The sequence below is a fragment of the Lingula anatina genome, chromosome 5 (assembly GCF_051362555.1).
Source record: "Lingula anatina isolate TDL-2025a chromosome 5, LinAna3.0, whole genome shotgun sequence".
NCBI classification, from domain to species: Eukaryota; Metazoa; Brachiopoda; class Lingulata; order Lingulida; family Lingulidae; genus Lingula; species Lingula anatina.
In genome coordinates, this window is record NC_141771.1 from 15,051,287 (window position 1) to 15,339,644 (window position 288,358).

Sequence of the window (288,358 nt, forward strand, 5' to 3'; positions counted from 1 at the left end):
TTAATTCTGTTCAAAGTTAGCCGTATTTTTTTTTATTTCTATTAAGAATTTGGATTCCCTAAGCAAGACACTTTATAGGTACTTAAATACAGGCCCGTAGGCCGGGGGTAGGTGGGTAAGTGGTGGTGGGGGGGTTAACTAACATTTTGGCTGTGGGAGGTTTGAATCGATGGAACTTTGATCTAGGTTCAGTGCTATTATAATACCAAAGGTTCAATTTCTCAGAGAAAAAAAGTCTAATTTGAAATAACTGGTTACAGGCCTCAACAATTGATTCCTTCATGAATTCTTTTTTTTTTTTGTGGTTAAACCATGTTTTTTTACTGCTAGAATATTGAATTATCAAGGAAAAACAATACTGTTACATTTCACAGCAAGTAACCAAGACTTGCAGCTTAAACAGAGCAGCAAGTTGAAACAAAGATTCATATGTTACTGTGGCCCCAGTGCTAGCGAGTAACGCTGCAAACGCACCCGCCCGTTCACGTGCGATCGCACATTAGACGGATTGGGAGGTGATGCCTTATGTTTATTTCCCCAATTTACCCGACACTAGTCACGGCTTTCAGTATAAACTGTAGTTCTTTTAGCATGTTTGTGTATAATTTATGTTTTGCGTGCTGATGCTCAAATCTTTGTACATGCCTATTTTAGTTTTCTTTCGATGTGGTTATTTTTCTAATTTTGAGAGAGAGCCGTTGCAAAAAAGTCAGCGAACGCTGTGCTCCGGTTTCACTTTAAAGGATATGACTTACATCTGTAACAGACAAAAGAACGAAAAAATAATCAGAGTGAATTCTTAATAAACGGTGACCATTCAATGCACACAGGTATAGTGATGCCATACATATACATGTATTTTCCTTTCAAATGTATGTAAGTCACTGAGAATATAGATTTGACCCGATATCGTTTTTCACCATTATTATCCTTTGAGTTTATATGCGGTATTTACCTTTAAGGGATTAGTTTATTATTAGTAGCTGTGCAATTGGTGATGTAAAACAAATTATCTATCAGCCCGGTACAAACCAACATAAAAATCCTGCTTATTTATTTATTTATTTATTTATTTTGCCTATATTGTTACACTGGTACATGCACTGATAAATTGGGGACAAGCAGTGAAGATGTTGCTGTCTCTCAGAGTTATTTTTCTCATCTTCACGGAAAAACAACATATTTTACCTGAATGTCATTTTCAACATGTCATTTATTGCACAATTATATGAAATTCAGGAACTAATTTTTACATGCAAATCAACCTTCACATACAAAGCCCCTATTCAGAGATTGTGCTTTTGCTGTCCTTTTAACACAGAGCATTGCGGTTGAATCACTTAGCAATGGCGGCAAGTAATCTCTCTGATCTCAATTCATTGGAGACTTAATGTATGCTAACACACAAATGGGGCCAAAAATGCAATAAAGTTTCAAAAGCGAAAAAATTGACATGATTATGAAAAAAGATAAGAAGAAAAGTGGTAAGTTTATTTTGGTCATGTCTTCCTTGTTGACAGATTTTAGCATCGGCAAAAAGCCACTTGAATTGTTTCAGTTTCAAACACGTACACATATAGTTTTAACACTAATGGTACGCGAATTTTTCAGAGCACAAGGGTAAGGCCTTCAGATGTCTGCACGAATTCTGTCTGTTGACGTTGTGACAAAAAAGGTTGAAGTAATAGATAAAAGGGCTTGTAATAGAGGGTAGTCAAAATGCATGTTTTAAACTTATTCTAGAAAGTATTCAAGTGAGAGAGATGTAGGAGGGAAAGTTGTTGATATTGGACCTCCTCTCTTACATAAATGACTACATAAACTTATAAATGATTATAATATTACCAATAATAATAATAATAATAATAATAATAATAATAATAATAATAATAATGGGTGGATACTGAATAAATCTACTTTTTTCAACAGTTTCTGGGAGCGATGGATTAGGGTCCAGTGCCTTACTCGAATAGTATGAACGTTACATCATTATCATTGCAACAGCGCACAACAACAACAACAACATCACATATTTCAAACAATTGTAGGCCAAGCATCGATGTGTTTATTCCTTGATATTGTTTAACGGCACATTAATTGACTTAAATGTATACTATCCACTTTGCGTTGAAAAAAAGTTCCAAAGTCACATAATCTATAATTTCATACTGCAAAGCTACTCATCTTTCCCAATCCAGACATTATAGGAACGATTAAGGCCCACAGAAGAAAAGTCTGATGTCGGTATTCTTCAGAAATATACAGGAAGATATGGCTGATTCAATGATTATCCAGTTATCCCAAACTTAACCATATAAATGGAACTGGTATTATAGATATACTGACAAAATAATAAAATAAAAGTACAAGTAAAATAAAAGTAAAAATAAAAATCATAGGGACGGGTTAAGCAATGAATTGTGAGTAGGATTTTTCTCCTAGAAGAGTACATTTTGGCAGGAAAGTCTCGGAAAGGATATCTTTAAGTGAGTACATAGGCATTATGTGTCATAGTTGACAAACATAAGGCTTTTGGTATGAAACCTGTGCAAGGACGATACTTCATTGCTTTCCAGTATGAATACGGAATCAGCCGAAAGGTATCGAACACAGTTCAGGCACGAAGTGGATTGTGCTAGTTGAGACAAAGGGATGTGGAGCGATTAGGTCCAGGAGAGCACAGCCAAGAAGAGACGAATACCTTGTTGTTGTAATTTGTATTGCAACAACCTTGCTTATCCAACAGATACACTATTGCTTTCTATGATGTGTGTCCCAGACGTTGCTATGAATCAAAGAAGTAATACCATGTTCCGTTTGTCATCAGCAAAGTATGAAGGCCAGTGTGTTTGAAGCCTATTTAGTTAAAAGTTGAAAAACTCAGGAATCGTTAAAAACAATACAATTATGATTATTATGATAAGAACCGCAAACGAGAAACTAAATAAATGAATCAACTAAATAATTTGTATGAAAAAAATAATACCAATAAACCTCGTTATTTTACATAGTTGGTAATGGAAAGTGTTTACTTCTTTGCCGAACCTAGTCGTGGTAGCTATGAAAAAGAAAAACCTTGTGCAATAGAGGCTGTTTAAGGCAAACCTTTCTGTTTACAGAATCGTCTTAAACGGTGTTATCGTGGCAAAGTAGGCCTATCAGACAGAGGAATGCACAAAGATCGATACAAGTAATTCTGAACCCACCCAAAACAATATTATGAAAATATCTTACAATGGTCCCATTGGGTAGGTAATTTCGTTACCCGTGAAAGTCACTTGTTATTTCCCCGAGACTTGATCGTAAAACGTTCATATTATTTTGCTCGATCGGTGAAGCACCCCATTCTCGTTAATGCGGCTTTTTATTCTTCGCCCTTTGTAAAATGTCATTATACCCGTTGATTTGTGATTTTTTAGTATTTTCGATTTGCATTATCAGTGAGTTATGAATAAAGATTTGTTTACTGGGTACTGTGATTTGTGAATCGATAGTTTTATTTTCGGTGAACTGTGATCACTGCCCCCCCCCCCCCCAAAGGGTACCCTCTATACGTATGCAATGTTACTATGAATAGAAACGGGTCAATATTAAAAACTAGTTATTGTGGAAAGAACCTGTCCACTGTGGGATAAGGGGATTGAAGACGAGGTTAAATGTTATAGTTAACTGCCCTTTTATACTGATGAACGTGGTGAAATTTTAACATTGCCAGACATTTTAATATCAGTTTTGATTTCTTAAAATAATAACGACAAGTTCTTATTTTTGATTAGTGGTGATAATATGATTAATTTAGTAGTCACAACCTGCTGCCGATTTCCAGAATTACGAAAAAAAATATTTATGAATACTGTTTTTATGCATGTTTTTTAAAAGTGATATTCGGTCTCTCATTGTTCTCTCTAGAACTGCCATGTTTCATTGTTCTTTATTTATATTACTTTTTTTGTGGGTGAGAATTAAAGAAAATATCTTGATCTTGAACTTGATTTAATATAATTACCTGTATGTCTAACATCATGAAAAGCCTTACCTGGAATACAGCATGAGTATCGAATGGTGGAATCCGCTTGATTTGTGAGGTGAACAAAAGGTAGAGAGTGAACAGTGTGAATAAAACGACGTCGACGGAAAGTGAGAAATGATGCGACGAAGGACAAGCAGCGATGTGGAACTTAGTTGACAGAGCAGTAGTCAGGGGTCCTATCAAATAAAGGATCACGAAATTAAAAACACCCTGACACATTTTCATTCATTCCTTCATTCATTCGTTCGTTCGTTCGTTCGTTCGTTCGTTCGTTCTTTCATTCATTCGTGCATTCATTCATTCATCACATAAAAAAATCTACCTTATTATTTATAATCACGGAAATATACAGGTGTCACATTAACGCTGTTATGAAAACAAAGTCCAAAACACTGTTGATGACGTTAGTGAAAAAAATGATCAATAGAGAAGGGATTACAAGAGCTTGGGTAAATATACATATCAGCCTTCACTATTGTAAAACCACGCGATCTTGAGAACAAGAACATGACATGGACGTTTCGTTTTTCACAGATTGATTTTTATTCTCGACAATCCGTTAACAAATTTTGTTGCCATTTCTTAAGTAGAACGTATTATATTTCACGAATAACGATTGTATGATTTATTCAGAAGGTCCAGTGAAAGTTCCTGGGAAGCAATCCAACGGGAACACGTGTATCATTTATTTTACATTGTTTGTACGGGTCATTTCTTAAAATAACAAACTCTACACATTGTTGGGGCCAGGGTGAAACCCACTGTACATGTTTGAGGAACATGCTTGTAGCAAAGGGGAATGGCTCGTATTTCGTTCGCATACAGGTTTGTAGAAGCAGAAAAGGAAAAATCCACGATGTACCTCAACCCCCCCTACCCCCCCCCCCCCCACCCCCCCCACCCGTCCACGACCAGTCTGTCATTCCCCGGGAATAGAAATCGAGGTTTGAAAAGTTAATCCTCAAATGAAATGAAATGAATAAATATGTTAGTATAACTTTAACGTACATAGCGATTAGTAACAACAATAAATAAATTCACGTAGGGCTCTTTACACAGCCGTACATGGACCCCCACGAATTATAGACCCACTTGTAGTAATTGTTTGGTAATGCGGTTTATTATATATTTGTGTTGGGCGATCAATGTCTGAAATCAATGCATTTTAGCCCGGGCACTATCAAGTATAGATGGCTTTTTTAATGGATACATAACACCACATAACATCATAACTAAAAGAACATGTAGTGTATTTTTATTAAAAGTCTTAACATTTCTACAGAAGCTGTTGTGGCAGTTGCAAAACTGGTTGGCGTCTTTCAACCGATTTTGTAACGGCTTCAAATGCTTAAGACAGACATTGTATGTTACAGAGTATATTTACAGAGCTGGTCATGCAAAGTGGTTGCTTCTTGTCGTATGCTACCGTGGTAGTGACAATAAAAATAATAAAAAAAAGAAAAAGAAAAAAAAAACGCTTGACGACAATGACCATGTTACAATCAGCACAACACAGTTAAGTGTCCGGCTATGGTCCATATAGCGTAACAATTACGCATCATCAAAAGTAAATCATTGATTATAAAACGTTGCAGGGTTAATTACGTGAAATAGGTCTCGTCCCAGATTACGAGAAAATGGTGCTCATGGCGTGGAGGAGATCTCGACGCTGGCAGGCGAACTCTCGTTTGTCATCGTCTCCGAGGAAGATCCGTCCCCGAGTGCGCTCATAGTGGCTTCTGCCGTGTTTGCAGTAGCTGCCATTGCCACTGCAGATGTTGAAGACGGAGATATGACGACAGTGACTTCTTCGACTTTGAAAAAGAGAAAATAGAAAATCAAACAATCTGTCCTGAGGAGTATCATCATTACCATTATCAATATATAATTTTGACACTTTACTTGTTGGATGATAAGAATATTATGTCTTTTTTTCTTTCGGATACATAAGGAACTCTATATAATATATGAAAACAATTATATTTGAAAGGAGTCAAATAATGTGGATTTTAAAATTTGTTTCCTCACCTCCCTGAATTTCGCACCATCTGCCGGAGAAATTGTTTGGGCATGCGCAGTAGAAGCCTCTAAATCCAGTCGTATTAACGCATGTGCCGTTGTTTTGACAGGTTACCAGTTCACACTACAGGGAAATATATAAAAGATAATTAGAATTGTAACGATTATATTCCTGTTGGCTTGGTATATGTCTGAAAGGCGGATTCGAAATATGTGTATGATTAATAAGTAATTTACATAGCTGAAAAAAGTAATTTTAAATGTACCAGAAAATATTTACACAATACTGCATTAACAGCAATTCCCACCATCTCTCTATATTACTAATTTTAACTTTAGCCAATGTGATCTGATAACTACCTCTGTGGAGCGTTCCTAAAATGTGCAAAGTTGTGTCGCACAAGGCGTTAAACAATAATAAAATCATTAATGCGTTCCCAGCAGTTACGGATAATGAACGATTTCTCTTAGCATAAAAAACTTGAAATATATGAAAATATTATTTTCAGTTTAAAAGTAACTACAGTAATTCAAAATCTATTCTGAAGACTGAAAAAAAAAGAAATGTGTGGATTGTAAAGAAATATGCACAGTTTCTCAGTCGCATCTATGAAAAACTGAAAGACATTCCGCAGTTAACCTTCCTCCATTCACGACTCCGCATTTCTCCGTGCCTTGTTTATTTAAGGTTAGGTTTATCATCCTGATTTCATCATCTGACTAGTGTAAATATTTTTCTTTTCTTTTGTACTTCAGTCTGGATGTGGGTAAAGTTACACTTCAAATTTTGCTTCTAGCCTAAGGCCTCATTCCCACTGATTTATCGGTCTACGTAGATCGATCCAACTCCGCATTCAAATTAGCAGTTTAACACACCTCCTCCTGGTGCTGAGTAAAATGCAGTAACGCTGGTGCTTATACGAATACGTTGGAAATAAAAGGAGGCGTGTTAATCTGATTGCTTTCTGCGAGAGTCCCCGCAAAGTTGGGTAGATTTTCGTATACCGATAGTTTCAATGGGAATGAGAACTAAGATTACTTGTGTTTTGTGCCCGTGTTCTAACATTGCTGTGACATAACCTTAATCTAATCTGCAGGTCGATATACTGATGACTTAAGTAAATGATCGCTAATTACAATGAAATGGATTTTGAACTTTGAATCCTTGGAGAAAACGGTATGAGCGTTGGACATGGGCAATTTAATTCCACTGAAAGGACACTACGGTAAAATTAATGAGGATCATAACCAACAGTCCTGTTGTTAACATCGAACGGTGTCTGGGTACATCAAAACTTCCAACTTGAAGTCAATATCCAAACAATCCCAAAAAACATGGACAAAAGCAAAATGCGATATATCACATACACACACTGGACAATAGAAGTGTCACCCCTACTGAACCAGTACTTTGGGGGAGATAAATGACTGTGGAATGATATGCTCCTGGTATCATTTTTTAACATTAAATTTCACAAACAGACCAACAATATAATTCCATGGTACAGCGGTTTTATACTCATTAGTCACATTATAAGTAGACCAGGCATTATAACTTTGATTACTCTGATTCAGGGGGTGACGCTTCTATTGTCCAGTGTGTGTAAGCATGTAAAGAGCATTTTGGCAATAGCATATAATAATGATTTTTGCAATTCCAGACAGAGAACAAACGCGTATCAAGCTAAATATTTTACAATGAATAAAATGCTTTTCCATTAATGGCATGGCTGTGAATTCTGTGGTGATTCATAATGGTTTAGAGAATGCAACATAACTTATTGTTGATTTTTCAATCTGGAAAATAGTAATTGTTGTCGGCGTGTAAAGTGTGCCGGCGGCAGGCTCAAAATACGGTACGCAACGAAGATTTGATTTCCTTCCAAATTTCTGTCGGTGTGACAGGAAAGGTAGTCCCCCGGGGTCCCATATGATTAGCACAGGTTAGGGTTAGTCAGAGTATTGGGGTTAGTGTATAGGACGAATGTCTCCTGTACAAAGTAATGGGGAACGGACTACGGCTCCTAGCGGACTTCCATTCTTGTTACATCGGGATCCAGGTTTGGGCCCCGTCCAGAATTCTGTCAGGGAAGATTTGATTTTTATCCAAATTTCCGTCACTCACATAAGAGGAATAAAAGAGAGACAAATTGGCATTTTTTTTAAATTCCCGATTGTGTTTCAAGAAACAAAGAACCCCTAGACAACGGTTGATAAAAGAATCACAAAATTATAGTAGTATTATCGATAAAGTTGTACTATAAATAATAAGTAAATAAGAGAATCTATTTATGCCAGGGATAGTTTTGTCTGCAATTTCGGTTGTAGCAGGAACTGCACATTTTGTCCTTGGAATCTTTGGACCGAGGTGATACTGCACCGCCCTTCTTCCGGAAATGGAGATGTAGATTTCATTATAACCTGATAAACATGTATTGTAGCAACTGGTTCATCTTTAACAGCCACAGGTTTCATAAATGTTAGTTTGATCGATTGAAAATAATTTTAAAAAAAGTTATGTTTGTACAGTATTCAAAGGTGTAAAAAAAATACTGTACAAACATTATATTAGAATGGCTTCGCGTATTGATTGGAATACGTGAAAGCTTCTACCGATATTTTTGTGATCTTGTTGGGTGTATTTGATTTCTTAACGGAAAGCGACATTATTCCAAACGATTTCACCATCTTTATCATTTTGTTAAAAAAAAAAAAAAAAAAACAATACGAAGAATAATTAAACAAGCATGAATTCTTAGCCTACTACATTGTGTTTCAAATAGGGAACTTTTTTCGTCTCAGCTCTCTTTCTATATTCCGGTTATCCTGGGAACAATGTTACTTCTTGGGGAATTATCATACGAGGGGCATTTCCCAAAATTGCTTCTGCATACAAAGTCGGCTATCCGAATCTGTGGTATTACCTAGGTACCAAAACACAAGTCCTTTTCATAATCTCCATATTGTTAACATTATTTTGTAAATTTAACACAAATCATTGAAAAAAAGTGCAACCCCTTGAGAAAAAATGGCACACTTTTTTGTTACACGCATAATGAACACGCACACGTGCAACGCACGCACACGCACACACAAAAACACACACGCAAGTACACACATGTACATGCACATAGATAATGAAATAACCAAAAAATATATATAAAAAAAAAGAATAAATGTACACACTTACCATGTTTACTGAGCTGAATCCAGTACCGGAGCAGGCATCGTAGGTGACCAAAGTGCAATCGGAGTCATTCAGCACCATTGCCGCCGGCGTGCTGTACGTCTCCAACACGCTCTTGCTTATGCCGCTGAGAACGCACGTTTTGTTCGAGGCGCAGAAGTAGGAGGAGGCACACAGGGCGTTTTCCACGCACTTCGAGGCGCAGTCGGAGAGTGATCGGGCCCGCTGTTCCTTCAGGGTGTCGCCCTGAATGAAGGAACCCACACTGAGCTCAGCGTAACAGCCGTATGAGGGGAGGTCCGAACCCGCTGTTGATGCATATACTGAGTGAAAAAGAAAAAAAAGTTTAACTTCTTTTATTTATTTATTTATTTATTTATTTATTTATTTATTTCTTTGTTCAATACATACACTGAGTCAAATGGAAAAAGAGACAAATTTTGATTAATTTATTTTATTTATTCATTTATTTATTTATTCAATGTATAGTTCATCATTTATTGTCGTTACGTATTGGTTCTAAACCATTAAACTATTTATCCATTTTTTATCCATTCTTTATATATTTATTTTTACACATATAAACAGCAGAAATAAATGCTGACATTATGAGAGCACGGTCTGTAACATTCACGTTCTGTCCGACTGTATTTCATATTTCGATCCCATTTCCCGAAGATGAATCAGGGATGAGACGCGCTTAACACACGGCCAGATTTGCAGGGGCGCATTGTTGAATCAATTCAGTGGAGAGGGGCATGTCCTCAACATTATTATTGTCATCTTTCATATTATGTTACATATATACTTTTGTTAAAACAACAAAAGTAAACACTTTAAACCTAGCTAGATGGGTTGCGAAAGAGGAGAATGATGCTCTTCAGCCGAAAAAAATCAATCGCGCACTTAGCTGTGTTTTGTACATGAAACCCGTTGTTATAAAATTCATAATGCAGCTTAAAAGTGCAAACCAACACCTCAAGTTGGCAATATGGTTTTTGAGAACCCTCATCAACCTACGGTCCGCATAAGGGAAAAATCATAGAATTGATTTACTGTCATTGCTAATGGATCCTGTTTTGTCCCATTACAAAGAGTTACGGGGCAGCCGAGTGAAGTCCTTGTTTTTAACGCAAACATAGGATCATTTCAAAAATGCTATTCATCAATCATAGGGAATTCTAATATTAGCGGTTGTCTATATACATTTTTTTTTGGTACGTGCTTACGTTTGTTTTATTTGCATGCGAACACGTGCATATGAACATGCGTGTGTCGGCACTAATAGTCATTCAGTGTGTTTACCATTTTCCAAAAAACATACGGTTATGATTGTATATCAGCGTGTTATGTATGTTAGTGCATGTGCGCGTGCACTTGCAAACGTAATATTGAGATAACCGCCTATTTAATGAATTGTGTCAATCATTTAACTGTTCCATCAAAAAAAGTGATTGAAGTCGTGAAAATTATAGGTGCAGATTAGCTGGGTGTAGCTACTACGTCAATTATCACGATATGTAAAAATGGTAATGCAAAACGTTTCGATTCGTAGCCACCAGAGTCATTCATTGCCTTTTCGTTTAAATCCCAAAAACATAATAACTTTGCAATGAAAATGAAAACACAAGAAAAAAAAAAAAAAAAGAAACGAACGCAGATCATTTCCAAATCGTTGTTGAAAATAAGACGCGTTTTGATATACCGGTAAATGCAAAAGGGGTGCTTCACTTACCAGAAGCTAAAAGCAAGAATTTGATGAGATATCCATGCATGGTGCTGGCCTCTTCTTTAAGTAACGCCTGTTACGAGTTACGAGTCTGCTTCAGGGAAGGCTTTCAGTATAAATGCCCAGGGCTTTTTAGGACCACCGCTAATCGAGGTATACTCTGTAAAGTAATTTTACTTTATGCAAGTCACGCAATTTACATATATACTGCACATGTGCATTTGACTGGCAGTGTGGGCGTGGCCCTGTACACATACGACCAATCGTAGTAGGCATTTCTTGGAATTAAAACCACGTGACTGGTCGGGAGGGCATGTCATTGCGCATATATGGTTAATAATGGATATTGATTGCTGGACTATATTTATGGATTGATGACAACGCAAATAACCTTGTGTCTAAGAGCAAATATCCAGGACTTTTCGAGCAAAAATTAATTCATTGACATATCTCGATCTTTAAGGTTGATGTCAATTGGACTCAATTTCGTGAGTATTTCGTTGGATATCACGGTGAGGTGGGGGTGTGGATTTAAGGGAGGACTGCAGGTTGGAGACTTTATGTCAATTAAAAGGTCTTAACTTTTTTTATTCCTGTTGCATTTATTTTAAAATGTATCTTCACGACATCTAATTATGCTTTAAACACAACTCCAAGTTCATCGTGTGACGTAATATTGGGATTTTTGGGGCAAAAACATCATTTTCAGTTTCCTGATTTCCTCAGGCACCCGATCAGCTATAAACATGCTTTTAATGGTTTTATAACAATTGAACAAAGTACTACAAAATGGATTCGGGTTTTTTTCTTTAAAGACTTACTGTTGATTTTATCAAACACAGATTTATGTGATATTTATTTTCAACATTACGGTTTAGTTTTCTTGCAATATGAGAGATATCAGTTTACTTTCTACAGATTCACTACTGGATGACGTTTATATGGAGCTTTATTATATTTTCTCATCTTTTTAGACTGGGTTTGCAGAGCCGTGTTATGATCTGTTAATGGCACCGCCGTGTGTAGTAAGACAATCCTTGAAAAGGACAAGTGTGCCAAGGTGAAAAACATTGCCAAATATTGATCATTGGAATATTGATATGCCAAACTGAGCTTCGAGCGAAACGCATTCTCTTCATCAATGTGTCGATATCTGTGTACTCTTTATTTAAAAAAATTAAGGAAATAAATATTTATGTTGTTGCATCCATGTGCCAGACTGAGCTTCGAGCGAAACGCATTCTTTGTCGATACTTGTGAACTGTTTATTACAAAAATTAAGAAAACAAATATGTATGTTACTGCTTCCATATGTCAGACTGAGCTTCGAGTGAAACACAGTTTTTTCATAAGTGTGTCAATAATATAATATAATATAATTCTAAAGGTACAGGAAACGATTAACAATGCAAATAGTATAATAGTGTGAAATACCAATTTCAGTTCATGTCTCAACTAACACAATGAGAAATCTGTATTGATGCGTAAACTGGCTTAATTCATCTCGTATAAAAAATAAGCATGTTGTCCTAGTTTACTTGTTGGCGGTACATGTACAACTGGTTAATGTGTCTTAATAATATTTTAAGATTTATGTTTATCACTGATATTCACTATTAACATACAGTTAATCCAACAAACTAAATTTTCTAGTCACCAAGTCTTATTTTTCAAAGGTCTGTTATTTGTTTCATTTTGTGTAGACTTCTTGAGAATACGCCAGTGTTGCATTGCACTAAATCTTGGAGTCTGCCGAGGTATCAATTTCTGGACCTGAAATCAAGCCAAACAATTGTTAAGACTTAAATTTAAGGGGAATGAAAAAAAAAGAAACCTGTTCAATAAAAGAAACATAATAATAATAATAATAATAATAATAATAATAATAATAATAATAATACTTTTTTGCTGTGAAAATTACTTATGTGAAAACATCAAGACAGAAAGTGTGTGAATGATTACGAAAACCCCCTTACCAGTAAATACAGTTTGTCATTTCATCGGAGCGTACCAAACAACCCCTCAATCTTTAAACACTATTTAAAAAAAAACTTAACCTAAATACCAGGTATACTTACATAATTCACCCACGCATTCCCTCTTCTCCATTAAATCACCCGGGCAATCAACGCCTCCCAAACATCTACGGGTTCTGTACTGATATCCGGCCCCGCACCTTTCTGAGCAGGATCCCCAGGGTGACCACGTAGTCCATTCTTGATTTTCCAGCTCGCACAGGGTGTTTTTCCTTGAGTAGATAGAACAGGGATATGAGTCGTCGGGATAGCGAGGAGTTTTCCCGTATCGGCTGGGTACCCTGTTGAATAAGGGGCACTCCAGTTTGACGGCGCGGAGGTATGACGTGCCTTGGTACTCGCACTGGTAAAAGACGCAGTGGTTTGTGTCGTCGCGGAGGAACTGGGGTGTGAGGCGTTCCGGGTCACAAGCGCCATCTATTGAAAAAATGCAACATTAAAGTAAAGTCAAGTGAGTGCAACTCACTGTACGTTTTAAGTAATGGTTTGGATCTCAGTTGTGTTATTATCTATAACAACCAAAACTATTTCTATCTATGTATTATATAATTTTTTAGATATTATGTCTAAAGTTTTGCTTTTTGCACACACTCTTTAATATTTTTTCTTAAAATGTCTTTATAATATCTATTTTTTCCAAATATTTCCACTGTAATTTGTATTCACTAAATTAAATGGCGCTTTGATTTTGTAGTTTTACATTTACAGTATCTACTGTACACTTTAACTTGCCGCCAGTAGAAACAACTGAAATACAAAAGCAAACACCCGCATCCCTTAGCAATAAATAAATAAATAAATAAATAAATAAATAAATAAATACATGAATAAATACAAATCAAAGTGCAGAGAGTCATCGTGTGTGAATTAAAGATGAGCAAATCACACTTTTATTTTGTAACAGTTTTATTTGCTGAGATCGATAACTCACCTTGTTTGGCAATGGCAACGCTAACCGCCAACAGCAAGGGTATAAGGACAAACCAGAGTGAAAAACCCATCTTCTTCTTGCGAAAATGTGCCAAAATGAGCTCTAATTCTTCTGCACAGGTGCTTTAAAACGAATACTATTCTTAAGTTTATCTTCGTCTGCAAGTCAGTTCTCTTTTGCCAATGAAGTTTCCAATTCTGATTTAGCAAAGGTTGCTCTCTCGTATTTATACCATTTTGGTATTATTTACGAGGTTTTCCGATTTCCGCCGTGGTTGTAGCATCTTATAAATTGCATTGTCTTTTGACTTTTCCGACATCTGTCAAAATGACCGAGGGAAATATGATTAATGATATAAATTTAAATCGGTCAAGATTAATTAATTGAACAATCTTGGATAATGAGTAATATGTGATATATTACGACATTTCTTGTTAACGGTTGAATTACACCTGTGTATCGACATATGGCAATTGAGGAGCTTTGAGGTGCTCACCCCAAAATCCACCCTTTTCTTTTAGCTTTAAAGCACTTCAACGATGTCCCTGAATGACACGTGTTTAACAGCACACATATATTTTGCCATGATCTTATTTCCTCTATATCCTTGTCAATACAAATGTTTTATAATATCTATTCTGAGGTCGAGACATCTGCACCGCCCACAATACAGGTGTATCTTGACACTTCCTCGTAATATTGAATCATTTTAGGTTATTCATATTTCATACATATTAATAATATTAATAATAGCTGCTAATTTGGTAGCCACATACAGCCAAGGTCCACACATTACAAATGTGTCTGTTACTCGTTAAGTGAACAAAATGTTGGTATTATTAATTCATGTAGGCTGATGATGGGCCGTTCACTTTATTATTATTATTATTATTATTATTATTATTATTATTATTATTATTATTATTATTGATGGTTTTAGACCCATACCATGAATGCTGATCCATTCTGACGATGTTCAAGTAATTTGTGAAATTTGATTTTCTTATAACTATAATCACTGAAAAGCATTTGTGGTAATTGCATCTATAACTCCGCATCGGATATCGGAATCGTCTATCGGCGGATAAATATCACGTTTACGTCAAGATTCCGTGGAAGAAACGAGTAACTTTTTTTCTTGGTAAGGCGTGCCGTGACATTTTCTTCATATAACAGTATCTTTGAGTGTCAATTTGGAGAAACAAATGGTATCCGCCGGGCAGAACAAACACGATAATTCACATACCACGCATTACGTGTTGTAACAGAGGTTACTAATGCATCATTTATTATTGCGTGATTGATAAACCACAAGCCAACGTAAACAGTTGTTTTTGTTTATTATTTTTCTCTGAAATGTTTACCAACAAAATTAGCCTTGCAATATTAGGCAATCGGTCGTCCGTTATTTCCGTTATGGTGGTCAGCATGCCAGGGTTAGTTGGCGGTGCATTTTTTATGTTGTTACCATGACGACAGCCGATCAGAGAGTGCGCATGGGGAAATTGATGAGAGAATTTAAATACTTCTGAAGGAGACCATGTGTTTGACCACAAGCCAACTCGCGGTAGTGAAGATTATTCTATTATTATTCATTATCGGCATGAACACGTGCAAGTTATGTTTACCTTTTACGAAAGCGCGACATCTGCATTATTTTTTAGCCAAACACCAATAAATATGCCAGTGTCGTTTTTTAATGATCACGACTGTATCCAATAAGAAAAGAAATTGAATTAAATTTAAATGGCATTAACACACATTTATTTAAATCAACTCAGGGACATTCTAAATTCCTCAACGGTGCAATAGTGACTTATTGCACGGTTATAAAAGGTTGGATGAAAATGGGCGTAAAAAAAAGAACAACCAAAAAAAAAAAAAATAAATAAATAAATAAAACCCAAGAATTCAAAATGTTTCAAAGCAATAGGGTAACGTTCTCTCCTTGCAGGGGGGCGGGGGGGGGGGGGGGGGGGGAGAGTCGGAAATTGAGCCTCAGAAATTGTGTACGTAAGTTAATGATGTGTCTCTCTAATGGCGCGTTTTGAATTCATTTACCGCTCTCCAAAAACAAAAGTAATAATAATAATAATAATAATAATAATAATAATTATAATAATTGATGAATAAATAAAAGAATAATTATTGAAAGTTACCGTGCTTATTAGTCACAAGTGCTCTAAATCTGAAGCACAAGTTCAAATTAAGTCATCTAATTTTATAGTATGTTACTTCACCGCATTTGTCGACCCCTGGAAACTCTGGACGTATGCAAACTTGCTAATGTGTATTTTATTGTTTAGAGACTGCAGAGGGTGCTGAGTTAGAGTACGCGGTGATTTAGGCAGGAATAGTTTGGCAATAACTCAAATTTAGAAGAATCCAAATGAAGCAAATTGAAGCAATAGCTATTTAAAATTATTATGCCGCTTGAAACGTGCAAACACTGCAGAATATATAGGCATATACTTTTTTGAACATTATTATAATTTTTGTGGCAAATTATCAATTTGCCATAAGGAACTACGCATAAATGCAAATGCAATTTCTCAATGAACAAAAGAATTGTCAATTTTGTCCAGGATTATTTCAGAAGCACTCACTTCGCTTGGATTTGTAACTGAAATTCCCATTACAGCACTGTCAGAATGGCGTGGCTATTTAAGGTGCAGTCCTTGTCGGTCAGTGGCTGAAAACTGTTGATAAGACCACATCCTTTGTCAAGGAAGACCAGAAGCATGCTGAATGAAGAAAAAAGTAAAACCACATTGAAAAGGCGTGCTTTTCTAATAAACAATGCGGTTATTTGACAATGAGCACGATTTGTCTTATCATCATTTCTCCAAATTTAAAGGCATTTTAGCATTTGGTTTCTTCTTTAACAGCTAGGCAGTTGGGCTTCTTAACCAAGGTTAAACTAAAAAAGGGACAGTTTTATCAAAAGTTTGGAGAAGATGCTGTATTTGTCTAGTTTTGCTTTTTTGATTATTTTGCAACTAATAAATACCATCAGAGCCGAGCCGGGTAAGTTTATGTTTAATTTTTTTTCGTAACAATAATATGTTTAACAAAACCTCATCTAAGTCAATGTCTTTCAGTGTTATACAATATTATGTCTAATTAATTTAGTATTTTTATATTCATTCATCTTTCAATTTATCTATTCGATTATTTGTATATATATTCATTGGAAATAGCAACAGCATTGACCGATATTGTTATCAAAGTTGCACTTCAATAACACTCATTCAAATTTAGCCCCTTGTATGCTAAAGACAAACACAGGACTTTTGCACTAATAATAATAATAATAATAATAATAATAATAATAATAATAATAATAAATTATGACATACTATGTTAAACAGTATTATAATTCTAGTGGGCTCATGTGAACCAAATCGTCGAACTCCTCAGTTTCTTCGAGACACCAGCAACCAGTGCGTGTATTACCAATGCATTTACCAGGGCACTCCATTACTTCGTCCGACGAAGTTAACCTGCCCAACTTTCAACAGAGTTCCAACAGGCTACGGCAAAATTCCACGTTACCCAGACAACTCGTTCCCTTGCACGATCTACTCCAGGAAAACTCGTCTCTGTGACGTCGACAACCCCGAGTGGAGCCAGTGGCAGCCGTGGGGGCGCTGTTCCAAGACGTGCGGGAGCGGAGTCCAGTACAGAACTCGCTCGTGTTTAGGAGGGTCCTCCTGTCGCGGCGACCTCTTGGAAAGACGGGACTGCATGATTAAACAATGTAGGTATCTGATTTCAGTATTTACTCGTTTTACGCGAAAATCCAAAATGGGTTTTGGGATATTTATGTGGTAGAAACGTAAAGATTTAAAGTACATTTTAAGGTGGTGTAACAGACCTTCTGGAAGATAAATATGACTTGTTGTTATTCTTAGTTTTCGTCGTAATCATTTAAACAATTGTGTGGTTACATGAATTTGCCTAGTCAGATTATCACATTTAAGGTCTTTACTTCTAGGTTAAACTTTGCATGGATTCCGACAGAATACCAGGGATTCTCAAGTGAGCAAAAGGACACAAAAACAATGTATACTTATATACCTCGTAGGCTTTATTGATAATGTGATGTTTGTAATGATATCATTAAAAAAAAAAAAACTTTTATTAGCTGTATAATAACGTTATGATTCCCATAAACAGAGGCAGAGACAGAGGATCCTTGCATTTCATGTACAGATCGAGAGAGGCGTTTGTTTGAAGATGAATTAAGACCGCGTTCAGAATCAAACATCGTACCAGCTGAACCGATATAACTCTGCGGTGGGTTCTTGGTAAAGTGCATTCAGTATAATCGGCTTAATTGTCTGACACGCCCCCCTGAGTAGCTAGTTAACTAGTTAATTACCCCTCGAGGAGTTGGGTCAGACATTCAAGTCGATTACAGTGATTGCACTTAGGGAGAATCTCCCACAGAGTTGGATCGATCCAGCTAGTGCGATGGGTTTATCCGATTGCTCCCTTATTGATTTTATCATAAATTAGATAAATTGTTTCATGGTACACATGCATGTGCAGCGACAAGGTTTTTATACAAGAGCAGATGCACGCGTTGTCAGTAATATTCTTATTTCTATACGATTCACGAATTTCATCTTATTAACATTTTTGTTCTAGAATATGTATGCTCCACTTTTTTGTAACAATTTTGTAACAATACACAGCTAAAATGATATAATATTTATGGATTTAACTAGAATGAAAATTAAAAAAAAAAATAGCGATAATACATAGCTGTTAACTCGATTGCACATATGTTCTTTGAAATAAATAGAACTTCTTTCTAAGGTGCAAATAAAAATTACCTTTGATCTCTGTAGCGTCTGGTTCAGTCTTGGCAATATATAGAAAATTCCCATCAAAAACTTGCACTGGAGATTATAATTTCATCTTATCCCATCATCATTAAGCTTACCAAACAATAAATTAATGTCCACTTTATGTTCCTGGTCATTGTTTTTACTCTGACCGGCCATTTTAGAGTTTCAAAAGACGACAAAGTTCCCGTGCTTGATGTCAGTCTATACAGGCCGCTCAAACCCCACTCGTGTTAATTTATAACGGCCTACGACCAATGAACAATAAATCAACAACTGCCCAATACCAACTATGAGGACACATTCACTGATATGGCGCCTCGCACGGAGGCGAAACTCTCCTTGAAAAATTACAGTGTTTCAGGCGATTGTCCCATGCGGTTCCTGGTGGGCAATACTTCTTATAGCCGACGCCGTGTGAGCAGTGAATGAAGGCGGAGCAGTCGAGCGGGTCCGAGTGGGGCCCGTCTGCTTTCCCATAGCAGGCGCTTCGCAGTCTGATGAACTTAGAGTCTTCGTTCAACGGATTGACCTCTGTTGAGAAAGAGAGAAATATAATTTTTTAATAAACAAACGAGCACATTTTTGTTGATTTGTACCTACTTTTCAACTACAAATACATAATAATTGTTGAATTACCATGTACCAAGGCGCGGGAACATGTGCATGAAAACTGCAGTTAAGTTGTAGTTTTTAAAACCTATCACTGCTTAAACCAAAACAGAATTCAAACCAAAGCAAAAGAAAGAAGAAATGAGGAAAAACAAATGAGAATAAAATGCAAATATACTGTAAGCTCACTTACCTGTCTTCGTTGGTTTTGCATACATTGGGATGGGGTCAACACCATACAGACGTCTGTTATATGAAGGTTCTATGTTCTTTTGGTGATTTAATTCCCTCGACCCTTCTTGATAAGAGATCCTGTCCTTTCCAATGTATCCATGCCTGTGTTCAGTATTTATGCCTATGTACGTGGGGTTTAAACGTCTTCCTAACTGCTCTATGCTCTGGCCATTACACAAATCAGTCCCGCAGAAACACCACGTGACATCTGTGCTGCGGTATGACTGTTTTTGGCAGCCGATGTAGTCTGAGTGGACCACACTGCCGATCCATCCGTCGAAACACCCTCTGAATATGTCTTGAAACGAAGAGTTTTATTTCTGACTGAATGTGACTAGCCGGTATAAAATGGTGGGACATGTTGTGTATTGAGGTTTTTCAATATATGTTCCAAATAAATAAATAAATAAATAAATAAATAAATAAATAAATAAATAAATGCAGTATACGAATAGATTAATACAACGTAAAACGTCGCCTCAATCGATATTATTTTTAATAAGCTATCAAAAAGAACAATATATTATAGACATACTGATGCAAAGTGCTTACTTCCATTTTCGCTTCTAGTGTAGCACTTGGTCCTGCAGGCTGTCTTGGAGAGGAACCCTCCTTCATACACGCGCTCACCACACGATTGCGAACCACTGGTACATTCGTAACAACTAATACCTGTAAACATAGAGATTTCAACTAAAAGAAATGAATAAAATGGGCCAACTGAATTGATCGATTATCAAAACGTTAGTCGAGGTAAATAAAATGCTATATAATGTTACAGAACCTGTTATAATACGAATTTGGCCCACTCCCACCATACTCCCACACTTTTCACTATTGTGAAAGGGTGCCAATATTCATTCTCGAAGTGGCCTCAATACAGTTGTGACAGAGCCTTTTTAATTACCTTCAGAATATGACACTTCGACGGGCTGAAATGACGGTCGGTTGTTTCTGTCACTGATGTCCACTGAAAAGGGCACACCGTCGTTATACCCCTCCTCTACGAACTCCCCGTCTTCTATTAAATGAGACGCGCTTTCTCGGTCGTTCTTGATCTCGGGGATCGCACGTGGCGTAGCGACGTAACGGCTTAGTTGATCGAAGCTATTCGGGAAGTCCGCTTGCGGTTCATCGTCCGACCTTTCTTCTTCCTCTCCAACGAATTTTTGTATTGTTTTCTCCGGTGCTTGTGCAGCGGATTCGACAGCTTTGGACACCGTGTTGTATTCATTCGTTTTCGAGCCACGTTTTGGCAAACCGTCCCCATCTTGCTCGCGGTCATCAGAGTATTTTCCCTCTCGCTCTTGTGACTTTGAACCGTACTCAATTGTATTCGGCACTTCTGGCTGTGATTTAGTCGTTTCTTGAGTAAAAATGTTAAAAGGTGCTTCCACCTGGCGGAAGATTTTAGCCAAGTCCTCTCGCGTGGCCCCGTTGCAGAGATGCCCCTCGCAGAAGCACCATTCCATAGACCTGCCTTGGAGGAACTGTGTTCTACAGCCGTTATAGCTGCTGTCCACCATCCCGCCTATCCAGCCGTCAAAACAATCCCTGTACACGGCTAAAATGAAATAATATTTATGGATTTAACTAGAATATTAATTAAAAAATAAAAATAATAGCGATAATAAATTTCCAGAACTTTGGACTTGAATAGCCAATAATAATAATAATAATAATAATAATAATAATAATAATAATAATAATAATAATGCAAGATTGACTAAATAGAATGACTGCATTTTATACTTCTTGATGCTACATGCACATATAAGTAGGACCTACAAAACAGCTGCAAAGTTTTTCTTCTTGTGCTGGGCGTTTTGACTTAATGCTTTATGTAGATTATGTGTGGTGAGACAAGAAGGGCATATATGTCGTTTATCACCGTTGCCATAATCTTGTATCTCGCAACAGATGTATTTACATGCAGTTAACACATTGACACATTGCCCATATTTCACGTCTTGCCATGTCTGCACAAACGCAAAGTGGAGACACCATGAGTCTGAAGACAAACAGGGAGTCGCCGTCAAGTAGCGCCCCCAAGTGAGCGTTACTGAAATTCATGGACTCGCATTCATTGATATTCACCATGGTTTTGCTGTTTTATTTTTCTTTCTTTCTTTCTTTCTTTCTTTTTTTCTTTTATTCACTTTCATTTTGTCCCAGTTGAATTTTTTTTATCAATGACAATAATTTTAGATATACGACGACAAAATATTTAACCCCTTTAATAAATATCAAAATTAACATTCAGTCTCAAATTTCTTGGCAAAAAATGAGTAAACAAAAAGGCACAATTCATCAGGTCGATCATGTCGAGAGAAAATATACTGGGTAGAGGCTGAACAGATGCTGCTAGGAGGTTGAGACAGATGAAAGAAAATCTTGTCAACAGCTGGTATTGGGTGTGTAAATTTGAACTTACTGGTACTAACTTAGACGTCTTAAGTTTAAAGCACTTGAATTGGCTCAAGCTGCTGCATTAAATGACATATAAACCTGTGCACCGTATTGATTGGAATAACGTTGTCGAGGGTACTTCTTCAGTAATTGGTGTGCAATTAAAATTAAATGTTGTTAGCTCATAAAAGTACAGCATGGTAGTCACATCCTGCGTGGTAATAAAGACAAAAAAGGCGAATCATTTGTGCTTAAAATTACCGTAGATGGTACAATCCGTTTCGTATACATAATGGTGTTAAGTTTGCTTATTGCTGATGTCACAACCAGATGAAGAAAAAAAATGAATTCATTTAAACGAAGTTTTAAAACTCACTTGGACCATCGATCCTAAGAAAGCATTTACTTCTGCATTTCTGTTTGGAGGCCACAGCCATTGATTCTGCATCCATTCTACTACCACATGCTGAGGACCGACTGTAGCAGGAAAAGCATTCAAATTGAGCAAAACCTGGAATATAAGAAATACAATAAGCAAGCATATTGGTTTAACGATAAATAAATAAATATATAAATAAATAAATAAAAAGACCAGTACTGCTGAATAATTGGGGCTATTCGCAGAGGACCACGTGGGAGATAAGCTTGCCTTTAACATGCTTACCTCTCTTTAAATGAAGTTTGATGTAAATAAATAAATAAATAAATAAATAAAAATGGTATTTTCCGATTGATAACACGTGATAACACTATAGGCAAGAATAATTATGCCATTCTATCAGAACTGTCTACTAGACTTGAGTGGTAAAGATAAAAAACGAAAGACAACTGTCTTCATAACATTTTAATGTTATCATTTTTTATTCACTCTATCTTTCATTGCATACAACCATATGCTAAAACGCCCAAGGAGCAGATTAATAAAAGATCTTTAGGCCAAAAGATGGTTTTAACTTTTAGTATATATTAACAAAACACTAATTCAGTGCATGTTGACACTTACCTAACTGATGTGTTTTAAGCTCTGCCGCTGTAACACAATTGGCAAAGATCACGAGAAAGCAGCACAACACTACTAATGACATGATGGTTTTGCTTCGCATAATTTCCGTTTTTTCGATGATTTCTTCAGTAAATGTTTTACAGAGATAAGTTTTTCACGCTTTCACATCCTAGTCTCGGTGTGTTCATCGCCTGTGTTAAAATGACATGAGGCAAGTCGTACAGTAGCGATGGTATTGGAACATAAGGTTTTGTAACAGCTGGAGGCTTAATCATCCTAGGTGGGAAAAGTTCGGTTTTGTGTAAGATCAAATGAAACAGCGTGTGGTTTTTGAGTACATAAAAGTCAGAAACGCATTTATCAGATGACAAGTATATTCTTCATTAAGGGGCACCTGCTCGACATTTTTTAAACACTTGTCCTCTCCCTTTGTTATTTTTTATTTATTATCTGCCGGAAATCTATCTTTTACTTATTTATAATATACCAAGTTTATGAATATAATTATTTCGGTACTGTGCGGATACTGAGACAAATTTGAAGCAGGTTTTGAACAAACCTTTATTATTATTATTATTATTATTATTATTATTATTATTATTATTATAGTGTTGGGAACGGTTTGCGCCAATGTAAATTTTAATCCAAGCACCTGCTACATCGCCTTTGGCAAATCTTTGCTACACTGTGAGTTGTTTAAACGGTTACCCATAAAATCCGGCGCACCTCCAACAACAAGCTCAGCTGAGACATTGACTTTGTAGATCCCAGGGTTCAGTCAGGTAATGTTGATTGTGCTGACAATTTCGTACAACATGAATAAAAAATAAGACAAATAATCGGATCAGGTTGTTCTTTACCTATAGCTGTATTTAACCCATTAAATCGGGTCATTATAGTAAGTTTGAGAATAATAAGTTACACTATTTTTATTCATAGATGATAACTATTTACATTGTAGCATAAGCTGAAAATATTTACCATACCATTATTTTGCGGCCAACTTAGATGCGGGCCTTCTTCAGACTGACGTGAGTTGTTAGCTTGTGCAATATAATTATCATCTGTGATCAAACTACCAAGCTTATGAACATTTTGCTCACTATTTTTATGGTGTTTACGAAAAAATAGGGAAGTCGACGCGCACAAGTGATGGCTGTTTGTCCTGACAAGCTACAAGTCCATAAAAATGACTGCAACGTGATGGCTGAGCTACCGGTATAAGACCTGAAGGATTCGTAGCTCAGCTGATAGAAACCTTTGGCCCTTTCAGGACTGTAAAGTCACGTTTCGAAAATCTTAGACCCGACGACTGGAGGAGGAGGAGGGGGAGCAGATTTGACTATAATTCGTTAGGTAAGACCAGGGAACATACACTTCAATTTTTTGACAGCTAGCTCGACATATCTTTGGGCTTGAAAAAAAAAGTGCTTCCAGTCCAGTCAAAGCCCTTCCTATCCAGCCCAACCATGTGTTCAGGTTCTCTTAACTGACAGTAAAACTACCAGCAATTCCTTAAACACACAAGCGTTTATCACATTAAGTACAATTTAACCTACCGATTATAAATTGTTACAGTCAAATTAAAAATGATTTCAGTCGTAAACGCAAAATAATGGAGTCCCTCTACTAAAGTTCATACATTCAGCATTAGACCTTTTTTCAGCCTTTTTTTTTAACCCTACCTAGGAATTCAACTTTCAATTAATCTCCAGTTGCAAATTATACACTATCTAGAGCCGTTGAAAATACCACATCTATATTATCCAGTTTCCGAGTCCTTGGATTTTAATTTATGAGTTTCTCCAGTAACGAAGAAAGAAGTCAGGAATTTTATAGTGGCACATTTTGTAATGGTAAAGGCACGTAGTATGTTCTTTAACATATGACTAATCGGAATCGAAGATTGGGATTTATGACAATAAATAAATAAATAAATACATAAATTAATAAATTAATTAATAGACATAAGAACCCCGTATATTCGAGTATATCAGTCTGTAACAAGTGCACCAGTTCTATTAAACACCCTCTCCATTCTAGTTAGAAGTTCGTCCTTATATTTCCACATGTAGGTGTCCTTTTCGACCGGATGCCCCTTAAGATGGCGATTTGACCGCCCTGCATTCCGGTAATGGTGACTCAACCCAAGGTGCTTAGGCACCACATACTCCACCCACGAGGGGAACAACCGGGGCCGATGCACCCTGGTCGCATAGGCCGCCTCCGTGCGAAGTATATACTTAGGTCTGTATACCTCTCCAACGTATTCCGACTTGGTCACCGAGAGGGACTTGGGGTTGAATTTAGCAGCACGAGAGTCATTGAGAGCCGCGTGGTTTTTGGCGATCTCTTGCCGTCCCATCCAGTCCATGCGGAAGAATTTATTCTGGAAGAGATACGCACCGGCGTTTTGTGGGAGGATTTTGATAAGGTCCCTCCAGGAGTTGTTGGCCCTAGGGGTGAGGAATTCGTCCATGTCCACAACGGCCAAGTATTGAAACCTATTCATGTTTCTGTACAAGCAATCTGTCGTAGCTGCGAGTTGGCCACATTCTATAACCCAGTATATGAACGCCGTGTTTCTCTTCGTCAATATGCGCTGCGCGGTCGCCGGAAAATTCCAAGGCACCAATGAAAGAATCCCGTCTTTTTGGTATGCGTCTAAAATGGGCCCTACTGCCGTTTTGTTGGCATTAAAATCATACAGCGTTATATGTTGAGCGCCAAACATTCGGTTTACCTCTATAAATTCAACCAGCCTGCTAGTGCTCTGTTTCGCCCCGTGAAGAGGCTTAACGCACACGCCGAAGCTGTCGTCACTAGGGGGCGGCGAATTCCTCAAGACGCGCGCGTCCCGCACTTTGATGGCGCTGCCGGGTGAATGGCAGGGGTCCTTTACGATGGAAACTGCGTAAGGCGTTGAATTTGAGTTCACTCTGCAATTTAACAATGCCGGTGGGATCCTGAAAGATAAAACTGAATACGTCGAAAATGAACCACGTACTTCTCCCCCCCCTCCCCATTTCTTTCTCTGGACGGTGTGGCAGGAACGGTAATCTACTGGTACTCTCTGACAACAGCTGGGTGCACTTGCAGTCTGTTACAGGAATGTTGGATGCGATTTGTATGGTATTTTCGGGGTCTCGATTTCAAAAGGTGATCTACTGGCACTACGGACCGTATAGCCCGTTGACCATTACATATAATGACCACAGGTGACATTTGCAGCCTCTCTCTCTCTCTCTCTCTCTCTCTCTCTCTCTCTCTCTCTCTCATTCTCTCTCTCTCTCACACACACACCCACACACATGCGGCATAGATTCAAAGAAAAAGAAAAAAGTACGTACGTGCCTACCTAATTCATGCAAGAGCACGCATAAGCAGATCAGTAAATAAAAAAATGCAAACACTCATAAATGCCCACTCATCATCAAACTATACTTCTACCATACTACTACTCTTACTTCTCTCTTTTTCTCATTTCATTCGCCAACTTAATTCAGAAATACAAACAACAACAACAACAACAATAATAATAATAATAATAATAATACATATGATTCTAAAAAACACGAACATTTCACATATCCACCCTATCAACACTTACATGTTATGCGCACAGGCTCTGAATATATAAGCTTTCCCGGCTCGAACTGTCTCTACGTTTTTGCCCATCGTCGTGCTTGAATCCCGCAACCAAATGTGGCAGTACATAAGATTTGTACTTGGCAAAAATGCCACGACTCGAACTATTCTCTCTCCGTTTCTACCATCTAGGTAAGCCGAATAAGCAAAATCTTCGGGGAACTGATCTGACAGCGGCACCCAGCGGGAGTCCGTAAATTTCGTGGGGGATTTTAACCCGCGGCACGCGTTGTTGTTCGTGGACTGGTTTTTGCTTACTTGGTTCGATCCTATTATAATGTTTAATTTTAATCCTGCGGTATCTTCTTGATCCGTTTTCAAGCTCATTCCCGAGTCCGAAAATCTCGAAGCATTCATTTTATTCGTTTTGAAACCTACTTGGCTGTCCGTTTTTGAGTCCATTTTCTTATCCGTTTTAATATCCGTTTTCTTGTCCGTTTGTGAACTTATCCGGTGCTCGGTGACATCCCTAGACTTTGCAGATTTCGTTACGTTTTGTTTAGATTCAAGATCGTTCTTGATCCGCAAAGAAAGTCTTCTCGCATCCATACCATGTCCTGGTGATGCCCTAAATAAATTCAACTTAAAGACCACCTTGTGTTTGAACCAGTAGTTCAGAATGAGCGACATATTAAGAAGCATGGTCACTATCCCAAGCACGAGAAGAATCAACGCTATCTGCCTCGATGGAAGCATATTTGGTAAAATTTCAGGCATATAGATCACAACATATCCCACAGCACACTCGTCGTTTAAATTATTCAAATGGATCATATGGTTTTACATTAATGATTGGAAATGCTGGTATCCCCGTGAAAGACACAAGTGCCATGCCTACTGATAAGGCTGCTGTATACTATATTCTATATTTTGTATATATATATATATATATATATATATATATATATATATATATATATATATATATATATATATATGAGTGATTTAGAGATGCCAATGATATTTTGCATTATTCATGACAGCATAAAATCTCAGCTGTGGTCTGTCAGAAATCTATAGAATATGAATGTTGACGTTGATAAAAGATACCCAGTACTCCTTCCACTCTCTCTCTCTCTCTCTCTCTCTCTCTCTCTCTCTCTCTCTCTGTGTGTGTGTGTGTGTGTGTGTGTGTTTGGGTGTCTTTGCGGGTTATCATTGCTCCTATAAAACCAATATTGAGCAGATTTGGCATAAAAACCTTCCTGGTTAAACAAACATCCTTCCCATACGAAATAAACACGTGTACACACAATGTTCATCCAAAAGACCAGGAAGTTTTATAAATAAACAGCAATGCATGCCAAAATTGTGACAACTCTTGGATACTGGGGAATGCACATGCGTTTTAAAACATAACCTTTCTGTTGAGTTAACACATTATTATTATTATTATTATTATTATTATTAATTTCATCATTCCTAAGAGTAGTTAGTGGTGTAATTTTTATTTTGATAATTCAAAGATCAACCCCATATCTTTATGGGATATACACGCGAGTACGTGTGTGTGTGTGTGTGTGTGTATTTGACATCTAACAATGCGATCATCCGCCACAACGAGACCCCATTACGGAGATTGACACCGTACATTTAAATGCTCAGTAAAATTCCAGAAAACCAACGCACGCCAGCGGAGAGGAAATGAACCCACTATATAACTCTATGAGCAATAAAATTAACGAGTTAATATGAGCACAAGACGACGTTTGAGAGGACTTGCCAATAACTGAATAAAGACACTTTCATCTAAACAGAATCGCGTGTCCAAGAGACATCATTGGTCGCAACATTCCCGCAGACGACCTGTGCTGAGCCTGGGAAAGTGGCACGAACATTAGATGAAACTAATGACCCCAGACTTCAGCGTGAAAGCGTGGGACTGGCGCGTACGCCGAAAACTCCAACGTAGTCTTATCTGTAAGTCACCGTGCTTGTTTGACTTGACGCGAAGCGATAAGAAGGTCGTGATAAGGCTTTCATAGTGAGGGTTGGCACTGGCAGAAATCGAACCTATGATATATAGATAGGCTAAAATCTCGCCAGTGAGATGCTCGGCCCAGATACAAGGACGGTTTCTAATTCGGTTTCGCCCTCGCTGTGACACAGAATGTCAATTACTCAGTTACAGAGGACAGGTAGGCATATTGTTATTAACTTGCTCCGGTATAAACTTGTGAATTGGAAGCGGTTACAGGTGTCTCAGGAAGTTAATGGACAACACCCGTGTTAAGATGTAAAGGGGATTGATCTGAAGCAGTCATAAAATTTTGGAGGCGATCTCGAGATCTATAGTTTTCTAAAGAGCACGGATGCGCAGAAATTCTTAGTGACATTGCTAGATTGACGAGAAGTCATCCAGGTAACAATTTGCAGCGCTTGGTCAACTGTAGTTTTAGAAGCAACTTTTATTTATTTATTTATTTTTGTTTGTTTGTTTGTTTGTTTAAAAACGTGTACACTCAACAACCCTTAACCTGATTCACATTTATTCGCGACTTTCTCTTTCAGACAGCAGTTTATATATTCATCTGCTAAAATTCAAAGAAGAGTTATGGAACTCCGCATCTTCATTTGACTCATTTGGCTGGTAAAGTGAATATTCGCTGACAGCAGTGCGCAAAGTAGAGTGAACTACACACAGAGAGAGATAGAGAGTATATTTTATCACTAGAATTAAGCCCAGAGAAAGAAACCTGAATTTCAATCCAACTATAAAACTGCTGGGGTGAATCAAAACAGTGATTAATTAAACTTTAATGACGCTGCAGCTATCATAGAGTACTACAGGCACTAGCAATACTAGGCCAAATACGATTGAGGTACTTCATGCACCGCACGCACGGAACCGAGGTTTTAAAACAAAGCCATATAAGCCCTAACCCCGATCTTGAACGTCACAACACGACAACCACATAAAAAGGAGTAAAGGCCATACATAAGCGGCCTGTCGTAACCCTTGAGAATATTTGTCTGTCTGTGACTCAGGGCATTTTTCTTACTGTGACTACAGCATAAAATTTCCGGGGTATATAGGCGGTGGAAACAGTCAGTACTATTGTTGAAGACATCCAAAAGAAAGAACACCAGTTCGTTTTTTTCTATAGTATTATACGATACAGTAAAAACGATATATTACTAGAAACGGACGGTGTATTTTTCTCATTCTTTGCTTTGATACACTGGCTGTAGTACAGATTGTCACAGCGAAGTCTAGACTACACAAGCATTGATCTATCTTATAACTTCGAAGACACGGAGGATTCTGTCAAACTTTTTAAACAAGGGCAGGAGAAACACACTGGAATGCGGACGTGCATTGGCAAGCGCCTTATCAAGTCCACTGCTATCACTGAGTTATTTGTATAACAACAAACAACGAGACTGCTTTAAGTCAACAGTGATCTTAAAAAAGCACCCTCTGGTGGCCCGTCAAATCGGAACATAAGGCGAGATATGACACAACGTTTTTCAGGGACTCGGTGTATGTGTAACCGTATATAAACAATAGGCGAACCTGAGACACCAATATATCACAGTTATGGCGGTGCTGAGTGACTAAGTTATGCTCATGGACATAGTAACATTTATTTCCCGTAAGGCATAAAGGAAGGCACGTGAACACGATTGTTTAAGCTGGGATTTAAGGATTCAACAATTCAGCCACTGCGTAACGCTGTGACATAAACGCTATTAATCATCGTGTCTTATATGTTTGTTAACTATATGCTGCGTCTCTCCAAACGCGTCGATGTTTTGAGGACTCAGTAATTCAAGGGACGCCTCACCACTTTAAGTTGTGGTTGACCCAAAGGTATGTTGATAATATGGTTAACATTAAAGTCATCATGGGTTTGTGGCTAGCAATAGCAAATATACTAACGAACGGGGACGGGAAGAGTTTTGCTATAAATTGCTCCCCATTTAATTTCAGTCTTTGTATTTTGTCATTTGAGATAAAACTGTTATTGTCCCCGTCATCCTTTTAAGGTAGTCGGTTTTAATGATATAAACGAACGCTTATGCCAAGGGTCTTATTTACAAACAGTACTGCAAATTGCCAGAAAAAAAAAGAGAAGTTGAGAGGGAAATTCATATGCCTGCCCTTACCCCCCTCTCCTGCCCTCGCGTTTTTTTTTTTTTTTTAATCATATTTTGTGTTATATAAATTCATCAGATGCATCTCGTATAGTGTCAGAATGATCAAATTATTTAAAGCTGTCTTATCTCCGTGTGTGTGTGTGTGTGTGTGTGTGTGTGTGTGTGTGTGTGTATGCCTGCGTGCGTGTGCGCGCGTTTCTGCGTGTGGATAAACGCGCAAGCCTGTACGTGTGCGTGAGCTTGTGCGCAAGTGTTTGAGTGCGCGCTTGTGTTCGTGCGTGGGTGAGCTAAATAAATGGGGACCCGATAAGGAAAACATGGCTGTGCCCCCCCATCTTTGAATAAGATCGTCGCAGTACTAGTTGTGGGGCTTTACCTGTGACACCCAGTTTGTGAACCTAGTGATTACAAGACGACTGGTCTATAATGACACTCAAAGGGTCATACTGTACACATACAACTTAATCTTGAACTTCGTTTATGTGAACCATCACGCGTGCAATTTGTGTCTTACAAACAGATCAGTAAATCGATGGGACAAGTATATTTAGGCCCTGCCACTTATATAATATCCATCAATACTTCTGGTGACGAATGATCAAAAAGAAAGAAAATGTTTTTTAATCAAAATTTAGCATTCTGTGCCTAATATGGTGTTTATCACTTTAAGGTGTCATGTTATAGCATTAACAGTGTGTTCTTTGTGTAAAATGATAAAAAAATTAAACACAAAGAAAAAAAATGACATTCACCGTACTGGCATTTCCTCACATTATTTCAAAGCATTTCATTTACGATACGATAGATACTGAAATATACTGAGGTAAGTTTTACGATGTAAGTACACGCATAACACTGTTTATCAATTGTGGAGAAGAAGGAAGTGCAGCGAGTGCGCTTAGTTCCCCGAACGGACTCTCTTTATCATTTTCCCCTTTTGACTTCTGATACATATTTGTGTTTACTTTTTTTTGGTAATGGCGGGAGCTATATTTGTTAATATTTGTAAATACGTCCGAAGTTTCAGGGAAACATTTTGCAACTGGCAAATTCCAAAGCCATTAAAAATAAACATAATGTCAAAATTCCCAACGAACTTAAGGAGAAACATGTTGAGAACTGAAACGACATGTCATATGGGAAATCCCACATGTTTACCCAAAAATTAAAATAACGTCAAATTAAACTGTAAATGAATACAACAATGTTAGCGGCGGGGATCCAATTAAATTGCAAATGAATACGCTGAATACGGGTATTGGAAGGGATGAAGGGTCGATCTCAAATCCGGGTTTGTAGGGAAGAATGGGGTAATCATCTACTTCCTTGTGCAAAGAGTAGAGCTTTCCACATGTTATTTAGATATCAACACTACTAGAATTATAAATTTACACCAACATGGCAGTAGAATACAATATGATATATTTTGGCATTTTAAAAATATTATACCTTTTCATAATACATGCACACGTGATGTACCCCGATCCCTACATTTGTATTGTGCATAAACACATCTTTAAAAAAAATTCAGGAGTATTTGTGAATTAGTCAAGAGCTTGCAGGCGTTCCGCTTACCAAATGAAATTTTAACCTCTTCACTTTTTAAGAAATACCATTAGCCTATATTATTTATTATACAATTAAAAGCAAAAAAGGAGATAGCCTATACGCAGACAGTGTTATATGTATTAACAGCATGAGTCAGTTGTGAAGTCTGCACTGGGCTATACATTCTGCTAGTCCCCCAAAGCCGATATTGATTTGAAATTTACTTTTTTCATGCACTGCTAAGAAGTCATTGCTTCACCTTGTTATTTGTAAATCCTTTTATGATACACAACAAAGAATAAATGTCTAAGGGTAATAGCTACAAGTATCTTTAGGGAGACCGTCTTGTATCTTTTCATTATTTCATTATTTATCATTTATCCTCCTATTCCTTTAATTAGTTGCCTGTCTGTTTGTTTTCAATACTCAAAATATTTGATTATGTCTATGTCCCAACAAATTCGATAACCCCAGTATATTAATATAACGAGAACATACAGGGATAAGAAACAATACTAAACTTATTACCAAGAGAACTGCACGAGAAGTTGGACATAATGTAGGTATTGCAAATGGTCAGTTCACTCGTGTAGCAGACACTGATGATCGGCTATATACATTGGTATGGGTTAATACACCCTTGTATCGGACACAGCACTGGGTGTCATATAAGTGAGACATTGTTCCACTGTTAACTATAAAACACAGAGAGGTGCGAAACATGCCATTAACATTAAAGTGCAGACAGACCCATTTCGTGCCGTCGCAGGTTAAGCGAAACGCTCCCGTGTCAATGAGTCAAACGTGTAATGGAGACATCTAAATTAGGGGTAAATAAAGGCTGCGCTAAGCTGTCGAGGTATATAGAAATGACCACGCACACGAGGCCGACACCGATTTGCTGGGAAAAAGACGGTTGACAAAGGTGTACATGTAACAATGGAGGATTCGGGGGGAGGGGGGGGGGGGGGTAGTGTGCGACGTGCAACGCCATCCACGCATGCATGCGCACGCACACACAAACGAACAAACACACACAAAGACACACGCAGTGTCACGCACGCTAGCACACACACACACGCACAAACGCGTGCACACACACACAGTGAAACGCACGCACACACGCCTTAGCTACGGAAGTTTTCCTTTCTTCCTCCTCTCTCCTCAAAAAACAGAGACAAAAAGTCAAACCAAACGAAACAAAACCAAGCAAATCCCCATTCCATTCTATCATTGTGCCCTACACATGAGATTGAAATTATCAGTGTCTACTAACTTAAATATGTCGTGGCAACTTTTTTATACTTGCCCCCCTCCAAACAAATCCCTGTACCCGCCAGTTTCTAAGTTGTGGGTTATATTAATATTTCAGTTGTAACTTCCCTTTTAATCGGACCTATGTCAAGTTTAAAAAGAATATATGCATAAGAACCTGGTTTTATTACATCTATGCGCAACACGTACTAGTCGCAGCGAGCATTTCTATTTTAAGATGGGTGAATAAATCTATTAAGTCGCGATATTGAGATTGTGGTTATGAAGAATCACATGCTTCAGCGTACTTTTATTTAGTTCATAAACAGAATACGGCGTGGTTGGGACTCCGTGATATTTATTTAATAGAGAGAACAAAATGACGCGTCGTGCCTTTTGTGGCATTTTTGTTCTTTTCTTGTTCAAATAAATATGACGTGGACTTTATCTTTCCGAAAACAGGGCAGATAAAATTAAATAAAAAGATACTGACCTGGGAATTTGCCAAAGCTTGTCAGTTATCCACAGGCAGATCTAACTCTGAATCAAAACGCTTATGACACTGTACCTCAAATGACAAAACCAAGGATCCAAGCCCCCAATTAAAACGTGTATTTCACCATAGGCTTTTTATGGGGGATATTTTATGTGCCATATTGCGCAATTATTCAGCACAACAGTACCAGTAGAGAAACCTTTTTCAATGATTTTTTTATTTATTATTTTTAGTGAAGTTGTTCATCCCTAGAATGTCCTAGACGGAATAGTAATGTTTATATAACTGCATATATTTCCATAAAAGACAGACAACGCATTCCTCGTAACATTTTTCACTCGAATGATGAGCAATTTCGAACAAATCTCGTTAAACGGGGTTTTTCTTCACCCTCGACTTGGGTCACAGTTTTTAAAGAAATATTCATATAATATGTCTTATTCGTGACAAATCTTTGCTGTAAATCGAGCTAAAAAAGGGACATTATTTATCTGGTAAAGCGTATTTTTCTTTAGCTTTATCTAAAACTGATCCTTCTCCAACTGGAAGCTTAGCGCAACCCACACATATTTTTTGGCCTCTAAGAAGCAGAGCTGTGCATAGTCTAAATTATTCTCGCGTAACTACTTTTAGAGTCAGGTAGCTCTAAAATGTTAAATACTACTGTCTTTGTTGCAATGAAATATATGGGCGTGGTTTGTCATTTCGATAGGGGCGTGGTTTGTCACTTCAGCGTTGGTAACTTGATTCATCGTTCTGTTAACTATGCAACCCGTTGTTTCATATAGCCCCTGCAGTGTACACGAAGCAAGTATGTGGATTGCATAAACGACATGTGTCCTTCATCTCGAAATCTGATATACTGGTTTTCTCACTACGGTGATTACCCTTAAAATTCGAACAAGTTTATTCGTACCCCCTACGCCCCCCCCCCCCGAAAAAAAGATCATAGCAATTTGATTAAAATATTCTGATCCGAATTATATTTGAGCAAATACGTTAATTCGGGAGTAAATACTTACCATAATCTTTAGGATAATTAAATGTTTGGAAAAAAAGAGAAGTGTTTGAAATTATATTTGATTGAATACCGTACACACGACTCCATCTAATATAAGCTTGCGTTTAATGTGCACGTGACATAATGAAAAATTACGGGAATAGAAATGTGATATGCCGTCTATAGCATTCTGAGGTCTTGGTTAAGCTGTTTAAATGGCTAAATAAGCGTTTTTGAAGTATATTTAAACGTATTAGTGAGGTTTAAGTAAAAAAAAAAAAAAAAAAAAAAAAAAAAAAAAAAAAAAAAAACTACGGTATGTAGGTTAACGGTTATTGTGCATTCTTGTCTCTATTAAAGACGGGTTAATGAGTTTATTGGCGAGCTTTGAGACATTCAGTTTCGTTTACAAATTCTTTGCAACATCGTGCACTAAGCAGGGTTAACTTTTGGTATTTGTGGAATCAGTCCATTTAGTTTTTCTGAAATAAATCAATAATGCTGATTGTTTTTTGTGCAATACAAAGAATATACTCTTAGTTGATTTTATTTTATTTCAGATGGCAGAGACAGAAAAAGAAAACGCTGAAGCTCCGTCGCCAGTGCCTGAAGATGGAGACCTAGAGGCAGAGGAAAATACCCAAAAAGGAGACGACGTTCGCGATGATGGAGTGAATGATGATGGAAAGGAGTTCAGTGTACTGAATGAAAGAGATGAATCAAAACCCCAAGAGAAGAGCGAAAATGACAATGTTTTTAACAGTGGGGATGACTCTGATATTCTCAACATCAGTTACAGATCACAACCTCGCGGTTTTTCTACATTCAAACGTCCAAAAACGAACAATCAAGGCAGTAACGGAAATCTTTCTTTTTCTACGACTCCACAAAATAACAACGTGAACGGACTAGCGAATTCGAACAGCAGTATTGGTGGATATAGCAACTCTTCTACCGAAAAACTCAAAAACGGATCTGATCCGGATATATTTGAGCTGCAACCGTTGGATCCGTACAAAATCAGTTTTAAACAACAGGATTATTTCAGAACGGATGCAGACGTGGAGGATGGACGCCAGGACAGGACGGCCTCGGAGACATCCATGGATTTATTCATTCCAATTCCGCTTGGGCCAAGAGAGTCATCAGAGCCAGGTAGAGGATTTTACACACACACACACTCACACACACACACATGGGCGCAAACAGAAAGAGAGAGAGACAGAGAAAGAGACAGAGGTTTGAATGAGAGAGAGAGAGAAAGAGAGAGGGAGAGAGAGAGAGAGAGAGGAAGGCAGAGAGAGACAGAGAGAGAGAGAGAGAGTGTGTTTGTGTGTTTCAGAGAGAAAGAAAGAAAGATGAAAAAGGAAGAGAGAGAGAGGGTGTGTGTGTGTGTGTGTGCGTGTGAGAGAGAGAGAGAGATAGAGAGTGAGTTAATGTTGACATACTGATAGAGAAAAAAACAGATAGGGGCCTATAACAATCAATAATAATGATTATAATAATGAAAATAATAATAAAACGATTGATTTTTATAATATTCGTGATACACCATTGAACCAATCACAAAAGCATTGTTAGAATGAAGAATAATAATAACAATTGTTATACGATGACATTAATTCATAAACGCATAGTATCAAATATTATTATTATTATTATTATTATTATTATTATTCCTCATTTTAGACGGCAGTCGCACGTTGTATACGCGCATGAACACAAATCAAACCGACGCCGAATCTTTGGACGGCAAGCGGCAATGTATGTGCTCCGGGAGAGTAGCTCTTATTATTTTGGGAATTGTCCTCCTTCTGGCAGCTTTGGGCGGAGGAGGGTATGGTATTTATGCAGCAGGTAAGTAAAAAGCTTACTCGAGCTCCAGCACTAATTTTTTTTCGTTATATTTGGGACCCTGTCCATGAATCTTTATGCATAGGTGTATTATCTATCTATTTATTCATCTACCCATCCATCTATCTATCTATCTACCCTTCCGCTTTTATTCGATGCACTGGTTTTTGCTTAAAATTATACTTAAAATATGGAAAATAAAGAAAATCGACATATCTTATTCTTATCCTTGGAGTCCAGCTTTTTACTAGGAAGTGTTAAGCCCGTTTGGTTTTTTACTTGTTCCTTTTTTCCCATTTAAATCAATAATTACCATATCTCTCTTAATTTCAGTGTCTGGCTCTGCACCGGAAACAAGCGCGCTATCAGGAAATTCCACCACCGCATCAGCGGAGGAACTTACCAGCACAATCGACTCGGTCACAACCGTCTCACCTACCGCAACCAGCTCATTCGCCGTGACATCAACGGCGCCTGCTTCTTCGAGAACAGACGCTGAGCAGTCCACATTCCAAACGTCAGCGATGACTGACTCATCTTCGACTTATCCCGGTTCTGTAGCAACTTCATCTCTGCCCTCTGGGTCAACTGTTACGCCCATGATTAACGGTACTATGACAACGGTTTCGCCGTCAACGGTTGCAGAGATTTCATTGACAACGGGGACTTCATTGACAACAGGGACATCAAATATATCATCAACATCACCAGCATTGACCAGCACTTCCACAGCAACAACGACGACAGCGTTTTTAACGCCAACAACTACTGCGACAACTACAACGAATACGACAACAAAGTCAACAACGCCTTCAACTACACCAACAACTACGGCAGAGACGACTGCAATCATAACAAACGCTACAGTGAAATCTTCAACATTGCCAACGACAGTAACACTCAATGTTAACGGAACGACACTAACACCAACGCCTACTTCAACCAACGGCACTCTACCCGTAGACAGTGACCCTGCCAGAAACATACCTTCTAATTCATCAGCTGTCAATGACAGTTCTATTGTTGCTGACGATCCACTACTTTTGACGTCACCACCTTCATCGACTCTGTCGTTGTCTTCCACGTCTGCTTCTTCTCCGTCTACTAATACTACTAATTCTTTACCTTCGACATCCTCTTCCTTTGCATCGCCATCAACAACAACAACAACAACAGCAACATCATCATCATCATCATCAACAGCAACAGCAACATCATCATCATCAACAACAACAGCAACAACAACATCATCATCATTAACAACAACAGTAACAACAACAACATCATCATCAACAACAACAACAGCAATAGCATCAATGCCCACAAGTGTTTCTCAATACAATACATCGCATTCTCCTCCAATGAATTCTTCTTTGCCTTCTAATTCATCTCTATCTAGTTCAAATTCTTCTTCATCCCCGACCATTATTTCTACAATTCCACCAACTAACTCATCTCTCACTAATTCTTCTAATTCGCCGCCTTCTTTCAATCATTCCTCCTCCCCTCTTCCATCTGTAAATGCTTCTTCATCGACAAACCATTCCGCTTCGAATGCATCATTTTCTGACCCAACTCTGTCTCCCACTAATGCAACTTCAATCAGTTCCCCTACAACAGTTGGGACGTCGGTTTCCAGTCAGTCTTCCGCCTTAACTACACTCGAGTCCACAACCACTTTCTCTTCAACAACAACACAACAATACATAACAACAACAACAATAATGACACCACCACCTCCAACAACAATAACAACATCATCGCCGACATCGCCTACTTCATTTACAAACACTACAACGACAACTCCCGTTTCTCTGAACAAAACAGTGTCTCAGGACTAGATACTAAATATGTCTTCAGCATCTTTAACAACACCATCAACACCAGCGTTCTCAGGCTCTGATGCCTAGATCTCAGAACCCACCACTTTGAATACAACGACACTTCTGATAGGTGCGTATTCTAGTCGTTGCGACGTAACAGGGCCGGAATCATTTGACGTCACACCCTGAGTGGTTATATTGATGCCACATTTTCTGTGATAGGCCCATGTTTACGTCGCAAGTTACAGGACAATCGTCACATGCAGCACGTATATACGTAGGCTTAGATGGCGCACATTACAGGGGCATGCTGACGTTATCTATACTTGGTATACTGGGGTAAATTTGATGCCAGAAATAACGTTCACGTAATGTGAGTTTATGGTGTGTTAACGTCACACAGAGCGCACCCCAACCCCGACTTCCTGTCATCATTCACGGAGAAAAATATCATAATTTTTTGTTATGATGTTGAATAGTAATATTATTATTTTTCCAAATAAGAGAAGAGACATTCGATCGTGGCAAAATACAACAGCTGATACTTGCGCTCTTAGAATTTTTTTGAGGATGTGCAATGAGGATGTTACATGGTACAAGGAACAGCGTACCAGGAAGTAAAATCGTTTTTAGCAAATGAACATGACTGCTAGATAAGGGTTGAATGTTTGTTCCTCTGCTTTTCAAGAATGCTTAGATTACACAAGTATATAACAATGAAGACGATATTTTCCTTGTTGCGTAGCTTTGCGCATATGTTTAGTCTATTTGTTACTCGATCTTGAAACCGAATTGAAACTTTCTGCCAGCAGAGTAGAAAATTATTACTGACTATGCAATGCTGGTACTAAAATATAAAAAATACTCAAGTAATGCACGTATATTAAATGGTTTTATTTATTCTTACTTCACTTCAGTGTAAGCCTATGGAACTGATACCCAAATACACCGTAAGTCCCATAAGTCCCTTTCTATTTTTTTTCAAGGGTGAATAACATGGATTGATACATTGTCCAATCACATTTCCCATATATTGGTTTAAAAAGTGCTTAGCCCAGTATTAAGTAAAAAAGCGTATTGTTTTATAGTGATTATAGACAATGATTCTGAGAATTTTAGTTGGTATTATGCAGTTCTATATTAACCATTGTTATAGTTGAATTCAAGAAAATTAAAATAAAAATAAACATGGAAAATATTCTGGCTTTATATTTATGTGTTTTTTAACAGGGATAAGCTTGGTTGAAACTGCGTATTTTGATGGGCATATTCACTATTACGACTCACTAAATGTTAAAGCAAAACTGTACCCCACAAGGTCGAAGTTTGAGACCTAAAAATATTTACATGAACGCTGATGGAGATGATAAAAATGTCTTATACCACGCACTGCAAACTCCTTTCACACTTTTCACGACAACCCTGACACACTGCAATTTATTCAGATCTGTTTACATTTTAATTAAATAGTTCAGTATATATCGCTCATGAGTGCGCGCAAATATTAACTTAAGCCACGTAAAACGATCAAATTTCTTCCAACCTTGATTTCGGGACATTTGTGTTGTCTCTTTTTTTAACGCGCGCTATTCAGCCAGTTTTCATCACCAAACAATACCTTGTACCTTCATTCGAGAACTAACAGGAATAAAAATTCATGGGTCAAGGTGCTTTGGAAAAATATAAAACCGGCATGTCATCATACAAGCTTTTTTTATCACTGTGCAAATATTCCCTCAAATGTTAGTTCGTGTCTACAGACAATGGAGTCGTATGTGTGATTGACACTTCCCAGTGACAAAACTGTCACAAGCGATGAGTTTACATCGTTTTAAACAGTAATTTCACCACTACCACCACCACCAACAACAACAACATAATTATCACAATAATAAGAAGAAGAAGAAAAAGAAGAAGAAGAAAATGCGTGTGAATCATTAGTTATATTGACCATTAGTGACCACTCAGACTTATAACAATGTTAAAACGCGTACAAGTGTTGTTTTCAACTGAGGTGTAAGTGGGTAAAGTAAACGTATAAATGAGAAATATTTAATTTTTATCTTACTGTCTTGTTTTATTTTTTCGTCTTTTCTCTCTACCCATGCTACTGGCATCAGAGTACTGATAACCTGAAGCCATGAAGGGAGGCGTCCGTTGTAAATTATTACCTATATCAGAAGACATTTTATATGCAGAACATATTCATTTGTTTCTACTGCCTGGTCTAAGTCAATCAAGATTATTCGTGTGACCTACTGCTGTTTTCTTTCGTTTCGTAAAATCACAATTTCACGTGTTTTTCATTTCTCAGAATAACAACTCAGTTGATTAAAAATATGTTTTAGAGTACTGAGGTGGCTGTATATGCTACAGTGTAAGTCCAGTGTACTTTCAATTGACTCACTACAATTCACTACAATCAAAACAGCCATGCTCCCTCGGGCTGTATCGAAAATGCAGTCACCCTATGCCCTATTACACTATCTACGTTTTGGACCAGTGTTCGAATACACACGTTCTAGAGTGGCCTGCGAGAAGTTCACGGCTACCTGTTCCAGTGTAACGGACATCGGGCTTATTATAATTTTGGGGAGAAGGTAAGTTGCTTAGAAATTATCATCAAATTTGCCTGTACATTTCGAAGTCACTGCTTAATACTTATAAGTCTTATTATAAAATAAAATGATAAACAGAACAATCAATTTTTTTTTAAAAATTAATAAAATGTAAATGTTAAAAAGTTATTATAATTAATCATGGGCATGACTATCATATGCCCCCACCCCCACCCCCCATGAACAGGCTAACCAGGAACGCCACCATGTGACTTTATATCACTAAAGGTATAAAAGCGCGAAAGTTTGAAATTGCGTTCATTCAACGCAGACGGAGCTAGAGCAACAAGAAGGACGTCATGCACTGCGCCCAATATCAAGCAAAAAGGACACAGGAGTCGACTCACATTTTTCCGAATCTTTTCTAGTCAGCGTATCGCTCATCGACATGTCGATTCTTGCACACGCAGACGTCTGGACGGTGGATTCGACGTTTCTCTAAGCTGGCCAGCTTCTCTTCGCTTCTCTCCACGAGGAATCGTCGCAGGAAACTTCGTCGCCATCTTCTGTTGTGGGCTATTATTGTAGTGTCGTTGCATGTACATTTCTATGCATTCCAGGTTTCTTCTTATTACATATTATTATTATTATTCTTATTACAGGTCCAGGAAGCAGAGAGCTGACATAGGTAGGAAAAGTCATTAATCCGTTTTTCTTTCTGTTAACAGAACTCAATATGGCGATTCTCATTAGAGCTTCCACTGACAACTGCAAGGAGAAGAGGGCCACATCTACGCTTCAGCGACTCCGATCCCTTGGTGCCAGAGAGTTCCGCCATGGTCCGTCTACGAGGTGGCTGAATTGGTGGAGCGTCCAGCGAGTCCTGCCACGGTCTGTCTACGAGGTGGCTGCATTGGAGGAGCGTCCAGCGAGTCCCGCCACGGTCTGTCTACGAGGTGGCTGCATTGGAGGAGCGTCCAGCGAGTCCCGCCATTGTCCGTCTACGAGTTGGCTGCATTGGGGAAGCGTCCAAGGTATGTAGTGTTTAACTGAAATGGAAAAACCTTAAATGTAAGCCTGAGTGCAGAGTGCTGACATAGGTAGAAAAAGACATTAATCCGTTTTTCTTTCTGTTAACAGAACTCGATATGGCGATTCTCGATTGAGCTTCCGCTGACAACTGTAAGGAGAAGAGGGCCACATCTACGCTTCAGCGACTCCTATCCCTTGGTGCCAGAGAGTTCCGCCATGGTCCGTCTTCGAGGTGGCTGAATTGGGGAAGCGTCCACGGCACGTGGTGTTTCACTGAGATGAAAGGTAAGCCTGACTGCAGAGTGCTTACATAGGTTGGAGAAGTCATTAATTCGTTTTTCTTTCTGTTAACAGAACTCGGTGATGGCGATTCTCGAGAGAGCTCCGACAACAGGAAGAAGAGGACCACATCTACGCTTCAGCGACTCCGATCCCTTGGTGCCAGAGAGTTCCGCCATGGTCCGTCTACGAGGTGGCTGCATTGGAGGAGCGTCCAGCGAGTCCCGCCATGGTCCGTCTACGAGGTGGCTGCATTGGAGGAGCGGCCAGCGAGTCCCGCCATGGTCCGTCTACGAGGGGGCTGCATTGGAGGAGCGGCCAGCGAATCCCGCCATGGTCCGTCTACGAGGTGGCTGCATGGAGGAGCGGCCAGCGAGTCCCGCCATGGTCCGTCTACGAGGTGGCTGCATTGGAGAAGCGGCCAGCGAGTCCCGCCATGGTCCGTCTACGAGGTGGCTGCATTGGAGGAGCGGCCAGCGAGTCCCGCCATGGTCCGTCTACGAGGGGGCTGCATTGGAGGAGCGGCCAGCGAGTCCCGCCATGGTCCGTCTACGAGGTGGCTGCATGGAGAAGCGTCCAGCGAGTCCCGCCATGGTCCGTCTACGAGGTGGCTGCATTGGAGGAGCGTCCAGCGAGTCCTGCCATGGTCCGTCTACGAGTTGGCTGCATTGGGGAAGCATCCAGCGAGTCCCGCCATTGTCCGTCTACGAGTTGGCTGCATTGGGGAAGCGTCCAAGGTATGTAGTGTTTAACTGAAATTGAAAAACCTTAAATGTAAGCCTGAGTGCAGAGTGCTGACATAGGTAGAAAAAGACATTAATCCGTTTTTCTTTCTGTTAACAGAAGTCGATATGGCGATTCTCGATAGAGCTTCCACTGACAACTGCAAGGAGAAGAGGGCCACATCTACGCTTTAGCGACTCCGATCCCTTGGTGCCAGAGAGTTCCGTCACGGTCTGTCTACGGGGTGGCTGCATTGGGAGAGCTTCCAGCGAGACCTACCATGGTCCGTCTACGAGGTGGCTGCACAGGAGGAGCGTCCAGCGAGTCCCGCCACGGTGTGTCTACGAGGTGGCTGCATTGGAGGAGTGTCCAGCGAGTCCTGCCATGGTCCGTCTACGAGGTGGCTGCATTGGGGAAGCATCCAGCGAGTCCCGCCATTGTCCGTCTACGAGTTGGCTGCATTGGGGAAGCGTCCAAGGTATGTAGTGTTTAACTGAAATGGAAAAACCTTAAATGTAAGCCTGAGTGCAGAGTGCTGACATGGGTAGAAAAAGACATTAATCCGTTTTTCTTTCTGTTAACAGAAGTCGATATGGCGATTCTCGATAGAGCTTCCACTGACAACTGCAAGGAGAAGAGGGCCACATCTACGCTTCAGCGACTCCGATCCCTTGGTGCCAGAGAGTTCCGTCACGGTCTGTCTACGAGGTGGCTGCATTGGGAGAGCTTCCAGCGAGACCTACCATGGTCCGTCTACGAGGTGGCTGCACAGGAGGAGCGTCCAGCGAGTCCCGCCACGGTCTGTCTACGAGGTGGCTGCATTGGAGGAGCGTCCAGCGAGTCCTGCCATGGTCCGTCTACGAGGTGGCTGCATTGGGGAAGCATCCAGCGAGTCCCGCCATTGTCCGTCTACGAGTTGGCTGCATTGGGGAAGCGTCCAAGGTATGTAGTGTTTAACTGAAATGGGGAAACCTTAAATGTAAGCCTGAGTGCAGAGTGCTGACATAGGTAGAAAAAGACATTAATCCGTTTTTCTTTCTGTTAACAGAAGTCGATATGGCGATTCTCGATAGAGCTTCCACTGACAACTGCAAGGAGAAGAGGGCCACATCTACGCTTCAGCGATTCCTTCTACGATCCCTTGGTGCCAGAGAGTTCCGTCACGGTCTGTCTACGAGGTGGCTGCATTGGGAGAGCTTCCAGCGAGTCCTACCATGGTCCGTCTACGAGGTGGCTGCACAGGAGGAGCGTCCAGCGAGTTCTGCCATGGTCCGTCTTCGAGGTGGATGCATTGGAGGAGTGTCCAGCGCTTCCTGCCATGGTCCGTCTTAGAGGTGGCTGAATTGGGGAAGCGTCCACGGCACGTGGTGTTTCACTGAGATGAAAGGTAAGCCTGACTGCAGAGTGCTTACATAGGTTGGAGAAGTCATTAATCTGTTTTTCTTTCTGTTAACAGAACTCGGTGATGGCGATTCTCGAGAGAGCTCTGACTACAGGAAGAAGAGGACCACATCTACGCTTCAGCGACTCCGATCCCTTGGTGCCAGAGAGTTCCGTCTCGGTCTGTCTACGAGGTGGCTGCATTGGAGGAGCGTCCAGCGAGTCCCGCCATGGTCTGTCTACGAGGCAGCTGCATTGGAGGAGCGTCCAGCGAGTCCCGCCATGGTCTGTCTACGAGGTGGCTGCATTGGAGGAGCGTCCAGCGAGTCCCGCCATGGTCCGTCTACGAGGTGGCTGCATTGGAGGAGCGGCCAGCGAGTCCCGCCATGGTCCGTCTACGAGGTTTTTGCATTGGAGAAGCGTCCAGCGAGTCCCGCCATGGTCCGTCTACGAGTTGGCTTCATTGGGGAACTGTCCAAGGTATGTAGTGTTTAACTGAAATTGAAAAACCTTAAATGTAAGCCTGACTGCAGAGTGCTGACATAGGTAGAAAAAGACATTAATCCATTTTTCTTTCTGTTAACAGAACTCGATATGGCGATGCTCGATAGAGCTTCCACTGACAACTGCAAGGAGAAGAGGGCCACATCTACGCTTCAGCGACTCCGATCCCTTGGTGCCAGAGAGTTCCGTCTCGGTCTGTCTACGAGGTGGCTTCATTGGGAGAGCTTCCAGCGAGTCCCACCATGGTCCGTCTACGAGGTGGCTGCATTGGGGAAGCGTCCAAGGTATGTAGTGTTTAACTGAAATGGAAAAATCTTAAATGTAAGCCTGACCGCTAAGTGCTGACATAGGTAGAAAAAGACATTAATCCGTTTTTCTTTCTGTTAACAGAAGTCGATATGGCGATTCTCGATAGAGCTTCCACTGACAGCTGTAAGGAGAAGATGACCACATCTACGCTTCAGCGACTCCGATCCCTTGGTGCCAGAGAGTACCGCCATGGTCTGTCTTCGAGGTGGCTGCATTGGAGGAGCTTCCATCGAGTCCCGCCACGGTCTGTCTACGAGGTGGCTGCATTGGAGGAGCGTCCAGCGAGTCCCGCCATGGTCCGTCTACGAGGTGGCTGCATTGGAGGAGCGTCCAGCGAGTCCCGCCATGGTCCGTCTACGAGGTGGCTGCATTGGAGGAGCGTCCAGGGAGTCCTATCATGGTCTAGGGGGTGACTGCATTGGGAGAGCGTCAAGCGAATCCTGCCATGGTCTGTCTACGAGGTAGCTGCATTGGGAGAGCGTCCAGCGAGTCCTGTCTTGGTCTGTCGACGGGATGGCTGCATTGGGGAAGCGTCCAGCGAGTTCTGTCATGGTCCGTCTACGAAGTGGCTGCATTGGGGAAGCGTCCAAGGCATTTGGTGTTTCACCGAGATGAAAAACTCTTAAAGGTAACTCGTGTTATTGGGGAGAAAATAGACTTAAAAGATTTTTTAGTTGGTCTTTGCCGTAAACTTTTCACCTCACTGGCCATTCGAGATTTTTTAGTTGGTCTTTGCCGTAAACTTTTCACCTCACTGGCCATTCGGACCTCGAGTTCCCTAAAAACTACTGGTCTGAGTCATGATTCACTGGTCCGAATAACAATTTTAGTAAAACTGGACTGGATTGCATTTTTATATTATTATTATTATTAACAAGAGCTTGATATTTTTAGAATTATGGTGTATCAAATACATTAAAAATTAAATCAAACCAAAAGTTCTTTTGAAAACCTAAAAAAAACAATGGTCAAATAACCAATTTAAACATGGTAGAAAAGCACTTGGCAATGCATTGTTATGAAACGATCCACTGCCACCGTAAAAAAACTAACACTTTTTCCTTTGTATTTACAGTATTCGATTATGGCAAATCCAGATAGAGCCCTCACTTTTCGTAAGAAGATTCTAGCCATGGTCTGTTTAGAAGGTGGCTGCATGGGGGAACATCAGTAGCATATGGTGTTTCTCGGAAATGGAAATCTTCAAAGCCGTAAAAGGTAACTCCTATTGCGGAGAATAGGCCTAATACACTAAAGTCATTTTGTTTACCTTATAAAATTATTGAGATAAAGCCCCTGGCCACATTAATTTTACAGCCCACTTCCACAAGGTAGTGCATTTTCCCCTTGACCCATTTCTGGAAAAAAATTAACGTTAGTGGGTAGGGTAGGGAGAAGAGGTAAATAGGGAAACTACTGTCTTCTAAATTTCCGTTTTGTAGTCGAGGCAGATAGCATTGGTGAGCGCATGCCCTGATGATGGTCCACTTTCATAAACTTAAAATGGAGAAAACGATGTCAGCATATGGGATTTCAAGAGCCCTTGTCTAGTTGTGATACCATTGGAACTTAGGGCCCTTTAAGGTAAGGGTTATGTTATGGGCCAGGTTAACAAACTGGACAATTTGTGCAACGCCTTAGACTTGTCTAGCCTGTGAATGTTGGTATTTTTTTCTTTCTACTTAGAATTTACTCAAGGACATTCATATGGCAGACATTTTAGCTCTTTTAATTTATCACAAACTTGAAAAACCCATGTAAAAAAAACTTATTTTAGCGGTCAAAATATTTTAATTTGTCACAAACTCGCAGAAAAAAAAAAAAAGAAAGAAACATCACTCGTCCAAAATATTTTGACTTCCTATCGGCCAACTTTCAGATCTTCACCAGTTTCAATGTGACACACGTGGCGTTATCACTGGTCTGGAATACTAGGAACGACTACCCCCAACCTCGCCCCAGCGCTGTGGTTGTGGAACGTGTACTAAAACACCATCGTGCAGGTGAGCATGTGAATTCATCTGTTTATATTGTTCAGATTGTTAGGCGTTTTCGTGATTCATATTCCTTCTTTTATCCCTTTTATTTTCTAGTCACTTTCTTTTTGTAGAATCTTAGCACTCTCTAAAATCATGATGTGGTTTTCTTATATTGTGTTGTAGAAATAAAATAAAATAAATTAAAAAAAATATCGTGTTAAGAACTAAAACAATAAGAAACGTCAAAATACTAGAGTTAGCGGCATGTAAATATCAGTGACATAGATGTTCTTTGTTGCAATTACTAGAAGTTTTCAATTACTTTTCATACTTTTTGTGTGAACATGTTACATTCCATTTGTAGGCTACGAAAGGGCAGTTTTCCAGAATTAATGCCCGAACGCAGATTCCATCAATCTTGGCCCAAATGTCCAAGATGTGAAACACTTAATGCGCTAGCAAAGAGCCCCTGTTGCCACTTTCATTGATCGGACGTCCTAGCAGTCTGGGTTTTTAAGGACACAGCCTGTCTGCAAAAATATTTTAGAGAATGTGGAACTGTTGTGAAGAGCGATATACAGTTGCTTTATCCACATTCAAAATGCAGATAAGTTTTCGCTCGCAAAACATTGTTATTATCACCACTTATGGTCGTCTGTGTTTTATTTCAATCTTAGTGATGTAGTCATTTTTCAAATTTGTGCTTTTGATGATGTGGAGTTGTTCGTCAGTATAACGTTTGAGAAGATCATAAGCCGCACACTAACCTCGAGTAACCCGCGCATTACTAATATTACTAATATATTATGATTTTCTCAAGTGTTCTAGTTGACAAACATATCCAATTCATCATATATGCACTTTTTTCTCCGGGCCCAAGAATTCATATTGAAATTTGCATGGACGGTCATACAGTGTAGTGTAAAATATGAAGTATGTGTAAGCAAGCTTGCTTTTCTTGTATCACATAGGTAATTGCGATTTCAGGGCAAAATTACATTTGAGAAACTTCTGTTTTAAACAGTGAGATGTCAATTTCAATCATTGAGTTGTCTGGGTAATAATCATATTACCTGAACTTTTGTGTATTTTATCACGAGAGAGAACTATACCAAGTTTTGATGTATGCTTTCCGTTGTAAAAGGATCGAGTTACTTTATTTATGACTTCATATCCCTAGATGAAGTTAAAATGAGTCTCAGTTCAATTGTGTTAATTAAGACACTAGTCAATGTCATGTCTTCAGTACCTCTTTCAGTAGGAATTGCATGTATTTTTGTGCTTCATCTTGTGTACCACTATAGTGTATTGAGGGAATAGTTAGTAGTCACGAGAAAAAAGTTATTCACTTACACAATGCTGTCCAAAACGGGACGATATTTATGAACTGTAAGGCACCGTGCCACTAAAAAAAACTGAAGTTATCGTGTTTTTAAGACTGAAGTTTCCGGGCGTGGGCATTTTCCCGGCATTCCCCACGAAGGGTTTAGACGGGTTTTTCCCCACGGCCCGTGGGCATCGGGTACTACCATTTATTGATTCATTGCATTTACATGATTCATTTATGATTACTCGAGTACTTGAAATTTAATGTTATTGTATACAATAGTTGAATAAAACTATATTCTCTAATTTTTCATTTTTGTTTTTCTTTTTTAAAAGCGTGTTCAGATGGGGAAAATAATCACTAGACTTGCAAATTTATTTTAGTGGAGTTGCATGCCTATGCACGTGGTTCGTTTAATTATCAGTCGAAATTCTTTTCAATTGTCCTTTCTCACTTAAACTTAATTTAAGATTTGGCGATTTCTGTCACGTACCTTTCTTCTTTAAAAGTAGTAATGTTGGCAATATCCAGGTAATAAAATATTTTTTTGGAAATGAACCTGCGGTGTTGCGTAACTTATTCTCCGGGCATAACTCCCAGATAGCCGATACCCAGACTATCCCGAGTCGGATTAGAGCCCCTAAAGTAGACTATCTTACATAAATATATTCCGAGTTGTATGTCAAAGTTTAGTTCAAATCATTAGCTGCCTGAGTGATAATTATATTACCTGAATCTTTGTACGTATTTTATTTTAGAAAGAAACTTTAATCAAAGTCTGAAGGATGCTCTCAGTTGCAAAATGATCGAGTCACTTTATTTATGACCTCATCCTCTTATATAAAGTTAAAACTGGCCTCGCTTTAATTATGTTAAATATCTGACTTGGTTTTAGTACCTCTTTCTGTAGGAAGTGCTATAAATTCTTGTGCTTCATCTTGTGTACCAGTGTAGTGTATATAGAGCATAGATTGTAGTCGCGAGAGAAAGTTTATTCAGTCGCCCCGTGCTGTCTAAAACGGGGCAATATTTTTGAACTGTACGGCACAGTACCAATAAAAACTGATGTTATCATGTAATATAGACTGAAGTATCCGGGCGTGGGCACTTTCCCGGCATTCCCCACGACGGGTTTAGACGGGTTTTTCCCCACGGCCCGAGAGCATCGGGTACCAGCTTCCGACCACAAGACCAGCATTATCGGACTGTATGCGTTCTGATCTTAGATGATAAACACAGGAATGGAAAATCTTAAAAATTCCAATGAAACTACCATTTATTGATTCATTACGTTTACATGATTCATTTATGATTTCTAAAGTACTTTCGAAATTGAATGTTGCTGTTTAAAATAGTAATAATAGTTGAATAAAATGTATACTCTATGTTTGTTTTTTTTTTTTTTTTTGAAAAAAAAAAAAAAAAAAGAAGAGACGATGGCAAAATAATTGCCAGACATACAAATTAATTTTAATGGAGTTACATGCATGCGCACGCAGCTTGTTTTTTTTAAATATAAACATATTATCTGTTGAAATCATTTTGTCTTCAATTGTCCATTATTTCGCTTAATTTAAGATTTCGTGATTTCTGTCACACATGTTTCTTCTATAAAACCAGGTAATGTCCAGGTAATAAATTGATTTTTGGCTTTAGAAACAAAGCTGCGGTGTTGCGGTTTTTTTCCCTCCGAGAATGACTAGAGCCGAGTCGGATTAGATAAATAAATCTCGCTGTAGATGTAAGAGAAACTCGTCAAAAGAATCATTTTTTGGTCTATACTCAAGATAAATTATTTCATCCAATGTTACATACAATGTTTTTGTTTAATGTAAACACATAGAAAAACTCAAAAACATGATTTTAGGCAATTTTACCCTATTGCACACCTTAAGTTACTGCCATGGGTTGCACTTAAAAAAAAAAAAAAAAAAAAAAAAAAAAACGTCTTCGATACAAAGCGCTCGTCATCTTCCTGAAGAAAGGTCGCTTAGGGTCATCTCCAATACGTGTTCGACTGTTAAGGGATTGTTTATTCTGAAAAACACGTTTGATATGGAGCGACGTGTGTTCATGCTGTTGTTATCTGAAAAAATAAAGGTTTTATCTATGGATGCTGTAAAGCATTTCAATCGAGCGGAAGGTAAAGCAATAAAAGAGAAAAGGTTGATATACCGTTAACTTATATTGGATTGGATTCAGTGACTTAACAAAAAAGCTTGGATTCTTTCAGGCACATTACATGTTTTCTGGGCGAGGAGGCTTTCCGTTTTGATCTCACTTGGTTGATTAAATGTGTGATGCAACAAGGAGACCTTTACCAGTAGCAGATGCTTAATCTGTCTCTCTCTCTCTCTCTCTCTCTCTCTCTGATTCTCTCTCTCTCTGATCGTCTCTCTCTGTCTGTCCTTTATGTATACTGTTGAAATTGCAACTCTGTCTCAGAAATCATGTTTCGAAGGCGCCTACTTTTGGGAAAATTACATACGTAACCTGTACATCGCACATGACATACGAAATTAAATAAGATATAATAACACATTACATAATATAAATAAGTTACCCCCACCAAAACAAAACAAAACAAAAAATGCTCCCCCCCCCCCCCCGCCCCCGAAAGCCAAAGAAAACAATACGGTGTAGATTGGAGTGCTTGAGACAAAACATATCGAGATGATTAACAGAGTGAATCACACGTACATTACTGAATGCCCATGCACATTCACATGTACAGGTACTTATACTGAGTATACCAGCAACGTGACAATACGCCTCTTTCACGGCGTCCACGGTAGTCCAATCCATACGATTAAAACCAGGTACATTGTTTAGTAAGATCGACGTATTGATCTTGCCCGTAATACCCTTCCGTTTATGTAATCATATTATGTGTTCCCCCTCTTTTGTTAATACTGGTATATTGTATTCCTCATATACTTAAAGGGCACCCGTTTTCCTATATTATTTCAACCATGAATATTAAGTGTATCCTATCCTGTACTTAATACTTGTATCTACCAGTAAGTTAAATTCCGATGAAAAATCATAGATGAAAAGAATGTCAAGCCCTGGATTAAAACAAATCTTGTTATTTTCAAATAATCACATATTACTAGTCGACAAGTACAGGTACGAGCATCTCAGCCTGATTTAGCCAATTAAACAACGAATAAAACAATTAAACAACTAATATGATCGAATAAACAACTACGTTTTCAAACCATAACAAAAATCTGTTATAAAAAAAAAGTAGCATAAATAGCTCGAATACTCAACATGTAACAATAAAGCCCCAACCCTGTTGACGCGATCTTATTATGGGTCATCGGAAACGTGAATAAGCTTTCTATACAACTGTTAAAAGGAACAGAGAACAAAAGCCTGAATACCTGTGTGCAGGTCTGAATGCTGGGCAGGGCCCTGCGACGATATAGCGTTTACACTCAATCTCTCTCAGTCAAAAGGGGGATACGACGTGTTTCTACGAGTCACCTGTGCAAACTAGCAAACCACGGATTCGCGTTAAATGAAACATAAGGGGATCGTGTAGTTTGACAGGGAGACTTCCCATGGAGGAAGATGACAGTTACCCGCGGTGACAGTCTCGATTTGTCACCGAGCTGTTCGCGTTGTTTAAGTAAACTGAGGAGAGATGAAACGATCCAAAATGTGAACAGTGAGGGCGTCTAACTAGAGCCTTAACTTGCCTCAACTTGGAAGGTGATACTGAGCACATTTGTTTAATATTGGGCAGACTGGTCATCGGAACGCTGCCCCTTGCTTTAAAGGACCACTTCGTGTTGATCTAAGGACGCTTACTTAAGGTGTCATATATATAATATGGTATTATAGGATATATAGAGTACACAGAAAAGAAATATGGATAACAAGGATTATCTACAGTTTTCTTCGGTAAGTGAACACACTAACGAGCAAACGGTATGGTGGGCATGTTTTTTTTTTTTTTTACCTTTGTGGTTTATAAAAAAATATTAATGTACAGATCAAGTGTGATGCACATGTGCCCGTAGGGTTTGGGGTGAGGGAAAATGTCTCTTTCTCTTTTTCTCACCCTCCCCCCCCCCCCCCCACTCTCTCTCTCTCTCTCTCCCTCTCTCTACTCTGAGTATTTGCTGGGGAGAAATGTGAGTTTGGATGGGCCGTTCGAAAACTTTAACAATAAATTTTGATTTGTAATGAGTATTCAGTTATTTCCAGTCCTTCATTTTGTAATGTTTGCTAACATTTTATTTATCAATTTCATTTTACTAGAGGGCGAGGCAAATTCTAGAAAAAAGTCACTATCTTTCGTTCCAAAGGTCCAAAATGTCGACGGCAATGAAAAATCCCATGACTGGTTGCCAAATGAATGCTGTCGATAGTAATGGCAATGATAATAATGATAAATCAGAAAAAAATTAAGCGAAAAAATATACTATATTGCTAGTCTGTTAAGTGAATTATAATACAATAAATGCTGGTACAGCCGTTATATTAAAATAATCTATACGGGCATCTCCGGAATAAAAATTTGAACTAGCTGCCAGTTTCAACGATCACTAGATAAAGATAAAGTACATAGTGTATTCCAACAAATGTTCCAAAAGGGAAATATTATTACACAGCTTTTATAAATACCAAGGCACTAAATGCACTGCATCCGTTTTATTAAAAAGAAAAAAATATATATACGGGCATCTGCTGAATAAAAATAGGACAAGTATCTTATTCAACTGACCACCAGAAATAGACAAAGAAGATGACTTATTGCAAAAATAATACTGCAAACAATACATATCATATACACAACATTAATACTTTTACTAAATCGACTCCACTCAAGGGACCAGTCATGTAGGGAATTAAATAAAATTTCATATAAAACGCCCCGTGGTTTTCACTCACTTAAGGGTGTGGTATTGATAAATACCCAGCTTCTTAGTCAATACATAGGACTTAGTCAATATTCTAATATTTACAATAGACCCCCAAATCCTTGTGTTAAGCCGCTAGGTTTATGGCGTATACCGTAACGCCATGTTCACCACGCTATATTATCTTCAAATGACGTATTATTTGCAACATATAATCCGGGTGTCAAGGTGGTTCTTTGTGGCACTGACAGGGTTTTGATACATATTTTTTTCCCTTTTTCTTTCAGTAAAAAATGCATGTATCTATATGTGTGCTCTACTTGATATTTAATGATATATATATATATATATATATATATATATATATATATATATATATATATATATATATATATATATATATATATATATAGTAACAGTAAAATACACTACCATCACTGCTCCTACATGCACTGCTACTACTACACATGTATTACTGCTACAACTTCTATTGCTACTGCTACCACTTCTACTATTACTACTACTGTTATTGTTACTACTTCTTCTGCTACTGCTACTGCCGCTACTGTTACTGCTACTGCTATTGCTACTGCTACTACTGCTACTAGGGGGCGAGGAGAGCAAGAATTCGGCGAAAAAAAGGTGAAGGGATGGTTCTAAAGCTACTTGTCCATTACCCAGGTGGTTCCTAAGACAGGTAAATCAAAATCCTGGTGAAAAAAATGAGCCCCGGTATCGCGCTGAAAGAAGTTGTTCCCCATTGTCAGTTTTATTTACATTACGATACACCTGGTTAAAGTGACGTACGTGGTTGTGTTATTTAATACTTGGGGTACAGTGTTATGAACCTAACATGTGCTGGCTCTATGGGGATCTGGGATATTACATAAAGACGGTTCCCCCAGTAAAAAAAAAAAAAAAAAAAAAAAAAAAAAAATCGGTGAATAACTAAAATCAATACATAAACAGTAAAAATAAAATATTTTAAAGTAAACAGTGAAAGAATATGTAAATTAATGACTAAATAAAAACATAAATAAATATATGAATAAATTAGAGGCGTATTGCAGTGCTTCTTTGGTTTCTTATATTAATATTAATCTCCTCTGCCCTTTCGGTCGGGATATGAATGTTATACATTGTTTTTGATAAGAGGGCAAAGTGGATGGCGGGCTCTCTGTTTCAGCCTTAATAGAATAGAATAGAATCATGCAGGACAGAGTCCCCAGTGATGCAGGGTCCGGTGCTCTTTTATATGTACAGGTACATGTAAGTCCTACCCTCTACCAGGTCTACAGGTTGATATTTCACTAGATATTCACAGATGTGTCTCTAGTTAATTGATGACACTTTTCTGCACTGCGATTTTGGAAAAAGTGCACATAATTAATCTGCTGCCCTGGTAGAGGGTAGGTAAGTCACGTCCTAGATTTTCAACAGCTTATACCCCCTTTACACTGGACGGCGTCCTTTCTGCGACCATGAAATTTGGCATCGCTGTGGTCTTAATAAGGAGGCACGAGCATTGATTTGGTATCAGAATGAATGCTCAATGATCGGCCAGTTGTCGGCACGTAAAGTATTATAATTCTTTAACTCTCAAATGGGGCCGAACTGCTGGACGCAGAAGGGACGCCGTCCAGTGTAAAGGGGGCTTTACGCTATGCTTACCCTGACCTGTATAAATATAATAGAGGGCGAATTCCCTGTTACACGGGTCCCCAGTTTCTTAACGTGTGTTATATAATTGTATCTACCAGCATACTAGGATTAGTTTCTCCGTTTGCATTGGCGAGGTCATGCCGTATAATATTTATTTGTATGGAGCATATGGACTGCTGTGGAATATCATTCGTCTTGCTTCCTGAGCCGCGCCACTTTTATGTCTGCTACTATAGTGCATAACCGTCACTGTGGCGAAACGCGCGGGGTTTTGTGTTTTTCTGATTTTTTGTAAAGATGTTGTTAATGGTATTGGTCTCCTCTATATTTCAAGGATGTGATCAAAATATAGCTTAGATCCGTGTTTATCAAAAGCATACCTTAAGCAAAATATGATGTTGATTGATATAAGTATCAACAAATAATAGAAAAGTATGAGCATTAAAATAAAATGAAATCTGGTCTTAATTCAAGGCTGATATCTATACAGTCTCAACATCTAATAAAATCAATTTCCCCCAAAAACATTACAAACCACTTTTATGCCAAATATACAGCTAATATATATTTGGTAAAGTAATATAATTTATGGACTAAAAGTAAATAACAATTTTTAACTAGATTCCTTTCCTACAGAGGTAAATCGGTGTCATGCACAAGAGAGTCGCCCAAGGCTGTGCTTAGGATCGTAATGGAACGACACAAATTGCATTTGGAAATGTAATTCGTAATCAAGTTTACAAAAAAAAAAAAAAAAAAAAAAAATATATATATATATATATATATATATATATATATATATATATATATAGAGAGAGAGAGAGAGAGAGAGAGAGAGAGAGAGAGAGAGAGAGAGAGAGAGAGAGAGAGAGAGAGAGAGAGAGAGACTTTTAATAATGCAGTTACTCGATCGTATTTGTAAAAAAAAAAAATACGAGTTCAGCACTTGTGGCACGTTTTTCATGACAAGCTTTTCAAGTTCACTGCGAATCTGAACTTCATATCCAAATACAGGTGAACGTTTTAAATACGTGTCATAACCTCCTCATTTCCTCATACAGCTCCTTAGACCCCGAAACAAGTATTTACCTTCCTGTTGTGTGACACACTGAAATTGCTATCAGGACGTGACAAAATGTATAACAAAACACTGTGTTGGTGGAATTGAAGATCTCATGTTTTTCCTCGAGGACCGGTCTAATCGAATGCTTCTCGCTATGTTCCTCGATCTTATTTTCATGCTGCGCTGTATTGAAGTAGGCCTATGATTCTTAATAACATACTGCTCGTTATTTACGATGATGAAAACACACACACACACACACACACACACACACACACGTGGGTATTTTTCAGCCTTAAATTCTATTATATCTTATATTCTCTTTAATCAGACAAATATTTTTTCCAAAGAAGTCATCTGCTTTCACCATTTTTCTTCGATTCACTCAATAAATAAATAAATAAATAAATACATAAATAAATAAACAGAACAGAATAAGATAAAATAGGGTAAAATGAATATGACACTACAATGGATACATAAATAAATGAAGGGATATAGACGTGTGTACAAAAAGAAGCACACAATACAAGTTCAAGTGTCAAATAACATATCACAAATACATATATTTTCTTTTCTATTCCCAGTGGCCTGAGGACATGTACCTCTCCTCCATCGGTCATCGCCAGGGTCAGTTGATATCCAGCCAACACCACAGTCGCGAGGGCCTTAACAACCCCGGGTACTACGACGTCAGCAGTAAATTCAACCCGGTATACCAGGGCGACTACGACTCGCCATTTTATAACGGTCACGGCCATTCCCGAGAAAGACGGTTTGAAAAGCGGCCCCCTAGGAAACACGACCGAGAATCGAGGAATTACAGCCAAGCGCGACGGGAAAGGAGACACAAGAAGAATGCACGAGGAGATCACCATGATCATGAACATCACAAAGGTTCACATCATAAAGGATCGAAAGAGAGACACCGGAGCGATTCTATGTTTAATTCTTCGCATGAAGTTTTTATGCCGCTTCCGATTTACGAAAACTATGGCGTAAACGGCAGACAGCGCCTGCCGCGGGCGGATTATGACGGGGGCGGCAGACGATTGGGTTCATCCAGTACACGGTATGTGATACTGATAGCGTTGGCGGTGCTGTTACTCATAGCGGCTGTGTCAGCTGTTGGCACAGGGGTCTATTTTGCAGGTAAGTTATATGGGTCATTTTACCTGAAATTGAACTTTTGAGTCACGTCAATGACGCACATATTTTGGTAATATTTGCAGTATTTTTGACCAGTGCCGTTTTTTGTTTGTTTGTTTAATGTTTGATAACCTCGATATGGAAATAAATCAACCAAAATTTACAAAAAGTGAAATAAAAGTGTTTTTTTTTCTTTTTTCTTTTTTTTTTTTAATAAGAAAAATGGGTGCGTCACCAACTGATTGAAAGGCTGACTTTCTGTGGAATTACAATAACACGAGTTTATATTAAGATTTATATAGATTTCAATATTTTATATTCCTTCAGGATAAAATAACTTTACGAATAATATTCATTATATTATACCCTATACCCTCAATTATATATTATATATTATATACGTTTTGACGGAATAGCCTGATAATTTATTTGTTTGGGCTTGGCGCACTTTCTCATACTTGTGTTATACTTAATTTCATTTAAAATTCAGTAATTCAGCAATTTTTTTTCAAAATTTTGCTGTTTTGTAACGGGTTTTTTTATAACTGTTGTTTACAATTCATTGATTCGACCTGTTATGTCAGTCCCCATTTTTCATTTCTACCTTGAAAATATTTCGTGCACTTGTCATATTTGTATCATTAAACGTACGCTCTTGTATTTTTAGTGAGAAATAACACTGGGGACACGGGACTACAGACGGGCGGTGCCGGCACAACCACCACAACAACGAATCCCCCTGTGATAACTACACAGCCTGGAGCAAACACAACACAATCACTAACTGCAACAACGGTTGCTGTCACAACTAGCACAATTCAGCGTGTGACCACGAGTGCGTTACAGTCTGCAACAACGAGCACTTTCAGAGGTGTCACAACGAGCACAGGTCAAGCTGTGACTACAAGCACAGCGCAGGTTGCAGCGACCAGCACTGTGCAGGCTGCAACAACAAGTCTAATGGATACGACAACAATGAGTTCAACACGGACTTATACAAGCACAGTTCAGTCTGCCATAACGCAGGGTGCAAACACGTATTCGACGCAGCTTGCACCATCAAGTGCAACGCAGGCTGCAACATCGCAGGCTGCAACTACAAGCGCAACGCAGGCTGTGACTTCAACTGCAACGCAGGCTGCAACAACGGATACAACGCAGGCTGTGACTTCAAGCGCAACACAGGCTGCAACAAGTGATACGACGCAGGCTGTCACTACAAGCGCAACGCAGGCTGCAACAACAGATACGACGCAGGTCGTGATTACAAGCGCAATGCAGGCTGCAACAACGGGTACGACGCAGGCTGCGACTACAAGCGCAACGCAGGCTGAGACTTCAAGCGCAACGCAGGCTGTGACCTCAACTGCAACGCAGGCTGCATCAACGGATACAACGCAGGCTGTAACTACAAGCGCAGCGCAGGCTGCAACAACGGATACAATGCAGGCTGTGACTACAAGCGCAGCGCAGGCTGCAACAACGGATACAATGCAGGCTGTGACTACAAGCGCAACGCAGGCTGCAACAACGGATACAACGCAGGCTGTGACTACAAGCGCAGTGCAGGCTGCAACAACGGATACAACGACGGCCTCGACTACAACTGCAACGCAGGCTGCGCCAACTAGCTCAGTTCAGACAGCGGGCTCGACGCAGACTTCGACAACGAGCACATCCCTAGCTCCAGCAGCAATCGTTACGCAGGGCTTGGCAACGGAGACAGTTGCTCAGGCTGCAGCAACAAGTACAGGACAGGCAGCGACTACTAGCACAATTGATGCTGCAACAACAGACACAGTTCAGTTTGTGTCACCAACCACAACCCCAGCTACGACAAAAGAGACAACACTGGGTGATACCACAAGCTCGGTGCAGGCTCAAATGTCAGTTACTGAAACAGCCGACGCAGCTTCGTCTTTAACATCTTCTTTCGGCGCATCACGTGACACTGCCAGCGTAACGAGCCCGCCATCGTCTACAGTGGCAGTTTCTTCAAATAGTCAGTCATTAGAGACAACTTCATCGTTTTCCGTCTCAAGTGGCCAATCAGCGGTAACCACGTCACCATCGACCGATTCAAGTGGTCAAGCAACACAAACTATATTGATGTCGTTAGATTTCAGTAGCCAATCAGCGGAAACCACGTCATCAATATCTGCATTAAACAGCCAACTAGAACAAGCCTCGTCATCATCAAGCGTTCTAAGCAGCCAATCAGTGCAGAATACTTCGGCAGTGACAAGCACAGACATTGCTCAGTCAGCATTATTAGCGACAATTAGCAGTATCTCTGTTTCTCCGTCTACAAACACAATTGCTACGACTGTATCTGCATATACGACAACAAGTTTGACTTCCGCCGCGGGTACGGCCGCATTTGATAGCTCAATTTCCCAAACGGATTCTTCCTCCGTTAATACTGGAAGTAGTAGGGGTTCTATTTCCAGTATAACGGGTGATGTGACAAGTGCAAGTAGTGTCACAGAAACTGTTACGACTGGGTCTCTTTCTGCTCAAACGACAAACACCGCCTCCACGGCATCTTCTGCTAGCGCCGTTCAATCAAGTGCAACAGAAACCATGGCTGCTGGAGCTACAAGTGTAACCGAGCCTTTGGTATCAACAGTTTTGGGTGTGGTAACATCCACGACTATACCAGCGCCTGCGACCGCCACAACGTCTACGGGAATCACAGACACGACTTCCAGCGTCGTTTCTCTTCAAACGACGGAGGCTGCGCCTAGCAGTCCTACATCAACAACAACAACGGGGGCGACATCTATCGACTTGACGTCAGGATCGACAGCAGCGACAACTAGCGCTGTGACGTCAGCGGTAACAGAGGTTTCATCCAACATCGAATCTGCTACAAGTACTGTTGCTGTTGAAAGCTCAGCAACTAGTTTTACAACTTTACAGGCCAGTTCGTCAGAAAGTACGACAACAGCGACCAGCGGGACACAGACAACGGTCGTCAGCACGACGGAAACGTCGTCTGCGCCCTCTACAGTGACGTCCACACTTACTAACACGTCCAGTTCGGTATCACAGGCGGTATCCAGCAGCGCGGTGACCACTACACTAGGTCCCTCGCCCTGGGGGAGAAGAAAAAAGAAGAAGAAAAAGAAGTAAACATGCTCAAATGATATCTGGAATCGTTTATAATAAATATTATGTTATGTGTCACGGGTGATAAAGACTCAGAGCCGTTAAATAAATTCATGCTGACATTTGGAACAAGACAAGTGGCCAGTTATTTGTTTTATTTCTTTCTTTGTTATAAATGCTATCAATATTTAACTTTAGTCTTGACTACATTTGGTTAAGTTTATTTAATTGTCGTTGTTATTATTTTTACACTGCATTGTTCATATTGTTTTCCCAGAGCCCTTTAATTAACATAGTTTACTGCATTTATCATAAGTCACTGCTATTAATACTTTAAAAATATTCTTGTTGGTACTTTTAACTACTATCCTATTCTAAGGCGCATGTCTATTTAAAAATAAAGTTATTATGCCGTAGTGCACGGTCTTCCAACCTCTAAAATTTTGCCTTCAGCTAAAGTACTAATGCAGTAAAATTAAGCTTAAAACAGGAATAGTCATATAATGAGGTGCACGAGTAAGGAGAACGTTATCTCTTTTGTGCATTTATTTTGGGGTAGGCTAATATGAGGAAAGGGTATCTACGAACCTAAGGCCCCATTCAGAATAGAGGATTAACTAGTCGGAGGGTCAAATATGGCCGACCACTTGAATACTTCCCCACGGGATATCTAGTCAGTGTCTTTCAGCGGATTAGACGGCAAGCTTTGTAGTGGGTCGCCATATTTGACCCTCGGACTAGTTAGTACCCTATTCTGAATTCTAAGGGAAGTCAGCCTCCCACCCACCTCCTCCCCCATATCAGCCATTGATGGGTTTTCTATTGCGTGACACGAAAGCACTGGCAGCGTGACTCCATATGAATACAGTATGGGTAATGCACTTTTCCACAGATCACGACTCGCACGGTACGAAACCAACCATGTTAGGTATATTCAGTTTATGTAAATATATGGGTATTATATACTTTACATTTGGTCTATAGAAATGTAGGTGCTTTGCGGATGCTTCAACAACATATAAAGCATGTAAAAAAATGACATTTTTCATTTTGGCTTACTTCATTTACACACTTTATACATGTTATTCATTTATATATTCATTTTTTGTTTATTATTATTATTATTATTATTATTATTATTATTATTATTATTATTATTATTATATCACCATCATTTTATTGTTATGGCGTATGAGCCAACGATTCATTGTTTCTCAAAAGTGCATGACTTTTTCTTACTCAGATACCTCCATGTTTTCTTCGATTTTATTGTTTGTCTTAGTGGCCTTCTCCGTCATTTGTGGATAAACTGGGACATGCCTTTTACATAATTGCAGTAAATCGCTGAACAACGTAAGGGGGTTATCAATATACCTTCTAATACAATTGTATTTTATAAAAAAAAAAAAAAAAAACAGTTAATTTGAAACGTTCATCGTGTTTAGTTTGAATTGCAAGCGTCAGATTAGTAGCTTGGTTGGTTTAACACTATAAAATTTCCCACACATTTGTTCCTTGCGCTCTATATAAATACATAAAAGAATAACGACAAATTTAAAGTTCGTATGGCGTGTGCAATTAACTATAATTATTTTTCAATCTGTCCCCTAACACTTTTACCTCTCCTACATGTAAACCTCAGTGCCTGTTCGACATATTGTTATTATTTTCTTATATTTCATAAAAATAAACAAACGAAACGACCTCTCCAGGACATTTATATTAAAACATCAACGAGAACCAAATGTTCTGTATGGTGCTTTAATATTGACCATGCTGGAACGCACTCTCCTCTCAACTTTCTGGGAAAACAATCCGGACTGATCTGCTCGACCAGCGGTATTGTAATCAATGTCGCTTTGTTTCTGCTGCCACTGAGCACAGCTAGTGTTGTTTCTGGCTCTATTTTAGGAAGGGGGAAATGTTTGTGTTAACGGCAAGACACAAGTGGCGATGCGGTGATATGTAAACTTAAGACTACCGGGGGTTTTGTCAGTGGAGGATCGTTCATACGCAGTAGCTCGAGTTGCTTGTAATACAGATTGATACACGCGTTGTTTGACATAATAAATTCGGTTTAATTACAGGACAAGAAGTAGAAATATTATTATTTTAAATAAATTAGATTCTGCGTACAGAAGTAGAAATAGTTAATATATCGTGTACATGTAACTAGGTGAAGGGATAGCGCGAAGCTGTGTTATCATGGTTCGATATACACGTTGATCCCACCCGGTACGTGTAAACACGTCTTCGGTGGCATATCATTGCAGGGCAAGACAACGATTCATTCCTGGCTTTTATCATGTAAAGAACGTACATTGTGATCACTCCACTTGACTATTCAATTAGAGTGTCATTGCGTTTACGGTTTTTAAATTAAACTCTGCTTGAATTTTTCTTTTCAAATCTGAAAGCAATAATTACACCAGCAGGGTTAATTTCAAGAGGATGAAATACGACATGGAAATTGAGGTATGGTATGATTAATTTGCCGGACCAATTAATGTGATCATCTAATAATTACGAACTTTTCGAGAAACATGGGGTATATGACTGATATGTATGTATAAATGGAAAATGAACCACAGTGAATAGACTAACCTGGGAGAATATTGCTTGGGTTCGACATGGATATTGAACATTTATATTAGATGCCCACAATCCTGTTGTTTAAAACGTTTCATTCTCATTTCCCAAATCAATTCATACACGCCGTGCTGTAAACGTTCAACTACATGTACTTGTATTTATACTGCTATGTTTAGGACTGTTGTATTTCGTTTTGAACTCTGATTTGGTTTCTTTCCGAGTTTGTCCGATGGCATTCGTTTTCTAACGAATTTAATTGAAATTCGAAATGTTGTCACGGAGCGAAGGCAGGAGAATTGCGTTCGACGTTTTAATCCACTTCGTTATTTACTGTTAACTGTGAGGGGAAGAAGTTCAAATGAAATCACGCAATTTAAAGCCTGCCTTCGGAGAATTACATGTACGACTCGGAAATCATGACCTTTCCAATTACAAGGCCGCGAAAGGTATTAAACTAATGTTTTGAAAGCTGAAGATTTCAGCTCGAGGAGGCAAGCGCTCTTATGGAAGAACTGTTTTCATTTGACTACTTACATATAGGCCAAGTTAAAAGGAGGAGGGAAGAACGAGAAGGGTAATTCGGTAAATAAGGATTCCATTGTTTGGAGCTTTTTTTTCTACTGTTTTAGTGAATGGCCTCAGAGACAACGGGTTTACAGTCCTCGGGATTTTGCGGTCAACGTTTTTCAGAAATCATTTGGAGGAGGAATCAGTTTGAAGGGGTAATGCAGGAGTAAGGATGCTGATGCAGTGGAATTTTAATAACTGCTTCGATCATTTATGAGATGTACCCGTTACATGCATCTAATTTTAGCAACTGGTACAAACATCAAAATATCAAGGAATCTCAAAACCGTAGAGCATACTGCAGGAAGTCGGAGCACTTTCGAAGGACGGTAGTTAAAATGCAAAGGAACTGATTTTAAAAAGCTTGTGTACACATCTCTAAAAATTAAAATCAAATTTTAGAGGTCGTCGAGTTCAGTTTACTTGCACTACACCATATATGAGGAAACGGGTCATTTACGGGCTATAGCAAATAGGCACGTCGATGTCGGATATTCTGAATTTACTTATACGTGTACCTACTAGGTAAATGCATTTAAATTGACTTTCAAAAAATTCTATGAGAACCGACATAGAGACATCACTCTATCTTCGCACTGACGGGCCTCTGGAGAAAACACGGACAAAGTGCTGATAGCTGAACAATTGATTAGCCTTCTTGCCATTGACCCTCACTCTCTTTGTGATCAATTGGTAGTCCATTAAACCGTCACTCGGATTATCGGGAGCCATAATCGGATTTAGCTCACTTTCCCAGAGGGGATAGAACCCTTTTCATGGAAGGATCGTTATGGTATCAGTGGTTACCGACGCCTCTAGTTCAGAATATGGAAACTCGCTGTGCATAAAGGCAAAGCATGATGGTTTTTTAACTGACCGATGACTGAATGTACCTAGGGATCGCTGATGGTTTCCTAAATGGTTCGTTTGTCAGTCTTGGATCTACGCCCTAATCCAGCGTTCATCTCGCCTATTTCTGCACCGTTTCAAGCGAGCTACGATGATGATGGGTTCCACCGTGATAAATGCACTCTCAAAAGCAGGATGACTCTTTTCCTTGAATTTATAAGGATTTGCATTGAACAGTGGAACTAAGACAGGTTTTCGGCGTGTTAGGAGATTTTTCTAAAGGCTTCAGTTCTCTAGTAGATGGCACATTTGTTTTCTGAAGGATAGTTTTTATGAGGATCAACTTTTGGACTGTTCACTTGACCATATCCTCCCAATGACATTGCTAAGTTGGATGTCCCAGTAGACGTAAAAGGTAAGCAGGTTTTTTAAATTGCATGCCTATCTGCACTGATACCAAATAATAATAATAATAGGATAAATTATTCTTATTACCAAAATGCAACACACACACACACACACACTATAAGCCCTACCTTGTCCCCATATTCCTTCTTTCCAATATGTAGGTTGCCATTTTAGATGTATTTAGCCACATTATCGCTGCTTATAAGGGGGTGCAGAGGGTTGAGAACTCGATTGCATTACCTGTAAAATGTCATGCAAATACATATTTTTTTTTCAAATCAAAATATACTTAACCCCATTCCGCCCAATCAGCATTACAAAACAGAGAGAGAATGTTTTACATAAGTGCTATAAGATTTGCACCATGTTTTCACAAATTCTTCGTAGTAGGTAAATGAAGAAATGAATGAATGAAAAAAAAAACGCTTGGATGAAATCGCTTTAAAGCATCTTTAAGGGATTAATGGCTGCAATATTGGTCCTACAGATTATTTGGATTGAAAAAAAATTGCACAACTGATGCATTCCTATGACAGAGTATTTCGCAACTGTTGCATTGTGGCGGAATCATGTGGCTCAACTGCTGCAATATAGTAGTACAATCATTTCATAAGCACTGTACTAAGACTTTCACGTTATATTATATTATATTATATTATATTATATTATATTATATTATATTACCAGATCGTATATACGTCTCCAATATGTGTATAAACGCCTATCCTTCCAGTTGGACCGGTTTTATAAAGACAACCAAAATTCAAAACTGAAAAGTGATATCAAAATTACAGACCTTATATTTAAGCCAATTTGATACAATATAAATCAGTAGTGGTTCGATTGACTAGAACATTGTGCCTGTGTATAAATCAAATACCTCATGTTATACCGGTAGACTAAGAGACCATTCCCACAGATATTTTGATCGATCTATCTCCACGGGGAGTCTCATTTAATTGCTATCTGCTATCGGTGCGGCTGAGCGAGCAAGAAAGTTAATTACACCCCTATCTGTTCGGTAGGCGTGACAGACATTTAAGCTTCTTGAGCTGATAGCAATTTAGTGTGAACCCTCAGGGAGATAGGTTGATCCAGATGGATCGATCTAGGCATGGGAATCCAGTCTAATGGCCAATTTGGGTAAGCTTAATATCATACCAAATTTTAGATGACCAAAATATACGGTCTGAATACTACAAAGGTACATGTAAGATTAACTTAACGTCGCCACCGCTTGAGCCTAATATGTCCAATTTGGGTTTGACCTACAGCAGTAAACCCAACATAACGCCATGTTCTTACACTTGGATGTAATCCCTTTGATACAGAGTCGATCGTTTCCAGAAACCTACTCGACATTTCAGCGATCTTGTATATATATATATAATATATATCGTTTTAAAATAATCGAAGAAAGACAGTAAGTTCTAACACAGACAGCGTTGTTTACAACATTTAATTTTTATATGTTTTATCTTTTGCGCTTCTTAATTTGTATTTTTTTATGAATCATGTTGTTTGAAGTGAAATACTTTACAGTTGTCAAGATTATAAAGTCCCTTATCCGACCAGTGTTTCGGGTGACACAAACTTCGGAATTGAGAGGCAGAACACTGTAAACCGACTGCTTAAGCAGTATAATGTATACTGCATCTCAAATTGCTTTGTAAGTTTTGTTAAACATCCTACATTGAATTACACGCTAACGCTGCAGGTAAGTCCAAAGACCGGTTACGTTCTCTTTTAAATCTTGTTTTTAAGGAAACTTGATTAAAATTGATTTGTGCCAGACATCTTTCGTTTGTTACGAGTCTGACTGATTAACCGGGTTTTAATCAATGAATTAATTAAATAATTCATTTATACAACTGTACTCCTGTGGATGGGCAGTAAACCATGAATGAAAAGTCATTTGGAAAACTAAAAATACAGTTTATTTAACAGTAGTTTCAAGATCTGCTGTCGAAAAGCGGATATGTAATTCTGCTTACACCACTGACCCTCTTTTCGTTTTGATTGAGGACGTGTTCCAGTAAAAAAATTCTGTTCTATTTTAAGAAAGAAGCCATTTGGTTACAATTCTCGTTTCATGCAACTGTAATTCCCTCCCTTAGGGAAGGACAACCATCTTCGTCCTCAGACACACATTTTCCGTAATATGAAAGAGAGGTGAGAAAAATTTAGTCTATAAGACCTGCAAAAACTATTACTGTACTTTTATGTCTTTTTTGGTAACTTTTCTCATATCCACGAGTCAGTATCGGATGTATGTCTTTTCCGGTCAGGTTCAAGAAAGGTGTTACAACACACTGTATTGCTATTCTATCTAAACTAAATGCGAAACTAACTCAATTTGCTTGGTCTTTAGACTCAATTATCATCCACCTAAATATACGCTGGGAGGAACTCTGTTACCACAAATCACGTGATACTTATTTACGCCGGTAATTAAATCAGTGCGCCAAATCGCGTTGGTGTCTCCAAAGCGATAACCCTTTCGTTCTGGGTAAGAAAATAGCTTGTGAGACATCAAATTACTTGTTAAAATCTAAATATTAACCCAGATAATCAGGGTCAAATACGAAAACATCAGTACAGCATGTCGTTAAATAAAGTTTGATGAAATAAATGATTGAATTTCCGCTTTTTAAGAGTCGTGTATAAAGGAAGGCGCACAGAAACAATAGAAATAGCGATTGAAACAGTTGTTGCCCGCCAAGGTGATAGGTATTCACTTTGATCTTTTTATCTTCTACTTTTAATTTGGTTGTGCCAGTTTATTTATTTATTTACTTATTTATTTATTTATCACTCTCTAGCTTTTATCAATATCCGGTTGTCTTTTACATTACCGTAACATTACTTGGGAGTTAAACAGGGTAAATTTTCCTTCAGTGTATTTAGAATCGCCGTCTTTGTCATTGGAGTCAAGGGCATGAAATAGCAGAGCATCTTTCTTAGTTTACAGTCAATATATTATAGAAATGCATTTTTCAACATTATTTATTGATTTATTTCTTTTTGCATACACATACGTGATTGTAGCCAAAACTATCCAATTTACTTTTCAAAACGTTACTGTTTTCTTTTGTCTACTAACAGAGATTATTGGCAGTTTTAGTATTGTGCAGCTTGTTATCAGTGTGCTCACACATGTATGCATTTTCTAACCTCTTAGGAACTCCATGTAACAGGAGACTGTTTATCACTGTATTACATGTAAGAACCAAAGAAAAAAGGAGTACAATTTAATACCTTGGTAAGCAATGTACTTCAATATTAAAACACACACTTCCATCAACAGCTATTTTGACATAAAAATATTGGACACACTGTATAAATTATATAAGGATTATCTGGCAAAAAAAAAAAAAAAAAAAAAAGCAATGAAGACATTCTTTATAGCATAACCTAGAATGACCAGGTATATTCAATATATTGTACTAAGTCTCATAAAAATAGAGATCCTTATGTAAAGAATCAATGGTCACAGAAGTGATAAAATACAACAACCTTTTGAAATGAATGTCAAACAAATTAACCTATTTTGAAAAATCCAACACTATTTCAACTGTCCTACCCCTTCTTTTCTGATTGATTCCAGCATTCTCTTAAATGTTGCTTCCAACGCATCCAATAAACACAACTTGGAGAGCCATATAAGCACTACTGTGTTTTAGTGGTCTCAAATATTGTGGTAAACTCCAATAAATTTGGATATTGTATCTTCTACTTTTTTCTAAAAAAAGTATGAAAAAGAAGAAAGTTTTATCTTATTCATAACTAAAAGTAAGGAAGCGACAACGTGTATGGGTGTGACGCTGCATGGTGTCGACAACGATGCATAAAAACCTTAGCCGTGACGTCATATGAGGGAACTCGTCCTGTCTTGCCAGACAAAAAGAATGTTCTTGTGACATGCAATCTCATGAGAATGCTGTGATGAAAACCCTTTTCAATATCATGGTGCAGTCAACGACGACTCGATTACTACGTAAATGAGCCTTATCATACATGTATCCTTTCCCTTCTAAGACAAACAGATGACATTTAAAATGCTGAAATCACCAGTCAAAAATAGCAAATTGAAACGGCACTGTTCAGTTACTGCACCTCTCTCAGCTGCTACGAAATCTGGCCAATCAATACAAAGCAGCAAGAGACTCTCAAGCGCAACCCTCTTAAACACGCATAAAATAAACTCGTTTTCCATTCCAAGCAAAACTGAGAAAAAGCTGGTCTGTTTTTGCACACAGCATCAAGAATTTGGGTGGCCTTAGAGCCTGTCACGACCGTATTGTCCTTCCTAATTCTCCCCTGGGGTCTCGCCGTTGTGCCCGACGCTCACGCTCATTACGCAACGTAACAGTGCACTTTTCCCAGACGCATTTCTCGTTTAATGGCATAAGCGAGTAATGGGTCAATTATTCAGCATGAGGTTGGGAAAAAAGATGGATATTTTATTAGAACCATCCGTTGTTCTGTGTGACATTTTCTAAAAATGGGTATATGTACTTTTTGTGCTGGCAGATAGTTAGGATTAGAGAAGAAGCGTTCAGTTTACCATAGCAGTTCACAACGTTTCGGCATCGACATACCAGTATTTATTTGAACTTAGTTTCTTTGCCTTAAAGTTACGGTTCACAAACGTAAAATCTCTTTCCCTCTCTTTCTCCCCCTCCCCCTCTCTCTCTCTCTCTCTCTCTCTCTCTCTCTGTCTCTCTACCTCTTTCTCCCTCGCCATTTTTTTGGACAATTTCCTGTTGTGATGTGGGATTTTACTGAACATAGGTTCGAAAATACAAAAGGTTACCCTAGGTTCTAACTTCCTGCAGTTTGAATCCCCTCTGGCCATAACTGATGATGTATCAGGGCGACCCCGTCTAGTGGTAGCAGCACCGTGATAAAATAGTCTATTAAAATACCCAAGGCCCTGTTCACTTAGTGACTTTACCCCGAAATTTTGTGTTAACGTTTAGGCTTCAAAAATAGTAATAATAAATAATTTTAAAAAAAATCAAATAAATAAATAAATAAACGTTTAAATGGATGAAAAAATAAATAAGGAACTAAACAAGCACACCTTTGAAATGTATTTTGAAATGATTTACAGACTATTTCACTTTTCTTTTACTATTCTTCATTGAACACAGATTTAGTAATTTTTTTTTTGTTTTTTTTTTTTTTTTTTTGAAGATGTCACAGTTACCAGATATGTTAAATTCACGTTTAAATGCGTTATAAGTATTTATCGATTTTTTTTATTTCTGTCTGTGAAATTTCTTGTTTGAAATTTGGATATGCACTTTAGTACACTGCACATACATGTAAGGACACACTTGTTCAGCTGGTGCTGAAGTATAATCTTTTAGGCCGAGTACACCACCTCGGCCAGTGTTTTGTATAAATATAGATCGTGATAAACCCCTGCCATTAATAACAGCTCTAAGCCATTGATTTTATGATTGTGAGGATTGCTTTAGCACCAGGTTGGTCGAGTGCATTGCAACCCTCTCATTCCTATTGAACTTTGACAAAGGGCAAAAACAATGCTTTTTTCTGACAACGGATCCATTGTACCATTCAAAGCGCTTGATAAAGCTATTCTTTTCTATTCAGACTGCTGGCGTGATTTTTCGAAATGAGAGCTCGGTTACATTACAATTGTACTTGTGCTTCTTGACTTCGGGAATGGGCTGAATGATTTTTTTTTAATAATCACTTAGAATACCGAGGGTTTTGTTTTGACTTCTACACTCAAAAATGTTGATGTCATATTTAGTGTATTATTTTTGACGAGTCCGCTGATTGACAAAGCTTAGACCATCATCTTCCATGCTACGGACTTGAATTAGCCCTCTTGCAATTTTTGTCAACTTTAATTTCCACGAGGTATGACACAACTTGTTGCTTAATTGAGGGAACAATTGCTTTCGGGAAACATGCTAGGTTTAGAAAAATCACCCAAGATGTGATAGTGATGTGTTCAATAATATTTGCATGGGCATGGGTTTCACGTAATGCATGTTTAAGCGGCACTTTCGTTCCAGATGCAGCGAAAGCAGCTGAAGATAATTAATTTTTAACTCGCTCCCTGAGGGACAGCATTTTGACAAACAGTATGAATTCTAGCATTTCCATTGACTGAATTAGCATATCGGCATGATCAGACATTCATCCATTACATTAATAAGAGTTGACAACTGAAAGTCATTTCTTATGGACAAATGGCATTGGTCTTTTGGCTGCAACCAACACCGTTTGAAGTAAAGACATTTTAAGGCTAGACGTGCTTTTATACACAACATTCTCCGTCCTTCAGTAGGACAAACATATATTATTATTATTATTATTATTATTATTATTATTATTATTATTATTATTATTAGTTCGGGGGTTAGACGATCCAGGACGGTGCCATTGTTAACTTTTTTTAATTAAATGTACAATACGTTTCCTTTTTTCCCTTCTGTCTGTATGACGTACGTACGTGAATGCGGTCTTACTTAGTAAGAAGTGCCTATCCATGTTGTACCGACGCGGTATAGTAGACAGGAAAGTGATCAAACACTTCAGCCAAGATAAGTGGAATTCCGATACGGATATTCTTAATATATTGAGACGTCTATAGACAATACGAACGTGATTTTTTAAACAGATATACTAGTGCGCATGTAAATGCATTCAATTGATTTTGACGTTCTGTCAGAACTGAATAAAAAAGAGAAAAAAATAAAGAAAGGAGCATTAGAATAAACTGTAACCAACCTTTCGCAAATTGATTCGAAGCATTTTCTTGCGCCATGTCCCTTTACAAACGGTATTGTACTGTTTAAGTATTTGAACGTGTTTGGTTGTCTTATCAGTTTCATTAGCTCTGTGCTTGTATATGAAAACGCCATGAATCGTTTAAGCTGAGATTTCCTTAATTTTTAAGCAGGGGCAGATCCAGGATTATTTTAATGGGGGGGGGGGGGGGGGCGTCCGGTTTTTAGGAATGCAGACCGAAGATATGAGCCTACCCTCGCCCCACCCCTTTGGCGTGGGTTTCGGGGCCCGCTGAAGGGCCCCAATTTTTTTTATATATTTAGAGGGAGAACGGTGCCATTTGCTACGACTTAGAACTGTGATTCAACTATTCAAAATACTAATATCAAGAGGGGACCATTCGTGTGCAATTCAGAAATCGAAAGGGGGGTCAGGACCCCCTTGACACCCCCCCCCTTAATCCGCCACTGTTAAGTGTGTACTTTTAAACTATTCCGTTTTTAAGAAAATAATGTTAACTATCCCATTTTTGGTTTTTCATTTCGTTTTGTTTACACTGCATTATTAATTAATAAATTTATTATTTATAGAGAGTCGCTCTAAACATTTTGTTGGTACATATTTTGAATGATTTCAAAATGGAACTGATTTTATTTACTTGTTTATGTAGGCCTACATTTCTCTTTGCCCAACTGATTATTGATAGATATACAGATGAACACATGAAGATGAATATATTGAGTTCTGCTTGACAAAGAATTAGATGGATCAACGTTGTCATAACTTGATAGCGCATTATGATTTTTTTAGCTGTGAGTAAACGAATGTACGAAGGCTGGCCACGTCGATGATTTACAAAGCGTATAAATATTAACATTGCCCATACACGTTCCAGCTCGTTACCAATCCGAAGTGGTTGTGAGTATGTGTGTATGGTTGAAAGTGGTGGTGGGGGGTGGGGTAGGGCGTGCATTCACATAGAATTTGCATATTGAATCTGTCTGTTAAGTCGCATCTTTATATGGGTTACACAGTCACTGTCCGCGTAACCCGTTCGATTTTCACGGTGGGCCAGGCTCTAGCCCACGTTTCACAACGTACTTGACTGGGCTGAGCTAAGCGACTTAGTTGGGTCGACTACACTGTAGCTGACTCGGAGTGTTTCACAAAAAATCTTAAGTCTTACCTGTAGCTCGATGCGCTTACCGTAGTCAACGCCCGAGAAACTCTTCAAAATTAGGAGGTAGAAAATCCGGAAGTTTTTTTTCACAAGATATGACGTTTCATGGCGTCTCTCGACCCTGAATAATCCTTTATTAACAATTTGATCAACCAAAACAAAAGAAAAAAATGTTTGTTTTCAATATTTTGATTAGTTTAACTTGGATACAAGTTCAAATAAAAAGTAAAGATTTAGCTTGTCTTGGAACGATGCCTTCAGACATCTAGCGATCAAAAGTATAAACAAACCCGCGATCGTCTGGGTGATGGTGCATTTTGTTTATTATTAAAAAATTCAGTGAATCTCAGCAACATTCAAAGATTATATAAGACAATATATTGAAGATTTTGAGGAAGGTAGGCCCATGTGCTTTTGAATTTTTTGTTAATTAGGCCTATGTTCTCATTTATCAAGTTTTAGTTAAGCTCGCTGACTTGGGCCTAGCCTACATGTAAGAGCTATCGCCGACTACAGCTGTGGCAACTAAAAAAAAAAAAAAATAAATAAATAAAAAAAAAAAAAAAGAGGTAAGCTACCTTTTAGATTCTTTGTAAATCGGGACTTAGTGACGCATGGACTTAATTACGTTGGTAATCAAGCTCCTTGTCAGGGAATCCGATTTTTTTTTTTTTTTTATTATTATTATTTTTTTTTTTATGAAACGGGGACCTCGTTTCACACACACATAAAGGCTTACTTGACTAGGATTTCTATGAGAGTGGTTTAACGCTGTTCCTACAAATTCAGAATTTATTAACGTTGCAGGGCCAGCACGGCGTTTCTTGGGGGAAACTTAATAGAAAATATAGACAATTTAGAGGCTATAATGCAGAGAATAGACAAAAAACAAAAACATAATTTTTCGACGGAGGTATATACGCCTTCCTCCACCTCTCTCCGCCTTTCTCCGCGTATTCCTTTTTTTAAACACTTTTGCTAGCACCGTGATAACCGCTGACTTATACGTGCACTGATGAAAATACTAACAAAGTTTCAATATTTGGAACGACTGACTAAAACAATGATGCACGTCCTGTTAGAAACCATCCTAGTTACTTACTGATATTGTCATTGGCAAGTTTTCATTATTTTTATTCATTGTTTGGAGTAGTTTCAGGATATCGATTTTTCCCGTTATTTGCAGCTTATACATAAAGGATCTGGTTTTTTTCCAACAGGTTCACATTTTTACAACACCATTTTTACTCATATCCAGTCATCATTCAGCAGGAGTCATTTTCCGAGTTAAGCAGCCATTATCTCTTATCTATCTAACGTTACATATTCTGTTTTTCTGGCTGCAGTCATACAGGTTTTAAGATAACATGTTTCAGTTCGAACTGTAGCAGAACATGGCATTCGCTTGATTCTGTCTCTTTCTCTCTCTCCCTCCCTCCCTTCCTCCCTCTCTCTTTCTCTCTCTCTTTCACCTTCCACCCCCTCCCACCCTCTCTCCCTCCTTCTTCCCCTCTCTCTCCTTCCCTCTCTCCCTCCTTCTCTCTCTTTCTCTCTCTCTCTCTCTCTCTCTCTCTCTCTCTTCCACCTCCCCCCTTTTCCTCAGTAATTCATATACAATTCCTTATTTCCATCTGTGAACATAACGAGCAATGGTCCGATTCACAGAGTGATTGTAGCATCTTTAGGCAAGCTGGTTAGAGTTAAACGTATCCCCCCCCCACTGAATCAAGTCATGAAACCGTTTTTATGACAACCTTTCTGAACGCGCCCTAGCTTCACTTCATCATTTTAAAACTCGCAAATAGTCATCAAGAGAACCGAGGCTTGTCATACTCAAGAAGGATTTATTACACGCTAGTTCTCTCTCGCGCGACCATAATGCCTTCGTGCATGCGAACATTAAAGGAGTCTTGCCCCGCAAAGAGCAGCTACTTATCAGTGTAATATATCGAAACATCTCTTTCTATTCCGCAGATGGTGTACTAAACGGAAAAGTGGTGAGAGGAGAGGAGAAGAAACATAAGGTGTGGAGGCAGTATAAGCAGTGCAAAGAAGCCAGTGAAGAGAGTTTCAAGAGAAAGCACAGTCTCAACAAAGGTCAACGGTGAGTAGCAACCGGCCTGCATATATTTTTTCTACATCATTATTTGTGGTGTCATTCAAGGTTATTGTCGTAAACAAAACAAGTCACAATTCTTGTATGGGTTTTGCTAATTATAATTAAGATCGCAAATGAAATAATTATAAATAAATCAATAAGTCCGGAGGAGGACCGAAGGAGGAGGATTATTTTGGCGACAGCAATAAAAGTGAAGGAATATGGGTATGCATGAACATGATTTGAGATGAAACTCTGCTTTTATGAGCAATAGCGTCACCAGCAAAAGATAGAAGCTTTATTTTTTTCAGTGTCTCCCTGGCATTTCCCAGGTGTAGAGTGCTACGACAAATGTTCCGCATGTTCATAATCATTTGTTCCCTGAGAATTTATTTATGAATACTTTTCCTGCTTATTTCAGTAAGAAAAGTCACAGATGTATTGTTTGTGATATTGATCATAATTGTCGTCGTCTGTCGGAAGTGATTTTGCAATACCTTTGATCTGACTACTTCGTCTTTGAGAGAAACATCAGTCTTTGGGGGGGGGGGGGGGGGGGCGGGGGCGCAAAGTGAGTCATGTGACCCTCTTGCTTGGAAGTTAACACCTTTAATATCTTCTCTACCCCTAAAAATACAGCATAAAAAGCAAAACGAGACAATCAAGAGTAAGTTTCATTCCTGTGCGCTACTTGTCCCAGTTAAATATAGATTTTGGTCTGTTTTTATTTGCTTAGAAAAAAGATCTAAGCCCCTGACTTAATTAAACAAAACCCTGGACCCACCTACCGGTATGTTCTAGGCCTTGGTATCAACACATGACTTACGTCTTCGAGTCCCATAGATTATAATCACAAAAAAAAATCCAGGTTTAGAACTTGGCCTGACTATGTAAATAAAACCAGACCTATTTTATGACCACAAATGTAAAGATAAACAAGATGGGTGAGTTAAAAAAGCCGTTAAGGTGCGACGAAGGAGTGTTTTATCCTTTCCAATTTTCTAAAAATAAAACCGACTTTTCATAAAATTAGACTTATAAATACCAGTTGAGATTGAATCAGCAAGACATCGCTTTTATCACTCCGTGACAAGGGTGACAACTACAACGCAAAATGAATGCGGGATTTTCTAGTTTTCCTAGTACCTATCCAAATTACACCCATGAAGAATAAAAACACATAATACATTAAAGTACATTTGCGGTTAACGCCCCTTTGATAAAATAAACAAAACAAGACAAAACAAAACAAAACCAAAAAGAACACCATTGGGTTTGAATAAGGTTCGGCGGATTGTTCTCTAGTACAGTTGATTATTTTGCGTTTGCAGGAAAAAAATATACGGCTAGGAAGGGATGTGTTGACAGTTGCAATTAATGTTGATTATTCACAGTTCTTTTAGTACATGCTTGGATGACTGGGTCCAAGGTGCACGCGACCTAAGGACAGCGGCCTACCAAGGGGAATCTTCACAAAAATGTATTTACTTTATTTTGGAATATAAGCCCCAAGTTTTGGTCTGCTTCCATTTGGGATTATCCCCGAAGACATAGCTGCAAAGCCCAGTGATCCCTGAACCATATCAATAGTCAAAGCCAGAATCGACATTTAGTCCAGGAATAATGCCATTTTCTGAGGCTTAGTCAATTAAAGTCCACATTTTTGTCAGAAAAAAAGACGCCGCCTCCCTTGAAATTGCTGGATTCAGACCTTGTTTGCCTATCACATGGGCAAGGGAACGGACTCTAACGAACTGTCGGGTCATGATACATATCAATACACGCAATGCTAATTCGAGAGTAGTTTTATGCTCCGCTTCACAGGGGGTCATGTAAGTTTAAACTCATATACTTATAATTGCTTGGATTTACTTTATGAATCGATTTATATGCGGGCGCAGGTTGTTAAAAGTGCATTTTTTAAAAACAATATAAGATATGAGATAATTTTCAAATATATCATTAAATTGGCATGAGTCTCTCTCTCTCTCTCTCTCTCTCTCTCTCTCTCTCTCTCTCTCTCTCTCTCTCTCTGTGTGTGTGTGCTCGTATGTGTGTGCGTGTTTGGTTGTATGCTGCGTGTTTGCACATGTTTGCGGGCTTATTAATAGCACATGTAGGCCTATATTCAAACGTATGTCAGATAGGGTCAGAGTAGAAACACTGCGACATTGGTGGTCGAATTAACAATGGTTTTCAGATCAATCAATGCGGATAGAGATCAAGGAAGTGATGGTTAAGCTATACAAACATACTGCTAAGGTCAAAACGCTGCTTGAAAGCGCGATTCCTGGTCTAAATTCAGAAATGGGGGTGCTGGTTTCAGTCTTTAAAATGCCAAACGATTCGAATATCTCATTAAGTTCATCATTTGCGTAGTTTTACCTAATGTGATGATTACTGACGGTAACATTACGAAATGAACACTTAATCGGTGTACATGTTAGAAATGTCACTGTAAGTATAGGACACTTTGGAATTCCCAAGCGTTGTTCATCTGCATATTGACTTATTAAAAGGGGTGCGCCTACAACAGCGATATGTGGGTTTGCAAGACTGGCTACTTTTCAAAACTTGAAAATATAAGTATATTTACATGAACATGTATTTTTTTAACTTAATAAAAATAAGTGTATTTTACTGAGGAAAGCACAAAGATTGCCAAAAGGTGGACAAGACAAATAGGCACGTGACGTGTCCCTCCCTTTGATTTGGAGATACCCCTGCCTCCTTGAACCCAGCCAAATATAATATAGTGTAACGAAAGAAATTGGAGAAAATCAAGCAAATATATACCCCCATGCCCTACATATTATGGCGAAACTGCCCTCCTCTACGGTACTGCATTTGCGAATCGAAGCAATTTTTTTCTATCCCCCCCCCCCCCCCCGTATTACCAAATAAGATATTGCAATAAATGCAAAGGCTTAGACCAGTTGTCGTGAGTCTTATCCCCTGAGGTGATTATCCAGCAAGAAATAAGCCGTCATCGTCTACCGCTCAACTTAAATACTATTAAATTGTTGTTAATCTACTGAGATTATCTTAGCATGAAATTAAATTACTCCGCGTAATTTTTGAAATATTAAAGGAGTTTTTAACGTTGGGTTTAATGAAGGGCTGCGTTTCGTCTTAATTATAAGGTTATCTCACGGCCATGGTAACGTAAAGTATTTTGCACTGAAGACGCAGGTCTGAATCTCCATAGTATGTATAGCGTGTCTTTGTAATGAAGTAATTTAAATGTTGAAGTTATCAGGGCCACGGAGTTCGCTATCTCACTCGTTATCACTTTAAGTCATTTCATTTGCATTCGTTTCACCGGGTTGTGTGCTTTACAACGTTAAATGCTCAGTTTATATAAAGTCGTACAATGTATTAACATACGTGTACACATTTTTACTAAGTTTCACTGTTTACCTGCTTACAAAGTGAAATAACCAATGTTTACTGTCGTTGGTGTTCATAAACTCATCTTTATTGACACCATGGACATAATAACGAATATTATGTTCAAGTTGATACTGATGTCAAAAGCAAATTGTTATGGTAAAACATTGCCCTCGATTACATCACATTGCACTAAAAGCGTGGGCTTATCGTAAGCTCAATCTCAAGAAGTTCATTTTGAGATTTGACTTAATCTTGTACGTGATTTAGCGTGATTTTGTTTGATATTGGACCAAGCAATCAAGGATCTATCACCGTTCAAATTCAAATATCGTACTAGCTGGATCGATCCAACCCTGTGGGGATTCTTGCTAAATTGCATTCAGTGTCATCAGCTTAATTGTCAGCTTAATTACCCCCTAGCAGCTCGAGGAGGCGTGACAGACATTTACGCCGATAACACTTATTGCACTAAAGGAGAATCTCCCGCATTGATCCAGATTGATCCGGATTGATCCAGCTAGTTCGACGAGTTTAGCTGAACGCTCCTTGTGTTTCAAATCAGGCTCAAAACAAACTGCTTAACATAGCCTCTTTTTCACTTCTGTATGTATTTCACCAGACAGAAGCGCGTGGTTAAAATTGTGTAGACAAACTATTAACCTAAATAAAAAAGAGAAAAAATAATGAGTGTCTTTAACCTTTTAATGTCGCTCCTTAAATAGTTCCCCATGACATAAACGTTTATAGTAATGACAGCGGAGATGGGGTAATGTCCATCAATTTCACATTAGCGTGTCTCGTTTTAACCAGTGATATACCTGTCGGTTTTCTCTTGGGTAAAGACGGGGGACCTTTTCCCGGACTAGATCGTAAGCTTTGGTGTAGAATTTTGGAAAGAGGTGGAGACGCAGTCGCAGCCAGATGATGATGATGATGACTAAGAAATAAATTAGAAATTTCTACGGGCAAGGATTCATATAATGCATACACTGGCTCTCTCGGAGTATGGCGTTTGGAATACAATTTCCTGGCCAATTTGGGGGGGGGGGGGGGAGGGTGATATGCATTAACGGCGTATTTCATGCGGCACTCATGTAGTGCATTGCATGAGTATAGACGCCATGATTGTATAAATGCAAGCAGATCTAAGAAGACAAATTGAAAGTAGCAAGATTTCCGAAAAGAAATAGCATATTGTTATAACTGATGTAGTGTGTATTAAAACGGGTGAACAATATAATAAAGGAGTGTCGCAACCTTGCACACAATTTCTCCCAAAATTTGTCTCTCGGCTGATGAAAAAAAAATGTAAAAAATAAAGCAAGATAAAACGCTGTGTTTTTGCACGTACTCTTGCGTTTAACCAACCCATTACAATATTTGCATCATCTGCTTTATTACGCCATTAGTAATCTTGTTTTAAGGGCCAACGGTTATGGCATATCTGAAAAACGTTTCGGTAACGAAGCATGAAGGTGAACACCTGCAAGCACTACAGACTGAATTAATATTTTAATTGGTCCATCAGTGGCGGGTAAGGGACCATTCCCAGGTCCTTACGTACTAACTAGGGATTGATCTATATCCAAGGGGATTCTCGCTAAATTGCAATCAACTTAAGCGGCTTAGATGTCTGCTTCAGTAAGCGTGCCAGACACCTAAGCCGCTTAAGCTGAAAGCAATTTAGTTAGGACCCCTTGGAGATAGATCGATCCTGTTAGATCGATCTAGGTATGGGAACTCAGTCTAATAGTATGCAGGATATTATCTCAAGGGCAAATGCAGGCTAGGGGTATTGCTCATCATGTTAGCAGTCTATATACAATATACGGCAATGACATTTTTTTTCTATGGAAAATTATCAAACTTTCACATACAGAATTTCATAGTCACACAATTATATTTCTGTACAGCATTTGTGGTACATTCACTGCATAGAGTAGCCTGCAAAGAGTAGCCTGCTTTATAATTTTGTTCCTACCATTTAGTATGGGTGTTTTAATTTTAGGAAATTATGACTCAAAAATACAGTATCTGTAAAATTCACTATCCCCTCTCCCCCCCCCCCCCCCCCCCCCCCCCCCCCCCCCCAATTGAAATGGTCGACTTATTACCGTATGCCAATTTAACTGTTGAAGAAAGATATCAGAGGGACTATGAGGATTCACCTTCACAAGCATAATGAGTGATTCCCTTGAGCTACACACTCCTCTTCAAAGCTGACTGGTTTTAACTTCTGTTATAAGCCTTCGTTAACGTGTAATGCGTTAAAGGTTTTCGGAAGTCTTCTTGCTTTTTTCAGTGAAATCCCCGCTTTAGTTACAAGATTGCGGAATTGATAATCACTTCCGATTTTGTTAACCCCCCCCCCCCCCAGGAGCTTTAGCAAATTGGTTTAAGCCTGACAAGTCTTAACTTTTTTATACCATTTTATTTCTTTTAAGCGGTCAGTTTTATCCTACGTGTTTCATCCTACGTGCGTGACTCTTTACAGGTTACGTGCTATGATCATATTTGTTAAAAGGGTATACAGTCTGCGTTTGAAACTTTCTCTAAACCATATGTTTTATGTCTACATACGCCAGTATCGCGCATAGCTATCTATTTTCTATGTATCTATTTTTTTAATGGCGATACATGCATGTATTTCCGTCTGCTACTGTATCTACAGGAAGAGACGGCGGTTTAAATGCTACATGAATCATTTAAAACTGAATTATTTATAAATATAATTAAAAGTGGCTCCAAGTACAGGGACATGTCGAGCAATGATTCGAGAGTGGGAGAAAATTATTTCTTTTTTTTTTTCTTTTTCAAGGGAAAATTGGTTTGAGTTAAGGTTGGTCTTTTATAATAGTTATAGGCTATGTGACATGGAGGTCAGGTAACATTGTAGTGCATGAAATAAATTAAGACCAAGAAACACCTGATGATTCTCATGTACTGAGATGACCTGTCCACTGAGCGCTTTATATCGCCCACATTAAGTAAAATGATGTTAAAAGTTCAAGAGCGAATTATTTGGATATTTTAATCTGGGATGCACATTTAAGGTCAAACTGGATTAATTAGCACCGTCTTCTTGAATGTGGAATGGATGTATTTTGTCGTTGGAAATGTTCCTTGGCTCTTTCTCTCTCTCTCTCACTTTCTTTCTCTCTCGTCTTTAATAACATATACTTCTACGCTGCTTTTTGGGCCAAAAATAGATAATGATTTATACGGGAATGTCAATGCGTGCATCCACTTTTATTCCTTTTTATTCTTTCTTTCTTTTTTTCCTTTGTTTGTCAGTTTCTTTCTCATTATTATTACTTGTTCACTTGTTTTCCTCGAGGGGTGGGGGAGAGGGGTGGCTGTAGCGGTACCCTATTAACGACCAGTGCGTTAACTTACAAGGGCGGGTCCCTAGTTGTCATCATTATATGTTCCAAAATCGTCACAAAACACAGTGACATCAGGTATAACATGTGTCGTTTGGTTTGTCCATTCGTCTATTTAAAGTCCCTCCAATAAACAACCCCACCTTAGCTTGGGGGTTTATGAAGCTGCCCCGTGAAGCGGATAATTTGAATCTTACGACAGGTAATTGGAATGCCGTTTTGTCAAAACGGAAAGAAAGGCCATTTGTATCTCTCTTGCATCGGCTAATGAAAGCTTATAACACAGGGAGGTGTCCGGGAAAGCCAGCAGCTATCAGATGGTCAGTGGAAAAAAAGACATATTCATAACTGACCACTAACAAGAGACTTAAACGAAAGCATTTCCCTGCGCATGGTCATCAAGCAGTTAAACATAGTCTTCGGCTTGTTGACCGTCATTAAGTCGCTCATTTTAAGCCCAGCACACCACTTATTATACCCTATACAACCCTCTAATCGGACGATGTTTATAACATAGTCTGTATCTTCGGGACTGCCCCCACCCTGTTAAGGAATGGAGACTCTAAGTGATAAGCATCCGCGATGACTTGATTGTCCACAGGTGTCCAAGTGTCCACGCCGTTCGGTCACTTGCTGCTAGCTCCAGGCCGAGAGCTCGGGCCTTACGGAAACATCCGAGGGGTGAACACCGGTCGGTTTGTGCAAGGACCCGGTTTTGGCTCTTAGCTGGTTCGTGGACTCCCTAAAACATTTCCGGGAAATTTCGGAGTTTGTTGGATCCAGGGTTTGCAATGGCATTAAATAATGCCAGGCAAGAAGACTGAAATTCTACAGGTGTACACGGCCGGTTATTGGGACTGTGCTCTTCGATTAAAATTGTTTCGGTTTTGATGATTTAAGAGCGACAAAGGCAAGAGTGAATGTCGCCTTCAAGTATTACAGTTCTATCGGTGAGTTGTCATGTTTCAAAATGATATTTAAGGTTGTTTTGCAGTAGCCAGATTTAATAGAACATTGCTGAGCAGAAATTAGAAATGGACTGAGGTTACCGTTGGGAATAAGGAACAACACGATGATACCCTGCATGTTTTATGTTGGGATTTATTGGCAAATTATTCATATAAGATAGTCATGAATACTAGAATGGGGATACATTTAGAATTTAATTTCATTTTAAATGATTCTATATTGCGTCATCTTCGCCATTACGTTTTATCAAATGTATTTGCTTCATGAGAAAAGAGAAAAAAAAAGCTTGATCCTGTTCTATTAACCAACTGTTTCACCCTGGGAAGTAGATTTGTCGCTGATCAGTGACGGTCTATAGGCTTCTTGAGTAGATTGACTTTCATATTATCCTGCATTTAGCCACTTTGTGTCGATGCCTGCATCAAACAACGAGAAACGCCTGACATTTACTTTCTCTTAGTGTTAAATTACCACAAAGGATTGTATCTAGCTTGACATATCCGGTCGATGATAGACTTTTCCTGAAACAATGCGAAATAGGTATCCAAAAGCCAATGGGTAATATGCGATTACTAACGAGTTTGGGGCTGTGAAGATTGGATGCTTAGAAAACACGAACACGAATCTATCTAAAATAATTACTTGAAAGCACATAATTTTAAAGTCTTGGCATAAATATGGCACTTAACTATTTAAACGTAAGATATACTTGAATAAGGTGTCCGTTTGGCTAAATCTAGGACCCAGTGGACTAACAGAAAAAGGAAGCAGATTTCCAAGAGCAAGCCACTGACTAATGTTCTACCTAGCAAACAAAAAACGTTTTTATGACGTTAGCATAACGTTCGTAAGAAATATGTTAGTTTTAATACAGCTATAAAGACCTACTGTGTTTGGTACAATGTCCAGGCTTTCGGCTTGCTGCCTTCTACGGGGACTCCTTAAAGTTTATATTAAAATAAATAATATTAAAAAACTTTATGGCAACGTTATGGTAAAGTTATAAAACGTTTTGAAATTTCTGGATAGTCGTTTCGTCTGTTTTGATGGCCGGACTTGTTTTTAAAATTCATCATAATTGCGCATCACCTATAACGTATAGATATACATTGTACATTATTTCTCCCAGCGTTTCTCATTTTAAATGTTTCTTTTTTTTTTTTTATTTCATTTCATCTTTATTTATGTATTCTTTTTGCATTTTTTATGATGAAACATGCTAGCTACTGCTAAAAAAGGACTTTTGTTTATTCGTCAAGATAAAAAATCGGTTTAAATATAGCACATGGTTGGCCATAACCATTTCCTAAGTTGTAACAGCACACCGGTAATAAGGCTTATTCTTAGAAAGCTGTGCCGGTCCGGAAAAGAAAAATTGCATCATCGATGTCTTAGCGGATACTGCCGTTCAGTATTTCTTGCATTCCAGTACTCTAGTTGAAACCAGCAAAGTCGACGTGGAAAAAAGGGAAAGAGTGAACAGGGTGGTGGGGGGGGGGAGTGTGGTGGGGTGGGGACAGGATCAACCACATGTATGGAGAGAGAGAGAGAGAGAGAGAGAGAGAGAGAGAAGGGGATATTGACATCATTCCAATGGCGCCATTATGTTCTTCATACCTTCCAGTCCCTGCGAGTTACATGTATGGATGTTTTCGTAAAGAATTCACCATTTTCCTTTTTTCTCGTAAGGGGTTTCTCCATTATGAATAAAATCAGCGGCGTCTTTATCTGATGGGGTTTTGATTTCTGTCTTTTTTTCATGTAATTCCCGTAATGAACATATACATTTTCAATAAAGAAAACTCACCTTCTTACAGTTTTCCACAAAATCCCAATACTGGCGCGACAGATGATTGATTTTAAGCATCAATCGGGGCTGATTTTCTCTCGGATAATCCGAGAACGTGAAGCTTAAGATTGGATTTCATTTAAGCGTGTATCATTTTCCAAATTGGAAACCACATCCACGGAGACTCTTTTGATTGCAATATTGAAAACGGTGTCAACAGATATTATGTTATTTGGGATTTTTACGCGGTAATTGGTCCTTGGGGGATGCGAAGAACGCATACTTCCCGTTTCGGTGTCGTGAGTTAGGCAAAGCGAAATGGGGTTCAATTTGAAGTTTAATTTTTCACAGTTGAATTACGTATTGATTCTGTCAGTGGAAACTCCCAACTGGTGGGGTTGACATTTAGAGCAAAGTGCACACAGCGAAGTCGAGCAAGGGCAATCCACTCGTGTGATACCCGTGCTCTTCAAAACCTTAAACATAAAGTACGTATATTGCATGAAGTAATGAAACCCGTTTCTGTATCTGACTCATGAGTCCGAAGATTGAAAGCTATCATTTCCCCAGCGATGTTTAGCTTCTCCTCGGTGTTTCAGTTATATTGTGCTTGTTTTGGGAAGTGTATATGTCCAACCAGTAACTCTGTCAGATTGTCAGTGTTGTCTATACTTCCGTCTGCAGGTAGATTCTCAACTTCATCTTTTCAACGCTAAAATCCCTAGATAATCATCACTATTGTTAATATTATTATTATTATTATTATTATTATTATTATTATTATTATTATTCTTTTTAACTTAAAATTCTGGTTTTGCAAGATATTTCCCAGAAACCTTAGCCGTTTTTTATGTTGTTTTCCATTCAATTCTTTTCTCATGACCGAATCAGACCGACCAGATAAGAACCAACCAAACAAGCGCGTAATTACATGTACATGTATGATTGATGAGCTAAACCTTTAATTAACCTGATTAGTATTAAATGCTAACTCTGTTGGGGTCCTGATATGCTTCGAGACCATGAAAAAATCTAGGGTCGAAGACTTAATTAAACCCGATGTTAACGTCCCCAAAATAGATACGTAGACTTAATGCAGCCATTGTTTTAGAATCACGCAAAAACAACACGCCACGGAGATAAGTTGTTGTCGCTGGGTTATTAGAAACAAAACACAGGTTTTATCAATGTGGTATTGTTTTGGTTCCATATCGTAAAAGGAATGCCATGCGATTTTTTTGGTGTGTGTGTGCGTGTGTGTTTGGTTCTCTTTAAACTAGAAAACGCTGAAGTTTAATTGCATGTCAGCGAATTGATTGTGAATAGGATAGAGTTATGCTGTTTGGTTAGTACCGTTCAGAAATGGACAGCGACAGAACCAGCGCGTTTACCACTAATCATAAAGTTTTCAAATAAATGGATAAATGATGTAATGGGTGAAATTATCAATTAATAAACAAATTAAGAATGGAATAAAGTAAAAAAGAGAGCAAGGAGACATATATTCACAATTTTTACAAACATGCAGCATATTTGGACTTTATCAGTCCTTTCGTTTTAGAAAAAAATATAGCGATCCTCGTCTTCCTTAAACCATGCCCGGCGCCATGTACACTTTAAATCAAATATGTTCCCAAACCACACTTAACTTGATAAATGGTGTTTGAAGCCATATTAACTTTAACTTGATAAATATACCTCAAATAATCGTGCCATTGAATATTGTGGTTTTATCGCTAAGTAAGAACAAGTGTGTCGTCTTGTACTTGTACACAGATCTATATATTATGGTGAAAAACACAGACAGATTATTTCCTCCTTAAACCGCCAGTGGTCAATTAATGGTATTTCGTATGTCCACTTGATGTCCATTCCATGGTCAGCTGAGCGTGAGTCATTAACTAACCAACAGCTTTAGCAAGGTCTTTTGTTAACAAGAAAACAAACATGGTAAGGGAATGCAATTTTTTAGACGGCTAGTGCATTTTGTTTATAAATAAATCATTATCAATGTCAACACATAAAAGGAATGTTCCTGCAATGTAAAGTTACAAGAACGTTCTATTGTCATAGTTTATCCATGCATGTCTATAAATAGGCAATTGTACCTTTTATAGAAATAATTCATGGACATTTTAAGCCATTAATGCAAATATACGGCCCAGAAAGAAATGTGACCATAGTTAAGCCGTTATTTTACCAGCCAAATAGTTGTAATAGAGCAATACGAAAATGTACATACAGCTAGGGTCCGATGTCGGTGTCTGGCACGAGACACCCCTTCCCCACCCCCACCCTCCCTCGTGATACAGGGTCCGGTTCCCATTAATTTACACAGGTAATCTCCGTCCTAGATTTTGACCTGATTACGGCACGCTACCCCTAACCTGTATGTATCCAATAGAGGTCGGATTCTCTGTTACACAGATCTACAGTTTGTCAACGTCGGTTTCTAGAAAACGAATATGAGTTAGTAAAAAGATGTAACAAATGTACATACCAGTTACAAGATATGTATTTGTATGGTACTCTATACATACTGTAGATGTACATATTTATGTATATTTGCATCAGGTGTTGTTAATACGAAAGGTACATAATAGGTATGCAACACCAGAATGTCAATAAGGTATCCAATTATTAACGACATTTTGCCACAAACAATAGCCCGTTGAACCAGCCATTCAGTTCAAAATGAAAATAGATATAACCAACGAATATAACAGATTGAAGCTTAAACTGCAGCCTGTACTATTAGATAAGACAGAAAAACCAATTTACCATGGTCAGCGACAATGACCAATTAGAACAGCCCAATAAACTATGACCGTGCTAATGCACAAGGGGATTACAGACACAGTCATGATTTGCATCCATCTTCTTCAGCATTTCCTCAGGGTAATTAGTTTAATACGCTTAGGGCACGTAATTGCCGTGGTTGGCTGGTAATTGCCTTTGCTGTCAGTTCGTATGTTCTTTCAATAATAATAATAATAATAATAATAATAATAATAATAATAATAATAATAATAATAATAAATCAATCAAAATTGCTTACTATCTATTCCAATCCGTATTGTTATTGCGTCATTTTATAGAAAAATACATATATTTGAGTATTTGTGACATTAACAAACACTCAATACTATTTTTATTAGGAACAAAATTGTACAAATCTGCTCTAATTAAGGGATGCATTCCAGTGAGATTGGACGGCCAACCATTTTATAACGCCACAAAACAATTTCAGACGAAAATTGGTCTGAACTTTTACATTCAAAAGATGTAAATAAAGAATCATTCTGAAACATTAACCACGTCTCTCAAATCAAATCAGCCGCAGCATTTCCTTTCATTTGACTATTTAAACATTCTCTTTAGTCGAAATGAACATACAGTTGAATGTTTTAAAGTTTAGGCCAATTTTTGGGCTTAAATTTCTTTGTGGAACAGGTCTTTGAACTTATAAAGGGTTGGAATATCCTCAATGTCTTGAAATGATGCTTTTGATTATTTAGAGATCGATCGCATTACGTCTTCATAGACAACTTGCCTCTTCAATCGTAACCCCAGACATCGGGTATGGCAATTACTGTCTTCACCCTGATGTTGAGATAAAGAATCCCGTCTTGAATCCACATTAACTTAGTCACCTCGTAATGATAAGATGGTAGAATTCTAGAGTTGGGGGAAAAAGGGTGAAGTGTTTCCAACACTTTAAGCTCTGATAACTGCCATAAGGGTAATTGCATCTGCTGAAACAGGGTACGATGTATAAATAATAACAAATTTTGCATCTTAAAACTGCAGGAATCGATACTCCTTTTAGATCAAATAAAGGCTATAGGACCTGTGTGCATCAATGTCTTAATGTACATGCATGCGTATTTGAAAGTTTTCTTTCCATGAGAGAGGGAGAGAGAGATGGTTTAACCCAATGTATGAGTCTACAACTTCCGGTTACGATCGATCTTCTTACCGCAAGATGACCCATAATACCTTGCGGGAGACAAAATGGCGGCAGCTGCATCTCCTCTGGCGCATTGATGAAAACCCTGTGTTAATGTTTACTGAGGCGATTAGAACCATACTTTAGTATTGTGGGAAAAAGGCCCAGCTAATAATTAGGTCTCAATTGCCTGAAACAATACAAGAGAAGCTGGAAATCAGGTTAAGACGCGCGCGGCGCAATTTGCCCTAGTTCTAAGTTGTTAGCTTGCTCTGAACTATAGAAGAGCGTATCGTTGTTCAAGAAAGAATTTGACTTTGAAAATATACGAATTATGATGAAATTTGGTTGAAAACCACAAAAAAGGCAGTGCGCCTCACGGGTAAATTGAAGTACGGATCGTCCTTGTAGCACGCAAATCGGAATTAACTGAGGCAAGGCACAGAGTGTTTGTTGCACAGCACGTTTGTGCTCCTTCAAAGTCCCTAGTTAATACAGTGAGAGCTTTTTTGTCTTCTTAAATTTGCGATCTTGACTGGATGTAATTTAGCAAAAAAATCGGACAGTGTCCTTTTGGCGGTCAATAACATATATATCTTCAACATAGGCTTGACACTTAATATAGGAGCATATGTTGCCATCATTTTGTATGATATCCACTATCATGGACCTTTGAATTATATTGCTATCGCTTATCGTCGAACGGTCATTACGCTTTCGCACGGCCCTAGTAAACGTGAATGTTTCTAATAAGAAGGACAAATTCGCTTTTCGGTTCTCGTTTAAGGTTTCGTTACACAAGCTTGTATGTGCAATTATGGCGGTCAAATAGCATTCATTGATGCCGCTTCCTCGGGGCAATTACATCTCAAAAGTTTTTTGTCTCTTTTATAGGAAAATAAAACAAACAATGCACCACTTCCAATGGGAATGTGTTTTTCTGGCAATGTATTCGTTTCTAAAACTATTGGCGGCCAAACCGCCCAGATCTTTTACTATGTATCGTTTTCAGATATTTGCTTTGATCATTTTCTGTGTAGTAAGAACGTGGTTCCAGGCGTAATTCGTCATCGCAATCAGTTCCCAAGGAGTTGCTGGTAGAAAATTCATATGGATATTCAATTATTGGGTCTCTGTGATTGTTGGCAGACGCTTGTAGCCTTTGGCATATACAGCGTCGTCCTTGAAGGTCGGATTATTTCGGTCGCAGGTGGCACTATGGACGGCTTGTTTGCAGAGAATGACGCGTTCGCCTGATTTGCTTATTGGCCCTCGCAGTGGGCAGCCGCAGCCTTTGAAGCTCGGCCTGTGAATTTAAGACGCGTATAGTCCTTAGTGCGACATCGGCGTCCATTGCCGGCATCGGTAACTTGGTTGGGTAGCTGTTCAGTGATATCATGAGTTGAGTGGGGACCGTCAAGTTGTGTCATCCGTTTCAGTGATAAAAGCAACCAGGAGAGCAGACGACATTTAACACGTGACAGAACATTGCAGACGGTATGTTGCGCGGGGCACTATCTTAAAGACGACTAGGAAGCTTGATTGTTGTTAAAGTAAGGTATGGATATCATGTATCTTTTACATAATGTGTCTTGTCATTCTGGGTTAATGAACTGTCTGTGTATGTATCGTCTGAGAGCAGATGACTCATTTTAAACATCTTCATTTGGGTGTTGGGTACATATAGGCTCTGAAAACGTTATCACCGACGGTGAAACATCGCAGGTGGGGAACAGTCTCGCCAAGCATCTTTAACTCCGTCAGCCTGCCCTTTTCAGGGTCATTAATCTGACGCAACTTTCACGGAATGTTGTGATGAATGCTGTGTTGATAGCAGTGGGTGATTGTGACGGGTTAAAGACGCACCACCCTTCGATCAGTTTCCAGCATCTGCTTCATTGGAGGGTCATGTCCATTCACTGAAAGCAATTACCAACTGGAACAGGTTCGTTGCCGCGTGCCACTCTCTCGTATCCCTGTAAATATTGTTCTGGCTCTAACCCCGCCCCGAGGCCCCGAAGGACACGGCTTCGGGGCATGGGTCGTCCACTGCGTGTGGCTCACTGTGTATTTTGGGGGCTAATTGGGTTTCGGTGTCCTGGGGAACGGGGGAAGGAAAATCACAGCCTGCGTACACTTCAGAATTTGGAGATTAGTACCGGTGTATGTAAAGTAAACTGGTGGAATGACCCTTCGTGTGCAGCAACCCTGGTTTTGTTGTAGTCCTCTACACCTACGTCCCACAAGAATAATTTCATTTTATTAGTCATGGAAGACAGTCAAAACTTAAGATGGTTTCCTTGTTACTGTTTTATAATTGATTTGAGGGAGTGGTGTGGATTTTGGCCGTGACGTTACAGTTAAAATACTTTTTTTTATTTCATTCATTACCATTTTACTTTCATCAGTAACCTAATGATAAGTGCACTGACTTCATTTAGGAACACGTTAGTTAAAATGTTTTAATTAATTGACATGTATTGGCCCCTGAAATATTCTTGACCTTTAAATAAATTACGTTGATATTGTACACATATTAAAAGATGCGTTAGTCACACCCTATATATTCAACTTTCCTAAACCTTACCAACAGCCAACCTCATAAAACACACAACAAGCATCAGTCACCCAGCAAATTAGAGTAAAACAGGAAAGAAATAATTCTCTTTTCTCAAGGAAGATAGACATCCGCACCAGAGGTTACAGGTTATATTTGAACATGGTTGGAAGGGGAAATTGCATTTCCCTTCGGGTCCTGCCCCGGTGTTTTTCTTTTGTAACGATATCAGGAGGCCGTGTAATGAGGCACAGACATGTGCTCGACCATTCGAAACCGGAGCATACGGAAACCCGTTAATTTGATTTTCACAGACGTAAAAACCGAGGGGAAAGAAAGGGGGGTCCACCTTTATTATAATTATTTCATATATTAGTGCGGGATGCGATGAAGGTTGTTCGGGGAGTCACCCCTTTACAAACACACACACGCGCGCGCACGAGCACACGGGGTATTTTTGCTTTTTGCTTTTTGGAAACCATTTAATGTTCAAATACATCCATAACGTCCTAATGACATATGAACACTGCGGGTTTGCAGTAAATGCACACCTTTCCCGTGATATATATTTTCAGTGCTCCAATAGAATTGTCAGGACGATGAAAAAGACAAGTTTGTTTGCTTTGTGACTTTTTAGCTTCTGGACGTGGTAAACAGACCCGCACAATTAATTCCCTCAATTGATAAAGTGCATGTATTAAACCAAAACGCGTTTAGAAGGCTTACATTTCCCAGATTTATCACAATGTGAGAACAAGCAATTATATTATGTCCTCTTTGTTGAAGATGATCATTTGACATTTATATTTGCTTTTGCAAAACCGCCTTGTCTAATCAAATTGTAAGTCAGAGGAGGTAGTTTACGTCGTAGACAATGCGGTAAATATATTGTTTCAAACATTCATTTACACAGAATAATTACAGCGGAAAGGTGGGTTCAATGGGAATTTGACAATTTGGAAAAGTGGCATTTATTTGTGCAAATTTGTGTATCTTATCCGAAATTAACCTTTGTGGTAACCTTTGTTGAAGGGAATATACACTGTTAAGACTATGGCACTAGGAATGGTGATTTGGTAATGGTAAACTTAAACACAGCACGCATCAATAGATACACGACTAACGTAACTCCGATCCTCAATTACATCATCAATGCGCAAATGCAAATCAAACAAAATGAAGCGTTTATTTCCCAAATCAAAGGAAAATGACTCGGTTTGCAAAGAAAAAACATGCTCTTATATCATTTTGATTGCTTTCATGTCATTGAGATGCATCAATTTCAACGGTAAACTGATTGTGCCGATCTAATAAACGGAAACTGAAATGCACGTTGGAAATCGGTACACGATTATCTGCCAGAAACCTGTGAATCATTTGAAAATGTTAACTGCATATTTTCCACCATATCAAGTTTTCTGGCCGTGGAAGTATTCACATTTTGAGTCAGGACTTATCATTGATGAGAAAAAATCCGGGGGTGTGGGGTGGGGGGAGGTAGACACATACAGATTAGGATATACTAGGCCAGCTGGATTCCTAATGCTTCTGTCTTTTATCGCTTTTGATACATTTACTCTGTGGTTAGCAAAAATATCGCTAAGAATCAACCGCGCTTTTGCTGTGTTCCTACTTATGATTTGTATTGTATGGAATATGTGCTTCATATACCGTAAGACAGCCATTAATGGTATTTGGCTTTGATATACAATCCGATATTTTTATATCCTAATTCCCTTGGGACTATTTACGGTTTCGTGTTTGTACAACACTGATGATTGTCCGTCTTTGAAATTTCTCGAAAAAAACATGGGAAACGGCATATCACGGTCTTCAATACATCAGAGAAAGAATGGAAATATCAAACCATAACCGTGTTATAATCCATTAATTTCTACGTAACTCGTTGGATCGACCCAGGCAATGTTTTGATTGAATCTTTTTGCGTCACATGAATTTATCATTTGCGTGTTTTAGTAATACATCAGAAAATAAGGATTACATTAAAATGACTTTATTTTACGATTTACAAACTGCCGTTAATTAAACGACTGAGATTATTTTTGCCAATCACTGCTTTCAGATACATGTAAAGTGCTTAAATAGGCAATGGTTATACATTGTGGCAATGAAAGAATGTATCGGGTAGAGAACCAGTTGATTTTTTTTTTCTCAACGATACCATGCGTTTCTAGCGAATTGCATCAGATGAGCTCTTCTTGGTTCCTAAGCGTACTTACTGAAGAGGGGGCGGGGGGTGGGGTGTCTTGATAATGCGCCATCTGCAACTAGTAGGTTAAAATGACTTCTCATCGAGATGGTATAATCCGTGTTAGTTATGATAACCGTTGGGTATTGTTATTCAGAAGGTGAGTAGTCTTCATTCAGTGAATTGGTCTTTCATAGATATGAACATGTATATATATTCTGTTCCCTAATTTAATCGATATGATAAGCTATACAGTGGTTTGATATGATAATTTAGTATAATCAAGGCAATGAATAGGACTGAAATTGAAATTAAAAATATAGCAATTAAAATGTGGGCCATGAAATGAAGACGAATTTCGTTTTTATTAACCCAATGCCTATTGGGTGCCTGGATTCAAAACACTGGTAAAATAGAGTATGCATTATCTGTACATTTTTCAGTGCGTAATGTTTACAGTATGTTTCTAACGAAAATGATCATTTTGGAAAAGCCTGCATTAGGGCGTTGGCGGGTTATGAAGTAGCGTAAACAAGTCTTGTATTCTGAAAGAAGAAGAAAAAAAAACAATTAAAGAATAACAAACCAGAGCTTCTGCCAAGAAATTTAGAAACAGCTGGACGACATTTAGTTCAAGTCTGTTAAGTGCTTCTCCAGCGATATAAGTCTTCTTGTTATGAACATACTAACTCTATTCTCGGCTACTTTCAACATGTTTTAGGGTCTATTTTGGTGGTTAACTATCTTTTTACTCGATTGAGTGTGCGGCATTTGAGTCTGTTCACCTGTTGGTGTGGTAAAAAGGTTAACGGGATTTTCTAGGAGTGACTACAAAGTGAACGGCACAGGTTAATTGATTTCTTTAGGCACTCTGCTCGCACCCGAAACTGTATACATGCATCATCGTTGTCGGCCTGTGAACTCCGAAAAAGAACGGGATGGCGAAAAAGGGTACAAGCATACCCTTTTTTCATGACCGTTTGAAAAAATTATCCATTCTAGAAACGACGTATCGCATTTATTTTACCAATTCATGTAAATTGTTAATTTTCTTGATTAATAGATTCTATGTATTTTTCAAAATTATTCTGAACTTACATATTTTTATTCAGTTTATATTACTTGACACCATACATATATATCGATACTGATTTCAATGCAAAACATAATCGATACGGATGGTAACAAATTAAGATTAAAACGGCTGCTTTTACACTATTTCGACTTTTTTATCAACTTGCCGCAAACAAATTTGTAGGATGACAACCATTGTGACAGGGTGAATTTTAGGGTGGGGCGGAATGAGTTGCTTTCTGTCCTCTCTGTTGCATTCTTCATCCCCAGCCCCACTCCTCTACCCCCCCCCCCCCCCCCCCCCCGAAAAAAAAAGTTAAGAAAATGCGTCTGAGAGCTTACTCTAAGAAACTGTGGCAAAACAGGCGCGGACTCAAATGAACACACCTGTCAATCCCATGCCTAGTCCCTTGATTCCTTCATTTTTGTCTCATTTTGCCTTTTCTCACAATAAAAAGTCGGGGGTGAACAACCTTTAAAAAGGAAAGAAACTTTTAAAACATATGTGTCTAATTCACAAGAGAGGAAAGAGCGTTGTTGGTAAAGCCTTTTCAAAGTATGCCTCTGGAAAAAGCAATCTTCGAATTGAATGTGGTTAAGTTTTAGATAGAAGTTTTCGCCATGCGTGTTTGTCGTCTCTTAAGGGCTTTACCAGAACGTAAACAATGCCTAGGCGGTTGAAAAGTGAAAAATATTTTTCATCAGCGTGGAAAAAACGGTGTTACTGTACTTCAGTTAGATTTTTTTTGTTCTGATTTTCCTTTCTGTCGTGTTTGTTGTCCCTTTTTTCGCCATATGCTTGCAGCCATTATTATCTTGACAAAATGCAGGCCGTGTTTTTGTTAAAGCTTTGATATCGCTTCATTGTTGATGTAAATTGTTTGTCCTGTAAAGGGAATACTCATTTCGTCTTCACACCCAGTGCGACAACCCTTATCTATACAGAAAATGAAGTCGCGAAATAAACACGATTCTCACACATAGCGCTATTGTTCCATTTATCTCAAACCATCGACTTCTTTCCGCTTTTTTTCTTCGATTGTACGTCAGTAATTCCATCAAAGAAAAATATTTACTTTTCATTGACAATGACCAGTAGGCCGAGCCTAGGTTGATTTTGAACCAGGCCGACTTTAATTGCGTCCCGTAGCTTCGGGGTTGATATCGCGTGAGGCAGCGTATTGATATGTTTTTGGAGGAGCTTGTGTTTCTTCTCACTAATTTCATTGCTCCCTTGTTTGCCTGTTGCTTAATAAACGGAAATTAGCCGGTGACGCAGAAAGCGGTTGGTCCCTGGGCTTGTATAGCGACGTCGTTTTTTTTTAAAAAGGCTTTTTGAGACGGCACGAAGCCATTTTGATGCGAAAATACACGTGGATTATAAGATGTATTTTTTGTTTCGCCACACACACTGACGCACGTGCAAAAATGTGCACGCATGCACATAGGTGCAAAAACCTTTATGCAGGTATGCATGTGTAATTCGCGCTTCTACTTTGGAGTGTCAAACAGTTTTAGGAAATATAATCAACCTTTTATCTCAGGCCAGTAGCCAGGGGGGTTCGGGGGGTTCGAAAGAACCGCCCCTTTTGCTGGGAAAGGTCCACTCTGGGTTAAATTTGAACTAGGTACATGGAGTTTTTATGGGAAAAGGTCCACTTTTTCAGAAAAAGAACCCCACTTTTGAAATTGCTGGCTACGGGCCTGTATCTCATTTTTGATGAAATATTCACAGGGAAACCATTAAGTCACGTGTTGCTATGATACTAACCTTTCTGTAACTGTGCAAGAATATTGATGATTATAAGCCTTTGAGATGCTTAAATGCTCTTTCGGTATTTTGCAAATTGGAATTTTGGAATATTGCCCTTATCCAGTGATATGCGTACTATCGTTGGTTTTCATCAAAATAAAACCATTAGGTAATCGGCCGATTACTATAAGCCCGAGTCTCTGAAATGCCGTATATTTTTAGGTGACTTTATGGAGCTTGGGCTGGTATTAATCCAGGAATGCGAGCACTATCATAGATTTTTGTCCAAATGAATGATTGAGTAATCGACCGCTTTTGTAACATTGTCGAAGGTTTTTCAGGATTTGATGCTCATCGTCTTAAAGTAAAGTGCGGGATTGCTATCATTGGGAAACTCACAAGACGTCTTTTTGTAGAAAAATCAACTCTTTGTCAATATCACTGATTATTTTCATAGCCAAAAGTGAAAAAAATAAAGTCTCCTGTAGTGGCTACTACACTAATATTGGCACACGGAGCATAGATCAGATATTTATTTTTGGTGCGGATGAACGTATGACATTCAGTTTGAAGTGATCGAATTCTAGAGTCTAAGAAAACCCAAGAAACATATACCGAATTTCTGCCACAGATTTTGATGGTGTTCTCCTACCGTACCGAAATACTTTTTTTCTTTAAAAGAGCAAAGTGTCGTTATTATTAATGCAAATTAACAAGAGTATAATCAAACGAAATACAACTGCACTCCATGATATCATACTGTATGTGAATCACGGTTCCTGAATATGATAGCTCGCTTCAGAGTACGGGGCAACTTTCAATGCGTCATTTGGTAAAAAAAATTGGACCCAAATCAAATGATAAGTCGCATATAGTGCACGTGAACTGAATATAAAACTTTTTAATGCATGTACACCTGCTTGTTTGGATAAAGTGCGTGTATGATATGTATACATTGAAACGTGTTTTAACAGGGGTACCTTCAAGATTAAACTCTAATATTTTCCGAATATTATCAGCACTATACGTGCTGGTAAATCCACAACATCGTGATAGCAAAAATATTATAAAAATTAAAATTAACGCTATTTAAACAGTTTCTGCTATTATATCAGGCTTTTCTCATGGTTTCTTCTGCAATTTTTTCCCTATCGAAGACGTTGGAACAGTGGTTGGCACAAAACTGTACGACACTAAATTATATATTTACTGTTTCAGTGTCTCCCTATATCAGCTCCTCTCTCTCGCTCTCTCTCTCTCTCTCTCTCTCTGTACCTATACAGATATATCATATCATTGGGCTAGATATTTATCGCACCACATTCGTGCAAGCATTTAAGCTCGCCGATAACACTTAATCACGACATACTCTACTTTCTGGGACATCCAAGTGAAACAGATTGCGCAACACTGCGTTGAATTGTATAGTGAACCTTTAAAATAAAACTCGTGCCAAGAATAGGGGTGTTATCAACGGCATACGTGGGGGCAAACATAACCACCGGGATTCTCTGCAAGATATTTACAGATCAGATACTTCAACCGTGGTGCTTTTGTACTCTACCTTGCAGCTACAGCTCTATAAAGAAGTCAGCGTGTCCGGTTTGACGGTCTGGCAGGTAGAGTGGATAGGTCACTTAATGATCATCAAACATACGATGATTATGTAAAATAACTTATCGATCATTCTAATCCAAATCAGAGCAAATTAGTGAATGCCAGTACACCAGTGGATGCCCGTAGAATACCAGCTCGTAAAGGATTTTATCTGGATGTTCTGTATTGTTTTGGGCGTCCGTCATTCATTCATTCACCTTTCACTGACTACACCTCAGCTCACCCTTGTATTTATCTCCTTTGTCATTATTTTCAAGTTTGTGTGTGTGTGTGTGTGTGTATGCACATTGGTTTGAGAGACATGCAGATGTAAAATTAAATCAATTGAAGCTTCCATCCTCTCCCATCTTTGTCAAATTTATTCTTTTCAACGCACTAGTTCAACCCCCCCTCTCTCTCTCGCTCTCTCTCGGGCTCCTGTTATCACATGATCGCCCGTCGATACATCTTTCCTCCTGTGTTATGTCGATGCCAACCAGCGTGATTCACAGCGCCGCGTTCTACCACCACCAGTAAAGACAAATACCTCGGGTTGAGGCTAATTCGCTTCCAATGTTTGCAAAACATCATGCGGCAGATTGATTTTTCTCCTTCTTGATCGCGAGACGAGATGTCTCCATTACCCATGCCGAGGACGCAGGAGGAAAGGGTAAAAATGCGCCTCCCTCGTCTTCGATATAGCGGTTGTTACTGGTTGTTACGGACGATGGTCGTTTTGTGAAGATGATGTTTATCATTGTAGTGGTGTTCTTTCCAAGTCAAAATGTCAACGCTTTTTGCATGATCTAAATTATAGAAAGCTGTTGTGTTTCTCCATTTAAAAAAAGATGTGCCTATACTGGTAAATGTACCTTCTTCTTTCAAGACAGATTGTGTATTTAACTTAGTGTAAAGTAATAATTATAACACATCTTTCAAAGCCCTTATTATTGCAAACATTTATTTATTTATTTATTTATTTATTTATTTATTTATTTACTCAGCGAAATCAAAATATATTTTTCATCACTTCACCCTTCAACTTTTAAAGCCACTAAATTCCAAGATACCCATTAACTAGTCAGTGACGTATTTACGGATAAAAAAGAGATCTTTCCCCTCCATAATCTAATGTTTGTATCACTGTTGGCCTGGCAATTGAGAATTCCGTTGAATGTAAATAAGTTGACTTAAGGGGTATACAATCGCCAGCGTGTGCAATGAGGAAATAACAGGCAATTTCCATTGGATGAACGAGCTTATCTTCTTTCATTTCGCTATTGTTCCATAATACCAAGTGTCATAGTAAATGAAATAAATCCGAAAGCTGTTCGTATTGATTTTGTACTTGTCCAATAAAGTCCCTATTTGTCGCCACAACGTAAACTAAAACATCACGTTGAATTTGTATGATTTTTTTCTTTCTTTAATCCATCACTTTGTGCTTGCTGAATACAAAAACAACAAAGGGACTGCAATTTGTTTTAAGTTTTTGCACGAACATTCTTCTAAGAAAATGGGTTATTTAGTCACGATATTACAAGGAATTCGACTGCTATACTAGCCAAACACATGGTTGGTGCCTGCACCGCGGTCTTGCAAAAGGAGTTTGCAACATGCGGTGAAGTAATCCACTAATTATTTTTCCTCGTTAAGTATAATGTGATTTTACGTAACAGTCGTTGCATGATACAGAGAAGAAACGTCAAATGTTTTCGAAAAAATAACCACTTGTTTCACAGAAAGGCACGTATAATGAACGTGATATGGTCTTCTGTCTGTGAATTAATGATTATACACATCGGGTTCTCATCAGACCTTAGTTTGGCTTGAGCATTTTTTCAGTAAATTAATTTTGTTTATTGTTCTGTTTGGTTCTCTCTCTCTCTTCCCCTCTCTTTCTCTCTCTGTCTCTCTCTCGCTCTGTACGTGTGTTAACGCGCGAGTTTGTGTGTGTGTCAAATCCAGATATACCAAGGGGGCGGTGTTTGGAAGACATTGTTAGATAAAATCGTCATTCAAAAACTCTTACCACAACAACATAGGGAGGTATGGACGTGTGACCATGTTCCTTCAGTCAAACTTCCAACTTTTGCATGTGGTCCTTAAATGTCCACTGGTTCTTATGCGTACAGAACGGACTATGCGAAGACGAACTGTCGCTCAAGGATGCAATTTCCAACATTGGGCCCAGTTGGGTTAGCCGGCAGGGGGGGGGGGGGGGGGGGGGGGGGGGGCAAAAACAGGATCTTGATGAATACCAATATCCAAGGAATTTGGCGTATTCACAGCCGATGGATATATGTTTTGTGAATCAATGACGTACTATTTGGAATTTGAGTGATCTCTCTCTCTCTCTCTCTCTCTCTCTCTCTCTCTCTCTCTCTCTCTCTCTCTCTCTCTCTCTTTTAAAGTGTGTTTAGATAATGTTTTGATGCGCCGTTTTGAATCTGTCGAAAATTTATAGTTAAACATAGCTGTCTGTAGAAAGTTCAATAAAAAAATCGACCATTTAACCAACGAGTAGAAGCACGTGCACCGACATAAACATTCCGCAAACCACGTGACCAGGCATTAGTTTTCTTGGCAACAGCCTGACCAATCAGCGGCCTGCTTTCAGGCTGTCATGCCATAATTGAAAGTTATTATGTTCTGTCAAGTATATAAATCTGCCTAACCATGATTTACGGTGATTAGGCTAGAAGACCTAGATTGCGATTCGTACCACAGGATTATCGTGATACAGGTAAAGTAATAATGTTTTGTTACAAGAATTATAAGATAGCGTATTGACATGGGGCGGCGAAGAATGGGAGCAATGGATTTGTCATAGGGATGTTATGTTTTTTAAATTCATTATTTTTGGTTAGGACTCAGTTTTTTGTAAATTGCCCGGAAAATAAGCTACTTTCTTTATGTAGAAATTGTGGGAAGACGGCAGTTTTTTTTCTTGGAAACGGACTGTTTACCACTGTCTAGGGTACTGTGTCCTTTTGCGTTATCAACGAAGTACAGCTGTAGTTTCATCCAACCTGTATACGAAGTATGGAACTTGACATCTATAGGACAAACGAGTTCTATATTTACACCGTATAAATGAATGACTGAGTCCCGTTGCACTTAATAACTTCACTCATTTGTAATTTTACAAACGCGCCATTTGCATAGATACTTCTTTAAATATATGCCCGTTTTGAAAACTGAATTAATTCGGGCTGCAGTATATACACACGAGAGTTTAATATCGTCTTCTCGTCAAGTTTAGCGTGGTCAAACAGCGTTGAAGGGCCAGTTAACTGATGTAAGCTCGTGGCCAGCTTCTAGCTTAAGTTGAAATACCAGGAAAACCCAGGGTTTCAAAATCCTTTTGTAAAATCCAACCTGTTAGAATTAGTTAAAAGCGGTCGTTGCTCACCTGAAGTAGTACGTGCAAACTCGTAAATTTTAAACCAATTATACGGTAGCTTCTTTTTTTATTGCTGACACGTGTTTCAATGCACGAGGTTGTCTCTATGGTTAAAGTAGCCTTTTATTTGGAAGATATACGAGGTGAGTGAAGTGAAGGTGTCGGGTGAAAATTTAGAGGCATTCTTGTCTTCAGAGAGAAGTGTGAAAAAAGTCACAGGTTTTTTGCACTCGGTTACTTACCATGGTTTAGAATTTTAGTTTTCTCAAGCTAGTATGGCCGAGTAGATTAAGCAATGAGTCCTGTCCAAGGAAGACATAAATGTTATCTATCTTTACCTGATAATATGCTTTTGAAGTTTGAAGTGTTTTTAAAATGCAGCTTTAAAATGTGTTCTAAGATATACAGTGATTTACTCTCGGACTCTGTCGCCACCTCCTTATTTTGCTGTTGAATGCATTAAATTCATGTCTGTTTCAAGTTTTACTGCTAAATTCCCAGTTGATTCGCTTAGTAGTCATGTCTAAGAAGTTGTCGTATTTTTGATTAATTTTAGAGTCAAAATTAAAAAAAAGATAAAAATAATATTTTATGTATCGTTGCTGACAGAAAGTTTTTTTACATTCCTCATATTCGCGTCTTTCAAATTGCTTTAAAAGTTGTAATTAAGAAACACATAATTACGTTAATAAATAAATGTTCAACATGATCAAATAGTCCTAGTATAAAACCATTTGAAGCTATATACGTGCATGTGTCTCGCAACAATAATGATAATAGACAACGAGAACAGATACACTCCACAAAACTTTTTTTTCTGTGAGCTGGGACTGGCATGTGAGACGTTAGTAAAATATTGTTAACGCGCTCTTCTCACGAATGGGCGTATACTTTGTATTGGACTTAACAATGAGGAAAAACAATTGAGATTCTTATCAGAAGAATATTGTCATATTAGTTGTTACTTTTAGGCATAGAAAGCGATGAGTCTGCATGGATAATACATTGACCTGACCAGGTTGCAGCCGGAGATATTAATGATATAAGCGACGTAAGCTTATCTTGTTTCTGTTAACGGGGGCCACTGAAAGGGCAATAGATGCGGATATAGTGATGATTAAGAATGTTTCATGTACAATTCAGTATTGAAACTCAGTAAGGACACGGGTACCGTGCATCATAGTTTTGTCAGTCGTTTTTAATTGGTGATTAAAGTCAAGGTGGCAAGATTTGTTATTTCGGTGACACGATGGAGCGTCAGATAGATAATGTTAATTGTCCTATCAAACGTACGTATCTAATTTGTGTTCTAATTTGTTTGGTCAAACGCGTATCAGCCCCACTCAAAATCCTTGTGCTATCTTTGTCCATGCTAATTGGTCAACACGATGATAGGTTTTAATAAATGTATTGCGACCAAGCTACATTCTTTTTTTCTGAAGAAAACCGATATCCGTAATGTTGCTTGAGAATACTACTTCTCTCAAGAGTCACACACCTGAAGATGAATGGTGATTAGTAGTACTAACCAAATTCGCGGCTTTTAAAAAATGACAATTTGGTGCGGTAAACCTCAAAAGATACTTGTTATATTTCGTGGAACCCCGATCAAAAATAACATTTCCTATGTACTTGAATGCAGACGGAATCAAGAACCCGAAAAGAGACGAGCGTACGCAAGAGCACATATTTCGTCCGTCTGCACTTGCGTCGGTGTAATCAGAACATACGAACGTATGCACTTACGCATTATATTTGCATGCACCGCTGTATAGTAGTTATCGACTTTTTTTTTAACTGCAAACTAACCCGCAGTGCATCAGTTAAGTAATGTTAGCAGGCCTGCATTGCATTAGGTTACACACTTCAACAATGCTTGTCCAGTTTCTGTTCGGATCATGTTTGTTCAACTGAAGTTCACATTGAAAGGCGTAAAATATGTGTGCCCCCTCTCTCTCTCCCCCCCCCCCCCCCCCCCCCCCCGTTTCCAATTTACATGTGATATGCATATATTTTAAAGGTTAATCAAACACTTTTAAGGAGGGAACATTAAATGTACTAGTATTGCAATGAAGGAGCATGGTAAGGATCATCCTCATGACACTTTAGGCGATTGCTCTGCATTTAAGAACGGCGGGATGTATGAGATCCCTGCTTACCATGCTGGAAAAAAATGCCTCCGTTCCGCGTCGAAATCATTTTCCCTCGTAAATAAATCACACCAACCGCTCACCGGTGTTAGTCTAATTATCGGGCGCTGCATAACGTGGGGGTTAAAAGCGATACACTCTTCGTAACACGCGTTTGGCATTAACGGAGCAAAAATAGAACTAAGTTCCGCGTGTGCCGAGGTTTTACGATACCGGAGCGGAAATGTTTTCTTTTTTTTTCTTGGTGAATGAAATGGAGTGGAATACAGGTTGGGCTACATGGAAATACTGGTTTTCATCATCGTGCATCTTGAGTTTGCACGTCATATTAACTTTTGTACAAGCAGAGTCCTTCGATTCCATTTCAAACAATTTTATGTTAGGTGTACGTAACCCATATTTGCTTTATAGATTAAAATTAAATTGAAATGTCTCGATCATTCATCTGTAGAAAAAAAAAAAAAGAGAAAGAAAAGTAGGTCAGGCCATCTGATATCTCGCCCTCAAATTCCCTCTCAAGGTTGTCTATAATTAAATGACATGTCCTCATATCTATTAAAAAGATATATATTAAAATTTAATGACATATGACAGATTGTTTTTACGCCTGCTCATATTTCAAACAGTTGACCTCTAAATGGCTCAGAATTGTGTCAGTGTTGGTTTCTTGCAGAGAGTAACTAATGCGGTTCTAAATTATGAAAACGAATTGCACATGTGTTTAGTTAATTGTGAAAACAAAATATAAAGGCGTTCTATGCCGACATCGCCTGTGTTAAAATTTAAATGTCTAATGTGATTTTATCAATATTTTTTTGTACTGTGCTAGTTTTCAAACGTGTTCTCTCACTATACTAAATGCAAGCTTTACTTTAATAAGAAACAGAAAAGGGACCGTCTCCGAAAAAATAGCAGTTTATTTATTGAGCATGCGCCACATGGCCACAGTACCGTTAATAAATAATGTGATTGTTTTAACTGGACGCAAATTATTTCGGATGCTCGTTGCCTGATTACGCAAAAAGATTCGTAAAAAATCAATTTCGTTTGAAAGCACATCTTTCAAAAACATTAGTTTAATCCAGTAAATCAAAAATCTACGATTTGCGTATCAAACACATTATATATGGTCACAAGGTTTGTGACGGCAAAAACAAGAGTACGAAACGTGGTGTACTAGTAGAACACTCATCCCACTGTCCTTGACTTAAATAATTCTGCAAATAACTTTATTTATGTCCTGAATGTTATCGCTTAATAGGGTGAAAATAAAGAAATGGGGAACCGTAAGTATCTCGGTTCTGTTTTCTATTTAACGTACACGGTATACTCTTGGGTTTCCCCTCCCGTAATCAACACGGCATGCGTGTGTGAGTATAGAAAACTTGAGAGTGAAATCGCTATGTCATTCCTTTGAAGCAGAGGACCATGGGCGCTCTTATTATTATTAATATCATTCTTTTTTTTCTCCGAATAATGTTAACAGTAAGAGGGGTCAATATTGACTGGTCACTGGATGAGTATTTGGATTGAGTGACGCGGTCAAATGAGTCAGGCCACAAGGTATAGCGTCCTAGTTCAAAGCGGAGGAGGAAATACTTCAAGCTCTGTGGCTCAACACTTTAGTACAGGGCGTGTTGAAAGAATAAACCCTGCGCCACAGGAGTAGCTTTTTTCAAGAGGATTTCGTTCGGATTGGGTGTTTTACCCCTCGTTCAAAGAAAGTAAGTTTTTATTTTATGTGGTTAGATGGATCGACAGCCTGTCGCCTGTAGTTGTAACTCTTGCTATGTTGTCTGAGAGCTTTCCTACCAATTGCTAGTTCCTCTGTTATGATCTGTGTACAAAACGCAGCACGAGGTGGGAGTATTCGTCACATGTACTGCTTTTCTGTGTCTTTTTGCCGGAACCATCATACCCACACCGATATGTTAACAAAGTAAAAGGTCTTAGTCCTGATACAATGCAACACATAGTTAATCGTTTATATGTGATCTGGGGGGGGGGGGGGGGGGGGGGAAGGGGGTGTGGAGGTCTGGGGCGACGAATGAGGTCAACGCCGCGCCCAACCCGTTAAGAACGATGGACTTCGTGGGGGACAGGGAAGGGATTCATCCAGTTTACTTAAATGGTTAGGCTGCATTTAGCATCTTTTGTATATTTATAACATTATGATCGTCCGTGTTGCCTATCCCTGTTTTTAATGAGCGGCGTACTTTGTGTATAAGAATTGTAAAGCTGAGTCAACAGATTTAGCATTAGTACAGGAACTTAAGATCTTTTTTTTTCACTCTGGACGTTATTCGTTTTATCATCCCGCCAATGTTCTAATTGTTGATGACTTTTTAAAATTAAACAATCAATTTCTAATAACAATAATTACATTATTTATTATGTCAATTTTTATAATTATTTTCTATTTTTTATTTGTTACTTAATTATTCTAAATTCAATTACAGCATGTATTTTTCTTTATTACTTCCTGCTTATAGAAAAAAAAAAGGAGGAGAAAAAAAGCGATATTACACTCTAATACAAAGCATGGCATGTGTAACCTAAACGCTAATATTGTTACATCCAAGAGAATGCACAATTACCCGTAGGGCTGCGGTAATGTTTACTTTAATTTATCAAACGAGTGTTCTTCGTGGAAAGGATCAGTGAAATTGCGTTACGTTTCTTTATCGATTTTTGATGAAGTTGTCTTTGTCTGCCTGCTATGTGTCCATCGCTGTCAGTTGACCATATTGCATTGTGTTTACTTGCAAGGCTTATAAGTCAGTTTACTTTTTTTTGGCTTCTGAAATATACAGACAATGAACTGTACGTACACTGTACTTAATTTATACGAACTGGAATCGGTGCCCAGACTGTGATGGGAACATTAAATTATAGTAAAATTAATAAATGAGAGATCACAGACTCTATTGGGCACTTAGAAATCCCGGGTTACATAGATTAGCTAATTCTCAGAAATATCATGGATCACACTGAGAGCACTTGGTCCTATAATTAAGGAAAATCAGTAGAAATGATGGCAACAATTGTCGACCTTCAGGCTTCCCCCCCTTACCAGATACCTTAAATACCTTTCTTCCTAATTTAACAGCAAAAACGGTTCTAAAACATTCCTTGAGAATTATATATAGATAACATAACTGATAAACGTGTGGTAAACCCCACCGTTCTTCCCTTCTTTCCGGCACACACCTGTTATTTCTATTACTCTTCTTCCCGAAGCATCTCCCAACACGGTTCTGAAAACGTTCCGCAAGGAGCCAAGTTAAGTTAAGTCATGAAATAGTTCACTTTTATTTCACTGAAATACGTTGTATTTTTACCGGCTTTATTTTATGCCACACAGACCATACGGTTCAAAAAGGTTCAGAGATTATACTTTAGTGATTAAATGTAATGAACGATAGTTATTGGTGTCTTTTAGGGTTAATTGAACTAATTTGGCCATTTTTTTCATCAGATATTATTTTAACGGCGAGTACACACATTATATTCAAAATATCCACTGCGTTTTTGAAGACTTATATGTAAAATAAAATAATTACTGACGTCACATTAATCGAATGTTTTGTCATGACAGCGTTGTTGTCACACGGAGTCATTTCTTCCCATGGTTTATGGCAAGACCTTTGAAGTATCTATTTCCACTTTGGCCACTTCCCTCTCCAAACTCGGTTGGAACCCGGTATAAGTGTGTTTTTATCTCCACGGGGATGAAGGGTGGTTCGCCGGGTGTCTTCGTCTCCAGGACGCCTAAGTATCGCTATTCAAACATTACTCGTAGTCTAAGTAATTTTCACTGAATGAAATTCTTGTGCAAGTTAATGCTATGTCAACACAAGCAGTAATGCGATTATCTTATAACTTGGATTGCTTCAGCGTAAAAACTTGATGAGTAATATTAGGGCTCTGGCAAAACCTCTTGGCTTTTGGGCAAACTGCAAGAGGCGGCATACTGGCCTCTTTGTTAACCGGGGTTCGATAGAACCTCGCGCTAATTGTGTTGTGGTTTAGACCCAAGTCAATCAAAACATCTTTCCTAGACGGGATTATTGATAATGACAGCGGAGTCTTAGAGAGATCAGTTATCGGAATTGTTCTACTGACGTGAAAAGCTGAGACATTTACTACTCTGTCCGTTCTTACCCAGAGGACGACATTTCCCCGTTGCAGCTCGCGGAGAACAGCTAGTACGTCGCAGAGCGTTGTGTGCCTTTAAAATCGAGTCGACTTATTGGTAGTGTACGGCTACCGTAAGAGTCTGACTCTTGAAGACTTTGAGAACAAAGTGAGGGAATGAAGTTGTTTCCCAAACTGATGCCAAAGAGAGACATTTGGTTTGTCCTTTAGACCCTAAATGAGAAAGGGTCGCGGCCAGGTATGTTTTGCCTTATCGTAGTGACATTACATCTGGAATTCATATATCGGAATAAGAAACCCTAGTTGATTTATAAAAGCTCAGTATTTATTAGTGTCTCAAATTACATTGCCTCCCAAATGTGCCGTGAACCCCATTTGAACAGCGGCATTACAAGCACATTATGTGCATTATGAATTGTGGAATTTTTTTAATCAGGAAAAGGTTTTCAGAATGGCGTGGCAAATTTTCTCACTTAATTAGGTAGTGACTATAGGTAGTGACCTCATAAAGCAACCCAAGGTATTTCGGTCGACTGTACTTCGCATGGATACTGGGGAAATAAAGAAGAAGAAGAAAATATTCATTCCGTTTTTTATTTAATAATTGAGTTCTACATGACAGATCAGTCACATAGAATGCCTTTTCTACCTGTTTATTTCGAAACGCACTATCGACGTTAGGTACTTTCTTTATTTGTTTTCGCATTTGTCAAGTTCTGAAATGGGAATGAATCCTAGTTTTGCAAGATATGTAGGCATAGTGCATATACCTCTGCGATTGCAAACAGTGTATCTTAATTGAAGCAGTTTTATATTCACCCCTACTGGAAAACCGTACACGGCGTCCTTCCCGTGCTCCGTCCGATTTCTCAAAACATTTATTTGGCGTAAGATCATATAAAACGCTGCAACGTTACACAGATGACTTGTTATGTAGATGAGATTGAGATATGATAAGACAAATAAGGACTGTTAGCGTGCCATCTATTGCCTAAATTACCTCTCTACTTGGATGCAAGAAACCATTTTGGTCGATTTCAAATGAGAATAAATCATTGTAAAATCGCTTTAGATTCTGGTGTTACACTAAGACAATGCTGCATTTTTCTTCGTAAGTGTGCTGAAACATGGGCATATAGAGTGTGGATTATTGTCATAAGATAAAATTGCTCTGCGACGGATTTTGGACACGCGCTTGCTGCATGGTGTGACTCGCTCGTGTTTCAGTGGCAAAGGTACATCGGATTCGCGACAGCAGGTAGGAAAACAACGTTTTCATAAGGTTGTATTGGAATTAGATTTTAAATTACTGGCGTTGTTCACTGCGATAAACTGCTGGGTGGGTGGATCAAAATGTAGAGCAACGCGAAGCGTTTGCGCTTAAAGTGAAACAGTCTAATCTAATCCAATCGACAGGGAGATACACAACCCAAGGTGAACCAAGTAGTAGGAACCAAATAAATGGCGATCTTTACGGCAACGAAAAGGGCGTATATTTCAAGACAACTTTAATTGAAATATCCATCTTTACACAAAGTTTTTAACCAATCCCGATTGGCTTTAGTTATATATAGAAACGGTTGGTGGTACAACGTCGAATCAATTTTAGGTTTTCCTGAAACGCTCACCATTTAGCGGGGGTGTCCACTTGAGATAGATTCCTTGTAAAGGCGGTATTTGTCACTTTCATGTTTACTCCACAAGAGATAACAAGGACCTTGAGGGACTTCCCACGACTTACTACAACAAAATCTATTTTTACAAGACATCATTATTATAAAGGCAAAATCGAATCCGTCAGAAAATATGTTGAACATCTTCAAACGACAGTAGCATTAGTTAGAGAACAAGACCACACGCTGCCAAAACAGGGGTCGCAGCAATACATACATCATTTTACCATGCCTCTTTTTATTTATTATTATTGTTTTTGTGTTATCTAGACTATAATAGAGGAATGTGGCAATTGATATTGAACCTACATTACTGACGCAAGGTTACTAACCAACAATACTAACACAAGGTTAAACACGGACTTCTTCTCCTCGTCATTATAAAGACAATTGCACGTACTAGTTATTGTTGTGATACCCCGGCCTTTCCAATAAGGTAACCCACATGAAAAGATTGAATAATGTACTATAAAAGTACCGTTTTTTTCTCTTTGGCGTCCAGAGATTTATTGATACATTTTGTTTTCAAATTAAGTTTAGCTTCACAGAACAGAGTAGAGCAGGATAACTGCTTTACAAAATGGTTATTGTAATTGAACGCCTTATAAGCATCAAATTAATGCCTTTAAAAGTACACTGTTTTGTGAAAGCGCGTTTCGAGACACTGAACGTGAAAGGGTAAGTCGTTTCTTTGGTCATAGCGGTTGGGTAAAACGTATTTTAGACCACACAAGGAAATACAAACTTTTAGCAAACCTTGCTTGTGTCTTTTGTACCTTAAAACTCAACGTGCTTCAATAATCTCACCGCAAGTAATTTTGAAAATCGAGCTACCTTTTTTTCCCGATAGCTTTCCGATTGGTATTCAAGATAAAAAAGTAACAGTAATTTTCCACCGGACTTGATCTTGCATTTTTGCAATGCCCTTTTCGTTGAGGAATGCAAGTTTAAAAAGGTAGTAGTTGACTTAGTAGAGACACACTTCGTGCACGCAGTGCTGCAACGTTATACAGATTTATCAGACGTGAAAAAATAATGGCGGTGATTGTTTAACTTAATTAGACTGTTATAGATTGTATTGGCTCATCATCGGTTCACAAAGCAACAACCGATGGATAAATAAGAGACAGGTTAAATGATGGATTACATGGGGTGAGCGAAGAGAGATCTTGTATTTGTAACATCATTGTAAAGGTAATTTATTTAGGAGTGTCTAGACTAGAAGAAAGTAAGCGAGGATAGATTGATTGCAAGGGAAGTTGTGATCAAAATTTTGATTAAGAATTTGACGTGCATTTCCCTGACAGTATCGCTGATTTTCGAAACTGTCACATCGCTTGTCTGGCACTCTTGTTTCAATTTGCCTTCGATTAAGAAAACACCATTGCATTTAGGTATGTAGCTGTACGCAGTGTAGCTAATGTTAACAGGGCAAGTAATAATCTTAATTGTCTTACACCCCTGATGCGCAATGACGATTGGCATGCCAATAAAAGGAATGTGCCCAACTGAAAGTCTTGACACGGGATAGTTTTGTAATAGACGTGTTGGCAGATGCGACATATTGAACTATTGAATACTTTGGCATCGTTTTCTTTTTTTTTTTCATCTCAATAGTAAAACAATCGATCATAATTATCTTGGATGTTACACTGGGAGGACTAGTTAACTTTGGTTTCCTACCCTGGAAGCTGGGACTTTCATGTACTTTACACAAATGCACTTTGATAATATCGTGGTGATGCACTTTTCAGGAAGGTATATATGCGAACTCATAGGAAGCCAATCTAGATAAGAATGAAGGAATTAAGACACGTCAAGCGCGTGCCACGCGGTGATAGATATCTGTTTTAATCACGGAAGGTTCTTCACACTATTGATTAAGTCAACCCCGCCCTCTGACAAGCGAACGCTCATCTTCTACCGTGCCGTGATCGTTCTTTGCACTCTCTTGTCTGCAAAATCGTTTTTGGGAGGCGTGGAAAGATAGTAAACTTCACCTGCACTCTCTTGCTCTGCGTTATTGTTCGAGATAAATATTTTGCTATTCATTCACCATGCATTTTTGTTTCAGACAGATGGGAAAATGAAAAAGAGTTATCAAAATAAATATTCAATAATGTGTTTATATTTCAGACTGCACACGAAATACTGACAGTTTTGCCATATGCCCGGCTAGAAGGGGAAAACAGTAGGCAATAGTTTCAACACTCACTTATACTCGTACTTTTTTTATTTTAAACAGATGGGGATAGTCACCCGAGCAAAAGAGATTGCAGCGTGTGGACAGCTCAAGGCTTAACTGTGTTCCCGTAACCCAGCCCGAAATCATTGGTCTGACAACGGGAGCATATAGTCGCCTAACGCCTGACTGGGTTCTACGAGGCAATTTACCCCCTGCAGCAATAACATACTTCGTATGTGTGGCACTGACAGTTTTACCTGATTGAAATTTGAAAACTCATTCGGACTGTAGGAACCTGATCGCCCAGGCCTGGAGTCTGAATTGCGTGCGTAGGACTGCTGTGCGTTTCGACTTGTATTGGCCCTTGATTTTTTTTTTATTTTATTCTGCAGAGTTGTGAATGTATCAGTTGGGGTGAATCGTGCAAGGAACTGTCTTTCAACCCACGTGTCATTTGCCTGGGCGTGGCTTTTTGAACACGTGACAAGCAGCACGAGATTTGCGGATTTTTAGATAAATTTAAGGCACGTATATGCCTGTTGTCACTGCAGAAAAGAGTGTGGATGTTTCCAATACATTTTGGTTGAACAGCTAGGTTTCATTCTGGATAAAACAAAGTCTTCGAAAGGGTTGGCATTAGTCCTAGATTAACTGATTTGATTTCGTTTTGAGGACTCCCGTGCACCGTTAACGAACAAGCTGGTGTATTTCACTTTGTGCAACCACGTGGTCATTGAATACTACCTGGTTCTTTGGAACACGCTTAGTTGAAACTTAATGCAAATTGATGCCAGAGTAAATTGCGGAGGCAAAAACGTTGCTGTGAAGTAAACCAAGAAGACAAGCGAAAAATCCGACAAAGGAAAACATACCGAAAACCCAGAACTCCACGAGGGAATCTGGTTCTGTCGCCTTCTGACATAAAACAGAAACTCGCAGAGCATCTGTTGGCAGATCCACTCGGTGCGCGGAAGTGGTAAGTGCGTTATACCTAACATTGCTTTTTCTTGAATCCTACACGACGTATTTTTGGTCCATTTTCTTTTCAAGTTTTAATTGATATTGTAATTTTTGATAATGCTTTTTTGTTTTACAATGGTCTTTTAGTGGTTTCTAGCGCTTTCCGTTTGCGTGACTGTCAATAGCAGTTTTACATTTCATCATTAACGTTTTGATTATAGCTTTATTCAAATCACGCCTGTTTGTGACTAGGTTTGGTTTTCCTTAATGAGGTGAACCTATATTTGTTTGAAAGCTTGAATATTCTGCTTTAGGCAGACATAGGTCCGCAGACAGGCTCGTACCATTATATGTTTTTGTTGTCAAACGTTATCCTTATTAAATGAATTATTTATATGCATTCATTACTCATTTAAAAATGTAAGCTTAAACCGTTGCGTTGATTTACCTATAAACGCCATATAAAGTTGTTGTTTACAAGGTTTCTGATTAATGTTTAAACGTGGGCACCTGACGCTTACAGCCTTCGGGAAGCAGCAATTGTCTCTGTCTGGCAAATTATACCTATTAGGAATATCGAGAGTGAAAGATGGTTCAATTTTGCCAAGGAAATGACACCTCCATTTAGGATAGATTTCCAAAGAAAAGTTTGATCCAACTTGTGCGGACAATAAATTGCCCATCAATCAATAACTTAATTTCCGTTCCATTTGGATGGGCAATAGTTTCTAAATCAGACCAAGGGACACTTACACAAAATAATTTTAGCCAAATAAAAACCCGGCAAAGAAATGTTCACCGAGGACTTATCGTACCTTAGTTTAGGATAAATGACATTGAGATTTATATCAGTCAACTCAATAGCTGGTTAAACCATGGATAGTCAACTCCACTCCATTTCAGTAATTTTTGGGTCTGAAGCATCAGCCATGTCTTTCTGGCAATAAAACAGCAACATCGGCTTGTTTAAATAAGGGGACCTCTACTGTTTTTTTTTTTTTCTTTAATCAAAATAGACGACAGTTATTGGTCTGAATGTAAAGAGCGGTTGTCTGGTTAAGGTCGTGTTGTGAAAAAAACTTGTGAACTTATAGGCTCTATTCCCATAGATTTTAGATCGATCTATCCCCTCGGGGAGTCTCACTAGATTACTTTCAGATAATCCGACTTAAATGTCCGTCCCGCCTACTACAAGCTGTAAGGGGGTAATTAACTTTCGTGTCCGCCCGGCTGACAGCTATTTAGCGTGAACCCCCAGGGAGTTAGGTCGATCTAAAGTAGGTCGATCTAATCTATGGAAATGGGGTGTAAGACCCGAAAGCATTTTTATTGCATTAAGTACTGACTGCCGTGGGGACACGATCGATGATGTACGTGTAAACACTAACAATGACGTATTCTATATAAGATAACTATTGTGAATTTGATAATGTTGATTTGTTGTCAAGTTTAAGGCCCGCCCGTTGTCCTGCAGCAGTGTGAGTGTTGCTGCCAGAACAATGAAAAAACATGCATCTCTGAGTCTTTTAATTTGATGATTGTAACGAAAAGATCAGGGCATTAAAAAATGCAAATATACATGCTTGTGTTCAACAATGCAGTGGAAGCCGTGCCTTGTTTACCTGAAACGTGTCGAATTTCCCTACATAATTCTATATAATACTAGCATATAGACCCGTCTCTAAACGTGTTGTGCTTCCCAGCATTTGGGAGGTAAGTTATTACCGATGTCTTTTACAGGTGCAACAAACGTATCTAGTATGTGTTATGAAACATTAAGTGTTATTCGTTTATTTCGAGAACATTTTTCTTTTTGACAGATAAGAATCGCCGCGTTGTTTGAAAGTAGTGCTTCGCCATATCATTGCATGACTGGACTACTTTGTGCAAGCACTTAACTGCGTTCAATAACAATGGAGGGTAGTTTTAGTTTGTCAATTATTCATAACTCAATTTAGTCTCGCATACTTCTACTTATGCTGTGACAAACTTAGAACAACGGCCTGGTGAACGCGAAATACATATTGTATGAACAATGTGCTAAGCGCCATTGGCGAGAAAATAATGTGCAGTATCATTTTCATAATCATTTATATAGTAACTTAGGCCCATTACATTCTGATGAGGATGAACTGCTCGAAATGTGTGCAGTGGAGAAGTAGGTTGTCTGAGAATAAGTGGTCATGAAGATCAAATGGTTCTCAGGTGTTCAAAGTTGTGTCTAGGAAACTTGCTATTAGATATCTACTGGTGTAGTGATGATTTTCCAGCCGAGACGAGTTTTTTTTTTTTTTTTTTTTTTTTTTTTTTTTTTTTTTTTTGAAGTAAGAAAAATGGGCTCGGAGAGCACCTACATTCCAGGGAGTTTTTTTCTTTCTCCCTCTCTCTCTCTCTTTTATCTTAATCATTAGTCCAATGTAACGCGTGACTCACTTTAGAATTAAGCGCTTGCAAAACGCCACATCGGCTGAAGGAAAAGTGATGATAACTTAGTCTTCTTGTATCAACGACGTTTAAATCACATTTTTTATGCCGGATAGCGTATCATTTACAAGACCAAAAACAAGAAAAGTGACATTCTCGATAGCAATCGCGTTTTGGTCACATTCATCTCTATACGACAGTTATAATAATAATAATAATAATAATAATAATAATAATAATAATAATAATAATAATAATAAAAGAATAGGAGAAAAGTGAAAACCGCGTTGCTGTCGAATCAATGCAATAACCAGGCGCGTCTGAGCGGTGATTTACAAGAACAATAGGGTAAAGGAAGACGTCGTGTTGCTGTTTAAATGAAAGACACGGCTGGTAGCTGAATTGAAACATTTTTCATGTCCATTAAGTGTGTAATCACTGCCTAAATAGGGATTAAGGAAGCATTATGTGTCCATTGGAAGTCACCGGGTGGTCAGTGGTACATATCACGTAATATCGACGCCTTTGAAAATCGATCATGCGCATTTTCTGCTAAGTGGCCTCGATGTCAACGTATTCCATGAAACCAATGCAAACTCGAAAGCGAGAGGACGTTGCTTTTGGTGTCGGTTACTTTGCCTGAAGTCTTATTGACGAACGTCTCTAATTTATACGGGTTTTATCGGAAGATAACGGGAACTGTGAATCATCGATATTGCGGTAGTATATCTGTACAAAATCGCCTCCCCAAGCCATACTATTATCGTTTGTAGAAGGGAAATCCAGGCTTTAAGCTACACGATATAGTAATCAATGATGCTTTAGAGTAGGGTGTATATCTGGACGTAAAAAAATGAATCAGTGAATTTTGCCCTTAGTCACGCAGGTTACTGCATATTACTATCCGTTATGTTTGTTATCAAGCTCTTGAGCATCCAGGACAACTTAGCGTTATTGAACTTCAGTAAGAGAATATTCCCGAGACGTATTATTTTGAAAATTATAGTTCATGGAGAGAGAGAGAGAGAGAGAGAGAGAGAGAGAGAGTTTACATTCGGTAAAACCCAAAAACTAGCACATAATCCTTATAACGCCTAATAATATGTAGCAATGAAGCATACAGACCAAACAAGTTTCTTTGAGGCCATCGTATGACTCTAAAGTGTCATGCAAATATGAAAGACACACTGTGCCCTGGGAGTGGCAAAAGTATAGCGTTAATAGTGCTGAGATCCAGACTGTGCCTTTGACAGCGAAACTGCAGGAATTGGGAAACGAACTAAAAAAACTGTCAGAAGAAGCCAGAGGCTCTTAGCACCAAACCAACCCCGCATACCTAAGACTCAGAGATTTTAACATCTCCAAAAACGGGTGCGTTTGCGATTAAAACGTCTCGTTGACTGGGATAACAATTCGCTTTAATAACCTCCCCGAGCCGGGGCCTTCTAATTGTGTTTCCTTTACACTGAATCTGTTTGTATTCTTGCGTGATTGGACGAGGAAACTTTTTTATGCAGTATTGTATTTGAAACTCGCACCGAGATGCCTCCAAAAAAGCCGCTCACCCTGTCTGACTTTAACCTTGCCAAGAATATTATACGGGAACAATGGTTGCTCCGAAAATAAGGCTCTCGGCCAAGCGAAATAGACAGACCGCGAAAGTTATAATTAGAACCGTTGCGGTTTAAAAGAGGTTGATATTTGATGCAAGATTTTTTTGCCAGGAGATGAGGAAAAAACAATAAAGAAAATATAATGTGTGTTGAGAATTGTGTCACCCATATAGTTGAAGAGTTTCAGTTGTGAGATGTAAAACTTCAGAAGTGAACGATTGCACAAGTTCATTATATCTTGAGAGAGAGAGAGAGAGAGAGAGAGAGAGAGAGAGAGAGAACAAAGGCATATACCGGTAGCATAGAGTTACTGATATTTGAATAATAAAGGGGTAGTATTGTTTTAAATGTTTTAGAAACCTTTGCAGACAAATGCCTAATATATATATATTTTTTTTTTCAATATTTTTTTCATTTTTTTACCCAGGTTTGAACTCACTGTGTCCAGATGGTCAACAAGATGCCTAGCGACCACCAGAATGACGGGCCTGTCAACGTGGCGCATAATTTGACGCTCATGTCAAACTTCGAATCGTGGCAGAGGCGCATCTTGGTAGATTTGACGCCAGAGGGCCGGGAGTGCATGATATCATTTTGGAATCTTCCCACACCAAAATGTAAGTTACATTTTCTGACCCGTAAGTTTTTATATGTACTTTAGAACCCTAAATCAAAAGAAACATTACATTTCACAATTTCTGTGACGAGGATCGGCTGATTCTGGTCCTTCAGATTAGAGCGCTTTTACATTTTTACCCATATCAATAGTTCATTGTCGCACACACATGAGTTATGAAAGATGCCTTACGGATGTTCTAAGCTCATCGTTCATAACTTATGTATTTGGGATAAAAGCGCTCTTAAAAAGCTGCCTGCACATCCAGTAATAAGAATACATTATATTTTATCACAGCTGTTTAAAACTGTCACCTGTCTTTCGCCGAAAATAACTCGCCCTGGATGCGACCCGTTCAACCCCAGAGCTATGAATAACCTTAATGGAATAAAAATAAGGAAAACAACCGGCTTAATGATATTCAATTAGCTCGTCGCCAGGGCGTGAATACATCAAAAAACACTAATATAGGCGCAAAGTCCTCTTTCTTGTAGAAGGTGTAAGTGCCAAATTATATCATTGAATGTCATCTACTCCTTGATCATCGCTGATAAAAGAACACACACTTGTTTGCTCTATTAAAAAAGGTTCCTTTACTCAAAACGTCTTTATTCGATGCATTCATGCCATTTGAAACTTGAAATGATGACACGCAGCGCACAAAAATGCGATAAAACGGATAAAACGAGGTGCAAATTATGTTTTCCTTTTTAAAATCTATTATTATTATTATTGTTGTTAATATCATTATTGTTGTTGTTGTTGTTGTCGTTGGTTTGATTACTATTATTCCTTCTAAATATAATCCTATGTACATCATGGCGAGATTCAGCTGCTCTCTATCAGACAGACTTCCCGTATGTTACATGACAAACGTCTACCTCACCTCGGGAGGCGTTGAAGAGCACCTGTTTGTTATAACTTATGGTAGCTCACATCAAAGGGAAACTCACGCCTAATTAGTGTAACGGAACTTACTCTATCACTCCTACCGTTGAAATGAATGATGAGCTTCAAGATCACCTAGAATGAACTTGGTATTTTTGTCGTGTTTGAAGGGGTTTATAACTTTATCTGATCTAATATCAGTGAAGGCCGTTTTTTGAAAGTATTACGCAAGAGTTTGGCGTCTAAGGAACGGAGTCAAGTTCTTCCCCTCTTCCTGAATGTATTTTTGGGTTAAGCGTGTGAGGATACAAAATGTACATGTTCACTACCCTGTATCTTGCAATTAGAAGAAGAGATCCTTTACTCGTTACATGCTGGCGAACTAATATATATTGATTGTGCGATACCCATCACTAGAAATGGATATTTTAGACTAAAATTTAGGTTGGCTGTTTCGAACCTGTCTAAATATACATATATAGACAGAAATGGGTGTATATCTTGCCACCTGTCGATAAATCAAATGTCGCTTCTCATTTTTTAAACTGACAAATTGAAGACTATAGGCCAAAGATACATTTAAACTACGAACACTTAGACGGTTTTCAGCAATCACATAAAATGCAGGTAAACGCCAAAAAAAACACGTGTTCCACAAAACTCAACCATGTTCCGAGAAATTCAATTGCTCTAAAAGTTTATTACCAATAATATGAAACCAGTCTTGGCTCAGTCAGTGTACAAGGAATCCCGCAGGTTTTACGTGTATATTGGCATAAGGGAAATGGAAACAGTGTCTGATAGAAACCAGGGTTATTGCAGGTGCCCCCTATTTACCCCACAGGGTGCCTCACATTGACTGGGTCCCCATACCTAGATTGATCTAACAGGATCGATCCATCTCCGAGGGGTTTCTAGCTAGATTACTTTTAGCTTAAACCGCTTAGATGTTTGGCATGCCTACTGAAGCTGCTAAACAATAATTTTTTACCCCCTGGCAGCTTCAGTAGGCGTGAAAGGCATAAAAACCGCTTAAATTGATTGCAATTTAGCGAGAATCCCCTTGGAGATAGATCGATCCACAGTTAGTACGATAAGGTCTGGGAATGGTGCCACTGACTGAGGGTTCCAGAGGGTTGCACACTGATGGCCAAGGTTGCCGAAAGGAACAGGATAGCTATCCCTTCCCCCCACAGGGTGACCCGCATTGACGACGGGGTCCTGGGGTGGTGGTTATGAAATGAGTTGTCAAGTTCCAACAGGGTTTGAAAGAAAGCAGACGTATTGAGCGGCCAGATAAAACCATCGCACTAGCTGGATCGATCCAAGTCCTCTGGAGATTCTCCTTAAGTGCAATCACTGTGATCAGTTCTCTCTGCCCACAACATTTTGTTGAATCGAATATGACCGTGGCTAAACTTGACCCAATTTTGTTACCATTTTATTATATTGTACTGTATTGTATTTGATCTTTTTTTCATTTTGCCATATATGATAACAATCGGGGTTTATTCGATTCTGCCATTTTTCGCTGTGAGCTCTTACACCGGTTTGCTCATCGTTAGCGTGGACCAACTGTGGCGTTACGACCCTGTTGACACGCTCTACCCCTCCTCCCCAGCTTTAAACAGCGTTTTAAATTCACGGGCTAGGTTCCTTAACGTCACTTTCAATCGTAATGTTGCCTTAATGCGGTGCAAATCCGAGACCTCGACGCGTTTGGAGCTTTAACTGAACATTTTCCCGAATGTTGTTTAATGTCAGCTAATGATTTACTTGGGTTTAAAGAAACGGATTGACATTCCACATGGAAATGCAAATAACACGTGTGAACACGATAGGGTGAATGTCCCCCCATAAGTTATTAAAGGGGTAAATTTTTCTTTTTTTTTTCAGTCTGATAAAAAAGTTTTATCTCAGATTCGTTATTCTACAGGGGATTTTGTAAAGTTGCAATCTTATAATACAGTGATACATACATTTGAAAGCGTCAAGCTACTTTCGCTGACAAGTACGAATTCAAAGAAAATTATATCATATGATAATAATAACTTATTTAGAAAAACAGCAAACCATAGGTTAAACTTCTACATGACTGTGATAAGAGACTAACGCGTCCAAAACAATAAGAACATAAATAGTCAAGAACTGTTTATTCAAAATATAGAGAATGATAACGCTGTAGCTCGATACAAAAACACTCACAAGTCCAAGAATATATACAGCAACCGGAAGTTTTTAGGGCATATTTCTAGTCAACGTCTTTAACAAACTTTAGTCAGGTGACATATGTTAAACACATACAACTAAATATGTAATATCACTTTTCACTACCCTTTTGCCTTTCAACCAACTGAGAATTACGAGAAATGGAGGTTTTTTCCGGACAGATGGTCGGTCAGTTTTGAGCTGCCCTCAAATCTTGAGAATGAGTGATACAGAAGGTGTGAACATTCCCGAGTTTTCATCTTCGTTTCAAATGTAAAAATAGCCTTATCAAAGGGTCATCGCGTGGTTAAAGAGTTTGTGGGTAGGCTTTTTGGCCTCTCCTGTCAGATGGAGAATGTATGTGTACCAGTACATGCATCAACAGCTGATTAAAAGTGCATATATAAAATTTTGCTCTTTGCTCTTTTCACCACCTGTACTAGAAAATGCGCTTTTAGATGTGCACTTTATAGAAATCGAAATAATAGTAATAGTAAAGTAATAGTAGTACTATGCACATACTTGAAAAATACATGTCAGATTTAAAAGGGTGAATATTGCAACATTTACAACAATTTTTGTGATGACTGCATTACTGTTTCAGATAAGCACTGCAATGCCACGTGGGATAACTACTACTGTTGGCCAGTGACAGAAGCGAACAAAACGGTGTACAACCCGTGTCCATTCGTATTTGCCCATGATAATGACGGTAGGTTGCTACCACATCTCTCTTGCTCTCTCTCACTCTCTCTCTCTCTCTCACACACACACACACACACACACACACGTTTGCACTCACACAGACACACATCAACACGCACGCAGGTTCACAGACACACACTACCGCGCACACAGGCACACGCACAAACATACGCGCGCTCGCACGCGCAGTTCAACTTGATGTCAAAAGTCGACAATAAACCAAACATTAAAATTGTGCTAGTTGTGAGCTGCGCATCCGTGTGCATCGACCTGTACTATTTCGTACGTGTAGTTACTTTTTGTGAACAACTCCTAAAAATTTAAACAGCTATTCAATCATATTCCAATTTAATGCATTCATATGTTTACAAGTCGCCATAATCACAATTGGTTCTTCTTCTTCTTATTATTTTTATTATGATGATAATGATGATAAGTAGTAGTACATGGAGGAGGAGGAGGAGGAGTAGTAGTAGTAGTAGTAGTAGTAGTAGTAGTAACAATAAAATAGTAGCGTCATCTTAAAAACTTATTTGTCTTCTGGTATTTCAGTCCAGCGTTATGGTCATCGTTTCTGTAACGCAGATGGTCAGTGGGCACACGGGAACTGGACAAACTACACCGCGTGCCTTGACCAGGACCTTATTAACAAGTTCTACGGGCCAACATCGCCAACACAGGTGATTTTCTTTGCTTCCAAAATACTAACCTTTCGTTATATTTATAGGATATTGAATGTGGTGTGCATTTTAGGAAGAATGCAAATGGTTTATGATGGCCACATGATTTGAGAATATTTGATGTATATGATTTGAGAACACAAATGGAGATAAATATTATAGAAATAATGTGGATCAATAGTGAAATTTATATATCTATTCATTTTGTGTAATTGTTTACAGCTAGTAGACGAGAGTGAGTTGATGACGGCGATCGTTCTCCGGGACATCTATTTCTACGGAAGCATCGTGTCGTTACTACTCTTGATGATCACGTGGGTTATATTCCAATTTTTCAAGTAAGTGATCTAACGGCGTTACGTTTAAGAATTTGAGTATTTTAAGGGGAGAGTAATATGGTGCACACGTTTGTTCCACCGTTAAGCTGTTTGTATTTGTCATACTGATTGTTTACCTAGCATGCATTCTTATTATTATCTTTATTATCATTATTACTGTTATTTATTTATCTATTTGTTTATTTGTTTATTTATTTTTACGGGACTCAGGTTGCAGTATATTTCAAGTGTAAAAGACGATGTAACTAGATTTGAATGTCACTCTTTTCTTAGTATTAGAACTCCCTGTCCTTACATCTTGCATTCACCTCTCATTCACTAAGTACAAATGGCACAGACGAGTTCTGGTATCAATTTGTGGAGAGACACGAAAAAGGTTTGATTCAACCGCTCGGTACCAGAGACCGAAGTCGGTATTTTAGTCTCGGTAACCCACAAGTTTGTATTCTAGTGCTCGGTAAACCACATCAGATGACAACTTATGTAGCTACTACGTCCACGGCCACTTCATTTGCCACCCATCCTCTATGCCACAACCATTTTAATTTGTTGATGATGGTGATATATAGTTGGTGGAATATGTATATTATAAAACAAACTGTACTACTTTTTTTCGTGATCTATCTCTTAGGGAATTCCTTTTTGTATTTCCCACAGCGTTGTTTCAGCCCTCTACATGAATTTATTTCTCACCGTCTGTCTTCCTGCAGAACTATCTGTCTGTCTGTCTGTCTGTCTGCCCATCTGTCTACCTATTTGAAACATTTAACCATTGATTATATATTTATTTTTCATTCATTTATTTATTTCAGATCGCTCCAGTGCAGTCGTATATCAGTTCACAAGAACCTCGTGGTCTCCTTCATAATCCGTTATTTGATCGTGTTCGTGATGTTTGAGCCTTACATTACGTCAGCTGATGACCTGGATACGAAGGGCACGTACCGCCAAGTGGTGAGTATGTTATAATAATAATAATAATAATAATAATAATAATAATAATAATAATAATAATAAACAGTTTTAATTTACTTGGATCGGTAACCATTTTACGGCAGTGTAATTACCAGCACATACTGTGAGACAACGTAGTCAATAAAATAATAATAATAACAATAATATGATTATATTAATAAAATACATAAATGTTGGTATTGCTTATTGATTTTTATAATTTTTAACAAACTGGGAGTGTACTTTTTTAAATGTGAAATAAATCATGCGTTGTGAGGTTTTGAGTCAAATAATTAAATTGCTCCATAGTGGTCCACAGGGAGGGTAGACAGGGGGAATGCATAAACCTCATGCTCCTTCGTCTTCTGCCCTACCGATACACGCTTTAAGTTAAATCATTGACTTTGTCTTTTTTTGCCAGGAGTGGCTATGCAAATTAATCCAAGCGTTGCTTCAGTACTCCGTCATGGCCAACATATTCTGGATGTTTGTGGAGGGGTTGTTCCTGCACAACAGAATAGCCATATCAGTCTTCAGTACGGAGACCCCGTTTCTGTTGTACTATTTTATTGGTTGGGGTAGGTAATTTTGCTTGATTGTTTATGTATTAATTTCAATATTTATGTTTTTTGTAATTTTATTAACATGCGCGTTGCTGTAATGAATAATACTTGCCCTTTTTCATCTTAATCACATGTTCCAGTTAGCTTAATAAAATCGTAATATGAGAAAGACCTAAATGCACCCCAACATATGATCCCGAACAGAGAGAGAGAGAGAAAGAGAGAGAGTATCAGATACATGTATGCCAGACACTTGTATCATTCTTAATGTACACATCTCTTCAGGTTTGCCTGGTCTGTTCGTGATGGTCTGGGCGATATGTATGAAATTCAAGCACCCCGACAAATGCTGGGACAACTACGCCGGACACCCTCTCTTCTGGATAATAGCAGCTCCCAGTATTGCAGCCATTGTGGTGAGTTCTTTTACGTCCCTTTTCGTTATCAGTATCGAAATATTTAAACTGGCTCTTACATGTATGTGACTTTGATGCCCTTGGCATACCTATGCTTATCAAAATGATATAAGTTGTCACAACCATTTTGTTATCGCATTTATTTGCAAATAGAGCACAATCCATGACAGTGTGTTTAGCTCATCTAACGCAATTGAGTATAATGGCGTGTGCGCATTATATTGTATGGAACATCTGTTTCGCAGTGCGTATGTTTGCTGAATATAATATATAAATGTTTTTTTCTATTCTAGATCAATTTGTTCTTTTTGATCAAGATCATCTGCATTTTAGTCACAAAACTCACTGCTAACAATACGGTAGAAACCAACCAAGTTCGGTAAGTGTGAGAATTGGATGCTAATAATTTAAAGTTGTGTTTCTTAAACGATTAAATTGATTTATGTTTAGTGGTTGTCATATTTATGCCATTATTTATTTATTTACAAAGACAGTGTGGTGCTTTCGAGATAAGCCTCTATCTGTCCACTAACTCCATCCACTTGATGTCTATATCCCGCCGAGCATTCATAGAACATAGATGATGAATTGCTAAAAATTAAACAAAGCCGTTGATAATATTTCGGTTTGATTATTATATACTCTGGTTATTGGGAATCAATACTGAAGTCACTGTCGTAAAATGGTCCTTTTTTTGTGTTGATGTGCCAATTGTTTGAGTACGCATTGATCGATTTAACGGGCTCTACTCTTCACATCATCAAAACATTCTATGGTTAAAATATTGGATTTCAATTTTTTATTTTCATTTTCATGTTTAAAGGAAAGCATTAAAGGCCATCCTCGTGTTGTTCCCACTCCTTGGGATTACCTACCTTCTGTACGTGCTCCCCTCCAACGACAAGATATCCAAAGCCGCTTACCACATCGTAAATGCCATATTACAGTCCTCCCAGGGCATATTCGTGTCAATCATCTACTGTTTCTTAAATGGAGAGGTAAGGCAAAAAAGAGATGCAAATTTTCAATGATCATATAATAATACTAATAATAATAATAATAATAATGAATCATTCTTTAAACAGTTTCGGAGACAGGGACTTCACCATGACCTTATGCCCATTAAACAGTCAAAACCGTCAATATCTGGTGGGGTGGGGATGTTGCTGAGAATAGGACATTACTTTGAAAAGAAAGCATTGTTTCTTGTCTGCTTTTGTATGTTTGCGCCGATGCAGATTTTTAAATTCCTTTTGACAGTGTAATTGCATAAGCATTTAGGCTGTATTGCACCTGCACATCAATTAATAATATAGGCATGTACATGTACCGGTACTACCAGTACATCCTGCTTTTGAAAACCACAATTAACAAATCAAGAGAAAATCATCCGTCCCTTTTGGAACGAGCAAGGTCTTTTACATTCATATTCATTTTTCTCTTTCTAGGTGCAGGCCGCCATTAAGAAGAAATGGCAACGCTATCAATTACAGAAATTTGGCAGTGTCAGAGGAAAGAGGCGGACATCACGGACGTCCTCGTTCTTCCTTTCACAAACAGAGGTATTTGTTATGCTCACGCTTGGAGGAAAATACGTTACACGGCGTCTTACTCAGAAGGAGACACACAAATATAGAAACTCACAAGCTAACAGTGAAAGTGACTGTAGCTTGCAACCGAGAGAAGTTTTAATTGCATGTCGGGATATGCCGGTTTTCGAACCCGAGGCTTACGTTTAGATCACGTGGTTTTGTTGTAAATTAAATGCTGATATTTTTCATCAGTGCGTTTTCGGACATGTGTGCCTGCATTTAGAAATGGGTGTATTTGTGAGGAAAAAGTTAACAAAGGTTTCAAAAACACGGAGTGGGAGAATTCTGCATGATTATATTAGCGTGTCGAAAGGATTCTTTTAAGAAGGTTTAGCAGCAATACTAGTAAGTCCTCGTCTCTTAGAGTAACACGTAGCAGATAATTCGTAGGCCTACTAGGGAAAAGGAATAGTGGAGAAGATAGTTCTTGCATGGGTAGTGGAGAAAACGGTTCACGCTTGAGTCCATTAGAGCGCATGGTAAATTAAAACTAATACTGCGCATGCGTCGACAGACCTAATACCACAAGGGCATGGTAGAGTTTAGAGTCCGACTAACCCACGAATGCATGTAGCTTTAAACTGCACTAACATTTGTCGTCTCCTTCATCCAAGTCCTCACCCCGAACTCAACGCCTTCGAAGAGGTGACTCGGCAGCTACGTCATCAATGACGTCATCGCTGACGTCATCCACGCCTAAACTGTGCCGATACGCATCCATTAATATTGAGCATGACGCCAACGCACCTGCACCCACACATGTCTGACGTCACGTCCTGTCTGTGTCGTAGGTATGGTATATTTGCTACGCTTGCACAGCCCATTGCTTACTATTTGCGCCACATGTACATGTATGTGTCGAGTATGTATCCCCTATGCTATCGTATATATGTTTGATAACGAGCTTAATAACGTAATATACTTCACAATATGTACTCGTATATTGCTTTCTTTCTCTCTCACGCGCATTCTATTTGACAATGTTATCATATACCTACGCATTTGCAATAAACTCTAACAGCTGTTATATACATTAAGGCCTGCTTAACCTCCACGAGATGAATTTCTTTTAGAAGCACAATGTTACTGTTTACAAACTATGCATATTTTCTCTTTTTTTACAGAATTCCAACACACAACAGAATAAGTTGCTTAGCAACGGCGGTTGCTGCGAGAACGGCATGACTAGATTGCAAAAGATTAACTCGGATCACAAGCTTTTGAATGTGGAACCGTGCATAAAAGAGAAAGAGATGTTGGAAGCATTATAAGAACCTGTGGTCACTTGAGCAGTGGTCATCGCATGTGTTGGAATTTACGGGTATATGAATGAACATCGACGCTTTCTGCGATGGGGCATGAGGTTTCGAATTAATACGTGACGATAGGATTTGAGTGATTAATTTTTCAATCACTGTACAGCGGAATGCAGCTGAAGTTCTCGAACAGCATCTTTCTGATTCACAAGAATGCTTCAATCTGTATGTTGAAAGAAAAAGGAAAAGAAAAAGTGGAGATTAAAGAAAGATTAATTAGGAATGAAACACGATTACGTCATGGTAGTCTGGTGCAATGTCGTTACGTCACATTGTGTCTGACGTCACATATCATGAGCGATTTGCAGAATGTAGTTGAATCTTGTTGAAGAGATGGATCCATCCTGGTATCATTACCCAGCTGGACACAGACGAGAAGAATGTAAAAAAAAGAAAAGAAAAGAGATCGACGTACCAGAAGCAGTGACACGTCTCTCGAAGTTTTTGTTCTGGAATATCAAGTGATTGAAAAGTGTTTGAACTGTTCGACAATCGGATTAACTGGCCATTCAGCTGACGCGTGCCGGTCACGTGTCTTGCGATTAGAGTCTTCGTCCATACACAGTCAATGCATTGTTTTCCACAGCAGAGATCGACGCCTTGAAATGTTGAAAATGTGCGAAGCTTGGTCCTTTATGTATACTTTGTATAGGGGGCTATCAATTAATGTGATAACGGGGTCGCCGTTGTATCATGAAATTCGGTCGTTATACAATACAATATAATTCATCCCCGGTGTTGTAATTTTGAAATAACTTGTCGTTGTTATTATTATTATTATTATTATTATTATTATTATTATGTACGTCTCGTTGCCGCGATTATATATACACGTATAAGTAATATATCCAGTCAAATGCATGTACCGGTAGTCATATTGTTATATTGGTAGAGTATCGTCTACATGTATTGTATATTTATAAATGCATTCGTTACAGTTGTAATATTATTATGTGTTATGTTGCCCATACCTGCCACAAGGCATATGGGGGAAATATGTTTATTACATATAATCGGTCGATTCTGCACAAATTAGTTATGTTGTCTGAATGTTTTATTAAGATAAAACGGGCTAATTATGTTAACAGTAGCTGACGACTTCTTATTGTGGTGTAATTTCGCCAGATCTGCACTGCAAATGTGTTTATTTTTAATGTGAGTCAAGGTAAAGCCGATCCCACGTAAACATCAGACTTGAAGATGCTTAACCACGTTTTATAACCACCATAGCACCATTCGGGAGACCCCGTCCGATTCCGTTTCCGTAATCCCACGGAAAGCGTAGCCGGGATTAGCCGAATTTGACCGACTTCCAGCACAGACGGTGCATTTTGAGATGACTTGCCGAGCTGCATTTAATTCCGAATAAACTTAGTAGAAACTGGATCAGCTTGCTTCTGTGACATTCCATTCCTAGTTTTCTTATTGATTATCAATTTAATATGCTGCCTTTGCATATTGTTATCATTATAAGCATATACATATTCTGTTACATAGGGAAATGTGTGTTATGTTAGCATGCAATATGTCACCTACAGGACACGGCAAGCCATGTCTTGCATGTGATTTGTCAAACGTAAAACTAAGAAACGTGACCAAGGTTAAATTGTACATGCAGTACATGTACATGTTTATGCAGAAGAAAGGATGAGCAATTAGTATAATAAAGCGGCTCACTTACGTGAGGACTAAAGCTACAAACTGTATCGTGTGCCGCAGTGTTGTCAAAAGGAATCGAGTTATATTGCATGCAGATGGATTTGATGTACTTTATATATTGTTTAAACAAAAGCATGCACAGAAGTGTTAAATGTGTACTTTAGCACACCGATCTACACATAAAAAAGCTGCAAATTGCTTTTAGTTTTGTTTTGATTTTTTAAATGTGTAATATAACTATGGTGCTAAAACTTTTTATACACTCAGTATATGCAGATACCGTTATTCAAGTTCAAGCAGAGGAGAAAAGCTACTGTATGAGTAAACTCCATCGTTTCTTGAAATTTTAATATAATAAAATATAACCACAATAAAAACGTGTTCCTTTTATTGATTTTCTTTAATAATTGGAAAAAGCCTATACAAATAACAAAACGTGGCACCGTTATTTTGTGCTTTAGGACTTGCCATCGCCATATGAGGCATTCTCTGCTCGCAGTTTTGAAAACACAAACTTCCATCCACGATAAATACAAATATAAACAATATTCAAAACATAACTGTTTCCTTTTGAAGGAATCCTTCGTGGTGCACGTGAATATGTAATTTAATTACACGAAATACATGTGCCTATACAGCCTGATGTCACATGGCATCCTGATATCAATGTTTCATTTGAAACACATATCACATCGCATATGAAGGTCTCGTTTAAGTCGGACATTAGCCTGTAATGCACTTTTTACTGAGGTCCCGTTCCCTATATGACGAAAAAGAACGGTAAACGCATATAACGGACGAATTGTCGGCCCAGTGTAGCACGTTGGATGCGAGGTCTACCAAAAATATACAAGTACAGTACAATATACCGTAATTAATAAACACTTAAGTTAATATAAGTTTCGGTTCACTACCAAGTTGAGCTGCAGCCCGACAGAACCGCTATTCAAATATGGCGCACACTTGAAAACATGCCGCGCAATACCATTATGTATTTCCCGCCTCCCGCTGGCGCCGTCCCTGCAGGGATTACGCGACATGCGTTCAAGTGGTTCGCGAGATATTTGAGCCGCGTCTAGTTAGGGAAGCCTCAACTTGGGTGTGCTCAAAGCCTACAATTATGTTAATGCTGATTATTCACCATTAGTGAATTAATTTTTTCATCGTTATATTAACAGTCATTCTCCCGACAAATAAATAACGTTGGACAAAAGCTTGACGATATTAAATATATATAAAATAAAATAAATACACCCGCTCTTTGTATTCTTGACTGATTAAGTCGTGGCGATATCGTTTCATTGCCTGCAAAGCATGGTGCATCAACATATGCTGTTTGCTAGCAAAATACTTGTGGCTTTTCTTGTCTCCCATGTTGACGAACTCGCCATCTATGGTAGCTTCATGCGTTGTTATGCAGGGTTGACATTTCCACAGCGGTAGTGGGCTGAAATGATAACACAGAAATGATGGCAAAGAAAACAACGTTATTTTGAGAACAATTAGTTGCCGGTTAAGAATGTCATTTACAAGACAAAACAAAAAATATCTGCCTTAGAAAATGTGATCATTATAAGATGACTCGTAATTAACTCGTATTAGTCGATTAGTGAAAAGATGTAATTAAATTCAAGTTTTGCTTATTTTATATCCGATAAAGATAAATTTGATTACAGCCTACAGCCGCATTCAGAACAGTGAGCTAACTAGTTCGCAGGTCAAATATGGCCCACCCACTTGAATACTTCCCCACGAGGAATCTATTCAGCGGTTATTAGCGGATAAGACGCCATATTTCACCCGCGGAATACCGGTAGATAGCCCACTGTTCTGAATGCTACCTAAATCAGTAGGTTGTTAAAAAATTGATCACAGACTGTTTTAGTAAAATATTAACGTTATTAGCCTTATGTTTTGTTGTCAGATGTATAGTGCCGAGTGTCACTATTTCAGCGCGCACGCACCAACACACTTACACACAAACACACGGTCGCAAAATATTTGTTTTAGTTTCGAACGCAGCAAAAGACAAGAACGGAAGCGGGTCGACGACGCAGATTGCTCGATGCACGTAACTTTTTCATAAGTCGCAAGAGAAGCGTAAGGGTTGCTAACAAATCATGGCATATATCGATGTGCAAAGCATATTTGTGACTAATTTTACCCCAATGCCGAGTACGTCATATATAACAGTTAAATACCCAAAACGATACAGTATAGGTGCATATGAGGCAAAAGCAATACCATGTAGAGAACAGGGCCCATGTAACTCAAAAGCATCGCGCATTGCGACCGAGAGCAAGCTTCTCGATTCCATAACTCGCCCATACTCGCCCCATATAATATACATTAGCCTCTATGTGGTATCGCTATTCGCAATACGCGATGCTTTCGAACTACGGGGCCCTGGTTTTCTTGGTTTGCCTCCATGCAGAGGATACACAACACCGTAACCAAGACAATAAGTAGAACTGAAATGTGTTATACATGTATAAATGAAACCAATCTAAATCTTATTGACCACCACCAAAAATCAATAAAAATATTTCGAGTTGTTTGCGAGATTACAGACAAAAGAACTGGTCCGAAAATACTTGATGAATGTTAAATTTCTACAGAAGCACTGGTGAAAATAAATACTAATAATTCTAAATCTACATAAAAAGAATAAATAACAAAAATTAATAAATAAATAAAAACAAACAAACAAATAAAAACAAACAAACAAACAAAAACTTTGGGTTTACTAGCCAGTACAATGTACATGTATACTGAATACAGGTATCTTTTGGCAACGTCAAGTACTATTATATGTTCAAACATTACCTTCCATCTGCTGGACATTTTTCAGAGTCCGGATAACAACAGAAAAGGAAAACATTAACACAGTAACGACGAAAAAATAAAAATAAAATAAATACGTAATTACACAAAAAAGACAAAAAAGAAAGACATAAATAACAGCACATATGACGAGACCCACACCTTCTCATAGACTGTAATACACCACGGTACAAAGAGCCGCTCAGAGGCATTCGCAAGTGCTGTGCTGCTCGCTGTGGCTGGGGCTGGGGTGTAATGTGGCCACGGTGGATCGTTTGTGTTTGAGCTTAGAGGAGGAAGCGTGTGCGGTTACCTCGGCACTGGTGTAGTACGTGCTGCTCGGGCGCCGTGGGGAGCTGCTGGAGTCCTGTGAACCCCGCATCAGTTTGTACTGCTCCCACTTCCGGCGGAGCACCGTAAGGACCTTGAAACAGATGTTATAAATAGCCATTGAACTGCCCTTAATGTAAAACTAATAATAATAATAATAATAATAATAATAATAATAATAATAATAATAATAGAACACGTCCAGGCGCTAGTAAGCGTGGCACGTTATCTGTTTGAAAGGGGTACTTTTTGCCATAGCAGTATACATGACGTGAATTGTTAAGGCATTAATATTGAAAACAATAAGATTAAAAAGTAAACGCTCAAGGGGTGATTTACCTTTTTGGCAAACAGATAAGGCGTTTCAGTAAAATGGTTTTTATACCAAAAGCTAATAAAACAACTGAATTACCTCGCTGTTCAAGAAGCAATAAATTAGTGCCACGAAGAAACCCTGAAAAAGGAAAGAGCTGTCGCTTAACTGCATATACATGGCATGCATATGTAAAGTTAACGCTTTAGATGCAGTCGAAGCAAAAACCTTGTATAATGTTTATCCAAGGACCTGAGTTTTAAAAAAGTCACCAAATCCACCCAAAAATCGGCATCAATATGGACCGATGTGGATCTTACCCAACTAAGTTCCCTTTCCAACAAATTTAACCTAATTATCATAGCCGCATTTTTAAATCCAACGTCGAAGGACTTAAAGCAAATTATCACCATGTTTGCTTCAATGATTTCTTCATTTATAATAAAGTGACGTCACACACAGTTTTTGGGCTTACCTGGAATGATGTCACAAATGCTGACGCAATCAAGTAGTACGTTTTAGTGTGGCTGTCTGAAGGGGTGAAAGGGAACAGAACGAACTGTAGTCCCAGCAGAGGTATCAGGATCAACGTAGCTCTCACCGCTTTTCTGAAACAAAACACGGACAAAAATATGACTTGTGCTATCACGTCATTCAAATGTTTCACGTTTTAGAATATTGCAATAAGACGCATCTACTTTTTCTGCTTTCAGCGGTTAGGCCTACAGTGATGAGAACATTCGAAAATCCAGACACCCTATCTTATGTGAGTAATTTTATTTTATTTTTTAGTTTTTCTTAAAAAAACGATGCGATTGATTAGAACGAAACACGTGCAATAGCTGTACATGTGCATGCCTATCAAAGTGATCTTTTTATGCTTGCATTAGATTAAGTTGGGGGTCAGTTTACATCGGCAGGTCACAGTTATCAAGAGTGTATGGTTATTATTAACGTAATTCATATCCAAAGCATCAAAGGAATAAAGAAAGGTTGGGAAAACCCGGGATGAGCATTTCATTTTTTTTAAATCTTATTCTTGTACGGGGAAAATTGGAGAAATTGGGGAAGACTGGAGGATACTCCGAATATTTGGGTGAACCATCTGGGAATTCAACCGCTGTATGGGCGTGGTGGTCGATTAGAATAATAAGGGGAACGGGTACGTTGATATCACTAGACACAAACCGGTAGTCTGAGCAATGGACGTTACAACACGTATCCCTGGTTTTCCTACAGACGTTACCATCATATTTGTATATCGTGTAGAGATTCGTCACAAGAATTAAAACACGTTCATAGTAAGAAAACGAAGCAATGGGCCTTGTGTCATTAATTTCGCAACCACTATATCACAGGGAAGAAGAAAATCCGCGTTGATAGGTCTTCTTTGTTGTCTTGGGTCAGTGACACGCGATTACTATTCACCGCCCGACTTATTACAACATGCACGGGGTTAATTACCACTAAAAGAAAAAAGTGTGGGCGTGGCACATAAAGCGCACGTCGCAAGAATTGACTTAATACACGGGTACATTTTCCAAACAATGACAATTTGTGAAAGGCGTCAGATGGCAAATTATAGAAAATAAGGAAGACAGCAAGTCGAATCATCTATGGAACAGATTGTAAGGCACTTATAGAAGAGCAACAAGTCAAGTTTCCAGGGTAGTCGCAAATCGTCATCAAACAAACTTATGTTTTGGACAGCCTTCGTTCCAGTCAACCCAGAACGAGGCTACATGTACGTGCGTCTTGTCGAACATTGTCATCAGAATAGCTTCTTGTCTGCAAGGCAACCTGGAAATATTTATTCAATGGAGGGTCAGTGACATGGACAACGATGCAGACACGAAATCCTGGCCGTTCGCATCATGTTGGAGAAGGACAGTGAGGGCATCTCTAAAGCATGGAGGGGGGGGGGGCTGCAATACGAGAGCTGCAGCAACAAGGGAACTCCTATATGGACTGGCCTGAAACATGCTCGGAATGAGCAGTGAACGAGAAGCAATCTTCAATACAAAACATTATACATATCCAGCAGGCAATGACTGACGAGTGAAACAGGCTCCCAATGCAAGCGTCACAGTATCTAGAGACCAAGTTGCTGGATGCGACGTGATGCAGTGGTTCAAAGTCAGGTAGGTAAGTACACCACTATTGATCTCCTCATAATTAGCCTACTGTTTCGTATCTGAACCCACTTTTATTGGAATCAATTCAAAAATGATGTAAATATATCAACTTTTGATAAAAATATTTAGTGAGCGTGAAAAGAAAAGGCACAGCCCCACTGACATTGCCAATAATGACCATTAAAGTACGGGGTATACCGTGCAGCGTGACAGGAATAGTTGTGCGGTAGAAACCGTAGTCCGTTCCTGTACAGGAGACCTTCGTCCCTTAAACTAACCCCAATACTCGGACTAACACTAGCCTGGTGTAATCATGTTGGAACCCCAGACCCCCTCCCCTAAATTTGCCACTGATTCCTGTCACACCGATACAACACGATTTAACCTCAAAACTTCAAATATGTATTGCGATCTTTTTTTTTTTTAATTAATTATTTAATATTTAATAATTAAAATTATTCGAAATATACTAGTACCACTGTTATAAAAGCATGGTATATCATTTTTTAGTCCGAGATATATATATGTATACATAATGGGATCGTTAGGCACAGGCAGATACCTGTAACGAAACAAATGTGTTGTTCTCGTTAAACTGATTCCTTTTTATTTTACTCGTGGGTATCATTCGACTCTCGTTTGGTCTAGACTCAATAAAAAACACTCGTTAACCGTGTTTATCTCTTCAGTATATGTAATGCTAATTGAGATATCGACTGACGGTTAGTAATCGCTGCCAAAAAGACTGGAAACAATGTCTAACTCCGCTAAGCCTTCTCGCAAATTGCAACAACCTTCCGCCCTTGCACAGTATTAACGGATTGTTCTAACTGCGCGTTCGTCTTTTTAAACTAATTCGAACATACTGCAGTCACTTTGTATCAATCAATCGACCCTGTTATACGTGCCGACACGCACAAGAGCTTAGAGAAGAGCCTAAAACTGATTGCGTGTGAATCTTCAGCCTGCTTTTTTGCAATATTTGAGCCTATAGCTATCACCGCCCTTAAATTATGAGATACAAACGTGTAAATCCCTATGGCTTTTGGATTAAGATGTTGGGGAATATGTCTCTCCGCTCAAAACGTTGAGGGTTGTCTAAACTACCATAAACTAATGATTAAGTCCCGAGCGTGTTGACGACATCTGTAATAGTGGAACATGTCAAAGATCTCTCAAATACATCATTAAGCATAATCTTGTTGTCTCAGATGAGCTTATTTTGAATTTTGTGAGGGATTGATTGGCACTATGCAGTTTTCATGGCGACGATTATAATAGCAATCGATTGTCAACAGATTCTTGATATAATGTGCGTCACCAACAGACGTCATGAAATAATGACGTCATCAAGTATCTCACCTGCCTTGATTGGTGTCAGGGGAGTTTACAGCTCTCAGTTTCGTCATCAGCACTCGCACTATGTTACACAAGAATGCCAAGTTAAGCTGAAATTAATGTATTTATAATTAATTCTCAGGGCCAATTTAAACAAAACATACTCTGCTTTGTCTATTTTTTGTCTAAATATACGAATAATTTACGGATAAACGCAAACAAATGTAGTAACAGTAAAATAAAAGCGATTTTGAACACACGAGAGACGGGTCTTTACAATAACGGAGTCTTTCATTTTATTCTTCAGATTCCCAAGAAATGATTTTAAATGACATGATTGTTTTTCTTAAAATTAACCAAATCGATTATAAATGGCATTCACAAAGATTGCAGTGAGTACTTACTAACAAGGAAAATGCCACCGTTCCATTGAGAATCCAAAAATATGGACTGTTAATTATCCAACATCTATCAGAAAAAAAAAAAAAAAAACATATAAAGACTGAATTACATAAAGGAAATTAATTTCCATTAGATATTGATTTGAAATTCACAGACCATTTGCATTAAATAATGCACTGGTTTTTGACGCCAAGATCGAAATAATGTTGGACCTGGATCCGAAGGCTTGAACAATATGCCTGCCAGAAAATCAATGTTATATTGCAGTTCAAATCAGATGACGATGAGAATGCAAGTCAACAAATATGTCAAAAAGAAAAAAGGAAATGGACAAATGCGTCAAAAAAAAAAAAAAAAAAAAAAAAGGAAATGGATAAATGCATAAAAAACAAGGTATCCTTCATTGTTACCTTTATTTGAACTATTATCCTAGTCAATCTCAAATCACCTTTTAGTAAGGGAGTAGTTTTTCACAATCTTGATGATCGATTAAAGTGACTGGTTACGTCCCCACTGCTAATATATCAGCTTATACAAATGATCAAACTTTAAAAGTACCGGTATATGCAGTATGGTGGTACATTAATACATGTATAATATGCATTCACTAATGCCCACATGGACGGGAACATTTTTTCCACATGTACATGTACACTGTACTTACTCGTGGGTAGCGTCCCGCAAAATACCACGTATAGAGGCGTATATGAAAGTGATGACCGCGGGTAAACCTGTGGAAATTAATTAATTAATTAATGAAGTAAATATAGATGATATATATAAACACATTCTACAAAGATGATTGTGATAAACTAAGTATGAAATGTCCAAAAAAATCACGAAAACTGGTCATGGCGTCGTATTCATGCATTCTCACCCACAATATAAGAACAATCATCACTGTTACATGTACGTTACACCTAAACACTTACGACTGACGTCACAAGCACTTGCGCGTCATATAGGCCTAAACCAGCGACACGAAATCACTGCTATCGCCATTACGTCACATATCAATACGAACTAACTGACGTCACAATAACCTACCCCATCCTATGACGCAACAACATATGAGCAACGCTTTCCCGGTGGTGAACGCGACCACTATGATTGTGTGTAGATACAGCCCTTCACAAAACATCCAGAAGTAGTTACACACTGTGAGATACTGCACAAGGACGTGCAGACCCTGGCACCAAAACTAAAATACAGAATATGTGCGGTTACTGCATGTATTCGTGGCCGTCTACATGTAGCTATGGGTGAAACTCGCTTGCTTGGACGTGCGTATTTGAACAATGGCTATGTTTAAAAAACGTCCATCGTGCATTAATATCTACAGTATCTATCTATCTGTCTATCTATCTACTGTATCTATATTTCAGCCAGTAAATGATAAATCAGGTGCTGATGCCGAAAAAAAAACGGACTTTTAATTTATTTCTATTACCAATGTGACCTGTCTCATGCCCAAAAATGACACTTATTTACTGAAGCTGAGAGGGTGTGGGAGCAGTGTCTTGGTGTAATTATTTTCTTAGAATAAAAATTATGTGCTTATTCATCGATGTAATAAATAAATAAATAAATAAATAAATAAATTGATTTATATATACTAGTAAGTTAAATAATTAACAGTTTATGGATTTATTAAGGTACACGATGCGGGACTCTCACCGGGTTAGACACTATCACATCGTGATCTAGGGGCACCTTCAGGTAGTAAATGATCCAACCAACGCCCGTTAACACGTAGGACACGAAGAGATTCTTATGTATTGTAATCCTGTCGCAGTGAAGCTGCCTGGAATTAAAAATAATAATTAAATTAAATTGGTGTAGGGGCTGGGGATCTGGGAGAGAGTGGTAGGGTTCACGTCGATTCTTCCTGATTGACCTTTCAATAATGTAGTTACTGTTTCTAGCGACAATAAAAAAATGAGCAAAATGTATAGAGATGAAAACTGCATGAATAAATAAAACGGCTGTCTTGAATCCGAAGATAAGATTGACTGTTTCCTATTATATTGACATCTGTGGCAACGGCTTATTGCATTAATGATCAAAGCAATTGGCAAAGATTTCATGTAAAATGACATGCTTTTAAATCTCCTACCCCTACGGTTTAATCGTGTCGTTGGTCGCTTTTTTACCTTTGTCGTCAAAACAGTCGCACACATTTAAAAGTCATTTTGTAAATTGCAGTACTAACCTATGACTCGTATCTAAAGTGCCGCGTTTCAGTTGCAACTGAATGCAATGTATATCGGGTAGATACACATTCTTAACATTTTCCAAACATGATTCTTACATAACAGCACAACCCCTCATAGATTTTTCTCTGCATGTGGCAAGGATAAAACCCCGCCCTGACACATAAACAAGCAAAAAATTCCCCATTAAATGGTCATACGATACTCTGTCTTCCATGGGCTCACTGACAGTTCTTGTATCGTCTTGTCGTCAAGTGCAATTTAGCAAGTATTTCAAAGCAAGCGTTGTTATTCGGTTAAATCATTGGCGGAGATAATTACAGAAGGGCTGTTCTGTTGAGGAAGGCAAAGATCATCATGCATTGATAGCCTTAATGCCTTCGCAACAAATCAACAACTGTACAATCACGAGTTCATCCAACCTACTGAAAATAGAGTAAATTGTTGGACCATGATCGCCAATGCCTGCACCAGGCCTGACACATGATGATGATCAATGGCGGATTTGGGGGGGAAAAATTATATCACACCAATATTCCCCTCTTGAAATTAGAATTTTGGCTAGCTAAACCATAGTTCTAAACCGTTCCAAAGGGCACTGTTCGCTACCCAAAACACCCAAAAAAGTTCGGCGTCGTTGAGCAGGACTCGAACCCCACACCAAGGGGGCGATGGTCAGCTTTGCATCCGAGGCATGTCATTCCGGACCCCCCCCCCCTTTCAAATAATCCTGGATCCGCCCCTGACGATGATGATGATGATAATTTTTGTTGATATACTTATATATATATATATATATATATATATATATATATATATATATATATATATATATACTTACTTGAAAGCAAAGAAAATGACCAAAGAGATGAGTATGGCCAGCGTGGATACACCATACCCGGCTAGATACACGTACACTGCGCTTTTGTTTTCCTGAAAATAAGTAAATGACAAGGTGAACGCAATTACTAAAGGAATGTGCCAATGCCTGAATATTTGTTTTTATACTGAACGTGCTTTTTAAAGTGTATACATCAACCTAGGGTGTCAAATTTGTTTTCTACCAGAGGAACCACGACCAACCGTCGCGCATCCGTTGTGAAAATCGTTTGACTACTGAAACATCAATACCGGGCAGGCCGTCGCTATGCACTAAACTTCATTTCGTTAAATTCAGTTTTGTGATTGTGAAATGATTATTTAACTACATACTTTTATCGTGTTAAGTAATTATATGATTGTATCATCAGCGACGTGTGAGTGTTTTGTCTTGGTCTACCAATGAATAAGTAGGGCTATTTTATTCAGAAGCAAAAGGGTAAGCTGAATAACGAGTACATACGCGTGCATGTACGTGCTTGTGTGCGTTAAGGGAGGATGTATTGTGTGTGCGCGTGTCCGCGTGCCTGCACATGTCGTGTGTTTGTGTGTATTTTGTGAGTGCGTTTTTATGCATGCGATAACTAAACGACTATAAAAAATCTACAAATGCAAAATATATTGTATGACATTTTCATTTCCCAAAATCAGTGTGAACCTGGCGGAAATTCAATTTTTTCGTAAATTAGCGTGGAAGCCGCATCCAAAAATCAAATAAGCGAAGTATACATTAAACCTGACGAAGATTCAGATCATGGACAAGGACAAGGATGTCTCCATCGGGTAAACTAGATAAAGCAGACGTTACCTAACCGCGTGTAGTAAATTAAGGCGGATCGATGCGTCGAGAGGGATGGTTATGAAGTCTTTAAGCCTGTGTAAATCAGCGTTCCGAGACTGTAAATCCTTGCACGGGGTTATTAAGGCGAGACCGAGCTAATCTTTGTCTGAATTGGGTGCCAATTTGGCAGAGAACGGTCGAGATAAATTGACTGGAACAATCGTTAAGAGTTTGGATATTTTTTCTCTGTGGGTGTCTGCATGAGCAGTAGATTTCGACTTAATCCCGGAACAGCGCATTTATCCAATTGAATATTTTGAAAGGGTTGACAGGGGCGGATTTAGGCCGTCTTCTGGTCTTCCAGAAGACGGTCATATTTTCAAGTTTACATTGACGGGGATCTAATTTTTTTCTGTTTGAAGACGGTCAAAAGTAGAGGATGGATCAATAAAGATAATTTGGAAGACTATCAAAATATATCTGGATCCGCCCTGGTTGATGTGTGTAAATGCGAAAAAATCTAAGGAAACTATGTTTTTGCGAAAGTACACGTTGAACGCGAAAGAAACATATCCGTTATCTTATTGATTTTCAGCATTTTGGTTGGCATACTGCCGCCTTAAATGTTTCATTCAATTGAATTGTTGCGCAATGGTACCATGGACTTTTATTTATTTATTTACTTATTTATTATTATTATTATTATTATTATTATTATCATTACTTTCGTTGTTGTTGTTGCTGTTGTTATTATTGCGTGTATATCTTTAAGCCTAAATACATTTAACATATAAGGCTGGATAGGCATGCCTACCGTCATCTTTTCCTCGTCCATGCAGTTGTAATACTTAGTAAAGACGGCGCCAGTGTCGGGACGTCTCCACCATGTGCCATTGGATGTGCATTCTTTGTACGCTTGCGCTAAAATGATACGAAAAGGCGCTTTAAATACATGTAGAAATTACTTGCTTTTTTTTCATTTTACTGTATCAAAAGATAATTTGTTTTGAAACCATTGCTTAAATGTATAATCTATAGACGGTAAATACATCCGGTAGAGAGAACTTATAAATACTACATTGTAAGTATATAACACCCGAGTAAGAAATCTTCCAAAAATGCAGTTAACAAATCAGGAAAAAAGGTTAGTTTGTAATATTTATAGTCAGACAGATTTTTCTGTATATCCATCCATCCATCTATCTATCTATCTATCTATCTATCTATCTCAGGCCCGTAGCCAGCAATTTCAAAAGGGGGGTTCTTTTTCTGAAAAAGTGGACCTTTTCCCATACAGACTTCATGTACCAAGTTAAAATTTAACCCAGAGTGGACCTTTCCCAGCAAAAGGGGCGGTTCTTTCGAACCCCACGAACCCCCCCCCCCCCCCCCCTGGCTACGGGCCTGTATCTATAGACAGACATGCACACAGGTTGATACATGTAGCTGTTCCAAAGCTGTGTGACAGAAGCTCTTCTACACACACTGGACAATAGAAGAGTCACCCCCTGAATCAGAGTAATCAAAGTTATTATGCCTGGTCTACTTATAATGTGACTAATGAGTATAAAACCGCTGTATCATGGAATTATATTGTTGGTCTTTTTGTGAAATTTGATGTTAAAAAATGATAAAAGGAGCATATTATTCTACAGTCATTTATCTCCCCCAAAGTACTGGTTCAGTAGGGGTGACACTTCTATGTCCAGTGTGTGTAACTGCTGAACAAATGAAGCATGAATATGTGGAAATAATGCACTGCTTTTACAGTTTTGTTTTGAAAAAAGACGTGGCTTTGGCATTTTGTCTTGGAAACGGGAACTATCCGAATTCGATGTTTTAAAGCATCAGTAAGCCCAACCCTCCAACTATTTATTCCCTCTGAGAGTCTCGTATATAATCTGTTTACGAGGTCATTACTTCTGGGAGTCTCAATCACTTTAAGGTAGATCGATACGTTAAACTCGCTCGACTTGGTCAAAACAGTTTTTTCTCGTTTCTTTTTGTGAAATACTCATCTAGATATTAGTGCAATCAAATCAAGCACTTTTAAAGTGCACTTTTTCGTTGTTTTATTTACCATCCCTTTTAAGCTCTGCCTCTTTTTATTTTAATTTAATTGCTTTGTAAATTGGTGTAAGATAATGACCGTTTTTTGCCGTAACTCCATAACTAAATCAAACAGCATCAAGAAAACTGGGATAGTTGACGGCATTTGGGTGAAATACAATCCCGTGCCAGAGTTTGTTTTAATTTTGTCTTGCCTATGAGATACGAGTCTCTAATTACGATGTTCCATCAAAGGCTGTCATTCTTTCGCCTACCAGTATTGATTGATACCCCCCCCCCCCCCCCCCAAAAAAAAAAAAAAATCCTGGCATCAGATTGACCGTAGTTGTTATTGTTGTTATTAATTAGGCGTCAAAACGGTGTTAGTAGCTGTTCAGGTAAGGGAGATCTGCTCGAAATAAAAAACAATTTTCAACACAAACACACTGGTGTTACGCCATGAAGCCATCATCTGATATTAGCAAATTCATCCTCATGTATGTTTGATGTGACAGCATTGTGTCATAAGATGACATAATCTATTTCTTCATTGCCTTAGGGGAAAAGGAAACAGCTCCTAATATATCGATCTACACTGTACCATAATATGATACTACTACCTTAGCGTTGTATATGTACTCCTTTAACAACCTCTTTTTTTTCTTAAACAGAGAGAAAATGTATTTGAAAAGCGCAAAGCTGTCACAACGAATCGAATTTTAATTATAAACTCCTTTTAAATATGGGAGTAGAAAAAGAAGGTGAATAAGTGAAGGAACAAATTGATAGATGCATGCACCTTTACACTGCAAGGGTTTTGAAATAAAATTGAAAATGTGAAGGGAAGTTGCTGATGACTGTATGAATCTATTATTATTATTATTATTATTATTATTATTATTTCATTTTAAGGAGTAATCTATCTATCTATCTATCTATAGACATGCATTCACACAGGTTGATAGCTCTTCCAAAGTTGTGTGACCTATAGGCTCTTCTAACTATTGAATGTGTATGTAATCCGGTGCCCTCACCACTGAATACTCACCCAGGGGATCCCACTCTTTGGACACATACTGTGGGCAGGGGGAGTACACCGTGGTCCCGGCAGGGGTGTCGTCCCAGCATGCCCAGCCGTCCCATGTGCGATAGCAGTAAAGGCCTAAAATTTAAAAAAATCATACATATGTACAAATGTATACTATATAAAATATGTATCTCGGTCTTAGTGCACGAAAACCATGCAACCACTTTTAAAGCAGAAATGTCATTGTTCGATGTTTTATTCAATTCACCACCCCACGCGCTTGCCCCCGTTTTTTGTCAATTCAACTGATTTGTAAATTGGTACAATATAGTAATAACTATTACTACAATATAACTATATACTATAACTATTATAAATACTAATAAGTCAAACATGTAAATGTAAAAGGACGTGCATGCATGACAAATAAAATGGAAGCTTTTGCATTATACATAGGAAGTTGATACTCTATGTGACATATATCACAATATTTTTGAGTCCTCATTCTCAATTTCTTCATGTATCTTGTAATTAGTATAATGAGGATATAAATGAAGCTGAATTCATGTTAGGCTTTGCTCCCAGTGTCTCAGATTCACGTCGAGGCGGGGAGACCATCAGGGAAATTAGCGGCATCGTTTTTGAAGTGGGGTCGGCCATATTGAGTCTGCGGATCAGTTAGTCCGCGGATCATCTGTTCTGAATGCGCTCTAATTAATCAAGTGACATATCAAGGCAATTTTGATCCAGGATTGATGTGAATTGTAATAAAGTTTAGCATGAACACCCTGGTAAGGACAACCCAAGTTCATTGATCAGTGCAGAAGTTTTCTCGGTCGTCCCTGAAGATGTTGCCTGAGAAGGGCACCATTCACTACCCAGAGGAAAGCCAAAAGCTCACCCATTGTTTGCTTAAGTAAATGGTGTTAGCCCAATTTTAGTCCTAAAATAAATCTAAGACTACAGAATATATCTCTTGAGTCCGAATGAGACCGAAGATAAATCAGTAGAAAAACAAAAGTATGAAATACCGCGTCTTGTTTAAGATAAAAGATAAAAATTAGTGACTCATGATTTAGACTAATCATTATTTTTACTTTATTGAAAAGTTGCACTACAATGTATGAACGTTTCTTAAACAAAAGTACACCACATTTTGAACTTAAAAAAGGTAAGACCAGTTCGTGGCCATGGGGAATGTGTCTTATTTTTCTCTGAAGCTGGCGCGCAGCAATCATCAAAATAAAGAACCCAATACGTACTTTTATACATGTATCTTAAAACCATTCATAGTCGCCTCCTTTTCCCTCGGTTATTACAATAGTAATTGGAATCGAAAATTTTGACGGCGTTGCGCGAGCAGTTTTCGATTTTTATTACATTTTTAACATCGGCTAAAGTGATAAAATGGATGTATCATTTGAGATGTAAAGGAGAGACGGTTTTTCCTTTTTAAAAGAAGAATATGGATTATAGTTGGGAGATATTACACACCCAATCCAATTACGCCCAAATAAGACAAGTGTTGCAGTTATTGACAAGAGTTATCCCAAGTTTATCCTGTTATTCCTTGTTATCATACTCTTATGATCAATTTCCTGTTAGATCATATGTGAAACGCACATTCATCGTCATGATATCTTACCGGCTTTAGAAATTAAACTTCAACCTGGCGCGTAGGAAGCTTAATGTAAGTGTGAGGGAGTGTGTGTAGGGTGGGCGATGGTGGTGGGGGGGGGGGGGGGAGGGGGCAGCTGAAAACTTACAAACAAATAAATGAATAAATAAATAAATGATGGTAATAACAGTGTTCGGTAGATGGAATATTCCCTTCAACTAACCCTGCCCACTTCTTGCTCTTTTGCCTGACGTGATTGAAACAAAAAAAAAAAAAAAGGGGGGGGGGGGCGCTTTCCCACACCAACGATATTAGGCCCCATTCACAATACGACTAGTCCGAGGACCAAATATGGCGGACCCACTTGAATATTTCCCAAAGGGATATCTATCCAGTGTCTGTTAGCGGATTAGGCGGCAAGCTTTGTATTGGGTCGCCAAATTTGACCCTCGGACTAGTTACTCCCCTATTCTGAATGGGGCCTTAGACTTCGTACACATTCGAAAGACGGAGAGGAACATGCTGTCTTGGTACGCTTGAACTCGTTTTAATAGCCAAAAGCACAATTAGGCCTTTAAGCACCAAATCAAGCCGCATAGTTTGCTTATAAACACATGTAAAGTTAATTAATTGCGGTTAAGAAATGTAATCGTTAGCTGAAACTGCACACTGCGTACTTAAAAATTTGCTGAAATGTTCATGATTTAACGAAAGAGATCCACTTAACGGCAATTACTTTTGAAGTGCTGTAACATTACTCATCGCAATAACGGGCAAAATGAAACATCGATTCATTAAGTCCGGCATTTAAAGTTTATAGATATCAACCCTGATGAGATGCCAGAGGCCCGGCTGGATTAAACATGTGCATGGGGCAGAAAAATTAACTGGCGGCATTTCTTTTTCAAATTCCATGCAATTTTCTCGTACATCATTAACTTAATGTAGAAGCGAATAGATGCACGTAACGTTTATTTAGAAAATCTGTAGAGTGCCTGAGTTTGAACCACCCGAAATTGTATTTTCCGAAATTAAATTGATTTGGGCACAGATCTTATTGTGCGAGAGATTCAGAAGCCAAGCAATAAAATTTTTCTTGAAAAAATAAACCTCTTTCTTTTAATCACTATGACCAAAATTGTTCATAGAATTACGAACCATATATTACAAGAAAACTTTCTTTACGTTTGAGTTTCTGACATTTTGGGGGAGGAGGTCAATTGGTGCCTGTAACGAAGCAATCGTTATTTCCTTGTCGAGTTTCTGTGACTTGGTCAACCTACCATATTCTTTTCTTATTGAACATGTATGTCCTTTTAACATATAAGACAGATCCGCCTACGAGTCCCTTATGAAATCTGACTACAACACATGGCATGCACGTTATCCATAGAGTCAGGGTAATCTAATTGCATTTTCCACATACTGAGATTGACGTTTTCCTAGAACCATCCAAGATTGTTTAGAAAGTTTTCCTCGGTCAGTGATTTTGATTTTGATTGGTTTCGTCTCCGTTATGAGCTTTCAATTATATAGTAAGCTCCTACTATATAATATATACCGGTACTAAAAGCTGTAGGAGGCACTGGGTTCACGATGACCAATTTATCGCGAATTAGGATCTTGATGGAAGTCTGTGATTAAACGTCACCTATACTTGTCCTTTGTTGAAGGCAAGTAAGTGCAAGTGTAATTACAACAGAAAGTTGAAAATTGACCCATTCTTTAAATATGCTTTGAATATGCGTTGAGGTCGAGACCTCAATTTCGAAGGCTTTGCGTCAATCCACGACCAGGTTAAACTATATGCAATGGTAGAATTAAAAAAAAATTGTGTTCGGGTTTTGTCCAGTTTCACTAGCTATACGGTTATTTGAGGGGGAGCAGGGGGAAAGGGGGTGAACCAAAGACGGTAAGGGGGCGGGCTTGAGGGAAGTACTCGCTTGGCACCCTCTTTTAAAGGACCAACCACTAAAAACACCTTTAAAAATATCAACTCATCTCGTTGCTGTTGAAACAATATATATATATATACTCGCATTTTTGGTTTAACTTGTATGGACGGCTAAATATAGTCCACTTCGTCGAAATTGGTATAAGGGGTTCTATAAGATAGTTCAGAGAGGGGAAGAACTAAGTAGTCAAACCCGCCTCCTCCATACATACACGTACATACATGCATGTATATAGATGCATACGCAATTTTTGGATCTAGAAGGTCGGTCGCAAGCGACAAAATCAGGGATTTGGACAACGAGTATACCCCAGGACTATTTTAGGGTCACCCCATTCCCCTGAACCTTTAAAAGTGCATCGCCGTGACCAAAAATGGAATTTGATTCGATCATTCTTTTATTTCTAGAAGAAAAGTGTATAATCAACTGGAAATGGGAGGTTTGGGTTTGAAGCCGAGGAGAAATCTGGGAAAATTGACAAGACTGAACTCTCGACGACAAGACAACTTCATACATTGATGGTCAAAGCACAATAGATTGCAGACTATACCTCTTAGTTTGCAAACCAGACGGTACACGCGTATCAATTCCTTAATCGCAATCGCATGCAAAACACGTGTAATTCAGTTTGACGTTTTTATGTTGTCTTATGTTATTTCATTTTTCTTTTGACTCTTGATACTTGCCCAAATCAAGTTACAGCCTCAGGGAATGATATTTCAATCAAAACCACATATTGCACAATATTTGATAAGTGAGCTTGCATGAGATGCAATAATCGGTCATTTGGGATATTCCAAGGTAACTTACAAAAAAGGAAAAAAATAGGACTAAGTACGTATCTAAAGCCCCTATTACATCAGGCTTTTATACAGTTTGGGGAATCAACTTAACCAACTGTCATCATCATTCAAGTTGAGGCAATGACATTTTACCAGAATTCAACGTCAAACCATGCATCGCCGTTCATAAACTTCAAATATCTCAGTCTTATCTTTTGTGACATTTTCGTGGGTGTGGGGCAATAATAGTTTCCCTAGCCTCGTGTTTTATAAGGGCTAATATTTCAGAATTTCACGTAAGTCGCAATTCGTTACTTTTTGCAACAAATAACACTGTCTATGATTATATTATGTGTCTATCATACAATTAACAATGGATTAAACCTGACGCATTTCCTCGGTCAAAAGAAATTTATCACGCTCAGGATATACGCATGACATTTATGCCTCTTCTAACCAACGGGCATCCAGGCAGGCACAGCGTTTGGCTCGGAACTTGGGACAATATTGAAAGGAATACACACAAAGTGCAAAATATGAAATGCCATCAGAAACATGAATTACATGAGTGAACATATGTTTACATCAAAGTCGTTAAAAGTTCTGAGGTGGTGTATTTATAAGCGTCTTTCTTCGTCCCATATCATTACATATCAAAAACAGTACATTTGCACCCGAAAGACCTCGCATTGCGATATAACTTTACGGTACACTGCCTATATTTGTTAACTGATACTTAAGTTATCAATCTGTTTTTTTTTTTTTTTTTTTTTTTTTTGTCTTTTCTCTCATTTATCTACTCCTTCCAAGTACCTTATTGCGATTTTATTCCCATTTCCTTTTCTGATTTTTTCTCGCTATTTCTCATTTTTATCCATTCATTAATTTTTTATTCAAATCTCTGTCTATTAGCGCTGAATACATCATATAGTTATGACATCGTGTCCCGAACTGGAGACATGACATGTTACAATGTCGATGTCCTTAAAACGTGACAGTGGCGTACATCTTGATAGCGTTTTCCATTATATAAGCTAGTGGAACCCATGCCAGTAAACCACCCTAGAGACAGGAGACCCATCAACACGATACCAACTTAATCTGCACTATAGACCTGATTTAAGTGTATCATGGCTGCTTTTGGTTGACCTTTTCCCGAAGTCATTCAGAATACAATTTACTTTCCAATTGACAGCTCATCTGAGCGGGGACTAATTTTCGAATATATACGCGGTTCTTTTTTTTTTTTTTTTTTTCTCGATGATCTGCACATTGGGATATTAGCAGTTGAATGTGAAGAAGCTTGTCTAACAATCCTGTATGTTGTGAAACCGTTAAACGCCAATGTGATGAAAATCCAGTTTTGCATTTGAGGTGACACTACACGTGTATGTAACCACACGTATAAGTAATGGCAAGAAGGCACAAAAAGGGGCATTTCAAAAAAAATTTTTTTTTTTTTTTTGAAGTTGATCGGATTAACATTTCAGAAACCAGACATTTGGAGTTTAACTGGATCTAACTGTCATGTTGTTGTTTATTGATTTCAAAACACATTTTTGAAAGATTGGCCTTTCCGAATTTCTATTAAGATGCTGTTCCTTAATTATTCGAATGGATTTGTCATTAAATTGAGTGTATTTAGAAATTCATGTACTCGTGACACATATTGCAGTATGCAGCATGAATGTGACGGGTATGTGCACATTTGAATCACAAATATAATATCCTTGACGTTCCCAGTATCTCCATATCACGGAATCAATCAATGTATTATTCTATTATTCTGTAACAATTGCAGAGCTGGTTCTGTTGATAGCGTGGTCTCAGAAAATTTTATTAGTTGAGGTTTTCTACCACGTAGGAATAATCATATCCTATAATGTTTGTTTAAATTGAGCTATATCCTGTAAAATTCATTTGCCGGTTATTTTTTCTCATATTTTCGCTCACTAATTGGCGGCCATCTTGAAAAATGCTCAGTGTCTCAGACGTAGCAACCAAGTTAATTTTAATTGTCATAGGGAATGCACTACTGTAAATGAAATAATAAAGTGAAGTGAAAAAAGGAAAGAAAGAAAGAAAAATAGAAACGAAGAAAGAAAAACTGTCAGGATTGGCATTTTGACAACTGGACTGCATGTATAATGGTATTGAAGAATTGACAGAACGTCTTCTATACACTTACGGACGGTGAATACGTTGAAGCTGCGGAGATTCTCTGCATGCAGTAGATTTCAGCCGTACGTGCAAATAATTCAACAAGGATGATAACTCATCAGACATGATTTTAATTAAACATTGGTTATTTCGCCGTGAACTAGCTTTTACACCATTAAAGGTTTCTAAAATGCTGCAATGTTGGAGACCAATATCTTCAATCATACTTGAGTGAATTGCAGTTTATAAACGTGCATGCACGTATCACACCCACACTTTTTTTACCTGGGACCAGGTAAAATGGTATATTTTACCTTTGAAACTTACAGTTAGCGTGAAAAGGTGAAATTTTAAGGTTCTCATTTCCAGCTGAAATAACACTGGATCATTGACACCTCATTTAAAACTCCAACTGAGTAACCTTTATAAATGCGCCTGTAAGAGTTACACGTAATCGGCATATGTATGTATCTAAAACATCAAATACCTCCAACTTTTTACAAAGCATGAGGGGATCTTTCATTTAGTTGAACAACTTAATTACAGTAAGTCAATAAATCATTTTTCAAGCTTGACCGATTTGTATAATTTAACTCATTTTGCCACAACCGTCACTGTTTTAAAAACACAGGAAAATGACATTGAAATCGGACAGCGTCACAACTTTGAAATCTGACACAAACAAGTTTTGCGTGCATTTTCTGTATCGATAGATAACAGCATATTTATCATTTCTGATTGGATAGACCTTCCTAAAAACATCCTTAATTTCATTACGTTGGCAGGGCAGTCAAAAATGCTGATCTAATCATAGACATGGGATTGCAATAATGGAAATAATCTGGCGGTATCTTGTGAATGGGGAAAATTATTGTTGAATGTGGAATAAAAAACATAGTTCCAAGTGATATGGGACGAAGATAACTTTGATAGGGGAATTTTCGATTGACTTGAGTGCATGCGTAACCTCTATTCGCGATACATGTCAGACATTTTATGGCGCTCTTTGACTTTTGAAGTCAGCAGCATGGGTCGAACTTCCGGTCGATGAATGGGCGATATCTTTTTATAAACATGAACCGTGACAAGCCTGTCATTATTATAGTGATGTATCGAACCTAGGAAGACGTTAAATTAACAAGAAGCACGTGTATCACGTCACCATAAAACGCGTTAATTTGCCGTGCTGTTCAATTAATTAAGTGTCTAGCGGCGAAATTCCTGTTCAGCTGTGTCGTTTTAAAAGACATCATCCGAGATAAGCCCAAGTCTCGAAAATTTGCGTAAAATCACGCGATATTTATTATTATTATTATTATTATTATTATTATTATTATTATTATTATTATTATTATTCATTTATCTATTTATTTTTATTATTTATTTATTTTTTTTTAATTTTGAAATTGCAGATTTTGGAGGAAAGTGGGCTGTAAACAGACAAGTGGCAGGGTATATATTATGAACGAATGTATTTTATTTTTTTGATTGCAGCAATTTCATAAGCTGAATGGTCGAAATCTGTCAGTCTATATAACCTGACCTAAAGTGATTCTAAATTTGAACCAGTGTGACTGTACACGTACCCCCCTTGATTTAAGATCTAGCCATTTTTATTATTTTGTAAAGTGAAGCCAATTTATCGGATGGAGACTGAACTAGACTAGTAGTATTACCGGTAGCGTGGCACATGTATCAACGACCTCTTCTGCTCGGTTGATGGAGAGAATGAGCCCAGTTAACCGGTTTGATGGTGTATTTGAGTATGAACGAATGTAATAGCTATTTTTCTAAAGCAAGTTTTCGAATTTGTTTACTAGTATGTGAACGATTAGGCATTTACAGGTTGCGTTGCTAGATAAAAAGAGTCCCAATTTCCATTGAAATCCGATCAAAAGACGTGACCTTCGCGCGCTGACATTTGGCCACTGAATTTAAACCAGTAAATTGACAGTAAAAGGATGTGAGCAATTTATCCCCACAAAACCGGATGTGAGCGGTATTAAAGGACAATCGAATCCTAAAAGAAGAGCCTCTGTGATTTCCTATCAGTCATTTACCATTCACCACAGTGTATAAAGACAAGCAGAAATGTATGCATGCTTTATTTGATTTTTTGTATGGATCAACTTGATTTACAACACAAGATGAATACAAGAGAGAGTTTTTTTATATATTTATTTATCCTTTATTTATTGTGTTTCTATTATTATTGTTATTATTATTATTATTATTATTATTATTATTATTATTATTATATTTTCAGCTTGGGGTGGGGGTGCCTTAAAAAGTCCCCATAGTCGCACTCTGCAATCACCACAACATGTAAATATTAGTGTTGCATTGTCTGTAGCCCATGACTAGGAACTAACCATACCTAGGCCCCATTCAGAATAGGGGTCTTACTAGTCCGAGGGTCAAATATGGCGACCCACTAGAAAGCTTGCTTTCTAATCCGCTAGTAGCCACTGAATAGATATCCCGTGGGGAAGTATTCAAGTGGGTCGGCCATATTTGACCCTCGGACTAGTTAGACCCCTATTCTGAACGCATCGTGCTGAGTCATTTGCAGCCGCAGGTGCACCATGGTTGTGAGACGCAAAATGCATCGAGACGTCGTTCCCAGACTTATAATTGGATGTGATTTATTATTTACAACGGGACTCGGAAAAAATACATTTTGTATACGGAAAAAATACATTTTGTATTTTTTGTCGGGAAGTAGTTTTTAGATAATCTAGCCTCCAAATGTCACCGGCATTTTCTATGCATTGTTTATGAACCGAGTTTCACCTTTGAAATTAGTGTAGATCAGAATAGGTTTTTGTTTGCCGGCAAGGAGTAACCTCGGAATTGATGAACATGCTTTCTGATTAACAGTTTCTTATCAGGCAGATTCCTTCTTCTCCAAACGTCCTTAGATATTGATTTGGCTGCCGTTTTTTTTTTTTTTTTCTTTCAGCAACCTTTTACTACAACATAGTTACTGTAAGTACAAAATTCATCAAAATTTCATCGTATTGTTTTACTTCGAAAAACAAAACGAAAAGACAATAATTCACATATTTATATATACATCATTGCGCCAGTTTGAGTGTTGCTTATTCCAGAGGTGAAAATAGCATTTCGATATCCAAATATACTGGTACATGTATACTGAACTCACAATTATAGACAAATTAAGAGCTCATTCAGGACAGCGGACTAACATATCCGCGGATCAAATATGGCTACACATGCTTGAAAGCGTGCCGAGATTTAACTGTTCTGAAGCCCCCGCTGGGGTGGTGCATGTGGGAGGCGGGAATCCATTGTCAAGTGCGAGCCATATTTGATATATCGGATATAATTCCCTGGATAGACACACCGTGCATTGTTAAATAGACACATAGATAGACGCATTGTTGTTTATGCTCTCTGTAAGACCCCGTTCAGATAGACACATCGTACAAGTTGGGTATGTCCAATTCTGCGGGGGTGTGGTTCTCGCCTAGTGCAGTCAGTGGAATCAGCTTTTTCATTGCTTGACGCGTATCCTTGAGCAGGGGTACTTAAGCCCAGCGCACACGAAAATTAATTACCTATTCCTCCTAGCTGTTCAAGTAGGCTTGTCATTCAGTTCAGCCGTTTGCACTCAGCGAGAGCCCTCGCAGAATTGGACCGACCCAACTAGTGCGATGGTACTATCTGAATGCCCCCATAAATCTCAGCAGGTTGGCCCTGATTGGGCCAATCAGCACGTAGGCTTTCTTTACCCAGCCCTGTAGGAACCAATAGTTAGGAACCATAACGGGCTCTGCAGCTAGGTAATTTAGAGAGTTTCCGGTGCAGTTGGGATACGACGGCAAGATTGTTACGTATGTGCTAATGTATCCAGTAACGCGCTTCTCTCTTCGCGTTCCGGTAATGTCCCGGAATGCTGGCGCTCATTCCAATATAATAATAACAATATACGGCCCCGTAGCCATCTATTTCCAAGGGGGGGGGGGATTCTTTTTTATGAAAAAGGAGACAAATATTACCCAAAAGTGCAATTTTTCCCGACAAAAATGGCAGTTCGTAAGAACCCCACGATCAGCCCCCCGACTACGTGCCTGATAAACCAAAACTAGCGGCTCCTCTCTGTTAAAAAGTTGAAATTTGCATGAACATATAAATTAGCAAACATAACCTTTAATAACTATTTTCAATAATCTTCCGCACTGGCTAGATAGGAGCGCTTGTATTCCGCAGACTAGATGGGATGACGGTATATGAATGCGGTGAACGTCACAAGTGCGCACAAACCGATGACGTATTAATCTAGCCGGCGTATCTCACCGGCAACGGAAACTCTCATGCTCGGGCCTAAAGATCCCAATAGAGTTGCCACAAAATGGGCCAGGTTGTGGGTACATGTAGCAGTATGGGCGGATTTAGGCCGTCTTCTGGTTCTTCCGGAAGACGGTCAGAATTTCAAGTCTTTTCAAGATTTTATATAGACGGGTATCTAACTTTTTCTGTCGGAAGACGGTCAAAAATGAGGATGGATCAACAAAGATAATTTGGAAGACTGTCAGAAAATATCTCAGGATCCGCCCCCTGCCAGCAGTATGGTTCCCCAGTTAAATCGGCATTCGGTAATTTCTTCCGTGTTTGAGCACTAATGTGAAGTACATATGCACAGTGTGTAACCTTGTTATTATAAAAGGACAGAGAGTGCGAGACGCGTCCATGCACATTAGACACCGGGTATTAAGTGATTCAATTAAGTCGGAAACAGTCTGTAATGTGAATCGAGCACATTTTATTAATGAAAAGGCGCATATTTAACCAAAGCGTAGGACGAAACTCCCCTTTACGCCTGTCCATTACGTTGCAAATATGAGAACCAAAGACGAAAAAGGACGTATTTTTCCAGTGATCCACACCATGTTAAAGATTCATTTGAAAATGCAATAGCCTTAATGTTTTTCTGGTCTTTGACTGGGTTTCAATGAATATGCATTAAAACAACTAATGACTTGTACAGGTTGTTCATCGCCGCTAATTTGAAAGACGCTAGGCTCGATAACCGTGGCGAATTGTATTCATGGTCCGTTTAATTAAATCGCGACCGGTCGATAATTACAAAAAAAATTATGTATCAAATGTCATTAATATTATAGGCATGTACAATACTACTTAAAGTCCCTGAAAGGCATCACTTTTATCTTATTTGTTTGTCTGTCTGCCTGTCTGTCTGTCTGTTTGTTTGTTTCTTTGTTTGTTTGTCTGTCTGTCTGTCTGTCTGCCTGTCTGTCTGTCTGTTTGTTTGTGTGTTTGTTTCTTTGTTTGTTTGTCTGTCTGTCTGTCTGTTTGTTTGTTTGTGTGTTTGTTTGTTTTTGTGGTTGTTTGTTTAGACCGCCGAACAAACATTGTCCTCGCACACCGACGTTACTTTCACTTCATCCGTCAAATAAACTTAAGTACTAAAGCACTTCCCAGGACTCTACTTTTAATGCATTGCATAGAAAAATAATGCTGGCAGGAAGACGAGCAGTACGCTAAATAGTACAGACGTGCCCTGGTGTTAGCAGTACGAGGTCTTATTGTTCCTTGTGCTTCCTGCCGCAGTGCAGTAGTGTAATTAAATACGTACATGAATTGCTGACCCGATCCAAGTTATTATGAACCAATTTCTAAAATAAATTGAAATGTTACAGGTAAATGTAATGTTTCCACAATGGAGATACGAAAATATTTGACATCTGGTTCGTTAGAGAAGAATGTACAAAGGCGTTTTATCTTACATGTACGTTCCTCGTTGATCAATTAGTTAATTTTATTACAAAATTACTATATGATTTGAATTTTGTACTCCTGTAAATAAATTCGTTTGTGTTGTCAGTGTCTTTTATTTATATTTGTGTTATCACTACTTTTTAAAGTCAAAATTCCAATTTCCGCTGCAGCATTTTGCCGACATTGTTGATTTATCAAGTATAAAGTCGTAGCCTGGTTGGAGACTTGGTTTCGCATCCTGGCGTGCGATGTTGATTCAAATTCATGTTGGCATGTTTTCCATTTGTTTTCGCAGTTCCTGATTCCATTCTGTCAAGATTTGTTGCGTAGGTTTTTGTGGATGTTACTCCTGTAGATTCTCTTTTTTTTCTGTCTGTGGTTGCATGTTTTGCATGGTAAATAATATGATTCGGATTATCTTGCCTGTTGTCTACGTACTCTTGAAATACGTACGTTGAAGCGTCTCTTGAAATAACCAAGTATATATGTTGAATATCATTTTAGAATGACATCAAAAAAAGTATATGTACAATTTCAGACTTCCAGCTGAAGCGTACATTTCGACCCAGATAAGTATTCTGATAAAAATAAACAAATAAAAATAATGTAAAATGTTTTCCAGAACGTTGGCAGATCACTGTTTCACCACAATTAACGTGCACGTGCACAACGGCATGTTTCATAGTGCATCTTACATATACATGTACCATTAGGCTTAACAAGACCCGATGAACTTATTAGTAAGTAGTTTAGTTTAAGTAAAGTCGACCCTGAGATAATGGTTAAATTTACAAACGATTGGCCCTGAATAAATGCAGTGGGCATACCGAAATGAGCTATGCCGTCAACACTATGAGTTTGAAAATGGGATACCACTATAAAAAGAAAGCAATTCCCTCTTGGGGATTGGTTAAAATACAATGGTAACGAAATAAGCGACCTGTAAGATTGTTTGTGAAATGGAATTTAGTCTTTTAGGTTCGTGGCAGTCTTAGGGGCCCTTTATATTGAATTTTTTCGACCTAGCTATACTGCACTAACTCCACGGGGACTCCTGCTGAATGCAATCAGATTAACAGATAACGCGCCTCTGTTTTGTTCCCAACGTACTCATATAATCACCGTTTTTAGTCTACTCAAGAGTGGGCGTGTTAGTCCGTAAATCTGATTGTAATCAGCCCGAGTCCCCATGGGGTTGGTGCGCATTACCTAGGTCGACAAAATTCATTGCGAGCGGCCCCTTAGCAGCCAATGTTGTATTGAGAGCCTCATAGACGTTATTGTTAAAGGGATAATAACTCTTCGTTTCGGCCAAAAAATTAATTTTCCTGGAGTAAACAAAAATTTTCCCATACTAACCAAAGGTTAATGAATCCATTTTTACATTCAAAGTTAGTCCCTGGTTTTTTTCTAAGAAGTTTGGTTTTTTGTTAAAATCTCTTAAGAGATTTTAAAAGAGTATAGCCATCAATGGAGGTCACGTGGTCTAGAGACAAGCTCAGATATCAGAAAAAATAGCTATAACTGCCGTTTTTGTGGTAAAACAATATATTATTATATTTCTATGAGTTATTCACAATGTTTTTATTGTGAAATATAGATATCATACGAAGAGTTATTATCCCTTTAATATTGTTATTCAATTATAGTGTTCATGCTACGATTCATGTGGATGGTCGTGTTACTTTTTATGACATGACGGTTCGTGAACAAACTGTGAAACTAATCGTTTTGGGGTATCAAGGAATGTGTGTGTTGGGTGAGTGTGTAGGTGCGTGTGGGTGTGTGTGGGTACGCGTGGGTGTGGGTGGCTGTGTGTGTGGGTACGTGTTTGCGTTAGCAAAAAGGTTGTGAAACTTATAGGTGTTAGGTCTGTTTATAAAATAGTCAGGCACCAACCTTTTTCTATCATTTATGAGTAAATTGCAATCCATTATATAATGAAACTCAACCAGGGTAATTAGAGCTATATTGCTACATGTACTTCCGTAAGTGACCCTACGATAATAATTTGGCAAGGACAAGAGGCCGCATAGCCGTTTTGTTTTTTATAAGTTGGGGATGGCAGGAAGGGGGGTCCGCGTAACAGAAAGGCCTGGGGGTCCGATAAACATAAAGTCCGCCCTCCATTTAATTATAATGGTTAGGGAAAGCCTGACCTCAACGAAGGAATGGGAAGCGGGCTCTTTATCATGGGGAATACTCTGTTACGTTACACCTGCCCTTATTTTTACTCAGACATCTGAATGTGTCAGATTAGCGTGTCTACGCGCAGTATATGTTTCATGTGATGTAACTATATAAATCTAGTAATCAAATGCGCCATTTTCACACAGTGGACAAACAACGGATCAGATTAAAAAAACGCAGGCATTTTCTCATTTTCTTGTTCGGAATCAAGATAAGTCGACTGCTTATAGACGCCATGAGGTGGATTAACCTTTGAAACTATGGGGAACTTTTCGATCAAAGCATAAAGTTGTGGATTATTACATCTGTTATGACGTGATAAGTGATTAAGAACAATTTAGTACTGAGAGAAGTTAAAGTTAACTCAAAGCTTCCTGTTGCTTTTATGGCTGAGATGAAACGATGGATATATAATCCAATTTCATAAATACCAAGCAATAGATCAAACAGCACGCATACCACGACCATGTAACAGAAAGGAAATAAGACATTTCATGGCTATGATTACGTGCTTGTAGTTTAATAAATTGCATTACAAAATAGAAAACATAAAAAATGAGAATCCAAAAATAATTTTTCGAGCCGAGATTATGATGAGCCTAGAGGTTTCGATCCATCTTTTATATTCACTCTGTTCATTATTTCGTGAATCACCGTTGACTTCCTATTTTACTTCCTACCGTTGTCATTTCAACTGCGAAAAGATATGCCCCCTGCTTCAATATAAAAGGGATCTAAATTTTCGTAGCAATACTCAGTAGAATGAAATCGAAAAACCATTTTATTACTTCCGACAAGGAAGTTATGTTTGTGGTCCCGCCAGTTAGTTATATGTGGTTAGTTTTTGAGTCTATCTGTTAGCAGCATTATGCAAAATAAAATTAAAAAATAAAAATAAAAACATGGACGGATTTAGATGAAATTGTCAGGTTAGGTAACAAATGGACCAAGGAAGATATAATTAGGTTTTGGGGATGGCACGGCCTACCACTGAGGCACAAGCAGTGATAATTACGTCTTTGGCCTATTTTAGTGGGGCAGCTCGTAGACGTATTTTACAAGCTGTGTCCTGACCTATTGCACTAACAGTAAGGCCATGTAGACATTGATTGATTACCTTGGCAGGGCTAAGAATGAATGTCAGAGGTCTGCAACTCTGTAATTGCTTTTCTAGTTTTCTTATATCATGACTAAAATTTATAGAAATATTCATAAATTTTAAGATGTAATATGAATAAGCCTGGTATTGAACTCTAGGGCGTGCCTTACTAGAAACGGCCGCTATACCCGTGTATGAGACTATCAATAAAAGAAAGGAAAGCCTTTGCGGGGAATATATTTCCTTCGATTGAACATATGCCAGATTAGATATGTCGCAGCTGGCTTAGAAGTGAACATTCTATGCCAAATAGTTGTAACATGCATTTGTTTTTTTGGCTCGACATCATGAAGCTAATAATACACCGTAAACCATTACCACAACCCACGACCAACTGTAAGATAACAGCTCATTTCACTGCTTGAACGTGCCGTGCAGGAACGCTAGAGAAAATATGTAAGCTGCTCGTGGAACATTAATAGCTTGCCCGTGCTGCAGGTGTAACGCTGCAGTCGGTGGATTTCGCAAATGGAGAAAGCCTGTCGAGGCAGAGATCTTTTACGCGGATCCACACCAATGTTCACCAGTTAAGCTGGTCTTTATGTGTCCTTGGGTTTTTTCTTTGAGCGCCTTTACGTAAATCGGACACGAACCATGGAATTTCGGATTGCGTTTTACGAGGTACAAAATGTGTCATTACATAAACAGAAAAAAAAAACATTTCATTACACCAAGTTGTGTGGGTGAGTTTCATTCTCGAATTAATGTCGAACTGATTGTTTTAGTCTGCGCTGTTCCAACTGGTTAAAAAAAGCTTAAAGGTGCCGCTCGTTTGGGGTTCTTGTTTGTTATTAAACGCTTGCCACCGGCACGCGCTTCTGTTCAAATAAGCAACCAATTGAAGGTGATTGGGCTTCAAAGCTGCTCTTCAGATTAATTCCTTAAGCGACAAACAGTAGGAGAAAGTCTGTGAAAAGTTTCAGCTTTACATTAAAGAAAACTTAAGCACGGGCCAGCACGAAGGTCGTTTGAGCCTGCAGAAGAGGTGTCCAAAATGTTTCTTTCGCGTTTGTGAAAAAAAAGAACAAAGAAACGCCAAATGCAATTAAGACTCACATATTGGTTTAAAGGCAACATAACGATTCGTTACGTATTTTTTTCTGTATGCTTTCTAGATCTGCTCAGTGAAATAAACGTTTTGTAAAGGGTGAAATCTGAGAGAAATTACGTGAAGACGTGCTGTTATTCCCCCGATGAAAGCATCCATCTCGCTCTAATTAAAGATCCGGAAAGCACACTGTGTATTTTAATAGAGGACCATGATGTGTAGAATGCAATGAGAATACCGCATTACTGAAACGATTTTAGTATACACCTACTCTTGAGGAGCTTAAGAAATCCTAATACCTACATGTACCGGTAACATAAGACTCCAGCATAAAAAGATAACCTTTAAGATGCATTTGAAGGCATTTATTTTATTATTATTATTAATTTTTTTTTTTTTTTGCTACAAAAGCCGACCAAATACCACCATGTAGTTTCTAACACTAGAACTCGGACAGTGTTGCTGTGTTCTATAATATAAGTAAATGAGAACATGCTCCTTTACTTGAATCACAGTTTACCACCGGGACAAAATTCTTCCCACCATCACGATATATTCATAAATAATAGAACAAATCACGCTAAAACCCCATGCACCTTAATAGAAACATTGTATTCTTCTCTCGGTGGCACATTAACCAAAATCATACTTGACAACCCTTTTCGGGGTTTCTTAATGAAATGAAAGAGCACTAAGTCGGAAAGATAAATGGTTCCGGTTAAATCTCAGCTGATTATCAGCTTTTTAAGACACAGAATAAGGAAATAAAAGAAATCGAAAAATGAGAAAACGCGAAATTGATTCAATCCATCATAAGTTCCTTCCTTGTTAGACTCTGCGCCGTACTTCGACAGTGGCCACCAGGCTGGATGAATTTGGCTGAATTGATTTGATCTTATTAAGCTTTCCGTATCGCGTCCCGCTGAGGACGGGCACCGATGCGTGATAAGTGGACGATGTACGGATAGGGGGAAAACACGGCGGCGTTGATTCTAATGTCATCTGTTCGGGTTTCTCTCAGAGGAGGCGATAGAGAAAACACATTGATTTTTTTTTTTTTTTTTTTTTTTTTTTTTTTTTATTGCATTTATTCACTCAAAAAAAAAAAAAAAAAAAAAGAAAATATACAAAGATAATCAAAGATTGAAAGATTGAATGCATGTAATACAATGCTGGTGATAATTACGGTAATTAAATACTAATAGGTAAATAAAAAGATCATAAATATATAGATTTACTCTCACTCACTCATCCATCCATACATACTACGCGTATGCATGCTTGTTGTGAGCTACATCTCGGCAACTATGACATATATAATGAAATATTTAGACAGAAAATCAAAGATTAAATGCATATGATACTGATAATAATTACGGTAATTAAATACTGATAAATAAATAAGAACATAAATATATAGACTTACTTTCACTCACTCATCCGTCCATACATACTACACGTATACATGCTTGTTGTGAACTACATAACGGCAACTATAGCGTACTAGAGGTGAAAATTTTAACACGTTATGGTAGGAATGCGTTTCCATTTTGTATTGAACCTGTCTTCTTTTCCTGTCTTTATTGCAATGTATTTTTCTATTTTCTTCTTCTGACTAAGAAAATGCAGAAACAGTTCAAAATCATAGACTGATGGATTTTCTGAATTTTTGTTTATGAATTGTTTAGCCACAATAATGCAGAAATTTAAAGCTTTTACGCGCTGGTCGCTTGACAGACACCCGTACATTATAGTTTTTTCATTTTTTCTGAAGTGTATGGTGTTATTCGGAATGTTCCACCAGTTTTCAAATGCAATCCAAAAATTTCTTGCACGTACACATTCTACAAAACGATGTATTATTGTTTCTTTCATATGGCAGTTAATACATCCTGGGCTAGTAACTATTTTCATTTTGAACAGTGTAGAATTTGTGTACAGCACATTGTGAATTATTCTGTATTGCATTATTTGTAGTTGAGTTTCTTTGACAGACTCAAATGGTATCAAGAAAACTCTCTGCCAATCATTTTCACTTACGCCTGATTTGATAAGATGCAAACTTGCTGTGGGTAAATTTATTACATTTCTTTCTATTAGCTTATCGTAAATGGTTTTTGTAGAGGCTAGAGTCCATACTATCTCATCTGAGTCTGTGTTGTCAACTGTTTCTGCATTTTCCCGAAGTTTACGTAACCATGATATCGGAATTGATTTTTTTACTTTTTCGTATTCTAGAAAATTCGGCAGCTTAATGTCGAAGTTGTGTTGATTTATTATTTCTTCTAATGATATAAATTCACCATTAATATTTATAATATCTTGCATATAATTTACTCCGGCTTTTGACCAATGCCTTAGATATATTGACTTTTTGTTTACAAGTATGAATCTATTATTCCATATTATCTGTTTCTTTATATCGGAGGCATTATTAGGGTCTGTTTGTATTACATCACTCCATGCATCTAGCATGGCTACGTAAAAAGGTGGTATGTCCGAAATGTTAATATTCTTCAGTTCATAATTACAACTGAAAATAAGTTTTCCTCCCACACTTCTTAAATATTTCAGTATGTTTATAACCCACGGATCATCGTTGTCAGCTAACATTATGCGCTTAACCATTGAGGCCTTCAGAGACCGCACGTGCGATGGCACATGCGTCAAATTTAAACCACCTTTACTCTTTGGGGCTATTAATGTATTTTGCTTTAATTTTGGTTTTTTATCATTCCATAGAAATTTTTTGAATGAAGCATCTATCCTCAAAATAATATCATTTGGGGTCTCAAGAACTGTATTAGCATAAACCAGTTTAGCCAGACCCAATGTTTTCAGTATTTGTATCTTTCCAATCCATGTGAGGTCTCTGCTGGACCAAAGGTTAAGCAGCTTTTCAATTTGATCAACTTTACTATCGAAGTCTAGAAACCTGCAGCTTTCGTAATCGTAAGAGAAATGAATTCCGAGAGCTTTTATTGGTCTATCCGGCCATAGCAACCCGAGGGGCTTTTCGTCGTTGAATCTATTGCTTCCAAGCCACAGGGCTTCGGACTTGCTCAAGTTTAGTTCTAAACCAGAAATTTGTTTGAATTCAGATATTAATTTCAATGCGTTTTTAGCGGACCCAACATCATTTAGAAATAGCGTTGTATCGTCGGCATATTGGCATAATTTGTGTTCATGACGATCAATAGTAATTCCCCGTATGGATGGATCTGCGCGTATTGCGCAGGCTAGTATTTCTACGGCCAGCACGAATAAAGGGCCGGACAGTGGGCATCCTTGTCTTACACCTCTTGTAATTGAAAAGAATCGCGAGGAATATCCGTTGTTTGTAATACAACTGGAAGCATTGGCGTACATAATGTCAAACCACTGAATGAAGTCAGGGCCAAAGTTGAATATTTTCAGGCATTTTTTTATAAATTCCCATTCAATGCAATCGAACGCTTTTTTAAAATCTAAGAAAATTGCCATCCCTTCTTTATTTTGCCTTTTTGTTGAGTACATAAGATCCCAGATGAGTCTTATATTTTCACCGATATATCTTTTTTTAACGTACCCGGTTTGGTTTTTGTTGATAATGGTTGGTAAAGTCATTTCCATTCGTTTTGCAAGTGCTTTTGCGGCTATTTTGTAGCTTACGGAGAAAACACATTGATGCTCTTTCTAAATGTCGTATATGTGTCCAGAAAACCACTGAAATGCACTAAAATAAGCCCATAACCGTATATTATAATATTGGCCAATTATGTCCATGATCATGTTAATTTTCCATATAATTTATTGTAAAACTATGTATCCGTTTCAAGCATTGCTGTACATAAATTGTATTCAGTGGGTAGCATTTTGGAGGGAATATTACGTACCCTTTACCAGGGCCACAGATTGATTTTTTCACCAGATATTTACAGATATGTCTCTAGATAAATGATGGTACTTTTCTACCCTGTGCAAGTCAGATAAAAGTGCACGCAATTATCTGCGAACCTGGTAGATCGTACGTATTTTGGGTCGGGGTGAGCAGAAATGTGGAGATACTTAGTACAAAGTTCAGCGAGGAAAGCCAGTGCTCAGTGAATGGTCAATTGAGGTCAGCGTGTCCTTCTCGGGTCAACTGCAGTTGTAAAAGGTGGATAAAATTGAGTCAGCTAAGATTTACGACGAATCAACTCATTTCTGAGAGAACAGAGGCCTTTGTATAAAAGCCAGTATATTCAGCAATTTTCGTGTAATTTTTCATAGAGCTCCCCCCCCCCTTTAATTGACACAATTTCAGAAATGACATCGAAACTAGAACAAATTCATATCCAAAGCGGACTTTTGTCGATTTAAAAGGTGGTTCATTTGACGTCCTCGGGTCCTCATTACTACCCCTTGCCTTCTGCCCTGACGTCAAATATTATTAAAAACAGGAGATAAGGAACCTTATTTAAAAAAAAAACGTTTCTGTGTTCTGTTAGCGTTCGTCCTAAGTACAAAATCCAGCAATTTTTGACGTCACAAACACCCCGCCACGTTAACATGCGTCTTGGTTATTGCCAGCAAAAACATTGCAATCATCGTTGGAAAGGTTCTTTTTACCGAACAATATGACCTTTTATGAGCGTTCTCTGTTAGATGGTCGATCTGATGCATCAGCCGCGTTTATAAGATTTATTAAATACACACAATGCAATTCAATCCTTTATAAAGCAAATGGATGAGTTTTTCTCGATATTTCAGCGTTTTTCCTTTAATCCCCCATGGTACGCCATATCCAAACCCACTGAGAGAGATACATGTATAATCCATAAACTCGTTCTCTATTTCTACATTTCTAATGCGTATTGACACTGGAAGTCACCAGTCTGTATCTTCATTAAGCGATAAGCTATGAAAGTGGTTTCGGATACGGTCTACCTAGACTCTAAAAGAATCAAGGCAAAGAAAAAAGTTTCCAGGAACATTGAATTTCCTGATAAAAAAATCTCCCAGCAAACACAGAACGATTTGTAACATTACAATTAATTTACAGTAAGTTTATATATATATATATATATATATATATATATATATATATAAACGTTATGTCAACGTTATAATAACGTCCAGTGTTTGCTTGGCTGACGCCTATTGCGTGTATTCAGGTTTCTATCTAATAACACTTACCGTCCGTGGGGTAAGGCTTATTCAGGACAGTTGTCGCACATTTGAAGTACGCTGCTTTCAACCCAGCCACGTCATCAACGGTGTTTTCGTATTGTCTGATCACGGCAGGGGTCTCGTCCAGTGACGGCTGAGCCTTGGCTGTACCACTGACAACAACATTGGCCACATAACTGTCATTAGTTTCTGAGCCGCTGCTTGTGTCGTACCTTGTTTCGTTTTTCGTTTTGTACATCGTCAGGTGAGATAGTCATGTACACAACACAATTGAATGCGGTATTTTTCTTAAAAAAAGATAAGTGCTGCTTGATAAACGTATATGTTCTGCTAGTTTGGCTCCTATTTTCCAAGATTGTACATTCACTTGTTTAGGAAAACTTCATACCGTCTTGCACGTTGAACACTAGTTTGCAGTGTCGTTTCGTTGAGTTCCTTCGATTGTCTGGTGTACAGAAGCGAGTTTTAGAGGTCCATACTCCTCCAGTCTAAAAACAAATATGTATTAGAACTGTGGAGCCCATGCGCATGTAATAGTCCCCGTAGACACCCATCCTGTTCGTATAATGGACTGACATGATATAACTAACTGCGTTTTTCTCTGAACGTCTGTCCGGGGAATTGAGGATGAAGATCGAAATTGTCTTAAGTCACTGTTACAATCCAGTGTGCACTTTTTTCATCCAACTCAATCAGCCTTCTGGTCTCGTCAAAGTCAGCTTCGTGGTTTGGTTGAAATGCGCTCAGGTAGCATACTTATTGGTTTCTTTTTTTATGCCGTCGATTTAAAATCGAGGAAGCGGAAGTTAATGAGGCTACCACAGCGAGGCTACAATGTACGAGCGATTCCAGTCGCTCTTCTACATGCAGATACACTTCTTGGCTAACTGTGTATGTACTTGTCCTGACAAGGCCTCAGAGCTCTGAAATGAAAACCACTAAGGTCATATGATAACGCATTTTCTGCCTGTACCACACTTAATCGAGCAGTCTGTTCTTTTTCCATAACTCATAACCTTTACGAGGATAAAATCAATTCCCGAGAGTGTGAATGGCATGTGACCGGAAAATCAGCATTTTGATTTACGGCTCTTCTCGAACAAGTGTAAAACTCATCCAGTAACTAATCGCAAAAGTTAATCAATATGATGTCTTCTTCAATATGAGTTTAAGTAGCTCCGATATTAACTTAAAATTTTCGAAAACGTTACGTCTTCAATAATGATCATTTTAATTCTCATAAAACGTGCTTTTCGACATGATGATGCATTCAAATATTTGTGTGTATCAGTGGCACAACAATAACTTGAAAAATATCATAAATTCATTATGTTTGATCCCATAACTAATTACTACATGTCTTCTGCAAGACGTGGATAAGAGCTCTTCTCTTCATTAAGATGAGTTAAAATAGTGATGTCTTCTGTTAGCCGCATAAAAGTACATCATACGGACATGCACAATTTTCCTGATTAAAACTACCGTGCAGCGGTCTATTAGAATGCTGTGCGTCAACTTGTCAAGAACTGTTTGCTGTCAAGTTCCATTATGAACAAGTTGTTTTACCGGGCAACACGAGGCCGCCCACTGCCAAGTAGTGCTGTTTGTTGAAAATTAACTGGACAACAACGAAGATGTATAATCTGCAGCTGTCAACGACAATTTTTCAGTTATAGATCACCGGAAATAAACTCTCTTATTCCTCGATCAAAAGTGTAGAATTATAATCACATTTGCCTGGTGCAAACGTTACGATAATAAATAAACAAATAAATATGAAAAGTAAAAAACTACATAAATAAATAAATAAATAATACTGAAGACAGTTTTGTTGCCTTATTTGAGATTGCAGTGTATGAGAAATACTCGTTTACCATTTGACTCGAACAGACGCAGTAATCGATTACGTAATAGTTCTCAGCTGCTTTGAACCTTTTACGCGTCATAACCTTATTAGACTATATGGTGTGCTTTAAGAGGTTTAGGTAATTTTAACACGGTCGAATTCACGTTGCAAAATTGCTGTAAAAGCTAATGGGTTATATTGTGTCTCGGCCACGGTTTCATTTAGCATAGCCGTCACAACTGTATCTAAAAATTTGATAAGTTATTTCGCTTGTCTATTGCCAAAACCCTCAAAAAGAAGCGTGCGCTCTGAGATGCTTAAAGTTGCAATATTGATGCCTTAAGTGCTGTGGGGGGTCCAGTGGATTTTTGGTAGCAACTGGTACATAACGAAACCAATTATTGGGAAGACACTTGGGACATTTTGTCTTCAATATATTCATTTTCTTAATCCCTGTACCTGAAGCCGCTGGGGTATTGACATATTCTGCTGATTCATGGTGAAATTATTTACACTCCATTCTTGACAAAAATGAATATACTGTATTCAGTGATACTTTATTGTGAAAATAAATAAATAAATAAATAATATTTCTTTAAACATTCTTTCGTGTGCGTGGAACATCGATCTTGATCAGTCCCTTTTGCTACATGTATGAACTCATTAATCAAACTATAAATGCCCAATTAATAAAACATTCATTTTAACACCTTTACCTTGAACCGTTTTCTTTCTATCTGTGCATTATAAAAAAATGATAGTATGTATCATTAAGAAAAAGATTAATCTACGGACCAAAAGGACATGAATCACAAGCGAAAAAAAAAACTTTAGTGGAAAACGTGCCTGTGAGAGGTCGTGGCTCTTATTGCAGCTGAGAAAAGCTTTCGGATACGATAATATAGTATGGTGGAAAATTGTAGACGGATGCAAATTGACTATCGAATGTCGAGCACAGGGATGGGCAGATTCCTTGGTTTTGTCTTGTGACGCTTAATTTAATTGTTCTTGTTGGTTTGGAGAGAGGGAGAAATGGGAACGAGGGGGGATTCCCCCAAAGCAAAGTGTAAGCCCACTGCCCCCCCCCCCCCCCCCCCACCACCCCACCGAATCTTCCATTGGAGTACAGTGTAGACTACAAACCAGCTTCCTTTTTTAAAGTTATGTTATTTCCCTGGATGAAGAGAACACGGCAAACTACAGTCTGACTTCATGCAGGCACAAAACACGCATGAATATTTTGTGTCCTTGGCCAGACAGTACGATACACTCACGCTAAGGGACAGAATGTCGGTGCCACGTGCGGTGTTTCTAGTATGGGACCATTCCCAGACCTGATCGTACTGTGGGTGGATCTATCTCCGAGGGGATTCTCGCTAAATTGCAATCAAGTTAAGCTGCTTGGATATCTGTCACGCGTACTGAATCTGCTAGGGAGTAATTAATTATCGCTTAGCAGCTTCAGTAGTGCCAGACGTCTGAGACGCTTGAGCTGAAAGCAATTTAGCGAGATGGATTAATCCTATTAGATCGATCTAGGTAAGGGAGCCCAGTCTATGACCCCATTCCCAGAGCTTAGATCGATCCAACTAGATTGACCTAACTCCCTGGGTGTTCACGCTAAATAGCTGGCAGCCGAGCGGGCACGAAAGTTAATTACCCCCTTACAGTTTGTAGTAGGCGGGACGGACATTTATGCCGAATTATCCGACAGTAATCTAGTGAGACTCCTCACGGGGACAGATCGAACTAAACATATGGGAATGCGCCCTATGGCTTTACAATGATACATAGCAGTTATATTCTATGACGTATGTTTATCTTTATGTTACTGATTGGATGCCACCCCTGCTACTGGGGGGGGGGGGGGGGGGTATGTGGTTGCAATAAAGAACACTGAGAGATTCTGTTTTTTTTTCAGGAACAAACAAAAAGCATACGATAATATAGTATGGTGGAAAATTGTAGACGGATGCAACTTGACTATCGAATGTCGAGCACAGGGCTGGGAAGATTCCTTGGTTTTGTCTTGTGACGCTTAATTCAACTGTTCTGCTGGTTTGGAGAGAGGGAGAAAGGGAAACGAGGGGGGATTCTCCCAAAGCAAAGTGTAGGGGCACGCAGCCCACTGCCCCCCCCCCCCTCCGAATCTTCCATTGGAGTACAGTGTAGACTACAAACCAGCTTCCTTTTTTAAAGTTATTTTCACAGTTGTTCCAATGCGATTTTTAATCAAATAACTCCGTAATTGTGATACTATTTTCACAAATACTATCAATTTCCTTTCATAAAAACACCTCCGTCGCAGGCATAATAGGGGAGGTATGTCTTCTAAGGTAGTTGTGTTATTAAAGCTGGTGCACGGTGACTACTTTTTTTGCCGACAAAGGATTGATATTAACGGACATATTAGCAGTGGCATTAAACTGTAATGTTAAATACACATTAGGGCGACAAAAATAGGTTCATCTGCAAACACTGATTATTTGCAATTCCTTCTTTTATATGGGGGGGGGGCGCAACACTTAACGCACAAGCTTTGTACTACATTGTGCGTAATGTTACACAAGCCCTTAATGTGGGAAATGTGGAAATTGTGGCTATAAAATCTACCACCCTGGTAGAGGGTACTTAATGCGCAAGTGTACAAGAGAAGACAAAAAAATAATTAAGATGAATGAATGCGTTTCATAATAATGCACAGTCGATCGTTATCTCCACAAAAATTAGGCAGACATTTACACCAGGGGAGTTTTATTGTACCATGGGAGTCTGAATTTGTCTTTGAAGTGGGTAAAAAGCATTACTTATAGTATGGGTCAGTGGGTCCGTCTTGCGCCATTTGCCTAATGGTTGTAACATTCCTATTAGCTAGGAAGGGACATTATATATGCTACTATGTCTCTTATTTCCATTGTAGTAAATATTGAAACGCGAGGCCTGGGAATCGAGGTAAAGCGCAAATGCTGCCAAGATTAAAGGGTTATCGTGTACTTGTGCCTCACGGGGGATTATTTTCCACACTTACAAGTACGAAGAGATTTCGAAGTGCAATGAACTTTTTTACTCACTGGTTCTGTGTGCCTCTGTTAGTAGATCTCAAGTGATTTTTTTTACGGGATCATGCCTACTATCTCAACCATGCTAAAATTAGGCGCTTATAGATTGCTAATCTATGGGCGCATTCGGATTCACACAGCGTACTAGCTGGGTCGGTCCAACTCAGCATGGGATTTTCGCTTAAGTGCAATCAGCGGAATCCGCTTCTGTTCGAGGAAGTGTGACAGATAATTTTAAGCCGATTCTATTGATTGCACTTAAGCACAAATCCCCCGGAAAGTTGGGCAGACCCAGCTAGTACAAGTACGATGTGTGAATCTAAATGCGGACTTTGGCTACGTACCCTTGAAGGAAACAGTTCTGTACACAAACCACATCAACATATTCCCTATATGTGATGTAAAAAAATAACCTTTATTTTTCTCAAGCTCTCGTGCATTTGTCTAATTAACTACTCCAGGGCAAAACATTGCTAGTAATTACTTTATTTTCCCCTCTACCATACCTCTGACGAAACCTTTGTTCCTCGAGTGACATTAAATTACAGAATTGTATGTGCCAAAGATTCTAAGGTACCTGGTTGGATAATACAGGAGAAGGTGTTACACGCAAAAGGAAGATTTTTCTCTTGAGGCAAATGTCAACCGATGTTCAACCTTGGACGAATATTCGCCCAAGGTTCAATTTCGAGTACGATTTTCAGCTCTCCCAACCCCGCAGCCATTTTTTCTATTTCCTCCCCCTACCTTCTTAAAGTGTGTTATTACAAGTCTGCATAGGTATCACGAGCAGAAATTGGAAGTTTGACAATACGAACGGGAGAATAAGTCGGGCAGATAAAAAACTGAAGAACATAACCTAATAGTAGGACGCCGTCCAATATACTAACGCTTAATGCAATAACAAGATATATATTACAGTGTAAATGCATTCTTGGCACTCTGGCGGCATTACAGGCAGTTACTCTCCCCTTTGAATAATGAAGATGTATTTAAGATACACAATGTGGCATACAGAGGTACACTTTGACATAACTTAATAAAATCTCAACACTTTCTCTTAGTTCTCCAGGAACTGCATAGGCAAAAATGGTCTCAGAATATCGACCTAATGATCCGGTTGAAAGCTCTAATTTCTTAATGTTTGGTCAGTTCCCTGATGCAGGGGCGGATCAAGGATTACTGGAAGGGGGGGGGGTCCAGTTTTTAGGAATAACAGGCCGCGGATGCGAAGCTGATCCTGCCCCCCCCCCTCCTTGGCGTGGGGTTCGGGGCCCGCTGAAGGGTTCGGGAAAATGTTGGTATTTTTAGAGGGTGAACAGTACCATTTGGAACGGTTTTGAAATTTGATTCAGATTGTCAAAATTCTAATTTCAAGAGGGGGCCATTGGTGTGATTTTTCCAGAAATCGAAGGGGGTGGGGGTCAGGACCTCCCTGACACCTTTTCAATTCGCCACTGTAAAGGGGATTGAGTTGGACGAATTGAGCTCGCGACGCTTTAAATTAGATAATCAGAACTCGAAAACACCCACATAGATCTCAGTTAACTCAATACTTCGCCATAGGTTATTATTCAGTGTTAAAGATTGCTGACACTTCCAGGAAAATAAATGTTCCAACTATATGAAGGTTGAACGCACATCGCTTGTCCTGAATTAAAATGCATCACTCACGATTTTAGAGCCATTTTTCTTAATTACAAGATTATTATTCCCAGCTTCACTACATCGTTTCTGTATTTTAAATTTATAATTAATCACTAAAGTTGTCAGGATTGCAGTAAAGGCAACTGGATTAAGAGTTAGTCATCGCATTGCAATTACAGAATGTGTGTCTCTAGAAAAATGTCAGTTTCATGGTAATTAAGCAGGCAATTTATATCTATTGTCTACAAAGAAATGTGCATTACTGATCGCCTTTTCACGTTCAATTCTAATAGACAATTAGTCGAAAATTGTCAAAAGAAGACGTGTTTTAATAATTTCAACTTGACTTTGCGACTTTTATTTTTTTCCGCGGGGTCTAGGTAGAATTCAGAGGGAAAAGTTTTTGGTTTTGATAACTTTGCATTGCCTTTAATTACAGTGACCTATTGATCGACTTAGAATCATTCGTAACAAAACCAATAGGTGTAGAAGACCGTTCTTAAATTGCTTTTATTCATTCATGTTTATTTATTTATTTTTGTTCGACTTCATTTTTATAATGACTGCATGACCTATCCATATGTAAATGTGAATCAAGTTAACAAAACGACGATAATAATTTACTAACAGACTTATTGTTCTCAAATATACATGTAGCGCCATTTCAATATATAATATGCCGCTTTAGTTAAAATGATAACAACTGTTCGTATGTGATTCATATTCCACAATGACTACATTGTAAACAACTCATAGAAATATAATAAATTCCATTTTACCATCAAAACAGCAGTTATCTTTATTATTCTGGAACCTGTGCTTTCCATTAGACCACGTGGGCTTTCATAAAAAAATGACTTTACCTCAGTAATAATCTCTTAAGAGATTATAACAAAAAAAAAAGAAAATATATATAAAACATGGACTAACTTTGAATGTCGGAATGGGATCAATTGCCATTGCTTAGTATGGAAAAATCGTCGTTTGTCCCTGGAAAATCCGTTTTTTTTTTTTTTTTGACCAAAACGAACAGTTTTTATCTCTTTAACTTGGTGGATAAATAAGGTAATGTCACATGTCTAATGCAGTTTTTCATAGTGGCACTACGCCGTGTTATTGCTGTTTTTGCCCGCTACTGGTACTTAGATGTATTAGTCTCATAAAGTCCAGGGGAATTGAAATTTGATTGCACACGATATCTGTTTCGAAGGCTATTTACGTGCAAAAGCAGAGGTCAACTGTATTAAACGCGATAAAGAGATGGTTTATTGCAACCACCTTGGTTTTCAGAAGTGGACTGCTCACATAAATCGGTGAGTCCGCCGAACTTTTTATTTTAGTGCCACATTCTATACCAGTGGACTATGGCTGGGTTCCCACAGATTTAGATCGATCCATCTGGGTCGACCTAACTCCCTGGGGGTTTACGCTAAATTGCTGCCAGCTTCTGGGAGCCGAGCGCGCACAAAAGGTAATTACCCCCTTACAGCTTTTAGTAGGCGGGACAAACATTTACGCCGGTTAAGCTGACAGCAATCTAGTGAGACTCCCCGGGGGGGTAGATCGATCTAAATATCTGTGGGAATGGTCTCTATGAGAGGTGCTGCCACGTAATTACGCCACACTTTTCCCCTTTTCAAGGCCTCTGGAAATCTGCTTCCTGCTGTTTGATTTAGGTAATTAACCAGGCGTGCAAATCGAAGGGGTTCCGTTTATGGGATGCTTTTGCGTCATCCCCAGGCCAAGCTCACAAAGTGCACGTATACAGATTGGATCGTTTAATTATACTGTTCGACAAGAAAAGGGAAGAATAGTCACGCCTCCTCCTGTTGCCAACGTACTCCTATAATCACCAGCTATTTCTACATTCTACTTTTCGCCAGGAGGCGCGTTAATCTGTGTAAAATAAATGTGGGCTTGCATTTCTCGTAAATGAATGATCATAGCTTTTTTGTAATTGTTTTTTTTTTTTAAGTTATCTTAAAAGATATTCACTACAATGTACCGGAGTTGGCTTCTTTGATTCGGTTATTTCAATGCAAGGTGTGCCATCTTAATTGAGCTTTTGGCAGGAAAGGTTTGAATGTGGATGTGAAATCATGAAACGAGATAAATTGTCTTCCTTTTCAGTGAATCTATCATAAGTTAGCAGTAGTCTTTTGGGCATCCTTTCCCAAGCAGGAAAAAATAAAGTGGATAATGTAAAGGGCATGTTATTTTATTTTTTAACAAATTTGGGTGACGTTTAGGTTAACCTCCCCCCCCCCCCCAAAAAAAAAAAAAAAGAAAGAAAGAAAGAAAGAAAGAAACTAACTAACTTCCATGGAAGAATCTGGCTCTCCAATTAAAATGAGTATTGTGTAAAAAATCTTCATTCAGAAGGGGGGGGGGGGGGGAGGACGAAAAAGCATGCAAACGGGAAATACATTTACTGGTCCGTAAGTACATCAAGTACAATGATATTGAAGGGTGTCACATAGACATGTATACGTGTAGCTGGGGAATAACGTGCAACAGCAGGTTGGCAATAGAATTATCAAATGACAAGTGCCAATAATAAGGAAAACAGGGCCCGCAGCATGCAGACGGACAATCTCTTTTCTGTCAATTAATTTCTTTTTTTATTTTCAAACTTTGTCACTCAGTTATGTCAGTCACGCAATTATTGTATTGTATGTGTAACACTCTTCAGTAGCACTGTTCTTGATGTATTTACGGATCAGTAAATTTATTTCCCGTTTACATGCTTTTGCTTTTGTTCTGTTTATATTTCCTCTATGTGTTCCTTCATATAAACACATATACCTAGGCCGTTACATGCGCCAGCTGGTTGGCAATAGACTTATCAAATTACATCAAATTACAAGTGCCAATAATGAGGAAAACAAAGCCACGAAACATGCAAACGGACAATCTTTTTTCTGTCAATTTATTCTTTTAATATTTTCAAACTTTGTCACCGAGTTATGTCAGTCACGCAATAATTGTATAGTGACAAGTGACTGATGTGGAAAGCAGAACGATGTGCATGCATGCATATTTGGCATACAGATGAGCAAGTTTTATAGTGCTTTTGGGGGCCAAATAATGTTTGCAGAGTGGCTTCTTCCCATTCCTTTTAGGGAAATATGGATAATTTGGGAGGCACAATTATCACGGGAAAAGAGCCGCGATACATGTCCTGCTATATTACGAAGCAGAAAATTGCAACAGCAAAAAAGATAGATAGATAGATAGATATTATGCATGTCATGTGTGGACCTGCAGTTTTAGCAGCACGTGAGAAACAATCAGCACATGACTAATGCGGAAATTCCTGGATTTTTCTATTTCCAAGAAACTTGCCTGAGGTGATAACGATAAAATAGAGCTTGAACTCTTGAAAGAAATGAGATTATAAGCCGTCATCGCACTGGGTGGTTTTAAATCGTACATGTAAGCCACGGTGAACGACAATTCGGATTTGAAATATTTCCCAGATATTTTTTTTTTCTGGAAGACGTAATGAAATTCTAAGTTACATAATCAGCCGATAACAGAAGGATCTTTCAATTGCCTGCTGAAACCAGATTAATTGATTCTTTTTTTTTTTTTTTTCACCGCGACAGTTGAAAAGAAAATGGGAATAGAACTGCGTAGTCCTTTTCAGCAAAAACGAATATCTGTAAGTAACACATACATTTTAAACTAGTGCATAAAAAAGATATCTCGATTGCATTTTTTTCTCGGTTATTTAAAAATAGTGTTCTCAACCCTCTCGTTTTATTCTATTTTATTTTATTTTATTTATTTATTTTTTTGTCTGCCTCTTCTGTAAGAGGAATAGGCATGCTGAAGTGATGGGAAAATGCGATATAAACCTCAATGATATTTACCGGGCGGTATGTATGTTACAGCAAAGGCCAAAACTGTTATCGTCCCAGCAAATATAGGATTAAACGAATATAATTTCTAAACGTTTCTGTCAAAGTCAACAATAGCGGATCATTAAAATTAGTTTTGCTTAATAATCTGCATTCAGAAGAGGAAAAATAAACAGGACACAAAAGCATGCAAACGGGACATATATTTACAGGTCCATAACTACACCAAGAACAGTGCTACTGAAGAGTGTTACACATAGACATATAAACCCATATACCTAGGCCGTTACATGCGCCAGCTGGTTGGCAATAAAATTATCAAATTACATCAAATTACAAGTGCCAATAATGAGGAAAACAAAGCCACAAAACATGCAAACGGACAATCTTTTTTCTGTCAATTTATCCTTTTTAATATTTTCAAACTTTGTAACGGAGTTATGACAGTCACGCAATTATTGTATTATGACAAGTGACTGATGACGAAAACAGAACGATGCATGTATATTTGGAATACAGATGAGCGGGCACCATAGTGCTTTTGAGAGATAACTACGTAGTGTAGCTTCTTCGCATTCCTTATAGAAAAATTTAGATGAAATGAGATGCACAATTATCGCGTAAAAAAAGGTCGATACAGTCCCCTGCCATATTACAAAGCAGAAAATTGCAACAGCAAAAAAAAACGATAGATAGATAGATAGATGAATGGTTGGATGGATAGAAAAGGCGCGTGTCCCTGTATAATCCACCTAAGTTGATTTGAAGATTTTCCTCCCAACTGCTACAAACTTCTAAACTACTCCTCTTGTGCATGTCAGCAATGTGCGCCGTGTAAAGGCACGCGGTTTTAGCAGCACGCGAAGACCAATCAGGACTTGGCTATTGCGGAAATTCCTGGATTTTTCTATTTCCAAGAAATTTGACTGAGGTGATAACGATCAAATAGAGCTGGAACTCTTTTGGGCAATGAAATTATAAACAGTCATTGCACTGGGGGCGGTTTTAACTAGTTAATCTATGATTACAATGCAGGTTGGGAATATTTTCGAGTTAAATACTTGGAAAGTGTGATGAAATTGTAAATTGTATAATAGGCTGATAATCGAGGGATGATTCAATTTCTTGCATGCCTGAACCAGATAATTTTTTCTTTATTTCTGCCGGGACAGTTGAAAAAATGTGACTAGAACTGAGTACAGTCTTTTTTTTTTAGCAAAGACAAGTTACAAAAAGATGTCTAGTGAGCAAGAGCGAACAAAAACTGGCGCATGAAAGAGATATCTCAATTGCATTTTTTTCATTGTATTTGTAATAATTGTCTCGATTCTCTTGCTTTGTTTTTATTTATTTATTTATTTATTTATTTATTTATTTATTTATTTATTTATTATTTGGTAGAGGAAGAAAATACTTTAAGAGGCTAAAGGGGTGAGAACAAGCTTGTAAACCCAAATGGCGTGCTACAGCGGAGGGTAAAAAGGTTGTCAACCAAGCAAAGATGCCACTGCATGTAATTCACTTCCTAACAGTATTATAATAACCCTGTTCATTCATATACTCAGATATGAGGATAGTGTTGCTATTTGACAAAATGACCTTCATCGTCAGATAGACAGATAGATATATAGATGTAGAAAGATAGATAGATACATGTAGATAGATAGATAGATACATGTAGATAGATAGATAGATACATGTAGATAGATAGATAGATAGATAGATAAGGTAGGCAGACCAACAGACAGACCAGCAAGGTACAGTTTTTGCGGCCTTAGACTGGGTTCCCATGCTTAGATCGATCCATCGAATTATTGCATTACCACCTAGCTGATTCGGTAGGCGTGACAGACATTTAAGCCGGTCGAGTTGACAGCAATTTAGTGAGACTCCCCAGGGAGTTAGATCGATCCAAATATATGTGGGAATGGTCCCTTAGTCTCAGTTCCCAGAGCCCACGGTATAGATTTAAATGGTGTTAACGACAGATGTGTTAGAGTTGCCAGGACATTTATACTTCACAGTTCACCTCTCGTTGTTGGGGTCGATATAATCACCCTACCGGGAAGACATTACGACTAACTAGGGAGTTAGATAGCGACGTAATTGACGTGCTTGTAAGGACAGAGTCCTTGTTACTCGGCCGGGGTCAAATTACAATTTCAAACACACACACACACGCACGCACGCGCACGTACACACACACACACGCACACACACACACACACACACACACACAGCCCACTGCATGTCTTTACCTTGAGCCCGACCATATAAATAATGCTTATTAACCCAGGCAAATCAGTTGCAAAAAAAAAATGGCCGACACTGCAATCGCACATATTTTCAGTACATGATTGTGGATGTATCAGAAGTAGCCTAAGGACCTTCTGCAGCTAATTCAGCTGAGTTGTTGAAAGGGGTGCATATAGACTCCATGCATTCAGATCAACATTGTTGCGGTTTCTTAAGTAGCTGTTTTATCCAAACGTGCGGCAAACCATGCCAGAGAAATGCTTCCGTTTTTTATTGGAAAATTAGATGTGATATTCAGTCTGGTTCACACACACGCACACATACATATACACACATGCACACGTGTATGCACGCACATAAGCGGGCACATAGACAGCACACACACACACACACACACACACACACACACACACATAATTACACACACACACAAACTCTTTCTCTCTTTTCTCACACACGCACACACACACACACACACAGAGAGAGAGAGAGAGAGAGAGAGAGAGAGAGAGAGAGAGAGAGAGAGAGAGAGAGAGATGTACACAGATTCTTCTGATTCAGGTTGGGCGTATTGGTGGCACACCTCAACCAGCTTCTTATACCGTAAGATCCCCTTTCTCCCCCTCTCATCAATATAACAAGCGGAATGTCAGAAAACTAATCAATCTATTATTCCTGCGCCTTACATAGAACATGAAAAAGAACATTAAAATTATCATTGTTCATATGAGATGATACCATACCAGCAAAATGATGGCTTTTCTGTGCAGAGGATTCGTACACTTTGACTATTTTCGTTCTAAATAAATCTGGGAATGAACTTGACTCCAAGCTATTTAGCTCTAAACAGTTTGACGTGTATTATCGAACATAATGTCTCTTAGACCTAATGACTAGAAAACAGCTGTTGAAAATAATAACCAACCGATGTTAACAGGGCGTCTAACGATCCAGTGATTGCATTTATGACCTTGTGATTACATTTATACCCGCAATATTATTGTGTCTCACAGTAACGAGCAGTTACGCGAATATCGACAAATTGATTCCATTTTTTACGGTAATTCAAATTTCTGGGATAGCTATGGGAACAATCGTGAAAAATAAGCCGCGGCCTGTCACGAGATGTAGATGATAGGAAATGAAATTAATCGACGAAGGGAGAGATAATTCCGTAACAATTAAAACCCCGCTGTAAATTACGTTGAAAGTAATGGGTGATCCAAAGTGTATTTCTGTTATTTTCACGAGAGCGCCCTGATCAATCAGCGGAGAAAAAAAAGCGAAGGATTGAACAACAGGAGGATATGAAAACTGTCAGATGTTTCAGTCATGAGGCGTGGTGAAGAACGGTTTTTTAATGATAATGCAACACAAGTGCACTGTAAGAGTGTACCTCACAATAGTCGTAATATCTCATAGCCACACGTTAAAAGTAAAAAAAGCAACACAAAATGTTTTTTTCTCAAAAGGATGAAAAAGTTGACAAACACTGCAGACCACGTCATCCCTCTATTCATATGATGTTCAATGCACAGTGACGCCCGGGTGAAGAAAAGTAGAGTCCGTGTGACTGAGATTTTAACCTCCATTAGCTCGGTACAGGTCAGCGTCACACGGCGTATCTCTCCAATAAATAGGTCGAACCCTAAGAGGCCTTTCAAAAAAGATTATCCGCGGATCAAATATGGCGGTCCCTACATAAAAGCAGAGCCTACTAATCCACTGATGGTCTCCCCCCCCCCCTCCCCGTACGCGCCATTAAACGAATGAAATCAAGGCTCCGGGGTTAAATGCTAGACCCCTGCAGTGATGGCGTGTGTGGAGGCGGGGACACCATCAGTTACCTAACAGTGAGACATAGAGGACGTTCCCAGAGGTTTAGATCGATCTTACTAGATCGACCCAACTCCCTGGGGGGTTCACGTCAAATTGCAGTCATCCGACCGCGCACGGCAGTTTAATTACCCCCTTACAGCTTGTAGTAGGCGGGACGGACATTTAAGCCCGATTATCTGACAGTTAATCTTGTTGCGTGGTCCCCGCGGGTAATCTATTTAGTGTCTAATTGTCAATTAAGAGGCAATCTTTTAAATGTTTCGACATATTTGATCTGAGGGTCTGTTAGTTCGCTGTTCTGAATGCGCCTTTACATACGCGAGTACTTACTTGTCTGTGCGTGCTTGCGTGCCTATCTACGGCCGAGCATGCGTGTGTGTTCTAGATTGACCTCATGCTTCTGAACTTAAGATTAAAAAAAGATTATGCAATGGCATTTAACGTGATGCACGCCACAACACGCCCAAACGCACTAGCGCAACCTCTTTCCGCCCTGCATAATAATGATCAAAATGTGAAATTTAGCCAGCTTAACGTGAGAGACGCCTCTTCCCAACGGTTTTTCTAACATGATCACCGTGGGATATGTCGATTATAGGGTCTGGCCGCATCCAGGCGCGTAGAAAGCAATTTTAAACATGTTTCAAAGGGGGGGGGGGGGGGGGGGGGAGGGGGGCAGTCAGCATTCTCCCTCCACCCGCCCCAGCTCTTATGGCTACAAATACATCCTCATCTTAAACCCCAATAATACAACTTAGTTTCGAGGGTGTTCCTAACTCCCCCTAACCCACCTCTCCCAAAAATATAACAAACAAAACGAGACTAAACATTTTTTTCCAATCCACGTGCCCTACATATGGCTGTGCAACTGTCCACGTCTTCTATTTCACCGTTATCTCTCTTTGCTCGACAGAATAAACCTATTTTTCTGCCCCCCCTCTCCCACCCGACTTACCAGTGCATGCTTCATTATTCGTCATTGCTTTTGTGCCTTTATTCACCAGTATATAAGGGTGTTTATTAGACTTTTAATGCATATGTTTAATTATTCATCCATTCAACTGAATCGTAAACACCGCATTTTTTGTGTAAATCCATCCAAACATATCTATTACTCAGATGTGCTTCGCTGACTGCATTCATCAACCATCATAATTACACCCTGAAACTTAATACTGATGTTGTGCATCGAATGACACCTCCAGATATCGAATTTGGTGTCCTCTTCATTTTGTTACGACAAGCAAGCCCCCTAGAGGGTTTGCATAATGCGCCTGACCGAATGAATATTTTCCTCTATCAGTTATTTTTCCTTTAACGTTAATGCCGAGTATTTGATGTAATACAACTCTCTGTTGATGAGAGAGACAGTACAGCGCAAGCAAGCATAACTATAAATCATATATGTGTCAACGCCATAATGGTGAGGCTAAAATGGTGCATCTTAATGAAATGCTTGTCTTTTTATAAGAATGTATATGGGTTGCTAAAGAGGATACAAATGACATGAATTTTGAAGTGGGATTGCAAATCAGTAAATACATCCAGAGAGAGAGAGAGAGAGAGAGAGAGAGAGAGAGAGAGAGAGAGAGGTGAAAAAAAAGAAAAAAGTACACAAGGTTGCAGCATGGGAGTTAATAGTATGTAACATAACAACAGAAGTCAGATTAATTCCCTTACCTTAACTAACTTGAAAAAATGCACAAGAAAAATACATTTCCAATCAGGCTCTGTCAACACAATTGCGGCACCACGGAACAGTTAATCACTCAAGCATCTCTCTGGAAAATCTCGAAAAATTATATTGAGCGCAAAAAAAATTGTGTTACATGATCACTGAAATCGCTGTTAATGTTCGCACATCCTCAGCCTGTTAACCGACGTGCATCAAATCAGAAATCAGTGGCGGGTGACATTAACACAGCGTCGTTTCCTCGTCAAAAATGGTGATACTCGATCTGTGAGTTACGCCGCAAACCAACCAGTATTTGTAGAAACAGCTGAGACCGACTTTTATAACTCTTGTCGTTTTGACCCCTCGCCCTCGAACTGTTGCGCGGAAGTGAGTAGGATTGACGAACGAGAGCACGCGTTCTAGGCCAAGCTATGGAAAATCACAGTTTATTAGGAAAGTCGCAGTTGCGGGATACACGAATGAGTTGACTTTTGACAGGTTTTTGAGGGGTAGAGATTAGTAAAGAGATTTAGTTATCTTAAAGTCATGGCTTGATTAGGATAGATAAAGAAATGAGGTTTGGAATGGTTAAGTAGATAATCAAAGAAATCGATAGATAGATAGATAAGCAAATATAAGCAAAAATAAGCAGCAGAGGTAAATAAAGGAATATGTCATGATTTACCACTGAAAAATAGGAAAAAAAAATACTAAATTTTAAAACAAAAAGAGAAACAATGCACTAATAAAACAGTTTGACCTTACTGCGAATGTTTAAATCAAGGGATGGGTTACATGTGCATGGGTAGATCTAAACTAACAATTGATTCATCTGTACTGTGACATGCATAAAGACTCTTGGTGTGCCAACTAACGATTTATCGGTGCTAAATTCCGGCGCAAACTACATCGGAAAGGCATAACGTGTGAAAGAGGGTTGTTTATAAGCAACATCGAGGACGAAGAGATGCCATAAATAACTAATAATTGTCAGGATGACGCTGCATTTGATATCCGCGGATGCTAAATGGGGTTATTTCTTCTCTGTTAACCAGATACACGTATCAGCGTCTCGGTATGTGTTCGAATTGTCTGTGTAAGTAATGGGATTCAGTAGGGATGCATATAAATATAGCGGCCTTGCATAAATGGGACACTTCGCCTACACTGAATCTGGTAACTGGGTGTGACGGGTCTACGCGCCAAACGGACAAAAATAGTTTAAGAAGTACCGGTAAATACAAATAAGTAAAGATCTAGCTTCGTTTCTTGCGTAAAGGGGGATTTTTTGTGTTTGAATTAAAAGAGAATGTTTGAATTTAATGGACATTACATGAATTAAAAATTTTCAGCATAACATCCATTATTTCGTTTATATATATATTGATATTCGAAATCACAACCTAATATCGAGTTTCTTTGATTCGGTTAGTGCATTTTAGTACGTTTGTGGAAGAAGTACCAAAGATACAAAAACATGTCAGCGTTCAAAATCAGTTATAATCAACAGTTTGGACATAAACCTCATTCGCCACAAAAAAATATATATCCCAGCAAACTGCTTTGTCACATTATTGAAGCAGTGAAAATTGACTAGTTACATAAAAGGAGCATTAAAAAAGCCAATAACCAATAACCATTAAGCAAAAATACCGAGACAGTGTTAGAAGGTTCATGCAATATGTTAATCCATTATTTTATTATTTAATTATTGCGTTGGCACAAAGGCGCTCACAGTCGAGACGTGGGTTGTCTTTTATCTTAAAAATGCATTTGCAGTCAATCTTTTGCCACAAAACCCGACCAAACACCACCTTACTGTTCCAAATATTTTAACTTAGCTAAATACTTAAGTGTATCGTTTCATATTTCCTAAAATTGATTTTTGAACGGCTACAGGTACATTATGCTTTCTTTCTGAGATATAAATATCCCTCAACAGCATCATGAACATTTGAATAAGAACATGGGTATTATATGCTATTGCGCTCCTAGCGGGTCTTTGTATGGTGGGCCAGATAGATACGTTTGACACAACCAAAATTTTTAAAGAAAGTGCCGTTTTAAAGTTCTTTTGGGCTGAGGGAGATATTAATTTGGTTTACAATGTGACTTGGCATGTCGGTTTCTTACTTTTAGCCGTATAACAAATTTGTAGAAGTGGTTTATATGCGTTACTGGAAATCCACGCTCGCTTTAAATGTATCATAAACCGGATTACAGACCTTTCCTTGTCAACATGTTTGTGTTTCTGTGGTACATTTTCATTGGTATTCAATAGAAAACAGGAAAACATAATCGCCTTACTTGCAGATCGGAATAAGACGCCTGGTTAATTAATGACACTCACTTACATGTATATAGCTGCTGTCTGACAATACTGGAGTGAAACAATGATGACGTTTTTACTGCATGTAGCAGTCTTAACTTTCGGGAAAAGGCGCTTGAATGCACTGCATCCATTTGCTCTAACTCTGCTAGACTGAAGGGGTGTAAAAGAATTGTGCAGGGGGCGTATTCAAGAGTCGGCATCCCGAAATATTCACTTTCACAAACTCATATATCTTTATATATTATGACATAGAATCATTCAATTATGTTCAACTTCAATGTTCTATTTGTGAAAGCGTATTGAATAATATTTCATTGATTTAAACTTAAATGTTATTTTAAAGCTGGTCTGAAAGCCGCACATGCAATAATATTTTTGTGACTTTTTGCAAATGTAGAAAAAATGCCTGGGGTTTATGCTTCTTAATATAGACGAAATGTAATCACATGCACATGTATTGTTGCGTCCAAACACACCGGATTAAAAAAAAAATGAAGTGCATCAAGGTACAAATGACGATAAAGTTTCTGTATTCTATTATATTTACAAGCGCTGCGTCTTTAATTTGCCTGGATTATATATATGCCTGGATTATTTCCAGTAGGCTATACATAGGCGTGTATTTCACCAGGTGCCTTTATGTTCAGAATTCATTTTATATACATCTAATTGAAATGAGGTTGTTGAATAAGTACGTACTACACTGTGTAGTACATAGCCTCCTTCTCCTGTTCTCCACTTCAATTTACATTGTACTTTTGTTATCTTGATATCTTTTTCTTGCTATTCTTTCTCTCTCTTATATCATTATGCTCATCTTCTTCTTTTTCATTCTCTTTTTCGCTCGAACTTTGGCTTCACACTCGCTCATTTTTTCTTTCCGTCTCCCCCCCTCTCTCTCTCTCCCTCTCTCTCTCTCTCTCTCTCTCTCTCTCTCTCTCTCTCCTATTAGTCGATCAAATATACAAGCCCACAAACATCAGAAAACAATTCGATAAACAAAAATAGACATCAAAGGACTAACTGCACTTTTAGGTTTATGATTAATGCATTTGGCTAATTCATTCATATCCCCTTTCTACTTCCTTGACTTAAACCAAAGACATACCAGTGCCCTAACTTAAGCCTGCACGCTCTCCGCTTTGACAATGTCATTTTTTATCTCATGATCTTATAAATTGTCGAGCCTTTTCTTCTTCTCCCTCGTTCGATCGCATAACTCCCTTTTCCTCATTTTCCTCTTATTCATCCCTCTTCTTCTTCTCTCTCGCTTTCTTACTTTTCTCTCTCGTTCTTTAGACTGAAGACTCATCATCAGACATATTTTGAACTTAAACATGCTTACTGCTTTGACCATGAGAATTTTCTATCTCATATGTACTAGTATTGTAATCGTTGTGTTCTCTAGCTCTTACGTACTTTACTTTGCTGATGTTCAGACATGCCAATTTTCCAGATCGCCTCAGTAGTTTCCCCATTTGCAAGGACATGTGTCTCCAAACATCCCGATTAAAAACAAAACTTCTGTCAGAAAATACTGACCGATCCATTTCACATCTCATTCTATTATTTTCATTTATTTATACCCAGCCTTCCTGGGTCATATCTAGTTTCGGTGTTTCAAACTCAACCAAAGGCACTGAGACCTTTATTACAGTTTTAAAGGAACAGTTTTGCCATCGAGACATCATTTCTTTTCTTATCCTGTCCTGTTGCTTTATTATTGTCATGCTTAATCTAAGTACGACATGATGATAAGTACTACCCAGGACCCAAAATATCTTTATCTTCTATCCTAGGTACAATTACGGACAAATATGCCTTAGTATCATAAGTAAGAGAATCACTCACATAAATGACTAAATAAGAATTTTTGTCTTTATCTATGTATACATTTTAATCGTGAATCTTTCCCTATACCAAAGAGTTATATACTTTTTGCTTATACTCACTGTAGATTTACTCTTTGCGTATAATCGCTATTCTATGGCGTAATTGTGCAGTGGGTGTTGTAAGAACAATTCATATAAATTGAATGGCGTTGTTTTTTTTTTACTGTGGTAAGTGATGACGAAACTGACTTAACAACAAATTTGCGTTTAGATTAAGTACATAGATCAAGTACGTAACAGATAACACACTCCATTAGTTGACAACGTTTCTATTTCCTTTTGCTGGCAATAACAACAGAGAGCGCTGTCTCCCGGAAGAGCGGCGGGACTGACATAGCTACTTTTAACCCATTAAAGAGGCCAGCTTGAAAGAGACGCTTTTAACGTGGAATTGGCGCTTAACCGTTGATCTAACTTTGTTAGCCCAAGTGTGAAATAAGTACTGGCTTTATTACCACTTGTTATCGCTGGGGTTTGTTTCAGATGTATTCCAAAGTTGTTGAGATTAGCGTTGAACCGCTTAAGTCAGAAAACTGCATATACCCAAAGTCGGCTCTTTGATATTGGTCTACTAAGAGCTTTTAACATGATATGGTAAACGGTAGATGTACTCTGTTAGCTTGCTAAATTATTATAGTGGCGAAGAGAACTTGTTGAAAAAACGACACTGAGGCTGCCAAAATTTTAATGGCTGTCGATCAATAGTACCATTTTTGTTTTGATGGGTTGACATCGACCATAACCAAAAGTGACATTTTTTAAATAATATTATTATCATTTTTTTACATAATTTTGTATATTGATACATGTATCTATCAATTTATATTCTACCTGCGAAGCAACGAGCTTCAGAGCAACGAATGGCATTCTCCCCGGTGGTCAATACGTTAGTACACAAAGATGAAACGGATTTTCCGGTAAAGTAAAGTATGAAGACCTTGTTCAATCGACCCCAATTATGTTTTGCCAAGAACTCACTTCTTTGGACTATCCAAAAATGAAATAATTACAAAAGAAGGCACAAGCTGCAGCGGTTCACCGTCGCTTGAATAATTCTAGGAAGCAGTAAACAAATTAATGAGTCCTAGAATCATATCCACTGACAACATAAGGTGATTGACAGTGACCAAGAAGGACTCTACCAAAAAGTCCACGTGGACACTCACATCAAAACGACAGGGGTGGTTCAAACAGTCCCTGGCTTAATGTCTACCTTGCATTTGAAGTTGGTAAAGGCAGTACGTGGCAGGGTAGGAGGAGGGGTACAAATATATCTCCCCGTTAGAGCCTGTGTAACTGGTGTTCCGTGTAACAGAGAGTCCGCCCTGCTTTTAGTTATAATGTTTAGGGTTAGCCTGACCTAAGTAGGTCAAAATCTAGGGTAAGTTTCACCTGCACAAATGAATGGAAAGAGGACTCTCTATCATGGGGGGACTCTCTGTCACGAGACACCGGTATGACAGGAATAGTAGTTCACTAAGAAACGTAATCGGTTCCCCATTACTTTGTACGGGTGACATTCGTCCCATATATTTACCCCAAATGATATGTGATTCCGGACTTCCATTCCGAGGACAACTATTGCTGTCACACCTGGATAATGACATCCCTTGATGACGACACTCGAGATAACATCCATATATTGGAAGTAAACAACAATTACAATTTAGCTGTCGATTGCGGGAAATTACCGTTTTTTTTTTTTTTTCTAAAATACATGTACCACCAAGCAAATATACTACTATCATTATTTTTTTTTTCATTATTTTTAATATTCGCACATTTTGTTCTTCGTCAGAACGTGCAGTCTAAAAAAGGGACACCATACAAGGAAAAAAAGGAATGTACACATATCACGTCCTGCTTCGTATAATAATAATAATAATAATAATAATGATGATGATAACCTATCAAGTGCTCTTTTTATATCACGACCAGATTTTATTTCCATTCTTTCGCAAGACGGCTGTAGAAACCAAGGGCTTTCCAAGACAATGGCCAAGTCGGAGTAACAGTAGGAAAAATAACCCCAACAAATCCGAAGCTGTGATTTAACTTAATTGGCAACGCCGATTCCTCTCGTTGTATAATTAACGCCTTCCTGAACCTTGCATGAACCTATCAGTGATACAAATAAGAATATATTCTCAGTAATCCCCGACTGGGGTTTAGAAAATACTTTGAAGCAAACAAATGGTATGGAGGTGTTGAAGAACGCACAGAGCAGAGCTGGCTGTTTTCTCTGCCTGCATACTTGAAATTCGATTAGCTGTTTTTCGAGGACGCGCCTATTCAGTCCTATCCAATTGTTTTCAAATTGTCAGAGAGAGAGAGAGAGACTACGGGTGCCCAACTGACATTTCCGTTTATTCGTTTTCTGAATACGAGTTTGTCCAATACTAGTTTTGAGCTCTTAATTTCAGATATTCTTAACCAACAAGTGTAATCAGAAGGACGCTGGGAGTGCCCTAGTATCTCTAGATCTACTGTAGGACTTCGATCTCCTGTACACAAACCCATTAAAGATTGACATGGCCTTCAAGAATATTCAGTAATTTGGCATTTGTAGTGTTTGTCTGTAGTATTACCAAAAAAAAAGGAGTCAATGCTAAGTAAGTCGTATCCAATAACAAATGCAACTTCTAAAGTGAAAAAAATCAATTATTGATTAAAATGAGAATGAAGATGAGAAGAACAGAAAACAACGGGACCTCATTTATTCTGTTCTGCAATAAAACCAGGATATGTATAAAAAACAGTAAGATGAAAAACCGTTGAAATAAGCACTCCTTTTTCACTTTATTAGTTAAAGAACGTCTCTTTTAATTTTCTTCCAATAAACTTGCATTTTTCGCCTGGAAAAAAATCCGAATATGTATGACAAAAGCGTCCGCTTCTTCAGCTTGTCTGGAGCTCCTTGTTCCAGCGAAACTAGACACTAAAACAGATCGAAAACAAGACCCAAAATACGACTCTAGCGGTTTCCTTAATTATCTTTCGATTGTCTTTCCTAAACCAACATCCCTCGCGGTTTCGTAGCCTAGCATATATTTCCCCTCCTAGCGGATTTAGAAGCTACGAAAAGACATAAAATACGAGAAAAACAACGCCTATCACGTTTAAATACTCAACCGTACAATTTCCAGAGATCAGGGAAAGATTGATGTTGATATCATTTCCTTTTTGCCATTGATAAATCGCTGTCAAATACGCTTAAGATATGACCGTTAATAAATATTTTATCTATTACAGCTTAATGAGGGTAAAGCTAATGACTCGTACATGAAAATATTTTCTCAATGGAATGGGCGGTTGCGGTTTGTCGTTGAGAGTGCACAGGATCGACTTTTTATCATTTTTTTTTTCGGCCACGTGTACTCACGCGTGAGAAGTTCTGTAGGCATATTTTTGACAAACCCGTTTTAAAAATTAAATATTAATCCAGTTTCCAATAATTAACGTGTTTGTGCCCTCGCACGTTTTAAGAAACGCACGACAATGGCCACGCACACGTTCAGTTCCGTGTTTCAGATCCCAGTGGTTCGGTTATTGGTTGAAATTTTGAAAGAAAAAGGTTAATGAACTTTTTATGCCCCCCCCCCCCCCATCTCGTTAACCTGGACCATGATGAAGGAAGTATGAGGTGTAATTTTTACCCCTAAGCTCTTCTAATTGACATAAATCGACACTGTATGCGTCCGCCGCTTTGTAAATCATCTTGTAACAAGACTGTTATCTAATATATCTTACGTAACTCTTCTTTGTCTTCGGTTTCTTTTTTCTTTTTCTCTGTTATACCATTACTTTCTCTCTCTCCCTCTCTCTATGTATCTTTCTATCCATATATCTATCCAGCTATTGCACAAACAGTCACACACACACACACACGCACACACACACACACACACTCACACACACACACACACACACACACACACACACACACACGCACACACACACACACACACACACACACACACACACGCACACACACACACACACACACACAATGCCAAAGCACGGACACACAAACGTGCTGACTAATGTTCTCAATTACAAAAAATAAAAATAAAATAAAAAAATAAAACAATAACACAAGAGAAAACATCGCAAACCTTACCTTATAATAAAAAGCCACGCACCACCTTTCCTATTTGCTACCGTTCTTGCTGAAGAGGTGGACACTTTCTAAAACCACATCGTTTCATCTTCGGACTCCATTCATAAATCACGTCATCATATGTCTATTAATATTAGGCTGTAATCAGACACTGTAAATTACCGGGTAAAAGAGGTTTAAGTTAATCTCTTTGACGTCTTCTGTATGTTAATGTCTGTATGTTGCACTCATTACCAGTTGCCTTTTTTTCGCGGTTTTATTATTATTATTATTATTTTTATTCAATATTATCATTTTATTATTATTATTATTAATCAGGGGGAATAACTGTTGTTTAAGATTATCTGTTCTGAGATTTAACACAAACGGCACTTATATTACTATACATCTTGAAGTTTTGCCATAGAAAAGTTTGCGCATTGCGCTCCTGTTCGTTTCTACGGGCAGCAAAACAAAGTGAATCGCTGATTGTTTTTGATAAACCAAAATCGACTTGGAAAAAATCGACTTCACACTTCAGAAACTTTGACATACGTTGCGAGTCGTTTTGTATGTGTGCGTGTTTTACCTGGAATTTTAATAACCCATTTAAGTTTACATTTGGCTTAAGGTGGTAGACAGGGTGTCCTCCCTTAGGCCTTTGTTAAATACCCGCATGTTTCTGACTGCTAACCGTCGAATACCTAGGCAGGCACTACCCTCTACCAGGGTGACAGATTATATAGGGAAAAATGGAAAAAAAAGACACCCTGCGACTTTTGGCCAGATGGAAGCAATTAAATCTGCACGGGCACAGATGGCAGAGAGTCAAATGACTGTCTATTTATCTAGAGAAATATCTGTGAATATCTGTGAAAAATCAATCCGTCGCCCTGGTAGAGGGTAGGCAGGCACAGCGTTTGGCAATAAACGTGCTGCCCCCCCCCCCCCCCCCCCCCCCCCCCACCAATCCTAGACATGAATGACGCAATGCCCAGTATCAAGGCGTAAATCCCCGGACATCATGGAAGATGCAGTAGAAATTGCTCATTTGTAAATAATACATAAAAATACAAATAATAAAATAATAATAAAACCCACAAGTTAAAGAACCACTTATCTTCGCCTCAGGTAAATGTAATTATGAATACAAAATGTAAACAGAGCAGAACAAAGTAACCCTAATTTTTCTTCAATTTACAGCTAAGATTGACAGTTGATAATACCTCCAATATTTCGTTGTCACTCAAAGCATCTTCATCAGGAAATGAGGCTAACTAGGTGAATAGCCTCCCCTCATGGTAATAGAATACATCTGAGTTTCAGACAAAAATCTTTTGATGTGTTCTCCCGGGGACTTCCCCATTATGTAACCATATAGTTTATTGTTATGGTATGTCTTTTTAAGCATGTCAATGCAAAAGGAAGTGGGGATATTAGGAATCATAAGGTTTCCAATTCCAAAGCGTCACACATCAGACGTGGTTGAAGAAATGGGGGGGGGGAGGCTATCATAGCCAACTCTCTTTCCTTTGCCTATGCAGTAAACCTCAGCTGAGAGCCTGGTTCTTTGAAAGTCCGACTTTTCCAAGCAAACATGCATGTTTTATGTGCATACTCACCATTAAAGCTGCAATATTAATATGAAACACGGATATTGCTATTTGCTCTGCACTGGTCACCTGTGGTCATTGCTTACATTAGATTGAAGGTCACTTGGTCAATGTTTACTATCTTCTTACTAGTTGCCTTATGCAATGCTCTGTTCATAGAAACTGAGTGCCACTTGTTTCTTAGGTACTTTAATTACTTATGGACAGCCCACTTTAGACAATGACCGGGTATACCTGACTTGCTTTAGCCTACCAGTACAAGGTGTCACTAGTAACCCTGTTTTTAATAAACTAAGAACCCCATACCTCCATTAACATGTCTTTTGGACACACACACACACACACACACACACACACACACACACACACACATTCGGATTGGAAGCGAATTGAAAATAATCTTGGCCGGAAAAAAAGTTATGACTGCAACGGTTTAATTCATGACGCCACAAACACGGAATCGGAATCGGTCTGTCTCGGTGGAGTAAATTAAGGTATCTTTTCAGACTGACTCGTTTCAGGTTTAAGCCGGCAGACAATCAAATATCTGGTCGATCGATTTTGTTGTCTGCTAATGAGACTTCTCTCAACAATTGCCAAGCGGAGTGGGCCTAGTTTAACACATAAAATTATGTGTAGCGGGTCACTGGTTTTAAAGTCAGTTCGGGTCGAAATTATTGGTCTTTTCTGATCCAGAATGAAGTCGTGATTGTCTTATTATACGGGAAATACAAAAATCGGAATTGTGGGGGAGAACCCATTTCTATCCTCTGCACAGTACGTGGAAGCGCAGGATGGTCATTTCAGTTTTTTTTAATCTAACGTTCAAGGACAGTTGATGTAAAATGTTTATGATAAATCTAAGACCGCTTTTTGACTGACGCTTCGACGAATAAAACGTAAAGCGCTTAGGTAACCGTCCCCAGTGGGGCAAACTGCCTCCGATGCGCGTCTATAGTTGTGCGGGAAGCGCCAGATGCGACTCCGGCTAAAGCGCTTCCGTTCCTTCATCTAACACGAAATCACGCAATCAAAACTATATTTGCGATGGGGTAAACATTTTCCAATGACATCATTTGGCACTATGCGTTTGTTTTTCCATCTGCTTCTACATCGTTAGGTCACAGATCTTTGGTTATCAAATGGTAAAATCGTTGGAAGGCTTTTTTTCCTAATTGGAACTGGTTTTATAAAAGTCACATTCTAGATAAACCCGAGAAAAGCTTTTGGGTATGTACATTTAGTACTGTCATTTACCTTAGCACTGATAAGCAGTACTGGCAAATCAAGCATTTCTCAAAATATTACGCCAAGCTAAAAAGGCAGCTCAATCCTACAGGGCAAGAAACGAAAATGAACATGCAGTGCCTAAACCACGTCATCGTTTGCTCTGGCTACACAGTGTGTAAGCGGGCGCGCACCCGTGTGTGTATTGTTTGCATGATCCGCAAACCCTCTATAATTTCAAATCAGCGAAAGAAGACGCTTGGATATTGAAAACAACTTTTCTTCCTGTGTGTGTCTGAAAATCGTCTACTTGTGAAGATAATACCAGAGTATATATAGGCCTAAATGTATTTTTTTTAACATCGCTATCCACAACTATTCGATACTGCCCGTGCTGCCATTCAGATGGGCCGTTCAGAATGTGTTAGGTTGCAATAACTAATGTGCAATTAAAATAAATAATAAAATTAAATAAAATGTATAAGTTAAAGAACTGCTTGGCTGCGCCTCAGTGGAGAGCTTTTTCTGTTTTTAAAATGTAAACAGGACAGAGTAATGTAATTTTTCTTCAATCAACAGCTAGTTTTAACAGGTAATATTACCTCCGATACTTCGATGTCTCTCAGAGCATCGCCATCAGAGAATGAGGCTATCAAGTTGAATAACCCTAATGAAGACGCTCTGAGAGACATCGAAATATTGGAAGTTATATTAGCTGCCAATATTAGCCGTTGGTTTAAGTAGAATTATCTCATTCCTCTAACATAATACAGCTGATGAAATCCCTTTCTAACGTAAAAAGAGCATATAGTGCAGTTGGCGCCGAAGAAAAACCCTACCTCAAATGTCCTTGTATTACATACTGGATAAAAAACAACAGACTTGATTCGTGACGCTTTGGAATTGGAAACCAAATGATACCTAATATCCCCACTTACTTTTGCATTTACATGCTTAAAAACACATACCATAACAATAAACCTTATGGTTACATAATGGGAAAAATCACAACTGGGTTGAGAACACATCAAAAGATTCGTGTCTGAGAGTCAGATGTGTTCTATTACCATGCAGAGAGGCTATTCACCTGGATAGCCTCATTCCCTGATGAAGATGCTGCGAGGGACATCGAAGGAAATATCAACTGTCAATCTTAGTTGTAAATTGAAGAAAAATTACTTTGTTCTGCTCTGAATACATTTTGAAATCAAAATTATTTTCACCTGAGGCGAAGACAAGTCCTTCTCTAACTTGTGGGTTTTATAATTGTTTTATTATTTGTTTTGTTTTTTTATCCATTATCTATAAACAAATGAGCGATTTCTACTGCATGTTCTTTGATCACTTTCTTTTACGTATTGATATTGGGCATGGTGTCATGCAATTGTGGCATATCTATGATTCGGAGGGGGGGAGCAGGCTGCGTGCAGCCGATCCCCTTAACTTCGGCTACCCCCCCTTACCCGTCTCCTTAAGAAAATTGAATACATAGATGGATAAATAAATAAATGAATAAAACCTCAAATAATAAACAAGAGAAATGAGACAAAAACAACATTCTACACTGCAACTTATAGTAAATCGTACTCTTCTGTGGTTTTATCTTTGCCATGATTGAATTATACTGAAAAATTTTACTGGAAATTGCATTAGTCTACTTCTTAAATCTTCTAATTGCTGACCGTGGATCTGGTATATCGCTCTCATCACTGCCTTGCGGAGATCTGGTAATTGCATAAAACCCTCGTTATCACTGCTAATTACCTCGGAAACATGATGACTTTGAAACCACAGGGAAAATCGCTATCTCATGAGCGACTTCCTTTTCACAGCTTACATAGATTAGAATACGTTCACACTACTCATATATGGGTCGAGTCTGATTCGATCCGAAAATATCTTGGAGCGGTCGATTTTCAGGGTTGTAAACTTTCTGGAATGTAAGAACAGCGTATAATGACTAGGCATTTTGTTGTTTTCAAAATATTAACACTTAAAGGAGTGTGACACCTATGGGCCACCATAGTAAGAACAACAGTTACAACCACGGTGTATTTCAGAAAGCATACTTTGTTTGCAGTTTTGTTTTATATAGCGACCTGCAATGTCCCACTTCGTGTAACAGGAACAGAAGTCCCAGGAATGGAAGTCCAGGCTCCCATATGGTTAGTACAAGTTAGGGTTAGTAGGGGTATTGGGGTTTTAAAATATGTGGGACGAATGTCACCTGTACAAAGTAATAAGAAACGGACCACGGTTCCTAGCGGACTTCCGTTACTGTTCAACCGGTGTTTCCTCCAAAATGGCAAAGGCAATGAACTTCACAGAACATGTTCAATTTGAACCAATCAAATTAACCTTTTTAAAAATAAATATGTATGAAGCGATATACTTAGCCAGATTGATCCACTCCGAGAGATTCTAACATGCAATAACGTTACAGAGAACACCCTACGACGGAGAGTTCGCTTCCTATTCAATTGTACAGATAAGCCTCGTCCTAGATTTTGACCCACTTGGCCCAGGCTAACCCTAACCATTATAACTAAATGGGGCACGGACTTTCTGTTACACGGACAGTCAGCTTCGTTACCTCGGGATTTTAAGTTGTCAGTTCCCTTAAATTGGTCTGATCAGCCTCATTCGTGAACATCACAGTTACCGGGAATTGTATTTACAGCAAAACTGAATATATCAATAAAGACAAATAAATAAATAAAATAAGAAAAACACTCACTGGTATTGCCGTAACATCTGCAAATCTAACACTCAAATAGTAGAAACGACACCGAACTAACATTGTTTTTAACTCATGTCACCAAAATGAGATCTCTCACACTCTGTTTACGCAATGCTTTTTCCTCAACCACGCAAAGTTGGGTAACAGTCATAGCATAGTAGTGGATTCCTGCGCTTCTCTAATGCAATCATACTTGAGCTTTTTAACTGGGTTGATTCCTTACATTTTGCTTGGACGTTTACTTTCTAAGGGTATGGGCACAAGTTAGTACATGCACTTATGTTAATCAAATTCAGGATATGCTCCTGGAAAACTGATTTAGGCTTTTATATGAGATTGTGTGAGTTTAATATGAACTTGCGCGCAATGCAATTGACTTTTCGATTTTGTAAAATGTTCGACAGCTGTTATTGTTTGGAACTATGCATACAACGGGATTTTCAGATCATTATGTTTACTGCACCATGCAACCTTGTAATTTTAAGTTAAGTTAAACACACGGAATTATAGAATAACTGTTTCCCTTTATTGCTGAGACGCATTGTGTTGAAAGACCAGCGAAATGCGTTTTCTTGTTTAACCGCGGTTTAATCTAACCAGCACTAAAATCTAACCCATTTCCGACCGACCATGAACATTTCATCACAAACCCTCCGTCAATTTCAACATAATATTACCAACATATTGAAAGTTTAATGATTATGTTTTGAAAACACATCGTTAGCTGCGTGAGAGGGGTTATTTAAATGCGGGTGTCAACTTTTGAATGGGATGAATTGTTATCTCTATGAATAAGCAAAAAACAACTTAAAAAACCCAAACCATATGAAAAAAGGCAATAATGTTGGCCTTTCCTTTATTCATACATATATGTGTGTGTGTGTGTGTGCGTGCGTGTGTGTGTGTGTGTGTGTGTGTGTTATTTCATCTTCACCTTATATTGTTTTTTTTTTTTTCTATTTCACTGCAGTACGCACACCTAATAAGACTACAAATTGAACTCTCTATCAAAATAAAAAATCTACAAATGCAGGTATAATGTTAACGATTAAACAGACACACTTTCGCAGCATTTAATCTCCTTTTGGTTCTATATACATGTTCATATGCTGCACTGCGTTGGTACTGAACCGCCAAATGCTTGTCTGATAATAAACTCCATAATTATTACACTACCAGCAGTGCAACCAGGAATAATTCAACAATAATCAACAGCTTAAATGAAACCATGCTTGTTAGACCTTAACATAACAAAAATAATACTCTGGTAATTTTCTGATAATCACCACATTCAACCTTATCGCAAATGGGTTTTTATATCGTTATAGCAATATAGTGTCCTTTAAAGGAGAAAATGGAAAAGTTAAAATTGCAAGGACTCTGGTTATATATAATAGCGCGCACATTGTATACATAAACCTTCAATATTCCAATCATGATTAATTTTTGTCGTGACTTACGGTATGACTGATGAAGTAGTAAAAAATGTATGTGCATAAATGTAAATGTATGGTGATACTGAAGTTATTGAATCACCTTGGTTTATACGTTACTCGATGATAAAGTGTGAAAGTGAATGGTGTTAGTTTGTATATATATACCAATGTGCAGGAGGGAAAAAAGAGAGCTATAGGCCAGACACGCGTGAACTGTTTACCTTCAAGTAATTTTCAATGTGTTTTAATTATAATAACATGTGCAGCAACTTAATTGTCACGCTCGAATTTATTCACAGAGAGCTCACTATTAATTTTACAGAAAATCCTTCACCCTATGTTGCAGCGTACTGCTCCTGAGTCTCTCCCGTTTCAACGACGTAAATGTTCAGTGTATAATTTCATCGAATAATACTCCCAGCATAAACTCCAATAAGTCTGCCCCAGCTTGTATTTTTATAATTGCCATATCAGCACGATTTTTATTTCAGTGCCAGTAAAGAACAAGCGGGCATATACATATGTAAATGATGCTTATGTGAAGCGGCTGCTCCGCTCGTTCTCTATAGAACTCAAACCTACGCTTATTGACGACCTCGCATTAATGTTAGTTATACAAAAGCAAGTGTGTCGCTAAGTAGCATCAGAAACCCGGGGTGAAAATCACATCGTTGAATACAGTTTTACGAGAGAAGAACGTATTTATGCAATTATGTAATTAATTCATGAGACGGCGGTTGTGAAATATGGATCTGTCATTTTTATGCTGCTGAAGTATATTCTAAATAGCCGTGATGTGGGACGAAGCAACGAGTCTATATGAATTATGCACGTGTGCGTTTGAATGATTTAAAGTTGAGACACAACCTTTTCTAGGACTAAACGTGCGTTGATGATCGAATTGCTTAATTTATCTTGGTTGTGTCATTTACCCGCTGAATCCAAAACGGAGCTGCTGCTATTCGAGACGAAGGTGCACAATTGTTATTACATGTAATTGAGGCGCTCATCAAGAGCGTATTATCAATGGATTAACTAGGAGCTGAAATTAACGTTTTTCTGATCAAACTACAGTCGTATATATACGAATGTATATGTAGATTTTGTAGTAACACTCAAGAGACTACGAGAATAGCCAAGCATGAACATGACGGAAAAGCACGGATATGACATGTTTAGTACCAGTGACATTGTAAGTAATGGCGGTATACTACCGATGTATATTTCTTCCATTTGTGAATCCAAGATGTCAAACATAAGTTTTAATTTATTGTTACTATCATTCAGGCCTGTAGCCAGGGGGGTTGGAGGGTCCAAAAGCACCCACCCCCTTTTTTTGCTGGGAAAAGGTCCTCTCTGGATAAAGTTCCATCTAGGTACATGTACACCAAGGTGTCATGGTAAAAGATCCACTTTTTCATAAAAAGAACCCCCCCCCCTTTTTGATATTGCTGGCTACGGGCCTGATAATTATAGTACTTAAACTTTATTCATACTTTGAATTTTTCTGTTTATCAATTTTATTTCCCTTTCATGTTTCCAACATAATTGAGTCCATTAAACATGGGGGAGGGGGTAACTCTGCCTCTGGAAATGGGGAGTGGGGGGCGTGCTAGAGGTGTACTGCTTTGGGTAAAGCTACATGTACTAGTATATATGCATATTTGAAAAATATATCTGTGCGATGATTAACATAATCATGTCAAGAAAGCTTTGTAATTGTACCCGATTCTACTAAGTCTTTTGCCTATATACGCTGTATGATACAGTGTAATGGGGATATTATGCAGTCCTAAATGTAGCTGATGGTTTTCCATTCATCTAATTATTTGTTTGTTTAATTATTTATTAAGTCAATTTTGTCTTTGCTTATATACCAATACATTAAGTCATATAACGTATAATGTAAATCACCTAGTATTCAAACATTTATTCTGTAAAAAGTTAGAGTGTATCAAATTCATTCTGTTTTGAATTATGCATGCGTTGACCCAATTTGAGTACGCAGATTTAACCATTTCTTTCAGTTGACGTTTCACGTTGGAACCAGTGAGACGCTGTTCTTTGAAAAGTGGCTAGTCAGTCAGGATAAACGTAAGTCTGTCTGCCTTTTCTTTCTTTTTTCTTTTTCTCTTTCTTTCTTTCCCTCTTGTCAGTGTTCTTCTCTGCACTTACTTTTCAAGAGACCGCATTCAGATTCAAACATCGTACCATCTGTGTCGATCCAACTCTGCAAGGGATTCTCGCAGCAGTGAAATCAGTGGGATCAGATTAACTGCCTGATACTCCTCCTCGAGGAAGGAGGGATTAACTTCCGCGTGCGCTGAAATAAATCACACCCTAGCTGCTCGAGGAGCTTTCCTCTCCCCAAGTAAACTTCTGGAACTTCAAATAATATGCACATCAGTTTACTTAACATTATCATTATTATTATTATTATGGCTCATAAAAAATCATACATACGTGACATTATTAGGGGACTAATGCATTTTTTTTACTTTTGTTTTCTTATTGTCACAAACACCATACATATAAGAGGTGCACGTCACTAGCTGTGTATATGGTGGAACGTGGAGAAAAATCCAGTATTTTAGCAATATTTTCACATTTTCATTGCCATACAGATCGTTTAAGCCAATATGTCGGGCTTCATTTTTTTTTTTTTTTTTTTTTTGTATAAATGGCCTTTTCTAGCTGTGATAATCGAGTTAGTTCCCGTTGGCCGTACCATGAAATATTGGCGGAATTCAAACCCTCATATCTCGGAGATTTGAACATTGTTTCACGACATCTAGCTTTTTTTTGCGGGCCAGCCGGATCTAGGTGCTGACTATGACGTCATGCCGTACCGCATTATTAATTTGGTATTTGACAACATGATCCAAATTATGTAGTCGCCTACATAAACATCCATGTAACAAGTCATATACAGGCATGTACAAGACCATCCTGGTGATTACGCCAATGAAATAATTAATGATCTTACCTTGAGTGGAATAAGCTATAATGTAATGATAGGAACGCGGCGTCAGTTATGTGAAACTGAGTCAAAATGTCGGTTTTACTAGTGTATCAATGCTAAAATAGCGCACGGTTATTATTATCGAGTATATAATAGCCTTATTTGACAAGTCACTCTTCTCTTTAACACATTAAAAAGATGATTCCTAGGTCAATACCGCGTGTCATCATCGTCATCATCATTATCATCACCAGAATGATCCTCCGTATATCGAAGGTCATCGGTACACTCCACGGACCATGGACCGCTTGTCAGAGAAAATGAAATGATGACAAGCAATGATGATAAATTTCTACATTTCTATTTTGTGTTTTAAACGTATAGCTTTTGAAAAAATATTGAGGTTAGGTTTTTTTTACCATGCAGCCCAATATTCAAATATTAAGCCATTTTCCCTTTTTTCCTTTAGTCGCGTTCATCCAGACCGGCAATTGACTTAATGATGTCTCATTAGAGTACTAGTTAGTCGCACTAGCACCACAGCCCAGACTTTTAAATCACATATTTTGGCATTCATTGACCAACGTCAGTTTTCAACCAAAGTCCGACATCGTGCTAATATCAATTTATTTTTCCAGAGTTCTTGGTAACCTGTGTCGCAGTGTTTTTTCTTGCCTTTTTCCATGAAGGCCTCAAAGCGTTGGTTGATTACGTCAAGATGAGCAGAGACCGAGTCTATGACGCCACGCAATCTGCCACTGCGAGACAGTCTTCAGAAAAAGACAAAACGGAAAAGACCGGAAACGCTGACAGCATGGGTCACGAACCGAGGTAAAACGCCTTCGTAGGACGGAAATATCTGCTATTTCTGTGGAAGTGGTATAAATAGCCAAAAATGACCAACATATTAGAACAGGAATCATCCATATAAGAGACCGTCAGAGCTTTCTGACGTCATTACAGACTAGAAAAAAGCAAAACACCAGATCTAGAATCATTTCACCAACTCACTCGACAATCTGCCATTATTTCTGACACCTCTGTCCTCCCAACGTCGCAAAAACTCTCCACCCTTCACGCTTATACATGTAGTCGCGAGACAGCTATCTCGGATGATCAACATAGGTTATCACTTGCTAACCTGAGTTTTAGAGCATTGACAGTATCTAGTTTATTTATTTATTATTATTTTTTTATGGGAAACAAATACCGGTTCAGACTTAAAGGGAAATATTATATTCTCCGAAACTTAGGGTGGAAAGATAGTTGCTATGGGAACTACGTTGACATATAAGAACTATTACAGAACTAATGTTTTTAATATATATATTTTTCTTTTACAGGCCATTCACTCGATTTTTTTGCTCGCTCCACGTTCTTCATTCCTTCCTGTACACAATCCAAATGTTCACAGCATATACTCTTATGATCGTCTTCATGACCCTAAACGTCTGGCTTTGCGCTTTGGTATGTCTTGGGGTCGGCATCGGGACGCTGCTATTCAGATTACCAATCTGTCCGATGCAGTCGCCATCTATTGACAATAAACAGAACGACTGAAAGGGAATATATTGAACTTGGTCTTGACATGGTTGATTTATAACCATCCGTCATTATCAAAGAAGAAATAAGGAATTGTGATAGAATTCTCCAATGGAATATGTGGACAATATTTATCTATTAATATTTTATGTATATCAAAGTCATAATATATTATATTGTCAGCACACGTTTTCGCACACAATTTGTGGGGTTGCTTTTATTTGACAATAAAAAGAAATTTTAGGATTTTTTCGCATAACCCCCCTCTCTAAATCTAACAGTAAATAATTTAAAAAAAAGTTAAAGAAAATTAAATTAATAACCCGGGTTTTTCTATCATCAAAATGCCTGTACAGTATATGTAGATGATGCAGTGCACTCAGATACTGGGTGGACATGACTGTCTATAAATAAAAGCGTCTAATTATCCTGAATGTTGTTTGCAAGCTTATGACATGTCTTAAACCGACAAGCGGTTGAAAATACCTTAAAATTCGAACAGTTGTTAAACCCTACTCTCGTCCACTTAGAGTCTCTGTGATTTGGTCTAAACCATATTCTTAGAGCGGTATTAGAACAACATATACCCTGTAGGCCTATATATCAAAGTAAATATTTATATTTCTCGTCCGGCGTCGAAAAAGGGTCACAGGAAAGCGGTTTTTTCAAAAACTTTTGCCAAAAGTGATGCAGCATAGGAGAAATATGGCGGTACTTGGGACGTGTTTAATCATAGAAACTGAATTGGGCCTACGTGCATTCGACTGCACTTCGGATTATGGCCTACCTGAATTAATATAGAGCAAGGTTATTTTCAACTACAGCAGTTTAGCTCGTTACAGCACTGGTGCATGTAAGTACGACTATTATTCAGCGGAATAATCTAACATTAAATGTATATATAAGCTTAAACTATATAGTGCCAGTTTTATAAGAATTTTGCCCTTCTGTAACTTAGAGGCTAGGATGCATACTCCATGAATGTACTTAAACATTGGTTAAGTACCCGTACCTTTGTAAGAGACTTCTATTGGACTGGGGGTAGGGGAAATGCTTACACTTTATAAAGTTAACTACTACCAGTAGTATAAAAAAAACTAAAAAACTTGAGTGAAGATCGAGGGGATTACCCCACCTCTGCCTACAAACACACACACACACACACATTTACACGAACACACACACACACACATTTACACACACACACTTACATATACACACACACACATTTGCACACACACACACAAACACACACACACATTTACACACATTTACACACACACATGAAGCATATAGGGATGTTCATATACACTTCCTTTTAGCAAACCCTGTCATTCACCGAGCACCCGGTAGAACGCCATGTCGCTGCCAGCGGATTTCCAAGCCTTGCACCCTGAATGTCAAGCCTTCGTGCGAGACCGAATAAACACGCAAATGAGGGGAGATGATGATTGGAATGTCACCAGAAAAGCAAAATCAGAAGCGACTGCCAAGGCGGCAAAAGAGGCCTCTTACGACTTCAGAGGGACTAGGGGAGAGATAACTATTCCGTCACCGCACGTGAAAGGTACATGTACACGTATACATTTCATGCCCATAGCTATTGACTTCTGAGGCCTGTTTCACGAGACTTAGTCTAAATTTTTGGTCCAAATTTTCAGTCTGACCTGACTCAGGACAACCTAAATTCTGACTTGTAATCCAATTGAAAGAAATATTGTTTTGTTGTATATAACAAGAAAAAGTGACTAACATTTAAGATAAATATTTCACTTCTTCCGGGTAAAGTTTGTTTTTGAAACCGGGTCGTAGTCGGTCATGTTTGTCACTCTGTTTGTACTATGTGGAACGATTAAAGCACACTTATTTAATGCAACAGCTTACGCGCGTTTGTGACACCAATACAACGGAGGCCTCGTCGCTAGGCAACAGCATTATGTTACCCGTATCTTAGTTATATATTCCGATGTAATTTGTATTCAGGCTCAAATGAAATTGGGGAAGAGTTAACGACAATGATGAAATTGACTCTCTAATTGGCAGCAAACGTGATGAACGCCTGACAATACTAGCCAAGTGGCTATAGTTTGCCTTTCAGAAGGTGGCCGTGTTCCACTAGCTTTTCACTAACCATTCATTTCAAGTGAAGTATTTACCGGTACATGTACCCCAGTACATGTAAACCAATAAGATTCCGGAACTCACGCGGCAAAGTTGAATGGCAAATTTACCGACATTGGGGTGTCAATCTCACTAGATAATGTCCTGGATGCTCCAGTCAACTCATTAAGCGCACATTTACCAAGTCTCTATTCAAAATAAATAAATAAATAAATAAATAATGCATTTTCCATTAGATACGGACTTAGAGTTCAAATTTAAACCTCGCCAGGCGTCTTTGTAGAAGACTACCCTTAAACTTTGCACAGCATCAAAAGCATCACGTCCTATTCATGATCAATTAACAGTTTTCACCGTAAACACAACATCAAACGTTAGTTTTCGCACTAATTTCAGAGGGCCTTAGAGCGTGGGTTTACACCCCGGCTAATGGCCCCAAGAACCCTCCAATCGTGGTGTACTTCCATGGCGGAGGCTGGGTCCTCTGCAGCCTGGAGGATGTGGATACTTTTGTGAAGATGCTGACTGAGTAAGTCTCTTTTACAGTTTGTTATAAAAATGTCTCCTGAAAATGGTTTTCTGAAGCTGCGAGCTGAGTGAGTAATTGCGCAACACATGAAAAGTCTCTCAAACAGAAAATGCCTGTTTAAGTTATCAAATTAATTTATTGAGCACTAAAGGTGTGAATTGATAGCATTTGCAGGCTCCGTGTTCATAAAACATATTCAAATTTTACCGTAATGCCTTTCATTAAGAAATATGATAGTTGGCATTACAAATCAATTCACAAACCATTCAGTTAAGCGAGCTAGTAGTCCAAGTATATTGACACTACCTACAAAATTACGAACAATCTTACATATAACCAAGCTCCTAAAGCAATAATGTTTGCACAAACCGCTTTTTTTTTTTTCAGGTCAGTAATGACTGCGGCCTATTTTCAACTTAAATGTCCACACTATTTATTTGTGGGCCAAATGCATGCTCTCAGACCTATATTGCATATATGTTGTCGATGGGACCTAGATTGCTACTTGTTTTATGCCAGATGATTAAATTAATGTTAATATCTTATTTGTATATTTAATTTTATTTATCCTAGCACCGCCAACTGCATCGTAGTGAGCGTGGATTATCGTCTGGCACCAGAACACAAATTTCCTGCCGCCATTGACGACTGTGAGACTGCCGCCAAATGGGTTCTGGGGAACAAGGAATTTGTGGGTAAATAAACAAATAAATAGACAGATACATGCAGATACTTATAAATAAATACAAGCATGATATTAATAACGATTATAAAAACAAAAGTAAAAATACAAAAATAAAAGTTAAAAAATAGAAAATACATCAATTATTCAATAAATAAATTGACACATTTTTAAAAGATAAATTTAATCAATAAATATGTATAATAATAACGCCAATAATAATTATATATGTGTGTGTGTGTGTGTGTGTGTGTGTGTGTGTGTGTCCATGCAGATATAATGAGACAAAACAGAGAAACGCGTTCATCCTGCTTCTTATCATTGAAACAGAAGTAGAAAAGGCGTTTCTTTTTTTTTCTTCGCTAGGTGGCAGCACGCTCAGCAAGGTTGGTGTCGTTGGTGAAAGTGCAGGAGGACATCTGTCGGCCTGTGTGTCACATGATGTCCCAGGACTAGCGTTTCAGGTAAATGTTTTTTCCCTCTCCTTAAAAAGTATAAGAAGACCGAAAGAAAGTAAAAATAAAAATTCAAATAAAAATAATAAGATGCCCGCTAGCTACCTTTGTCATTTATAAAACCAAGCATAAAAGTAAAGCAATGTTCATTGTTACATGGAAACGAATTTAGCCGCTTTCCAGTAGGTCTGGAGACAGTCACCGGAGGTCTATTATTTTATTGAAGTGATCCCGTAGTCAACTCACTCTGCCAGCTGAAGTCCCCACGGCTATTAAATGAGTTACTTCGTCACTTCTTTAGAACTGTCTTCTAATAATTTTCAATTAAATTTTAGTCTTCATGTGACAAAAAAAAAAAAAAAAAAAAATCAGATTGAACCTAGCCAAGAAATGACCTCAGTCAGAGTCAATGCAACCTTTTGGCTTGTACTGGTATCGTGTTTTCTCGTTTTTCATCGTGCACAAATAAGAAAAAAACTACATCATCAAATAAAAATGTAATTAATATAACCCAATATTTGCGAATGAGCTGTCTGGTCAATAACATAATGAGTTTCCGGCACTGCATGGTATTTACATATTCTATCCCAGGTGCTCATCTATCCGGTGACGGATATGCGGATTGACACCCGGGAGTCGTACAAACGCTATGCGGAGGGCTACGTTCTTACCACCGAGGCTATGTACTGGTTAGTGCGAGCACTTTGGGGCCGTTCATATGAAAAAATTATTTTCTAAAAATCTATTTTCTATTCGCGGTATCTTGTGATCACGGTCTGTGCCCTGAATATCCCGCGGCGTAATTACTGGCAGCGCAACCCAGTTACTTCCAAAGCTGTAATTAATTCTCGGCTGCGCTCGGAGTGATCACAAGATACCGTGAATAGAAAACAGATCTTTAGAAAATAGATTTTTCACATGAACGGTTCCTTAACTTGAATCTGTGAACTTAAAACTGTTTCTTAAACGATAATGCGCTAGCATACAGTGTACTAGTATACTTGTGCCACACGTACATGTATTTTAAATCCCCTGCAATATGTAAAACTGTCATTCAGTTTACAGAGATACTAAACTGACTCCACATATCATAGATTGTAGTCAAAACTGATAGCAGGTATCGTTTTCAAGGTTTGTAAATCACTTCCTCCACAACGAGGCTGAGAGGTCGGATCCACGTGCCTCTCCAATTCTACGGACAAAGTTTGACCACCTTCCACCAGCCTTGTACGTGGCCGCCACCCATGATGTCCTGTTTGACGAAGGGATGGGTATATTATTTTTTATTATTCATGCAGTGAGTTTATTACGAGTAATGGTCATTTAGCACTTGTATACCACCACATGTTTACTAACGGTTCTAAAGCTATTTTGAATAGCGACCATTGATGAACACTTCGCTATTGTTTCCCTTCGTTTTCCCAATGCAAATTTTTTTATTTGATGAAATCAGGCTTCTGCTTTGAATTTTGATGTTATATTTTGACTTAAAATTATTGACTCAATACAAATTCGATCTGTGGCGTAGCTGGCAAAGGATAGAGATCATTGACCTTCCACGCCTAAGCTTCACTTTAGGGTTGTAGGTTTTATCTCTATAGTATGAAAATTGTACTGAAGTAAAACAATTTGACATGATTTTTGCACATATGTCCGAGAAAAAAATATCAGTGAACAATGAATAAGGGTACTTAGTTTAAAATGCTAAATACAGAAAAACACAAACATACATTTTCCACTTTCTGTACTAATATTGTACGTTCGATTTTTTAGAATATGCCAAAAAACTGAGAGAAGCTGGAGTAACGATTGAAACCCTTATGTTAGAGGGAATCACTCACTGTACGGTTTATTTTCCTAGTAAGTTATATTATTATTTCTAGACTTAATTTCAGTATATCATTTCAGCATTTCACAAAATTTAAAATATTTCTAGTTATCATAATAAGAGTAATGCTCATTATTACTATCGCTTTTGTTATAAACGTATAAAATATTTGATCTCTCCACCTTCCATTTCCTCTATACTTTTTATAAAGAGCATGTAAATTTGATAATATGTTTTAGATTATTTCAAAGAGTCGAATGCCAAGATATGCGGGAAGGTTGCAGAGTTCGTGAAAAAACATTCTGAATAAACGCTCCTGGCATCAACGTTTACCACGTAGAGCAAGGCATGCTCATCAGTTGAGTATTTACATGTAGTGCCTACTTCAAAACAAGATGCACTGGTAACTAACAAGGCCATCTTCCTTTTGACTTGTCGGATATTATTGTTAATATGTATGCCTCACTCTCCCTTTATCCACAATTTAAAACATGACGATGTCTGTGCACTATGGTGCCCGCCTATATAACGTCATGTTTCAAATTGCAAGTTTCTGGGTGGTTTTGAATAAGGTACAATATACTTTTTTTATGATTTTAAGGGAAATGTAGTTTTTGTATATAAATTTGTGAAGCGATTCTGCTTTTATCCAGTTTGTATTTACAGTATATTTGACGAGTAAAGTACTGTGGAAAATAAACTACGGGAAATTATTTGTTTTGTAAATTTATTATTATTTAATTATGATAAGTGTGTTTGTGTGAATGTGTGTGTGTAAAAAAAGTGTTACTTTACACACATAAAAAAAAATAAAATAAAATAAAGCAATATGTAATCAACTCGTTCTTAATACAGTGCTACAGACAGGTAGCCGATTAATTAACACGGACACTTACGCCCTAATACTCATTTCTGGTTACATATTGCATTTGGATTTTTCAACAACAATGCATTTTTTTACATATTTCATCTTGCCGACATTATAGGAAATTCAGTTTATATACTCTACTTATAAGAAGCTCCATTTTCTAGCTTTCCCCGATTGTGAAAACATTGCCTGTGTTGTTCTAAATGTAGCAGTACCAGCAGCTGAGTCTAGTCATGTTCTAACACAGGCACCGGTAAGATACCGCTAGATCGAGCGATGCAGTAGTCGAGATGTGGCATGCAATGTAAAACCCGGTAGAAATCTTAGACCCCATTCCCATACCTAGATCGAACAAGCAGGATCGACCCATCTCTGAGGAGTTCCTCGCTAAAATGCTTTCAGCTTTAGCTGCTTAGATGTCTGGCACGTCTACTGAAGCTCCTAAACGACAGTTAATTACCCCCTAACAGCTTCAGTAGGCGTGCCAGACATCAGAGCCGCTTAAGATGAAAGCATTTTAGCGAGAAACCCCTCGGAGATGGTTCGATCCTGTTGGATCGATCTAGGTATGGGGATGGGGCCTCTTGCTCGGGGGGGGGGGGGAGGAGGGGTTATGGCGGTTTGTGAAACCAAACAAACAGCGTCACCTATTACCGTCTTCTGGCCTTATTAGCTCTTTAATGAGCATATGTTGATCCCTGATCTGGAACAATCGACTACCTGTTAAACAATCTCAGAAGTGCAATAAACATTGAGTAATATCCCCGATAACTGACCTGATTCAGGTGCCTCTAGAATATTTATCTAGACAGCGCCTTGGCCTAATTATAACTTAGGTAAGGGCAACCCAATTTCCAGCTATGTGAAATAGGGCATTCAAGGTAGGGTAACATCATGGTTTTTCATGCAGTTTTAGTTTAAGCACTTTAGTTCCTTAACAATTCTGCAGCGCTGGTGAGTATATAGTGATAATCAAAGTATAGAATTAACCAGACTGATCAGTAGCAGAAGGCGAAAGGCAAACTCCATTCACTGTTGAAAGAAGGCAAGTGCTTTAACATTTTACAGTGTCTTCATGCGTGACCTAAATATAAACGAATATCACAAACCACGCAGCTACAACATAAGCTTATATAAGAGAAGCAGAGAGCATTTACTAAGCAATACACTGCATAAAAACTGTGTATTATTCTGATTAATTGTGATTTGAGATAAATTGAAACTAAAAATAGATATTAAAAATAACCATCCCTGCAGCCTAAGCGCCTTAAAATGCATTACTTTTTTTAAGCGAATCGAGTAAAACGCGATGTCGATGCCAGCGGATTTCGAGTCCTTACAACCAGAGGGCAAAGCCTTCGTTCGAGACCGAATAGACAAACAGGTCAGGGGAGACGAAGATTGGAATGTTACCAGGAAAGAAACGTCAGAAGCGATTACCGAGGCGACAAAAGAGGCCGCTTACGACTTTAAGGGGGCGAGGGGAGAAATTACTATTCCGTCACCACACGTGAAAGGTATTTTTAATGGTCTGATACCGGTGTGACAAAAATAGTAGTCCTAGGAATGAAAGTCCGGGGTTCTATATGATTAGTACAGGTTAGGGTTAGTCTGAGTATCGGGATTAGTTTATAGGGCGAATGTCACCTGTCCACAGTAACATACTTACTACGTTACATGTTGTATAGCAATAAAACATAACTATATTTACAAATTTATTCTTTATTTGCCTGGTCTAAAGTTTGTTTGCAAAACCGAGCCCTGTTTGGAAAATATTGGCTCACTGACGTGTGGTTTAGTGCAGGGGAAGTCGCTGAGAGGGAACAGAATTCCCTGATGTATTGGTATCTAGGGTGCGTGTTGTACACAGGGTCTGTGTCCTTTGCAACTCTTGAATTGGCCTCCGCTGGGATGTTTTGATAGGATTTTATCACAGAGTTATGTTTATGAGGCCACCCAGAATAGGGGGCTAACCAGTCCGAGGGTCAAATATGGCCGACCCACTTGAATAATTCCCACCTATTCAGTGTCTATTAGCAATTTAGACGGCAGACTTTGTAGTGGGTCGCAATATTTGACCCTCGGACTACTTAGTCCCCTATTCTCAATGGGTCCTATGCTGATACTCGGGTGTCACATGTCTAGATGAGTGCAATTCCAATACGTGACATACATTTGGATGCATTTGCCGTACTGTATTATAGGATAACCCTTGTTGTACTACTTGTACAACTTTCAACAGCTAAACACATATAATAAAAGAACAGGTTCCATGTACTTATCAAGGCAATACGCTAAGGACAAGTCTCCATTACCTTCAGGGAAATAAGCTTTACGTTTATGAGGTCTAATATAAAAATAAAGTTTCAAGTTATAAACATAATGCAAACAAATAACGCTGTTTTCATTGGATACGTTCATAAATATACCGCACCAGACGTCATTTTAACCTAGAATATTGTCTTAGACATTTCATGGGATCAAAGCGATATCGTATTCAAGTAAGAATGGCAAGAATCGTTTGTACTCGTACAAATTTCAGCGGGACTTCCAGCGTGGGTTTACACCCCGGCCAATTGCCCCAAGAACCCTCCAATCCTTGTGTACTTTCATGGCGGAGGCTGGGTCATCTGCACTTTGGACGATGTGGATACCTTTTTGAAGATGCTTACTGAGTAAGTCCTTTTTAATTTATAGTTTCAATAAACACGGGAAAAATCTTTTGAAAATATGTTTTTTAAAGATGCTGACTCAGTAAACCCTTCTACAATTTGCTAACCATCGAAGTGTCTCTTAAAACATTTTAAAGATACTGACAAATAAGTTCGTTCACAATGTGTTAAACTCAACAAAATCTCTCCTGAAAATACTTATGTGAAGATGCCAGCTGAGTACGCCTTTTTTTTGTAATTTCTTAAGCATAACAAAAATCTTTTCTGAAAATGCTTTAGTGAAGGTGCTGAATCTGCTGAAAGAAATAAGATAGTATATTCGACAGAAAGAAATACAACTACAAAGCATTTCACAAATAATTCTGTTGATGACAGTAGTATAGCTCGGTAAATTTATAAATTGATACAGGATCTCACTTTTGGATCTCTAAATATGGATTACATTGATTTTTTTTTAAACTCAGTTTCTAAATGGCAACAAATGTTAACTGTTTTAATTTAAACATTGAATTCTTTTTTTTATGAAGTCCTTCATTGATGTTTTACATTTAGTACCGCCAACTGCATCATAGTGAGCGTAGACTACCGCTTGGCACCAGAGCACAAATATCCCGCCGCCATTGACGACGCCGAGACTGCCGCCAAATGGGTTCTGGGGAACAAGGAATCTGTCGGTAAACATATAAATGGATATACAGTGTTGATAAATATAATGACACACGCATCAAAAAAAAAACAAAACAAAACAAAGATAGTGTATGTTCCCAGGGCCGCTAGAGAAGTCAGGAGGGATGAAAGAAATATTAGATACATTGATGGATTAATTCGGTAAATAAAATCAACAAATCAATTTACAATAATATGTCGATATCACTAACAAAAATAATAAATATATACATAAAAACGTATATGATAGACTTATTACAAATTTTGGCAGTTAATCAGTGAATAATATTAAAGGCTACTGACAATATGCTTGCATTTGTATTTGATCATTAAAAGAGAAGTTGAAATGACGTCCTAGTTTGTCAAAATTTCTGTACTAGGCGGCAGCAAGCTCAGCAAGGTTGGTGTCATAGGTGACAGCGCGGGAGGACATCTATCGGCCTGTGTGTCACATGATGTCCCAGGAATAGCATTTCAGGTAAAATGTTGCTTTCACCTTTTTGTTACGAAAATTTTTTTGAATTTTATTTCTGGATTTTTTGCCATAGGAAGTGTTTGAATGAAGCTCAATAAAGAAAACTAGGCAAACTCATATACCTGAAAACTAAATTGTTTCTAAAAAGTACAAAAACGAAGGGGGCTTGCCTTTAATTAAAAGATTAATAAAAAGAAGAAAAAAAGAAAATGGAAACGGAAACTCAAAAACCCCACTTCCTTCGTCAGCCATGGATTCGAGTGCAAAATATGCAATACACACTACAATGCAATCATTTCATCGTGTTTTCTGATCTGACATAATAAGAAACAAACAACATGTACAATATCAAAACTTAATTTGCGTCACGAATCGCCTGCCAGTCTCAGTTCAGTAGCTTAAAAATATTGGTACACTGTTTTTACATATTCTATCCCAGTTGCTCATCTATCCGGTGACGGATATGCGGATTGACACCCGGGAGTCGTACAAACGCTATGCGGAGGGATATGTTCTTACCACTGAGTCTATGTACTGGTAAGTACGAGCAGCAAACATACATTTTAGGGTGAACCTAAAACTATAGTGGCCAATGTAAAATGATGATGTATATGTGCTTCATATTTAGGGTATTCTTAAAACTTGTTCACGCATCCTGATTGTAGAGGTGATTTACAATATGTGCATTTGTCTCTAATGAATGAGATCCTTATGTACAGGTACATGAGTCACATTACATGTATAACTTCGTGCAGCCGTATCTCAAATAGACATTCGGTTTACAGCGGTTGAGTTCATGTCAGTATTCATAGTACAATCCATAATGATAGCAGCTTCAAAGAGGGTCAACGTCTTCATCCTTCCTTCCTATATATCCATTGAACATTTTGATGTCTCGTTTTCAAGGTTTGTAAATCACTTCCTCCACAACGAGGCTGAGAGGTCGGATCCACGTGCATCTCCAATTCTCCGGACAAAGTTTGACCACCTTCCACCGGCCTTGTACGTCGCCGCCACACACGATGTCCTGTTTGACGAAGGAATGGGTAAATTTTATTTACTTCTTATTGATTAATTTATCAATTCTATTTGTTGAAAGATTTGTTTTATTTAGCTTCGTATCTAGTTTGTTAATATTTTTTTTGTGAGTTGATTATTTAGATGTTTATTTAGTGATGAATCTATCTGTGAAATTATTTTCATTTCTCTTTCAAGGTTATTTCAAAGGCTCATAGGGCATTTTGTTTCCGACCGTAGCTAAGATATTTCATTAAAATCAACAAAGATGCTCAACGTTACATTTCAATTTACAGAAGTTGCCAATTTACGTACCCACTTTTAAAGTAATACCACACTTATGCCATATGTTTATTTTTTAGAATATGCCAAAAAACTGAAAGAAGCCGGCGTAACGATTGAAACTCTTATGTTAGAGGGCATTACCCACTGTACGGTTAATTTCCCAAGTAAGTTATATTTTAATTTCCTAGTGTGCAATTCAGTATAGCATTTCAGCATTTAAATACACTTACACTTTTGACGGACACGGACAATCCATAATGATAACATATATTATTATTATCATTATTATCATTATTATTATTATTATTATTATTTACATCGTTACTGTTAGTTTCTATAAGACATTTTGTTGTACCCCGGTACTATGTCTTGGACATAATAACGTAATTTTGTCCATGTGCTACATGTATGTCAAGCAGTGCATATTTGGTGATTTTCAGATTATTACAAAGAGACGGACGCCATGACATGCAGGAAGATCGCAGAGTTCGTAAAAAAGCATTCTGAATAAACTTTCGCCGTATCAGCATTAACCATGACAAGCAAGGCGTGGCCGTATAGCTGAGTATTTACTGCAAGATAGGATACACTGGTAACTAACAGCGACGTCTATCGTTTGATTATAGTGGAGTATTACCCCTGGCAGTTATACATGCATATGGTTTCGACACCCAATATTTAAATCCGGCAACATTATGCTGATAAGTCGGGTTTATAGATTGTGATTTTCTCGATGGTTTTAGAAAAAGTCAAACATTGGTAATCTTTTATCAAATTATGTAACATGATAAAACACGTTTGATTTAACACGACCTTGCTTTCAATTCAGTTCAGAGAAGGTTTAGGTAAATGTCGTGAGGTATTTTCTTATTTTGGTATAACTCCGTAACAAGGACTTTCTTGGTCAGACAGGAAAGGATTTTTTGTTTGCTAGTTTGTTTATAAAAACAGTGCAGCTAATCCACATGTGTAGACAATACACACAGAGAAAATTAAGAAATGAGTGATATATCATGAACTGTTTTCAAATTACGGTTAATATTCATAAGTCTACATAAGCTGTAGTGATATAACAATATATGATGAAGCAATTCAATATAGATTGATGTTTTCAGAATACAAACAAATATGCAAAATCATCAGGGAAATTTGAATACGTGACATATGCATCTCTGCAAGGGAAAACAACTTTGATCTGATTATGATATATCAATATTTTATGATTCATTAAGAAAATATAATAATATTTATAATATATCATAAATAAAATGCAAAGATGGCATATGACAAACCACCAAATAAACAAACTGCTCTGTGTGCATAGCTTCACAGGTAGCATACATTATATCAATACGAAATGTTTCAGTCCCTTAGCAAATAGCAAGATCTTAGGCCTGCCGCAAGTGTCCAGGAATTTTATCGTGCAAGCGAGGTATTAGCACTCTTTTGCTACTGTAAATATGCACAAAACAAAATTTATTTGGAAGCACCTGGAAACTCCTAAAGAATGTTCGCCGCAAACTAAATAGTCCCATTTGCCACGGACGTCAAAACGTTGATTAAAACTTAGGGTTTGTTGTGCACTTCCTTCGAAATTCCTGACCTGCAGAGTGAATCCACTTGTTGCACACTGAAACAGCAAATTGACGTTCAGTTTTTGGTCAACAGCGTCGTCTATGCTTACATAGTGGTAACGCAGTGTCAAATAACTTGAAGCATTATTATATTGAACACAATAATAAAAAGAGAACGGTTATCAATGACTTTGTCTTATAGTGAAAAAACGTTTGATCAATTATGTAAATGCAGAATGCATTTATCATTTTGTATTTCCGTAAATTCCTTAAGTGTTTAGAAAAAAACATTTAATTAAAATCAGAATTACGCAAGTGCAAGCAATCGATTAAAGGAACAGGCGTCCCTTTCTTGGTTTTAAATCAGAAATGCACACCTTCAGGAGTGCGTCTATGTACAGATAGTTCATGTGATACACAAACCCCATTTTGATCCCGATCCCTACCTGATTTGTCGCGCACTATCCCGTGAGAATATTTAAAAGGCAGTCATAGTGCAGTTAGAATACTGTTCAAATGCCATTCGATAAATTTCCACTTGGAATGCACTTCGAAAGTTTTTGACATGATCAAAACATTCGAGCCGGCCACAAGTATGTGTAAAAATATTTGGAATTCACTCGGATTTTTTAGAATGTTCTTCGAATATCCAGGAATGCACAAAGAATTGCATTTCCGACGCCATTCTTGATCATTCCGCCTCTAGTGTGACGGGGGCATAAAATCCCGCCAGAATGTTTCGAATGTGCCTCGAATGAGCTGAAATATTAATTTAGCCAGCAATACAACTACACTAGTCCGCCATTCAAAGTATATTCTAAATATTCTGACTACCTTCTGACAGCATTATAGATATTCTTAGTTTTCCAACTACTTTCGAACTGCATTTGAGAGCTTATGCAGCCGGAAGTGCACTAATCATTCCAGGCGAATTCAAGCGCATTTTGAGTATCCCAACGGTACTCTTACAAGAATTCACGACAATTAATTACCCACTAACAGCTTCAGTAGGTGTGCTAGACATCTCAGCTGCTTAAGCTGAAAGCAATTTAGCGAGAAACCCCTCGGAGATGGGTCGATCCTGTTGGATCGATCTAGATATGGGAATGGGGCCTTTTGCACGGGGCGTGGGGAATGGGGGGGGGGGGGGGGGGGGTTATGGCGGTTTGTGAAACCAAACAACTAGCGTCACCCAATACCGTTCGCTGTCCTTATTAGCTCTTTACTGAAAATATGTTGACCCTTGACCTGGAACAAGCGACCACCGATTAAAAAAAATCTTAGGAGTGCAATAAACACTGAGTAATGTCCCTGATAACTGACAGGGTTTCGGTGACCTCCAGACTACCAGTATTACCGGTGTAACTCCGGTAACGGCAGCCCAATCCTCAGCAATGTTAAATAGGCCATTCAAGGTAGGGTAACATCAAGGTTATTTTCATGCAGCTTTAGTTAAAGCAGTTTAGTTCCTTGTTTGTAACGAGTGTAAAGGGGACGTGTGACAGTTGCGTCTTAGAATTAACTGAACTAAATCGGACGGGGAAAGGCAGTTTAGTTCCTTTTTGATAGTTCTGCAGCGCTCCTTTTTTTAAGCAAATCGAGCATCCAGTAGAACGCGATGTCGATGCCAGCGGATTTCGAGTCCTTACAACCCGAAGCCCAAGCCTTCGTTCGAGACCTAATAGACAAACAGATCAGGGGAGACGCAGACTGGACGGTTACCAGGAAAGAAGCGTCAGAAGCAACTGCCGAGGCGACAAAAGAGGCCGCTTACGACTTCAAGGGAACGAGGAGAGAAATCGGTATTCCGTCACCGCACCTGAAAGGTATTGTATGGTCTAATACCGGTGTGGCAAGAATAGTAGTCCTAGGAATGAAAGTCCGGGGTTCTATATGATTAGTACAGGTTAGGGATAGTCGGAGTATTGGAATTAGTTTATAGGGCGTATGTCACCTGTGCAAAATAATTAGGAACGGACTACGGTTTTTAACGGACTACATTACATGTTATGTAGCAATAAAAACGTGCCATAATTTTTTAAGATTTATGCTTTATTTGTCCGGGCTAATTTTTTTTTTTTTTTGCAAAACCGAGCCCTGTTTGGAAATATTGGCTCATTGACGCGCGTTTTAGTGCAAGGTGAGGCGCTGGGAAATAACACAATACCCTGACTCATTAGCATCTAGGGTATATTGCACACAGGGTCTGTGTCCTTGGCGCCTTTTGAATGGGTCTCCAGTGAATGAATTTTTCACGAAGTTGTGTTAATGCTGGTACTCGGGCGTCCCGTGTCTAGACGAGTGCAACTCCCATACCTGGCAAAAGTACATTGGCCGTACTATATAGGATAATCTTGCCGTAATAAACGATATACCTTACCCTAGCTAATCACTTATAGAAGAACAGGTTACATGTTACTTATTAAGAGCTATATAGTAAGGATAGATCCCCATTGCATGTAGAGAAATAGGCTTTTCGTTCATGAGGTCTAAGATACAAATAAATTCACAAGTTATAACATTATGAAAACAAAAAAACGCTGTTTTTTTCCATTGGATATATTCAGATATCCGCACGAGACATCTGTCTTAGTATAGTGCCCTATACATCGCGCAGGAACTAGAACAATGTATTATTAAATTTTGAACCATTTAGCATAACATGAATAGAAACGATTTATGTCATGCTTAAAGGCTCTTAGTCGTATGAAGAATTTCTCATTCATTTTAGAACCATTAAGCATACCATGAATCGTTTGTATTCCTATTAATTTCAGAGGGCCTTATAGCGTGGGTTTACACCCCGGCCAATTGCCCCAAGAACCCCCCAATCCTTGTGTACTTTCACGGCGGAGGCTGGGTCATCTGCACTTTGGACGATGTGGATACCTTTTTGAAGATGCTTACTGAGTAAGTCTTTTTTAATTTACAGTTGTAAACACAAGAAAAAAATCTTTTCAGATGTTTTTGAAGATGCGGACTCAGTTATTACAATTTGCTAACGATGGAAGTATCTCCTAAAACATTTCGAAAGTACTGACAAAGTAAGTTCGTTTACAATGTGTTGAACACAAAAAAATTTCTCCTGAAAATACTTTTGTAAAGGTGTTGTCTGAGTACGCCTTTTTGCAATTTCTTTAGCACAACAAACATCTTTTCTGAAGTACTTTAGTGGAGCTGTTGATGTCCCCTTTCCTTTGCTCAGCACAACAAAAGCCTCTCCTGAAATGGTATGCTTTAGATATCATAGAAATCCCTTTGGCACTAAACTTATTATCAGTCAAATGTGTATGGCAGAAAGAAAAAAAAAAAACAGATAGTATTACAAACCATTCACAAATAAGTCTGTTGATGGTAGTAATAAAGCTCGGGTAATTTATGAATTCTTGCATGCTCTTACTTTTCGATCTTTTAAATAGGGGTTGCACTGTCATTTTAAAACTCGGTTGTGATTGCTGCCCATTTACTAGGGTTTAAATGGCAACGCGGTCGACTTTATGTAGTGGGCTTTTCAGATATTGCAGTTTAAGTAACTATTAACTAATTGTTAACACCGTTTTCTTTATTGTAAAGTCAGTCATTGATGTTTTACTTCTAGTACCGCCAACTGCATCATAGTGAGCGTAGACTATCGACTAGCACCAGAGAACAAATATCCCGCTGCCATTGACGACGCCGAGACTGCCGCAAAATGGGTTCTGGGGAACAAGGAATCTGTCGGTAAACATATAGACAGACATAACGTTGTTGTAACGATAATGACAAACGCATTGGAAGAAAGATACACACTGGTAGATGAAATACATGTTAGATAAATTGATAAATTAATTTGGTAAATTCAATCAACATATCAATTTACAGTATCGATAACATCAATAAATATTTACATAAAAACGTTTATGATAGATTTATCACAAAATTATTGCAGTTAATCATTGAAAAAATATTAAAGGCTACTGACAATAAAACGCTTCCATTTGTTTTTGATCATTTAAAGATAAGTTGAAATGACGTCTTAGTTTGTCAAAATTCCTGTGCACTAGGCGGCAGCACGCTCAGCAAGGTTGGTGTCATAGGTGACAGCGCGGGAGGACATCTATCGGCCTGTGTGTCACATGATGTCCCAGGAATAGCATTTCAGGTAAAATGTTGCGTTCACCTTTTTCTCTTGCAGCTATTTTTGTTAAATTTATTTTTGGAATTTTGACCATTAGAAGTGTTTGAATAATTTTCAATAAAGAAAACTAGCCAAACTCGTATACCTGGAAACAAAATGGTTTTCGAAAAGCACAGAAAAACTAAAGGGGCTCGTTTTTAATTAAAAAAGACAAAGACGAAAAAAGAAAGAAAGAAAGAAAGAAACTGGAAACGGAAGCTCTAAAATTCCCATTTCCTTCGTCATTATATTAAGTAAACAATATGCAATGCACACTACAATGTAATCATTTCATTGTGTTTTCTCGTCTGACAAAATGAGAAACAAACTACATCTACAATGCCAAATCTTTACAGACTTAATACGCGCCACGAATTGCCTGTCAATCTAAGTTCAGTGGCTAAGAAATGATGGCATATACATGTTCTATCCCAGGTGCTCATCTATCCGGTGACGGATATGCGGATTGACACCCGGGAGTCGTACAAACGCTATGCTGATGGCTATGTCCTAACCACTGAGGCTATGTACTGGTAAGTACGAGCAGTAAACTTGAATTCTAGCGTGAACTTAATACTGGTGGCCAATATTAAGTGATTTTGTACATTTAGGGTAATTTTAAAATCTGCTCACGGATCCAGATTGTAGATTTTTACATTTGTCTCATATTTAGGCTGTAGCATATTAATACATACATGGTACTTCAAATTAAAATAGATACCCATGTCAAATAAAACAGGCTTCTACAGCGGTAGATGCGTTGCATGTTTAGGTCGTACAGCTGCATGTAAAATCGACATTTGGTTTACAGAGGTTCAAAGCGTGTGAATATTTACAGCAGTGGTGGATTTTGGCGGGGGTCAGGTGGGTCCTGACCCCCTTTGATTTCTGAAAAAAATCACTTTAACAGTCCCCTCTTAAATTATAATTGTTGACTAGCTAAATCATAGTTCTCAACCTTACCAAATGGCACCGTTCGACCTCCAAACACCGAAAATTTTAGAAGCCCATACCTAGAGGGGCGAGGGTTGGCTTCCCATCCAAGACCTGGCATTCCTAAGAAGAAAAGAAAAAAAAAATGGACCCCTAGCTCCTTCAAAAAAATTTGGAGCCGCTCCTAATCGATACCTGTAGCAGCTTCATCGAGGTTCAAAGTCTTCGCGGTTCCTTCCTTTACATGTACCTGTATATCAATTAAGCATTTTGCTATGGTCTCGTTTTCAAGGTATGTAAATCACTTCCTCCACAACGAGGCTGAGAGGTCGGATCCACGTGCCTCTCCAATTCTCCGGACTAAGTTCGACCACCTTCCACCGGCTTTTTACGTGGCTGCCACCCACGATGTCCTGTTTGACGAAGGGATGGGTAAATTTTATCTATTAACCTATTGATGAGTTAATTAATTCATTAATTCGCTTTATTAAAATATTATTTTTCATGTAGCTTTATATATAGTATGTTAATTATTTTAGTAAGTTGACTACATGTACTGGTATTTAAATGCTTATTTAGTGATGAATCTATCTGTGATTATATCTTTATTTTTCTGTTCCATGTTATTTTAAAGGTTCAAAGGGCTTCTTGTGTCCGACCGAACCTAATATATTTAAATAAAATCATCAAAGATACAAAAAGTTACGGTGTACATCTGACTTTACAGAAACTGTCAAATTACGTATCCATTTTTTAGATAATACCACAGTCACGCCACATGTTTGTCTTTTAGAATATGCCCAAAAACTGAAAGAAGCGGGTGTAACGATTGAAACCCTTATGTTAGAGGGCATCACCCACTGTGTGGTTAATTTCCCAAGTAAGTTATATTTATGTTCATAGTGTACAATTCAGTATAGCATTTCAGCATTTAGATACACTTAGAATTCTGATAGACATCAATTCATAATGATAGCATTTATTATTATTATTATTATTATTATTATTATTATTTACATCGTTACTGTTAGTTTCCATAAGATAGTTAATCCCCACCCATCCAGCCTCCCGAATGCACACACCACTACATCTTTCTGTACTACAATGTATGCCTAACAGTGCCTACTTGTTATTTTTCAGATTATTACAAAGAGACGGACGCCATGATATGCAGGAAGATTGCAGAGTTCGTAAAAAAGCATTCTGAGTAAACATCCGCCGTATCAGCATTAAACATCAGAAGCAAGGCGTGCTCATATAGCTGAGAATTTACTGCAAGATAGGATCCACTGGTAATTAATTAACAGCGCCATCTATCGTTTGGTTACAGCGGGGTATTAGTTATACATGCATATGCTTTCGACACCCAATATTCAATATTCATACATGTATGCCGATTAGTCCGTCGGGTTTATAGATTTCGATGATTTCGATGGTTTAAGGAAAGGAATGCATTGGTATTTTTTAAACAAATTATATAAAGTTAACACGTTTGACGTAACACGACTTTGTTTTCAATTCACTCCAGGCAAAGATTAGGTATATGTCAAAGGCCCGAACCAAATCTAGTCCCATGCATAAAAAGCCCAGACCCCATGTTTATTACGCCCTGGCTGGGCTCATTCTTTATGGTGTCTTTGTATTGTTAACAGCATAATGGGCAAGTTAAATGACCAAGTTAATTGACCAAGTTAATTGGCCAAACTGCCAGTTTGTTTGTATGGCATGTGCAGGAGATGTCTTAGATCAAGGCACAATTGAAGCCCACCTTTAATTTAACATTTCTTTAGTAAATGTTACTAAATCAATCTACATGTCTTTTCTTTAAACATTAAACATCTTTAAAAGTATCATCCTCTGATGTATTTTACAAATCACAGGTAATGAAATACAAGTATATCTCATTTGCCACACCTATTAGTATCATTATATGTGCCTTGATCTTAGACATCCCCTGCACATGCCATACAAACAAACCGGCAGCTTGGCCAATTAACTTGGTCATTTAACTTGCCCATTATGCTGTTAACAATGCAAAGACACCATAAAGAATGGGCCCAGCCAGGGCGTAATAAACATGGGGTCTGGGCTTTTTATTCATAGGACTAGATTTGATCCAGGCCTTTGACATATACATGCCCTGAGGTCTTTCCTTATTTTGTTATAACGCTGTAACAAGTGATTATACTTACTTGGTCGGGCAGGAAAATGTTTTTTGTTTGTTTGTTAGTTACTTTGTTTGTTTGTTTTGAAAAACAATGCAGCTACATGCAATTTTCATGTGTAGACAATACACATAGAGGGAATAAATGAGTGATATATCAACTGTTTTTAAATTACGGTTAATGTACATGAGTCTACATGAGCTGTAGTGATCTAACAATATATGATGAAGTAATTCAACATAATTTGATGTTTTCAAATTACAAATAATTATGCAAAACCAACAGGAAAAGCGAATACGTGACATATGTATCTCTACAAGTGAAAACAACTTTGATCTGATTATGAGTAGAATTATCTTTAATTATCCATCAAGAAATTACTGTTCAAATAAAATGAAAAGATGACACATGACAAACCACCAAATAAGCATCGGTAGTTGAAAATGCTTTGAGTGCATAATAATGAGCTTCACAGTTAGCATACATTATATCAATATGAAATGTTTTAGTCCTGTAGCAAATAGCAAAAATGTAGGCCTGCCGCAAATGTCCAGGTGTTTTATCGTGCAAACGAGGCATGAATACTCTTTTGCAAAAATGTTGCAAACTTCTGATGCTCCTATAAATATGCAACAATGCAACGTTTCATTGCAAGCTCCTGAAGCGTCTTAAGAATGTTCGCCGCAAAGTAAATAGTTTCCGTTTGCCACGGATGTCAAAATGTTCATCAAAGCTTAGGATTTGTTGCACACTTCCTTTGAAATTCCTGACCTGCGGAGTGAATCCACTTCTTGCACACTGAAAAAGCAACGGTCAGTTATTGGTCAACAACTTCGTCTATGCTTACACAATGACAACACGGTGTCAAATAACTTCAAGCGTTATTATACTGAACACAATAATAAAAAAGAGAACGGTTATCATTGACTTTGTCTGATAGTGAAAAAACGGTTGATCAATGAAGTAAATGCAAAATGCATTTATCATTTTGTATTTCCGTAAATTCCTTAACTGTTAAATTCCTTAGAAAAAAGCATTTCATTAAAATCAGAAGCAAGTGCAAGCAATCGATCAGAAGGACAGACGCCCCCTTCTTTTTTTAAAATCAAATATGCACAGCGTCAGGAGTGCGTCTATGTATAGAAAGTTCATGTTATGCACATACCCCATTTTGATCCCGATAAGACTGGGCATGCCGCGTGCCTCGTGCGATAATCTCTAATACCGCTCTGTCAGAGGTTGTACCAGAACACAGCAGACGCCTGAAAAATGCCGTTATCAATGTACTTTGAGGTAAGAATATTTTATTAGTTTTATTTAAAAAGTAACTTCTCTGGAATCTTCAAAACATAGAAGTAACGTCTTGTTGACAATGCCAGTACTGTCATTACGAGTTTGGAATTTAAAATATTTAAAAAAAAGATCTTACCTTTTTCGGTAACACTTGAACCCCAAGTCTTGTGAATACCGTCGCTCCTTCTGCTTCGACATCTGACATCTAGATACAAAGGATTATTTTAATATTTATTATATAGATTATTACACTAAAAAAGGAACATTATTTTTTTTTAGGAAATCGTCCATCGACATTGCCCACTAATAAGTCACTTACAACGCTAATCATACTGAATATATTAATAGGAAAAGTGAAATTCAATATTTGAAAATGCGCTGCTCATGTCAATTAAACTTACGTATACTAACACGGTGGCTATTCTATTGCCCGTCTCTCCAAGAATATCTGGCTCGCTTTTCTAACATAAGAATAGAATTTGTGTCTGCATCAAAATCATTTTGATGTAAGGTGTAAGCATTTTATTCAAATCTTCACATCTATTTAGTATACAACACACGATATAATAGGGCCTTAAACACAGACACTTTACCCAGACAGCGGCGTGACCCAATTATTATTATTGTAACTCAGGTAAATACAGCCCAATCTTCAGTTGTGTGAAATAGGTCATTCAAAGTAAGGTAACATCAAGGTTATTTGCATGCAATTTTGTCCCTAGACAATTCTGCAGCGGTGGTGAGTATATAGTGATTAACAAACACTGTATATAATATAATATAAGGGGTCGTGTGACAGTTCCGTCTTAAAATTAACCGGCTCTATCAGTATCGAGGGCGAAAGGCGAACTCCATTCACTGTTGAAAGAAGTCTAGTGCTTAGACATTGTACAATGTGATCATACATGACCTATATATAAACGAATATCACAAACCATGCAGCTACAGCATAAGCTTATATAAGTGAAGCAGAGAGCATTTACTAAGCAATACACGCTGCATGAAAGCTGTGTATTCTTCTGATTAATTGCGATTTGACATAAAGTGAAACTAAAAATAGATATTAAAAATAACCATCCCTGCAGCCTAAGCCCTTGAAATGCATTCCTTTTTTAAGCCAATCGAGTAGAACGCGATGTCGATGCCAGCAGATTTCGAGTCCTTACAACCAGAAGGCAAAGCCTTCGTTCGAGACCGAATAGACAAACAGGTCAGGGGAGACGAAGATTGGCATGTTACCAGGAAAGAAACGTCAGAAGCGATTGCCGAGGCGACAAAAGAGGCCGCTTACGACTTCAAGGGGACGAGGGGAGAAATCACTATTCCGTCACCGCACGTGAAAGGTATTTTATGGTCTGATACCAGTGTGACAAAAATAGTAGTCCTAGGAATGAAACCCCGGGTTTTCTTTATGATAAGTACAGGTTAGGGTTAGTCTAAGTATTGGGATTAGTATATAGGACGAATGTCATCTGTCCAAAGTAATGGGGAACGGACCACGGTTCCTGACGGACTGCCTTACATGTTGTATAGGAATAAAAACATAATTAAGTTTTCAGATTTATTCTTTATTTGTCTGGTCTAAACCTTGCTTGCAAAACCGAGCCCTGTATGGAAATATTGGCTCACTGACGTGTGGTTTGGTGTAGGGGAAGTTGCTTAGAGGTACCACAATTCCCTGACTCATTGGCATCTAGGGTATATATTGCACACAGGGCCTGTGTCCTTTGCGCCTCTTGAATTGGCCTCCACTGGGATGATTTGATAGGATATCATCACAGATTATGTTAATGAGGCCATTCCGAATAGGGGACTAACTAGTCCGAGGGTCAAATATGGCCGACTCACTTGAATACTTTCCCACGGGATATCTATATTCAGTGTCTATTAGCGGATTAGACGGCAAACTTTGTACATGTAGTGGGTCGCAATATTTGACCCTCAGACTACTTAGTCCCCTATTCTGAATGGGGCCTATGCTGATACTCGGGTGTTACTTGTCTAGATGAGTGCAATTCCAATACGTGACATACATTTGGATGCATTTGCCGTACTGTATTATAGGATAACCCTTGCCATACTATACGGTACACCTTTCACCAGTTACGCACATAGAAGAAGTTCCATGTACTTATTAAGGCAATACGCCAAGAATAAGTCTCCATTGCCTTCAGGGAGATAGGCTTTACGTTTATGAGGTCTAGATAAAGATAAGTTCGCAAGTTATAAACATTATGCAAACAAATAACGCTGTTTTCATCGGATAGGTTCATAAATATACCACACCAGACGTCATTTTGACCTAGAATATTGTCTTAAATATTACATGGGATCAAAAGCGATATATTATTCAATTAAGAATGGCAAGAATCGTTTGTACTCGTACAAATTTCAGAGGGCCTTCCAGCGTGGGTTTACACCCCAGCCAATTGCCCCAAGAATCCCCCAATCCTTGTATACTTCCATGGCGGAGGCTGGGTCATCTGCACTTTGAACGATGTGGATACCTTTGTGAAGATGCTTACTGAGTAAGTCCCTTTTAATTTATAGTTTCAATAAACACGGGAAAAAATCTTTTGAAAAGATGTTATTGAAAGATGCCTACTCTGTAAACCATTTTACATTTTGCTAACGATGGAAGTCTCTCTTAAAACATTTAAAAGATACTGACAGAATAAGTTTGTTTACAATATGTTAAACACAACAAAATCTTTCCTGAAAATGCTTTTGTGAAGATGCTGGCTGAGAACGCCTTTCGGTAAAATTCAACCAATTTAAACATTGATTTCATTTTTTATGAAGTCGGTCATTGATTTTTTTTACTTTTAGTACCGCCAAATGCATCATAGTGAGCGTGGATTACCGCCTGGCACCAGAGCACAAATATCCCGCCGCCATTGACGACGCCGAGACTGCCGCCAAATGGGTTCTGGAGAACAAGGAATCTGTCGGTAAATACATAATACAAATACTTTGTTGTTAACGATAATAAAAAACGCATTTTAAAAAAGATACGTACATGAAGATTAAAAAATTAGATAAATTAACGGATTAATTCGGTAATTCATTTAAATAGAAGTAGAAAAGACATCTTAGTTTGTCAAAATTTCTCTGCACTAGGCGGCAGCACGCTCAGCAAGGTTGGTGTCATAGGTGACAGCGCGGGAGGACATCTATCGGCCTGTGTGTCACATGATGTCCCAGGATTGGCATTCCAGGTAAAATGTTGCTTTCACCTTTTTGTTACGAATATTTTTGTGGATTTTATTTCTGGATTTTTGGCCATAGGAAGTGTTTGAATAAATCTCAATAAAGAACACTAGGCAAACTTACAATAACTGAAAACTAAATTGTTTTCTAAAAGGCTCGTCTTCAATTAAAAGATTATTAAAAAGAAGAAAATGGAAACGGAAGTTCAAAAATACACACTACAATGCAATTATTTCATTGTGTTTTCTGGTCTGACAAAATGAGAAACAAAGTACGTGTACAATGTCAAAATTTTACAGACTTCATTTGCATCCTGGATCACCTGTCAATCTAAGTTCAGTGGCTTAAAAATACTGGTACACCGCATTTCCATGTTCTATCCCAGGTGCTCATCTATCCGGTGACGGATATGCGGATTGACACCCGGGAGTCGTACAAACGCTATGCTGATGGCTATGTTCTTACCACTGAGTCTATGTACTGGTTAGTACGAGCAGTAAACATAGGGTCCTAAAGCCCCCGTCACACTTATTCGGAATCAACAGAAATCTATGACTAAATGACTAAATTTAAAAATCCGTACTACATTCCGGAAGAAATTTCAAATTGACCTAAATTCTTGTAAAAGTGCCGTTGGAATACACAGAATGCGCTTGAATCCGCCTGGAATGATTCGTGCACATTTCGGCTGTATTCTCAAGTGGAGCTCGAATGTAGTTGGAAAACTGGGAATATCAATAATGCTGTCAGAATGCAGTCGGAATATTTAAATTACACTTCTAATGCCGTACGAGTGTAGCTCGATTTCTGGCTGAAATAGGATCGAGATGCAATCGAGTTGCATTCAGGCTCATTCTAGCAGGATTTGAAGTGTCTTGCCATTTCGGTTCTCCCTCGAATGTGATCAGAATGTTTCGAATGCTGTCGGAATGCCGTGAGAATATTTAGAATGCAGTCATAGTGCAGTTAGAATACTATTCAAATGCCATTCGGTAATTTTCCACTTGGAATGCACTTCGAAAGTTTTTAACACGAGCAAAACATTCCGGCCGGCCAACAAGAATGGGTAAAAATATTTGGAATGCACTCGAAATTTTAAGAATGCTCGTCGAATATCCAGGAACGCACAAAGAATTGTCTTTCCGACGGCGTTCTTGCTCATACCGCCTCTAGTGTGACGGGGGTATAAAACTAGTGGCCAATGTAAAGTGACGATGTATTTGTGCCTCATATGTATGGTATTCTTAAAATTTATCCCCGTATCCAGATTGTAGAGATGATCTTTAATATGTGCATCAGTCTCTAATGAATGATGTCCTTATGTACATGTACATAAGTCGCACTACATGTATAAAGCCTAGGTCCCAAATACGTTTTGGACGCACGGTTTTTAGGTTCCTTGCGTCTGGCTAGGACGTAGATCGCAGGGGGAAAAAATCAAGTAATTGTTGAAAAGTTTCTACGTGCTGTTTGCGTCTTCCAAAAGTCGCACGATGGACGTGCTCCTCACGCACGAACTCCCACGTTTTCCCCATTTCTTTGGTCGTAGGCCACAGGTAGCAGCCGTACGTTCGGTTGGGACCTATAGGCTTAACTTCGTACAGCCGCATCTAAAATAGACATTCGGTTTACAGCGAACGAGTGCATATGTCAGTATTTATAGTACAATCCATAATGATAGCAGCTTCAAAGAGGGTCAACGTCTTCACCCTTCTTTCCTATATATCCATTGAACATTTTGATGTTTTCTCGTTTCCAAGGCTTGTAAATCACTTTCTCCACAATGAGGCTGAGAGGTTGGATCCACGTGCATCTCCAATTCTCCGGACAAAGTTTGGCCACCTTCCACCAGCCTTGTATGTTGCCGCCACACACGATGTCCTGTTTGACGAAGGGATGGGTACATTTTATTTACTTTCTTATTGATGAGTTAATTAATTTATTAATTCTATTTGTTGAAAGATTTGTTTTATTTAGCTTCGTATCTAGTTTTTTTAAATATTTTTTAGTAAGTTGACTATTTAGATGTTTATTTAGTGATGAATCTGTCTGTGAATTTATTTTCATTTCTCTGTTCAATGTTATTTCAAAGGCTCATTGGGCATTTTGTTTCCGATCGAAACTAAGATATTTAATTAAAATCAACAAATATGCTCAACGTTACATTTCATTTTACATAAGTTGCCAATTTATGTATCCACTTTTAAAACAATACCACAGTTATGCCATATGTTTATGTTTTAGAATATGCCAAAAAACTGAAAGAAGCCGGTGTAACGATTGAAACCCTTATGTTAGAGGGCATCACCCACGGTGTGGTTAATTTCCCAAGTAAGTTATATTTTATTTTCCTAGTGTACACTTCAGTATAACATTTCAACATTTAGAACCACTTAGAATTTTGATAAAGATCAATCCATAATTATTGTAATTATTATTTACATCGTTACTGTTAGTTTCCATAAGACACTTTGTTGTACTTTGTCTTGGACATAATAACGTCATTTTGTCCATGTACTATGTCAAGCAGTGCATATTTGTTGTTTTTCAGATTACTACAAAGAGACGGTCGCCATGACATGCAAAAAGATTGCAGAGTTCGTACAAAAGCATTCTGAATAAACGTTCGTCGTATCAGCATTAAAGGAATAATAACTCTTCGTTTCGGCCAAAAAATTAATTTTCCTGGAGTAAACAACAATTTTCCCATACTTACCAATGATTAATGAATCCATTTTTACATTCAAAGTTAGTCCCTGGTTTTTTTCTAAAAAGTTTGGTTTTTTGTTAAAATCTCTTAAGAGATATTAACAGAGTATAGCCATCAATGGAGGTCACGTGGTCTAAAGACCAGCTCAGATATCAGAATAATAGCTATAACTACCGTTTTTGTGGTAAAACAGAATATATTATATTTCTATGAGTTATTCGCAATGTTTTTACTGTGAAATATAGATCTCATACGAAGAGTTATTATCCCTTTAACCACGAGAAGCAAGGCGCGCTCATATAGCTGAGTATTGACTGCAAGATACATGTAGGAAGCACTGGTAACTAACAGCGACGTCTATCGTTTGATTATAGTGGAGTATTACCCCTGGTAGTTATACATGCATGTGCTTTCGACACCCAATATTTTAATTCGGCAACCTTATACCGATTAGTCCCTCGGGTTTATAGATTGTGATTTTCTCGATGGTTTTAGAAAAATATATACTTTGGTAATTTTTTTAATCAAATTATGTAAAATTAACACGTTTGATGTTGCACGACCTTGTTTTCAATTCAGTTAGGTCAAGGTTAAGGTAAATGCCGTGAGGTCTTTCCTGATTTTGTTATAACTCCGTAATAAAGGCTAATACTTTCTTGGTCGGACAGGAAAAATCTTTTTTGTTTGCTTATTTGTTTATAAAAACAGTGCAACAGGAAATACATACAGAGAAAATAAATGGGTGATATATCATAAAATGTTTTTAAATTACGGTTAATATGCATAATTCTACATAAGCTGTAGTGATTCAACAGTTTATGATCAAGCAATTCAATATAATTTGATGTTTTCAGAATACAAACAATTATGCAAAATCATCAGGAAAAAATTGAATACGTGACATATGCATCTCTGCAAGGGAAAACAACTGTGATCTGAATATGATAGATCAATCTTTTATGATCCATCAAGAAAATATAATATTTATAATGTATAATAAAGTAGTTGAGATGTGGTATGCATTGTAAAACCGGGTAGACCCCATTCCCATACCTAGATCGATCAAGCAGGATAGACCCATCTCCGAGGGGTTTCTCGCTAAGTTGCATTCAGCTTTAGCGGCTTAGATGCCTGACACGGTATGGGGTGGGAATTGGGCCTTTTGATCAGGGCGGGGGGGGGGGGGATTATGGCGGTTTGTGAAACCAAACAACTAGCGTCACCCAATACCGTCCGCTGTCCTTATTAGCTCTTTACTGAAAATATGTTGACCCTTGAACTGGAATAATCGACCACCGATTAAAAAAAATCTTAGGAGTGCAATAAACATACAGTAATGGCCCTGATAACTGACCGGGTTTCGGTGACCACCAGACTACCAGTATATGACTAGACAGCGCCTTGCATGGCCTTATTACCGGTGTAACTCAGGTAACGGCAGTCCAATCCCCAGCAATGTTAAACAGGCCATTCAAGGTAGGGTAACATCAAGGTTATTTTCATTCAGTTTATTTAAAGCAGTTAAGTTCCTTGTTTGTAACGAGTATAAAGGGGCCGTGTGACAGTTGCGTCTTAGAATTAACCGAACTAGATCAGTATCAGACGGGGAAAGGCAGTTTAGTTCCTTTTTGATAGTTCTGCGGCGCTCCTTTTTTAAGCAAATCAAGCATCCAGTAGAACGCGATGTCGATGCCTGCGGATTTTGAGTCCTTACAACCCGAAGCCCAAGCCTTCGTTCGAGACCGAATAGACAAACAGATCAGGGGAGACGAAGACTGGACGGTTACCAGGAAAGAAGCGTCAAAAGCAACTGCTGAGGCGACAAAAGAGGCCGCTTACGACTTCAAGGGAACGAGGAGAGAAATCGCTATTCCGTCACCGCACGTGAAAGGGTCTTATACCAGTGTGACAGGAATAGTAGTCCTAGGAATGAAAGTCCATGTGATTAGTACAGGTTAGGGTTAGTCGGAATATTGGGATTAGTTTGTAGGGCGTATGTCACCTGTGCAAAATATTGAGGAACGGACTACGGTTTCTAACGGACTACATTACAAGTTATGTAGCAATAACACATGCCTTGGTTTTAAAATTTATGCTTTATTTGTCCGGGATATATATATATATATATATATATATATATATATATATATATATATATATATATATATATATATATATTTTTTTTTTTTTTTTTTTTTTTTTTTTTTTTTTTTTTGTGTGAAAAACCGAGCCCTGTTTGGAAATATTGACTCATGACGCGCGTTTTCACGAAGTTGTGTTAATGCTGGTACTCGGGCGTCCCGTGTCTAGACGAGTGCAACTCCCATACCTGGCAAAGGTGTATTTGCCGTACTATTTATGATAACACTTGCCGTAATATACAATATACTTTACCCTAGCTAATCACTTATAGAAGAACAGGTTACATGTAACTTATTAAGAGTTATATGGTAAGGATAAATCCCAATTGCATGTAGAGAAATAGGCTTTTCGTTTATGAGGTCTAAGATACAAATAAATTCCCAAGTTATAACATTATGCAAACAAAAAAAACGCTTTTTTTTTCCATTGGATATATTCAGATATCCGCACGAGACATCTGTCTTAGAATAGTGTCCTATACATCGCGCAGGAACTAGAGCAATGTATTATTAATTTTTGAACCATTTAGCATAACATGAATAGAAACGATTTATGTCATGCTTAATGGCTCTAAGTCGAATGAAGAATTTCTCATTCATTTTAGAACCATTAAGCATACCATGAATCGTTTGTATTCGTATTAATTTCAGAGGGCCTTAGAGCGTGGGTTTACACCCCGGCCAATTGCCCCAAGAACCCCCCAATCCTTGTGTACTTTCACGGCGGAGGCTGGGTCATCTGCACTTTGGACGATGTGGATACCTTTTTGAAGATGCTAACTGAGTAAGTCTTTTTTAATTTACAGTTATAAACACAATAAAAAGATCTTTTCAGATGTTTTTGAAGATGCGGACTCAGTTATTACAATTTGCTAACGATGGAAGTATCTCCTGAAACATTTCGAAAGTACTGACAAAGTAAGTTCGTTTACAATGTGTTGAACACAAAAAAATCTCTCCTGAAAATACTTTTGTAAAGGTGTTGTCTGAGTACGCCTTTTTGCAATTTCTTAAGCACAACAAACATCTTTTCTGAAATACTTTAGTGAGCTGCTGATGTCCCCTTTCCTTTGCTCAGCACAACAAAAGCCTCTCCTGAAATGGTATGCTTTAGTTATCATATAAATCACTTGGGCACTAAACTTATTATCAGTCAAATGTGTATGGCAGAAAGAAAAAAAAACAGATAGTATTACAAACCATTCACAAATAAGTCTGTTGATGGTAGTAATAAAGCTCGGGTAATTTATGAATTCATGCATGCTCTTACTTTTCGATCTTTTAAATAGCGGTTGCACTGTCATTTTAAAACTCGGTTGTGATTGCTGCCCATTTACTAGGGTCTAAATGGCAACGCGGTCGACTTTATGTAGTGGGCTTTTCAGATTTTGCAGCTTAAGTAAATATTAACTAATTGTTAACACCGTTTTCTTTATTGTAAAGTCGGTCATTGAAGTTTTACTTCTAGTACCGCCAACTGCATCATAGTGAGCGTAGACTACCGCCTGGCACCAGAGCACAAATATCCTGCCGCCATTGACGACGCCGAGACTGCCGCCAAATGGGTTCTGTGGAACAAGGAATCTGTCGGTAAACATATTAATAGACATACGTTGTTGATAACGATAATGCAAACGCATTGGAAGAAAGTTACACACTGGTAGATAAAAGACATGTTAGAAAAATTGATAAATTAATTTGGTAAATTAAGTCATCATATCAATTTACAGTATCGATAACATCAATCAATATTTACATAAAAACGTTTATGATAGATTTATCACAAAATTATTGTAGTTAATCATTGAAAAATATTGAAGGCTACTGACAATAAAACGCTTCCATTTGTTTTTGATCATTTAAAGAGAAGTTGAAATGGCGTCTTAGTTTGTCAAATTTTATATGCACTAGGCGGCAGCACGCTCAGCAAGGTTGGTGTCATAGGTGACAGCGCGGGAGGACATCTATCGGCCTGTGTGTCACATGATGTCCCAGGAATAGCATTCCAGGTAAAATGTTGCGTTCACCTTTTTTCTCTTGCAGCTATTTTTGTGAAAATTATTTCTGGATTTTTGACCATTGGAAGTGTTTGAATAAATTTCAATAAAAAAAAAAAAAATGGCAAACTCGTATACCTGGAAACAAAATGGTTTTCGAAAAAGCACAGAAAAACGAAAGGGGGTCGTTTTTAATTAAAAAGAGACGAAGAAAGAAAGAAAGAAACTGGAGACGGAAGCTCTAAAATTCCCACTTCCTTTGCCATGATATTAAGTAAAAAATATGCAATGCACACTACAATGTAATCATTTCATTGTGTTTTCTCGTCTAACAAAATGAGAAACAAACTACATCTTCAATGCCAAAACTTTACAGACTTAATATGCGCCACGAATCGCCTGTCAGTCTCAGTTCAGTGGCTTTAAAAATACTTGTACACTGTATTTCCATGTTCTATCCCAGGTACTCATCTATCCGGTGACAGATATGCGGATTGACACCCGGGAGTCGTACAAACGCTATGCTGATGGCTATTTCCTAACCACTGAGGCTATGTACTGGTAAGTACGAGCAATAAACTTGAATTCTAGCGTGAACTTAATACTGGTGGCCTATATTATGTGATGGTGTTTATGTGCCTCATATTTAGGGTAATTTTAATATCTGCCCACGGATCCAGATTGTAGATTTGTACATTTGTCTTATATTTAGGTTGTAGCATATTAAAGACATATATTGTACTTCAAATTCAAGAAGATACCCATGTCAAATAAAACAGGCTTCTACAGCGGTAGATGCGTTGCATGTTTACGTCGTACAGCCGCATGTAAAATCGACAATTGGTTTACAGAGGTTCAAAGCGTGTGAATATTTACAGCAGTGGCGGATTTTGGCGAAGGTCAGGTGGGTCCTGACCCTCTTTGGTTTCTGGAAAAAAATCACACCAATAGTCCCTTCTTGAAATTAGAATTTTGACTAGCTGAATCATAGTTCTCAACCTTACCAACTGGCACCATTCGTCCTCTAAATTAAACACCAAAAATTTCCAAGGCCCACGCCAAAGGGGGCGAGGGTTGGCTTCCCATCCAAGACCTGTCATTCCTAAAAAGAAAGAAAGAAAAAAAATGGACCCCTCCTTCAAAAAATTTTTGGCCCGCCCTTAATCTACCTGTAGCAGGTTCAAAGTCTTCGCGGTTCATTCCTTGACATGTTCCTGTATATCCATTGAACATTTTGTTATGTTCTCGTTTTCAAGGTATGTAAATCACTTCCTCCACAACGAGGCTGAGAGGTCGGATCCACGTGCCTCTCCAATTCTCCGGACTAAGTTCGACCACCTTCCACCGGCTTTGTACGTGGCTGCCACCCACGATGTCCTGTTTGACGAAGGGATGGATAATTTTATCTATTAACCTATTGATGAGTTTATTAATTTATTAACTTGCTTTGTTAGAATATTATTTTTCATTTAGATTTATATTTAGTTGGTTAATTTTTTAGTAAGTTGACCACATGCCCTGGGATTGAAATGCTTATTTAGTGGTGAATCTATCTGTGATTTTATCTTTATTTTTCTGTTCCATGTTATTTTAAAGGTTCATAAGGCTTCTTGTGTCCGACCGAACCTAAGATATCTAAATAAAATCATCAAAGATGTACAGGTACATCTGAATTTACTGAAAATGTCAAATTACGTATCCACTTATTAATTAATACCACAGTTACGCCATGTGTTTGTCTTTTAGAATATGCCCAAAAACTGAAAGAAGCTGGCGTAACGATTGAAACCCTTATGTTAGAGGGCATTACCCACTGTACGATTAATTTTCCAAGTAAGTTATATTTATTTTCCTAATATAAATTTCAGTATAGCATTTCAGCATTTAAATACACTTAGTATATTGTAATAGATATCAATTCATAATGATAATATTTATTATAATTATTATTTCTATGTATTTATTTATTTATTTACAGTACAGCCTTCGGAATGCACATACCACTACATCTTGTTGTATTATGTCAAGCAGTGCATATTTGTTGTTTTTCAGATTATTACAAAGAGACGGACGCCATGACATGCAGGAAGATTGCAGAGTTCGTAAAAAAGCATTCTGAGTAAACATCCGCCGTATCAGCATTAAACATGAGAAGCAAGGCGTGCTCATATAGCTGAGTATTAACTGCAAATTAGAATGCACTGGTAATTAATAAACAGCGCCATCTATCGTTTGGTTATAGCGGGGTATTAATTATACATGCATATTATTCAATAATCATATACCGATTAGTCCGTAGGGTTTATATTTTGCGATGATTTCAATGGTTTTAGGTAAGGAATGCATTGGCAATTTTTGTATCAAATTAAACAAAGTTAGCACGTTCGATGTAACACGAGTTTGTTTTCAATTCAGTTCAGGCAAAGTTTAGGTAAATGCCGTGAGGTAACAAGGGCTCAGACATTCCTAGTTGGACAGGAAAATGTTTTTTGTTTGTCAGTAACTGTGTTTGTTTGTTTGTTTTGAAAAACAATGCAGCTAATCTTCATGTGTAGACAATACACATAGAGAAAATAAATGAGTGATATATCATCAACTGTTTTAAAATTACGGTTACTACATGGGCTGTAGTGACTAACGAAATGGGATGAAGTAATTCAATATAATTTGATGTTTTGTTTCCAAAATACAAAGACTTATGCAAAATCATGACGATAAAGTGAATACGTGGCATGTATACATGTGTTATATATCTCTACAAGGGAAAACAACTTTGATCTGATTATGAGTAGGTTAATCGTTTATGATCCAATAAAAAATGATAATAATAATGTTCAAATAAAATGAAAAGATGACACAAACCACCAAATAAACAAGCTGTCGATAGTTGAAAATGCTTTGAGTGCATAATAATGATTCTCCAGCTCCAAGATTAGCATACATTATATTAATACAAAATATTTCAGTCCCTTAGCAAATAGCAAAAATCTGGGCCGTCCGCAATTGTCCAACGAGGCATGGATAATATTTTGCAAACATGTCGCAGACTTAAATGATGCGACAATGCAACATTTCTTTGCAAGCCCCTGAAAACGTCTAAAGAATGTTCGCCGCAAACTAAAAAGTTTCCATTTGCTATGGATGCCAAAACGTTGATAAAAGCCTAGGGTTTGTTGCACTCTTCCTTCGAAATTCCTGCCCTGGAATCCACTTGTTGCACACTGAAAAAGCAACGATCAGTTGTTGGTCAACGCCGCCGTCTGTGCTTACTCAAAGACAACTCGGTGTCAATAACTTCAAGCTTTGACACAAAATAATGACAAAAAATAGACATCTGTTCTTTATGACTTTGTCTGATGGTGAAATAACGTTTCATTAATGAAGTAAATGCAGAATACCATAAGCTCCGTAAATGTATAGAAAAAATGTTTCATCAGAATTACACAATCGCAAGACATCAATTTCTTGATTTTCAGCCTAAAAGCTGCACCGTCTTGAGTGCGTCTATGTATAGATAGTTCATGTGATGCACATACCCCATTTTGATCACGATAACACTGAGCATGCCGCGTGCCTCGTGCGGTAATCTCCAATACTGCTCTGTCTGAGATTGTACCAGAAAACAGCAGACGCCTGAACAATTTTGAAGTAGAAATACTTTTACTTCATGTTATAAAATTACCGCCTCGCTGTTTTAGGCCTTACAGATATTACAAATTCAACAATTTACCCAGACAGCGCCGTGGCCCAATTATTACTATTATTATAAATCAGGTAACGGCAGCCCAATCTTCAGCTGTGTAAAATAGGCCATTCAAGGTTAGGTAACGTCAAGGTTATTTTCATACGGTTTTAGTATCTAGTTCCTTGACAATTTTGCAGCAGTGGTGAGTATATAGTGATAAGCAAACACTGTGCAACGAGTATAAGTGGCCGTGTGACAGTTGCGTCTTGAAATAAACCGGACTCGATTAGTATCAGCCGGGAAAAGGCGAACTCCATTCACTGTTGAAAGAAGTCTAGTGCTTAGACATTTTACAACGTACGTGATCATGCGTGACCTAAATCTAAACGAATATCACAAACCCCGCAGCTACAACGTAAGCTTATATAAGTGAATCAGAGAGCATTTACTTAGCAATCCATACTGCATGAAAGCTGTGTTTTCCTCGGATTGATTGCATTTTGAAAGAGATTGAGGCTAAAATTAATATTGAAAATAACCATCCCTGCAGCGTATGGGCCTTGAAATGTATTCCTTTTTTAAGCCAATCGAGCATCCAGTAGAACGCGATGTCGATGCCAGCGGATTTCGAGTCCTTACAGCCTGAAGGTCAAGCCTTCGTTCGAGACCTAATTGACAAACAGATCAGGGGAGACGAAGACTGGACGGTTACCAGGAAGGACGTGTCAGAAGTGATTGCCGAGGCGACAAAAGAGACCGCTTACGACTTCAAGGGAACAAGAGGAGAGATCATTATTCCGTCACCGCACGTGAAAGGTACGTTTAATGGTGTGATGCTGGCTTTGGCTTTTGGGGCCTGTCTCTCTCTCAAAAAAAAAAAAAAAAAAAAAAAAAGATTAAGATAAGGATTTAGTGCTCATTTTAAACCAAACTTGCTGTGCATTTTGACCCAGGATAGATCTGTGTAGTTATCTTGTTTAATTAAACATTGCGTTGAATGTTATAAGATAAAACTTTTCACAATTTTTAATCAGAAAATTGCGCCCGTTGTGTAACAACAAAAGCGTAACTAAACTTTCAGATTTATTCTTTATTTTGTAAAAACTTACGTCCGGGCTTAAGTTTTGCAAATCGAGCCCTGTTCGGAAACATTGGCACATTGTCGAGCGTTTTAGTGCAGGACGAGGAGCTGACAGATAACACAATTCACTGACTTATTAGCATCTAGGGTATTACACAGGGCCTGTGTCCTCGGCACCCCATAAATGGACCTCCACTGAGATGTTTTGATAGGATTTTTTCACGAATTTGTGTATTTGCTGATAACCGGCGCCCCGTGCCTAGACGGGTGCAATTCCAATACCTGACAAAGTTGCCGTACTACTGTATATAGGATAACCCTTGCCGTGCTATACGATTTAACTTACAACATAAAATTACAGGTAACGTGCACCTTATTAAGAGCATTACACTTAGGATAAATCCCCATTGTCTGCAGAGAAATAGGCTTCACGTTCATGAGGTCTAACGTAAAGATAAAGTTATAAACACTATGCAAACAAAATAACGCTGTTTTCGTCGGATAGATTCATATATATTCCACACCAGACGTCATTTTGACCTAGAATATTGTCTTAGACATTACATGGGATCAAAAGCGATATTTTATTCAAGTAAGAATGGCAAGAATCGTTTGTACTGGTATAAACTTCATAGGGCCTTCCAGCATGGATATAGTCAGATATGCATCACACCAGACATCTCAGCCCCAAAACAGTACTCTATACATTGTGCATCGCTAATGAACTAGTGCAATGTCTTATTCAATTTTGAACCTTTACGTCTATAACATGAATCGCTAGTATCGTGTTAATTTCAGAGGGCCTTCCAGCGTGGGTTTACACCCCGGCCATTTGTCCCAAGAACCCTCCAATCCTAGTGTTTTTTCACGGCGGAGGCTGGGTCATCGGTTCCTTGATCGATGCGGATACTTTCGTGAAGATGCTAACTGAGTAAGTCCTTTTTTTTATTTATAGTTTCTATAAACACAGGGCAAATCTATCAAACGATGTTTCTGAAGACGTCCTTTTTTACAATTTGCTTACTATGAAAGTGTCCCCTTGAAACATGTCTAGGTTACAAAGTAAGTTCGTTTACAATGTGTTATACACAACAAAATCTCTCCTGAAAATACTTTCGTGAAGATGGTGGCTGAGTTCATCTTTCATAAATTTTTAACTTGGCAAAAAATATTTTCTGAAAATAGTTTAGTGAAGTCCCCGTACCTGTACAGAAGCATCTCCCGAAAACGTCTGCATTCGATATCATATAAATTCATTGAGTACTAAATTTATTGTCAGTTACATTTGCTGACACTTTGTTCTGCATAAACTGTCAAATGTGCATGGCAGGAATAAATAGAACGTTTAGTATTACAAAGCATTCACGAATAATTATGTTGATGGTCATAGTATATCTCGAGTAATATATGAATTGATACATGATCTCACTTTTCGATCTTTTAAATAGGGATTATACTTATTTTCTGATTTTTTTAAACCTAGTTGTAATTGCAGCCCATTTATAAATGGCTGTATGGTCGTCTACCGGTATATGTATAGTTGGCTATTTAACTATAGTAGTACAATTATCTAAGTAAATATCAACTAGTTTTTAAAATCACTTTCTTTTAATGAAGTTGGTCAATGATGTTTTACTTCTAGTACCGCCAACTGCATCATAGTGAGCGTAGACTACCGCCTGGCACCAGAGCACAAATATCCCGCCGCCATTGACGACGCCGAGACTGCCGCTAAATGGATTCTGGGGAACAAGGAATCTGTCGGTAAACAGTTATATGTTGTTGTTAACGATAATGACATTGGAAACAAGTTACATACTGATAGATGAAAGAATATTAGACACATTGATAGATTAATTCGGTAAATTAAATCATCAAATCTATATGCAATATCGATATCATTAACAAAAGATAATAAATATTTATATATAAAAATACGTTTATGGTAGACTTATTACAAAATTATTGCAGTAAATTAGTGAGAAATATTAGTCTACAGATTATAAAACGATTCCATGTGTTTTTAAGCATTTAAAGAGAAGTAAAAAAGACGTCTTAGTTTGTCAAAATTTTTCTGCTATAGGCGGCAGCACGGTCAGTAAGGTTGGTGTCATAGGTGACAGCGCGGGAGGACATCTATCGGCCTGTGTGTCACATGATGTCCCAGGAATAGCATTTCAGGTAAAATGATGTTTTCAACTTATATAATATATTCAATATATATTGAATTGTATTTCTGGTATTTTGACCATTGGAAGTGTTTGAATAAACCTCAATTAAAAAACTAGACACATTTACCGGTATATGCCTGAAAACTAAATTGTTTTCTAAAAAGCATAGAAAACAAAGGGGGCTCGTCTTTAATTAAAAGATTAAAAGATTACGAAAAAATAAATAAAGAAAGAAAATGAAAAAAAATCCTACTTCCTTGAATTCAAGTACAAATATGCAATATACACAACAACGCAGGCATTTCATCGTGTTTTCTCGTCTGACAAAATGTGAAACAAACTACATGTACAATATCGAAGTTTTACTGACTTAATTTGCTTCACGAATCGCCTGACAGTCTCAGTTTTAAGGCTTTAAAGATACTGGGACACTGTATTTACATGTCCTATCCCAGGTGCTCATCTATCCGGTGACGGATATGCGGATTGACACCCGGGAGTCGTACAAACGCTATGCGGAGGGCTATGTTCTTACCACTGAGTCTATGTACTGGTAAGTACGAGCAGTAAACTTAAACTCTAGGGTTAACTGATACCTGAGGCAGTTCCATCGAGCTACAGCGTCTTTGCGGTTCCTTTCTTTATATCCACTGAGCCTTTTGTTTTGGTCTTGTTTTCAAGGTTTGTAAATCACTTCCTCCACAACGAGGCTGAGAGGTCGGATCCACGTGCATCTCCAGTTCTCCGGTCAAAGTTTGACCATCTTCCACCAGCCTTGTACGTCGCCGCTACCCATGATGTCTTGTTTGACGAAGGGATGGGTAAATTTTATCCACTTTCTAATTAATTATTTAATAAATATATTAATTAATTCGCTTTGTTGAAATATTCATTTTTATTTAGCTTTATATCTACCGTAGTTATTTTTAATTAAAATTCTTAGGTAAGTTGAGTATTTTGATGCTTATTTAGTGATGCATCTATCTTTGATTTTATCTTTATTTTTCTGTTCCATGTTATTTTAAAGGCACAAAGGGCATTTTCTTTCCGATCGAAGCCAAGATATTTAAATAAACTCTACGAAGATGCTGAACATTACATTTGAATTTACAGAAGCTGCCAATTAACGTATCTATTTTTATATAATACCGAAGTAACGCCATATCTTTGTCTTTTAGAATATGCCCAAAAACTGAAAGAAGCGGGTGTTACGATTGAAACCCTTATGTTAGAGGGCATTACCCACTGTTCAATAAATTTCCCAAGTAAGTTATTTTTATGTCCCTATACTCTTCAGTACTCTTTAGTATGGCATTTCAGCATTTAAATTCACTTAGAATTGTGATAGACACCAATCCATTATGATAACCTTTATCATTCTTATTGCTATTATTGTTAACTTCGTTATTGTTAGTTTCCATTAGATATTTAATCCTCACCCGTCCAGACTTTCGGATGCACACGCCTCTATATCTTGTACTACGTCTTACAGTGCCTATTTCTTGTTTTTCAGATTATTACAAAGAGACGGATGCCATGACATGCAGGAAGATCGCAGAGTTCGTAAGAAAGCATTCTGAATAAACATCCGCCGTTCCAGGATAAATCATGAGAAGCAAGGTGTGGTCATATATGAGTATTTACTGCAAGATAGGATACACTGGTAACTAACAGCGACGTATATCGTTTGATTATAGTGGAGTATTAGTTATACATGCATATGCCTTCGATACCCAATATTTAAATCCGGCAACATTATGCCGATTAGTCCGTAGGGTTTATAGATTGTGATTTTCTGAATGGTTTTAGAAAAAGTTTTACTTTGGTGATTTTTAATCAAATTATGTAAAATTAACACGTTTGATGTAACACGACTTTGTTTTCAATTCAGTTCAGGCAAGGTTTAGGTATGTTCCCTGAGGTCTTTCCTTATTTTGTAATTATTCAGTATCAAGGGCTTAAACTTTCTTGGTCGGACTGGAAAATATTTGTTTGTTTGTTTATAAAAGCAATGTGGCTAATCTTCATGTGTAGACAATGCACATAGAAAAAAATTATGAGTGATATATCAACTGTTTTTAAATTACGGTTAATATGCAGTTTACATGAGCTGTAGAGATATAACAATATACGATGAAGTGATTCAATTCAAATTAATTTTTTTCAAAATACAAATAATTATGCAAACTCATCAGGAAGATGTGACATATGTATCTCTACAGGTGAAAACAACTTTGATCTGCTTATGATAGATTTTAAAATATTTAATTATCCATCTAGAAAATACTGTTCAAATAAAATGAAAAGATGACACATGACAAACCACCAAATAAACAAGCTGTCGGTAGTTGATAATGCTTTGAATGCATAGTAATGACTTCCCAGTTCCACAGTTAGCATACATTATATCAATACGAAATGATTTAGTTCCTCAGCAAATAGCAAAAATGAAGGCCTGCCGCAAGTGTCCAGGAATTTTATCGTGCAAACGCGAACAAGTTGCTAACTTCTGATGCTCCTGTAAATATGCAACAATGCAGCGTTTCTTTGCAAGCCCCTGAAAACATCTTTTAAAAGAATGTTCGCCGCAAACTAAATAGTTTCCATTTGCCACGGATGTCAAAACGTTGCTCAAAGCTTAGGGTTTGTTGCGCACTTCCTTCGAAATTCCTGCCCTGCAGAGTGAATCCACTTGTTGCACACTGAAAAAGCAACGGTCAGTTATTGATCAACTGCTTCGTCTATGCTTACACAATGACAACACGGTGTCAAATAACTTCAAGCGCTGTGATATTGAAACTCAATCATAAAAAAGACAACGTTTCTCTGTGACTTTATCTGATAGTGAAATGAAGAATGCATTTATCATTTTATATTTCCGTAAGTGTACAAAAATACATTAAATCAAAATCGGAATTAATAAAATACGCAAGTGCATGTAATCGATTAAAAGAAGGTGCGCCCCTTTTTTTATCAGAAATGCACACCGTCAGGAGTACGTCTATGTATAGATAGTTCATGTTATGCACATACCCCATTTTGATCCCGATAACACTGGGCATGCTGCGTGCCTCGTGCGGTAATCTCCAATACCGCTTTGTCTGAGGTTGTACCAGAACACAGCGGAAGCCTGAAAATACAATAACACGTCATACATTTATGAAGTTAAAATACTTTGACTGGCGCTGTCTTCGTCCCGATCGTCAATTATAGAATAACCGCCTCGCTGACTATGGTTTTACTGTCATTACATTTCGGATTTTAAAATGTCTTTCAAAAAAGATCTTACCTTTTCCGGTAACACTTGAACCCCAAGTCTTGTGAATACCGTCGCTCCTCCTGCTTCGACATCTGACATCTAAATACAATGATTATTTTAATATTTATTATATAGATCATTACATTAAAATAAAGGAACACTATTTTTAGGAAAACATCCATCGATATTGCCCACTAAGAAATCAGTTACAGCGTTAATCATTATGAACTTTTTAAAAAAGTGAAATCCAATGTTAGGCAAATGCGCCCAAGTCAATTGAACTTACGTAAATCAGCACGGTGGCTATTCTATTCCCCATCTCCCCGAAGATATCTGGTTCGCTTTTCTGAAATAAAAAAGAATCTGTCTGCATTAAAAAAAATCATTTTGTACATTAGGTGTAAGCATTTTCTTCAAATCTCACATATTTAAAAAGCACTAAAGCCTAAAGCTCTAATTATTATCCAATACATGATATAATATGGTCTTTTAAGGACGCCCTCTCATATTTCAGATTTCATATTTCTGCCCTAGCGATTTTGATTAAAATTGTAAGACAAAATCTTCTAACCATATGAGTAAAAAATATGAAAAAAAAAATTGGGGGTCCCCACGCTCGTTTTCCAGAGGTGGCGTCCCGAAAAACGCTACGTTTATTACATTGCGTTATATGGGGATTTTGCCAAAATGCCCTTAATTTTGCTGAAAAATGCAAAAATAAAAAATTCTGCCCTAGCGATTTTAATTTTATGTGGATATGTTATAGATCTTGGTAGACCTCAAAGAAATTTACAAAAAAATATGTACCACACCACGCTTGTTTTTGAGCCAGGGCTGCTTGAGCATCGATTTTTTATCAAATTTACATAGGAATCAATGGGAATTTACTAGCAAATTAAGATAAATATATTTGTATCATTAGTTTTATAACTCATACACTTATTATGTTTCCATGAAAATTATATTTATACTTCTCTGCATCAGTTAACCAAATTTCATAAAATTTGCATATCCCATTCATAATAAATAGATAATCAAATGTTGAAAGTATCAGTTGGATTTCAGTATGCCTCATGGAATGCCGCCATATTGGATTTTTCATAGGCAGATTGACCAAAAGCATATTATATCAATCTCATGTGACTTATTTTCTTATTCCTTTTTATTTTTATTTCTTTTGTTTCTTTATTTTTCTTACTCAGCACTAAAATATGCACTTTATGGTGAGATAACTGGATAAATTGTTTCCTTTGTATATTAACAATGTATCAATTTCTTACTATGGTAAGTTAGTCATATTTCTTCTCTATACATATGGAAGATGGTGACAAAAATATTCATCTACAGACATCTTTGATTATCAGTTTATTTCTGTTTCATATTATGTTTACAACATGTAATCAAATACATATCAATAGCATATAAATATGCATATTAATTTTAAAATTAAAAAAATCATACAATTTTTATTACTTTTATGCATTTTGTTACTCGTGGTTTTTTTGTGTTTGGATTGATTTCACTGAGAAGAAAATAAAGACCATCTAGACTTTCTCTTTGAAGAGCAATTACTAATTCTGATATGTTAACCCTTACAGCTTTATCTTTTTTCCTACACATGGAGAAATTATTTTTTTACAAACAAGGTTTTCTACAGAATTTGGTAAAGGTTTCACACAGGATTGAGTCAGTTGACTGGGATAAAATAAAAAAATCAGAAAAAAAGGATTTTCTTCACTTTCATCATTGCAAAAATTTACTAAGTTTTGTAACTCAAGACTATCTTCTAATGCATTATGGGCGGAATAATTTCTGTGAAGTAATAAATTTACAAACTAAAGTCGATCAGCTAGATCTCTTGTTTATGATTGGGTAAATTAGGATAAAGTTGGAATAAAGTACACTTTATCTTCTAAAATATACTGTTTATTTTCCTAGCATCAAAAAAGTATCACATGTATCTGCATAAAAACCCTTGGTCCTCTGTTGTGTGTTTTATGGTTTTGTCCATTTGCACTTTAACAAAACCATTACAAGAATGACGTCGCAGCACGCCAGGCGGGTGCACACCTGTTGCATCTTTCCTGGAGAGCTGAAAATCGCACTGTTTGCAGGTCATATTGTTCAATAACATACTTAAATCAACAACAAAACGCCATGCGTCTAATTATTTTAACTTATTGTGAAAGAAGATAATTGTTTTCAGCATACAAATCACGGTAACTTGGCCCTGGGTGATCGGAAACCAATGCTGAAGAAGACAATGTCTTGTTGCACACATCGTAACCATGTGACAAATCACCACAATACACTTTGTGGTTAAAATGCAAACCATTGTGATTACTTTCCGTGAGATAAGATCTTGTCACTGCTATACAAGCCTTACTAAAACGCTCTTTTCCATCCCGTCTTCACGTAATTTCTTACATTGCGGCATTTGTAAACAAAGTCGCAAGTGGGTACTTTACGTCGTAAAAGACCAAGCGTTCACAGATACGCAACGCATTGTTGACACATTCGTAGCGCTTCGACCAAAATAACATCAAAGATTTCATACTGATTTCTTAAAAGGGTGAATTACGTATTTTATTGCATGTTATATGTTTATCATTAGCCACTATCGCAAAAAACTACTCATGCGCGAAATCTGCGCAGATCGCAAAAAAAGCTAATATGAGAGGACGTCCTTAAATAAATTGATTACCCATTTTTCAAGGGTCAACGGTAAAACTGTCCATCAAATGATATGGGCGGTTATATATTTGACTCTCAAACATGAAAAGTAATACTGTGCTATTATTACTACTGTACATAAAAATGATTTATAAATGGATCTAGAAGATTGCAGTAATCACTTACCCTGCCGAAATCGTAATGTGGTTCATACTGCCCTCCCATGCCGTAGTTATTGACCTGTGTATAAATTGGAAAATTTTTGATGCACGAAGAGTTAGGAATTTTTACTTTTAGTAGAGAAAGCATACTTATAAGTTATGAGATGGTTATTTAGAAGATCGTAGCCCACTGCTATAAAGGGTTTTATAAGTTTTATATATATAATCCTTTTTTATGTGTCTTATTGATAAGTAATTATTTTAAAGAACTTTTATGAATTTTAAATGTAGAATCACAGGTTTTAGCCTTCAATAACCCTTTGTTAGGTTGCTTTATTTTTATAAACGTGAGACGTTAACAGAATTTTAATAATTATTATTATTGCTATAAATGTGTTAGGTGTGACGATAAGCATTCATTGTGACAGTTGTGACACACGCTAAAACTTACCTGAAGCTGTTCAGCAAGCGTCATATCTAGACCACTGACGTCCGCAATACGCCTGTCAATACGCGCCAAGACGGGGTCGAGGGAGCCATCGAGGAAAACGCTGCCATTATATCAGGAATATAGAAGAAATCAAAAAATCAAATCATCTACATGTAAGTGGTGTTACGGGAAAACTGCCTTATCATCTGTGCGATGCACTCAGTAATTACACCAGCTGTGATATGCACTCCGTCACAATTTAACAATCTAACGATTCAACGACCTGCTTTTATATAAAAAAGAGAGAGGGACAGTCAAATTAAATCAGTAGGACTGTATCTAGTAATACATCAATTAGTACCAAGGCCATGCGACAAATAAGGATAAATTAGATTTGTAAGTTGTGACAAGCTCAGTATTTTTCCAGTGAAATTGACCTTAATCGGGAACATGTCAGAATATACATGTAGTATGCATTACTAGGTTTTATTTATGTATTTAATAATTATATTGGCATTCTGTCTACGTACCTTTTGCTGACCCTGTACTCGACATACTCGTGTTCCCCCGTCACTGGGTTGTGAACTGTCGCTCTGTTAAGCTTGAAAAACATTATGTACGTGTTATTTAAAATACATGTCTTTCTGAAATCTACTAGTATGTTTGATTTTCAAAATGATTTTCTTAATTTCTTTACAAAAGAAGCATAACAACTCCACGCTCAGTTTAATTATCTTTTTATTCTATTTTATGTAGGCTTGTACTTACCCTTGGCGTTGCGATTTCTTTCACTCTCTCAGTCTCAAACTCCGTCATAATGTCATGCCACTTGACAATCAAGGGTTTCAGATTTAAGACCTCCAGTTTGATGGGTCTGAGGAGAAGATTGGCATTCTTGTTGTCCTCGTATCTACATGTCAACTTTCTGGCGCTTTTTGAACGCTGTAATATGATGACATGGAGTTTAGTGGTTTGAATATCTTTTATCAGTTACAGTAAATGGGCGTGAGTGCGTGCTTTTATGAGTAAAGGAGTGAGCACTGAGCAAGTAAACGGTTTATTTGTTTATTTATTTTTTATTTATTTATTTAGTGGTCAGAACCAGAGGTTGAGCGGGTTTATCTCAGAACGCACCATAGTTGTATTGAATAGAACTGCTAAAGACACCGGACTACATACATCGTTACTTGAAAGCTTTTAGTATCAGATTTTTTTTTTTTTTTTTTTTTTTTTTTTTTTTTTTTTTTTACGTCTAATATGCACTCTCTCACTTACTGGTTTCGTTTCCTCTCCTCTGCACAGCTTCTCGTAGGCATCGTACTCCTCGTCGCGATATCCCCTTATCGGCCTCTTATTGTCAATGCCCTTCGCCTTCTCACCGTCCACGTCTTCGGCCAGTTTTCTTATTAGGAACTGGTGGTTGTTCTTTACTTTCTCGTCATTTGGGTCTGAAAAGAGTACAATATCATATCACTGGGTACGCGCATGCAATGTGATTTCGTATATCTATGCTTTGCCGTGGATAATTATACGTGTTTGGATATTTCAGGACAGATCGACCGAAGGCAACAAAGTGATATAATTAAAACTGTATATACAGAGACATATGCAGGAAATTTGAAGCAGATAGCCATAGGCTAATGTACTGTACGTAGGGCCTAATGATTAAATCGTTGCACATGTAATTTTCACTTACCGATCTCTAGCATTTCCTTGGTGATATTAAAAGCATGTTGGACATTGCCTTGCTGAAATTAGATTATTTACAGCTTTAGTACAGTTTCATCCTCTCTCTCATTCTCTCTCTCTCGCTCTCTCTCTTTCTCTCTCTCTCTCTCTCTCACACACACACACACACACACACACACACACACACACGGATTCCAGTCGGTACATCTAATAATTTTAGTTTTCATTTTTCACAAAAACGGATAGGTGTGTCTACTTTTTGGGGTGCAGTTAACCCAAGCCCCTCAAACGAATCGAGTTAAGATTTAAGTTTTATAAGGAATATTATTATAACATTCAGAATGGTTTTTGTGCCAGATAACCACTGAATCTACCTTCAACACACAACACTCATGTTTTCACTTACATTATATGTTGCGAAAGCTAAATAATCCAATACGAGGTAACGAGACACGGATGAGTTGTTTTCTTTCTCCAGACGTCGGAGAGCCTCCTGCATCCAGAGAAGGCAGTGGTAATTGTCGCCCTCGTCGTACGCGTACTTGCCCAAATTGAAACAATCCGTTGCTATGAATGGGAGCATACATATTTTGTTGTTAGGAAAACAAATATTTAATCAGAGAATTGGAGTATAAGTAAAGTATTTGCCCTGCCTAGTAATGACTTAAGTATTTTAAAAATTACTATTCATAATACATTTTTTTTTCAAATGAACAGTTTCGTCTCCCCCTTAAAATCGTGCTCTAAACAGCGCCACTGATTAAAATTAGGTCATTTCAATTTAATAGATAAAACATAATCAAATTCTACCTGTAAGTCCAGGAGACCTTTTCACGCCATGCAGAACCCCGTCTGCAATGTCTGATGTATTGAGCTGGTACGTGTCTTGTAGCCTCAGGAGGGCAGCTGCGGCGCCTTCGAGGTCGGACACCTTTGGGAGCCGACCCTCTTCTCGAACTTGTTCGAATTTGGACATCAGAGTTTTTACTGTAAAACATCAGTTCATGTATATACTTAGAGGTGATAGAGGGTAAATATGGGTAGGTACATGAATGAGTAATCAATTTATGTGCATATAAATAAATATACATACAAATACCGGTAGGCCTACATGAAAATAAAGACAAAAAGAAATGAAACAACAAATAAATATAGGAGCAAACAAACGAAGAAAAAGTACCTGGGACTTAACGTATAATATACCACCGTAAACAAATGGTTTTGTTTTGTTCAGATTTATGGGTTACCAACGTTCCAATTGTAATTTTAAAAAAGCACTTTAAAGTGTGTCAAATTGAGGGGGGAAACTTCTAGTTAAATGAAAAGACTTCCATTAGACATGCCTATAAGGACAACTCAAAGTCCATAATATAACAACGAGCAGGGAAAAACTTCATAAACGCTCGTCCACATGCCACTGAACAATGGAGATATACGCATAAGCGGTAATTGGTGACACACACGCACATATAAATGAATTATTACGTGTAGACTACATTGTAATTCATCAAGGATGCCATTTTCAAAGAAAGCATTCTAATTTTCATCTGTAAACAACTTAAAGAGACATTGTTTTTAAATTTGTGATTGTTTTTACCATTTATTTTAATACTTCAACAACGTATCGTGCATTGCATAAATATACATATGGTTGTCGAGCTCATTTCTTACGTCTACGGAAAGTCAAAACAAACTTCAAACGTTTCATGGTCTTTTTCACGAACATGACAACAATATAATGCTTAAAGGTGCTAATTGCAAAAATTCATAGTCTTGTGACACTTTTCATATATCAGAATGTATTGCATATTCCTGATTATTCTAAATTGATATCTTTCATAATTTTTCTTAAATTTTACCTTTGACATATTGACATTCACTTACCGGGAACCATCTTTCATATAGCCGAAAGGTTTAAATACAAATTATTATTCAACTTTAAAATATTTATCAATATTTATCAAAAATTATTCAGTGAACTGTACCTTCGCTGTTTTCATTTTCTAGGGACGCCCTTAAACCGTCCCAGTCTACCGTGAAGCGTTTCATGAAGAGGTAAGCGTTCACAGGGTTCCCCATAAACTTCTCGCTATTTGCCAGGGCCTCCTCACTGTGCTTTTCATATTCATCAGCGACTCTAAAATAAATAAATGAACAGATAAATAAGTAAATAAATGAACAGATAAATAAATAAATAAATAAATAAATAAATAAATAAATAATGTTCAAGGACTCAACTTAATAGTGGTAAAATGTTTACTGGAATTAGGTCAAAAATGTTATTAAAGCTATCACGTCCAACCTGTATTTAAGAGGCTAAACACGCTACTGACTTTTCTGTGACTAGTGCTACTTCTAAGATTTATGATGATGATATCTTAATGCATAATCTTGAATTGTCTTTATTTTCTACCGACCTGGCATAAAGCTACATGTATGAATGACACTTGGTATAGGATAAAAGCAATGATTAGTTGTCATTTATTTTAAAGCAGTAGATAGTCTATTACCTCATTCAAAACCTGTCGCATTAGGAAAAATTCATTAGGTAAAATTTTATTGCATGGAAAAAACAATTATTTTCTTAAACTGGATTACGATTGGCTTTGAAACCGCCAAATAAACATAAAGAAACGAGTCCATTATTTATTCGAAATACACTTGAACACGTACATGTATAGCCATGCGCCATTCTGCCCAGGACCATGATTACTAGAATAATCTGATCCTTGACCCCCACCCACCCCACCTCCACCCCCATGCGGTGTATGATCCTTGCTCTTACTCCTGACCTTTGGAAATTTAACTTTGGTCCTTTGTATATACCTATTTTGGTCCTACAGTACTATAAATTATTTGATCTCCATTTGAGATAACGAGTCATCATGGTAAGTAATGTTGCTAATCATGTTATTGACAAATAAATAATACAAGAAAAACAAAAATTTGGCAAAGACATTGTGAAAATGTAGGATAAACAGGCCCGTAGCCGGGGGGGGGGGGGGGGGGGGGGTTCGGGGTGTTTGAAAGAACCACCCCTTTTGCTGGGAAAAGGCCTACTCTGGGTAAAATTTGATCTAGGTACATAAAGTTTTTATGGAAAAGGTTCCACCTTTTCAGAAAAAGAACCACCCTTTTAAAATTGCTGGCTACGGGCCTGATAAATGATATTGTGTTTGCCAATTTTCTTCCCTAAATTACACTCTACACGTATTGTTTTATTTGCGGAGCCATTATATTTGTGGGTACGTTGACCTCATTGTACTGTGAATACATGTAACTGTAGACTACAGAGATTTGGAATATACAGTCTGAAATGTAGGCCTACATACGGCGCATATGCCCACGTGCAATGTTGTACATGTTAGGTTAAAGTCAATATACTTTCAAGAGGGGTGTGAACATTTTGTTAACATGTTGTTGTACTTCATAAATCCATTTCAGTGAGGTAGATTTGGAATATTAGGTCAAAGGTCAAAAAACATTTATTTGTTTGGACTTTTGTCGCGTTGTCTTCCAATTGACAAAAATCATCCCCTAAGAACCTCGTTATAAATTAATTCACATTAGTGTAATGTCGACAAGAACGAGGCTCTTCTTTTAGAGCCACGTTGATACCTTTTTTATCGACACTCACCTGGAGAGTGCATCCAACATTGTCTTTTGATTCTGAACATAGTTCCTTATATCGCCCGCCAGCTCCTTCTCCGCAAGGAGAGATCTCTCAAGATGGATAATCGATGAATAAACTTCGCCCCGTACGGAAGAAATGGCGAATACCGAGAGAAAGATCCCGAAGCAGAATGCTACCTTCTCCATGGCGGTGCTGTAACGCGTGTAAGCACAGTGTCGGGCAAAACCGTCATGAACGATTAATGAGATATATTTGAGTATAAAAGCCAATTGTTTTCCGTGAACAACCACCATACACAGGTGTCACGTAGCGCTTTTACCTGAACAGCACAAACCAGTCCCTCCCGTCGCGTAGGCGGAGACGATTAAAACTTCTTCTTGATACTTTCAACGATTAAAAACTTTGGGGTTGAAATGGCCCTTTTTAATGGTCTTGTTATGTTGGGTGACTATCGTGATTTTCTAGTGTTGAAATTGAAATGTGTAACCCATCGAAACGAGTTTTTTATATCAGCGATATCAGCATGGCGTGCGAGGGCCCATTATTAAGATTATAATGGGCATGCTGTAGCTTACTTGAATGCAGTTAACATAGGGGCAAAGAAGTATGGAAGCGCTTCATAGTTTTTCATCACGCCAATGATGCCCCCCGTGGCACGAGTGTAACATCTGCTTTTGTTGGCGAGACATTAAATTTGTATAGTATGGAAATAGAAAAGATGGCTTATCTCAAACGATGGAATAGATTTGAAGTAATGTGTAGCTCGTATTCCTTAACTCATCATCATTATTATGCCTAATATAAATTGCGGTAATTTGCATCGTGTGGTTGTTCATATTCTACATGTGATTATTATTTCACATGATGTAAACTAACATGGATGTTTTTGATACTGTGTCTATAAGTGTAGCATCGGTGTGTACCTGTAAAATAAATTAATGCATCATGTCTTTTTATTTGGACATGTATCCTTTATTAGTTTTTGTGATTAAGAATTTCCTGCTGTAGAAATTGTCAGTGAATTACTCCTCTCATATAGAGGACGTGGTTGGAATAATTAGGTGGTATCCAATAACATAGCCACGTGGGGTGTTCTACATGTACTTAAAGCTCTGAAAACGCGTGCACTGTGCAGGCGTCAGCGCGTGCCCGCACGCGCTTGTGTGTGTACTATATTAATTGTCGTAGGGTGGACGCTCTAGTTTGTGCGCGCATGCTCTTGTTTGTATTCCGTGTCCTCACGAGCACGACAGTGAGAATGCATAAAGTTTGGAAGTCTTGAGAGGATGCTATAGGTGTGCAAGTGTTTACATGTAGGCCTAGGAGTTGTGTATAAAATAATGCAGTAGTGGTGACAGCATCTAATGTGATAGTGTTATCAGTCTTGGATCCGAGTTTTTGCGTAATTTATAACGACGTATACATCTTGCCATTTTACTACATGGTAACGGACAGTCCAAAACAGTTTTTTTTTCTTTCTTTTGAAATGCGCACACACCTTGTGAGTGATGTGTCATTACGCGATAAAAAAAGGAGCAGGTTTGAAAACAAACAAAATGTTAATCAGGAGGATTTTGGAGAAAAAAGTCGGTAGACCGCAAGTACAATTACATGGCTGTTATGATAGATTACGACTCCAGGACCGCTTTTTGTATCCGTGAACACCTGGGAGAGTTCGTGAGCACATTGTGCAATTCGGCCAGCTGTGTACACATGTATAAGCAAGGTCAGGACTGACTTCTCAAACAATTCAATAAATAAGATTAGCCAGAATTGTGTTTTACTAAGATAGTAAATAATATTAGTCAATCAGGACGTTCCGTTCACCAAACGTCGTGTTTGACTGATGTTACTTTGTCTCTTATTAAAAAACAACTCCCTTTTTACGTAATTTTGCTTACGGAAACAAGAACATAGCCGTCTTGGCGGCAGTAATTAATGATGTGAAATTAATAACATATATTTTTAAATGCTCTTCCTAGACTTCATGAATTTTAATAGTACCTACTATAATTCAAAGGCTGTTCACATTAGGCCCCTTGTTATAATTATAGTCGCCAAATGCGAGAAAGTATGTAAGTAACCAACGCTGATTTTGCGCCATAAATTAAGGGTCTATCTTTTTTTTTTTTTATCTGAACCAAATACACTGCCTGGTTTCTTCTCATTTCTGCTACTCACGTGATATTTAGATGCATGGCTTTCCAAGACGACCTTCACAGGAATTGCACGACTTTAATTAATTTCCAATAAACGGTACTTTATAAGGAAAGAATTTTCTTTGAAAATAGCTGTTGGAAAATTACGTTTAGCGTGATATTAATTAAAATTACAAGGATTTGGTTTTTGAGATGTCATTTTAATTAAATGGCTTTATTTTATGGTGAAATATAACTGAGGATGCGCTTCTAGTCACGTCGTCATAATTACGTACGATAAAAAGAGCTGTCTTTAAGAGACCGTAGCATTATCGGCACAAGACAGAAGGATACTGCCAGCAGAGAGAACAAGGTAAGGTCTTTATTCGGGGATGACAGTTGACCGGTGATCCACAGGCGGGGTTGATTCTAGAAAGTTAGCCTTTATTGACACCTTGGTAAGCGACATAGAAATTCAGCAAACTAGGTGCAGTGTTGCTGGATTTTGCTGTTTGGGGAGAATGCGCCATGAAAAAAAAAAAACTTGTCCACCCCTCTAGCCGAATAATAATGATGATGATATATCGACAAAGTGGTAACTTATTGAGTTAAATTTCATTTGTGTTTTTGTCAGTGACGTTTTCGTAAACTCATATCTCATACATGTAGGTACGCGTGTGCACCAGGAATCTTATGGTACGCTTTTGGCTAATAATATTACAAACATTTCGATAGAGGATACAGGCCTTTCGCAGTTAGATTATTAGATGCCCACTTTTGTTTACTGGAGAGCAAGCTATTCAGTAAAGAAAAATGTCAAAATTTAATCATCTAGCTGCAAAAGGACCTTTGTGCTGCAATGCTGGACATAAGGCATAGTACCTACACTGCAAATATCATACCAACTGATTATTTTGCCTGCATACCTCTGCCGTTTCTATAGATCAATCCATAGTCTTTTTTGGACTTTCTGAAAGTTAATATAATGTAATTACAAAAAGAGTTAACTGATTATTTTGCCTGCATACCTCTGCCGTTTCTATAGATCAATCCATAGTCTTTTTGGACTTTATGAGATTTAATATAATATAATTACAAAAAGAGTTAACTGTATCTTTATTTTCAATAGATATACGTAGAAATGAACTCAACCACTGGTGTGATAATCTGGCTTCTTTTCGGCTCGATTCTGAGTGCCCTTGCTTTAGGTATGTATAGTCGCACAGTGTGTATGTACGCGGATGAGAATGTTTAGTGCTAGTAGATTTTATAGGCTAAGGCTGCATTCGGAACAGTGGACTAACTAGCCAGTGGGGCAAATATGGCGAACCACTAAAAAGCTTGCCGTCTAATCCGCTAATGGACACTTCGTAGATTCTCCGTGTTGAAGTATTCAAGTGGGTCGGCCATATTTGACCCGTGGACAAGTTAGTCCGCTGCTCTGAATGCGGTCTAAGTGAATGCTACTGTCTTACGTCACCACCATGCCCTGAAGCAACGTAACGCCCTTTTTAGAAATACTGGATATATTGGGCATGATTTTACAGTATAGGAATATCACAGTTGAGAACTTTTAATTTTCAACAATCAAACGACCCATATCAAACAGGATCAAGCCGTTCCCGCAGCCTATGTCAAACGGTTGCAAATAGCTTCACCTAGGAAAATGAACATTTTAATAATTGTTTTCACAACAGCAAACATCATGTTGATAACAGATATATCAAATGCGTATATAATGATGATGATGATTATGGCCGCGTTCACAACCAGTTGATCAAATATGGCGCACTTGACAATGGATACCCCGACTCGCACACACACACAATTAAATCTCGCCACTCTTTCAAGGGGGACGCGCCATATTTAATCCGCGGACTAGTTAGGGGTTGTGAATGCGACCTAATTCACAAATTCGCTTGTTTTACATTAGAGCCAATAGAGATACGCCTAAGAGGAGGGTTTTACGAAAGTGAGGGAAGAGTGGAGGTAAGGAGGAGAGGAGGACTGTGGGGGACCGTATGTGATGACAACTGGGGGATGGAAGAGACAAGAGTTGCCTGCAGAATGCTGGGGTACAGGTGAGTTTAAGAATGAATAGATGAATATGTAGATCGATTCCTAATACATGTAGATATGTTAAATGCATATACATCTACCAATTGAACTAGATAACGGGTACGGATAGGGTGATAAGATTATCCACACTCATTAGAAATATTTTAAGTGGATCTGTTAAGGAAAAGATTTTTTCCTCTCTTACAGATTACAGGGACCCAAATGTCGAATTGTTCATGTCAAAGAAAGGAATTGTGGACCAAAAATTCTAAGACCGATATCTCAAAGTCGATTCTGTGTGGTAGATTGTCCGATTTTTCTATCTGTAGCCAAAGAATTGCAGCATTTGTGTGTGTGTGTGTGTGTGTGTGTGTGTGTGTGTGTGTGTGTGTGAAATATGATCTAGATATGTTGTATTTTTTCATTGTAGGCGCTTTGAGACGGCCTTCATGGACGAAGATTATTACCCTAGGGCGCACTTTGGGAAAGGAACGGGGCCTATCTGGATGGACGACTTGGTCTGTGCGGGCCAGGAGAGTTCCCTCACCGAGTGTCGTCACCGAGATTGGGGTCAAAGCGATTGTAGCCACAGGGAGGATGTTGGGATCAAATGTGATGGTGAGGCCAAATTCTACATTTCTTTTTATTTTCTTTTTCGTTTCCTTATTATTTTTTTTTCTTTGTCAAATTCTTATAGTGTATTATTATAGTGCTAACTTTACCATCGACGACAGTAAATGTTCGCTTCTTGATAACGTTCTAAGGACTTTTACTTGCTTCCACTAGGAAGTGTATATGTGCAAATGTACTTGCGTCTGTATCTTGAAAACGCTCCGAAAAGTGATTTTCTTTTCACAGATTATTCATGTTAACAGCACTAGTTTTCATGGTTAACTATTATTGTTGCAAACGTCACTTAAAGCTTTGCATAGTGCATGGAACTCTTGTGAGACTCGTATTTGAAATCCAAACAGTGTTGGCGATGAAGGAAAGTGATACAGCGTATCAGGAAGGTGAGGGTGCCAGTAAACAAGAGTACCTCCGATGCTCTGACGGACATGTGTCCAACCCCCCCCCCCCCCCCCCCCCCGAACCTTGAATCCGCCATAGATCAGTTTTTGAGCCCTTTCAGGATAGAAGGTCCGAGGATCTTCTGATCCACGGAGCAGATGTGGCGGACCCTACATGAAAGAAGAGCTGACTAATCCGCTGATGGTCTCCTTGCCGCCACACGCGCCGTGCTTGCAGGGGTCTAGCAATTAAACATTGGAGCTGTGATTTAATCCGTTAAATGGCGCGTGCGGAGGCGGGGAGACCATCAGCGGCTTAGTCGGCCCTTCTTTTACGTAGGGTCCGCCATATTTGATCGCAGAAGATCCTCGGATCTTCTGTTCTGAATGAGCTCTTTTACGTTACAGCGATCACAGCAGCGCTACGGTAGCTGCCAAGACAGTCCGCATTCAAGTCTGAAAATCATACTACATATGTGTATTATCAGAACAAACTGCCTCCACTTTTGCTCAATTACAATGAACATTCCATCTTCTCTAGTGCCATGTCCAGACATTATCTATCAGCGTGAGTGGGGAGGAAGAAGTCCCGCTCTGGCAAGCCGTCATCAGATGAGTGGCCCGGGCCCGTACGTCATCATTATCCACACCGGAACACGTGGCTGCAACACCGAGCAAGCCTGTAAATCTCTCGTGAGAGAGATCCAGAATCATCACATGGATAAGAAACGTGAGTATCATATGCATTTATACATTTTAAATTTATCTGTATGTGTGTTTATAAGGGGATTAAGACCATCAAGATGATGCAAGTGTACACCCTCTTTTTGATTAAGATCATCAAGATTATCTCTGCGTTTTAAGTAAGATAAGCAAAGTGCCAAATAATATTTTTCTCTTTTATTTTCACGTTTTTATCATTGATTTGCATTAATGACTGATATACACAATAGTGTAATCTAGAAACATATGTAGTCTATGGCAGTACTCTGTCGTCAGTATGACGTCACTGTGCTCAAACGACGACATGTATGACGTCATGTTGCTCTTACTAGTAGGTATTTTAAAACAGTGAAATATACCATTTCCAGACTGGGCGGACATAGGATACAACTTTTTGATCGGCGAGGACGGTAACGTGTATGCTGGGAGAGGGTATGGCAAAGTTGGAGCCCACAGCGGGAGCGCAGTTAACCGCAAGTCTTTGGGTAGGTTTAACTGTAGCCCTGCATGGGTAATTCTTTATCATTATTTTCTATTTATTTATTTTCTTAGTTTTTTATGCAACTGTGGGTTTATTGCTTTGGCCGACCATTTACCTATTTATTTATTTGAAAAAGAAAAATGCTTTATTTTGTATATATAAAAACCAATTTACATATATATTGACAGAGTAAATTGATAATGTTGTTGATATAAACGTTTAGCCTGATGCCTCATCTGATTCAGATTACATTGGTATTTATTTTATTCATATTTTTCATATTTTCAAATATAGTCATAATTATGAAACTTCTGAATGTATTGCTATTGTTAACCGGAGCGTTTACCTACATAGGGTACATGCTTATTTGCTTCAGTAATATAATTGCTACAGTAATATAATTACGGTTGGGGTACATCCTCATGTAAATATGGAAAGAAAAAAGGCAATCATCAGGTTTTCGATCATTTCAGGCATTGCCGTGATGGGCGATTTCAGAGCCAGAGTCCCAAACGCCGCAGCACTAGATGCAATTAAAAATCTCATCGCCTGTGGAGTGAAATATAAAATGATACCACGTGACTACATACTTAAAGGACACCGTGACGTCATCAGTACACAATCCCCCGGGGACGCTCTGTACAGAGCCTTGCAGAGTTGGCCACATTATGATGCGCATCGCTTAGTTAATACTAAGTGATGAACAATAACTTGAACTGATTCTTTCACATAATTAGTTGTAGTCTGAATTTCCAAATTTCTAAAATAAAAAAAAATTTCTAAAATTGCTAAAATATGAAACTGAATGTTACTTTAAGCGATTTTATAAAATAACGCGCCGGACATTTTCTTTCTGAATTTCCAAAACAAGAAAGGCTTGATATAATGCAGATATAGACCAGTCCTTTAAATTAAGTCATTTAGCTCTGTTTTAATATGTGTGTTTTGTTAGTGCATATAGAATTTAATTATCTTAAGTTTAAACTTAGGCCCTACATATGTGAAATTTCTCATGAGTGTACGATACAAGACAATTCAATAAACGTCTGAAAAATATCACTCTCTTTTGAATGGGTCCATCTATGTTTTAAATATTTCAAAAATGACAAGATTATGAGTAAATGAATAAATAAATAAATGAATAAATAAGTGAACCAATTAATGAATAAATAACATTATGGTAACGATGTACAGGTTGTGTACTGGATACAAATGCATCCTGTCCTCTCTAACACAATCCCGCCCCTGTTCTTTCATTTATTCGTCCTATGGAAGCCAATCTCTATGTCTGACCATATATGTAGTCTGAGAAAATGATTTTTGTTTTCTTTTTGTGTGTGTCAGTATGAATTTATCAACCCCTTGTTCTCTTTACGACATGGAGATTTATTGTGCCTTCTCACACATCGGGCTAAAATTCAAAGCGTTCAAACCGAGGCGTCCGCACGGAAAGTATGTGACCTATCATCATATGAGTCAGGTGACCCTTTTGATGAGAGGTGTTCAGGTAGAACCTGGGTCAGTAGAAGATGGAGAAGAAAGATGTCCCATGCCATATTACTTCTATATCCACGTGTAGACCGAAAGGATGGCATTGAAACCAACAGCAGTTATTCCGTAAGTTCCGTACAGATGATAAAAATGTATTGTAGCATTTCTTAGTTTTGCATTGACGATATTATCCCGAAATGGTGCATGTCGCACTCTAGGCATATTGAACACTGGTATATCTTACTGACGTGAAGGACACTTTCTCTTAGCTTTTCCTCAGTGCCTTTTCGACACCCATTTGTTTCTCATACTACAAGGTTTTCTCGTTGTTCAAGAAGGAAGTGAGGTTTCAATATGAATACAGTATATATCTGTATAATTTTAACGTTTAACAGCCACTTCTTTATCATAACGCAAAGTATACTGACACGGATAGCTGTAGTGAACATATACTGCTTTATCAGATAAGTAGACATCGTTTCCCGAATAACAATTTATACCTTTATTTCCAGTTCCTGTAACTACTGTTTACAAAGACACCAGAAGCGTCCTACTCAAAGACATACGTGCAGGTTTCGTGGTCGACATACACGTGATACAGCGCCGCACCCATGCCAAGATTGCCTTTTTTGTCGATGTTTGTCTAATAGTTAATTTGCAGGGACGACATTTAGTGTGGAATGTAATGTTTGAATTTGGTTATAAAATTCTGCGCCAAAAATGATATCAGATGAAGTGTCATAATAATGAGCTTTTTCTTCTTGAAATTTCTGTCAAATAGTTAATCAGCACTAAGCGTCCGTCCTCTGTCTTCGCAAAGCAATATATGTGTTTGGAGGTATGTACCAGTCAGTTTTCTAACCTGAAATTTTTTAAATTAATACTATCAGTGTAAAAAGAAAAAACACCTTGCTTAAGTGAAGTATAAAAACAAAATTTATAAAGTGTGTTACAAAATTATTTTAAAGCAATGTCAAGGTAGAAAACTGTACTGGTACAAAAATCCATCTATTTTTCATTGAAGTTATTGACAAGGGCAAATCTGCAATTTAAAACCTCCCTATGAATTTGTGATGCTTTTTATTCATTTCACTTGAATTCCAATTTTTATACTATGAAGTTAACACTTCTAGAAAAGAAAAACATTGCAACCCCCATTTTGAAAAATGAATATTGCAGACCATTGAGAACATATCGTGTATTCCGCCAAAACGCATGAAAATTTTAATCTAAAAAAACATTAAATTATTATTGTTTGAAAACCAGAACATTATGTAACAGACAAATTGTACCTACAGAATTGCAGAATTACCCACATTTACTGAAAAGATCTTTCAACAATTGTGATTATGGTAATGTGATTGTGAATAAACTTCTTTGGTTCTCGGTGTTTTCCGTGCTAGGCGGGATCAAATTTTTGTTTTCTGAAACAAAATTAAACTAGGGAGTGGGGTAGAGATCATTTTCCAAAATTAATATGCATTTTTATTGCAGTAGTAGAGTATAGAAATTTGTTGCGCACATGATGAGAAAACTGTTCATATAGTTGGCTGTGAAAAATCTCCAAAATTGGGGTCATTTAAATGTTGTTTAGGACTTTATCCAATATTAGAAAACAAATGGCAAAAAGCAAAAAAAAAAAAAAAAAAAAAAAAAAACAGTAAAATTAAAATTGTTCTTTAAAATGTATTTGTAGGACTGACATTTATCATAGCCTTTTCCATTTTATATTTTTTGAAATCACATGATCTATAGCAAGGCTCAATTTCACGGGGGGAGGGAATGAGCATTCTGAAAGGATTCAATGAATTTTTAGATCGTCTACTTTATCAATCTCTCTATTTTTTTTTTTTTTCAAAAAAAGTAAAATTATAGGGGTTATTATTCCGCCTGTAAGAGTAAAGTCGCCTTCTACATATACGTCAATTATTAAGAAATTACCGAATTATAATCTTAAATCTTAAATTATTTTCCTCTAAATCCTTACGTCTCTATTTTGCCGAAGTGTAAAAAAAACCAACACATAGTTTGTTTTGAATTTTTAAAGTTAAAAACGTGCCTAAATTTGGCAGTTGAGCGTTATAATTGAAGTGGATCTGTCTTATACATTCTAATTTTCCTTTCGGAAGCAAGAGCAGATTTAGAAAAAAAGGCTTGGCTAGGTGTCAGTCCTGCGCGTCATGTTGGCTTCTCTGTGCTTCGTTTCACTTGTTCGTTGAACACCGGGGACCAGGGTTATTTTAAAGTAAATATGTAAAGTCTCTTCAAGTACACTGATTTTTGCGTAACCCTTTCAGTTTTGTTTGTATATATGTATCTGAATTTGTCTAAGACACTTATAATCTTGTACACAGACCATGTCTTTATGTCGCTCCTGATTCTCCCGCTTTGCAAATGTAAATTCTCATCCACAATTACGCCATGCATAAAATCTATTTTGGATTTGAATGAGTGGAAAACAAAATTTTAAAAAAATGTTTATCAGCAAAACGTTCAGGAACTCAACAAACATGAATAATTTTGGCTACTGTTCTGTTTTATGTGTAAACATCAGCGAGGCGACATAGGATACGGTGTGCTTGCATGCGACTGTGAGTTCCTAACAGCAGATTATATGCATTTTGAAAATTGTTCCAACTGAATCCTCTGAATTTGAACGGAAATGTTTTTCGATTGAACTTGACGGCCGAGACAAGCCACTATTGTCAACTTTGACAAAAATTGCTTAGTACAATTAGTTTAAAAAACCCAACTTTTTTATTATCAACTCAAAGTCTCACGAGCTGGAACTTGTGTTTTTTTTATAAATCAAGGGATTCTGTCTTTTGCTAGCAGTGTTCAAAATGCATAGAATCTTCAACATCTTTTATTTGGAGATGTTGTAATTTTCTCTTTGTTAGATTAAAATTCTATATATGTACATCAAAAATTTTGTATTCATTATTTTTTGTAAATAATTTAATGCTGTAAATAATTCATTTTGACAATAATAAACATATAATGTATTCTCTGTTCAGATTTTGCAAAAATAATTTTGTTTTCCCTTAGTACATCTCGAACCCTCCACCTTTTGTTTACTGTTCAGGCGTCTTACCTACTGAGCCACCGTCGCAGCTTACTTTTTCTCAGTTGTAAAACCCTTTTATCGGAGTTTAAACTTCTCGTTTTGATATTTTTTGCAAAAGGTAATTTGCTGGGACCTAGAAGCGCCAGGTTTTGAACCTGGTGTTGCTGTGTCCGAGTCTCGCGTGCTGTCCACTCCTCTAAGTGTTCCCGCCCACCCACCCCTGGTAGACTTTTCTTTTATAGTAACCAACCGGAAATTCAAAAAGGCCTTCTTGAAAGATATCTAGTTATTTCCAAACACCCGACCCAAGAATCGAACCCCAACCCTTAGAATTTTACTAAGCCACTGAAAACACTAAGTCTTTGTGCATAGAATTGTAATTTTTTATTAAGAAAAAAATAAACTGACAATGATGTATCTACATATTTTCAAACATCTACTTGTTAAAATAGAAATTTTAAATAAGTCAATCACTACAATTTTTGAATATTAATATATGTTAAATAAAAATATTGATATCTGCATTAGCACTCGCTCAAGTTTGATTTGATAAATAAACTATCAAATGAACTAACTGACTGAGAGTTGATCTTATGATAATGTGTAACAAATTATTTCAGAAAAAAAGGACAATCACATTATTTTATTCCATTTTAAACAAAACCAACGGCAGATATAGTATCCTTGTCACCCTTAATAACCCCAGGAAATATCGTGAATAAAAATTTCTCTGATATATCATAATTTCAAAAGACATAAAAATACTGCAAATTGCCAAGAATTTTAAAATGTTACACCCTCTTAAAATATGTATCTTCCATCGACTTTGTTTCCTTTTAACCGTAAGGTGCTGCAATTTTTTTCATTATTTGGCTATTTCCACTTTAAATGTGACATAAAAGTGCGAGACACTTATTGCTTGGAAAGAAAAATACGCTTTTACTATGTTTTGTCAAAAATTGTCACTAGCCGTTTGTGAAATAATTCCCAACATCTAACATCAACTAATGCGTTCAATTACATTACAAAATCTACATTTCAAAGGAGAATGAGAAAAAATAATCACCGACGGATATTGATTATAGAGATAATATTTTGCTGTTCTACGATTATCAAACATTGGTAAATTGAAGGGAAAAGTCATGATACAACTACATCACTTTGCATTTATTTTAAAGTCCAAAAATAGTATAACAAATGGTTTGTAGCTTTCTGAACACGAATTATGCTCTCACATGAGGATATAAACATTTCTGCGTATAATGTAGATGCTGCCGAGATAAAATAGCAAAAAATAGCAGAGTTTTGAAAATGGGAAAACTTTGGATCCCATGATTTTTCCCTCCATCTTCACTCATAAATTAGATATGCCCCACAAGTAAATGCCGCAAATGCAAGAAAAATGGGTATGATTCTGTTTACAATCCAAATGAGCAAAGTTGAATAAATATTAAAAAATCGCAAAACCTATCCATGTTCCTTTTACGCACGATTTAAAAGGTAAACTTGTATTGGCCGAATCAGTTTAAAACTTCATGAAAATTTCGAAAAATTGAGACTAAAATGTGCGAACTCTCTATACTACATTTATAAAAAAAAGTTCAATTGCGGTCCGTAAAAATGACACCTTTCACTCAGCAAGACAGCAAGTTTACAAGCTTCAAAAGATTGTACAGATACGCGTTTTAGGTGACTAGATTTTCAGTCACCTTCGCTGTGGACATCGAGACTAATGAATTTTACTGTTGGTGATATAACTTGAAAAATTTGGAAACCAACCACAGACCGTAGTTTTCGTAACGAATTTTGTACAAAGTATGCATAGAGAGAAAATTTCTGAAATTTTTCTTTTTTTTTGTTTTTGTTATATAAAGGTGTTACCGTCAATGTGTGCATTAAAATTAAGATTTCTAGGTTCTGGGTAACGAGAAAAATGCTTTTAAAAACAAAAATCAACATTAGAAAAAATTACTAGTTTGATGTTTTTCAACCAACAGGAATTCGTTGAATTAATTATGCATTATTCGTAAGATCAATAGATTAAGGCTACAGCTATATCAGTACAGCGTTTTTTTTTTCTTCAAAACATCGTAACGTGAAAAAGTAACTCTTATCGGGGAAAAACGCGAACGAAGTTTTTAGCGTCACTATTTTTTTGATAAACTGGCAGATTCAGAATATTATTTCTAGATGCTCATTTTTATATTATGAATTGACCACGTTTTTCCGCGAACACGGTGTTTAACACGGACCTTTTTTTCTTTTTCTTTCTTTTCTTTTTCTTTTCTTTTTTTGAACGTTTTATTAGCATTTAATAAAAATAACGTCACCACCTGCTGCCTTGCTGGGAAATACCGCAACTAGTTTTACAAACATCACGGAGGCAAAGCCGGACTCACAATTATAGTAAAAAACCCGTTTAAAGGCATAAGGAGCGGTTATTCTTTGGCAAAATAAAACAAGTTTTGAATATGCTGTTTTTCACATCTTTGATTTATTTTTATAAAGACAATTTTGAAAGAAAAAAATGAAAAACCCCTTTAGACTTAGCATATTAATTACACAACGCGATATTGACATAAGTTGTATATATGAGACATATCAAAAGAACGCTCCAAGCATTATTATTGCAAATAAGCACAAGCAATTCGCCCCCTATGCCTTGAACTAGGTCACCTACATCAATGGATCGCAATGTTACACATTATGATGTTATTTGTGAAATCATGTCAAAATTACAAATGGCGATATATCACTAAACCTTTTCCTATTGTTTACTTTCGAATGTGACTATTTTGCTGTATTATTATTATGACACGTAATTTTACTAACAACCACTCATTAAATTTCAACAGGTAAAAATTTAAAAGTGCCATTCCTCAGAATTTTCCCCACCTTAACTATTTCACATGTAAAGCTTTGCTGCCATTACAAATCCAACCGGTGTATTTTGACTTTCATGTGCTACGTGGTATAATTAAGAAAACATGGAGGACATAAAACGTCACGTGGTGAAAATATTGAGGGACGGCAAAACCTAGTTATAAACAGGCAGAAGTCAAGTCGTTTTTTTAAAAATGAATCAAAGATAAGTTTACAACAAATACCTAAAACCGATGTCTTAGAACTTTACGCTGAATCGGTTAAAATCGAAATATCCATATGCTTGGTATCCTGACTGCCTCATGTCCACTCCCTGGCCACTCAAAACTAAAGAAGAAGTGACATCTCTTTCAAGGGTCCAGATTAAACATGATCCAAGGGGGTAGTAGGAAGGTTGAGCGAGGTGACCTCCCTTTAATTTTTACCATTTACCATTACCATTATTTGACAGACAAATTTTGATTAACAATCTATTAAAATGGTAATGCACAGGAAGCTTTTTGTGTAGTGCATATATCAAAATACACTAGATTAAAATAAGTCTCAGACCCTTACACACCCCAAGGTAAAATGGCATTATGTAGGTCACTGACTATCCTTGTATGGTCTACCGCATGCTGGAATCTGAGCAGTTTTTACACCGTTGGCATGCCAGACCGTACAATAGCGCCATCTGGAGGGGAACAGAAATGATCTTCTCTGCTGCAATCGGTAGTTTAGCTGATTGTTTTAGTGTGCGTGTGTGTGTGTGTGTGTGTGCGCACACCTGTGTGCTTAATCTTCAGCGCCGCAGAAATGACTGTAGCATGCAACTGGCATATATACAAACTTACATATATACGAAAAAATAAAAGCCATTTATGAGAATAACTACACGCGTATCATCTCTGGTCCCGGTTAGTTGTCATTTTGATCTATTAATTGCATGAATCCAATATCCATGCAAAACGACCTTAAGAACGTCACCAGTCTACAATTATTTTAAAAAAGTGATGACAAGTGAAAGTAAATTTATTATTAAATTTTAATTGAAGCGATGAAATATAACATGTAAACTATCCCAATTGGTCAAGTATTTTAACCGAACTGAAAAGAAAAAAACATGCATTCTCAATATTGATATATTTTCATCATGGCAACTTCAAAAATTGAAACAAAACTCTCCCGCTAGGCTATGCGATATATAGCGACAACGCTCGTGTGACGCTTTTACGGTGACTAACATGTATAAAGCGATGGGAGCACTTGTTTTTTGGGGCGGAATTAACCCTTTGAAAGGTCCTTTCCTATTTCAAGAAGATTGTACCTTTTGGGGCAACTATGGCTTGATTTCTAAGCATAGCATATGCGGCTCAACACATTGTTTTAACATGTTCATAACAGAAAAGAAAACAATCGCATAAACGAATTTTTGATTTATTAGAGGTATAAATATATCTTGTCAATTTTCACTTCGATGCAAAAATAACAAAAATTAAACTCATTTGAAAAAATCCACATTGCGGTTTAAAGTGACTATAAATGTAAATTACCACATTTTTAAATGCTAATTATTAAATTAAATCTACCAGTATATATAAAAAGACAAATAAAATTACTAAGTGGCTGACCCACCTACCATATCGCTAAGAGGTACATAGCAATGAACACAAGAACGGTTAATCTTCTGCAATTAAAAACACATAACAAAATCCCACAATTAACAAAACATACCACAACAAAAAGAACGTGATGCCCGTATTTTGAAAAACCCGTAGAAAATATCCACCAAAACTACGTCCCCACTGCAAAATGCTAATAGTATCTATATGCAGAAACAGTTTCGACATTATAAATTTTCCGAAAAGGTTTCAAATAAAATGCTGTAAATACCGTATCCCAAGTTATTGTAAATGTGTGTTTGAAAGCACTCACAACCGGATCAAATATGGTTAACCCATTTGAAAGCTTGCGTGAATAATCCCCGCGGGGAATCTATCCAGTGTGTTGGACGATAATGCGGCAAACTTTCAAGTTGGTCAGACGTGTTCGATCCGTGGACTAGTTAGTCCGCGAATCAACTGGTTGTGAATGCTCTCTATGACACTTTTCCATTGTTCCTACCCACGGCCAGGTCCTATGTCCAATTTTCTTGAAAACATCCCCTACATCTAAATTTACCTATAAAACGCGTGTAAAATAATCGTCGACCAAAATTTCCTACGTATAACCCTTGGCAGGAATACCGGAATGTTTAGAAGTATTATTCAAATACTGATATCACACAAAGAAGAGAATGCATCTTTATAAACAGAATATTAGCAGTTTTCTATTTCCAGTAGCCTGACCCATGCTTTTGGTACCATTGAATCGTCTGTTTCAAACCTTCTTCCCAGCTTGTCTTGGGTTTCCACCCCAGTAGATGGAGCTTTGACGAGTCGATGACGTAGCGGATGTCGTTATACGGACGGTCTTTCACGTGCTCAATATTCAGCGGTTTTCCCAAAAGTCCATGCAGCTTTTTGGCTATGGCCATCACGGAATGCTCGTTGTTCACGCCAATGTTGTAGATATTGCCCACCGTTCCCTTGTGTAGGAGCAGATCAAACGCTTCAACGGCATCATTCACGTAGAGGAAGTTTCGTTCGTTTTGGCCATGGCCATAAATTGGACAAACTTTGTCTTCAATAATGCTAAGTAGGAAAACTGGAATGACCTGAAATAATAAATGTCGAAAATGCGACTCATCGCATGCAAAGAACACGAAGGGCATTCTATCTCAATACGTAGGTGGGTTCTTAACGTCTCGCCTACTTTATACAATTTTTATCTCTCTCATATATAACGCATAACCACAGGCGATGCAAGCCAGTTTCCTCCTTCTCACTGTTTTACGTCAAAGAAAAACACGCCCAGAATAAGTAAGTCCACATTTTGTGGGCAAGAACCATTTATCGTTAAGAAAGGGTTTTCGTTCTAGGAGACTTTGAAATACCAGTGTCTCGCTTTTCATTAATCAAATCTCTTTCTTTAGTCTATAGTTACCTGTTTCAATTGCTTTTTTTAAATATTAATACGTATTCTGATTTTTTTTCTTTAATTTCGTTATAACCGTTTATCGAATATCTGATTACTTTTTTTATTTATCTGAACCAGCCTACCTTCTCCGGGTACTGACACGGCCCGTACACGTTGTTGCTGCGTGTGATGATGACGGGGACATGGAAGGAGTGATGGTAAGACTGGACCAACATCTCAGCCGCCGCCTTGGACGCCGAGTACGGGTTGGTCGGGGTCAGGGTGGCGGTTTCTTTGCGCGGAATCCCGTCTAAGGCTTCGCCATAGACCTGCCACGAGGAGAAAAAAAAACAGTATTGTTGAAAATAAAGGAGATTGTGGAGGCAGTCTGATAGTGTGTATTGGGTAAAAACACATTTGTTAAACCAACGACTTTCTAACTTTTTCTGTAATTGAGCATTTTGGATAAATAATTATTTTAATAGTTATTATAATTCATTTATAATATTTGATTGTATTTACACTATACATAAAAAACAACCCATATTGACTGTAATTTTCTTAAAAAGTTTTCATTAAAAGAATGAAAACAAGTATCTAAAAAATAGCAATAACGAGTACAGTATATTCAGAAAAACCAAATACCAAAGTATAGTTAAACTAATAACAATAATGATAATGAAAACAATAGAACACATTTTCAAAGAAATAAATAGACCGATGCTCCATTTTACACCTCCCAAAAGATCAGGAAACTACAGGAAAGAAAAATTTATCAGTATTAGCTTGGACCCACCATACATGTATAATGAATCCAAAGTTTTAGATAAAACATACCTCGTCAGTGCTCACATGGAGGAAAAGATTCACGCCAAAAAACTTGGCGCAGTGCAGGAGAGTATGAGTCCCGATGACATTGGAGTTGGTAAAGTCGTTGGATTTACTGAACGAGTTGTCAACCAGAGTTTCCGCGGCAAAATGCATCACTGTGTCGATCTGATAAGTCTCGAAGATTTCCTTCATCTTTTCAATGTCGGAGACGTCAGCTGAAACAGAGATGCTGGGGTCGTAAAATCAGTGGCGTAAACTATTGAAGTTGTTTCTAATTTTTTTCTATTACTTTTTCTTTTGTGAAAGTGCTTTTCCGAAGTTTTGAACTTGGACTTCAGGAGCTCAATTTTTTCTTGGAATAGATAATTTCAGAGACACTTCAAAATTTTCCCTTTTATGATTTTTGCATCTGACCTTTCGCGTCAACGCTATGTAGGTTTAACAGTTGACACCAAATCATTGTAATATGTATGACTACGCATTTACAATAGTGTAACACAAGCACAACAACTGCAATTCCCATTCAGTATAGTAAGTGACACACAGTGTATCATACCTCTGATGAAAACAAAAATGGATTTTCCAACCATAACTATTAAAAAACCCAGTGAGTATAACCAATACAAAGTGACATACCGTACCTTTGATGAAAACAAAATTTGACTTTCCTTTCGAAGCATCGAGATTTTTCTCATTAGCGCAGTACGTCATCTTATCCACGACCACAACATTGTAGTATCGATACCGTTCCACGAGATAATTGGCCACGTGGGACCCAATGAACCCAGCGCCACCTGTGAGCAAGATATTTTTCCGGATGTTCTTCTTCATTCGTTCAAAAACACCCTGAATGGCGACGCTGATGTGGGGAATCTCATGGTTTGGGAGAGCTGCTTCGAGTTTAGTGGTGTCAAGGCAGTTATTTGAGCGGCCTGCCTTCACCAGGGTTTTCAGTTCTTCAGGGTCCACCAGCTCGTACTTGTGGTCGGGGTCGATGTTGCTCTTGTACAGGGCTAAGATCTCGGAGTGGCTGATCACACCAGGGTTGACAAAGTTGTAGACACCTAAAATAATCACGTCCGTTGTTAATTTACCTACTGGTACGCACCCCACTTAATTCAGCGTCAATAGGTTATTTCTTGTTTACCAAAAAAACTTTAGCCCGAGCACTTACGGAAAATATTAGAACCAATGTTCCGTCTGGTGCATGTTTCAACCTTAGATAAAATTTTAAGTGAAATTATGCGCCCGTATCATAACAAATATGACATGGTTTATGTTTTAGGTACCGGCAAAACAATTATGTATTGCACGATCCGGTCTAAGTTAAGGTCCAATAGTGAAATAGAAAGTTTTTTCACGTCTGAAGATAAATGAACAGTAGATGATATCTCATAATTTTGGGGACAATCCCCAATAGAACGATGCGTCTGTACGCACAGCTCCTGGAGACGGTTTAAAAACCGAATTTCCGTCAAATCGATCGAAACATTAAGACAAAAAATGAAGACTCATGAAATTAAACAACTGTACCGTTAGAAGGGAAATTTCTTCTGGAAATAATGTTTTGATTTTCTTGTATCCGAAACGAATTAGATGTTACACGTAATTGTACCTGTGATTCCCTTTTCCATCATCACAAATGAAAGAGGAAGAAGATCGTGTAAAACGCTCATAGCGTTTGGGATGTCGCAAATCTTTGGGTAGTTGGTGATCTTTGTGATGAAGTTCCTTGGGTGAAGGTCGTCTGAGATGGGCATGCGCACACGGAGAGTCAAAACATTGGTGTAAGAATGCAGCAACCTAAAATGAGAAAGTAACAATATAGAACTTGGAGAAATATTGTAATATTGAAATATTAACATGAAAGAGAGAGAGTGATGTGCTCAGCATTTGGTACCTGTACTGGTACAGTGCATGAGCAAAAATTAGAACATTAGATTCCATCGTTTCTTTTAAAGTATTTTCATTGGTTGAGTTTAAATGTATACATATTATATCAGTGATGTTTTTTCCTCATGCTTTTTTTTCACCATCTCTGGCTGGCAGATGAATTAAAACATATCACCTGGTGTCTGCAATGCTAACACACTCGATGTTGGTGACACGTATGAGAAGCGTATTTTCACAGGTTAAAAAAACTGACATCACTGACCTTTCTGCCATGGCCTTAGTCTTAGAATAAAACGACCCTTCAAAATTAGGAACATCTTCCTCCGTAAACCCCCTTCCCCCGATAGGGTGTTTCTCGTCGTACTCATAAATACAGCCAGTGCCGAAGTATGTCACGTGGATCCCTCTAGCGGCGCACAGATCAACTACAGTCAGCAGACCCGTGACATTGGAGCGGATGGTCTCTTCTTGGTGGTTTTCGCACCAATCGACGTTGGGTCGTCCTGTTACCCCTAGAACATGTGAGATACAGAATAGTATCGCGTCCATAGTGTTTAATATGTATTTATATAAGGCACAAAATGAAACTTACAGTATCGGTCTCGCCGTTATACAGGGAAAAGTTCTGAATTTTCTATGATGACCAAGGAACACACACACACACACACACACACACACATATATATATATATGTTGTTTTAATATTGACAAAACATGCGTAAAACATATTTTCGAGTGCTTTATTTCTAAATTTTACAGCCACGAAGGTGAATGCGGTAATTAAATGAGTGCATAAATGTGTGCAAAAAAGTCGTTAAAATATATCGTGATTGTGCTTTTGTACCAGTCGTTAATGCAATAATATAACTTCAATGACCTCATTCTCTCATCGGCACGACAAAGATGGCCCTTTTTACTAGTTTACGGGAAGTAAATAAAATACGACAGAACATATTGAAGAGAGCACGGTGAAATTTTGCCTTTTTCTGGCAACGTACTGACAATCGACGTTTCAAACCACGGTAGAAAAAATAGTAAAGAATTTTTATAAATACAGGTGGAGTACATGTATTTCACTCGATTCAAAGTGTTTTATCGTGATATGCATTGACGATCTGTAGAACACTCAACAAAGGCTACTATCTCTGATATTCATATCGAAAGAAACTAATGTTACATTTGAAGCCCCTTTTCACATGTTGCAATATATTCATCTGTATTGAAATATTTTACTGGCCCGAACACGTTATTGCACTACAGAAAAAAAATCGGGGGTGTTCCCTTTCATCTTTTCGCTTCCAACTCTGTGTGGAATCAAAATTAATCTAGTGAACTCCCCGTGGAAGCGGCGGGGGGGGGGGGGGGGGGGGGGTCCGGTTAGAGGACCACTTTAGGATATCGTCAGGATATTGAGCTGTCGATACCATGCAGATATGTTGCTCTCTTACCGCAGGGTGCGCAAGTTACAAAATAATGTTGTGCTCATGCTTAAATTATGCACACTTTTCAAAAGATTTTGATTTCAAAAGGTAAAGGTAAGTATACTGCACGATGCACAGCGTACATGTAGCCCATATTCTTATTCATCTAGGATCAAAGCATTTCGCTTTTTATCAAAATTTCCACTGCTACTGTAATCATATCGTTCTAGCTGAGCTCTATAATCAAAATTAATCAGGCTTTCACTATAGAAAGTAATATATGTTAAACCGTGACTACTTGAATGGAAACACGCCTGAAAGTGTGCATACCTGCAGCTATGATGACATATTTTGGTTGAACTGCATCCAGTTCTCGTTGAACCTGTTCTCGTTCTTCCATGCGAGAGTTGGAGCACGTGACTTGGTAGAGTTTCTCCGCCATCAGGTGCAGTAGCTTCCCGCCTATCCATCCCGTACTCCCAAATAGATGTACCTTCACCGGAGATGACATCGTGTTTTAGACAGCTGCGGCCGACAACGGTGTTCTGACAAAGATCTTAATTGAGCCTATCCCTAGAACACAGATGTACACGATATAATGCGAATTAATACATTTTGTAAATTAAGAACCCGCGTGTTAGAAAGCATATTCATAGAACCTATCAGCTGAATCGTGAGTCATTTCTTATACTATATAGCAGTTTCTATCATGTATGTGAGACCTTTGGCCCTATTAAAATAATCAGATCTCTATCATTTATGAATATGTTGCGTTAGTAAACCTTCCAGCTTTATTTCCAAAGGTATTTTCCTCTTATTTCTGCATTTATTAAAACAACGTTCTTAAACGTTTCTCAAAATGTTGATATTTTTACCCTCATCAGGATGAGATGATAAAAATTTTATAAGAACTCAAGTAACTTTCGGAGATACAGGGGCGGATCCAGGATTATTTGAAGGGGGTGTCCAGTTTTTTTTCCTTTTTTTTTAAGAATGACAGGCCTCGGATGCGAAGCCGACGCTTATCCCCTTAGTGTTTGATGTTTTGGAGGCCAAACGGTTCCATTTGGTGCAGTAAAGACTTATGATTCAGGTCTTCAAAATTCTAATATCAAGAGGGAAATATTGGTGTGATTTTCCCCCCAGAAACCGAAGGGGGGGGGTCAGGACCCCCCTGACGCCCCCTAAAGCCGCCACTGCGAGATCCTGCAGCCTTCGACCCTGATATCACTGTATGATGCAATGAGAGAAGCAGCGAATAGTTATTATTAATTTTTATTCTCACAAAACAAGATATGTCTATGACCTTGATTAATGAATTATTAAAATACGCATGTGTGATCAAGCAAGAAAGCTAAAAAATGCGGGAGGAAACCAATATATATTAAAACAACCAAATAAAAATGTCTGGATGCGATAAGTAGATTGTGCCATAAATGTTCAGCTTACTGGCCATTCGGACCACCAGTTTCCTAAAATCTACTGGTCCGAATTAATAACCACTGGTTCAAATAAATATTTTAATCAGACAGGATATTTATCACTATTACAAATTAATATTAGTAATCACAAGACCCTGATTTTGCCATATCTTTTTTGGAACACCTTCACCCATGGACACGCACTCAAAAATATTTGCAGAAAAATAATGTGGAAAATGGTTAGTTTTTTAATGAAAAAAAAAACTACTAGACATGTCAGGCCGCTTAATCGACACATTTTGAAAAATCTACTGGTCAGCACGAAATTATACTGACCATGAGCGTCGGTCCAGCGGCTAACGTGACAGGCTTGTTAAGATACTGTAATTTACTTGAAAACATAAATTTAAGTTTCCATTAAAACTGTTAAGAGTCATAAAATAAAATCCCTTTGATGGGGTATTTCCGGCAAATAATTCACCCTCTGTGTCATTAATCAAAGTTGGCATGTCAAAACCAAGGTGTAAAAACTAGCCGGTATTTTATATACAGTAGAGCATTGCAACACAATACTGCCTTTGTCCTCAAACATCCCTCTGATTTATACACAATGGCCGTCATATTTAAATGAATTATGGATGGCCAAAGGGGACTAATTCTTTCCCTTATCACTGCGAAAAATAAAGAATAAAGAAATAAGTCATATATATATATATATTTATATGTATAGATAATAGCATTGGTTAAAACAACAATTAAACATCCATTGTTACAGACGTCACATTTTAACCTTCATGACATCACCTAGTAACAAATAAACAAAAAACCCTGAAGAAAGAATGAAACCGGTCTGTTTTTTTTTTATTATTATGTATAATATATACTCGTACAGGAAGAACAATTTTACTTTTAATATATATATATATATATATATATATATATATATATATATATATATATATATATATATATATATATATATATATATATAATCAGTTAAGTGCATGCCTGCAGAGAAAGGCGTTGTTTGCACGTTGCAGTTTGGTTGAAATTTGGTTCATGTGTCCGTCGCATAAGAGTCATTGTCAATTCAGCTTTGACAAGGCAACATCGAAAATCTGGCCTTGATGTTGATCTGCTGTTGCATAATGGAATTCCTAATTTCATGCACCTTTGAACATCGAACCCTCTTTTATCTTCTTTTATCAAATAAAGAATCTCAATTTAAGAAGTAAATTTTAATAACTTTGGATGGGGGGCATGTTTTCTGTCGTTTAATGCCAAGGTTGTATTATTAGATTTTCATAATATAATTTTAAAATGTTGATTGAATCATTGTGTCTCTGCTGGACTGCGAAATCATTGTTTTGCTGGGAGCTGGCGGATGGGGAGGGGGGGGCAAGGGGGGGGCACAAGAATTAACGAAAATTGATCTCAGGGAATAATTATACTGTAATACGACTAATACAGGTTGTACTGTGGTACGTTGAGCAAAGAACCGCCTCGTTTTGCTTATTTATTGTTTTTTTTTCTTTTTTAGGGGGTGGAGAAATAAGAGATTTCTCTTACGCTTGGAAAGGGGAGGAAGGGGGAGAAAGCGTGGAAAGAGGGCAAGGACACGTGGCCCACAGAAATAACACGTGACTTAATAATAACCCTCCGGCCCCGCTGGCGGGTTTTTTTATGAGATAAGACTAATAGTTTCTCAACATCACATGAGAATCAAATTAGGAGAAGGATAGGGAGTTATTGAGTGTGAGTTAAATTTCTTTAAGAGTCATAAAGTGTAGAAATTGTTTTCGTGGTAGAAAAAGTCATATATAGTTCGATTTGATTGGTTAATTTCTCAGCACATTTGCAAGTTTTTAACACGTATTAAACACATGCAAACTAAGGATGGATGTGGTCCAAGCATGGGTAATTCAAATAATATTCTAAATATATTTTTAATTGAAAACAAGTCTCTTATTAATTACCTAAAAAGGAAATGTTGAATGGTGGTTTGCAAAATGAGAATGGAAAATTCCTTGTAATCACCACAAAGACAATGGAAAGTAAACAAGTAAATGCATTATTAGTAGGGAGAAATTACCCTCTACCAGGGCGACAGATTGATTTTCCACACATGTATTCACAGATATGTCTATAGATAAATAGACAGTCATTTTGGTTCTCATTGACTCGATTCAGCAAAAAATGTCCACAATAATAAATGCGGCCCTGGTAGAGGGTAGTGAAAAATAGAGTTTAAGTACTAGTGAACAGTTTGAAAAGAGAGTCGGTGAATAAACGCTCGAATGCTCCAGTCCGTCGTTTTTTGTCACTTTAACATAACAAATCCCTAATTTATAGTATACACTGTAGCTATACCGCAATATTTGCCCAAAAAGAGAACTTTTCGAATATTTTTTTCGGTATGTCCGTGAATTCAAGAGGTACACAACTAAAACAAGTACATGTATAAACATTTTGCCCCATGTTATATCTTACAGTAATATTCAAAAGGAAATTTAAAATATCTAATCACATAATTAGCATAGAAAACGTTTTCATATCTGGGAATTTGAGGTAAAAAACTGTTAAACAAAAGGAGTATCCTACATTTACATACACCTGCGAGTCCATAACAGTTGGCGATTCAAGACTTTTTCACACTGGCAAGTTACCAAAAAGAGCAAACTATAATTAAATTCACGAAGCCTCATACACATTTAACATGTTAACCTTGGACCTAACTAGAGAAGGACAAGTAACGCGGAGAAAGATCAAAGGATAATCGGCTTAGCGCGAGCTCTTCGCGAAACGATGTGCGTTCGGATCACGTGACCTCCCGTACAGGTAGCGAGCATATCGCGGCTGTTGATGACTTTTTGTGTCATTTGGACAGGTAGCTGGTGATAACGCGAGGAAAACGTTCGGGTGGATGAGTCAAGACACTTATAGAGATAAAATGTAAGTACAATTTCTTTTGCTATTTTGGATGCTAGATGAGAATAAGGTATGTTTGTTCATGGAGGAATTCAAAATGCCCAATATGGTGAAGGCAATCGCGTTTGTTGCCGTAAAATGAGTGTTTAAAATTGTACAACTGCAGTGTCGAATACTTGTCTTTAGCTATGATCCGATAGAAAAATATTTCTAGTCTCGAAATTTTACCTCTATGTAAAGGATTAGCCTTAGATGCGGCAATAATTTAACCTCAAATCGTGTTTTGAATTAAAATGACGCAATTCCTCTCCGATTTATTCGACTCGCCGACATCGTTTTAGGTCTGGTATTTTTTTACCTACGGTTTAGATAAAGGTGGCATCAACACCGCTGTGTACTATATGTATAGGTTTATGTTACTTGCTTAAGTGAGCCCGAATTATTGAATGATAATTAATATTTTTAACTGTTAATATGGGCTCTCGTTGCAACATGACACCACACATGCAATTGTGACACACAAAAACGCACCTGTGATCCTTTTAATATCGTTTTATCAAAGTTGACATTAACACTGCTCTGAAGTATATATATATTTACACATTACCGGCTACAGTCAGCTCCGGTCTGAGAATGATAATTATTATTTTTCTAACTCTAAATATGGGCTCTCGTTGCAACATGACACCACACATGCAATTGTGACACACAAAAACGCACCTGTGATCCTTTTAATATCCTTTTATCAATGTTGACATTAACACTGCTTTAAAGTATATATATATTTACACATTACCGGCTCCAGTCAGCTCCAGTCTGAGAATGATAATTATTATTTTTTTAACTCTTAATATGGGCTACCATTGCAATATGGCACCACCCATGCAATTGCGACATACAAAAACGTACCTGTGGGCCTTTTAATATCCTTTTATCAAAGTTGACATTAACACTACTCTGAAGTATATATGTATATTCACATGACCGGCTAAAGTCTGCTCCAGTTTGAGAATGATAATTAATAGTTTTTCATTTTTAAATTGGATTCCCTAAACAGAATAAAGACGACTGACAAACACCCTCATTGGTCTTATAGTGAAAGTGTATATGTGGACATGTACACATGCAAAGTGCATGATTATATTTACTTGGGTAATGGTCATAAAAGTAGATCTTGATCACATTTTTGATAAGAGTCTCACCTCTGAAATTGCCTTGCTACATTGCATTATCTTGTTATCAGGTGCTTGAAATCTTTGAAATAATCCTGAGACATGCCTTTGGATAACACCTAGCTGGCTTTATCAAATCATCAAAGGGCCTGACGGTGTAGTTACCTGGCTGATAATGATCTAGAAAATCCATGCCTTACAAGGGAAGTAAATTTAACTAGAGGGAAAATCTACCTGACAGGTAGAATCTTGAGATGCATTTGATAAGGCTTACCTGTGGCTCAAATGTCCAAGTAGAAGTAAAAAAGGCAATTGTCATTTATAGTAGTTTGTGATAAAAACATTCTTATTCTCTTCCAGATTCTCTCCACAAGATGCCGGAAAGTTAAAATTGGACAATGCACCATTGCCCAAGAGGAGACGCACTAATTAAACATTTAGACAATAATTCACATAGGTCAATAAGAAATTAGTTTATACCTTTTATAAATAAGTTAATACTACTCGTGCTACAAATAGGAAAGAACTCCAACATGACTTTCACAAAAAGAGACAAGACAAGAAAACTGCACATGTATTGTATATTCAGCATCACTAGCTTTGTAACAAGCATTTTTAATGTTTACTTTTTTAATAATAAATATTGGAATGTACTCAAGTTGTTTTATATTTGCTATCTTATAATGAAAAAAAAAAATGAAATGTAAAAAACATGGATTATATGTTTAGACAGTTTTTTTCTTGCTTGATTGAAATTGCATATTCAATTACCTCAGAATACACTAACTACAGGTTTAAAAAATCTGATCCTGATAAAATTCATACTCACATTTGACTTTGACCGTCTTGCAGTGATATGCGTCTTATTTGTCAAATCTTTTATTATTATAATATATTAAGTTGTGTAAAAAAAAAGGAAGTGAAAAGAAATAAAAAGAAGATTTTTTATGTCAAATATATGCATTTTTTATAACCATAAGATCAGTATTGGTGAAATTAATCTTATATTGTAAACGGGTAACTTTTAATGAAAAATAAAACGAAATATAAATGAAAGATAGTTGCTGACTGAAAAACCAAATATTATGAATACTTATAGTAAGTTCTTGAATTATGACTGCTTTTCAGTTACTGAAAACAGAAAGCCATATTTTGGTACCTGGTGTATTATTTTCTACCAAACTAATACAACAAATCTGACTTTTAAATAACTAATTAAAATTAATGTAAACCTAGATGAAATTTCTAATTAAGATCTTAATTGCTAAGTGAAAAAACCCAAATGTTATAAATGCACAAGATCATACTGTCTGTTTGTTGAAAATCTAGGTAATAATTCAAGCTGTAATTCTACTCTTCCTTTTGAGAGACTTTCTCAATCCTTTTTCTTTCGTAGATGCAGACACAGATTCTTGGTACTTTTCTTTAAGCTGTCTGCGAAATGAGTGGCCCCTAATGGTAATATATAATTTCACAAACATGCTAAAAAGGTCCATTTTTAATTTGTCTGATTCACCAGCAGTCAGTTCTTGTGTAAATTTGATTGATCTTCCGGGGTGTCACAGCTACTGGTACATGTAGGAATGAGATTTCCGGTCGTTGGGTGCGTATTTCTGTCCTGTCAGAGACTACCTCACGGGCAGAAAAAGACAGCAGGTATTGAAGACAAACTTCACACCCCGTTTTTATGAGGTAACGGGGAAAATGCCGAAAACCCCTCAATAAATTTCCACGTGTTGACGGAAACCTGTGTGCTCGCAACTGCAAAATGGCGGCAATGCTGTATCATAGTAACCACGAGGGACTGCGAGAATTTGCGTTATCAATGCAGAGAAACAATAGAAATGCACTGAAGCACAGCGCGCGCTACCTTGATAATAAGCTGTTCAGACGCCCGTGGAGCTATCAAAACAGATTATGTGAGACAATAGGCGAATGTTTACCCGAACGCACATAGCTTCAAAGGAAGATGCCGCGTTACTTGTCCTTCTCTATTTAGGTCCATGTGTTAACCAAGGCGCATCATTGTGAATATCTGTTAATATTGGTAAATTACAGGATGGGTTCGTTCAACACTAATAAGAGCAGTTTAGTCGAGGCAGTGACGCATAAATTTTGTGCAGTATTTCCATTACAGTTTACACCGCTTTTTAATTGCTGCTTACTTTCGCCCATCAGGAGTATACTATAGTGTAATTAAGAAAATACCAAATCAAGTCAAAACTAAGCAGATTTTATACGCAAAATGTGTGCACCGCTGACGTGTCTGAGATATTCATGATCAGTTCTGTGGGACGATTTACATACAGATTCACATTGCATATATGTTCATTGCATGTCAGCTTAAGTGTTTGGATTCTAAATTTAAAAAACAGACCACGCCAAATGGGTTGAGTCGACAACTTTGTACAAATGATTCGAGCTCACAATGCAGAGAAACAATACGGAATATAAGTAAATAAACGTGTTAACTACTCACCTTGTTTCCGCTCTGTGCAGCCTGCGCTTATCTCTCCCTTTCTCTCTCCACGTCATCAACTAGATAGCCTATCTCCCCATTCAGCAGGATCAGACGTAGCCGCAAGCAAACTAGTAGTCACACGGCAGTTACAGATTTATTACCACCGAATAACTGACACTGCCACAACCTGTATCATCCACCTTCAAAAAATAATTCAACATGCGCTATAGGTTTCATATTCCACAGTTTTACTTCATGTATGACCCGTATATCTACGTGTTTCGTAATGGAGGGTAATAAGCATGTATGTGCAATAATTATGAGCACATATATTGACATTTTGGCTGATCCTCGAGGCATCCTCTTGGTAATAATGTGAATGGCTGGGAGAGAGAGAGAGAGAGAGAGAGAAAGAGAGAGAGAGAGAGTGTGTGTGTGTGTGAGAGAGAGAGAGGCAAGCTTATGCTATTACATTCTATACATAGTAAACCATCACATTCTTTCGTCCGTTTCACTACTGGTCGCTATGGTCAGCTACGAAGCGGACAGAGTAATGCCATCTTACATTTGCAATAAAGCTTTATTACCCTTGCGCAGACCAAGAAGTTGTAATGAGAAGGAGTAGAAACAAGGGGTTTCCTTTCATCCTATCCTCGTAACGGGCTTAATCCTAATAATTACCCAGCTTGTGGTCTTAGGGAGAGCTTGTGCCTAATACATATTCAAAAGACCATTCACGTGGGTTGCTTCAGCCAATTGGGATAAAGCCTCGCGAAGTCTCTAATAATCTCACAGAGAAAACATGGTGGGATTACAGAAAGGTGTAGAGAGAGATTTCAAGCCTGGACGCAACCATTTCGGGAAATAAAACTCAAATTATGCGAGATAACCTTCATTTGATCTAGAGCCGATCAGTTATACAAAATTTAGTTTCACATCAAGAATGTATGAGAACAATTTCACAAACCCACCTTCAACGCTAAAATTTGCACCTGTAGAAGTCTCATATTTATTTTAAATTATTTTTGTCGTGTAAAGGCGTGTAAAGGAAATTTACCTTCATCTAGGAATGACACATTCAATTCACAGCCGTGTACACAAAACAGTAGTACTTGCAATTTCCGTATGCCAGCCTCGTTTCTTTCTTTTTTGGCACATTATTGCTTATATACCAGGTATAGAGCTTAAACAGGAAAATTGGGGAAATGTAAATAAGTTATTGCACTTAGTATGATTCTAAATAAAATTTCACTAATACATATTTTTGTTTATATCTTTGTCCATTACATGAGGCCAACTAATAGTAGACTGATAGTTTAAATTCATTAGAAGAAAAAAACAAAGAAATATTTTTATTGATTGATATTGCTTTATTTCAACATTCGACCAACTTGTATAATATCAATATTGTTACACCCAACAGTGATTAAAGCAATACAAAAATGGTTAGTTTTTATTTTGATGTGGTGATTATTTTATTTTATACTTTAGACAATTAGCCAGTGAACACTAAATTCCCTTTTAAAACTTGGACCACTAAATTCCCTTTTAAAACTTGGACCTCTTGTGCACTATAGTTTAATATTAGTGGTGGTAAGAAAACAGAGCCTTGTGCCTCATCAAGTTGCTGCTGGAAACAATCATTTTGACTGTTCAATTATGGCTACATGTACATCTGCCAGCAAAACTAAAGATCTTTCACCTGCATTCTCTTCAACCTGAAATGAGTAAGTGCGGAATTCATTACAAAATATAACTCTATATCCTAAACGAAACTCTGCAAACATCATATTGCAATGAAAAATTGAAAAAAAATTCCGAGAGTTCCCTGTCATCAAATTTTGGACCCACCATTTTGAAAAAGTCCCATGAAAAGTTGTTTATTTGAAATGATGTTTTTCATCTAAAGGATTGATTCATTTAATATCACAATGTTATATTGTAATGGTGCACGTGCTTAACTAACCAGAAAAACATAAATTATCTGCATACACCACGTTAAAATTACCAAAAATTGTCCCAAACTGTCACCCAACTGTCTCTAACCAATTTAGGGACCCGCCATTTTGAAAAAGTCGGATGAAAAGTTGTCTATTTGAAACGATGTTTTTCATCTAAAGGATTGACTCATTTAATACCAAGGGGATGTATTGTAATGATGCACGTGCTTAACTAACCAGAAAAACATAAATTATGTGCATACATCACGCACTTAAGAAGAAAAAAGTCCTAAACATGGAGGTCCCGCTGAATCGGCCTCAGATCTTCGAGCTAACGCTGCTTTCTGCACTGACAAATTTGACTGACAGCCACCGTATGAACATAAAACAATGCTCAAAGCAGAATATCAACTCCCACTCACCTTTATATCGCTCGACTTGGCGTTTTTCTAAGTATAACTTCCAAATATTCGCATTAAACATGAATAAATCAAGACGTATACGCACTGGTTCAGCTTCGCCGTCTTGAGTCACGCGGAGGCGAGCGGAGGATTAGACCAGTTACGAGGATCGAATTTCAAAGGACGCCGCTTTGAAAAGAATGCTGCGATCTGATTGGACGAGAGAGATAATTGATGTCCCGTTTCTACTCCTTCTCATTATAACTTCTTGCGCAGACCAAAGGGCACTTGAAATAAGAGGTGTGACCTTTATGACAGAAGAATGTGCTTGGCAGAAACCTGCGTGGGTCAGTGTCACGGTCTGTTAAGTTTTGATCACGGCTAACGGTACATTTAACTGGACATGTACACCTTGAGATATTAAAGGGATAAAAACTCTTCGTATGAGATCCATATTTCACAATTAATACATTGGTAACAACTCTCAGAAATATGATAAATTTTATTTAAACGGTGGTTATCGCAATTATTCTGGAATCTGTATGTACTTGCCGTGGACGACGTGACCTCCACAGATGGCTATCATAAATCTCCTAAGAGATAATTAAAATATTTTAGAAAAAAAAAAAACAAAAAAACAGGGACTTCCTTCGAATGTTGGAACAGATTCACTGACCATTGGTGAGTATGAGCAAATTGTTGTTTACCCAAGGAAAATCCATTTTTTAACCAAAACAAACAGTTGATATCCCTTGGAACTAAACAGCAGAGAGCAACCTTGTTAAGAACTCGTGACAAAGAGGAAAACAATCTGTGAAGGAATTACATTTACGGCCGCTCACAATGGATCGGTCCAGTTGTGCAAGAAGTTATAAATATCTCTTATAACTTCTTGAGTTGTGTAAACCACTGGTTATGAAAATCCCTTAATTACAGAGTCATATGACACAGTGGCGGATTTAGAGGGGGGTCACGGGGGGGGGGGTAGCCGTTATTGGAGGCGATTTGCAAAGTTGAGGGCAACATTTCTGTTTTATTACACGATGGCGCATATTCTATATCCTGAAATGATAAAAAAAATTCGAAAATGATATATGTAATAAGGGAAACCCAAATAAACATGTTTACACCCACGTGTCTTGCTATACGACGATGTCACAAAGAAAGAAAACATGATTTCATGTGCAATTACCCCTTTAAATTATGATCGTCGCCGCTGGGCAGGGTAAAGAATTCAATTATAAATTCTCTCGTGATTTTATATAGTTCTTAACAGAATACGCTAGAGCAGTGAGTAGTTTGAACAGTGCCCCTCTCTGTCTGTAAATGCACTCTTAATTAGGGATAAAAAAAGAATCAATTTCTTTCGTTGAAACATTAATGAACGGTTGACACAAACTTCTTAAATAGGAGACTTAAAGTAGAACAGGTATTATTTGCTGATGAGCCGTTTGCGTACCTTAACTGTAGCTTCTTTTCAACAGTTTGACGTAAACTATGCGCACATGTCACGGTCTAGAAATTGGAAAGAGAGCAACGGTCAACCGATTCTTTTGTCTTAGAGAACTGCGCTTTGTAAATACTCATAGAATATTAACCTGTCAGAAAATAAATAGGCACGAGAGAGTTAACGCGCATAATAATAATAATAATGGAAAAAATTTCCCCGCTACCTCTCTCAAAGAAAAGAGGGGCATTCTTGTCTTACGGATTAACGGTAGATATATTGGTTACCCTGTAATTATTAATTATCAATGGGATAACACATGAAACAATTATAATTGGGACTGAAAAATGCATAGTTTATGCATGTTTTTGTAATGAGGAACGTTAACTTTATGGTAAATACATACATGTATACACGTTCATTTAGGAAAATTTCACTCACCTGCTCTATCGCTTTCTTTCCCTTCCCAATGAGGGTGATACAAATGAAGATGTGAAAAGCAACCAAAATGTCAGTATCAATAATATGCTCTTTTTCATTCTTTTAAGGAAATAACGACTTGTACGTTGCACAGTGTCTGTATTTGGCCTCTTCTGACTTTTATTTATCAGACGCCTCGTTTACCAAAAAGCAACGCGTCTGTGAGACATATTCTCACCCGCATCTCGCCCTCTTGTGGAATGAAAATGCAATGATATTAATTCTTAAGGCCTTTGAAAGTTTTATTTACATTGTCTTGAAAAAAAAAATTATAAAAGTTGTACGAACAGGATAGTATTACGCCTCCAGAATTAACGCTCTGTTAAATAGCAAGTTCAGGGTATTGTGATGCGCATGACTGAGGTAGAATACATTGTACAACATGACATCAACAGATGTATGAGAAAAAACTAATAATTTCAGAATGAATGACAAAAGAAGAGACTGGTGGGCTTGATGTGCAGTGTATTGACTATTACATTCATTGTGTTATTATAATTTGATGTCGGGTGGGGTCGATTGAAAAATCGCTTTACGCATCCAACCGCTAGGATGAAAAATATTTTTAAAAAATCACAGCTAGCCAAGTTGGGCACGGATTTAAAAATTATCGTTATAAATTAAAGGACAGTCCGGTATAAAAAACCCACTTACGTCATACTCCAAATTCACATATTAATCATTTGATAAGTGTACTACGTCGGGGTGGTGGGGTTGTTGGGTGGGGTAGGGGTAGGGGTGGACACCCCGGGGTATCTCACTTTGCTGAACGGTAAATTTCATTGAATACTTCAAGAAGGATTTTGGCATCCAGAAACTCGAGTCGTTGTTGCGAGAGAAAAGAAAAGGGGAGGGGGCTTGGCGGTGAAATATAAGAGGCTGGAATTGAATGTGTGTGGAGAGCCCTGGTTGTCTGGCCTTGCTGTACGGTGAATTATGTCTAATTGCTTTCTGGAATTAACCGAAATAACTTTCTGAAATATTTTACAGATCATCGTTTTGCCTGCTTACATACAGTAAACATTTATTGGGGAATGGGGCTATGATGGGCGAGATTACATATCGCCCCCTAATGGGCCCCTTCAATAAAGAACCCCCTTTCCCTTTCTGTAAACAGGAACGAACGTACATTTTTATGTCTCATTTTATCACCTCACGTTGTTAACGACGTCGCATGCATAATTCGTGTGTTATTATAATATCTGTCCAAGGTTGAGAGACAATGGGGAAAGTCCAATGGCTTAATAGCTATTCTCTAATCCAATCAAAAACATCCAGCTTTGAAGTCAGTGTAGATTTATTTGAAAATAAGAACACGTGCACTCTAAATTCTATGGCGCTGTTAAAAAATTAACAAGTCTGCGAATAATATTCAGCTATATTGTATAGTTGATTTGGGATATATTTCTTCAATTATTATCATTCTATGTCTGTGTCACTCTATTTCATCCCGACCTGCCCATCACCGTCTTAAAACCAATTCATATTATGTATCAGTATTCTTCCTTCCATTCCCTACTTTGCATTTTGTTAAATAATCATGATCGCTTCTGGTCCACGTTATCTGTGATCCCCGCCACAAGCCTAATCCTAGCTTTTGTGACGCCACCCAGTCCATGACGTCACTTCTATCAGTGACGTCATTCCATGCAGTATCCGCGGTCGTGCTCTTTACAGAAGCGCATGCCCAAGGGTCTCGACAGGAAGCTGCTTCGCGGACCGTTATACGTCCCGCGGGGACAGGCCCACAGAAAGGATGAACGCATTGAACAACGGATGAAAGTACATTGCGGATCGCCCAGTGTCGGGTCCAGGTTGAAGTAATCCCCATCCGGCAAGTTTTGGCATAGGTCTGAACCTAGTACTAAAATAAAAAAATGGGGAAACTCTGTATTAGGTTGTTTCTTTCTTTCTTATTTGTTTATTTATTTTCATGAAATGGATAACAATGTGTACCAGAAGATGCTGATGATATTTCCATTACGGATGTTCATAGAAATATAACGTTTTTAAACAGAATTTGATGATGATCAAGTTTCATGTAACTTTGTGTTTGCAGTCTTGTTTAAGATTATGTGCGTGCATGTGCATGTGTGTGTGTGTGTGTGTGTGTGTGTGTGTGTGTAAAATAGGTGTGTCAACAACAAAACATGAAGAAAAGAAAGTTTTGAGACAGAATATTTTACACTCATCCTTACAAGTGAAGGGGACGAAACAGTTAGATACGAAACTTCAAGCTGTGCTATTGTTTCGGTCGTCGAAAAAGCTATAAACCAAAGATGAAAGGACCAAAGCTTGTCATTGATGAAGAGATACATATTTCATATAGCGTTATGCCCGTGGGCAGGAACTAATAAAAAGAACGCAGGTGAAAATTTTGAACATGCAACACAAAATAAATGCGTTTTTGAAACCAAGTCTACTGTTACACGATAAAAAGATATAAATTATTATATAACATACAGGGTGGTCCATACATTCCATCTCAATTTTGATATACATGCAAAGAAGATATTTCCAACTTTCTTTCATCAAATTGTTCCATAAGGATGACCATTTTATCTTTGCAAATTCTGCAGAAATTGAAACCTTTTAAGTAGTCGAATTCTAATAATAATTCTAAAAAGTACAGCCCCCCCCTCCCCTCCCCAAAGTGGAAGGTACCCCAAAAGAGAGAAATCTGACGAAATGGGTGATCTGGCGAGAAGGGTGGCCAAGAAAATTCCGTGCGACGTGAGATTAAAATTTGACTACCTAAAAGGTAGTCTTTGGCAACAATATATTTCCAAATTTCAGAGGAAAATAGAAAGGTGAACTGGGACCATCTGAAATCGGCCAAAGTCTCGCGGCTAAGCGTAAAATTAAGTGGGATTTCCCGGGATTTAGAGTGGATGACAGTGTCGAAAAAAATAAAGACAGAGCAGCAAGTGCAATGCTGAAACGAATCAAAACTGACAAAAAATTATTTAGAAATATTTTCTGGTTATTTTTAAATTCTGTAGTAGTCTTGTGCACAGCAGTTCTTATTCACCATATTTGTTTCTTATGGTTTAATTGCTTTCTTAAGACGACGCTTCCGGCACAGGTTAAAGGTTTGCATGCACATGTACCTCACATGGATTCTCGCACATCTGGTGTGAGTTTTTTTTTTTCTTCTTTTTAATTTGTTATCTTGGGCAATTTCTTTTCTTTTCTGTTTGAAATGTGATCTTCGTAACGTGATAACACGTCTTTATCAATGCAAGTATAATATATGTAAGTGACTGAGTTTTGAAACGTTGAATTACAGGTTTTATCCGATTGTAAATTAAGGGAAACTGTGCACCAGAATTCACCTTCTAAATGATTTTTTTTTTCTTTTCATTGTCCAGAAAATGTTAACCTCACATAGTTCTAAGGTGCACTAAAGAATATGCACGGAGCCCGAAGCTGGTCAACCTTTAGAAGTTAATGATTGTTAAACGCATGACGGTATTCTAATAGCTCTACGATGAAACGCAAACCACTGGAGTCAGCAATACTTTAATAATTAGATTATGTTGCAGTACTTAATTTAAATAGCTTTATATTTTCCATTTGAATGTCCATTATGTGCCTGAATGCATATTTTCATTTGATTACTTTTCTTCTTCAATCTTTCGCTATACTGTTATGTAAATTCATCTACTATGCCTTAGACTTATTTTATTGTTTCAATCATTTTGTAAGATTTATATTGTACAATCCAGTTGTTTTTTGTGGGAAAGATAAACGATTGTCGACGTCCACGTACTGAATTTTATGCTAATTCTCAAGGAGATTGTAAACGCAATTTGTGAAATTAAAACTAACTACCTGTAATATTTGTCTTTAATTTAACTGACCCAAATCTATGATTGACTCCACAAAACGGGCAAATTAAAAGCAAAACCTAAGGAAAATGTGGGTGACCCAAAATAATGTTACCACAAGCGGTAGACTGAATATAAAACTATATAGCAAAGCCTTCAAGGCAAGTAGTCAATAGTAACCTGCGCTTTGTGTTGTTTCAATAAAATATATTATTAACCTTGA

The 288,358-nt window shown here is 38.0% G+C and overlaps 21 protein-coding genes and 2 long non-coding RNA genes across 37 annotated transcripts in view; 15 read left to right on the forward strand and 8 right to left on the reverse strand.

Moving 5' to 3' along the window:
* Positions 1 to 5,285: 5,285 nt before the first annotated feature.
* LOC106179398 (uncharacterized) lies at positions 5,286 to 11,281 on the reverse strand. The gene is made up of 4 exons (XM_013563011.2): positions 10,972 to 11,281; positions 9,240 to 9,559; positions 6,059 to 6,173; positions 5,286 to 5,844 (listed from the first exon to the last, which is right to left on the reverse strand). Exons 1-4 carry the CDS (start codon positions 11,009 to 11,011, stop codon positions 5,675 to 5,677), a joined length of 645 nt encoding a protein of 214 aa, XP_013418465.2. The 5' UTR covers positions 11,012 to 11,281; the 3' UTR covers positions 5,286 to 5,674.
* A 924-nt stretch (positions 11,282 to 12,205) lies between these two features.
* On the reverse strand, positions 12,206 to 14,125 carry LOC106179392 (semaphorin-5B-like). Its single transcript, XM_013563007.2, has 3 exons — positions 13,933 to 14,125; positions 13,044 to 13,418; positions 12,206 to 12,738 (listed from the first exon to the last, which is right to left on the reverse strand). Exons 1-3 carry the CDS (start codon positions 14,000 to 14,002, stop codon positions 12,701 to 12,703), a joined length of 483 nt encoding a protein of 160 aa, XP_013418461.2. The 5' UTR covers positions 14,003 to 14,125; the 3' UTR covers positions 12,206 to 12,700.
* A 2,618-nt stretch (positions 14,126 to 16,743) lies between these two features.
* On the forward strand, positions 16,744 to 18,715 carry LOC147761713 (adhesion G protein-coupled receptor B1-like). The gene is made up of 3 exons (XM_087014145.1): positions 16,744 to 16,959; positions 17,318 to 17,692; positions 17,930 to 18,715. The coding sequence occupies exons 1-3, from the start codon at positions 16,890 to 16,892 to the stop codon at positions 17,932 to 17,934; spliced, it is 450 nt and encodes a 149-aa protein (XP_086870271.1). The 5' UTR covers positions 16,744 to 16,889; the 3' UTR covers positions 17,935 to 18,715.
* A 164-nt stretch (positions 18,716 to 18,879) lies between these two features.
* Positions 18,880 to 23,420, reverse strand: LOC106166306 (uncharacterized). Its single transcript, XM_013544834.2, has 6 exons — positions 23,044 to 23,420; positions 22,417 to 22,551; positions 20,539 to 21,195; positions 20,184 to 20,303; positions 19,591 to 19,929; positions 18,880 to 19,319 (listed from the first exon to the last, which is right to left on the reverse strand). Exons 1-6 carry the CDS (start codon positions 23,141 to 23,143, stop codon positions 19,090 to 19,092), a joined length of 1,581 nt encoding a protein of 526 aa, XP_013400288.2. The 5' UTR covers positions 23,144 to 23,420; the 3' UTR covers positions 18,880 to 19,089.
* Positions 23,421 to 23,959: 539 nt separating this feature from the next.
* On the reverse strand, positions 23,960 to 27,503 carry LOC106179394 (uncharacterized). Its single transcript, XM_013563009.2, has 2 exons — positions 26,654 to 27,503; positions 23,960 to 26,009 (listed from the first exon to the last, which is right to left on the reverse strand). Exons 1-2 carry the CDS (start codon positions 27,463 to 27,465, stop codon positions 25,037 to 25,039), a joined length of 1,785 nt encoding a protein of 594 aa, XP_013418463.2. The 5' UTR covers positions 27,466 to 27,503; the 3' UTR covers positions 23,960 to 25,036.
* An 857-nt stretch (positions 27,504 to 28,360) lies between these two features.
* On the forward strand, positions 28,361 to 39,965 carry LOC106179410 (uncharacterized). 2 transcript variants are annotated; one of them, XM_013563029.2, is made up of 5 exons: positions 28,361 to 28,829; positions 29,203 to 30,505; positions 35,651 to 36,245; positions 36,780 to 36,947; positions 37,278 to 39,965. In XM_013563029.2, exons 3-5 carry the CDS (start codon positions 35,651 to 35,653, stop codon positions 38,783 to 38,785), a joined length of 2,271 nt encoding a protein of 756 aa, XP_013418483.2. In that variant the 5' UTR covers positions 28,361 to 28,829; positions 29,203 to 30,505; the 3' UTR covers positions 38,786 to 39,965. The 2 variants fall into 2 exon arrangements, with proteins under 2 accessions (XP_013418483.2, XP_086869688.1); XM_087013562.1 differs by lacking the exon at positions 28,361 to 28,829 and adding an exon at positions 28,868 to 29,053.
* Positions 39,966 to 41,978: 2,013 nt separating this feature from the next.
* On the forward strand, positions 41,979 to 44,567 carry LOC147761714 (uncharacterized). Its single transcript, XM_087013868.1, has 6 exons — positions 41,979 to 42,359; positions 42,466 to 42,642; positions 42,712 to 43,373; positions 43,480 to 43,837; positions 43,944 to 44,301; positions 44,408 to 44,567. Exons 2-6 carry the CDS (start codon positions 42,636 to 42,638, stop codon positions 44,430 to 44,432), a joined length of 1,410 nt encoding a protein of 469 aa, XP_086869994.1. The 5' UTR covers positions 41,979 to 42,359; positions 42,466 to 42,635; the 3' UTR covers positions 44,433 to 44,567.
* A 6-nt stretch (positions 44,568 to 44,573) lies between these two features.
* Positions 44,574 to 49,163, forward strand: LOC106179396 (uncharacterized). Its single transcript, XM_087014047.1, has 8 exons — positions 44,574 to 44,589; positions 44,816 to 45,219; positions 45,326 to 45,527; positions 45,634 to 46,180; positions 46,628 to 46,770; positions 46,995 to 47,136; positions 47,432 to 47,555; positions 47,896 to 49,163. Exons 1-4 carry the CDS (start codon positions 44,574 to 44,576, stop codon positions 45,963 to 45,965), a joined length of 954 nt encoding a protein of 317 aa, XP_086870173.1. The 3' UTR covers positions 45,966 to 46,180; positions 46,628 to 46,770; positions 46,995 to 47,136; positions 47,432 to 47,555; positions 47,896 to 49,163.
* Positions 49,164 to 52,257: 3,094 nt separating this feature from the next.
* On the forward strand, positions 52,258 to 62,110 carry LOC106179409 (uncharacterized). 2 transcript variants are annotated; one of them, XM_087013530.1, is made up of 4 exons: positions 52,258 to 52,770; positions 57,045 to 57,609; positions 58,274 to 58,429; positions 58,502 to 62,110. In XM_087013530.1, the coding sequence occupies exons 1-4, from the start codon at positions 52,738 to 52,740 to the stop codon at positions 60,739 to 60,741; spliced, it is 2,994 nt and encodes a 997-aa protein (XP_086869656.1). In that variant the 5' UTR covers positions 52,258 to 52,737; the 3' UTR covers positions 60,742 to 62,110. The 2 variants fall into 2 exon arrangements, with proteins under 2 accessions (XP_086869656.1, XP_013418482.2); XM_013563028.2 differs by having other exon boundaries at positions 52,259 to 52,770; positions 58,274 to 62,110.
* Positions 62,111 to 75,051: 12,941 nt separating this feature from the next.
* Positions 75,052 to 128,735, forward strand: LOC106179399 (corticotropin-releasing hormone receptor 1). Of its 9 annotated transcripts, none has more exons than XR_015334496.1 (13): positions 75,052 to 75,188; positions 111,487 to 112,402; positions 116,851 to 117,040; positions 120,740 to 120,847; positions 121,393 to 121,520; positions 121,743 to 121,858; positions 122,671 to 122,812; positions 123,234 to 123,390; positions 123,661 to 123,791; positions 124,085 to 124,170; positions 124,615 to 124,789; positions 125,240 to 126,174; positions 126,508 to 128,735. XR_015334496.1 is itself a non-coding variant. In XM_013563012.3 (13 exons), exons 3-13 carry the CDS (start codon positions 116,872 to 116,874, stop codon positions 126,652 to 126,654), a joined length of 1,473 nt encoding a protein of 490 aa, XP_013418466.1. In that variant the 5' UTR covers positions 100,515 to 100,600; positions 111,487 to 112,402; positions 116,851 to 116,871; the 3' UTR covers positions 126,655 to 128,735. The 9 variants fall into 9 exon arrangements, 1 of the variants encoding a protein (XP_013418466.1); XR_015334495.1 differs by lacking the exon at positions 75,052 to 75,188 and adding an exon at positions 82,577 to 82,908; XR_015334497.1 differs by lacking the exon at positions 75,052 to 75,188 and adding an exon at positions 89,973 to 90,223.
* Positions 128,730 to 189,099, reverse strand: LOC106179577 (calcitonin gene-related peptide type 1 receptor). Of its 5 annotated transcripts, XM_087012995.1 has the most exons (15): positions 180,665 to 181,037; positions 164,863 to 165,397; positions 164,481 to 164,761; positions 142,670 to 142,783; positions 140,387 to 140,493; positions 138,754 to 138,845; positions 137,377 to 137,503; positions 136,747 to 136,900; positions 136,364 to 136,430; positions 135,702 to 135,765; positions 135,322 to 135,407; positions 132,300 to 132,432; positions 131,924 to 131,965; positions 131,344 to 131,605; positions 128,730 to 129,805 (listed from the first exon to the last, which is right to left on the reverse strand). In XM_087012995.1, exons 3-14 carry the CDS (start codon positions 164,710 to 164,712, stop codon positions 131,384 to 131,386), a joined length of 1,440 nt encoding a protein of 479 aa, XP_086869121.1. In that variant the 5' UTR covers positions 164,713 to 164,761; positions 164,863 to 165,397; positions 180,665 to 181,037; the 3' UTR covers positions 128,730 to 129,805; positions 131,344 to 131,383. The 5 variants fall into 5 exon arrangements, with proteins under 5 accessions (XP_086869121.1, XP_086869119.1, XP_086869122.1 ...); XM_087012993.1 differs by lacking the exon at positions 180,665 to 181,037 and adding an exon at positions 189,004 to 189,099 and having other exon boundaries at positions 164,481 to 165,397; XM_087012996.1 differs by lacking the exon at positions 164,863 to 165,397.
* Positions 189,100 to 196,702: 7,603 nt separating this feature from the next.
* On the forward strand, positions 196,703 to 200,936 carry LOC106179565 (high affinity copper uptake protein 1). Its single transcript, XM_013563264.2, has 4 exons — positions 196,703 to 197,190; positions 198,026 to 198,092; positions 199,599 to 199,791; positions 200,304 to 200,936. Exons 1-4 carry the CDS (start codon positions 197,140 to 197,142, stop codon positions 200,518 to 200,520), a joined length of 528 nt encoding a protein of 175 aa, XP_013418718.2. The 5' UTR covers positions 196,703 to 197,139; the 3' UTR covers positions 200,521 to 200,936.
* A 121-nt stretch (positions 200,937 to 201,057) lies between these two features.
* LOC106179564 (uncharacterized) lies at positions 201,058 to 206,843 on the forward strand. The gene is made up of 9 exons (XM_024076889.2): positions 201,058 to 201,355; positions 201,825 to 202,069; positions 203,020 to 203,152; positions 203,726 to 203,847; positions 204,201 to 204,298; positions 204,881 to 204,978; positions 205,421 to 205,560; positions 206,063 to 206,149; positions 206,357 to 206,843. Exons 2-9 carry the CDS (start codon positions 201,862 to 201,864, stop codon positions 206,425 to 206,427), a joined length of 957 nt encoding a protein of 318 aa, XP_023932657.2. The 5' UTR covers positions 201,058 to 201,355; positions 201,825 to 201,861; the 3' UTR covers positions 206,428 to 206,843.
* Positions 206,844 to 207,632: 789 nt separating this feature from the next.
* LOC106179575 (uncharacterized) lies at positions 207,633 to 213,848 on the forward strand. The gene is made up of 9 exons (XM_013563278.2): positions 207,633 to 207,866; positions 208,277 to 208,502; positions 209,528 to 209,660; positions 210,210 to 210,331; positions 210,704 to 210,801; positions 211,238 to 211,335; positions 211,705 to 211,844; positions 212,178 to 212,264; positions 212,541 to 213,848. The coding sequence occupies exons 2-9, from the start codon at positions 208,295 to 208,297 to the stop codon at positions 212,609 to 212,611; spliced, it is 957 nt and encodes a 318-aa protein (XP_013418732.2). The 5' UTR covers positions 207,633 to 207,866; positions 208,277 to 208,294; the 3' UTR covers positions 212,612 to 213,848.
* Positions 213,849 to 214,857: 1,009 nt separating this feature from the next.
* LOC147761715 (uncharacterized) lies at positions 214,858 to 220,408 on the forward strand. The gene is made up of 8 exons (XM_087013336.1): positions 214,858 to 215,500; positions 216,452 to 216,584; positions 217,273 to 217,394; positions 217,718 to 217,815; positions 218,266 to 218,363; positions 219,056 to 219,195; positions 219,557 to 219,643; positions 219,904 to 220,408. Exons 1-8 carry the CDS (start codon positions 215,293 to 215,295, stop codon positions 219,972 to 219,974), a joined length of 957 nt encoding a protein of 318 aa, XP_086869462.1. The 5' UTR covers positions 214,858 to 215,292; the 3' UTR covers positions 219,975 to 220,408.
* Positions 220,409 to 222,871: 2,463 nt separating this feature from the next.
* LOC106163498 (uncharacterized) lies at positions 222,872 to 228,815 on the forward strand. The gene is made up of 9 exons (XM_087013337.1): positions 222,872 to 222,960; positions 223,339 to 223,564; positions 224,617 to 224,749; positions 225,051 to 225,172; positions 225,342 to 225,439; positions 225,817 to 225,914; positions 227,192 to 227,331; positions 227,676 to 227,762; positions 227,983 to 228,815. The coding sequence occupies exons 2-9, from the start codon at positions 223,357 to 223,359 to the stop codon at positions 228,051 to 228,053; spliced, it is 957 nt and encodes a 318-aa protein (XP_086869463.1). The 5' UTR covers positions 222,872 to 222,960; positions 223,339 to 223,356; the 3' UTR covers positions 228,054 to 228,815.
* A 952-nt stretch (positions 228,816 to 229,767) lies between these two features.
* Positions 229,768 to 234,871, forward strand: LOC147761716 (uncharacterized). Its single transcript, XM_087013335.1, has 8 exons — positions 229,768 to 230,030; positions 230,932 to 231,066; positions 231,751 to 231,872; positions 232,194 to 232,291; positions 232,743 to 232,840; positions 233,536 to 233,674; positions 234,025 to 234,112; positions 234,332 to 234,871. The coding sequence occupies exons 1-8, from the start codon at positions 229,825 to 229,827 to the stop codon at positions 234,400 to 234,402; spliced, it is 957 nt and encodes a 318-aa protein (XP_086869461.1). The 5' UTR covers positions 229,768 to 229,824; the 3' UTR covers positions 234,403 to 234,871.
* Positions 234,872 to 236,135: 1,264 nt separating this feature from the next.
* Positions 236,136 to 241,382, forward strand: LOC106179576 (uncharacterized). Its single transcript, XM_087013334.1, has 9 exons — positions 236,136 to 236,166; positions 236,548 to 236,780; positions 237,844 to 237,976; positions 238,688 to 238,809; positions 239,129 to 239,226; positions 239,672 to 239,769; positions 239,898 to 240,037; positions 240,395 to 240,481; positions 240,730 to 241,382. The coding sequence occupies exons 2-9, from the start codon at positions 236,573 to 236,575 to the stop codon at positions 240,798 to 240,800; spliced, it is 957 nt and encodes a 318-aa protein (XP_086869460.1). The 5' UTR covers positions 236,136 to 236,166; positions 236,548 to 236,572; the 3' UTR covers positions 240,801 to 241,382.
* An 83-nt stretch (positions 241,383 to 241,465) lies between these two features.
* Positions 241,466 to 251,594, reverse strand: LOC106179574 (prolyl 4-hydroxylase subunit alpha-1-like). The gene is made up of 14 exons (XM_013563276.3): positions 251,066 to 251,594; positions 249,414 to 249,565; positions 248,239 to 248,415; positions 247,835 to 247,995; positions 247,436 to 247,487; positions 247,015 to 247,187; positions 246,508 to 246,681; positions 246,270 to 246,340; positions 245,761 to 245,860; positions 245,335 to 245,388; positions 242,762 to 242,821; positions 242,506 to 242,574; positions 242,250 to 242,346; positions 241,466 to 241,918 (listed from the first exon to the last, which is right to left on the reverse strand). The coding sequence occupies exons 1-14, from the start codon at positions 251,353 to 251,355 to the stop codon at positions 241,848 to 241,850; spliced, it is 1,701 nt and encodes a 566-aa protein (XP_013418730.2). The 5' UTR covers positions 251,356 to 251,594; the 3' UTR covers positions 241,466 to 241,847.
* A 1,833-nt stretch (positions 251,595 to 253,427) lies between these two features.
* Positions 253,428 to 258,630, forward strand: LOC106181386 (peptidoglycan recognition protein 1-like). The gene is made up of 7 exons (XM_087014168.1): positions 253,428 to 253,573; positions 254,330 to 254,408; positions 255,134 to 255,281; positions 255,689 to 255,876; positions 256,810 to 256,998; positions 257,360 to 257,476; positions 257,946 to 258,630. Exons 2-7 carry the CDS (start codon positions 254,342 to 254,344, stop codon positions 258,170 to 258,172), a joined length of 936 nt encoding a protein of 311 aa, XP_086870294.1. The 5' UTR covers positions 253,428 to 253,573; positions 254,330 to 254,341; the 3' UTR covers positions 258,173 to 258,630.
* A 7,683-nt stretch (positions 258,631 to 266,313) lies between these two features.
* Positions 266,314 to 280,310, reverse strand: LOC106181385 (UDP-D-glucose 4,6-dehydratase). The gene is made up of 8 exons (XM_087013100.1): positions 280,056 to 280,310; positions 272,386 to 272,628; positions 270,897 to 271,146; positions 270,357 to 270,544; positions 269,383 to 269,805; positions 268,748 to 268,956; positions 268,054 to 268,239; positions 266,314 to 267,608 (listed from the first exon to the last, which is right to left on the reverse strand). Exons 2-8 carry the CDS (start codon positions 272,564 to 272,566, stop codon positions 267,222 to 267,224), a joined length of 1,824 nt encoding a protein of 607 aa, XP_086869226.1. The 5' UTR covers positions 272,567 to 272,628; positions 280,056 to 280,310; the 3' UTR covers positions 266,314 to 267,221.
* On the forward strand, positions 276,203 to 278,234 carry LOC147761717 (uncharacterized). Its single transcript, XR_015334507.1, has 2 exons — positions 276,203 to 276,428; positions 277,937 to 278,234. It is a non-coding gene; the product is annotated as an uncharacterized LOC147761717 (long non-coding RNA).
* A 5,274-nt stretch (positions 280,311 to 285,584) lies between the features above and the next one.
* LOC106181390 (uncharacterized) overlaps positions 285,585 to 288,358 on the reverse strand; it is a 4,426-nt gene continuing 1,652 nt past the window's right edge. Inside the window, exon 2 of the long non-coding RNA XR_001240204.2 lies at positions 285,585 to 286,169. This is a non-coding gene — a long non-coding RNA (uncharacterized LOC106181390). The remainder of the gene's footprint in view (positions 286,170 to 288,358) is intronic.

Coding starts and splice junctions, on each gene's coding strand:
- LOC106179576 (XM_087013334.1), top strand. CDS start 236,573: ATGTCGATGCCAGCGGATTTCGAGTCCTTACAGCCTGAAGGTCAAGCC. Junction 237,977..238,687: donor TTCGTGAAGATGCTAACTGA/GTAAGTCCTTTT, acceptor TTTTACTTCTAG/TACCGCCAACTGCATCATAG. Junction 240,482..240,729: donor CTGTTCAATAAATTTCCCAA/GTAAGTTATTTT, acceptor CTTGTTTTTCAG/ATTATTACAAAGAGACGGAT.
- LOC106179577 (XM_087012993.1), bottom strand. CDS start 164,712: ATGTACAAAACGAAAAACGAAACAAGGTACGACACAAGCAGCGGCTCA. Junction 142,784..164,480: donor TAAGCCTTACCCCACGGACG/GTAAGTGTTATT, acceptor TTTAAATTTTAG/GCCTTTACTGCTATCGCACA. Junction 140,494..142,669: donor CAAAGAGTGGGATCCCCTGG/GTGAGTATTCAG, acceptor GTATCATTTTAG/CGCAAGCGTACAAAGAATGC.
- LOC147761715 (XM_087013336.1), top strand. CDS start 215,293: ATGTCGATGCCAGCGGATTTCGAGTCCTTACAACCCGAAGCCCAAGCC. Junction 218,364..219,055: donor ACCACTGAGGCTATGTACTG/GTAAGTACGAGC, acceptor CTCGTTTTCAAG/GTATGTAAATCACTTCCTCC. Junction 219,196..219,556: donor CCTGTTTGACGAAGGGATGG/GTAAATTTTATC, acceptor TTTGTCTTTTAG/AATATGCCCAAAAACTGAAA.
- LOC106181386 (XM_087014168.1), top strand. CDS start 254,342: ATGAACTCAACCACTGGTGTGATAATCTGGCTTCTTTTCGGCTCGATT. Junction 254,409..255,133: donor TCTGAGTGCCCTTGCTTTAG/GTATGTATAGTC, acceptor GTTTTACATTAG/AGCCAATAGAGATACGCCTA. Junction 256,999..257,359: donor TCATCACATGGATAAGAAAC/GTGAGTATCATA, acceptor TACCATTTCCAG/ACTGGGCGGACATAGGATAC.
- LOC106179410 (XM_013563029.2), top strand. CDS start 35,651: ATGGCAGAGACAGAAAAAGAAAACGCTGAAGCTCCGTCGCCAGTGCCT. Junction 36,246..36,779: donor AAGAGAGTCATCAGAGCCAG/GTAGAGGATTTT, acceptor TCCTCATTTTAG/ACGGCAGTCGCACGTTGTAT. Junction 36,948..37,277: donor GTATGGTATTTATGCAGCAG/GTAAGTAAAAAG, acceptor TCTTAATTTCAG/TGTCTGGCTCTGCACCGGAA.
- LOC147761716 (XM_087013335.1), top strand. CDS start 229,825: ATGTCGATGCCTGCGGATTTTGAGTCCTTACAACCCGAAGCCCAAGCC. Junction 231,067..231,750: donor TTTTTGAAGATGCTAACTGA/GTAAGTCTTTTT, acceptor TTTTACTTCTAG/TACCGCCAACTGCATCATAG. Junction 234,113..234,331: donor CTGTACGATTAATTTTCCAA/GTAAGTTATATT, acceptor GTTGTTTTTCAG/ATTATTACAAAGAGACGGAC.
- LOC106179398 (XM_013563011.2), bottom strand. CDS start 11,011: ATGCATGGATATCTCATCAAATTCTTGCTTTTAGCTTCTG. Junction 9,560..10,971: donor ATTCTTGCTTTTAGCTTCTG/GTAAGTGAAGCA, acceptor TTTTTCACTCAG/TATATGCATCAACAGCGGGT. Junction 6,174..9,239: donor GATTCAGCTCAGTAAACATG/GTAAGTGTGTAC, acceptor ATTTCCCTGTAG/TGTGAACTGGTAACCTGTCA.
- LOC147761714 (XM_087013868.1), top strand. Junction 43,374..43,479: donor GCATTGGGGAAGCGTCCAAG/GTATGTAGTGTT, acceptor TTCTGTTAACAG/AAGTCGATATGGCGATTCTC. Junction 44,302..44,407: donor GCATTGGGGAAGCGTCCAAG/GTATGTAGTGTT, acceptor TTCTGTTAACAG/AAGTCGATATGGCGATTCTC.
- LOC106179409 (XM_013563028.2), top strand. CDS start 52,738: ATGGATAACAAGGATTATCTACAGTTTTCTTCG. Junction 52,771..57,044: donor ATTATCTACAGTTTTCTTCG/GTAAGTGAACAC, acceptor TTCTATTCCCAG/TGGCCTGAGGACATGTACCT. Junction 57,610..58,273: donor CACAGGGGTCTATTTTGCAG/GTAAGTTATATG, acceptor TTGTATTTTTAG/TGAGAAATAACACTGGGGAC.
- LOC106179575 (XM_013563278.2), top strand. CDS start 208,295: ATGTCGATGCCAGCGGATTTCGAGTCCTTACAACCAGAGGGCAAAGCC. Junction 211,336..211,704: donor ACCACTGAGTCTATGTACTG/GTAAGTACGAGC, acceptor CTCGTTTTCAAG/GTTTGTAAATCACTTCCTCC. Junction 212,265..212,540: donor CTGTACGGTTAATTTCCCAA/GTAAGTTATATT, acceptor GGTGATTTTCAG/ATTATTACAAAGAGACGGAC.
- LOC106181385 (XM_087013100.1), bottom strand. CDS start 272,566: ATGTCATCTCCGGTGAAGGTACATCTATTTGGGAGTACGGGATGGATA. Junction 271,147..272,385: donor ATATGTCATCATAGCTGCAG/GTATGCACACTT, acceptor CACATGTTCTAG/GGGTAACAGGACGACCCAAC. Junction 270,545..270,896: donor ACTAAGGCCATGGCAGAAAG/GTCAGTGATGTC, acceptor TTCTCATTTTAG/GTTGCTGCATTCTTACACCA.
- LOC106179394 (XM_013563009.2), bottom strand. CDS start 27,465: ATGATCCATTTGAATAATTTAAACGACGAGTGTGCTGTGGGATATGTT. Junction 26,010..26,653: donor AGAGCCTGTGCGCATAACAT/GTAAGTGTTGAT, acceptor TTTATCTTTCAG/GATCCCACCGGCATTGTTAA.
- LOC106179574 (XM_013563276.3), bottom strand. CDS start 251,355: ATGGTGGTTGTTCACGGAAAACAATTGGCTTTTATACTCAAATATATC. Junction 246,682..247,014: donor GAGGAGAGGAAACGAAACCA/GTAAGTGAGAGA, acceptor ATCATATTACAG/CGTTCAAAAAGCGCCAGAAA. Junction 242,822..245,334: donor CACATTACGATTTCGGCAGG/GTAAGTGATTAC, acceptor TTTTTATTTCAG/AAAAGCGAACCAGATATCTT.
- LOC106163498 (XM_087013337.1), top strand. CDS start 223,357: ATGTCGATGCCAGCAGATTTCGAGTCCTTACAACCAGAAGGCAAAGCC. Junction 223,565..224,616: donor TCCGTCACCGCACGTGAAAG/GTATTTTATGGT, acceptor TACAAATTTCAG/AGGGCCTTCCAGCGTGGGTT. Junction 225,915..227,191: donor ACCACTGAGTCTATGTACTG/GTTAGTACGAGC, acceptor CTCGTTTCCAAG/GCTTGTAAATCACTTTCTCC.
- LOC106179396 (XM_087014047.1), top strand. Junction 45,220..45,325: donor TCATTGGGGAACTGTCCAAG/GTATGTAGTGTT, acceptor TTCTGTTAACAG/AACTCGATATGGCGATGCTC. Junction 45,528..45,633: donor GCATTGGGGAAGCGTCCAAG/GTATGTAGTGTT, acceptor TTCTGTTAACAG/AAGTCGATATGGCGATTCTC.
- LOC106179564 (XM_024076889.2), top strand. CDS start 201,862: ATGTCGCTGCCAGCGGATTTCCAAGCCTTGCACCCTGAATGTCAAGCC. Junction 203,848..204,200: donor GGGGAACAAGGAATTTGTGG/GTAAATAAACAA, acceptor TTTCTTCGCTAG/GTGGCAGCACGCTCAGCAAG. Junction 204,979..205,420: donor ACCACCGAGGCTATGTACTG/GTTAGTGCGAGC, acceptor ATCGTTTTCAAG/GTTTGTAAATCACTTCCTCC.
- LOC106179565 (XM_013563264.2), top strand. CDS start 197,140: ATGAACATGACGGAAAAGCACGGATATGACATGTTTAGTACCAGTGAC. Junction 197,191..198,025: donor TGTTTAGTACCAGTGACATT/GTAAGTAATGGC, acceptor CATTTCTTTCAG/TTGACGTTTCACGTTGGAAC. Junction 198,093..199,598: donor GCTAGTCAGTCAGGATAAAC/GTAAGTCTGTCT, acceptor TTATTTTTCCAG/AGTTCTTGGTAACCTGTGTC.
- LOC106179392 (XM_013563007.2), bottom strand. CDS start 14,002: ATGGGTTTTTCACTCTGGTTTGTCCTTATACCCTTGCTGTTGGCGGTT. Junction 13,419..13,932: donor CGTTGCCATTGCCAAACAAG/GTGAGTTATCGA, acceptor TTTTTTCAATAG/ATGGCGCTTGTGACCCGGAA. Junction 12,739..13,043: donor GGAATGCGTGGGTGAATTAT/GTAAGTATACCT, acceptor GCTTGATTTCAG/GTCCAGAAATTGATACCTCG.
- LOC147761713 (XM_087014145.1), top strand. CDS start 16,890: ATGCTGTATTTGTCTAGTTTTGCTTTTTTGATTATTTTGCAACTAATA. Junction 16,960..17,317: donor TACCATCAGAGCCGAGCCGG/GTAAGTTTATGT, acceptor TTATAATTCTAG/TGGGCTCATGTGAACCAAAT.
- LOC106166306 (XM_013544834.2), bottom strand. CDS start 23,143: ATGCGAAGCAAAACCATCATGTCATTAGTAGTGTTGTGCTGCTTTCTC. Junction 21,196..22,416: donor TCTTAGGATCGATGGTCCAA/GTGAGTTTTAAA, acceptor ATTTCATTTTAG/CCGTGTACAGGGATTGTTTT. Junction 19,320..19,590: donor TGCAAAACCAACGAAGACAG/GTAAGTGAGCTT, acceptor CTTTCTCAACAG/AGGTCAATCCGTTGAACGAA.
- LOC106179399 (XM_013563012.3), top strand. CDS start 116,872: ATGGTCAACAAGATGCCTAGCGACCACCAGAATGACGGGCCTGTCAAC. Junction 124,790..125,239: donor ACTGTTTCTTAAATGGAGAG/GTAAGGCAAAAA, acceptor TTCTCTTTCTAG/GTGCAGGCCGCCATTAAGAA. Junction 125,354..126,507: donor TCTTCCTTTCACAAACAGAG/GTATTTGTTATG, acceptor CTTTTTTTACAG/AATTCCAACACACAACAGAA.